Raw genomic sequence first — 288,358 nt, 5'->3', positions numbered from 1 at the left:
ATTGAGGCTTCACAAAGCATTTATAACTTTGTCATGCATCTTGTTAGAGCATTGGAACACCAGGATAGTGGGTTCGATTTCCGGGATCACCCACTCATGATTGTAAGTCACTTTGGATAAAAGTGTCTGCTAAATGGCATATATTATTATGTATTGTGAACAAACATTCTATGTTTGTGCTTTTCTAATAACCAATTTGACTGGGTTCATGCAAGTGACTGATTGATCGTGCCTGGGAGGAGTCCTCACTATCAGTATAAGCAATTTGGCAGTATGCCCAGAACCTTGTTTTGAGAACGGAAAGGGATATCTCAGTTTTAAAGTCTCAGCTTGAAGAGAAGAATCCTCGTGAGGTATTGGTTGGTCACAGGCATGAACCAAACATTAATGATGAATTAATAATAATATAATGTAAATCATGCAAATATTATTTGTATTGTGTAAGCAGTATATACAGTGCATTCAGAAAGTATTCAGACCCCTTGACTTTTTCCACATTTTGTTAAGTTACAGCAATATTCTAAAATTGATTAAATAAATAAAAATTGTCATCAATCTACACACAATACCCCGTAATGACAAAGTGAAAACAGGTTTTCAGAAATTTTAGCTAATATATTAATATTGAAAAACTATACTTTATTTACAAAAGTATTTAGACCCTTTGCTATGAGACTCGAAATTGAGCTCAGGTGCATCCTGTTTCCATTGATCATCCTTGAGATGTTTCTACAACTTGATTGGAGTCCACCTGTGGTAAATTCATTTTATTGGACATGATTTGGAAGGCATTTTGAAGGTCCCCAAGAACACAGTGGTCTCCATCATTCTAAAATGGAAGAAGTTTGGAACCACTAAGACTCTTCCCAGAGCTGGCCACCTGGCCAAACTGAGAAATCGGGTGAGACAGGCCTTGGTCAGGGCTATGACCAAGAACCCGATGGTCACTCTGACAGAGCTCCAGAGTTCCTCTGTGGAGATTAGAGAACCTTCCAGAAGGACAGCCAACTCTGCAGCACTCCACCAATCAGGCCTTTATGGTAGAGTGGCCAGATGGAAGCCACTCCTCAGTAAAAGGCACATGACAGCCCGTTTGGAGTTTGCCAAAAGGCACCTAAAGGACTCTCAGACCATGAGAAACAAGATTCTCTGGTCTGATGAAACCAAGATTGAACTCTTTGGCCTGAATGCCAAGCGTCACGGCTGGAGGAAACCTGGCACCATCCCTACGGTGAAGCACGGTGGTGGCAGCATCATGCTGTGGGGATGTTTTTCAGCAGCAGGGACTGAGAGACTAGTCAGTATCGAGGGAAAGATGAACAGAGCAAAGTACAGAGAGATCCTTGATGAAAACCTGCTCCAAAGTGCTCAGGACCTCAGACCGGGGCGAAGATTCACCTTCCAACAGGAAAACGACCCTAAGCACACAGCCAAGACAACGCAGGAGTGGCTTCGGGACAAGTCTATGAATGTCCTTGAATGGCCCAGCCAGAGCCTGGACTTGAACCCGATCAAACATCTCTGGAGAGACCTGAAAATAGCTGTGCAGCAATGGAGCTTGAGAGGATCTGCAGAGAAGAATGGGAGAAACCTCTCAAATACAGGTGTGCCAAGCTTGTAGCGTCTTACCCAAAGAGGACTCAAGGCTGTAATCACCGCCAAAGGTGCTTCAACAAAGTACTGAGTAAAGGGTCTGAATACTTATGTAAATGTGATATTTCAATTTTGATTTATTTATAAATTAGCAAAAAAATTGCTTTGTCATTGTGGGGTATTGTGTGTAGATTGATGAGGGGGGGAAAAACAATTGAAAACATTTTAGAATAAGTCTGTTACCTAACAAAATGTGGAAAAAGTCAAGGGGTCTGAATACTTTCCGAATGCACTGTATATATACAGTCATCTCATTGAGCAATTTTTTTTAGTAAAAAAATTACTAAAATGAAGACATACTTCTATGGACTGTTTACCACACACTCAAAGCAGGCATCCTTCAGCTTGACTGATATATTAGTTTTGTAATTTCATCATAAAATTAATGTACACAGATGGTGCTGTTACACTTGAGAAACTATTTATAACAGCAATGAATTCTCACTAGATCATCCCAATCCCTCAACGCTAAACATTTAATATCAAACACAAATAAAGGTGTCAAACTACATTATTTTGAGAAGTCAAAAAAAAAATGCTAAAATAAGAAATGTAATATTCTACACATACAATCTCCCTGAGTGACTTAGACCTTTTGAAGTGCCGAAAACACTTCAAAGGGAATATCCGGTGCACTGTGACTCCAATAGAATAGCCCGAGGACTAGTAAAGCCAAAGTGTCAAATAGCCTTGACACAGGAGCCATGGAATATCTGGGTGTTACTTTGAGCAGTCAAAAAATTTGAAAATAGAAAATGTTATTTCTTACACAGCTTCACTAAGTGAAGATGCGCTGGCTATGACTGCAACAGTGTAGCTCAAAGACCCAAAGAATCAAAGAGCTTTGACACAGAAGCCAAATAATCTATTTTTATTAGGATCCTCATTAGCCGACGCCAATGGCAACAGCTAGTCTTACTGGGGTCCGACACGCATAACGAAAAAGACATTACAGACAAAATACTTTACAATTTACATACGTTTAAAAACTTTAACATGTAGTGTGTTTGTGCATCTATCATACATGTCAGTACATACACAATCTCACTCAGTGAAGATGCACTGGCTGTGAATGCAACAGCGTAGCTCAAGGACAAGGGCCAAAGAGTCAAGGAGCCTTGACATAGGAGCCATTGAATCACCAAGCATCCAAGGAATCTACGGGTGTTGAATCACCAAGCATCCAAGGTGTTGAGACAGTAAATGTTCGGTAACCGTGGGGCCTCAACGGTTGAATCCCAAATGGCACCCTATTCTGTTATTTGTGCACTACTTTTGACCAGGGCCCACAGTGCACTATGCAGACAATACGGTGTCATTTGGAACACAGTCATAGTGTCAAGTGACAATAAGCTAATTGACTCATTAAAGATTGATTCATTAGTGATCGAACCAGACAAGCAGGTGTCAGGGTGCTTGGTGCCTGGCTACGGAGGGATGGCAGCATTCATTCCATTCATTAATGAGAGGCTACCTGTTTTTGTTATTGTTTATTATTTAACCTTTATTTAACTCGGCAAGTCAGTTAAAGAACAAATTCTTATTTACAATGACAGCCTACACCGGCCAAACCAGGACGATGCTGGGCCAATTGTGTGCCGCCCTATGGGACTCCCCAATCACGGCCAGTTGTGAGATACAGCCTACCTGTGCTCAAAGGCTATGTCAAAACCTGCTCTACCTACTGTCTAATGACTGTGGTTGCGTCCCAAATTGCACACAATTCATTATAGTACTCTACTCAGAAAAAAGTGATAGTTCATGTTTGGATAGAGTACTTTAATCCATCAGTTTTCCTCCTAATTTCACATTTCTGCTATTGCTGGGACATTTACTACTACTGTCTACTGACATTCAGTTTGATCTGGTTGAACTTTTCAGAGATGGATTTAGGTTAGCAGAACAAATGGAAGCTTTGAGTCAGGCTGGCTGTTGGGTTTCTTTGTTTCTCTCTTCCTCCCTCTCCCACTCTCCCACTCTCTCTATTTCTCTCTCTATTTCTCTCTCTCTCTATTTCTCTCTCTCTCTCTATCTTTCTCTCTCTTTCTCTCTCTCTCTCTCTCGATTTCTCCCTTCCTCCCTTCCTATCTCCCTCGCTCTCCCGCTCTCTCTCTCTATTTCTCTCTTCCTCTCTCTCCCGCTCTCTCCCTCCCTCTCCCGCTCTTTGACACTTCTCTGTCCCCCCCTCTCTCTCTCTCACTCTCTCTCACTCTCTCTCTCTCACTCTCTCTCTCTCTCTCTATTTCTCTCTCTCTATTTCTCTCTCTCTATTTCTCTCTCTCTATTTCTCTCTCTCTCTCTCTCAGCTTTAACCTGCTCTGTTGTGTCACTCAACTCAAGATGATGTCAGTTAAACAGCTTAGGGAGAAGTGACTGAGATATACAGTCTAGTCAGACTTTCCATTATATATTTATAGTTGGCAAGACTGCCTGTACATCCATCTGACTTGAGCTATATTGTTGTTACAGAGTGTAACTTAACACAAAGACTATCAATAAATCCTTGGTCTTCAGTTGACCTTGCAGTAAATCTTGACAGTTGAAGTAATATTGATTTCAGTATTTGAGTATATTGTGTCAGTCTGGCTGTTAGCATAACAACTGGTCTACGTTCTGCAGCCCGTATCCCCTTTATAAGTGATACCAGTAAAGTGTTAGCTACAGCCTGTATCCCCTTTAGAAGTGACACCTGTAAAGTGTTAGCTACAGCCTGTATCCCCTTTAGAAATGATACCAGTAAAGTGTTAGCTACAGCCTGTATCCCCTTTAGAAATGATACCAGTAAAGTGTTAGCTACAGCCTGTATCCCCTTTAGAAGTGACACCTGTAAAGTGTTAGCTACAGCCTGTATCCCCTTTAGAAGTGACATCTGTAAAGTGTTAGCTACAGCCTGTATCCCTTTTATAAGTGATACCTGTAAAGTGTTAGCTACAGCCTGTATCCCCTTTAGAAGTGACATCTGTAAAGTGTTAGCTACAGCCTTTATCCCCTTTAGAAGTGATACCTGTAAAGTGTTAGCTAGAGCCTGGCTCCCTGTGGCTCAGTTGGTAGAGCATGGTGTTTGCAACGCCAGGGTTGTGGGCTCGATTCCCACGGGGGGCTAGTATGGAGAAAAAAATGTATGAGATGAAATGTATGTATGCATTCACTACTGTAAGTCGCTCCGGATAAGAGTGTCTACTAAAATGTAAAACTGTATCTCCTTTAGAAGTGATACCTGTAAAGTGTTAGCTACAGCCTGTATCCCCTTTAGAAGTGATATCTGCAAAGTGTTAGCCACAGCCCATATGGGGTGGCAGGAAGCCTCGTGGTTAGAGCATTGGGCCAGTAACTGAAAGGTTCCTCGATCAAATCCCTGAGCTGACAAGGTAAACATCGGTCCTTCTGCCCGTGAACAAGGCAGTTAACCCACTGTTCCTAGGTCGTCACTGTAAATAAGAATTTGTTCTTAGCTGACTTGCCTAGATGTATAAAATACCCCTATAGAAGTGACATATGTAAAGTGTTATCTAGATATAGGCTTACATTTTAGTCATTTAGTTCTTATTCAGAGCCACTAACAGGAGCAATTAGGGTTGAGTGCCTTGCTCAAGGGCACACTGACAGATTTTTTACATAGTCGAGTTAGGGATTCGAACCAGCGACCTTTCAGTTACAGGATTTTGCTATCTACTGACATTCAGTTTGATCTGCAAGACCTTTTCAGAGATGGATTTTCTCCTACCCACTAGGCTACCTGCCGCTTACACTGGAATTGACTTTACAAATTCACAATGTCACAATTTAAGACACTAGACCAGGCCTCATCATAGTCACTAGACCAGGTCCCATCATAGTCACTAGAACAGGTCTCATTGTAGTCACTAGACCAGGTCTCATCGTAGTCACTAGAACAGGCCTCATCGTAGTCACTAGACCAGGCCTCATCGTAGTCACTAGACCAGGTCTCATCGTAGTCACTAGAACAGGCCTCATCGTAGTCACTAGACCAGGTCCCATCATAGTCACTAGAACAGGTCTCATTGTAGTCACTAGACCAGGTCTCATCGTAGTCACTAGACCAGGCCTCATCGTAGTCACTAGAACAGGTCTCATCGTAGTCACTAGAACAGGCCTCATCGTAGTCACTAGAACAGGCCTCATCGTAGTCACTAGACCAGGCCTCATCGTAGTCACTAGACCAGGTCTCATCGTAGTCACTAGAACAGGCCTCATCGTAGTCACTAGACCAGGTCCCATCGTAGTCACTAGACCAGGCCTCATCGTAGTCACTAGAACAGGCCCCATCGTAGTCACTAGACCAGGTCTCATCGTAGTCACTAGAACAGGCCTCATCGTAGTCACTAGACCAGGCCTCATCGTAGTCACTAGAACAGGTCCCATCGTAGTCACTAGAACAGGTCTCATCGTAGTCACTAGAACAGGTCTCATCGTAGTCACTAGAACAGGTCCCATCGTAGTCACTAGAAAAGGTCCCATCGTAGTCACTAGAACAGGTCCCATCGTAGTCACTAGAACAGGTCCCATCGTAGTCACTAGAACAGGTCTCATCGTAGTCACTAGAACAGGTCCCATCGTAGTCACTAGAACAGGTCCCATCGTAGTCACTAGACCAGGCCTCATCGTAGTCACTAGAACAGGTCCCATCGTAGTCACTAGAACAGGTCCTATCGTAGTCACTAGAACAGGTCTCATCGTAGTCACTAGAACAGGTCTCATCGTAGTCACTAGAACAGGTCTCATCGTAGTCACTAGAACAGGTCTCATCGTAGTCACTAGAACAGGCCTCATCGTAGTCACTAGACCAGGCCTCATCGTAGTCACTAGACCAGGCCTCATCGTAGTCACTAGAACAGGTCCCATCGTAGTCACTAGAACAGGTCTCATCGTAATCACTAGAACAGGTCTCATCGTAGTCACTAGAACAGGTCTCATCGTAGTCACTAGAACAGGCCTCATCGTAGTCACTAGAACAGGTCCCATCGTAGTCACTAGAACAGGTCTCATCGTAGTCACTAGACCAGGCCTCATCGTAGTCACTAGACCAGGCCTCATCGTAGTCACTAGAACAGGTCCCATCGTAGTCACTAGACCAGGTCTCATCGTAGTCACTAGAACAGGCCTCATCGTAGTCACTAGAACAGGTCCCATCGTAGTCACTAGAACAGGTCCCATCGTAATCACTAGAACAGGTCTCATCGTAGTCACTAGAACAGGTCTCATCGTAATCACTAGAACAGGTGTCACACCCTGATATGTTTCACCTGTCTTTGTGATTGTCTCCACGCCCCTTCAGGTATCATCCATCTTCCCCATCATCCCCTGTGTATTTAGTCCTGTGTTCTCTGTCTGTCTGTTGCCAGTTCCTCTTCTTTGTTCAAGCCTACCAGCGTTGTTTGTATCAGCTCCTGCTTTTCCCCAGTCTCTCTTTTCTTGTCCTCCTTGTTCTGAACCCTGCCTGTCCCTGACCCTGAGCCCGGCCACCTGACCACTCTGCCTGACCCTGAGCCTGCCTGCCGTCCTGTACCTTTGCCCCTGTTGCTGTAATAAACATTGTTACTTCGACACGGTCTGCATCTGGGTCTTACCTGATTCCTGATAGTACGAACTGGCCACGACTGACCCAGCAGACCCGGACCAGCTGCGCAACACCATCTCCTCACAAGGAGCCTCCATTGGTAGGCACGAGGAATTGCTTAGTGGGCTGATGGAGGGGGTCCAAACGTTGGCTCAGCGCCATGACCGGGAATTGGACATACTGCCGGAGCAATTCCGCGGGACGTCTGGGGGTCAGCCTGCCATGGTGGTAACCCCACCGCCCCCCAGTAACTCGGCAGTTAGCAGCCCTACCCCACCGGCCACTCCACCTTCCCGGGAGCCCCGGAAAGCTTTAATGGAGAGCTGAGCACCTGTCGGGCGTTTTTAGCTCAGTGTGCCCTCATATACGAGCTTCAGCCCATCTCATCACGCTGATGTCTGGTAGGGCTTTCACATGGGCTACCGCCATATGGGAACATAAGCCGGCCATATGTGTGAGCCTGGAGGGGTTCATGGGAGAGGTGAGGAAGGTTTCCGATGCCCCGTTCCCCCGGAAGAGAAGCTGCCCGGAAGCTAATCCAGCTCCGGCAGGACGCCCGCACTGTGTCCGACTATGCAGTGGATTTCCGCACATTGGCAGCGGAGAGTGCGTGGACCCGGAACCATTGTTCGACATGTTCCTGCACAATGTCTTGGAGGAGGTTAAGGACAAGCTTGCGGCTCGGGAGTTACCCATGGATCTTGACTCCCTCATCGCTTTGACCATCCGCATCGATGGGCAATTGTGGGAACGGTGGATGGGGAGGGAATTCGATGTCGCTCGCACGTCCAGGGATTCCACCTCGCCTCTGAGCCACCCCGAAGACCCCGTCGGTCCCGTGGTCGACAGCACCCGAGGTTTCCCCGACCTTCCTCGAGGGTCACCGAAGAGGGCCGAAGCACTGTTTCCTGAGCCCATGCAACTAGGCAGAGCTGGGCTGTTGCCAGCGGAACGGCAACACAGGATCAGTACAAGGAGCTGTCTGTATTGCTGGACTTTTGGTAATTCAGTCAGAACATCTGCTGTCTCAGCTACTGCCTGTCACCAAGGGAATACCCCAAGGCTCGATCCTAGGCCCCACTCTCTTCTCAATTTACATCAACAACATAGCTCAGGCATTAGGAAGCTCTCTCATCCATTTATATGCAGATGATACAGTCTTATAATCAGCTGGCCCCTCCCCGGATTTTGTGTTAAACACTCTACAACAAAGCTTTCTTAGTGTCCTACAAGCTTTCTCTACCCTTAACCTTGTTCTGAACACCTCCACAACAAAGGTCATGTGGTTTGGTAAGAAGAATGCCCCTCTCCCCACAGGTGTGATTACTACCTCTGAAGGTTTAGAACTTGAGGTAGTCACCTCATACAAGTATTTGGGAGTATGGCTAGAGTCTAGACGGTACACTGTCCTTTTCTCAGCACATATCAAATCTAGACTTGGTTTCCTCTATCGTAATTACTCCTCTTTCACTCCAGCTGCCAAACTAACCCTAATTCCGATGACCATCCTACCCATACTATATTACGGAGACATCATTTAGCCGCTCTCGAGCGGCTAGATGTTCTTTACCATTCGGCCATCAGATTTGCCACCAATGCTCCTTATAGGACACATCACTGCACTCTATACTCCTCTGTAAACTGGTCATCTCTGTATACCCATTGCAAGACTCACTGGTTGATGCTTATTTATAAAACCCTCTCACTCCCCACTATCTGAGATACCTACTGCAGCCCTCATCCTCCATATACAACACCCGTTCTGCCAGTCAAATTCTGTTAAAGGTCCCCAAAGCACACACATCCCTGGGTCGCTCCTCTTTTCAGTTCGCTGCAGCTAGCGACTGGAACAAGCTGCAACAAACACTCAAACTGGACTGTTTTATCTCCATCTCTTCATTCAAAGACTCAATCATGGACACTCTTACGGACAGTTGTGGCTGCTTTGTGTAATGTATTATTTTCTCTACCTTCTTGCCCATTGTGCTGTTGTCTGTGCCCAATTATGTTTGTACCATGTTTTGTGCGGCTACCATGTTGGGCTGCTGCCATGTTGTATTTCTACCATGTTGTTGTCATGTTGTGTTGCTACCATGCTGTGTTATCATGTGTTGCTGCCATGCTATGTTGTTGTCTTAAGTCTCTCTTTATGTAGTGTTGTGGTGTCTCTCTTGTCGTGATGTGTGTTTTGTCCTATATTTTAATTTTTAATCCCAGCCCCCATCCCTGCAGGAGGCCTTTTGCCTTTTGGTAGGGCATTGTAAATAAGATTTTTTTTCTTAACTGACTTGCCTAGTTAAATAAAGGTTAAATAAAACATAAATAAATAAAAAGAACAGGTATTGGATACACTCCCATGTAGGCTATACACTTGATTCCGATTGGTCAGTTAATTATTAATGTGGGCTGGGTAGAGTTGCATCCCAAATGGCACCCCATACCCAATATAGTGCATTACTCTTGACCAGAGCCCTATTGGTGCCATTTGGGACGCAGACTAAGTCTCTACGGCTGTGACCTAGAGATTGTTATCTTCTGATTTGATACTGGAAGGGAGATGGCCAGGCAGCAAGGCAGCCAGGCCCAGAACACAATGAATATTACAGCAGGTTTAGAATGCCAGGGACAGTCAGAGCTGCAATAAGTAACACAATGGACCTTAGAATGCCAGGGACAGTCAGCGCTGCAATAAGTAACACAATGGACCTTAGAATGCCAGGGACAGTCAGCGCTGCAATAAGTAACACAATGTACCTTAGAATGCCAGGGACATTCAGAGCTGCAATAAGTAACACAATGCACCTTAGAATGCCAGGGACAGTCAAAGCTGCAATAAGTAACACAATGGACCTCAGAATGCCAGGGACAGTCAGCGCTGCAATAAGTAACACAATGCACCTTAGAATGCCAGGGACAGTCAGAGCTGCAATAAGTAACACAATGGACCTCAGAATGCCAGGGACAGTCAGAGCTGCAATAAGTAACACAATGGACCTCAGAATGCCAGGGACAGTCAGCGCTGCAATAAGTAACACAATGCACCTTAGAATGCCAGGGACAGTCAGAGCTGCAATAAGTAACACAATGGACCTCAGAATGCCAGGGACAGTCAGAGCTGCAATAAGTAACACAAGGGACCTTAGAATGCCAGGGACAGTCAGAGCTGCAATAAGTAACACAATGGACCTTAGAATGCCAGGGACAGTCAAAGCTGCAATAAGTAACACAATGCACCTTAGAATGCCAGGGACAGTCAGAGCTGCAATAAGTAACACAATGGACCTCAGAATGCCAGGGACAGTCAGAGCTGCAATAAGTAACACAATGGACCTTAGAATGCCAGGGACAGTCAAAGCTGCAATAAGTAACACAATGGACCTTAGAATGCCAGGGACAGTCAGAGCTGCAATAAGTAACACAATGGACCTTAGAATGCCAAACAAATAGTGTAGAATGAAAACTTAAAGCTAACCATTCTAAATTCACAAGATGATATGATATCAAACGGGGTAATTATTGTGTAAATGCCATTTTATCAGATACTACTTTCTGTGCTATAGAATAAAGTGCTACCAAATACCATTGTGAATGCATAGTAAATCCATAATTTGTATTTGTGAATAACTGAGTGGTCACCATAGCCATATTAGACAGACAGTTGGTTTCTCGATGTCATGACATCCGCCGAAGTCGGTCCCTCTCCTTGTTCGGGCGGTGGTCGACGCCACCGGCCTTCTAGCCACCACCGATCCACTTTTCATTTTCCATTTGTTTTGTCTTAGTCTTACACACCTGGTTTCACTCACCCAATTACCTGTTTATTATTTAACCCTCTGTTCCCCATGTTTGTTTGTGAGTGATTGTTTATTGTATTTTCGGTCCGTTATGGTGTGCTCGTGATGTTACTTTGTACATTTGTCATTCTGAGTAAAAGTACGTTGATTACTCATATTTGCTGTCCTGCGCCTGACTCTCTACACCAGCTACGCACAGGACTCTTACACTCGAGCACGATGCACATGTGGATGCCTGTGAAGGAGCATAGACTTAATGTACTTGGCTGTTGCCACACAGTTAGCATGTTGTTGTTGTTTCTTTCTGTTCAGAAGGACAGCTTGGCACATTTACTGTACAAAGTACAACAAAACTAGGGCAAGAAAAGTCCTGATTAGAAATAATGCCAGCCCCTCAACTTCTCCACTACCAAACACAGTTCTCATAGATGTTATTAGTAGGCAACAAAGAGACTGTGTTCTTTTGTAGAACAAGCATGATCCAAAGGTACTTTCTCTCTCTCTCTCTCTCTCTCTCTCTCTCTCTCTCTCACTCCTGCCTCCTCTCTCTCCATGCGATTCTGTGTTTCAGCATTCCGTATTGCTCCAGGCTCCTCCTGCTCGAATGCAAGATCCATCCACGGCTACAGGCCAGATCACCTTACCCGCTGTAAAGGGGGTTGAGATCACCTTACCCACTGTGAAGGGGGTTGAGATCACCTTACCCACTGTAAAGGGGGTTGAGATCACCTTACCCACTGTAAAGGGGGTTGAGATCACCTTACCCACTGTAAAGGGGGTTGAGATCACCTTACCCACTGTAAAGGGGGTTGAGATCACCTTACCCACTGTAAAGGGGGTTGAGATCACCTTACCCACTGTAAAGGGGGTTGAGATCACCTTACCCACTGTAAAGGGGGTTGAGATCACCTTACCCACTGTAAAGGGGGTTGAGATCACCTTACCCACTGTAAAGGGGGTTGAGATCACCTTACCCACTGTAAAGGGGGTTGAGATCACCTTACCCACTGTAAAGGGGGTTGAGATCACCTTACCCACTGTAAAGAGGGTTGAGATCACCTTACCCACTGTAAAGGCTAGTAGAATGATAGCATTATTTATTTCTCAAACAGTTGGAAGTATAAGGGCACAAGGTGAGACCCAAATGCAGACACAGGAGGCAGATGGTTGAGCTCCGATATTTATTATACCAAAAGGGGAAGGCAAAAGACAGGTCGGGGACAGGCAAGAGTTCATAAACCAGGTCAGAGTCCAAACAGTACCTGGCGATAGGCAGGCTCGAGGTCAGGACAGGCAGAGTGGTCTGGCAGGCGGATTCAGCGTCAGGACAGGCAAGGGTCAAAACCAGGAGGGCTAGGAAAAAACAGAGACTGGGAAAAATAGGAGCTAGGAAAAACGCTGGTTGACTTGGCAAAACAAGACGAACTGGGACAGAGAGACAGGAAACACAGGGATAAATACACCGGGGACTAATGGGGAAAACAGGTGACACCTGGAGGTGGGTGGAGACAATCACAAAGACAGGTGAAACAGATCAGGGAGTGACAGGAAGCTCATTCATAGATGCCTATTTAAATAATCCAACCGCATAATATAATGTACAGTACCAGTCAAAAGTATGAACCTGTTTTCCCCATTCAAGGGTTTTTCTTTATTTCTACTATTTTCTAAATTGTAGAATAATAGTGAAGATTTTTTTTTGGTTACTACATGATTCCATATGTGTTATTTCATAGTTTTGATGTCTTCACTATTATTCTACAATGTAGAAAAATGTAAAAGTAAAGAAAAACCCTGGAATGAGTAGGTGTGTCCAAACTTTTGAGTGTATGTGATGCATGCAGATTTGCTATGGAACCAAGATGCGTCTTTTCTCCCTGTTTTTAATTGCTTGGGGGATTTTAGTTCCCAAAAATGTTTTCACAAAACTTTTTGTAGTGTAGTGGAAGAATGAGAGAAGGTGATACTAGCGACTGGCTAGCGTGAGAGCACAGCATGATGATGAGAGAAGGTGATACTCGTGACCAGTGTGATGATGAGAGAAGGTGATACTCGTGACCAGTGTTATGATGAGAGAAGGTGATACTCGTGACTGGTGTGATGATGAGAGAAGGTGATACTCGTGACCAGTGTGATGATGAGAGAAGGTGATGCTCGTGACTGGTGTGATGATGAGAGAAGGTGATGCTCGTGACTAGTGTGATGATGAGAGAAGGTGATGCTCGTGACTAGTGTGATGATGAGAGAAGGTGATGCTCGTGACCAGTGTGATGATGAGAGAAGGTGATGCTCGTGACTGGTGTGATGATGAGAGAAGGTGATGCTCGTGACCAGTGTGATGATGAGAGAAGGTGATACTCGTGACTAGTGTGATGATGAGAGAAGGTGATACTCGTGACCAGTGTGATGATGAGAGAAGGTGATACTCGTGACTAGTGTGATGATGAGAGAAGGTGATGCTCGTGACCAGTGTGATGATGAGAGAAGGTGATACTCGTGACTAGTGTGATGATGAGAGAAGGTGATACTCGTGACCAGTGTGATGATGAGAGAAGGTGATGCTCGTGACTAGTGTGATGATGAGAGAAGGTGATGCTCGTGACCAGTGTGATGATGAGAGAAGGTGATGCTCGTGACCAGTGTGATGATGAGAGAAGGTGATACTCGTGACCAGTGTGATGATGAGAGAAGGTGATACTCGTGACTAGTGTGATGATGAGAGAAGGTGATACTCGTGACCAGTGTGATGATGAGAGAAGGTGATACTCGTGACTAGTGTGATGATGAGAGAAGGTGATGCTCGTGACCAGTGTGATGATGAGAGAAGGTGATGCTCGTGACTGGTGTGATGATGAGAGAAGGTGATACTCGTGACCAGTGTGATGATGAGAGAAGGTGATACTCGTGACTAGTGTGATGATGAGAGAAGGTGATGCTCGTGACCAGTGTGATGATGAGAGAAGGTGATGCTCGTGACTGGTGTGATGATGAGAGAAGGTGATACTCGTGACCAGTGTGATGATGAGAGAAGGTGATACTCGTGACTAGTGTGATGATGAGAGAAGGTGATGCTCGTGACCAGTGTGATGATGAGAGAAGGTGATGCTCGTGACTGGTGTGATGATGAGAGAAGGTGATACTCGTGACTGGTGTGATGATGAGAGAAGGTGATGCTCGTGACTGGTGTGATGATGAGAGAAGGTGATACTCGTGACCAGTGTGATGATGAGAGAAGGTGATACTCGTGACCAGTGTGATGATGAGAGAAGGTGATACTCGTGACCAGTGTGATGATGAGAGAAGGTGATACTCGTGACCAGTGTGATGATGAGAGAAGGTGATACTCGTGACCAGTGTGATGATGAGAGAAGGTGATACTCGTGACCAGTGTGATGATGAGAGAAGGTGATACTCGTGACTGGTGTGATGATGAGAGAAGGTGATACTCGTGACCAGTGTGATGATGAGAGAAGGTGATGCTCGTGACTAGCGACTGGATAGCGTGGGAGCACAGAGTGATGACTCAATCACCATGCATGGCACTGTTTGAATGACTGACCATCTGTGGGCTAACACAGTGGTCAAACACATCTGATCTGTAGCAATCTCAATGAAGAGACATTCCCACATAAGTCTAGGCTCACTGAAGCCAGGAGAGTTGAACACTGATTAAACTTTAATCGACAAAATGCATGTTACTGTGTGAATTAAATTGTCATGTTTGGATTGTTTCAAGAGTTCATAAAGAGCCTTGCATTTTGTTTCATTGTACTGTAAGTTGTATGGAATTATTGTTACAGAGACACTGTGTTATTCTGTTCATTGGAAGGCTGAAAGTTCAAAGAGGACAGACACAGGGGTGCACCCGTATCATTTAGATATGAGTTAAGATGATTAGATCCAAGAATGTGGGTGTTGTTTCATGTCTATGTTTTAATAATTTGGGCCATGTAAAGTTATGTTAATTAGACGATAGGAGATACTGGGCCATGTAAAGTGATGTTAATTAGACGATAGGAGATACTGGGCCATGTAAAGTTATGTTAATTAGATGATAGGAGATACTGGGCCATGTAAAGTTATGTTAATTAGACGACAGGAGATACTGGGCCATGTAAAGTGATGTTGATTAGACGATAGGAGATACTGGGCCATGTAAAGTGATGTTGATTAGACGATAGGAGATACTGGGCCATGTAAAGTGATGTTAATTAGACGATAGAAGATACTGGGCCATGTAAAGTGATGTTGATTAGACGATAGGAGATACTGGGCCATGTAAAGTGATGTTGATTAGACGATAGGAGATACTGGGCCATGTAAAGTGATGTTAATTAGACGATAGGAGATACTGGGAGTTGGCGCCGATGTCCTGATGTACGTGAATTGAAATTGAATTGAAACCAATGTCCTGATGTACGTGTCACGACACCTACGGAAGTTGGCGCCCCTCCTCGCCCGGGCGGCACTCGTCGTCGCCGGCCTACTAGCTGCTACCGATCCTCTGTTTCACATTCTGTTAGTTAGGTCTAGGATAGGAACGCACCTGTTTTGTATTAGTTGTTAGTGGGGGGGGGGGGGGGGGGTATTTAGGCTAGCTAGGTAGGTTTGTGTTTTGTGCGGGATTGTTTTTGTCAGGACTCATGTTTGGAAGTGAGGGTCTGTGTTTTTCCTCTGCCAGTGTTTTACGCGGAGTGTCTATTGGGCTGCGTCCCTGCGTTATGTTTGGAGAGGGTGGTGTGTTATTTATACGCCCTGCCCGACCGTGCTTGTATTTTTTTCATGTGTATATATTAAAGAAGTATTCACGGAATCATCTGTCTCCTACGCTTGACTCGACCTCTCCTGCTTCCTTTAGCCACACCTTGTGACAGTACGTTTGTATGTCATAGTGCGGACATAGGATATTTTGTATTATTTTTGTCATGAAGATTTCTGGTATGTACCATTTGTTAATTGTATTCCTGTTGCATAACTGTAACAAATCGGATTACTTTTAAATGGATACGAACCGTAGGCCTCACATTTCTGACTAATATTCCTTGAATTATTATTTTGGTGAAATGTCTAATGGTAAATGTTATTCACAATATACATAGGATATATGCTGGGTCTCTAACTGTGTATATCTGCTCTAAGGTTAACTCAATCATTTAATCCTAGGACATTGATTGCAAGATATTATATCCTTGTTCTTTAGCCTTAATAATTGCGTAATGGTAATCCTAGGCACGTGCATCTTATAGTATTCCGAGTGGTGACGCAAAGCTTCGTAATCTTAACTATACCCACTGGATACGACTATAGGTCTGTAGCATTCACATAGTAAAGGAGTCAGGTTGATGAGTTGTCACGATCGTCGTAATGATTGGACCAAGGCGCAGCGTGAGTAGCGTTCCACATCTTTATTATAATGTGAAACTTAGCAAAAAACAATAAATGAACAAACGAACCGTGAAGACAGTGAAGTGCAAAAAGGCACATACACAAAAACAAGATCCCACAAACACAGGTGGGAAAAATAACGACTTAAATATGATCCCCAATTAGAGACAACGATTACCAGCTGCCTCTAATTGGGAATCATACAAATCACCAACATAGAAATAATAGCCTAGAACCCCACATAGAAATAATAAACTAGAATACTCCCCAGTCACGCCCTGCCCTACTTCACCATAGAGAAACAATGGCTCTCTATGGTCAGGCCGTGACATCAGTGTAGTTTATTATTATTATATTCAATATAATGTCTGGATCATTTCCATCTACTTACATAATAGTGACTCATTCAGTTGAAGAGAATTTTCTATATTCAACTACATAATGGTGACCCCCTCATCCTCAGTGGATGAGGACTTCCATTCAACTAGAGTAGCATGGCTTAATTGGCATGCTCCTGGTTTTGCCCTCATGTCCTCTGACTACAGGGTTTCCATTACACCAGGTAGAAACTGGAGTTGAGCCCTGAAGCACAGAAGGTCTCTGGCCTCATTTGTTAACACATATCATTCTGGAATACTTTCCAGACCCTGCCCTGCATACAGCGTGGTTTTCCTATATTTGGGTAGACACACTGTGTCAACAGGTATGTGAAGTTTTAATAACGTTTAATAAAGTTCAGTTCACTCCTATTATATTCTGTTCTATTCAGTTTTATTTCTTCCAAACATCATTATATGCACAGAATGCACAGAATGCACACTGGGTTGGCACAGAATTGCCAACCCAGCTTGAAGAATTGACGTGTCTTTCTCTTGAGGTGAAATTTAAAGTTGAGTATTTTTATTATTTTACCTTATTTTTGTTCAGACATATTTTGGGTTGTCTCCTGCCTCATGTAATCTTATTAAAAATAGCAAAGAGTAACAATGGACATCTATGTCACCGTCATCATTATGCCAAAATCATAAGACGCTGCTAGCAGTCTCCTGTTAACACTCATTGCATTCTTTCTCAGTTTCATCCATTTGTATGCCGGCTAAACAAAAGATATTTGTTTTTTTGTAAGCATAATTCATCCCAAAATGTAGAATCTGACTATAAGTGCCCCTTCAAAATGGATTGGTCAACCTCATCAACAATCTGTATAGCTAGTTCTGTCTTAAAGTTTAGAGAGGATTAACTGCAGTCCTATTAGGCTAGGTTACACCACGGTGACGGTGGCATATTAAATAATGGGAGCTCATCAGCATTTCATTCATTAGCTCCCTGCAATTATCTACCGGCACCGCCGAGCCACCATTACTTCCTGGGCTGGCACACACGCAAGCACGGATACACACACACGCACACCCACACGCGCACGCATGCACACGCACCCGCCGCGCACACACACACACACACACACACACACACACACACAAATGGGAACACCCACACTCCCTTTGTGTGCTGCAATAGATGGTCGTATTTATCATACATGACGGTAATTCCCTGTAATTATCCAGTCCACCATCCTCTGTTTGAGGGAGGGAACAATTACATCATAGTGCCCTCCCAGAAGACAGGGAATCACCTTCACAGGGAAGAGCAGAGGGAATCACCTTCACAGGGAAAAACAGAGGGATCCACCTTCAGAGGGAAGCACCTTCACAGGGAAGGACAGAGGGAATCACCTTCACAGGGAAAAACAGAGGGATCCACCTTCACAGGGAAGGACAGAGGGATCCACCTTCACAGGGAAGGACAGAGGGATCCATCTTCACAGGGAAGACAAGGGGGACCCACCTTCACAGGGAAGAGCAGAGGGAATCACCTTCACAGGGAAAAACAGAGGGATCCACCTTCACAGGGAAGGACAGAGGGATCCATCTTCACAGGGAAGACAAGGGGGACCCATCTTCACAGGGAAGGACAGAGGGAATCACCTTCACAGGGAAGACAAGGGGGACCCACCTTCACAGGGAAGGACAGAGGGATCCACCTTCACAGGGAAGGACAGAGGGATCCACCTTCACAGGGAAACACAGGGGACCCACCTTCACAGGGAAGGACAGAGGGATCCACCTTCACAGGGAAGGACAGAGGGATCCACCTTCCCAGGGAAGGACAGAGGGATCCACCTTCACAGGGAAGCACAGAGGGATCCACCTTCACAGGGAAGGACAGAGGGATCCACCTTCACAGGGAAGGACAGAGGATCCATCTTCACAGGGAAGGACAGAGGGATCCACCTTCACAGGGAAGGACAGGACAGGGAAGGACAGAGGGAAAGTGAGCACTTTCTAAGTGGTTCTTTACCTCATATTCCCACCAGCGTGTTGCAGCATTAGGTTATTACACTGTAGTATGATATTGACGTCAGTTGACGTCAATAGAAGTAATTTGCAATGGAATAAACCATTAAACTACAGAAGTTAACATTCAGGAAATGTCTGTGGCAACATTATACAAAAACCAAAATAACCAATTAAAACATGTAACTGGTTCATGGATACTATTTATTTTGTCTTTGGAGAGTTCTAGAAGACTACTGGGATTACATTTGCTGTTCAAACATACTTATTAGTAATCTTCAAACTGGCTTTTCTCATCTCAGATATGTATTGTTGTTCATCTTTGATGAATATGTTGAAACTCCCCTCTGATAGAGTTTGGGTGGATGGAAGGTACATAGTTCAAAATATATTAGCAATCTTGAAACAATGGCTTTTCACAACTCAGATATACTACAATTCCAGAGATATCGTTTTGAGTGATTAGAGCTCTGTGCCTTCAATCCATCCAAACTATCGGTTTTAAGATGAGCAACAATTTATATATATCCATGTTTCTACTCCTGTCTACAGTATATATATCCATGTTTCTACTCCTGTCTACAGTATATATATATCCATGTTTCTACTCCTGTCTACAGTATATATATCCATGTTTCTACTCCTGTCTACAGTATATATATATATATATATATATATATATATATATATCCATGTTTCTACTCCTGTCTACAGTATATATATATATATATATATATATATATATCCATGTTTCTACTCCTGTCTACAGTATATATATATATATATATATATATATATATATATATATATATATATATATATCCATGTTTCTACTCCTGTCTACAGTATATATATCCATGTTTCTACTCCTGTCTACAGTATATATATATATATCCATGTTTCTAATCCTGTCTACAGTATATATATCCATGTTTCTACTCCTGTCTACAGTATATATATCCATGTTTCTACTCCTGTCTACAGTATATATATCCATGTTTCTACTCCTGTCTACAGTATATATATCCATGTTTCTACTCCTGTCTACAGTATATATATATATGTTTCTACTCCTGTCTACAGTATATATATATATATATATATATCCATGTTTCTACTCCTGTCTACAGTATATATATATCCATGTTTCTACTCCTGTCTACAGTATATATATATCCATGTTTCTACTCCTGTCTACAGTATATATATATCCATGTTTCTACTCCTGTCTACAGTATATATATCCATGTTTCTACTCCTGTCTACAGTGTATATATATATATATCCATGTTTCTACTCCTGTCTACAGTATATATATATATATATATCCATGTTTCTACTCCTGTCTACAGTATATATATATATCCATGTTTCTACTCCTGTCTACAGTGTATATATATATATATCCATGTTTCTACTCCTGTCTACAGTATATATATATGTTTCTACTCCTGTCTACAGTATATATATATATATATATCCATGTTTCTAATCCTGTCTACAGTATATATATATCCATGTTTCTACTCCTGTCTACAGTATATATATCCATGTTTCTACTCCTGTCTACAGTATATATATATATATGTTTCTACTCCTGTCTACAGTATATATATATATATATATATATATCCATGTTTCTACTCCTGTCTACAGTATATATATATATATGTTTCTACTCCTGTCTACAGTATATATATATATGTTTCTACTCCTGTCTACAGTATATATATATATATATATATCCATGTTTCTACTCCTGTCTACAGTATATATATATCCATGTTTCTACTCCTGTCTACAGTATATATATATCCATGTTTCTACTCCTGTCTACAGTATATATATGTCCATGTTTCTACTCCTGTCTACAGTATATATATCCATGTTTCTACTCCTGTCTACAGTATATATATATCCATGTTTCTACTCCTGTCTACAGTATATATATATCCATGTTTCTACTCCTGTCTACAGTATATATATGTCCATGTTTCTACTCCTGTCTACAGTATATATATCCATGTTTCTACTCCTGTCTACAGTATATATATGTCCATGTTTCTACTCCTGTCTACAGTATATATATATCCATGTTTCTACTCCTGTCTACAGTATATATATATCCATGTTTCTACTCCTGTCTACAGTATATATATGTCCATGTTTCTACTCCTGTCTACAGTATATATATCCATGTTTCTACTCCTGTCTACAGTATATATATATCCATGTTTCTACTCCTGTCTACAGTATATATATATCCATGTTTCTACTCCTGTCTACAGTATATATATGTCCATGTTTCTACTCCTGTCTACAGTATATATATCCATGTTGTCCTTTAATTCCCTCAGGGGAGAATACAGACTGCCTGACAAACTACTTAATTATTTATTTCAAACAAGTGCTTCATCAGTCGTCCCCCCACCACACGGCCTGACACTCACTTTCATCATCCATTACTCTGCTGGCAGGCAGATCACCTCGGTTCAAATACAACATGTGCCAGGAGGGCAGGTTCGCAGTTATGCTACTATTCTATTGGTACATGAAGCCAGACAAGCTCAATCAAGCACAGATAAAGTTTTTTAAATTATTTTGAATAGTATTTGAAACCAGATCTGGTGACGGGTTGGGCCAGATCTGGTGACGGGTTGGGACAGATCTGGTGACGGTTTGGGCCAGATCTGGTGACGGTTTGGGCCAGATCTGGTGACGGTTTGGGCCAGATCTGGTGACGGGTTGGGCCAGATCTGGTGACGGGTTGGGCCAGATCTGGTGACGGGTTGGGCCAGATCTGGTGACGGGTTGGGCCAGATCTGGTGACTGGTTGGGCCAGATCTGGTGACGGGTTGGGCCAGATCTGTGTTTGTCCTCTATCTCTTCTCAATGTGGGAAAGAATGATGGCGCTCACCTCAGTGTTCCCATCACTGCTAAATGTATGTCTGCTGCTGCTCGCTCATCTAGCTGGATTACTGAAGGTGGAGAAGAAAGGGAGAGAGGGGGGGAAAGGGAGGGGAGAGAGGGGGGAGAGGGGGGGAAAGGGAGGGGAGAGAGAGAGAGAGGAAGGGAGAGGTAGGAAGAGAGAGAGAGAGAGAGAGAGAGAGGAAGAGAGTGAGAGAGAGATAGAGAGGAAAGGAGGGAGAGAGAGGGCAAAAGAGAAAGAGAGAGCAAGAGAGAGAGAGGAAGGGAGGGAGAAAGAGAGAGAAACAGAGAGAGAGAGAGAAAAGGGAGAGCGAGAGAAAGGGATGGAAGAGAGAGCACCCTAATGTATTTTTGCAAGTGGGACATTTCCCCTGGTCTTTCAGTATTACTGCTTGGATTGCAGCTGTTATTAACATCAGGGCTGGATCTGCATTCAACATCAGGCCTGGATCTGCATTCAACATCAGGCCTGGATCTGCATTCAACATCAGGCCTGGATCTGCATTCAACATCAGGCCTGGATCTGAATTCAACATCAGGCCTGGATCTGCATTCAACATCAGGCCTGGATCTGCATTCAACATCAGGCCTGGATCTGCATTCAACATCAGGCCTGGATCTGAATTCAACATCAGGGCTGGATCTGAATTCAACATCAGGGCTAAATCTGCATTCAACATCAGGCCTGGATCTGCATTCAACATCAGGGCTAAATCTGCATTCAACATCAGGCCTGGATCTGCATTCAACATCAGGGCTAAATCTGCATTCAACATCAGGCCTGGATCTGAATTCAACATCAGGGCTGGATCTGCATTCAACATCAGGCCTGGATCTGCATTCAACATCAGGGCTAAATCTGCATTCAACATCAGGCCTGGATCTGCATTCAACATCAGGGCTAAATCTGCATTCAACATCAGGCCTGGATCTGAATTCAACATCAGGGCTGGATCTGCATTCAACATCAGGCCTGGATCTGCATTCAACATTAGGGCTAAATCTGCATTCAACATCAGGGCTAAATCTGCATTCAACATCAGGCCTGGATCTGCATTCAACATCAGGGCTAAATCTGCATTCAACATCAGGCCTGGATCTGAATTCAACATCAGGGCTGGATCTGAATTGAACATCAGGGCTGGATCTGAATTCAACATCAGGGCTGGATCTGAATTCAACATCAGGGCTGGATCTGCATTCAACATCAGGCCTGGATCTGAATTCAACATCAGGGCTGGATCTGAATTCAACATCAGGCCTGGATCTGAATTCAACATCAGGCCTGGATCTGAATTCAACATCAGGGCTGGAAATTATACTTTGATGGAGTTGATTTGAATGGCTTTTTAGTTTCACAATTGACAAGTGTATTATGAAGGTAAACAGCTATTTCCAGGCCTCAGTGGCTGTTTCAGTAATCTATTTCCCTGTGTACAAAACAACTCTGGGAAATATCAAGGATGAATGTATAGTGTTTATGTTTCCCCATCACATTTTACATTTTAGTCATTTAGCAGACGCTCTTATCCAGAGCGACTTACAGTAGTGAATGCATACATTTAAAAAAAAAATTTTTTTTCCTGTGCTGGCCCCCCGTGGGAATCGAACCCACAACCCTGGCGTTGCAAACACCGTGCTCTACCAACTGAGCTACAGGGAAGGCACGCTGAGCCATCTGCAAAACAACCTCTTCTCAACTCAACAATACGCATTTCCATTTCCGGGCCCACATGACACTCAGCATAAGACATGATGTAACCATGGTGATTCTAATCTTGTTTTACTGTTATGTGATTGGTTGTGTTAATAGTCCTCTCCTAATGGCTCCTCTGCTCCAGCGGTAGAGGCTCAGTCCCAGCTAACGTTCCCCTGGCAGAGTAACACCATCAGGGGGTAGAGGCAAGCTGTCAGCCTGCTCAGTCTGTCCTGCATCCAACAGTTGGATGGGTTATGGAATCAGCTGTAATCTTTCCCTCTATAAAGCAAATTGCCATTTGATAATTAATCTGTAATGGCATTAGGCAGGATGGAGAAGAGGGGACTCTGAGGCTGTGTCCCGAATGGAACCCTATTCTCTACTTTTGACACGAGCCCTGGTCAAAAGTAGTGCACTATGTAGGGAATAGGGTGCCATTGAGTATGTGGTCTGAGTCCAAACTGTCTGTTATTTTCTGTTTCAGGAAGCTACAAGAGTTGAAAGTTTGGACAGATTCCACAGCATGTTTCATGTGCCACCCAGTGACAGCCTAGCCAGGACGTCTGGGGTGAACACATCAAGACATCAAAGCAAGCAGATTCCAGGACGGCTGTAAATCACAGAGTGGGCCTTTAAAGAGGAAATCTGCAGTTGAAGCAATAACAAAGCACATCCCCTGTTTCAGTAAAGAGCTCAGGGATGGGCCTGGAGAAATGCAACCACTCTTAAATTCATAGACAGAGCTATGGATACAAGGACTGACCATCCATGGTATCAAATGATGGTTTTAACCATGTTTTGAGGCTATATAGTGTTTGTTTACATTTACATTGTTTACAAGCATTTGAGTAAAGAAGGTCATATTTTGGGTTCTGATGGGGTACGACAGTTGAACTGAGCTCATAAGGCATTTCTAAGCTATATTCTTTGAGAATCAATGTGTGTATATAATAAAGGAAGTCCCAAAACGGATGTAGCAACTGCTGATTGCCCCTTTAAGATCAATGGAGATAGTGGACAGTCAGTCAGGTGGATGGGCAGGGTCCTTCCTGTTGTAATGTCCGTGAGCAAGGCACTTAACTCTGACCCTGAACCTGTTCATGGACAGTCAGTCAGGTGGAGGGGCAGGGTCCTTCCTGTTGTAATGTCCGTGAGCAAGGCACTTAACTCTGACCCTGAACCTGTTCAAGGACAAATAATAACTTCTGTTCTCTCACAGAACATGGACAAAGTACGCTTGTTTGTTTTCTTTGGGGGATATTAGACAATGATATTAACAGTAATTCTTCGTGGATAGTAGACACTGTCATTAACAGTAATAGTTCAAGACTTATACTTGAACTAACTTGGCATTGGTTAAAAGGCTAGTTGAGTAGGTACATCACCGGGCTCAATGACAACTGGACCAAAGCCTTGTTTTAGTTTTTAAATTCCTTGTGAAATTAAACCAGACATCTCATCTCAGGCAATAAGAGAGAGAGCTAAACACATGACCTGTTTCACACACACGCACGCACGCGCACACACACACACACACACATGCACACGCACGCACGCATGGGCGCACACACACACACACACACATGCTTACAGAACAGCCTTCGTAGAATCCCCCGTACTGTCAGGAGGTTGAATCTGGCTCCCCTGTCCTGTCCTGTCCTGTCCTGTCAGGATGTTGAATCTGGCTCCCCTGTCCTGTCCTGTCCTGTCCTATCCTGTACTGTCAGGATGTTGAATCTGGCTCCCCTGTCCTGTCCTGTCCTGTCCTATCCTGTACTGTCAGGTGGTTGAATCTGGCTCCCCTGTCCTGTCCTGTCCTGTCCTATCCTGTCCTGTCCTGTCCTATCCTGTACTGTCAGGTGGTTGAATCTGGCTCCCCTGTCCTGTCCTGTCCTGTCCTGTACTGTCAGGATGTTGAATCTGGCTCCCCTGTCCTGTCCTGTCCTGTCCCATCCTGTCCTGTCCTGTCAGGTGGTTGAATCTGGCCCTCCTGTCCTGTCCTGTCAGGTGGTTGAATCTGGCTCCCCTGTCCTGTCCTGTCCTGTCCTGTACTGTCAGGTGGTTGAATCTGGCTCCCCTGTCCTGTCCTGTCCTGTCAGGTGGTTGAATCTGGCTCCCCTGTCCTGTCCTGTCCTGTACTGTCAGGTGGTTGAATCTGGCTCCCCTGTCCTGTCCTGTCCTGTACTGTCAGGAGGTTGAATCTGGCTGTCCTGTCCTGTCCTGTACTGTCAGGAGGTTGAATCTGGCTCCCCTGTCCTGTCCTGTCCTGTCAGGTGGTTGAATCTGGCTCCCCTGTCCTGTCCTGTCAGGTGGTTGAATCTGGCTCCCCTGTCCTGTCCTGTCCTGTCCTGTCAGGTGGTTGAATCTGGCTCCCCTGTCCTGTCCTGTCAGGTGGTTGAATCTGGCTCCCCTGTCCTGTCCTGTCCTGTCATGTACTGTCAGGTGGTTGAATCTGGCTCCCCTGTCCTGCCCTGTCCTGTCAGGTGGTTGAATCTGGCTCCCCTGTCCTGTCCTGTCCTGTACTGTCAGGTGGTTGAATCTGGCTCCCCTGTCCTGTCCTGTCCTGTCCTGTACTGTCAGGAGGTTGAATCTGGCTGTCCTGTCCTGTACTGTACTGTCAGGTGGTTGAATCTGACTCCCCTGTCCTGTCCTGTCCTGTCAGGTGGTTGAATCTGGCTCCCCTGTCCTGTCCTGTCCTGTACTGTCAGGAGGTTGAATCTGGCTCCCCTGTCCTGTCCTGTCCTGTCCTGTCAGGTGGTTGAATCTGGCTCCCCTGTCCTGTCCTGTCAGGAGGTTGAATCTGGCTCCCCAGTCCTGTCCTGTCAGGTGGTTGAATCTGGCTCCCTTGTCCTGTCCTGTCCTGTCCTGTACTGTCAGGTGGTTGAATCTGGCTCCCCTGTCCTGTCCTGTCCTGTCAGGTGGTTTAATCTGGCTCCCCTGTCCTGTCCTATCCTGTCAGGTGGTTTTGAATCTGGCTCCCCTGTCCTGTCCTGTCAGGTGGTTGAATCTGGCTCCCCTGTCCTGTCCTGTACTGTCAGGTGGTTGAATCTGGCTCCCCTGTCCTGTCCTGTACTGTCAGGTGGTTGAATCTGGCTACCCTGTCCTGTCCTGTCCTGTTAGGTGGTTGAATCTGGCTCCCCTGTCCTGTCCTGTCCTATCCTGTCAGGTGGTTGAATCTGGCTCCCCTGTCCTGTCCTGTCCTGTCAGGTGGTTGAATCTGGCTCCCCTGTCCTGTCCTGTCCTGTTAGGTGGTTGAATCTGGCTCCCCTGTCCTGTCCTGTCCTATCCTGTCAGGTGGTTGAATCTGGCTCCCCTGTCCTGTCCTGTACTGTCAGGTGGTTGAATCTGGCTCCCCTGTCCTGTCAGGTGGTTGAATCTTGGTTTGTCTATCAAGGTTTTATATCAGTAACTCTTCTCTCCAATGTCTCCTTTATTTAGGCATCATTTAGGCATGGTAGCCTAGTGGTTAGAGCGTTGGACTTGTAACTGAAAGGTTGCAAGATTGAATCCCCGAGCTGACAAGGTAAAAATCTGTCGTTCTGAACAAGGCAGTTAACCCACTGTTCCTAGGCCGTCATTGAAAATAAGAATTTGTTCTTAACTGACTTGCCTAGTTAAATAAATAAATACTAAATAATTTAGGCATCCTTTAGGTGTCTCTGTGTAAGTTAGTTTACCACCATCACCCAGGAAACGAGGAAACTTCCAGCTCTGCTGCACTGACACTGTGCTATTGATTGGTGTTTTCCAGTTACAGGTCAACAAATAGAAATAGTCTCAGGGTTTCAGTCACCAGCCAGGTTACCGGGCAGCTTCCTCAGTCAGTGGTGACGGATGCTCTAGATTAACCACGCTTTCAGGCAAATTCACTTTCAGAGCAGGTACAAGTCCACTGATGGATGGCTTTAAACGTTTCACCTTTATGGAAATTGCCCCATGCAGTTTTATTTCACCAGTGCTATCCCATCGCTAGGCTACTACAGCGCAGGAGCTCACACGAAACATATGAGTCTAACGGAGCGGCATTAAAAAATGTCGCTAATCAAGCAAGGTGCTTTGTCGCAAGCTAGCTAACAGGGGGTTAGGAGGGAGGGACACAATTCACCCTCACTGACACACACACACACACACACACACACACACACACACACACACATACACACACACAGTGGAGAGGGTACTCTGTCCTCAGCGAGCCGATAAAACCTGCAGTAACTCAGTGTAACGGTGTACAGGATAGGACAGGCACACACATACACACCAGGACAGAACACTGCAGCAGCCCATCATCAGCAGCCCATCAGCAGCAGCTGGGCAGGACATGGGAACAGCTAGACGCCATATAGGGAATGTGCTATGTCATGATTGATAAGTTCGAACATAGTCTTAATTGAAGTGAGCGGGCCGGCCAAGCATGTCAACCAGCCAGGCAGCAAGGCATGTCAACCAGCCAGCAAGGCATGTCGACCAGCCAGCCAGCCAGGCATGTCAACCAGCCAGCCAGCCAGCCAGGCAGCCAGCCAGGCATGTCAACCAGCCAGCCAGCCAGGCATGTCAACCAGCCAGCCAGCCAGGCATGTCAACCAGCCAGCCAGCCAGGCATGTCAACCAGCCAGCCAGCCAGCCAGCCAGGCATGTCAACCAGCCAGCCAGCCAGGCATGTCAACCAGCCAGCCAGCCAGGCATGTCAACCAGCCAGCCAGCCAGGCATGTCAACCAGCCAGCCAGCCAGCCAGGCATGTCAACCAGCCAGCCAGCCAGGCATGTCAACCAGCCAGCCAGCCAGGCATGTCAACCAGCCAGCCAGCCAGGCATGTCAACCAGCCAGCCAGCCAGCCAGGCATGTCAACCAGCCAGCCAGCCAGGCATGTCAACCAGCCAGCCAGCAAGGCATGTCAGCCACAGTTTACAGATATTTTTTTCTCCTTTCTCCACTTTCTCTCTCTCTTACTCTCTCTCGTTCTCTGTGACAATCTTATAATATCTCTCTATCTCCCTCTCTCTTTCTCCTCCCCCTCTATCTCTCTTCTTTCTCTTCGTATCTCTCCTCCCCCTCCCCCTCCCCTCTCTCTCTCTCTCTTCCTGTTTCATTTGTGTGGGTTGCATGGCTTACCCAAATTCTCTTATGCAACAAAAAACCTGTGTTGATATATTATCTGAGCTTCATCATTATACTAATAACTTTACAAAACACACGGAGAACAGCTGGTGGAAATGTCAGTCCAAATGCCCCATCCCTCCATCCCTCCTAGCAGCCCAAGGTCAGCATCAACACAGAATGTGTTTTCCCTGTATAGTGCACTACTTTTGACCAGGACACTATATAGGGAATAGGATGCCGTTGTGGACGCAGGCAGAGAGATGTTACCCCACTATTCTCTCCCTCCTTTCATCTCATTATGTCATGTATTTTTATTTATTTATGATATTTACTTAACATTTATGTTCATTTTCCAAATGTCAGCTGCAAATCAGATAATGTCTCAAACCGGATGCTGTACCACCTGTTGTGGTCTACCAATGGGCATTCCACCGTAACACAGATTTGACACACACAAATCATTCAATCACCAAATGTCAGTGATCATACGATCACACATCACTGCCACTGAGTAGCTTTTTCTTCACAGGTCAAATTAACTCCCAAAGATTCAAATACAAGTTACCAAAAATGGATATAAGACCTCTATGCGATAATATTTCCAAAGACATAAAAAATTATTTCATCTCGAAGGAGCTTGGAACAACAAGCATGGTATAGAATGGTAAATGGACCACTGTACCAGTGTACTGTCTCCTTATTATTATTATTATTAATAATTGAACCTTTATTTTAACTGGGAAGAGCACAGGGCTGTCGGCAGAATGAATCAGTTGGATGGGCCTTTGATATCGATAGGCGGCCATGTTTTTTTAGCCGGATGTGTACACGCTCTTGAGCGTATTTTATTTTTATGGGTGTTATAGCTAAAGTTCGTGGAAGCTTATGATTTATCCTACAATTTCTACCGAACTGTGTGCCAGTTATGATTATTTTCATATGCGTATTTTGGTGGAACAGTGTCACTTCCTGACCAGTGAAAGAGGTCATTTGCCATAGTAGAATGGTCAGGGCGTGGCAGGGGGGGTTTTGTATGTATTTTGGGGTTTTCTGTTTCTATGTGGGTTTGTTCTAGTTGTCTATTTCTATGTGTTGGTTTTCATTTTCGGCCGGGTATGGTTTCCAATCAGAGGCAGGTGTCTTTCGTTGTCTCTGATTGGAAGCCATACTTAGGCAGCCTGTTTTTCCTTTGGAGTTGTGGGTAGTTGTTTTCCGTTCTAGTCTAAGTACCTGACGGGACTGTGTTGGTCGTTTTTGTTATTTTGTCAAGTGTGTTCATTAAAAGATTGAAAATGAGCACTATCCACGCTGCGTCTTGGTCTCCATTTCACGACCCCTGTGACAAACAGTTTCATTTCAATAATAAAGTTTTTGTTTATCAAAAGTATTGTCACATGGTAAATCGTACAAATCTGAATTAGAATGATTAAATGTTAAATGCTCTGCCATATTGGACACATTGATACACTGCGGTCCATTGGCGTCTAAAGAAATGAGCCCATAAAACTCAGAGATAGCCTATAGGCCAATGCAGAAGTAGGCCTATAACTTCCATCATCAACTAAATAAAATACCTAGGCCTAAAGCCAATAAATAAAAACATCCTGATGAAAATTCCAGTTCTTTGAATCACATTCATCTCTCTCTACTTCGCCTGTCTGCCTCCCTTTCTGTCTGTCTTGACTTGAGCTATCACTAGGGAAGTACTTGAGGATTATCGACGGAGGCCAGGAATGTTGGAAAGATTTTTCATATACTGAGAAACTGTCATTTGCAATGGATGTAAAAATAAACAAAAATAAACATACTTTGTTTACAATGTGTGAGGTGAAGAAAAAATTACTGAGAAGCTGAGCCAGTAATAAACTGGTGGACGTGGTGAGTTAAGACAATCAAAAATCTGACAAATGGGCACTTTGCTACATTTGCATGCAGCAGGCCAGGTAGGGCTACTGTTATGCATGCTCAGGCACGCTCTCCCTCAACATGATCAGGACAGAGAAACTAGACATATGTTCTTTACTCAAGGAGTATTCCAAATAAAAGACAATGAAAAGTTTGACAAAACTAAATGGTTATGAAATAAACCCAAATTTGTTTCTCACAAGTGTAGCAGGTTGTGAACTCTGCAAACAAATCAATGCATAAAGTCAGGGTAGCCATTTGGTTAGCTGTTCAAGGGTTTTATGGTTTGGGGGGTAGAAGCTATTAAGAAGCCTTTTGGACCTAGACTTGGCGCTCCGGTACTGCTTGCCGTGCGGTAGCAGAGAGAACAGTCTATGACTATGGTGGCTGGATTCTTTAGCAATTTTTAGGGCCTTCCTCTGACACCGCCGGGTATAGAGGTCCTGGATGGCAGGAAGCTTGGCCCCAGTGATGTACTGGGCCATACGCACTACCCTCTGTAGTGCCTTGCGGTCAGAGGCCGAGCAGTTGCCATACCAGTCAGGATGCTCTCGATGGTGCAGCTGTAGAACTTATTGAGGATCTGAGGACCCATGCCAAATCAAGTCTCCTGAGGGAAAATAGGGGTTGTCGTGCCCTCTTCATGACTGTCTTGGTGTGTTTGGACCATGACAGTTCGTTAGTGATGTGGACACCAAGGAACTTGAAGCTCTCAATCTGCTCCACTACAGCCCCGTTGATGTGAATGGGGGCGTGCTCGACCCCCCTTTTCCTGTAGTCCATGATCATCTCCTTTGTCTTGATCACGTTGAGGGAGAGGTTGTTATCCTGGCACCACACTGCCATGTCTCTGACCTCATCCCTATAGGCTGTCTCATTGTTGTCAGTGATCAGGCCTACCACTGTTGTGTCGTCAGCAAACTTAATGATGGTGTTGAAGTCGTGCTTGGCCATGCAGTCAAGGGTGAACAGGGAATAGAGGAGGGGACTGAGCACGCACCCCTGAGGGGCCCCCGTGTTGAGGATCAGTATGGCAGATGTGTTGCTACCTGGGGGCGGCCCGTCAAGAAGTCGAGGGAGGTGTTTAGTCCCAGGGTCCTTAGATTAGTGATGAGCTTTGAGGCGACTATGGTGTTGAACGCTGAGCTGTAGTCAATGAATAGCATTCTAACATAGGTGTTCCTTTTGTCCAGGTGTGAAAGGGCAGTGTGAAGTGCAATAGAGATTGCATCATCTGTTGATCTGTTGTATGCAAATTGGAGTGGGTCTAGGGTTTCTGGGATAATGGTGTTGCTGTGAGCCATGACCAGCCTTTCGAAGCACTTCATGGCTACAGACGTGAGTGCTACGCGTCGGTAGTCATTTAGGCAGGTTACCTTAGTGTTCTTGGGCACAGGGACTATGGTGGTCTGCTTGAAACATGTTGGTATTACAGACTCGTTCAGGGACAGGTTGAAAATGTCAGTGAAGACACTTGCCAGTTGGTCAGCGCATACTCTGAGTACACGTCCTGGTAATCCATCTGGCCCTGCAGCCTTGTGAATGTTGACCTGTTTAAAGGTCTTACTCACATCAGCTGGTGCTCTCATGCATGCTTCAGTGTTGCTTGTCTCGAAGCGAGCATTTAGCTCATCTAGTAGGCTTGTGTCACTATGCAGCTCATGGCTGTGCTTCCCTTTGTAGTCCGTAACGAGCATCGGGGCCGGTGTAGTAGGATGCAATCTTAGTCCTGAATAGAAGCTTTGCCTGACTGATGGCTCGTCGGAGGGCATAGCGGGATGTCTTATCAGCTTCCAGGTTAGTCCCACTCCTTGAAAGCTGCAGCTCTACCCTTTAGCTCAGTGTGGATGTTGCCTGTAATCCATGGCTTCTGGTTGGGGTATGTACGTACGGTCACTGTGGGGACGACGTCAACGTTTCCACTTTAAGAATGAGTATGGTAAATGACTGTAATTAACACATACATTAACAGAAATGTATTTAACCAAATGGTACATTAATGGTACATTTACTAGGCCTACTGGTGACATAGGTAATGGGGAATTGATCAGAAATAAACCATCTGTCACATCCTGACCATAGAAAGCTTTTATTTTCTATAGTAGAGTAGGTCAGGGCGTGACAGGGGGTTTTGCCTAGTTTAAATTTTCTATGTTGTGTGGTTCTAGTTTCTGTTTTTCTAAGTTTTTTGGGGGGGGATGATTTCCAATTAGAGGCAGCTGGTCATCGTTGTCTCTAATTGGGGATCATATTTAGTAGTTTATTATTATTATTTTGAGTTAGTGTATGTTGCACCTCTTCGTCACGGTTTGTTATTTTGTTTAGTAGTTTATTTGTATGTCTTGCGTAGTTTCACAGTTAAAATAAAATGTGGAATGATACACACGCTGCGCCTTGGTCTTCATTGAATGACGAACGTGACACCATCAAAGGGCAAACAATTCACAAAATGATGCTGTCTGGCCAGAAATAGTATGACATGGTTTATACGTACTGAGACAGAGAGGAGCTGTTTCTTTCGAATCGGATGCTTTATCTGAAATTTATGCATCTTTCTGTTGGCATGTGTCTCGGTCAAATAAATTATAGATATTTCAATATTTTATTTGGATGGGCATGGCGGTACGGCAGGGCGGGCCTGGCCCCCTTAGGCCCGTCCATAACACCGGCCCTGGAAGCGACACCTGTAAGCACATACCAGTGAAGGCCACACAGAAAATGTGTCATATTTCCTAGCCATCAGAATTTATAATTTATACACAAAAAATAGTAATCTATCTATATTTTATTTTATTTTATTTTTGCTCCCTGACGGTCTAGCTTTCATTTATTTATAAGCCATCTGGACTCTGTGCCTGGTACATTTCTCACTGTCACCTCACTAGTATGTGCTTACAGGTGCGCTTCCAGGGAGGTCACCTGACACTGAAACCCTAGAGCAGCACCCATCTCACCCCACAGTAAGAGGACAGGATCGGACGACGGCCAAGAGAGGATTAGGTAGCTGATTACATAGTGGCTGCTCTCAAGGGCAAACAAGGACTTTCAGAAGTCTGCTAGATTTACGTAAGGTATTTTCCTTTTGTTAAAGTAAACTAATAAATATTGACATGATTTAAATTCATGCATTTACATACTGTATATTTGCATATTTGTGAGACTGAAAGCTCCCATCATTGAGGATAAAGCCAAATGAAGGAAATTATTCAGGTAATGAAGTTAATGAAACCCCCTAAGGTAAATGTCCATGCCTCTGCGGAAATCGAATTAGCATAATAAAAACACCCCTATATAAAAATCTGTCAGTTTAAGCTGGAACTATGTGTCAGTTTTTTTTTGCATTGGATGAATCTCAATCCACCACATCGGCCTAAAGTGCTTTCAGAAAGTATTCAGACCCCTTGACTTTATCCACATTTTGTTAGGTTACAGCCTTATTCTAAAATGGGTAAAAAAAATGGAATCCCTCATCAGTCTACACGCAATACCTTTAATGACAAAGCAAAAACAAGTTTTTAGAAATATTTGCAAATGTATAAAAAATAAAACTGAAATATCACATTTATATCAGTATTCAGACCCTTTACTCAGTACTTTGTTGAAGCACCTTTGCCAGCGATTACAGACTCGAGTCTTCTTGGGTATGATGCTACAAGATTGGCGCACCTGTATTTGGGGAGTTTCTTGCATTCTTCTCTGCAGATACTCTCAAGCTCTTTCAGGTTGGATGGGGAGCGTCACTGCAAAGCTATTTTCAGGTCTCTCAAGAAATGTTTGATTGGGTTCAAGTCCGGGCTCTAGCTGGGCCACTCAAGGACATTCAGAGACTTGTCCCGAAGCCACTCCTGCGTTGTCTTGACTGTGTACCGAGGGTCGTTGTCCTGTTGGAAGGTGAACCTTTGCCCCAGTCTGAAGTCCTGAGCACTCTGGGGCGGGTTTCCATCAAGGATCCCTCTGTACTTTGCTCCGCTCATCTTTCCCTCGAGCCTGACTAGTTTCAGAGTCCCTGCCCTCTGAAAAACATCCCCATAGCATGATGCTGCCACCACCATGCTTCACCATAGGGATGGTGCCAGGTTTCCTCCAGAAATTACGCTTGGCATTCAAGCCAAAGGGTTCAATCTTGGTTTCATCAGACCAGAGAATCTCATTTCTCATGGTTTGAGAGTCCTTTAGGTGCCTTTTGGCAAACTTCAAGTGAGCTGGCATGTGCGTTTTACTGAGGAGTGGCGTTCATCTGGCCGCTCTACCATAAAGGTTAAGTTGAAGGTTGTCCTTCTGAAAGGTTCTCCAATCTCCACAGAGGAACTCTGGAGCTCTGTCAGAGTGACCATTGGGTTCTTGGTCACCTCCCTGACCAAGGCCCTTCTCCCCCGATTGCTCAGTTTGGCCGGGCGGCCAGCTCTAGGAAGGGTCTTGGTGGTTCCAAACTTCTTCCATTTCAGAATGATTGAGGCCACTGTGTTCTTGGGGATCTTAAATGCTGCAGACATTTTTTGGTACCCTTCCCCAGATCTGTGCCTCGACACAATCCTGTCTCAGAGCTCTACGGACAAGTCCTTTGTCCTCATGGCTTGGTTTTTGCTCTGACATGCACTGTCAACTGCGGGACCTTATATAGGCAGTTGTGTGCCTTTCCAAATCATGTCCAATCAATTGAATTTACCACAGGTGGACTCCAATCAAGTTGTAGAAACATCTCAAGGATGATCAATGGAAACAGGATGCACCTGAGCTCAATTTTGAGTCTTATAGCAAAGGGTCTGAATACTTTTGTAATTAAGGTATTTTTGTATTAATAATACATTTGCAAAAATGTCTAAAATCATGTTTTCACATTTTCATTATAGGGTATTGTGTGTAGATCGATGAAGATTTGTATTTTATTTAATCCATTTTAAAACAAGGCTGTAACTTAACAAAATGTGGAAAAAGGTTAGGGGTCTGAATACTTTCCAAATGCACTTTATGTATCCCTTCCGCATCTGCGGTGAAAGACCATGAGGCATCCCGAAAATCATTCTGTAGCGTGCAAACTGGTTGGCCTAAAAACTATTAGGACCACTCTGTGTAAAGGTGAGACTCTCACGGACACGTACACTACCGTTCAATAGTTTGGGGTCACTTAGAAATGTCCTTGTTTTTGAAAGAAAAGCTAATTTGTTGTCCATTAAAATAACATAAAATTGATCAGAAATACAGTGTTGACATTGTTAATGTTGTAAATGACTATTGTATCTGAAACGGACAATTTTTTTTATGGAATATCTACATAGGCGTACAGAGGCCCATTATCAGCAACCATCACTCCTGTGTTCCAATGGCACATTGTGTTAGCTAATTTGTCATTTTAAAAGGCTAATTGATCATTAGAAAACCCTTTTGCAATTATGTCAGCACAGCTGAAAACTGTTGTTCTAATGAAAGAAGCAATAAAACTGGCCTTCTTCTTTCTGGAGCATCAGCATTTCTGGTTTCGATTACAGGCTCAAAATGGCTGGAAACAAAGAACTTTCTTCTAAAACTAGTCAGCCTATTCTTGTTCTGAGAAATGAAAGCTATTCCATGCGAGAAATTGCCATATTCATGGAGACCGCTTAGTAACAAAAACAAGGGGTTAAACACATGTAAGAATATATATATATATATATAGTACCAGTAAAACGTTTGGACACACCTAATCATACAAATATGAAGAAAAAACAGTGTTACATTTTTTAAATATATTTTGAATTTTAGATTCTTCAAAGTAGCCACCCTTTGCCTTAATGACAGCTTTGCACATTCTTGGCATTCTCTCAACCAGCTTCACTTGGAATGCTTTTCCAACAGTCTTGAAGGAGTTCCCACATATGCTGAGCACTTGTTGGATGCTTTTTCTTCACTCTGCGGTCCAAGTCATCCCAAAACATCTCAATTTAGATGAGGTCGGGTGATTGTGGAGGCCAGGTCATCTGATGAAGCACTCCGTCACTCTCCTTCTTGGTCAAATAGCCCTTACACAGCCTGGAGGTGTGTTTTGGGTCATTGTCCTGTTGAAAAACAAATGATAGTCCCACTAAGCACAAAACAGATGGGATGGTGTATCGGTGCAGAATTCTAAATAAATCACTGACAGTGTCACCAGCAAAGCACCATCACACCTCTTCCTCCATGCTTCCCGGTGGGAACCACACATCCGTTCACCTATTCTGCATCTCACAAAGACACGGTGGTTGGAACCAAAAATCTAAAATTTGGACTCGTCAGACCAAAGGACAGATTTCCACCGGTCTAATGGCCATTGCTCGTGTTTCTTGGCCCATGCAAGTCTCTTCTTCTTATTGGTGTCCTTTAGTGGTGGTTTCTTTGCAGCAATTCGACCATGAAGGCCTGATTCACGCAGTCTCCTCCATCTGAGATGTGTCTGTTACTTGAACTCTGTGAAGCATTTATTTGGGCTACAATTTCTAAGGCTGGTAACTCTAATGCACTTTTCCTCTGTAGCAGAGGTAACTCTGGGTCATCCATTCCTGTGGCGGTCCTCATGAGAGACAGTTTAATCATAGCGTTTGATGGTTTCTGCGAATGCACCTGAAGAAACGTTCAATGTTCTTGAAATGTTCTGTATTGACTGACCTTCATGTCTTAAAGTAGTGATGGACTGTCATTCATCTTTGCTTATTTGAGCTGTTCTTTCCATAATATGGACTTGGTATTTTACCAAATAGGGGTATCTTCTGTATACCACCCCTACCTTGTCACAACAAAACTGATTGGCTCAAATTCAGTAAGAAGGAAAGAAATTCTACAAATAACTTTTAACAAGGCATAGCTGTTAATTGAAATGCATTCCAGGTGACTACCTCATGAAGCTGGTTGAGAGAATGACAAGAGTGTGCAAAGCTGTCATAAATACAAAAGGTGGCTACATTGAAGAATCTCAAATATATTTTTTGGTTACTACATGATTCCATATGTGTTATTTCATAGTTGTGATGCCTCCACTATTATTATACAATGTAGAAAATAGTACAAATAAAGAAAAACCCTTGATTGATTAGGTGTGTCCAAACGTTTGACATGTACTGTATATGTTTCCTTATCTTTCTTATATCTCTCAGGTATAGGACAGACACTTCAGTCCTAACTTACTTTATATGTTTTTCCATGTAGTGAATCTGTTATTCAATGTGTTTGTATGGGCTAATAGCAGTAAGGCCAAAACTATTGTTTCATCAAATAATTGTTTCAATATACACTGCTCAAAAAAATAAAGGGAACACTTAAACAACACAATGTAACTCCAAGTCAATCACACTTCTGTGAAATCAAACTGTCCACTTAGGAAGCAACACTGATTGACAATACATTTCACATGCTGTTGTGCAAATGGAATAGACAACAGGTGGAAATTATAGGCAATTAGCAAGACACCCCCAATAAAGGAGTGGTTCTGCAGGTAGGGACCACAGACCACTTCTCAGTTCCTATGCTTCCTGGCTGATGTTTTGGTCACTTTTGAATGCTGGCGGTGCTTTCACTCTAGTGGTAGCATGAGACGGAGTCTACAACCCACACAAGTGGCTCAGGTAGTGCAGCTCATCCAGGATGGCACATCAATGCGAGCTGTGGCAAGAAGGTTTGCTGTGTCTGTCAGCGTAGTGTCCAGAGCATGGAGGCGCTACCAGGAGACAGGCCAGTACATCAGGAGACGTGGAGGAGGTCATAGGAGGTCAACAACCCAGCAGCAGGACCGCTACCTCCGCCTTTGTGCAAGGAGGAGCAGGAGGAGCACTGCCAGAGCCCTGCAAAATGACCTCCAGCAGACCACAAATGTGCATGTGTCTGCTCAAACGGTCAGAAACAGACTCCATGAGGGTGGTATGAGGGCCCGACGTCCACAGGTGGGGGTTGTGCTTACAGCCCAACACCGTGCAGGACGTTTGGCATTTGCCAGAGAACACCAAGATTGGCAAATTCGCCACTGGCGCCCTATGCTCTCACAGATGAAAGCAGGTTCACACTGAGCACATGTGACAGACGTGACAGAGTCTGGAGACGCCGTGGAGAACGTTCTGCTGCCTGCAACATCCTCCAGCATGACCGGTTTGGCGGTGGGTCAGTCATGGTGTGGGGTGGCATTTCTTTGGGGGGCCGCACAGCCCTCCATGTGCGCGCCAGAGGTAGCCTGACTGCCATTAGGTACCGAGATGAGATCCTCAGACCCCTTGTGAGACCATATGCTGGTGCAGTTGGCCCTGGGTTCCTCCTAATGCAAGACAATGCTAGACCTCATGTGGCTGGAGTGTGTCAGCAGTTCCTGCAAGAGGAAGGCATTGATGCTATGGACTGGCCCGCCCGTTCCCCAGACCTGAATCCAATTGAGCACATCTGGGTCATCATGTCTCGCTCCATCCACCAACGCCACGTTGCACCACAGACTGTCCAGGAGTTGGTGGATGCTTTAGTCCAGGTCTGGGAGGAGATCCCTCAGGAGACCATCCGCCAGCTCATCAGGAGCATGCCCAGGCGTTGTAGGGAGGTCATACAGGCACGTGGAGGCCACACGCACTACTGAGCCTCATTTTGACTTGTTTTAAGGACATTACATCTGTAGTATCGTTTTCCACTTTAATTTTGAGTGTGACTCCAAATCCAGACCTCCATGGGTTGATAAATTGAATTTCCATTGATTATTTTTGTGTGATTTTGTTGTCAGCACATTCAACTATGTATTGAAAAAAGTATTTAATAAGATTATTTCTTTCATTCAGATCTAGGATGTGTTGTTTAAGTGTTCCCTTGATTTTTTTGAGCAGTATATTTTTTAAATACTTGAAGGTGTTTTAAAAATCCAAATCAAATAGCAAAATGATCCTTGGTATGACCTTAAAGCAATTGGGTTTTAAGAATCAACCAAAAACACATGGTTTCTGCTGCAAATCATTCTAAGAAAGACTACCTGCAAGGATTTAGGACATCTGGGAAAGTTATTTTTGTTGAATGTGCAGGTTTTAAATTACACGCTGTGCACAGTGCTGGCAAGATGAATAGTGTACTAACTAAGGTACCTGCAGATATATCACGGGCCCACCTGAAATATTGTCCTCATAGCTATGTGCTCTGACAACAAATAATACAAGAAAATAAAATTGCATGTAGATCAGATTATTTTTTAAATATATTTTCATAGATATATGTTCTATTTTAGATCATGCAAGTCATTTTATTTATTTAACCTTTATTTAACTTATTGACAATGACGGCCTACCCCAGCCAAACCTGGACAACGCTGGGCCAATTGTGTACCGCCCTATGGGACTCCCAATCACTGCCGGATATGATACAGCCAGGATTCAAACCAAGGACTGTAGTGACTCCTCTTGCACTGAGTTGCAGTGCCTCAGATCGCTGCGCCACTCGGGAGCCCGATCACCATTTTATTTGAATGTTCTCATGTTTGTCATTTAAAAATAGCACATACTGGTAGACCATAATGCATCCTTGTACATTCTGTCTGTTGGCAGGTACTATCCTTAGTCATGTGTTACAGTACAAGGCACAGTACATCATTAGCTGTTGAGAAAACACACCACAATGTGCATAGGCATGGATAGGGAAAGATTAGATTATTTTTTAAATGTTTTTATTTTACCTTTAGTTATCTAGGAAAGTCAGTCAAGAACAAATTCTTATTTTTAATGACGGCCTAGGAACAGTGGGTTAACAGCCTTTTGTTTAAGGATCAACAGAGCATAATACTGTGTATTGTTACGTATTGTAGAGTGTTCTTCACGACTCTATCAGACAGACAGTACAGGATGGATAATGCATGTTGACTGTGCTATAGCATGGCTGATTGAGCTCATTCTTCTCAAATGGAGTGGCGTTGGAGGGTTGATCAAACAACTAACCCGGCAGCTACAGTAAAGGGTGAACGCCTTGATCCCTCTCAAGTTATTCAGTGTCAATAGCGTGTGTTATTTTGTAATTAACTCGTGCTTCAGCATGTTTGCCATGTCAGTAACGTCTTACAAGTTGATTAAATCATCTGTATTATGTATTCTTCTGATAGAATCCTATGGGTGTTGTTACAGTATGCAACATAACTTTGTGTGGACAGTTCAGTAACATTCAGTAACATTCAGTAACATTCAGCAACATTCAGTAACATTCAGTAACATTCAGTAACATTCTGTAACATTCCGAAACATTCCCTAACAATCAGTAACATTCTGTAACATTCCGAAACATTCCCTAACAATCAGTAACATTCCGAAACATTCCCTAACAATCAGTAACATTCTGTAACATTCCGAAACATTCCCTAACAATCAGTAACATTCTGAAACATTCCCTAACAATCAGTAACATTCTGTAACATTCAGAAACATTCCCTAACAATCAGTAACATTCTGTAACATTCAGAAACATTCCCTAACAATCAGTAACATTCTGTAACATTCCGAAACATTCCCTAACAATCAGTAACATTCTGTAACATTCCGAAACATTCCGTAACAATCAGTAACATTCTGAAACATTCCCTAACAGTCAGTAACATTCTGAAACATTCCCTAACAGTCAGTAACATTCCGTAACTGTCACGCCCTGACCATGGAGAGCCCTTGGTTCTCTATGGTGTTGAGGTCAGAGCGTGACTAGGGGGGTGTTCTAGTTTTCTTATTTCTAAGTTGGTGTGCTTGGTATGGTTCCCAATTAGAGGCAGCAGGTAATCGTTGCCTCTAATTGGGGATCATATTTAGGTAGCCTTTTTCCCCACCTGTGTTTTGTGGGATATTGTTTTTGAGTCAGTGCATGTTGCACCTCATTACTGCACGGTTGTTGTTTGTTTCTTGGTTTGTTTTTAGTTTCACTAAAAATAAAGATGTGGAACTCCAATCACGCTGCGCCTTGGTCCGTCTCTCCACACGATCGTGACAGTAACATTCCCATAACATTCAGTAAGACACATTGACAGTCGATTCAGTGAAATTGTCCTCCTGACATTTTGGAAGACACAAATCATGAGGATGCAGCTAGCTGCCTGAGGATCTATTGGTCCAGACTGTCCCCCTGGCGAGAGCTGTGTGTTATACAGCTTCTGGCAGGTAGTCAAGGTACAGTCCACTGATTATTAGTGTGTGTATTGTACTTCACTCATCCAGTCCCTCTTGTGATGTCACATCATTTAGCAGAGTTATGAGGTTGGTTTATTTATCAGACTTGTCCTTGTTCCCGTGAAATAATGCCTGTGAGATTACAGTATGTCAATAAGTTCTCAATGACAAGAACAGGCTGTAAATGACACTTCACAACTCCCTCGGTTCAGAGAGAGAGAGAGAACTAGAGAGTGACACTACACATGGTTTGTTGGTGTTGCCGCCACAATGAATCTGCATTAAGTCTTCTACATTATGCTTCCAACAACTCCGACCCAGTCTGTTCAGTCAAAATGTGACGTCAATATGTGACGTCTTTGGACAAAATGTGATGTTTACATAACCCACCACCTCAGACCAACTGTAACATTTGAGATCAGCCATAGTAGCAGATCCAGCCTCTTCTATTGTTGTTGATGTGAGGGAGTTCGCCATATGTTTCACACCTCAGTGATTCTGCACACCCCAACGCCACACTAGACCAGTCCTTCTGCATCATGCTGCTAGCAACGGCGGCAGTCATACATTGTGTAATCTCAGCGTTTAATTGTTCAGTTCACGACACACTGCTGGAGAGGGAAATCAAATGGCACGGAAAAGGAACACTTCCATACTAAAGCCTGATTGCACACTAACATATAAAGCCTGATATGCAACATTCATTGACTATTCAATTCAGACTTTAATATGTTCTGGAATGTAGGTTTGAAAAAAGCAATTACAGCATATTGGAAGCTCCATTATACACTGAAATGTAATGACTACCGAATCTAAATGTAATCAAACAAACACGTACTCAAACTGAACACACTGGAGAGGGCTATGAAGCAAGCGGCCATTCAGAATTATTTGTGTGTTCATTTGATTATGCACCAAGTTGTTTGCTAGCCTACAGTAGTGTATGTGGCTAACCCACCCACCCAGCCCTCGAACATCACACAGTAATATTCCTGTCTGCATTGCAGTGGGAATCACCCACCCCCTCCTCCTCCTCTGTCAGTCAGTCTGAACCAGTGTTCCAAATGGCTCCTTATTCTCTGTGGGTCCTGGTCAAAAGTAGTACACTACATAGGGAATAAGCAGCCATTTGGGATGCATGCTGAGGCTTTGATATTCCTCCTGTGTTCCTGGTAGAAAGGTCCTCTGTGATAGCTAACCTTACACACACACACACACACACACACACACACACACACACACACACACACACACACACACACACACACACACACACACACACACACACACACACACACACACACACACACACAAAGACACGCACACAAAGAGACTACAGCACAGAGAGAGCTAAAATAGCTACCTCTGGGATAGCTCTTCCTACGTCTCTCCTGATGCCTTTAATGTTGAAGGAGCACCTGGAGTGTTGCATGTAGTGAAATGGATCAGTCAGACATGGAGACGTAGAGTTTCAGTGTCCCAAATGGCACCCTATTCCCTATGTAGCGCACTAGTTTTGACCAGGAACTATAGAGACATCAGAGAAGGGAGTTTCAGTCAGAGAACAGAGTTACAGTCAGAGAAGGGAGTTACAGTCAGAGAAGGGAGTTTCAGTCAGTGAAGGGTTACAGTCAGAGAAGGGAGTTTCAATCAGTGAAGGGTTACAGTCAGAGAAGGGAGTTTCAATCAGAGAAAGGAGTTTCAGTCAGAGAACGATGTTACAGTCAGAGAAGGGAGTTTCAGTCAGAGAAGGGAGTTTCAGTCAGAGAAAGGAGTTTCAGTCAGAGAACGATGTTACAGTCAGAGAAGGGAGTTTCAGTCAGGCTCTAAATTATGAGCCTACACTTGGAGTGGGCATTACAGAGCTGCAATGTAAATCACCTGCTACCGTAAACAAGGTCTGCTACGGTACACAATTCGCTGCACAATGTCTTTGTGCAGGAGAGGAGAGACGACAGACAGGTACATTTCAGCTTTCAGCAGAAGCAGGCGAACAAAGACGGTACGCCCCTGTGGATTACCTGTCCTGCTAACTGGGGGGTCTCCCTTTGACAGATGGAGGCAAGCTGACATTTAGGCTACGTGTGTGTGTGTGTGTGTGTGTGTGTGTGTGTGTGTGTGTGTGTGTGTGTGTGTGTGTGTGTGTGTGTGTGTGTGTGTGTGTGTGTGTGTGTGTGTGTGTGAGTATGTAGACAGGCCTACTATCTAGATACAGGGAGCTCACTAGCGAGTTCCTCCTGGCCGCCTCCCTGCTCCCAGCATCCCGTTGTCCCCACCCCGAGCAGTAGTTGTGTTTGGTTCAGATAGATTAATGGCCTTGAAGTTGTCTTCCTGAGGGTATCTTCCTGCTCCTGCCAAGACCAGGCATCGGTTCAACTACTATTTGAAAATATGCAAACTCTTTAGCTGTGCTTGATTCAGCTAGCATGACACATGGAATCAATAGAACAGTCACCAAACTGAAAACCCATCTGGCAATCTAGGAAGGCTAAAGGAGATGCCAAAAGTACTTAAAAAATTACACATTTGATGTGAACCCACGTCTGGCCAAGAGCAACAGAATTAAGGAATGCCTCACAACACATTCACAAGCATTCCCAGATTCAACATTCATCAATCACAGATTCCTCATCAGTATCATGCAAATAAACAAACTACAACAATGCGGCAACCACAAATGCTTTAGTTATATCTGACTGTTTCAGGAGCAGAAGGGGCGCAGCACAGAGAGACAACCCAGGAGCAGACGGGGCGAAGCACAGACAGACAGACAACCCAGGAGCAGAAGGGGCACAGCACAGACAGACAGACAACCCAGGAGCAGACGGGGCGCAGCACAGACAGACAGACAACCCAGGAGCAGATGGGGCGCAGCACAGACAGACAGACTACCCAGGAGCAGACGGGGCACAGCACAGACAGACAACCCAGGAGCAGACGGGGTGCGGCACAGACAGACAACCCAGGAGCAGACGGGGCGAAGCACAGACAGACAGACAACCCAGGAGCAGAAGGGGCACAGCACAGACAGACAGACAACCCAGGAGCAGACGGGGCGCAGCACAGACAGACAGACAACCCAGGAGCAGACGGGGCGCAGCACAGACAGACAGACACCCCAGGAGCAGACTGGGCGCAGCACAGACAGACAGACAACCCAGGAGCAGACGGGGCGCAGCACAGACAGACAGACAACCCAGGAGCAGACGGGGCGCAGCACAGACAGACAGACAACCCAGGAGCAGACGGGGCACAGCACAGACAGACAATCCAGGAGCAGACGGGGCAAAGCACAGACAGACAGACAACCCAGGAGCAGATGGGGCGAAGCACAGACAGACAACCCAGGAGCAGACGGGGCGAAGCACAGAGAGACAATCCAGGAGCAGACAGGGCGAAGCACAGACAGACAGACAACCCAGGAGCAGATGGGGCGCAGCACAGAGAGACAGACAACCCAAGAGCAGACGGGGCGCAGCACAGACAGACAGACAACCCAGGAGCAGACGGGGCGAAGCACAGAGAGACAGACAACCCAGGAGCAGACAGGGCGAAGCACAGAGAGACAATCCAGGAGCAGACGGGGCGAAGGACAGAGAGACAGACAACCCAGGAGCAGACGGGGCGAAGCACAGAGAGACAGACAACCCAGGAGCAGACGGGGCAAAGCACAGACAGACAGACAACCCAGGAGCAGATGGGGCGAAGCACAGACAGACAACCCAGGAGCAGACAGGGCGAAGCACAGACAGACAGACAACCCAGGAGCAGATGGGGCGCAGCACAGAGAGACAGACAACCCAGGAGCAGACGGGGCGAAGCACAGAGAGACAATCCAGGAGCAGACGGGGCGAAGCACACAGAGACAGACAACCCAGGAGCAGACAGGGCAAAGCACAGAGAGACAGACAACCCAGGAGCAGACGAGGCGAAGCACAGACAGACAGACAACCCAGGAGCAGATGGGGCGCTGCACAGAGAGACAACCCAGGAGCAGACGGGGCACAGCACAGACAGACAGACACCCCAGGAGCAGACTGGGCGCAGCACAGACAGACAGACAACCCAGGAGCAGACGGGGCGCAGCACAGACAGACAGACAACCCAGGAGCAGACGGGGCGCAGCACAGACAGACAGACAACCCAGGAGCAGACGGGGCACAGCACAGACAGACAATCCAGGAGCAGACGGGGCAAAGCACAGACAGACAGACAACCCAGGAGCAGATGGGGCGAAGCACAGACAGACAACCCAGGAGCAGACGGGGCGAAGCACAGAGAGACAATCCAGGAGCAGACAGGGCGAAGCACAGACAGACAGACAACCCAGGAGCAGATGGGGCGCAGCACAGAGAGACAGACAACCCAAGAGCAGACGGGGCGCAGCACAGACAGACAGACAACCCAGGAGCAGACGGGGCGAAGCACAGAGAGACAGACAACCCAGGAGCAGACGGGGCGAAGCACAGAGAGACAATCCAGGAGCAGACGGGGCGAAGGACAGAGAGACAGACAACCCAGGAGCAGACGGGGCGAAGCACAGAGAGACAGACAACCCAGGAGCAGACGGGGCAAAGCACAGACAGACAGACAACCCAGGAGCAGATGGGGCGAAGCACAGACAGACAACCCAGGAGCAGACAGGGCGAAGCACAGACAGACAGACAACCCAGGAGCAGATGGGGCGCAGCACAGAGAGACAGACAACCCAGGAGCAGACGGGGCGAAGCACAGAGAGACAGACAACCCAGGAGCAGACAGGGCAAAGCACAGAGAGACAGACAACCCAGGAGCAGACGAGGCGAAGCACAGACAGACAGACAACCCAGGAGCAGATGGGGCGCTGCACAGAGAGACAACCCAGGAGCAGACGGGGCGAAGCACAGAGAGACAGACAACCCAGGAGCAGATGGGGCGCAGCACAGACAGACAGACAACCCAGGAGCAGACTGGGCACAGCACAGACAGACAACCCAGGAGCAGACGGGGCGCAGCACAGACAGACAATCCAGGAGCAGACGGGGCACAGCACAGACAGACAGACAACCCAGGAGCAGATGGGGCGAAGCACAGACAGACAACCCAGGAGCAGACGGGGCGCAGCACAGAGAGACAATCCAGGAGCAGACAGGGCGAAGCACAGACAGACAGACAACCCAGGAGCAGATGGGGCGCAGCACAGAGAGACAGACAACCCAGGAGCAGACGGGGCGCAGCACAGACAGACAGACAACCCAGGAGCAGACGGGGCGAAGGACAGAGAGACAGACAACCCAGGAGCAGACAGGGCGAAGCACAGACAGACAGACAACCCAGGAGCAGATGGGGCGCAGCACAGAGAGACAGACAACCCAGGAGCAGACGGGGCGCAGCACAGACAGACAGACAACCGAGGAGCAGATGGGGCGCAGCACAGACAGACAGACAACCCAGGAGCAGACGGGGCGCAGCACAGACAGACAGACAACCCAGGAGCAGATGGGGCGCAGCACAGACAGACAACCCAGGAGCAGACGGGGCGAAGCACAGAGAGACAGACAACCCAGGAGCAGATGGGGCGCAGCACAGACAGACAACGCAGGAGCAGACTGGGCGCAGCACAGACAGACAACCCAGGAGCAGACGGGGCGCAGCACAGACAGACAGACAACCCAGGAGCAGACGGGGCGAAGCACAGAGAGACAGACAACCCAGGAGCAGATGGGGCACAGCACAGACAGACAGACAACCCAGGAGCAGACGGGGCGCAGCACAGACAGACAGACAACCCAGGAGCAGACGGGGCGAAGCACAGAGAGACAGACAACCCAGGAGCAGATGGGGCACAGCACAGACAGACAGACAACCCAGGAGCAGACGGGGCGCAGCACAGACAGACAGACAACCCAGGAGCAGATGGGGCGCAGCACAGACAGACAACCCAGGAGCAGACGGGGCGAAGCACAGAGAGACAGACAACCCAGGAGCAGATGGGGCGCAGCACAGACAGACAACGCAGGAGCAGACTGGGCGCAGCACAGACAGACAACCCAGGAGCAGACGGGGCGCAGCACAGACAGACAGACAACCCAGGAGCAGACGGGGCGAAGCACAGAGAGACAGACAACCCAGGAGCAGATGGGGCACAGCACAGACAGACAGACAACCCAGGAGCAGACGGGGCGCAGCACAGGCAGACAGACAACCCAGGAGCAGATGGGGCGCAGCACAGACAGACAACCCAGGAGCAGACGGGGCGAAGCACAGAGAGACAGACAACCCAGGAGCAGATGGGGCGCAGCACAGACAGACAACCCAGGAGCAGACTGGGCGCAGCACAGACAGACAACCCAGGAGCAGACGGGGCGCAGCACAGACAGACAGACAACCCAGGAGCAGATGGGGCACAGCACAGACAGACAACCCAGGAGCAGATGGGGCGAAGCACAGAGACACAGACAACCCAGGAGCAGACGGGGCGAAGCACAGACAGACAACCCAGGAGCAGACGGGGCGCAGCACAGACAGACAACCCAGGAGCAGACGGGGCGAAGCACAGACAGACAGACAACCCAGGAGCAGACGGGGCGAAGCACAGACAGACAAGCAACCCAGGAGCAGGAGGGGCGAAGCACAGACAGATAGACAACCCAGGAGCAGACGGGGCGAAGCACAGACAGACAATCCAGGAGCAGACGGGGCGCAGCACAGACAGACAGACAACCCAGGAGCAGACTGGGCGCAGCACAGACAGACAGACAACCCAGGAGCAGATGGGGCGCAGCACAGACAGACAACCCAGGAGCAGATGGGGCGCAGCACAGACAGACAGACAACCCAGGGGCAGACTGGGCGCAGCACAGACAGACAACCCAGGAGCAGATGGGGCGCAGCACAGACAGACAGACAACCCAGGGGCAGACGGGGCGCAGCACAGAGAGACAGACAACCCAGGAGCAGACGGGGCGAAGCACAGACAGACAGACAACCCAGGAGCAGACGGGGCGCAGCACAGACAGACAGACAATCCTGGAGCAGACTGGGCGCAGCACAGACAGACAGACAACCCAGGAGCAGACTGGGCGCAGCACAGACAGACAGACAACCCAGGAGCAGACGGGGCGCAGCACAGACAGACAGACAACCCAGGAGCAGACGGGGCGCAGCACAGACAGACAACCCAGGAGCAGACAGGCTGACCCAGATGTTGTTGATTACTAAGAATGCTAAATTATTCTGGATTTCAACATCATTAGCAAAAAAAATCTGTTTTTTGGCAGCGGTACAACCAAGCAGAATCCCTTCGTGTTTGGTTGGGGATTTAATGTAATGCTTTCTAAAATCAGACTGCCGTAGTCCAGCTGTTGTTATATAAAACCTTATTGAAATGAAAGCTCTGCTATTCTATTCAGCATTTGCTCCCTCCCCACCCTCAGAGCACTCAAGTGTGTGTGTGTGTGTGTGTGTGTGTGTGTGTGTGTGTGTGTGTGTGTGTGGTGTGTGTGTGTGTGTGTGTGTGTGTGTGTGTGTGTGTGTGTGTGTGTGTGTGTGTGTGTGTGTGTGCGTGCGTGTGTGTGTGTGTGTGCGTGTGTGTGACCAGCCAACCCTCTCTGCTGCACTGGCACTAAGGCCACTGCCCGTCTGACCGTGCCAGTCTAAAGGACCAGACTGCTGCTGTAAGCCTGAGATAAGAGTTACATTAGGAGGATACTCTGCATTCAGAGGAAAGGATATTACCAGGTCTGGTTATAAGCCTGCACCTCAGCAGATTATACTTTACTCTGAACATTTTCAACGGAGAGAGAGAGAGACAGTGTGTCATGCCCTGACCATAGAGAGGGTTTTGTTCTCTATTTTGGTTAGGACAGGGTGTGACTAGGGTGGGCATTCTATGTCCTTTTTTCTATGTTTTGTATTTCTTTGTTTTGGCCGGGTATGGTTCTTAATCAGGGACAGATGTATATCGTTGTCTCTGATTGGGAGCCGTACTTAGGCAGCCTGTTTTGTGGGTGGTTACTTTCTGTTTAGTTGATGTTCCTGGCAGAACTGTTTGGCTGTCGTTCATTTTCTTGTTTTGTTTAAAATGTTCTATTAAAAAATGATATGATGAGCACTCAACACGCTGCGCCTTGGTCTACTCCCTGCAAAAGCCGTTACACAGAGAGCGAGAGAGAGAGAGAGAGAGAGAGAGAGAGAGAGAGAGAGAGAGAGAGAGAGAGAGAGAGACACAGAGAGAGAGAGAGAGAGAGAGTGATTGCATGATTTGACTTGACCAATAGAACCGACCGTGGATGTATAACAGGTCATTATAATTGATCTCTATAACATTTAACATGATGGTTCAATAACCGACAAAAATGAAAAGTGGGTAGAGAGAGCACACCCCTGATATATTCCCATCTCCAAACGTTTTTCCGTTATCACGTACAATGATCAAAATGAGATCTGTAATGGAGATCTGGAGAAGGAAGACACAACATTGGGACATAACATCGTTTTCACAGTATAGTAATCAATAAGCATCACAATAGGGTGTGTGAATGTTTCATGTCTTTTTCCGTTCAGGTGCAAGGACATAACAGAACTTGATTCCAACATGAGCCTTTCCTGACGTTTCCTTTTTTGTCAAACGAGCCCTCTTCCTTCAGACGTTCATGCATTATATGTCCCCAGTGAGTCGACATTTTCACCTAGGTTCCCCGCCGACTCTTAGAACACTTCTGTTTTCATCAGATGAGAAATTTGAGGGCAGCATGATGACTTCAGGTGCGCTGGGTAGGCCTTCACGGCTAAGTTACCACTTTGGCTGTAGTTTTAGTAGTCTATTAATGGTTGCGCCGGTTGGCTCGACTATACTGTAGTATGGATTGGTTGAAGTTCAATGTTAAATTCAAATCTCCCTACTGTCATATCTAAGCCAATATGACACCAAAAATGGCAAATAAACTTGATTAGAGGTACACAACACACTCCCCGCCTCTCGTCATGATCCATCCAGCCGTTACCGAGAACCACTATACCGGATTTTTGACAGGGGTCATTAGCACTAGGGTCGTCAGACAATTATTTTGCCCAAAACCTAGCTCAAATTCTAGAAGTCGGATTAAAACAAATCTACAGCGTCCATAAGGTGACCATTAGACTTAGATCCATTTGGACTGATTAAGTTTTTAGGTGCAACAGTTTTAATTAAATTCACAATTTACTGCTCTCACATGCACATTTCTGCCCAATGAAAACCAACGATGTGCTACCTTTTCGTAGCATTTCTGAAAATGCTAACGTCTTTTGAGCCGAACCAAAAGATTGGCAGATGTACTATTTAATTCCATATAATTATATGCTGCAAGACAAAAAAACAACAACATCTATTTATCAATATTTGTTCACATCTTCCAAAGAGCCAACAACAAATACACCCTGCATCACTCTGTGTTAATGTATACTGTTATACAACATCCAGCATTGGCTAATGCAATATTGGCTTTTTATTTCATGTTGCTGATTTAAAGGTATCACAGAGGCAGCCAAGGTCTGAAATGAAATGTTTTAGTAGGAACTCTATGGTAACCAGAATGAAATGAGAAATCCATTATCACCATTTCTCTCAGTGGTCAATAGCGAGCATGTCTCAAATGCAAACAGACTTCGAGAACACATATTTTAATGGATTATTTTGACAGCAATGTCCCCCTCCTTCTCTCTTTTCTTTGGCACACAGCTCGTCTTGGACCCGGATCACGATGTACGTCATCGTCTGAAATAATGGACCAGGTTTAAGTGGCTTTCAGGTACATGGGTCACACACACATGCACACACATGCACACACACATGCACACACACACACACACACACGCACACACACATGCACACACACACACACACACACACATACACACACACACACACACACACACATACACACACAAATACACAAACTACAGATCGTGCCAAGGCAACTCAAACAAATTAGGAAATACAGGCAAGCACATGCTGTTATAGGCCTATTTCTATTTTGCCCTGTTTATCAAAAGTGACTGGATTTCTTGCTGTCTATAGTATTCTCTCTGGTATGCAATCTGGTTTCCTCTCAGGTTATGGATGTGTCACTGCAACCTTAAAGGTCCTCAATGATGTCACCATTGCCCTTGATTCTAAGCAATATTTTGCTGCTACTTTTATTGACTTGGCCAAAGCTTTTGATACAGTAGACCATTCCATTATTGTGGGCTGGCTAAGGAGCATTGGTGTCTCTGAAGGGTCTTTGGGCTGGTTTGCTAACTACCTCTCAAAGAGTGCAGTGTATAAAGTCAGAAAATCTACTGTCTCAGCCACTGCCTGTCACCAAGGAAGTACCCCAAGGCTTGATCCTAGGCCCCACGCTCTTCTCAATTTACATCAATAACATAGCTCAGGCAGTAGGAAGCTCTCTCATCCATTTATATGCAGATCTTACAGTCTTATACTCAGCTGGCCCCTCCCCGGATTTTGTGTTAAACATCAAAGCTTTCTTAGTGTCCAACAAGCTTTCTCTGCCCTTAACCTTGTTCTGAACACCTCCAAAACAAAGGTCATGTGGTTGGGTAAGAAGAATGACCTTCTTCCCACAGGTGTGATTACTACCTCTGAGGGTAGTAATACTTGGGAGTATGGCTAGACGGGAGTATGGCTGGACGGTACACTGTCCTTCTCTCAGCACATATCAAAGCTGAAGGCTAAAGTTAAATCTAAGTTTCCTCTATCGTAATCGCTCCTCTTTCAACGCAGCTGCCAAACTAACCTTGATTCAGGTGACCATCCTACCCATGCTAGATTACGGAGACATCATTTATAGATCGGCAGGTAAGGGTGCTCTCGAGCGGCTAGATGTTCTTTACCATTCGGCCATCAGATTTGCCTCCAATGCTCCTTATAGGACACATCACTGCACTCTATACTCCTCTGTAAACTGGTCATCTCTGTATACCTGTCGCAAGACCCACTGGTTGATGCTTATTTATAAAACCTTCTTAGGCCTCACTCTCCCCTATCTGAGATATCTACTGCAGCCCTCATCCTCCACATACAACACCCGTTCTGCCAGTCACATTCTGTTAAAGGTCCCTAAAGCACACACATCCCTGAGTCGCTCGTCTTTTCAGTTCGCTGCAGCTAGCGACTGGAACAAGCTGCAACAAACACTCAAACTGGACTGTTTTATCTCCATCTCTTCATTCGAAGACTCACTCATGGACACTGTTACTGACAGTTGTGGCTGCTTTGCGTGATGTATTGTTGTTTCTACCTTCTTGCCCTTTGTGCTGTTGTCTGTGCCCAATAATGTTTGTACCATGTTGTGTTGCTACCATTTTGTTGTTACGTTGTGTTGCTACCATGCTGTGTTGTCATGTGTTTCTGCCTTTGCTATGTTGTTGTCTTGGGTCTCTCTTTATGTAGTGTTGTGTTGTCTCTCTTGTTGTGGTGTGTGTTTTGTCCTATATTTATATTGCATTTATTTATTTTTTTAATCCCAGGCCCCTGTCCCTGCAGGAGGCCTTTTGCCTTTTGGTAGGCCGTCATTGTAAATAAAAATGTGTTCTCAACTGACTTGGCTAGCTAAATAAAGGTTAAATTAAAATAAATAAATAAATAAAATAAAACATGCACACACAAAAATGTAACCACTCTTAAAGGGTGGGGATGGGAGAAATGTAACCACTCTTAAAGGGTGGGTCTGTAGAAATGTAACCACTCTTAAAGGGTGGGGCTGGAGAAATGTAACCACTCTTAAAGGGTGGGTCTGGGAGAAATGTAACCACTCTTAAGGGGTGGGGCTGGAGAAATGTAACCACTCTTAAAGGGTGGGTCTGGAGAAATGTAACCGCTCTTAAGTGGTTTGGTCTGGAGAAATGTAACCACTCAAATGTGTAGGTAGATGTAATACATGTAAGTTATATTCTTCAAATCTATGATTAATCATTAATAATAACAATTACAATGACCAACAGATGAAAAATAAATATTGCAGATTGTGTCTTTGACTATGATTGAGATTTATTTAGGTGTTTTATGTGTTAATCTCTTCGTCACTCCCTCTGTGGTTAACCGGTAACTAAGCAACTCCATTACATCAGCTTTGTTACAGTACATCTCTTTTAACAGTTTGAAAATGACTCACTCGGTGCAAAGAAACATATTTGTTTTAGTAGATACACGATGCATACATTATTTGTGTAAATGAGCAGTAACATCTGAATGATGAATGATAATTGTTATTTTTTTACAACAAATCTTTATTGCAGAATAATGTCATAATCTTTATTGCGTGGATTGTGATAACAGGGGTTTAAGAGGGCTTTAGTAACATATTGGTCTGTAATGAGTGTCCTAAATAACAAATGATATCAAACAAAAACAGGATATTGGCATAAGCTAAATGGGTTTATGGTGCAATGCAGATGACTGTTGTTTAATCAATCAGTCAAATGTCTGAATTGTATCGTTCAATTATACAAACAATTATAATAAATCCTACAGCCACACTGTATATACACCAAGAGAAAACATGTATCATATTCAGTAGGCACAAAACGTAAGAAATCGCTCCAAAATAGAGTAAAACAGGAAGCTAATATACAGTATGAACTTGTCCCATAAGAAACGCTCATATTCATATTCATTTGCAAAACGTTTTAAAACGTTTTGCTATAATGTTCCCTTATGAACACACACAACCATGTTTGTTCATAGCTAGAGACTAGAGAAAGGCATATTAAAGTTAAAATAAAGAAATACTGCCACACACAATGCACCAAACAAAAGACATTGTCTGTTCGTGACTGGAGAGAGGTGTAAAAGCTTCTAGCCGTAGCCACCGCAGTAACCTGAAGGTGTGACGGGGGGCTGATGCTCTGTAGCCACCGCAGTAACCTGAAGGTGTGACGGGGGGGTTGATGCTCTGTAGCCACCGCAGTAACCTGAAGGTGTGACGGGGGGTTGATGCTCTGTAGCCACCGCAGTAACCTGAAGGTGTGACGGGGGGGTTGATGCTCTGTAGCCACCGCAGTAACCTGAAGGTGTGACGGGGGGCTGATGCTCTGTAGCCACCGCAGTAACCTGAAGGTGTGACGGGGGGCTGATGCTCTGTAGCCACCGCAGTAACCTGAAGGTGTGACGGGGGGGCTGATGCTCTGTAGCCACCGCAGTAACCTGAAGGTGTGACGGGGGGCTGATGCTCTGTAGCCACCGCAGTAACCTGAAGGTGTGACGGGGGGTTGATGCTCTGTAGCCACCGCAGTAACCTGAAGGTGTGACGGGGGGGTTGATGCTCTGTAGCCACCGCAGTAACCTGAAGGTGTGACGGGGGGTTGATGCTCTGTAGCCACCGCAGTAACCTGAAGGTGTGACGGGGGGGTTGATGCTCTGTAGCCACCGCAGTAACCTGAAGGTGTGACGGGGGGCAACAGGTCACAAATCTTGCTGCTGTGATGGAACACTGTGGTATTTCACCCAGTAGATATGGGAGTTTATCAAAATTGGTTTTGTTTTCGAATTCTTTGTGCATCTGTGTAATCTGAGGGAAATGTGTGTCTCTAATATGGTCGTACATTTGACACTCCCCCTTCTCTGTCTCTCTCCTCCGTCCCCCTTCTCTGTCTCTCTCCTCCGTCCTCCTTCTCTGTCTCTCTCCTCCGTCCTCCTTCTCTGTCTCTCTCCTCCGTCCCCCTTCTCTGTCTCTCTCCTCCGTCCCCCTTCTCTGTCTCTCTCCTCCGTCCTCCTTCTCTGTCTCTCTCCTCCGTCCCCCTTCTCTGTCTCTCTCCTCCGTCCTCCTTCTCTGTCTCTCTCCTCCGTCCCCCTTCTCTGTCTCTCTCCTCCGTCCTACTTCTCTGTCTCTCTCCTCCGTCCTCCCTTCTCTGTCTCTCTCCTCCGTCCCCTTCTCTGTCTCTCTCCTCCGTCCTCCTTCTCTGTCTCTCTCCTCCGTCCCCCTTCTCTGTCCTCTCCTCCTCCGTCCTCCTTCTCTGTCCTCTCTCCTCCGTCCCCTTCTCTGTCTCTCTCCTCCGTCCTCCTTCTCTGTCTCGCTCCTCCGTCCCCCTTCTCTGTCTCTCTCCTCCGTCCCCCTTCTCTGTCTCTCTCCTCCGTCCCCCTTCTCTGTCTCTCTCCTCCGTCCCCGTCTCTGTCTCTCTCCTCCGTCCCCCTTCTGTCTCTCGTCCTCTCTTCCCCGCTCACTTCTCTGTCTCTCTCCTCCGTCCCCCTTCTCTGTCTCTCTCCTCCGTCCCCCTTCTCTGTCTCTCTCCTCCGTCCCCCTTCTCTGTCTCTCTCCTCCGTCCTACTTCTCTGTCTCTCTCCTCCGTCCTCCTTCTCTGTCTCTCTCCTCCGTCCCCCTTCTCTGTCTTTCTCCTCCGTCCTCCTTCTCTGTCTCTCTCCTCCGTCCTCCTTCTCTGTCTCTCTCCTCCGTCCCCCTTCTCTGTCTCTCTCCTCCGTCCCCCTTCTCTGTCTCTCTTCCTCCGTCCTCCTTCTCTGTCTCTCTCCGTCCTCCCCTTCTCTGTCTCTCTCCTCCGTCCTACTTCTCTGTCTCTCTCCTCCGTCCTCCTTCTCTGTCTCTCTCCTCCGTCCCCTTCTCTGTCTCTCTCCTCCGTCCTCCTTCTCTGTCTCTCTCCTCCGTCCTCCTTCTCTGTCTCTCTCCTCCGTCCCCCTTCTCTGTCTCTCTCCTCCGTCCTCCTTCTCTGTCTCTCTCCTCCGTCCCCCTTCTCTGTCTCTCTCCTCCGTCCCCCTCCCCCTTCTCTGTCTCTCTCCTCTGTCCCCCCTTCTCTGTCTCTCTCCTCCGTCCTACTTCTCTCTCTCTCCTCCGTCCTCCTTCTCTGTCTCTCTCCTCCGTCCCCCTTCTCTGTCTCTCTCCTCCGTCCCCCTTCTCTGTCCTCTCTCCTCCTCCGTCCCCCTTCTCTGTCTCTCTCCTCCGTCCTCCTTCTCTGTCTCTCTCCTCCGTCCCCCCTTCTCTGTCTCTCTCCTCCGTCCTACTTCTCTGTCTCTCTCCTCCTCCGTCCTCCTTCTCTGTCTCTCTCCTCCGTCCCCCTTCTCTGTCTCTCTCCTCCGTCCCCCCTTCCCTGTCTCTCTCCTCCGTCCCCCTTCTCTGTCTCTCTCCTCCGTCCTCCTTCTCTGTCTCTCTCCTCCGTCCCCTTCTCTGTCTCTCTCCTCCGTCCCCCTTCTCCTGTCTCTCTCCTCCATCCCCTTCTCTGTCTCTCTCCTCCGTCCTCCTTCTCTGTCTCTCTCCTCCGTCCTACTTCTCTGTCTCTCTCCTCCGTCCTCCTTCTCTGTCTCTCTCCTCCGTCCCCCTTCTCTGTCTCTCTCCTCCGTCCTCCTTCTCTGTCTCTCTCCTCCGTCCTCCTTCTCTGTCTCTCTCCTCCGTCCCCCTTCTCTGTCTCTCCTCCTCCGTCCCCCTTCTCTGTCTCTCTCCTCCGTCCCCCTCTCTGTCTCTCTCCTCCGTCCCCCCTTCTCTGTCCTCTCTCCTCCGTCCCCCTTCTCTGTCTCTCTCCTCCGTCCTCCTTCTCTGTCTCTCTCCTCCGTCCCCCTTCTCTCTCCCTCTCCTCCGTCCTACTTCTCTGTCTCTCTCCTCCGTCCCCCTTCTCTGTCTCTCTCCTCCGTCCCCCTTCTCTGTCTCTCTCCTCCGTCCTCCTTCTCTGTCTCTCTCCTCCGTCCCCCTTCTCTCTCCCTCTCCTCCGTCCTCCTTCTCTGTCTCTCTCCTCCGTCCCCCTTCTCTCTCCCTCTCCTCCGTCCTACTTCTCTCTCTCTCTCCTCCGTCCCCCTTCTCTGTCTCTCTCCTCCGTCCTACTTCTCTGTCTCTCTCCTCCGTCCCCCTTCTCGGTCTCTCTCCTCCGTCCCCCTTCTCTGTCTCTCTCCTCTCCGTCCCCCTTCTCGTCTCTCTCCTCCGTCCCCCTTCTCTGTCTCTCTCCTCCGTCCCCCTTCTCTGTCTCTCTCCTCCGTCCCCCTTCTCTGTCTCTCTTCCTCCGTCCCCCTTTCTCTGTCTCTCTCCTCCGTCCCCCTTCTCTGTCTCTCTCCTCCGTCCTCCTTCTCTGTCTCTCTCCTCCGTCCCCCTTCTCTGTCTCTCTCCTCCGTCCCCCTTCTCTGTCTCTCTCCTCCGTCCCCCTTCTCTGTCTCTCTCCTCCGTCCCCCTTCTCTTGTCTCTCTCCTCCGTCCCCTTCTCTTCTCTCTCCTCCGTCCCCCTTCTCTGTCTCTCTCCTCCGTCCCCCTTCTCTGTCTCTCTCCTCCGTCCCCCTTCTCTGTCTCTCTCCTCCGTCCTCCTCTCTGTCTCTCCCTCCGTCCCCCTTCTCTGTCTCTCTCCTCCGTCCTCCTTCTCTGTCTCTCTCCTCCGTCCCCCTTCTCTGTCTCTCTCCTCCGTCCCCTTCTCTGTCTCTCTCCTCCGTCCTCCTTCTCTGTCTCTCTCCTCCGTCCCCCTTCTCTGTCTCTCTCCTCCGTCCCCCTTCTCTGTCTCTCTCCTCCGTCCTCCTTCTCTGTCTCTCTCCTCCGTCCTCCTTCTCTGTCTCTCTCCTCCGTCCCCCTTCTCTGTCTCTCTCCTCCGTCCTCCTTCTCTGTCTCTCTCCTCCGTCCTCCCTTCTCTGTCTCTCCTCCTCCGTCCCCTCTCTCTCTCTCCTCCTCCCTCTCTGTCTCTCCTCCGTCCCCCTTCTCTGTCTCTCTCCTCCGTCCCCCTTCTTCTGTCTCTCTCCTCCGTCCCCCTTCTCTGTCTCTCTCCTCCGTCCCCCTTCTCTGTCTCTCTCCTCCGTCCCCCTTCTCTGTCTCTCTCCTCCGTCCCCCTTCTCTGTCTCTCTCCTCCGTCCCCCTTCTCTGTCTCTCTCCTCCGTCCCCCTTCTCTGTCTCTCTCCTCCGTCCCCCTTCTCTGTCTCTCTCCTCCGTCCCCCCTTCTCTGTCTCTCTCCTCGTCCCCTTCTCTGTCTCTCTCCTCCGTCCTCCTTCTCTGTCTCTCTCCTCCGTCCCCCTTCTCTGTCTCTCTCCTCCGTCCTCCTTCTCTGTCTCTCTCCTCCGTCCCCCTTCTCTGTCTCTCTCCTCCGTCCCCCTTCTCTGTCTCTCTCCTCCGTCCCCCTTCTCTGTCTCTCCTCCTCCGTCCCCCTTTCTGTCTCTCTCCTCCGTCCCCCTTCTCTGTCTCTCTCCTCCGTCCCCCTTCTCTGTCTCTCTCCTCCGTCCCCCTTCTCTGTCTCTCTCCTCCGTCCCCCTTCTCTGTCTCTCTCCTCCCCATTTTTTCACCCCCTCCACCCTCTCCGCCGCTCTCCCTTTTCTCTCTTTCTCTCCCCCCTCCCTCTTCTCTTTCCCCCCCTCCTTCATCCTCTCCCTCTCTCTCCTCCTTCTCTCTCTCTTTCCCTCCCTCCCTCCTTCTCTCTCCCTCTAAGGTTTGAGCCGGGATGTGGACATAAGACGGATGTTTATGAAGTAGGGCCTTGTAAACAAAAAGGGAGCAATGTAGAGATCTATGCGTCTTTAGCGAAGTCCAGACAACATTTTGATACAGGATGCAGTGACGAGTATCAAAGCTGTCCTTTGTAACAAAGCGAAGGGCACTATGGTAGATGGAATCCAAACGTTTAAGAATAGTAGCAGCTGCACTTTGATAAATAATATCACCATAATCAACAACATAAAAAACAATATTGACTGAATAATCTGTTTTCTACTGCTTAGAGAAAGGCACCATCTGTTTCTGTAGAAAAAGACAACTTTAAATCTTAGCTTCTTAATCAACCAGCTCATCTATATGTTTTTTTAAACATCAAATCCATATCAATCCAAATGCGGGAACATGAACCTAATGAGTGAACATGTAGTTCATCTGAAACATTCTTATGAGAGTTCAAAAACAACATGTATTTCGTTTTGCCCAGACAAGTTCTAAATCAGCAAGGGATTCTTGCATAGCTATAAAATCTGACGGTAGTTTTGACACAGCCAGATCAACAATCTGGGCAACAGCATACATGATAGTATAATCCGCAAATAGATGAAGTTTAGATTGACCATTGGTTTTTATATAAATAGTGAAGAAAATCCCAATCAACCCCTGTGATACACCTTTATGTTCTAAAATAAATTCAGTCTGACTTCTGACACTAAGATACCCATGAAACCATGAACAGGTGTCAGAGTTCAGGCCTATCGATGACAACTTATTCAATAACATGGCATGATCAACAGGATCAAAAGCTTTTGACATGTCCACAAACAAAGCAGCATCATTTAATTTTAGTGTCTAAAGAATTGTCAAGCTCATTAACAACTAAAGTGCCGACTAGGTGAAAAATCTGCTGATATGCCCTTGAGCAAGGCACTTAACTCTAATTGCTCCTGTAAATCCCACTGGATAAAAGCATCTGCTAAATTATGTAAATATCATCTGATTATTAACAGACATAATTGTTGACATGCATTCTCTTTACTATATATTATCTCTTTGATTCCTTGCTCGCACATGCTTTTTCAGTTCTGCCCACAAATGTTCTATAGGATTGAGGTCAGGGCTTTGTGATGGCCACTCCAGTACCTTGACTTTGTTGTCCTTAAGCCATTTTACCACAACTCTGGAAGTATGCTTGGGGTCATTGTCCATTTGGAAGACCCATTTGCGGCTAAGCTTTAACTTCTTGACTGATGTCTTGAGATGTTGCTTCAATATATCCACATAATTTTCTTGCCTCGTGATGTCATCTATTTTGTGAAGTGCACCAGTCCCTCCTGCAGCAAAGCACCCCCACAACATGATGCTGACACCACCGTGCTTCACGGTTGGGATGGTGTTCTTTGGCTTGCAAGCCACGGCCTTTTTCCTCCAAACATAACGATGGTCATTATGGCCAAACAGTTCTATTTTTGTTTCATCTGACCAGAGGACATTTCTCCAAAAAGTACGATCTTTGTCCCCATGTGCAGTTGCAAACCGTAGTCTGGCTTTTTTATGGCGGTTTTTGAGCAGTGTTTTTTCCCTTGGTGAGTGGCCTTTCAGGTTATGTCGATATAGGACTCGTTTTACTGTGGATATAGATATTTTTGTACCTGTTTCCTCCAGCATCTTCACAAGGTCCTTTGCTGTTGTTCTGGGATTGATTTGCACTTTTTGCACCAAAGTACGTTCATCTCTAGGAGACAGAACACGTCTCCTTCCTGAGCGGTATGACGGCTGCATGGTTCCATGGTGTTTATACTTGGGTACTATTGTTTGTATAGAGGAACGTGGTACCTTCAGGCGTTTGGAAATTGCTCCCAAGGATGAACCAGACTTGTGGAGGACTACAATATTTTTTTCTGAGGTCTTGGTTGATTTCTTTTGATTTTCCCATGATGTCAAGCAAAGAGGCACTGAGTTTGAAGGTAGGCCTTGAAATACATCCACAGGTACACCTCCAATTGACTCAAATTATGTCAATCAGAAGCTTCTAAAGCCATGACATCATTTTCTGGAATTTTCCAAGCTGTTTAAAGGCACAGTCAACTTAGTGTATGTAAACTTTTGACCCACTGGAATTGTGATACAGTGAATTATAAGTGAAATAATCTGTCTGTAAACAATTTTTGGAAAAAGTACTTGTGTCATGCACAAAGTAGATGTCCTAACCGACTTGCCAAAACTATAGTTTGTTAACAAGAAGTCTTTGGAGTGATTGAAAAGCAAGTTTTAATGACTCCAACCTAAGTGTATGTAAACTTCCGACTTCAACTGTATTTTAACTAGGTGAGTCTGTTAAGAACAAATTCTTATTTACAATGACAGCCTATCAGGGAACAGTCGGTTAACTGCCTTGTTCAGGAGTAGAACAACATCATTTTACCTTGTAAGTTCAGGGATTCAGGGAACTAAGTTGACTGTAACCTTTAGTTACTGGCTCAACACTCTAACCACTAGGCTACCTGCTCTAACCACTAGGCTACCTGCTCTAACCACTAGGCTACCTGCTCTAACCACTAGGCTACCTGCTCTAACCACTAGCCTACCTGCTCTAACCACTAGGCTACCTGCTCTAACCACTACCTGCTCTAACCACTAGGCTACCTGCCTCTAACCACTAGTCTACCTGCTCTAACCACTAGGCTATCTGCTCTAACCACTAGGCTACCTGCTCTAACCACTAGGCTATCTGCTCTAACCACTAGACTACCTGCTCTAACCACTAGGCTACCTGCTCTAACCACTAGGCTACCTGCTCTAACCACTAGGCTACCTGCTCTAACCACTAGGCTACCTGTCTCTAACCACTAGGCTACCTGCTCTAACCACTAGGCTACCTGCTCTAACCACTAGGCTACCTGCTCTAACCACTGGGCTACCTGCTCTAACCACTGGGCTACCTGCTCTAACCACTAGGCTACCTGCTCTAACCACTAGGCTACCTGCTCTAACCACTAGGCTATCTGCTGACCACATGGAGAATGCATGAATGCAAATAACCTCTGCTATTCAGCTGTTAATATGACTTCCACAATAACAAGTAAAGTAGGTAGCATATTGCAATTTTACAAGATAATATTACCAATAAAGACCGTTCCGTTCCCAAAGGACACATTTTTCAAATACACATTTTTAGAAGTTATGAGAACATGGTCACAATGGGAGTCTTCATCAGATTACCTCTATTATTCTCCAGTTTCAACCCCTCAGTCTATTATATATCTATTGAACTAGGCAAGTCAGTTAAGAACCAATTCTTATTTACAATGACAGCCTACCAGGGAACAGTGAGTTAATTGCCTTGTTCAGGCGCAGAAGGACAGCTTTTTAGCTTGTAAGATCGGGGATTCGATCTAGCAACCTTTCAGTTACTTGCCCAATGCTCTAACCACTAGGCTACCTGCTCTAACCTCTAGGCAACCTGCTCTAACCACTAGGCTACCTGCTCTAACCACTAGGCTACCTGCTCTAACCACTAGACTACCTGCTCTAACCACTAGGCTACCTGCTCTAACCACTAGGCTACCTGCTCTAACCACTAGGCTACCTGCTCTAACCTCTAGGCAACCTGCTCTAACCACTAGGCTACCTGCTCTAACCACTAGGCTACCTGCTCTAACCACTAGGCTACCTGCTCTAACCACTAGGCTACCTGCTCTAACCACTAGGCAACCTGCTCTAACCACTAGGCTACCTGCTCTAACCTCTAGGCAACCTGCTCTAACCACTAGGCTACCTGCTCTAACCTCTAGGCAACCTGCTCTAACCACTAGGCTACCTGCTCTAACCACTAGGCTACCTGCTCTAACCACTAGGCTACCTGCTCTAACCACTAGGCTACCTGCTCTAACCACTAGGCTACCTGCTCTAACCACTAGGCAACCTGCTCTAACCACTAGGCTACCTGCTCTAACCTCTAGGCAACCTGCTCTAACCACTAGGCTACCTGCTCTAACCACTAGGCTACCTGCTCTAACCACTAGGCTACCTGCTCTAACCACTAGGCTACCTGCTGCAGTTCTTTTTTCATGTTTCTTATTTTAACCTTTATTTAATAGGCAAGTCAGTTAAGGACAAATTGTTATTTTACAATGACGGCCTACACCGACCTAGACCGACAGTAGTAGACTCTTCTTCTGTGTACATATTATAACCTATTACGTGAGTCATGCTCATCTAACAGTTGAAGTGTGTGAATCACATCCGTATCAATGATTTAAGTAGCAGAACATCTGTCCAGGCCCTTGTATATGCACTGTTCACACAGAAAACAAACGTTTTCATCCAATCACAGCAAAACACTTCATTACTCCATTTTTGCTGACCTTGGTAGCATCTGTGGGCTTGGGAAGGTTCGACACACACACGCACATGCACACGCGCACATGCACACGCGCACATGCACACGCGCACATGCACACGCGCACATGCACACATGCACACGCGCACACGCACACACGCACACACGCACACGCACACGCACACACGCACATAAACACACAAGCACACACACACAGTCTCTCTCCATTGTTGAAACACAGAATGCAAGTACCAATCCTATTGAGAACATGCCACCAGAGGATGGTATGTCTTAGTGCTGAGACATTGGAAGGTGTGTATTGGTGGTGAGACATTGGATGGTGTGTATTGGTGGTGACATTGGATGGTGTGTATTGGTGGTGAGACATTGGATGCATGTGACACATGTTTCCTGTGTGGTAACCAAATGTGCCGAGAGCTCTCCCCAACCAGTTTCTCCATGTAATGGTTTGAACACAGACTCACAGACACATAGAGAGAGAGAGAGAGCCCACTCCACAACCAGTGTTTGTGTGTGAGTGTGTGTGTTCCTGTTAGTGACGCAAGGGGTCAGCTGTTGGTTCACCCGCACCTGCCCACAACTCCTAAAAATCCATCCCTTACCGGCCGACCATATGTGATAAAGAGGCCCCCCACCCTACCCTAACCCCCACCCTACCCTAACCCGCACCCTACCCTAACCTCAACCCTACCCTAACCCCCACCCTACCCTAACCCGCACCCTACCCTAACCTCAACCCTACCCTAACCCCCACCCTACCCTAACCCGCACCCTACCCTAACCTCAACCCTACCCTAACCCCCACCCTACCCTAACCCGCACCCTATCCTAACGCGTACCCTACCCTAACCTGTACCCTACCCTAACCCTAACCCTAACCCGCACACTACCCTAACCCGCACCCTGCCCTAACCCGCACACTACCCTAACCCGCACACTACCCTAACCCGCACACTACCCTACCCCGCACACTACCCTAACCCGCACACTACCCTAACCCTCACCCTACCCTAACCAGCACACTACCCTAACCCTTACCCTACCCTAACCCGCACACTACCCTAACCCGCACACTACCCTAACCCGCACACTACCCTAACCCGCACCCTACCCTAACCCGCACCCTACCCTAACCCGCACTCTACCCTAACTCGCACACTACCCTAACCCGCACCTACCCTAACGCGTACCCTACCCTAACCCGCACCCTACCCTAACCTTAACCCTAACCCTAACCCTAACCCGCACCCTACCCTAACCTTAACCCTAACCCGTACCCTACCCTAACCCTAACCCTAACCCTAACCCGCACACTACCCTAACCCGCACCCTGCCCTAACCCGCACACTACCCTAACCCTTACCCTACCCTAACCCGTACCCTACCCTAAACCTTACCCTACCCTAACCCGCACACTACCCTAACCCGCACACTACCCTAACCCGCACACTACCCTAACCCGCACCCTACCCTAACCCGCACACTACCCTAACCAGCACCCTACCCTAACCCGCACCCTACCCTAACCCGCACACTACCCTAACTCGCACACTACCCTAACCCGCACACTACCCTAACCCGCACACTACCCTAACCCGTACCCTACCCTAACCCGTACCCTACCCTAACCCGCACCCTACCCTAACCCGCACCTTACCCTAACCCGCATTCTACCTTAACCCGCACACTACCCTAACCCTAACACTAACCCGCACCCTACCCTAACCCGCACCTTACCCTAACCCGCATCCTACCCTAACCCGCACACTACCCTAACCCTAACCCTAACCCGCACCCTGCCCTAACCCGCACACTACCCTAACCCTTACCCTACCCTAACCCGCACCCTACCCTAACCCGCACACTACCCTAACCCGCACACTACCCTACCCCGCACACTACCCTAACCCGCACACTACCCTAACCCTCACCCTACCCTAACCCGCACACTACCCTAACCCGCACCCTACCCTAACCCGCACACTACCCTAACTCGCACACTACCCTAACCCGCACCTACCCTAACGCGTACCCTACCCTAACCCGCACCCTACCCTAACCTTAACCCTAACCCTAACCCGCACCCTACCCTAACCCGCACCTTACCCTAACCCGCATCCTACCTTAACCCGCACACTACCCTAACCCTAACCCTAACCCGCACCCTACCCTAACCCGCACCTTACCCTAACCCGCATCCTACCCTAACCCGCACACTACCCTAACCCTAACCCTAACCCGCACCCTACCCTAACCCGCACCCTACCCTAACCCGCACACTACCCTAACCCGCACACTCCCCTAACCCGCACCCTACCCTAACCCGCACCCTACCCTAACCCGCACCCTACCCTAACCCGCACACTACCCTAACTCGCACCCTACCCTAACCCGCACCCTACCCTAACCCGCACACTACCCTAACCCGCACATCACCCTAACCCCACCCTACCCTAACCCGCACCCTACCCTAACCCGCACCCTACCCTAACCCGCAAATAGGCCGATTGAAAATGTGCTGTACAGTCAGAGACGGCGGAATGATTTTTTGACACGGGGTGTGGGATTTATAAAAAAAAAATACAAACTAATTTAGATATGTTTCTGATTATTATTGCCAACATTTTGGTAGGTTATTTGTTAGTCAACTTGTCTATAATTAGACACATGCAGCTTCTCTCCTGAAATTACTGCCCTAGAAAGACTAAATAAACCCTTAATCAGCAGAATAATGTCATAAATCGACGAATGCTTGAATTTAGTTGCCATCGGTAAAGTTTTCTCTTTCATCTCTGCTTCGCTCATGGGGCTGACGTTTAGGGACCAGTGAGAGAATGCAATAACTCTAATGAAAAGGGAAAGATTTTCAGTGGAACATTTCTAAATGGCATCAGTTTGACCGGTTTTAAGGAAATTGAAGCAGTGAAAATGACCCAACAGGTTTCTGATAATATTTCAGTTCGGTTTGGATGCATATTTTATGTGGTTGAATTGCTATGAGCTTTTATGATGCTAAAAATGATAGCCTTTTTACAGACAGCCTGAATTTGGGTTGGCAGGGTAGACTAGTGGTTAGAGCGTTGGGCTAATAACTAAAAGGTTGCCAGTTTGAATCCCTGCGCTGACAAGGTACAAATCTGTCATTCTGCCCCTGAAGAAGGCAGTTAACTCACTGTTCCTAGGCTGTCATTGAAAATAAGAAATTGTTCTTAACTGACTTGCCTAGTTAAATAAAGATAAAATGTATTCTACATTTTACTGCAACAAATGCTTAATTCTGCAGGAGTTATGATATTGGCCTATGTGAGAGGTTATAGACCTCCACATTTCTGTTAGGTTACTATTCAATTTAATCCATCTGAACAGTATGATACAGGTCCCTTGACGTGCCATTAGTCCCTGTCTTGTGCCTCTCAAATGTGTATATCGCCTATACAACCATCACACATAACATAACACCTCTGTCATCCTTTTACCACTTCACTAAATCTTTTCCAGACGTTACTGACCTCCCTTCTCTTTATGTTCAACTCTCCATTTAACAGCTTTACTCTTATTGAATTCAACTCCGACATTGTCCTTTTTCCCTCAGTGGATTGACTTAACTTTTTCTGGATTTCATAAGATGCAGTAGGATTTCATAAGAGGCGATAGGATTTCTTAAGAGGCGATAGGATTTCTTAAGAGGCAGCAGGATTTCTTAAGAGGCAGTAGGATTTCTTAAGAGGCAGTAGGATTTCTTAAGAGGCAGTAGGATTTCTTAAGAGGCAGTAGGATTTCTAAAGAGGCAGTAGGATTTCTTAAGAGGCAGCAGGATTTCATGAGGCAGTAGGATTTCTTAAGAGGCAGCAGGGTTTCATAAGAGGCAGTAGGATTTCTTAAGAGGCAGTAGGATTTCTTAAGAGGCAGCAGGGTTTCATAAGAGGCAGTAGGATTTCTTAAGAGGCAGCAGGGTTTCATAAGAGGCAGTAGGATTTCTTAAGAGGCAGCAGGATTTCATAAGAGGCAGTAGGATTTCTTAAGAGGCAGTAAGGCAGATTTGGTTAGATTTATTTTATAACTTGACATGGAGCTGAATTTGTCTATTATCTTCAAAGCCTTTGGGAGGGATTGAGATACATTGTCTAGATAAAGTAAGATATTGCCAGCGTATAATGAGATGATGTGATCCGTAGAATTCAGAGAAATTGGTGTAATTTCTTTCAATTGTCGAATTGCCTGGGCCAGGGGCTCCATAGCCCTTGTGTGGTGTTCAGGTATGTGGGATCCATTTTCAATGTTTACTAAAAGCAAAATGATACATTGAATTATTCTTTCAAACTGAGACTCATTTGCCTTGGCACAATTTCTGTGAATTTATATTACACATTTATATTACATATATGGTGTTCGGATCTACTGGGCCCGAGGGCAGTGGTGGAGAAAGTACCCAATTGCCATACTTGAGTAAAAGTAAAGACACCTTAATAGAAAATGACTCAAGTAAAAGTCAAATACTACTTGAGTAAAAGTCCAAAAGTATTTGGTTTTAAATATACTTAAGTATCAAAAGTAAAAGTAAAATAATAAATAATTTCAAATTCATTATATAAAGCAAACCAGACGGCACCATTTTCTTGTTTTTTAAATTTAAGGATAGCCAGGGCACACTCCAACACCTTTACAAATGAAGCATTTTTGTTTAGTGAGTCCGCCAGATCAGATGCAGTAGGGATGACCAAGGATGTTGTCTTGATAAGTGCGTAAATTTGACCATTTTCATTGCTTGCTAAGCATTCAAAATGTAATGTAAATAATCTCTGCTCAGAGGCTCTTAGAAATAATTGTTGCAGAGAGAGAAGCTGGTGTGGTAGGAGCGTCTTCCACTTTGGAAGATGAAGAATTCTCTGTCTCTGTCAATTCGGAGTTTGACAGTGAGTTGGAAGAAGAGGATGAGATTGACCCTCAGCCAGCCCCAGGACCAGCCTGTCAGCAACCAGCCCCAGGACCAGCCCATCAGCAGCCAGCCCCAGGACCAGCCCGTCAGCAGCCAGCCCCAGGACCAGCCCGTCAGCAACCAGCTCATCAGCAGCCTGCAGGAGGGGAAATATGGATGTCAAAAAATTTGAAATGTAATTGTCTTCTTGCCCAAGGAATGAGTCACCCTGCATGGCTGCCAATGTGATAAGGATGCAACCAGGGCTGACGCGGATGGCGGTTATCATATGCAGGACATGAAGTCTTCTTTTGAACTGTTCATCCCAGACACCATCCAGAATATCTTTCTGGACTGCACTAATTTGGAGGGAAGGTGTGTTTTTGGAAAGAGATGGAAAGAGATGGACCAAATTAATTTACATGCATACTTTGGGGTTCTTATCCTTACTGGTGTTTTCAGATCCAATGGGGGAATCCACAGAATCCCTGCGGGATGCAGAACCTGGCAGAGAACTCCTTCCATGCAACAATGTCTCTGGAAAACTTCCACATTATTTTCAGGATTATCTGCTTCGATAACCGAGACACCAGACCAGCTCGGCGGCAGAGGGACAAGCTAGCTGCAATCAGGTTAGTGTGGGACAAGTGGGTGGACCGCCTTCCCCTGTATTACAACTCTGGGTCCAATGTTACTGTTGATGAGCAGCTTATGCCATTTGGGGGCCGTTGCCCCTTCAGGCGATACATACCATGTAAACCCGCAAAATATGGAATCAAGATCTGGGCTGCCTGTGATGCTGCTTCATCATTTGAGTGGAACTTGCAAGTGTTTACGGGGAAGCCAGATGGAGGAGCCACTGAGAAGAACCAAGGGATGTGGGCTGTCCTGAATGTGACACAGGGACTAAATGACCACAACATCACATGCAATAACTTTTTACTTCACACAAGCTGGGACAGGAGCTCCTCAAGTTGAAGCTGACAATGGTAGGAACAGTATGAAAAAACAAGCCAGATCTCTCACCTCAGCTGTTGAATACACGGAACAGGTATATCAATTGCTCTAATTTTGTGTTCACGGCCGACACGTCCCTAGTGTCCTACGTGCCAAAGCAAGGCAAAAATGTGGTACGCTGCAAAGAAATCATAATGGATTACAATGCCACAAAAGGACTGGTGGACAATTTAGACAAGCTGGTGACTGGCTACAGCTGCAAATGTAGAACCCTACGCTGGCCTCTTGTGATATTCTTCAACATCTTGGACATTTCGGCGTACAACGCGTTTGTCATCTGGATGGCGTTTAACCTACATTGGAACAGAGGGAAGCTCCAGAGGAGACGGCTCTTTCTCGAGGAGCTGGGAAAGGCATTGGTAAGACCTCAAATCCAGAGAAGGCAACATATCCAAGGACCCCAGCTTCTGCAGCCATCGTGAGGAGGATTCAGGAGGAGGATGCTGGTGCCCCAATCCGCCCGACCAACAGAACCAACAGCTTCAATATCGGAAGTAAGTGTGAGTGATGTTGTTGCATGTGTGTGTGTCTGACTCTCCTACCTTGGCCTGCTGTAACTATATATGTGAGTGAGTGAGATGTTAGTAGAATTCCTGAACTAAGTGTTTTCATCATTCTAGAATGCAGCCGGTAGCAACAAGAAGAACCGCTGTGATATGTGTGGACCCAAGAAGGACAGGAAGACACCGTACACATGCATCAAGTGCAAGAAATACATTTGCAACACACACAGTAAAACTCTGTCCCTCATGTGGTGTGTAGACCGTCATAGAATTTGTGTTCATTGGGGCTCATTTATCATTTCAATAAAATACAGTATTTAATATGTGTCCTTCCAATTTGTTCTGTTCAAATCAATAAACACGCATGTATTGATTACACATTTTTTTTTTTTAAACAAATAGAGTTTTTATTGATAAATGTGATCTTGCAGAGGTAAATGACAAATATTAACCAGGCAGGTAGCCTAGTGGTTGGAGCGTTGAGTCAGTAACCGAAAGGTTGCTAGATCGAATCGCCGAGCTGACAAGGTAAAAATCTGTCGTTCTGCCCCTGAACAAGACAGTTAACCCACTGTTCCTAGGCCACCATTGTAAATAAGACTTTGTTCTTAACTGACTTGCCTAGTTAAATAAAATGCTGTCTATATGGCTTGTAATTGATATAAGTCAAGATCTACGTATTGTTATGGCTGTATTGTTTTAAAAAACCCAAAAAGCAGGTATTGCATGTTATTACTATGGTTGAGGGATTGGCATATAACATTTTAATCATATTAATGAAATTGGAAAAGTCCCATATGTTCCAAAACTGACCAAAAATATGACCATTCTAGTCTATGAAAAGTTTTTTCTGCCCAAGGAGCTTCAGTTTCTGATGAAGCATGTCAGATATGTAATAGACGAGTGAGGTTATCTGAGGAAAAGCGTTTTTTAACAAACCCGCTTTGTTCTGGTTGTAACAGTTTGGGTAAGTAAGGTTTGAGGTGGGACGACAGAAAATGTAAAATAATGTAACATCTGTGTTTTTCAAAGATAGGGGACCGATAAATGAGAAATACTGGGTGGCGACCTTACCTTTGTTTTATAAAAGCGAAATGATTGTTGTATTTCTGGATTTTTTTTTCTTCTCTTTATTCAACTGCTACCCACCCCCACTTCATCCACACAATATTTTGTGACCCTAAACCCGCTCGCCCTGCAGGTTACGGGTCAACCCGCGCATCACTAGTGCGAGTGTATGCGTGCTTGTTCACGCAGGTGTTTGTGCGTGTGTGTGTTCAGTATCTGCTAGTGTGGTTATTTCCCAGAGCTTTACAGTACTATACACTAGCCTTAGGCCTACAGCAAACCACGAGGGACCCACCATTCCTGTCAGAGTGAGAGTTCACAGGAAACAGCAAACAGCTCTCTCTGCTCTCTCTGCTGTCTGTATGTTATCATCCACATGAGACTCCATTTCACCCTGCTGTGAATGCTCCAGGGTATATACGTTACAATGTACAGTAACATTTTGATGGATTTGTTATTTCTTTATATTAACATAATGTCACGCCCTGACCTGAGAGAGCCGTTTTTCTCTGTTTGGTTAGGTCAGGGTGTGACATGGGGTGGGCATTCTATGTGTTATATTTCTATGTTGTTGTTTTTTTCCTTTGATTGGCCTAGTATGGTTTCCAATCAGAGGCAGCTGTCTATCGCAGCCCTTTTTCCCCACTTTCAGTTGTGGGATCTTGTTTTTGTATTGCTGTTAGTAGCCGGCAAGACTTTTCGTTCGTTGTGTCGTTTATTGTTTTGTTTTTTGCTGTTTTTTTGCGCCTTGGTCTACCTTTAACGACGAACGTCACACATAGGTAATGATGACCAACAACTCATTTAATTAATATATTTTAATGGAAAGCATATCTTAAATTAATCCCACAGTGCCCCCCCCCCCCATAACAAATTTGTTGATAACTACTTTGTTGAGGTAAAGTGTGCTTAGTACAACTGTGATATGTGGATGTCTCACAGCTATCTTAAGATGAATGAAACCATTAAAATATTCTAACATACATATTCAAACAGCCGCTGGTCAAAGGCTGCATTTTAAAATGAAAAGCTAAGCTCGAAATATACTGTAAGCATAGCCTCACAGTGAAATCACATTGGTTGTATTTGTTTTTCAAAATAGTATTTTTTTTATTAACATAAGTTAATTCATGATGTGTTACTGGCTGTGAGCTCTGTTCAGATTTCTCTGGAGCTGGAAGTTGCAGTGGTGCTCTAGTCTGGGCATGTGCAGAGGGACACTGCAGTACAGGATGGTAGAGAGAGAGAGAGAGAGAGAAAGAGAGAGAAGAGAGGGAGAGAGACAGGGAGGGAGGAAGGAGAGAGAAAGAGAGAGAGAGGGAGGGAGAGAGATGGAGGGCGGGAGACGGAGGGAGACGGAGGGAGGGAGGTAGACGGAGGAAGGAAGAAGAGAGAGAGGAGAGGGAGAGAGAGAGGGAGGGAGGAAGGAGCGAGAAAGAGAGAGAGAGAGGGAGGGAGAGAGATGGAGGGCAGGAGACGGAGGGAGATGGAGGGAGACGGAGGGAGACGGAGGGAGGGAGGTAGACGGAGGAAGGAAGAAGAGAGAGAGGAGAGGGAGAGAGAGAGGGAGGGAGGAAGGAGCGAGAAAGAGAGAGAGAGAGGGAGGGAGAGAGATGGAGGGCAGGAGACGGAGGGAGATGGAGGGAGACGGAGGGAGACGGAGGGAGGGAGGTAGACGGAGGAAGGAAGAAGAGAGAGAGAGAAAGGGGAGAAGAAGAAAGGAAGAGGGGAGAACGAGAGGGAAAAACAGAGGGAGTGAGAGAGAGAAGGGGAGAGAGGGAGAAAGAGATATGAGGAGGAGGGAGGACACTGGTCATGTGTTGGCCAGCGTCAGCGGGGTGCCCAGAGTCTAGACCCCCCTATGGCAGCCACTCTGTACCAGCATCTTTCCTGCCTGATTTAGGGGAAAATGCACCCCACAGAGATAAATAGAGGGAGTGTGTGAGAGAGAGAGTCAGAGACAGCGAGAGAGAGACAGAGTGAGAGAGACAGAGTGTGAGAGAGAGAGAGAGAGAGAGAGAGAGAGACAGACAGACAGACAGACAGACAGACAGACAGACAGACAGACAGACAGACAGGCAGCAGCCAGGAGCCAGCCAGCCAGGTGTGGGGCAATGGATGCCAGGGTGTAACAGTACAATGAAATTCTTACCTTGAAAGTTCTTTCCCAACAATGCAGTTGCAAAGTTGGGTTGGAGTTCTCAAGACAGCAGTCATACAGTGCTACACCATCTGTACTCAAATGTCAAGTGAGGCCAGTGCCCATGCGTCATGCACCAGCACCCGGAGAATGGATGGAGAGCCGGGTCACTGTCATAGCTCAGCTAGCCCCATCATCCATTACTGTGGTCGGGCTCCTTGGCATCCAGGACCGCTATACCAGGCGGTGTCAGAGGTAGGCCCTACAAATACTCCAACCACCTAAGTCATAGACTGTTCTCTCTGCAACCGCACGGCAAGCAGTACCAATGCACCAAGTCTGGATCCAACAGGACTCTGAACAGCTTCTACCCCCAAGTCATAAGACTGATAAATAGTTCACCAAATAGCTACCTGAACTATCTGCATTGACCCCCTTTTGCACTGACTCATCACATACACTGCTGCTACTGTTTATGATCTATCCTGTTACCTAGTCACTTTACCCCTGCCTATATGTACATATCTACCCCTACCTATATGTACATATCTACCCCTACCTATATGTACATATCTACCCCTATGTACATATCTACCCCTGCCTATATGTACATATCTACCCCTATGTACATATCTACCCCTACCTATATGTACATATCTACCCCTGCCTATATATACATATCTACCCCTACCTATATGTACATATCTACCCCTACCTATATGTACATATCTACCCCTATGTACATATCTACCCCTGCCTATATGTACATATCTACCCCTACCTATATGTACACATCTACCCCTCCCTATATATACATATCTACCCCTATGTACATATCTACCCCCTACCTATATGTACATATCTACCCCTATGTACATATCTACCCCTGCCTATATGTACATATCTACCCCTATGTACATATCTACCCCTACCTATATGTACATATCTACCCCTACCTATATGTACATATCTACCCCTGCCTATATGTACATATCTACCCCTACCTATATGTACATATCTACCCCTACCTATATGTACATATCTACCCCTATGTACATATCTACCCCTGCCTATATGTACATATCTACCCCTATGTACATATCTACCCCTACCTATATGTACATATCTACCCCTGCCTATATATACATATCTACCCCTACCTATATGTACATATCTACCCCTACCTATATGTACATATCTACCCCTATGTACATATCTACCCCTGCCTATATGTACATATCTACCCCTACCTATATGTACACATCTACCCCTCCCTATATATACATATCTACCCCTATGTACATATCTACCCCTACCTATATGTACATATCTACCCCTATGTACATATCTACCCCTGCCTATATGTACATATCTACCCCTATGTACATATCTACCCCTACCTATATGTACATATCTACCCCTACCTATATGTACATATCTACCCCTGCCTATATGTACATATCTACCCCTACCTATATGTACATATCTACCCCTACCTATATGTACATATCTACCCCTATGTACATATCTACCCCTACCTATATGTACATATCTACCCCTGCCTATATGTACATATCTACCCCTACCTATATGTACATATCTACCCCTCCCTATATGTACATATCTACCCCTACCTATATGTACATATCTACCCCTACCTATATGTACATATCTACCCCTACCTATATGTACATATCTACCCCTACCTATATGTACATATCTACCCCTACCTATATGTACATATCTACCCCTCCCTATGTGTACATATCTACCCCTACCCCTATGTACATATCTACCCCTACCTATATGTACATATCTACCCCTACCTATATGTACATATCTACCCCTACCTATATGTACATATCTACCCCTACCTATATGTACATATCTACCCCTGCCTATATGTACATATCTACCCCTACCTATATGTACATATCTACCCCTGCCTATATATACATATCTACCCCTGCACTTGGACTCGGTACCCCGTGTATTTAGACAAGTTATCATTACTCATTGTGTATTTATTCCTTGTGTTATTATGTTTCTATCTGCGTTGTCAGGAAGAGCTCGTAAATAAGCATTTTACTGTCAACCTAAACCTGTTGTTTACGAAGCATGTGACAACATTTTGTTTTATTTGTGCAGCATGCCCAGCGTCCAGGTATGTCATGCTCTCCTCTCCCTATTCCCTCCTTCTATCCCTGCAGGCAAAGTGCAGCTAAACATGTCAAAGAATGGAGAATAGCTTTCTAAGGGATGATAAAACATCCAGAGAATAGACGGGAAGATGCATGTTGTTAATGAATGTCTATGGTTTTATACTGTGGGTTTCTTTGTAGCTAACGATGTACCTGTTCAAAATAACACATAACGTATTCACATATAATTACTTAAAACCTTGATTGCAGATGATGCTATCGTACTTAATTATCCTATTACTGGGTTTATGCAAGCCTGAATATGGGGCTCGTCTGTATCTAGAGGCTTCTTCATGTAGAGACACATATGATAGCACTGTTAGCAGACAGCGGCCTCTCTCCTTCTCTGTGCACACATCACGCGCACCCTCAGGTCGTGACGCACCCTGCCTGCTATTTCTAAAGGCCGTCATCCATTTTGTTGATGATGACGGTGGAGCTTGCTACTGGGCGGTGAGAAATGTGTTTCTCTGGGGCTAAAGGGCCATCATGTGGCCGGTGGGGGAACTACACACTACACCTATAATACAGACGTCACTACAAACAAAAGTAGTGCATAATATGCTATTTGGGACACTCACAGAGACAGGACTGTGGGTCTGAATACATGATCACTGTTGTGACAATCCAAATAGACTAGAGAAAAATACACTCATTAAGCAAATCATCCCAATTGAGGGTCTGCTTTTATTCATTCAGCAAATCATCCCAATTGAGTGACTCATTTTATTCATTCAGCAAATCATCCCACTTGAAAGACTCCTTTTATTCATTCAGCAAATCATCCCACTTGAATGACTCCTTTTATTCATTCAGCAAATTATCCCACTTGATGCCCTCAACCTCACACAAATTATCAGTGAACCAACCAGGTAAAACCCCAAATCCGTGAACACGGGCACCCTCGTAGATCTCATCCTAACCAACCTGCCCTCCAAATACACCTCTGCTGTCTTCAGTCAGGATCTCAGCGATCACTGCCTCATTGGCTGCATCCGTAATGGGTCTGCGGTAAAACGACCACACTTCATCACTGTCAAATGCTCCCTAAAACACTTCAGCGAGCAGGCCTTGCTAATCGACCTGGCCCGGGTATCCTGGAAGGATATTGACCTTATTCTGTCAGTAGAGGATGCCTGGTTATTCTTTAAAAGTGCTTTCCTCACCATCTTAAATAAGCATGCCTCATTCAAAAAATGTAGAACCAGGAATAGATATAGCCCTTGGTTCACTCCAAACCTGACTGCCCTTGACGAGCACAAAAACATCCTGCAGCGTACTGCATTAGCATCGAATAGCCCCCACGATATGCAACTTTTCAGGGAAGTTAGGAACCAATATACACAGGCAGTTAGGAAAGCAAAGGCTAGCTTTTTCAAACAGAAATTTGCATCCTGCAGCACAAACTCCAAAAAGTTCTGGGACACTGTAAAGTCCATGGAGAACATGAGCACCTCCTCCCAGCTGTCCACTGCACTGAGGCTAGGAAACACTGTCACCAATGATAAATCCACGATAATTGCATTTTTCTATGGTTGGCCATGCTTTCCACCTGGCTACCCTTACCCCGGTCAACAGCCCTGTACCCCCCACAGCAACTTGCCTAAGCCTCCCCCATTTCTCCTTCACCCAAATCCAGATAGCTGATGTTCTGAAAGAGCTGCAAAATCTGGACCCCTACAAATCAGCCGGGCTAGACAATCTGGACCCTCTCTTTCTAAAATGATCCGCCGAAATTGTTGCAACCCCTATTACCAACCTGTTCAACCTCTCTTTCATATCATCTGAGATGCCCAAAGATTGAAAAGCTGCTGCAGTCATCCCCCTCTTCAAAGGGGGAGACACTCTAGACCCAAACTGCTACAGACCTACATCTATCCTACCCTGCCTTTCTAAGGCCTTCGAAAGCCAAGTTAACAAACAGATTACCGACCATTTCAAATCCCACCGTACCTTCTCCGCTATGCAATCTGGTTTCAGAGCTGGTCATGGGTGCACCTCAGCCATGCTCAAGGTCCTAAACGATATCATAACCGCCATCGATAAGAGACAATAGTGTACAGCCGTATTCATCGACCTGGCAAAGGCTTTCGACTCTGTCAATTACCACGTTCTTATTGGCAGACTCAATAGCCTTGGTTTCTCAAATGACTGCCGCGCCTGGTTCACCAACTACTTCTCAGACAGAGTTCAGTGTCTCAAATCAGAGGGCCTGTTGTCCGGACCTCTGGCAGTCTCTATGGGGGTACCACAGTGCTCAATTCTCGGGCCAACTCTTTTCTCTGTATACATCAATGATGTCGCTCTTGCTGCTGGTGATTCACTGATCCACCTCTACGCAGACGACACCATTCTGTATACTTCTGGCCCTTCTTTGGACACTGTGTTAACTAACCTCCAGATAAGCTTCAATGCCATACAACTCTCCTTCCGTGACCTCCAACTGCTCTTAAATGCAAGTAAAACTAAATGCATGCTCTTCAACCGATCACTGCCCACACCTGCCCGCCCGCCCGACTAGCATCACTACTCTGGACGGCTCTGACTTAGAATACGTGCTTCTACACCTGCATTGCTTGCTGTTTGGGGTTTTAGGCTGGGTTTCTGTACAGCACTTTGAGATATCAGCTGACGTAAGAAGGGCTATATAAATACATTTGATTTGATTTGATGTGGACAACTACAAATACTTAGGTGTATGGTTAGACTGTAAACTCTCCTTCCAGACTCACATTAAACATCTCCAATCCAAAATTAAATCTAGAATCGGCTTCCTATTTCGCAACAAAGCATCCTTCACTCATTCTGCCAAACATACCCTCATAAAACTGACTATTCTAGCGATCCTTGACTTTGGCGATGTCATTTACAAAATAGCCTCCAACACTCTACTCAGCAAATTGTCACCAAAGCCTCATAAACTACCCACCACTGCGACCTGTATGCTCTCGTTGGCTGGCCCACGCTTCATATTCGTCGCCAAACCCACTGGCTCCAGGTCATCTATAAGTCTTTGCTAGGTAATTCCCCGCTTTATCTCAGCTCACTGGTCACCATAGCAGCACCCACCCGTAGCACGCGCTCCAGTAGGTATATTTCACTGGTCACCCCCAAAGCAAACTCCTTGGCCGCCTTTCCTTCCAGTTCTCTGCTGCCAATGACTGGAACGAACTGCAAAAATCCCTGAAGCTGGAGACTCATATCTCCCTCACTAATTTTAAGCACCAGCTGTCAGAGCAGCTCACAGATCACTGCACCTGAGCATAGCACATCTGTAAATAGCCCATCCAACTACCTCATCCCCATACTGTTATTTATTTTATTTATTTTGCTGCTTTGCACCCCAGTATCTCTACTTGCACGCTTATCTTCTGCACATCTATCACTCCAGTATTTAACTGCTTTATTGTAATTATTTTGCAACTACGGCGTATTTATTGCCTTACCTCCCTTATCTCACCTCATTTGCTCACATTGTATATAGACTTATTTTTCTACTGTATTATTGACTGTATGTTTGTTTTACTCCATGTGTAACTCTGTGTTGTTGTATGTGTCGAACTGCTTTGCTTTATCCTGTCTGGGCAAGGGGGCAGTATTTTCACGGCCGGATGAAAAACGTACCCAATTTTAACAGGTTACTACTCTGGCCCAGAAACTAGAATATGCATACTATTAGTCAATTTGAATGGAAAATACTCTGAAGTTTCTAAAACTGTTTGAATGGTGTCTGTGAGTATAACAGAACTCATATGGCAGGCAAAAACCTGAGAAAAATTCAAGCAGGAAGTGGAAAGTGAAAATTGTAGTTCTTCTTTTGATTCTCTATCGAAACTACCGTGTCTGTGGGGGACGTTGCACTTCCTAAGGCTTCCATTGGCTGTCTAAAGCCTTCAGAAAGTGGTTTGAGCATTCTCCTGTCACTGGGCAGAGTATAGGAGCTCATTCACTGAGTGGTCTGCCTGGCAACAAAGGGATTGGATATGCGTGGTCACGCGAGCACGCCGTTCCTTCTTTTTTTTCTTGAATGAATATGCTATTGTCCAGTTGGAATATTATTGGAATTTTACATTAAAAATACCATAAAGATTGATTTTAAACAGCATTTGACATGCTTCTAAGTACTGTAATGGAACATTTTGACTTTTCCTCTCTCGTTCCGCGCTCGCGCGTTATGCCTTTGGATAAGTGATCTGTACGCACAAACAAAAGGTATTTGTACATAAATATGGATTATTTTGAACAAAAACAACATTTGTTGTGGAAGTAGCAGTCCTGGGAGTGCATTCTGACGAAGATCAGCAAAGGTAAGAGAATATTTCTAATACTAATTCTGAGTTTAGGTTGCCCCGAACTTGGTGGGTGTCTGAATAGCTCACCGTGATGGCTGAGCTATGTACTCAGAATATTGAAAATTGTGCTTTCTCCGTAAAGCTATTTTAAAATCTGACACAGCGGTTGCATCCAGTGGTAGTCTATCTATAATTCTTAAAATAATTGTTATATATTTTGTCAACCTTTAAATTGATGTGCACATTCACCGGCCATTTTGGTGGGAATACATTTTCTGAACATCACGCGCCAATGTAAAATGCTGTTTTTGGATATAAATATGAACTTTATCGAACAAAACATACATGTATTGTGTAACATAATGTCCTAGGAGTGTCATCTGATGAAGATCGTCAAAGGTTAGTGCTTCATTTAGCTGTGTTTTGCGTCCCACTTAGCGTCCCACCTAGCCCATAGAAGTTATCTTGGCCAGGTCGCAGTTGTAAATGAGAACTTGTTCTCAACTGGCCCACCTGGTTAAATAAAGGTGAAAAAAATATAAAAGAGACTTGAGTGACTCCTTTTATTCTGTAAGGATATTATCATTTTGGTATAAAGTAAAATGTTCTGCTCACCAATTTCAGTACAAGACAGACATGGTCTAACCAAGGTTGGACATCACATCAAATGCCCACTGATAAAATAATACATTTTACATTTACATTTTACATTTTAGTCATTTAGCAGATGCTCTTATCCAGAGCGACTTACAGTAGTGAATTTCATGCATTTTTTTTCTTTGAAAGATGACGTGCTTAAAGTAAATCTTTCTTCTCCGACCCACATGTTGAGGCCAGGGTGTAAATTAAAACCCTCGTCCTCCTGTTACGTTCCCATATCCTTTACAGGACCTTCTGATGGAACCTCTATCGGTTCAGCTCATTGTAAAGTACACCACTTTCCTGCCTGTGGAACAGCACACACAAATAGACAGATGTTTTGATTTGTTTAAGTTTAACACTTTTCTGGTTGCTGCAAGGTTCCATATGTGTTGTTTCATAGTTTTGATGTCTTCACTGTTATTCTACAATGTGGAGGGTAGGAAAGGTGAAAAGGAACCCTTGTATGAGTAGGTGTGTCCAAACTCTTGACTGGTACTGTATAGCAATAAATTGGCGAGGGCAATAGAACAGTCTGCAGCACCCGGCCTCACTCTCCTAGTATCTGAGGTCAAATGTCTGTTTGCTGATGATCTGGTGCTTCTGTCCCCAACCAAGGAGGGCCTACAGCAGCACCTAGATCTTCTGCACAGATTCTGTCAGACCTGGGCCCTGACAGTAAATCTCAGTAAGACAAAAATAACTGTGTTCCAAAAAAGGTCCAGTTGTCAGGACCACGAATACAAATTCCATCTAGACACCGTTGCCCCAACGCACACAAACAACTATACAGACCTCGGCCTAAACATCAGCGCCACAGGTAACTTCCACAAAGCTGTGAATTTTTATTTAACCTTTATTTAACCAGGAAGGGCTCATTGAGATTTAAAATGTCTTTTTCAAGAGCGTCCTGGCCAAGATAGGCAGCGCCAAGTCATTACAAAAATTACAGACAAACAACATGAAAAACTACAAGTAATCTAGTAAAAACCATAGAATATAACAAAATCAAAAACAGCAAATTAAAAACATTGACAGGTCAGGGAATCAGTCTCCAGATCATTCATCAGTGATTTAAAAATACCAATCGGGACAAGTTCTTCCAGTTTAAAAGTATTTTCTAAGGCATTCCAAGACGATGGCGCAGAGTACATAAAAGCCCTTTTACCAAATTCAGTTCAGATATTTGGAACAGTTAGCAGGATAAAGTCCAGCGAACGAAGAGAGTACCCACCACATTTCTGAACAATAATAATGCCCAAATAAAAAGGTAGTAAACCCAAAATGGCTTTGTAAATAAAAGTATACAAGTGACTGAGCCTACGAGTGACTAGAGAAGGCCAGCCAACCCTGGTATACAAAGTGCAGTGGTGTGTAAGGGTTTTGCAATTTAAAATAAATCTCAGAGTGCCATGGTAAAGGGTGTCAATTGATCTCAAACACTGAGCGGAAGCATTCATATATAAAATATCCCCATAGTCAAGTAAAGGCATAAATGTAGCTGATACTAGCCTCCTTCTGGCTTCAAAAGAAAAACAAGCCTTATTCCTAAAATAAAATCCTAATTTCAGCTTCAATTTTTTTGTAAGTTGTTGAATATGCATTTTAAAAGAGAGGCCATCATCAATCAAAATTCCAAGATATTTATATGAGGCTACAACCTCAATCTCCTTGCCCTGACAGGTAGTAATAGGTGAAAGGTTCAGAGGTCTATTTCTTGCTTTAGAAAACACCAGTAGTTTTGTTTTGTCAGTATTGAGGATAAGCTTCAATTGAGACAAGGTATGTTGAACAGTATTAAAAGCAGTTTGCAAGTTCTGGAAAGCTTTTGTAAGAGATGAAGCACAACAGTAAATAACAGTATCATCAGCATAAAAATGAAGTTGTGCATTTTGGACATTTTTGTCTAAATTATTTATATAAATAGTGAATAAGAGAGGACCAAGTCCAGAGCCTTGGGGCACACCATTTAAGACAGACAATTTAACAGACCTAAGCCCATCAAATTGAGTGCACTGAGTTCTATCAGACAGATAGTTAACAAACCATGCAACTGCATGCTCTGAAAGACCTACACTCGACAATCTCTGCCTTAGTATAGCATGATCAACTGTATCAAAAGCCTTAGGGAGATCAATAAAAAGTGAGACACAATGCTGTTTTTTGTCAAGAGCTTCAGTGATATCATTTAAAACCTTCATGGCTGCTGTAATTGTGCTGTGCTTCTTCCTGAAACCCGATTCGTACATTGATAAAATAGAGTTAGTATATAAAAACTATTTTAGCTGGTCACTCAAGGGTTTAAAGTATTTTCACTAGGGGTGGCAGCTTTGAGATTGGCCTATAATTATTTAAAAGAGATGGATCTCCCCCTTTTAAAAGTGGTAGGACAAATGCTGATTTCCAGATCTTTGGAATTTCATTACATTCCAGGGTTAGATTGAACAGATATGTAAGTGGTTCAGTTATGAAATCAGCTGCCAGATTTAAAAAGCAGGGATCCAAAAGATCAAGACCTGCAGGCTTTCTCTGATCTAAGGATTTCAGGGCTTTATGTACCAACTACACTGAATGATCTGAGAGACAAGGCAAGAAGGGCCTTCTATTCCATCAAAAGGAACATTAAAATTACATTTAAAAAAAAAAGACATACCAATTAGGATCTGGCTAAAAATATTTTAATCAGTTATAGAATCCATTGCTCTTTATGGTTGTGAGGTCTGAGGCCCGTCCACCAATCAAGAACCAAAAATAAAAAAATAAATTGACCCTGCATGCAGAATTTTGCAAAAAATATCCTCTGTGTACAACATAAAGCACCAAATAATGCATGCAGAGCAGAATTAGGCCAATACCTGCTAATTATCAAAATCCAAAAAAGAGCAGTTAAATTCTACAACCACCTAAAAGGAAGCGACTCCCAAACCTTCCATAACAAAGCCATCACCTAGAGAGATGAACCTGGAAAAGAGCCCCCTAAGCAAGCTGGTCCAGGACAGCAACACAATTAGAACCAACCAAATCATGAGAAAACAAAAAAATATGTCACTGGTTTAGAGGAGTAGGCAGTCGCAGGTTTAGAACTACAGAATTTTTTAAAGCACCATAGAACAAAGCGGGACGTACACCCAAACGCTGTTGTGCTCAAAATATATCTTCATAAACAAAAAAGGCACAGGGCGAACCCAAAGTGCAAAATATAAAGTACTCAGGAAATAGTAGGTGAAATTCCTCTCAGGAAAACAAGTAACATTTACAATGACCAACAAAGACAAATAGCAGAGGGAGTATATATACAGTGATAGAGTGGGGATTGGAACCAGGTGTGTGCAATGATGACGAGACAAGTCAGAGGTTGATGAGTGAAGGGCGTTTGCCAGCAGCAGGTTCGGCAACAGCTAGAAGGTCGGCGACGCCTAACGCCTGAGCTGGACAGGAAGGGGAGCCAAGGCTGGTGTGACAAGATAATTACTTGACACAAAGAATCAACAAAAAACAGTGCAAACTAGAACCCTATTTGGCCCTAAACAGAGAGTACACAGTGGCGGAATACCTGACCACTGTGACTGACCCAAAATTAAGGAAAGCTTTGACTATGTACAGACTCAGTGAGCATAGCCTTGCTATTGAGAAAGGCCGCCATAGGCAGACCTGGCTCTCAAGAGAAGACAGACTATGTGCACACTGCACACAAAATGAGGTGGAAACTGAGCTGCACTTCCTAACCTCCTGCCAAATGTATAAACATATTAGAGATGCATATTTCCCTCAGATTACACAGATCCACAAAAAAATTTAAAACAAACCCAATTTTGATGAACTCCCATATCTATTGGTGTGCCATCACAGCAGCAAGATTTGTGACCTGTTGCCACAAGAAAAGGCCAACCAGTGAAGAACAAACACCATTATAAATACAACCCATGTTTATGTTTATTTATTTTCACTTTTGTACTTTTTTAATTACTTGCACATCGTTTCAACACTGTATAATATGACATTTGAAATGCCTTTTTTCTTTTGTAACTTTTGTAAATGTAATGTTTACTGTAAAATGTTTTATTGTTTATTTCACTGTTGTTTATTATCTAGTTCACTTGCTTTGGCAATGTAAACATAGTTTTCCCCTGCCAATAAAGACCTTCAATTTAAATTGAATTGAAATTGAATTCAGAGAGAGAGACACACACACACATACAGACAGAGAGAGACACACACACACACACACACAGAGAGAGAGAGAGAGAGAGACACACACAGACACACAGACACACACAGAGAGAGAGAGAGAGAGAGAGAGAGAGAGAGAGAGACCCACACACACACAGACACACACATCGGCTGGGTCTGGGCTCCGCAGCTGCTGTTGTTGTTGAGGTCCTTAGCTAGATACACGGTACAGGCCCGGTGCAGGGCAAGGGGATGCCCCAGATCAGGGTTCCCGCTGGGTGTTGCCTGGAGGGCAATCAGGGCAAAGTCAACTACTGTATGGCACACTGCTGCATGTCACTTCAACACTGTGTTAGTCCACCGAGAGTACGAGGAGCAGGTGGCATCTGAGATGGAGTCAAGTACCTGTTCAGAATATGAATCTTGAACTTGCAGGTTGTGTGTTGATATGTCTGCTTATTTAAAGAGGGGCAGGGGTTTCAATTTAATGTACTAGAAGAGACGATAACCTTTAGTGTTCCAATGGTTATTAACAATCTGTACGTGTTCAACACAATTCCCCTAGAAACCGTTGATTCATTTACATTTTGAGTTGAGATAATTCTGCCATTGAAGTTTGAGCAGCTGCAGCAAAATGCCTGAATGTTCAGCTGAATGCTTTCTGCTGTGCAGTTAGCTTGAAATTAGGGTTTTAACATATGGTTGTAAATGCCAGAGTTAATTTATTTAACTAGGTAAGTCAGTTAAGCACATAATGTTATTTACAATAATGGCCTACCGGGGCCTTGTTCAGGGGTAGGACGACAGGTTTTTACCTTGTCAGCTCGGGGATTCGATCCAGCAACTTTTCAGTTCCTGGCCCAACGCTCTAACCACTAGACTACCTGTCGCCCCAATATATAGAAATGCTAATATTTGACAATGCTGTTCTCACAATAAATGTTTTCATTTTTATCAAACTACATCCAGATAATCCTTTTTACCTCTCATTCTAATTCAAAATCTCTAAAGAATATAGCTGTATGTGTGGTATTATGATTTTGAACAGTCAGATAGCTAGCAACAATGACAAGAGCTTCCATGTGCGGAATCTTAGGTGGCTCCTTTCAGCTTGAACTATCATATTACTGATACCATGTTTTGTTTTGAGGTGTTTTAAATAATATGGCAAAAATTTGCTAGCTAGCTAACCAACAACTGTAACAATGTATTTGAGAGACAACACATGCTCATTGTGCAAATGTATTTATGTTTTCAATAAACATTTGAAGACAAAATATAGTTTACCCATAGTCAATTTAAGCCAACCCCATATGTTTTGCCCCATAGTTGCCACATGTCAGTTTTGTTGCATAAGCAACCAACCCTTTCATGTCAAATATTTTAAAGTAACATGAATTCAATCGAGCCAAATGAACTCATTGCCATTTCATCTTCAGCCATGTGGTGGTGCCAAAGTTGTCAAGATCATTGATATATGAGGTAGGGCAGCCGGTTGAACTCTCAAACTTCACAAATAATATGCTGGTGTGTGTGTGCGTGTGCGTGTGCGTGTGTGTTCTTATCACATACACCGGACAGGTGCAGTAAAATGTGTTGATTTACAGGGTCAGCCACATAGTACGGTGCCCCTGGATCAAATTAGGGTTAAGTGCCTTACTCAATGGCACACAGAAAGATTGTTCACTTGTCGGCTCTGGTATTCAAACCAGCGACCTTTTGGTAATTGGCCAAACCCTCTAACTGCTAGGCTATCCCTTACGATAAATATTGCAGTCAGAGTGCAGTTAGAGTGCAGTATAACTGCAGTATGATGCAAATACTATGTCCCAATTTTTTTTACTGCTGTAAGTTTGCAGTGTAACTGCAGTTAGAGTGCGTTTTAACTGCACTTCAACTGCAGTACACTTCAGTTATTCTGCAATTACTGCGTACAAATTGCCCCAGTCGATTGCAATTACTGCACTTTTACTGCAGTTTCAAAACTGCAATCTTTTTTTTGTAAGGTACCTTGTGTATTGGTTTACGGGTCTTTATGGAGAGCAAAGTACCTTCATTAGGTGAGTGTCTTTTCCCACTTGCATAAACTGGTTGAATCAACATTGTTTCAATACAGTGGCCATTTTAGCATGTAAATCTTGGTGGGGCAAACTCCTACAATTTTTTAAAGATGCATGCCAGCAAAGCCACTACACAACACAACAGAACACTAAACAATACATGCCACTACACAACACAACACAAGCCACTACACAACACAACACAACACTAAACAATATATTAATTGGATTATAACGGAGACAAACGGTTCCCATCGTTGAAAGGAGAAGCGGACCAAAGTGCAGCGTGTGTGTCGTTCCACATTTTATTTTCACTGTGAAACTTTGCAATACATACACAATAAACTGAACGAACAACAACAACAACAACAACAACAACAACAACAAACCGTGACGCAGAGTAGAAACATACACTAACTCAGAAACAATCTCCCACAAACCCAGGTAGAAAACAACCCTAGTTAAGTATGATCTCCAATTAGAGACAACGAGGACCAGCTGCCTCTAATTGGCGATTCATCCCAAACAAAACCCAACATAGAAATACAAAACTAGAACATGACAACATAGAAAAACGAAACTAGAAAAACCCCTGTCACGCCCTTACCTACTCTACCATAGAAAATAACATCTTTCTATGGTCAGGATGTGACAGTACCCCCCCCCCCAAAGGTGTGGACTCCGAATGCACCTAAACAAAACAACAACAACAACCCCCCCCCCCAAAAAAAAGGGAGGGTAGGGTGGGTAACTACTGTCTATGGTGGCTCTGGTGCAGTACACATAACCTTCTCATCCCGCGGATCCTCCAACAGAGGAGGCGGCTCCGGTTCAGGGCGTAACCCCCGCTCTGCACGGTGATCCCTCTGCTTCTGTGCCACCGGACTGTGGATCGTCGTCGGGGGAACCGGACTGGAGGTTCCGGGCTGCAGGCCGTCACTGGAGGGTCCGGGCTGCAGGCCGTCGCTGGAGGGTCCGGGCTGCAGGCCGTCGCTGGAGGGTGCGGACTGCAGGCCGTCGCTGGAGGGTGCGGACTGCAGGCCGTCGCTGGAGGGTCCGGACTGGGGAATGTCGCTGGAGGGTCCGGACTGGGGAACGTTGCTGGAGGGTCCGGACTGTGGGCCGTCTCAGGAGGTTCCGGACAGTGGGCCGTCTCAGGAGGTTCCGGACTGTGGGCCGTCTCAGGAGGTTCCGGACTGTGGGCCGTCTCAGGAGGTTCCGGACTGTGGGCCGTCTCAGGAGGTTCCGGACTGTGGGCCGTCTCAGGAGGTTCCGGACTGTGGGCCGTCTCAGGAGGTTCCGGACTGTGGGCCGTCTCAGGAGGTTCCGGACTGTGGGCCGTCTCAGGAGGTTCCGGACTGTGGGCCGTCTCAGGAGGTTCCGGACTGTGGGCCGTCTCAGGAGGTTCCGGGCTGTAAGCCGTCTCAGGAGGTTCCGGGCTGTAAGCCGTCTCAGGAGGTTCCGGACTGTAAGCCGTCTCAGGAGGTTCCGGACTGCCAAACATCACCGGAAGCTCTGGACTGGGAACTGTCGCTGGAAGTTCTGGACTGGGAACTGTCGCCGGAAGCTCTGGACTGGGAACTGTCGCCGGAAGCTCTGGACTGGGAACTGTCGCCGGAAGCTCTGGACTGGGAACTGTCGCTGGAAGCTCTGGACTGGGAACTGTCGCCGGAAGCTCTGGACTGAGAATGTGCACTGGAGGCCTGATGCGTGGGGCTGGCACAGGTGGCGCCAGACTGGTAACACGCACCTCAGGGCGAGTGCGGGGAGCAGGAACAGGACACCCCGGACTGGGCAGTCGCACTGGAGGCCTGATGCGTGGGGCTGGCACAGGTGGTGCCAGACTAGTAACACGCACCTCAAGGCGAGTGCGAGGAGCAAGCACAGGGCGTACCAGGCTGGATAGACTCACTGGAGGCCGGGTACGTGGGGCAGGTGTAACCGATGTGAAATGGCTAGTTAGTTAGCGGTGGTGCGCGCTAATAGCGTTTCAATCAGTGACGTCACTCGCTCTGAGACTTGAAGTAGGGTTTCCCCTTGCGTAGCAAGGGCCGCCGCTTTTGTGGCGCGATGGGTAACGATGCGATGGGTAACGAAAACCCCTACTTATGATCTCCAATTAGAGACAACGAGGACCAGCTACCTCTAATTGGAGATCATCCCAAACAAAACCCAACATAGAAATACAAAACTAGAACATGACAACATAGAAAAACTAAACTAGAAAACCCCCCTGTCACGCCTGACCTACTCTACCATAGAAAATAACATCTTTCTATGGTCAGGACGTGACACCCACAAACTGTTAGGGCATACAGTACATAAAGCTGTCCCAACAGTAGAGTCCCAACAGTAGAGTCCCAACACCTTACCACTGCTCTGCCCCACCTGCCCGGAATGATGGGTCGCCACTGTTTTCAATGTAATTTGTCAATGTATTTTGACAAGGAATCTATGTGGAAAATACATTGGATTTGAAAAAAAGTCAGCAACATAATAAACTGTTCTTTTGAGGATGACATTTCTTTCACAAGATTTTTGTCATTATTGTCACCAATTTTCAACATAGACAAACCTTGTATAAAATGTTGAATTTGTACCTTTGAAACAACGTCAGATCTTCAACGCAATATCCACTATAGGAAAAAAAGAACTGTAGGCTGGGCAGCACATCCTACTGTAGCGTTGATCTAGTTACAGCTATTCATTTGGTCTATCATAAAGGGTTTTAAGCAAGCCTTGCTTAGCTATGATATTTGTCACTGTAAAGGGCTTGACATTGGCAAGTCCTTCTCCTGGTAAAGTTGTCAATTGGACTACTGTCATCAACACTATAGATGGCAAGCAAATCAAACAATACTTGGATATAGCCATCTAGTTTATCCCCTGAAAGTTAGCTTGTTAACTAGCCATATTGATGTGATCTGTTATTATTTAACAAGCCAATTTGATATGGTCCATCAATCAATGTAGCCTATCATGCCTGTCAGCAATGGAGATTATACACTAAAAACAATGTTGAAAACGGGCTATAATGTACCGCTATGTTTAGCCAACTGTACAACGTTTCTACCGGTAGCTTGTAAAGTAAACATCATCAGCTAACAGTACATTGGCAAATGCGGCCCTTTTGCTGCTTGACAGGCAGAGCCCACAACGGATGGGAAATTAACCCAAACTACTCATACTTGTCAGGTGTAGTTCACTTTTATTTTATATCACTAAAATATCCAATATATGGTGGCCAGTATTGAAATGACATGATCAGTTTGTGTTTACAGATCATAAAAAGCATGCAGTTACCTGCTGAATAACTAATGATGGAGCTAAATGTGTGCATGTGTTATGTTTTGCATGGAATAATTGGAAATGTGTAGTCCTGGCTATGCTCTTCAAGAGGTGACGATAATATCACCACCAAATAGTTAACATTTGCCTAACAATCCCCTGTAAACGGCATGGTTTTAGCATAGCTGGGTCTCCTTTCCCCCAAGCAGCCCCCTGCAATGTGATCTCAGAACATTTTGTATTATTCTGTAGTGTCACGTCCTGACCATAGAGAGCTTGTATTTTTCTATGGTAGAGTAGGTCAGGGCGTGACTGGGGGGTTTTGTCTAGTTTATTTATTTCTATGTTTGGTTCCACTTTATTTTTTCTATGTTGGGGGTTTGGTCTAGTTTATTTATTTATATGTTGTGTTCTAGGTTCTTTTTTCTAGGTTGGGTTTTTTGTATGATTCCCAATTAGAGGCAGCCGGTCATCATTATCTCTAATTGGGGATCAATATTTAAGTTGTTGTTTTTCCCACTAGTGTTTGTGGGAGATTATTTTGAGTTAGTGCATGTTGTACCTCTTCGTCACGTTTTTAATTTTTTTAAATATATATATATATATATATATATATATCGTTTATTGTATGTATTGCATAGTTTCACATATAAATAATGATGTGGAACGATATGCACGCTGCGCCTTGGTCTCGTTCAAACGACACCCGTGACAGAATCTCCCACCTCCAGGGGACCAAGCAGCGTGGTCAAGGGGAATGGACCTGGGAGGAAATATTGGACGGGAAAGGACCCTGGCGGCAGGAAAGGGAGTATCGCCGTCCGAAGGAGGAGATAGAGGCAGCAAGAGCAGAACGGCGACGATACGAGGAAATATACCAACAACGGAAGCCCGAGAGGCAGCTCCCACAAAAAAATTTGGGGGGAGCACACAGGGAGTTTGGTGGAGTCAGGTTTGGGACCTGAGCCAACTCATCGTGCTTACCGTGGAGAGCCGAGGGGTGAACCAGAGCCAGTCAGGGAGACGAGTGAGGAACTCGACACAAGATTCCGGAGAGAGGTGTTGGCATTGAGAGCGCTGCAGAGCGGGCGTGCTGAGGAGCGTGACACCAGTCCGGTGTCATATGCACCAGTTTCACGCATCTGGCCTTCAATGCGCCTCCCCAGTCCGGTACGTCCTGTGTCTCCTCCACGCACTTACTTTAAGGAGCACGTGACCAGACAGACTCCGTGTTATGCAGTGATGCGCACCGTATCTCCAGTGCGTCTCCACAGCCCAGTGCGTCCTGTGCCAGCGCCCCGCACTTGCCAGGCTAAAGTGAGCATTTAGCCAGGACGGGTTGTGTCAGCTCTACGCTCCAGACCTCCAGTGCGCCTCCACGGTTCAGTATATCCTGGGCCTCCTCCTCGCACTCTCCCTGAAGCGCGTGTCCTCAGTCAGGTACATCCTGTGCCTGCTCCTCGCACTCGCCCTGAAGTGCGTGTCACCAGTCTGGTGCCACCTGTCCCGGCTCCACGCACTAGGCCTCCAGTGCGCCTGCCCAGTCCAATGCGTCCTGTGCCTGCTCTCCGCACTTGCCCTGAGGTGCGTGTTACCAGTCTGGCGCTACCTGTGCCAGCCCCACGCATCAGGCCTCCAGTGCGCATTCCCAGTCCAGAGCTTCCGGCGACAGTTCCCAGTCCGGAACCTCCTGAGACAGTCCACAGTCCAGAACCTCCTGAGAAGGCCCACAGTCCGGAACCTCCTGAGAAGGCCCGCGGTCCAGGGCCTCCAGCGACGGTCGGCGGTCCGGAGCCTCCAGCGATGCTGGCGGGTTCGCAAGATGAGAGGGTTCTTCGTCCGGCACCAGAACCGCCTCCTATGATGGCTGGTTCTCAGGATGAGAGGGTTCTTCGTCCCGCAACAGAACCGCCTCCGATGTGGGAGGATCCGCGGGATGAGAAGGTTCTTTGTCCTGCACCAAAGCTGCCACCAACACAAGACACCCCCCCCCCCAACCCTCCCTTTTGGTTTCAGGTTTTGCGGCCGGAGTCCACACCTTTGGGGGGGGGGGGGGTACTGTCACGTCCTGACCATAGAGAGCTTGTATTTTTCTATGGTAGAGTAGGTCAGGGCGTGACTGGGGGGTTTTGTCTAGTTTATTTATTTCTATGTTTGGTTCTAGTTTCTTTTTTCTATGTTGGGGTTTTGTCTAGTTTATTTATTTCTATGTTGTGTTCTAGGTTATTTTTTCTAGGTTGGGTTTTTTGTATGATTCCCAATTAGAGGCAGCCGGTCATCGTTGTCTCTAATTGGGGATCATATTTAAGTTGTTGTTTTTCCCACTAGTGTTTGTGGGAGATTATTTTGAGTTAGTGCATGTTGTACCTCTTCTTCACGTTTATTGTGTGTATTGCATAGTTTCACATATAAATAAAGATGTGGAATGATACACACGCTGCGCCTTGGTCTCGTTCATACGACACCCGTGACATGTAGGAAAATTTGAGACCTTCCATTTAGAATTTCCTAGACACTAATTATAATTTGTATGATCTGTTACTAGCTAAAAAGTAGTAGCTAATTAGCCGTGATAAGATTGGAACCAGCAACCCTTGGGTTCCTAGACATTCACGTTATTTGCCCACCCATCTACCCTGAGCAACTACCCACCCTTATTTTGCTTTTGCCTTAAGTGACCTTATATTTTATGTAACCATACCATACCAAACATAACATATCATACTAATTTGAGTATCCCGGATTTACATTTAATATGTTACGTCTAGTCTATGAGACCAGGCTGGGCAAATCGAACACTCTGCACCTTATTGTTACGTTTTATTGATAATGACCTACAGATTCACTGTTGCTATGGAAGGAATTCCAAAGGGTAGGTTCAAGAGAGCAAATTAAATGTAACCATGCTTTATCAATTATATTTCATCAATGATCATATCATATATAGCATTTGGGAAGTCAGCAACAGCTATTGTTTAATTTCAGCCCAGGATTCAACAAAACATGTGACAATACACAAAATGCTATCCTCTGAGACCGTTATTAATAATTTCAGTTATTTTGACTGGTTTTCTTGGAAGAAAATAAACATGACAAAAGTTTGACTCGCAAACACTACACACTTCCTCAGTCTATCAAGCGTTCGTCGTGTGTCAAATAAACAGCAGAGAAGTTTAGTGTTAATTGATGCGCAGTTCATATGAAAGTGAGCGCCTGGCGAATTCATAGACATTCTCTAAAAGTCAGCGGTGGGAGGGACAGAGGAAATAGTCATCAGTTTGGGATAGCCTATTAACTTGAAGCAGGAGCAGCTGGAAATATCCAATCACTTTAAGTTTCCATTCACTTTTCAACTCTAGAATAATTGCTTCGGGTACAGGAAGGATACAGGTGTTTGGGACTGAATGCGACTCAGACTTGACCAGGGGAAATGAATTTAAAAGGCAGCGGCACTCTTCTGAGGATTCTTATGATGTTTCTCTTCTTCTCACGAAGTTTGCAGTGGACTTACAGAGAGCATCAGGATGATGCGAACAGGTAGGCTATACCACGCGTCGCGCGCCTTGGGTATTTTATTGATTGGGTTGGATTGGGTTGGATTGACATTACGCACGGTGCTGTAGATATCAAGATAAACATTGTGCGATATACTTGGGTTATATTGTGGTAGGTTGTATATTATTTATCTTGAAGGACGTGCATTAATAGCCTAATGTCATTATTTTACAGTGAAGTCTGTTCTGAGAATAAGATTGCCACAACCAAATATCCTTGTTTAAAACCGTCTGGGGAGGTGGCGACTTGCTACAGGTAGGCTCATTTAAATTTCCAATATTCCATCGCAATGTAGAATATTATTCTCTCTTGTGAGCTGAGATTACGGTACTAAATTACAATTGCCTTTTTGTGGGGGAAAAAAATGAAACAATATAATATGTAGGCTAGTTGTTTTGCTGCTGTGATGATGCATATCACAAACATTCGGTGACCAGATTTGTGACGTTTAATTGATAATGACCCATAGATTCACTGTTGCTATGGAAGTAATTCCAAAGGACACAGTAGGTTCAAGAGAGCAAATGAAATTGTAACCCTACTTTATCAATCATATGTCATCAATGACCCTAGCCTATATAGCATTTGGGAACAAACCTTCAGTGGCCAGAGTTGTAACGGCTTCATGGGATAGCCGATGCTTTTATGAATTGATTAACCATATTGGCTAAAATATTGAATGATACATCATGTAAGACAGACGTCACTTACCATAAATAGATAAATACACCAAAAGACGAACCACTTGTTTTCCCTTTGAATAAATGTGTAGATATTTTTCGTAGTTTTTCTATAGCAGAAGTGTAGGTGGTTAAAATAAACCTATAATTTGTCTAATTGCTTTCATGTAATGGTATTGGCAATGTGTCAATAATTATTGGAAAGTCACTGATGTAATTACATCATAATAGGTCAACACATGGATTAGATGGATGCACTGTGTTTTGTTAGAAGGTAAATCTATCTAAAACTGAACCCCTTTGCAACGGGTGTCTGCCCATAACCGTGAGAGACTCGTTGCTCTGCTGCATTTCCTGTCTGGCACTGTCGGGGAATGACACACACGTAACTTCATCATGTTATGACTGCCCCCTGTTGTGACGTGGTCTATTATTACTGTGGTTGATGGTTATTGCTTAGACTCACTGTTGTGTTCATACATTGTTTATTTAACTAACGAGAGAAAGGCTGGTGTTACAGGAGGAAAGAAATGTGCCTATGTTACTGAGGGAGCTGGGTGCATTTCAGTCCACCTGCATTGTAACAAGTTACCACATGACAGGCTGCCTATCAGCTCTCTGGGTGTTTTTCACTGTGTTGAAATGTGTGTAGGATGTCTCTCCATCCTCATGCCAGGCATTGCTCAAGAGTTTATCACCAATATTAGTTGGTTTTTCTTCCCTTTCGTAAGAATCTGTCTTTTACATCTTATCTCGTGGTTGTGGGCTTACTAATACAGACCATGGCCTAACTTGACCCTGTCTCTCTATCTGGCATAGGAATGACTGAGGCATGTTTAAACGGAACAAGTGTAGGCACATTTTGCCTCTTGGTTTTGTGTGTGTGTGTGTGTGTGTGTGTGTAACAGTTGGACTGTTTTACAGTGATGGCATTTGGATTGAGTGTCTGTTGGAGAAAAAAGAAAGATTCATTAGGTGCTGCTATGTTTTATTGGCAAACACATCTACCAATAAATGTTATTCTAGAAAAAGGATGGTAACGACAGATCTGAAATAGTGTCTGACAACTATAACAGATAGGTGAGACTACAGGAAGAGCTTGTTTGGACCCTTCCATTATATCTGTGCTACTTAGTGTATTTAAATATACTTTTGTTTATGACTTTTCTTAATAGATTTGAGAATACACAAGGTAAAGATTACATTAACTTGAGTTATTGCATACACTGTCTAGGCTACAGCTAGCTGCTAGCTGTCTTCCGCGGGAGAGCTCTGTCTAGCCTACAGCTAGCAACTAGCCGTCTTCCGCGGGAGAGCTCTGTCTAGCCTACAGCTAGCTGCTAGCCGTCTTCCGCGGGAGAGCTCTGTCTAGCCTACAGCTAGCTGCTAGCCGTCTTCCGCGGGAGAGCTCTGTCTAGCCTACAGCTAGCTGCTAGCCGTCTTCCGCGGGAGAGCTCTGTCTAGCCTACAGCTAGCTGCTAGCCGTCTTCCGCGGGAGAGCTCTGTCTAGCCTACAGCTAGCTTCTAACGTAAACTCACCCCATTCCGTACAAATGTGCGCAACCGCGACATTCAAATGAGGCTACAAAGAAAACTAATGGGACTGTAGCGACTGTGTTGACTTCAAAATCTGGGGTGTGAACTACTTTTCTATTCAAGTGTTGATTGACATGGTAATGGCTCTATAGTATTGGAGAAAAGTAGAAAAAACTGGCCCTCCGTTACATCGTGACGTGTCATGCCGTAATGTATAGCACACATAAAGCAACTATTTCTGTCTTACAATCTCTCTCCACCAGGTGTAGCACTTCTCTCATCGTTTAAAAACAAGAAATGGACAGTGACGGGGGTGTCACGTCCTGACCAGTATAAGGGTTATTTGTTATTGTAGTTTGGTCAGGACGTGGCAGAGGGTATTTTGTTTATGTGGTTCGGGGTGGTGTTTTATGTAGTAGGGTGTTTGATTTATTATTTCCGGGTTTTTGGGGTTATGTTCTAGGTTTGTATTTCTATGTGGTCTCTAGTCTTTTGTATTTCTTTGTCTAGTTTATTGGGGTTGGACTCTCAATTGGAGGCAGGTGTTTTCTAGTTGCCTCTGAGTGTCCTATATATGGGTATGTGTTTGTGGGAGGTTGTTTCTTGTTTTGCCTGTGTGAGCCTGACAAGACTGTTTTGTTGTTCGTGCGTTCTTCAATTTTGTTATTTTGGTGTTCTCTTATCTTAAAATAAATACAAGATGAGTATCCACATTCCTGCTGTGTTTTGGTCCTCCATTCCTGACGACAACCGTACAGAGGGTAAGGGGGGGATACCTAGTCATCACTGTAAACGATCATGACTTTCAAAGCCGCTGTTTACTTCTGAAGATCACTTTATCACCGCCCTCTAAACTGGATTCAAATTCGACACAAACCTTCAAATAGGTATGTAATGACACATTATATAAACTCTTTAGTGTTTTATTTACATTTTAGAGGCGATAAGGTGATAAGTTGGACAGATCGAGTGAAAAAAAGCAGTTTTCCCACACATCTCCTCTCCTTCTCACTATCACGCATTAGTTTCGCTTCCCCACCCGCCATTTTTAAGAAGACCCGAAGGAGCTCATTGCCTTCTTGAGTTATGCAGAAACGGGCAGCGTGGAGGTCATGTCATTAATTTTGTTGGAAAGGGGAGAAATTGTGCTTCACAATGGTATTGACATTACAGTTGATCTGGAAGTATTACTTTTTTGGGGCGCTAAAATAAGGTCAATTGTACGGACCAAGAGGATGTACAAAAGTGAGTGAGTTTACGTTAGCTGTCTTCCGCGGGAGACCTCTGTCTGCACACAACTATGCCCGAGAGAGGAGAAACAGAGTGCTTCCAGCACTGCAACGGTCACACTTAATTGATATGTGGCGTGTGTAATTGTTGCTTTGTTGTTCTTCCAAATATTGATGGCGGTCTCAAGCAGTTTGTTGTCCTGCTCGTATCCTCCCCTCTCCTCTTTCTCCTCTCCTAACCTCTCATCTCATCTCCTCTCCTAAACTCTCCTATCCCCCCCTCTTTCTCCTCTCCTAACCTCTCATCTCATCTCCTCCTAACCTCTCCTATCCTCCCCTCTCCTCTTTTTCCTCTCCTAACCTCTCGTCTCATCTCCTCTCCTATCCTATCCTCTCCTCTCCTAACCTCTCCTATTCTCCTCTTTCTCCTCTCCTAATCTCTCGTCTCATCTCCTCTCCTATCCTCCCCTCTCCTCTCTTCTCCTCTCCTTCCCTCCTAAGCCGAGGCATTCCTGGGTAAATCCGTTAGTTTACTCTAAACGGACTTAAGGCCATAGAATCAGTAACATGCATAAGGATATCTTCTCCAAAATTCTTCTCCTGTCCTTGTCCTCGTTATCTACCCCCTTGCAAGTCTGTGGTTATCTTCAACAAGTTTCTCCTCTCCTTCTCTCCTCTCATTTTCCTCCCCCTCGTCCTCTCCCCCTGCAACTCTGTGGATAGCTTCAACATGTTTTTCCTCGTCCTCTCGCACTGCAACTTTCCTATCTTTCCCAACATTTTTCTCCTCTCCTCGTCTTCTACCCCCCCTGCAACTCTGTGTGTGGATTCTATAATTTCCCCCAAAATGAATCCTCTCCTCCACTGCCTGTCCACTTGTCTTCTCCTAAATGTTTCTCCTCTCCTCTCCTCGCAAGACAGCGATGAACCGTAGAGGCCTACGCACTTCATCTGACCTGAACACTAAATCATCTCCACAAAACTATTTTAATGATCTCTTCATAATAAAATGTTGCATTTACAAAAAAGTGCTAAAGGGCGACAAGTGTTTTTATCTGGCATTTTGTTAGAACAAAATGCTGCAGCACCAGTGCTGACTTTCAAATCAAATCAAATGTATATTAGTCACATGTGTAAAATACACCTTACAGTGAAATGTTTACTTACTAGCCCCTAACAAACAATGCAGTTTAATAAGAAATAAAAGTAACAAGTAATTAAAGAGCAACAGTAAAATAACAATAGTGAGACTATATACAGGGAGGTACCAGTACAGAGTCAATGTGTGGGGGCACATAACCTTAGTCGAGGTAATATGTACAGTCGTGGCCAACAGTTTTGAGAATGACACAAATATTAATTTTCACAAAGTCTGCTGCCTCAGTTTGTATGATGGCAATTTGCATATACTCGAGAATGTTATGAAGAGTGATCAAAGTCCCTCTTTGGCATGCAAATGAACTGAATCCCCCCAAAAAACATTTCCACTTCATTTCAGCCCTGCCACAAAGGGACCAGCTGACATCATGTCAGTGATTCTCTCGTTAACACAGGTGTGAGTGTTGACGAGGACAAGGCTGGTGTCACGCTCCTCTTCGTCTGAAGATATGGAGAAATCGCTGTCGGAAAAAGTGGACCAATACGCAGCGGGTTGCGTGCTCATCATATTTTATTTAAATGTGAACACCACGAAAAAACAAGAAACAATGACCGACAGGAACAGTTTTGCAGGCTATATACAACGCAATGCAAAAACAACTACCCACAAACTACAACCAAAACACAAACCTATATATAGGACTCTCAATCAGAGGCAACAGAAAACACCTGCCTCCAATTGAGAGTCCAACACCCAATTACTTAGACATAGAAATACAAAGAACTAGAAAGAACCTAGACATACAAAACATAAACCAAAACCCGGAAATAATAAATCAAACACCCCTACAAAATTCACTCAACCTAAACCATACAAAACAAATACCCATCTGCCACGTCCTGACCAAATTATAATACAATTACTCCCTTTGCTGGTCAGGACGTGACAGCTGGAGATCACGCTGTCATGCTGATTGAGTTTGAATAACAGACTGGAAGCTTCAAAAGCAGGGTGGTGCTCGGAATCATTATTCTTCCTCTGTCAACCATGGTTACCTGCAAGGAAACACGTGCCGTCATCATTGCTTTGCACAAAAAGGGCTTCACAGGCAAGGATATTTCTGCCAGTAAGATTGCACCTAAATCAACCATTTATCGGATCATCAAGAACTTCAAGGAGAGCGGTTCAATTGTTCTGAAGAAGGCTTCAGGGCGCCCAAGAAAGTCCAGCAAGCGCCAGGACCGTCTCCTTAAGTTGATTTAGCTGCGGGATCGGGGCACCACCAGTACAGAGCTTGCTCAGGAATGGCAGCAGGCAGGTGTGAGTGCATCTGCACGCACAGTGAGTCGAAGACTTTTGGAGGATGGCCTGGTGTCCAGAAAGGCAGCAAAGAAGCCACTTCTCTCCAGGAAAAACAGCAGGGACAGACTGATATTCTGCAAAAGGTACAGGGATTGGACTGCTGAGGACTGGGGTAAAGTCATTTTCTTTGATGAAACCCCTTTGTGATTTTTTTGGGGCATCTGGGAAAAAGCTTGTCTGGAGAAGACAAGGTGAGCGCTACCATCAGTCCTGTGTCATACCAACAGTAAAGCATCCTGAGACCATTCATATGTGGGGTTGCTTCTCAGCCAAGGGAGTGGGCTCACTCACAATTTTGCCTAAGAACACAGCCATGAATAAATAATGGTACCAACACATCCTCCGAGAACAACTTCTCCCAGCCATCCAGGAACAGTTTGGTGACGAACAATGCCTTTTCCAGGATGATGGAGCACCTTGCCATAAGGCAAAAGTGATAACTAAGTGGCTCGGGGAACAAAACATAGATATTTTGGGTCCATGGCTAGGAAACTCCCCAGACCTTAAACCCATTGAGAACTTGTGGTCAATCCTCAAGAGGTGAGTGGACAAACAAAAACCCACAAATTCTGACAAACTCCATGCATTGATTATGCAACAATGGGCTGCCATCAGTCAGGATGTGGCCCAGAAGTTAATTGACAGCCTGCCAGGGCAGATTGCAGAGGTCTTGAAAAAGAAGGGTCAACACTGCAAATATTGACTCTTTGCATCAACTTCATGTAATTGTCAATAAAAGCCTTTGACACTTATGAAATGCTTGTAATTATACTCCAGTATTCCATAGTAACATCTGACAAAAATATCTAAAGACACTGAAGCAGTAAATTTTGTGAAAATTAATATTTGTGTCATTCTCAAAACTTTTGGCCAAGACTGTACAGTTGAAGTCGGAAGTTTACATACACCTTAGCCAAATACATTTAAACTCAGTTTTTCACAATTGCTGACATTTAATCAATGGGTCAAATGGGTCAAATGTTTCGGGTAGCCTTCCACAACCTTCCCACAATAAGTTGGGTGAATTTTGGCCCATTCCTCCTGACAGAGCTGGTGTAACTGAGTCAGGTTTGTAGGTCTCCTTGCTCACACACGCTTTTTCAGTTCTGCAACACATTTGCTATAGGATTGAGGTCAGGGCTTAGTGATGGCCACTCCAATACCTTGACTTTGTTGTCCTTAAGGCATTTTACCACAACTTTGGAAGGATGCTTGGGGTCATTGTCCATTTTTGGAAGACCAATTTGCGGCCAAGCTTTAAATTCCTGACTGATGTCTTGAGATGAAGCTTCAATATATCCACATAATTTTCCTCCCTCATGATGCCATCTATTTTGTTAAGTGCACCAGTTCCTCCTGCAGCAAAGCACCCCAACAACATGATGCTGCCACCCCTGTGCTTCAGGGTTGGGATGGTGTTCTTCGGCTTGCAAGCCTCCCCCTTTTACCTCCAAACGTAATGCTGGTCATTATGGCCAAACAGTTCTATTTTTGTTTCATCAGACCAGAGGACATTTCTCCAAAAAGTACGATCTTTGTCCCCATGTGCAGTTGCGAACCGTAGTCTGGCTTTTTTTGGCAGTTTTGGAGCAGTGGCTTCTTCCTTGCTGAGCGGCCTTTCAGGTTATGTCGATATAGGACTCGTTTTACTGTGGATATAGATACTTTTGTACCTGTTTCCTCCAGCATCTTCACAAGGTCCTTTGCTGTTGTTCTGGGATTGATTTGCACTTTTCAAACCAAAGTACGTTAATCTCTAGGAGACTGAGCGGTATGACGGCTGTGTGGTCCCATGGTGTTTATACTCGCGTACTCTTGTTTATACAGATGAACGTGGTACCTTCAGGCGTTTGGAAATTGCTCCCAAGGATGAACCAGACTTGTGAAGGTCTACAAGACTGATTTTCTTTTGATTTTCCCATGATGTCAAGCAAAGAGGCACTGGGTTTGAAGGTAGGCCTTGAAATACAACCACAGGTACACCTCCAATAGGCTAATTGACATCATTTGAGTCAATCAGAAGCTTCTAAAGCCATGACATAATTTTCTGGAATTTTCCAAGCTGTTTAAAGGCACAGTCAACTTAGTGTACGTAAACTTCTGACCCACCGGAATTGTGATTAAGTGAAATAATCTGTCTGTAAACAATTGTTGGAAAAATTACTTGTCATGCACAAAGTAGATGTCCTAACCGACTTGCCAAAACTATAGTTTGTTAATAATGTGTGCAGTGGTTGAAAAACTAGTTTTAATGACTCCAACCTAAGTGTATGTAAACTTCCGACTTCAACTGTAGGTAGAGTTATTAAAGTGACTATGCATAGAGGATAACAACAGAGAGTAGCAGCTGGGTATAAAAGGGGGGATGCAAATAGTCTGGGTAGCCATTTGATTAGGCGTTCAGCAGTGTTATGGCTTGGGGGTAGAAGCTGTTTAGAAGCCTTTTGCACCTAGACTTGGCGCTCCTGTACTGCTTGCTGTGCGGTAGCAGAGAGAACAGTGTATGACTAGGGTGGCTGGAGTCTTTGACAATTCTTAGGGCCTTCCTCTGACACCACCTGATATAGAGGTCCTGGATGGTAGAAAACGTTGCCCCAGTGATGTACTAGGCCGTACGCCCCTGTGTTGAGGATCAGCGTGGCGGATGTGTTGTTACCTACCCTTACCACCTGGGTCGGCCCATCAGGTAGTCCAGGATCCAGTTGCAGAGGGAGGTGTTTAATCCCAGGGTCCTTAGCTTATTGATGAGCTTTGAGGGCACTATGGTGTTGAACGCTGAGCTGTAGTCAATGAATAGCATTCTCGCATAGGTGTTCCTTTTGTCCATGTGGGAAAGGGCAGTGTGGAGTGCAATAGAGATTGCATCATCTGTGGATCTGTTGGGGCGGAATGCAAATTGGAGTGGGTCTAGGGTTTTTGGGATAATGGTGTTTGGATGTGAGCCATGTAGAAAAAAGGAACGCACAGCTATAAAGGCGAGGTGCTGGCTAGCGGAGTAGAAAACTAGAAAATAAGGGAAAGCCGCACACTCTAAGTGCTCAGATGCAAAAATGTAATAACCAACGTTTCGACAGCAAAGCTGTCTTCATCAGGGTATCAGCCTGTGAGCCATGACTAGCCTTTCAAAGCACTTCATGGCAACAGACGTGAGTGCTACGGGTCGGTAGTCATTTTGGCAGGTTACCTTAGTGTTCTTGCGCACAGGGTCTATGGTGGTCTGCTTAAAACATGTTGGCATTACAGACTCGGACAGGGAGAGGTTAAAAATGTCAGTGAAGACACTTGCTAGTTGGTCAGCGCATGCTCGCAGTAATCCGTCTGGCCCTGCAGCCTTGTGAACATTGACCTGTTTAAAGGTGTTACTCACATTGGCTGTGGAGAGCGTGCTCACACAGTCTTCTGGAACAGCTGGTGCTCTCATGCATGTTTTAGTGTTATTTGCCTCGAAGCGAGCATAGAAGTAGTTTAATTTGTCTAGTATGCTTGTGTCACTGGGCAGCTCTTGGCTGTGCTTCCATGACTTCTGGTTGGGGTATGTACGTACGGTCACTGTGGGGACAACATCATCGATGCACTTATTGATGAAGCCAATGACTGATGTGGTGTACTCCTCAATGCCATCAGAGGAGTCCCGGAACATATTCCAGTCTGTGCTAGCAAAACAGTCCTGTAGCTTAGCATCTGCTTCATCTGACCACTTTTTTATTGATCAATTCACACGGAATACAGCTCACTGAGTGCAGTCTTACTGCCAGCTTCAGTCTGTGGTGGTATGTAGACAGCTATGAAAAATACAGATGAAAACTCTCTTGGTAGATAGTGTGGTCTACAGCTTATCATGAGATACTCTACCTCAGGCGATCAAAACCTTGAGACTTCCTTAGATATCGTGCACCAGCTGTTATTTACAAAAATACATAGTCCGCCGCCTCTTGTTTTACCAGACACCGCTGTTCTATCCTGCCGGTACAGCATATAACCAGCCAGCTGTATGTTGATAGTGTCATCGTTCAGCCACGACTCCGTGAAGCATAAGATATTACAGTTTTGAATGTCTCGTTGGTAGTTTAATCTTCCGCGTAGGTCATCGATTTTATTTTCCAAAGATTAGCACATTTGCTAGCAGAATGGAAGGCAGTGGGGGTTTATTTGATCGCCTACGAATTCTCAGAAGGCAGCCTGTCCTCCGGACCCTTTTTCTCTGCCTTCTCTTCACGCAAATGACGGGGATCTGGGCCTGTTCCCGAGAAAGCAGTATATCGTTCATGTCGGACTCGTTAAAGGAAAAAAAGCATTATGCCAGTCCGTGATGAGTAATCGCAGTTCTGATATCCAGAAGTTATTTTCGGTCATAAGAGACGGTAGCAGCAACATTATGTACAGAATAAGTTACGAACAATGCAAAGAAACAAACAAAACACTATTAGATAGGAACTCGTAAAATGTCAGCTTTCTTCTCCGGCGCCATCTTGATGGAGATAAGTGTTTTTCTCTGGAATTTTGTTGTAACACAGTGCTGCAGCACCAATGCTAACTTGATGAAGTGTTTTACCCCATCGGCTGTCCTTGTCTGACATATTGTTATCCGCAGGAGTCATGACTGTCTATCTCCGCCAATGGATTTACAATTGCTTTGGTTTGTAAAGCCTGGTAATGTTCAAACACTTAGCTTAGCTTACTGCTGAATGTCTGTGAAATGTATCACTTATAATAAGTCTCTGTCAAACAACATGATCTCTTTCACCTTGCCAATAGTTTATACATTCATTGACAGAATGTATTACTTTAGTACTCCCTGTCTCTCTCTCCCAGTCTCTCTCTCTCTCCCCCTCTTTCTCTCTCTCTCTCTCTCTCTGCCTCTCTCTCTCAGCTCAAGTCTGTATGAGTCTGCTGGACCTCTCCTCTTGTCTTACATAACACTCATGCATTCTTTTGCGTTTTTGAATCGCAATTATATGTGTTAAGTGCCATGAAATAATCCTACTCCTTCTATCAAACACACACTCACTCCAAACGTCTGTCAACAAGACAAAGCCCTGAGATTGCTGTTGTCAACTGGCCCATATTGTCATCCCACCCATTACAGCGGGATCTAGCCAGGGAAGGGGACAAAGGATAGAGCAGGAAAGGTCTTGGTTTCTCTTTTGCGTTTCCTTCCACCATATGTATTGTCTGTTCTCTTGGCTATGACTGAGAGAAAGAATATTTGAGTCTCGGTTTTACATTTAAATATTCTGAAATGACACAAGATATTCAGAAATGTAAAGTCGGAATTAAGGATTGGAATCTGCAGTAGGGAGAAACAGCGCCACTGGCCACTCTACCACCGTTGTTATTGTTGTTGTTGCTGAGCTGAGGAGCGTCGTGCAGCATGGTGAAAACAAGGCAGTACATATTAAGTGCTTCTGTCGTGTGTGTGCAATGATGTCCGAGAGGGGAAAACGGCGTTCCTTATTTGCAGTAACTTCTTTGTCGTTGTAATATCATAAACGGATGTGTCAATATTACAATTAATGCATTCAATCAAGTGAAATGGCTTTGTCAAAACCTTATTTCTACACTATTGGTTCTTTGCAATATGTCCTTGTAAGGAGTCTTCATTGTAAATCAGGCATACATGTAAAATGCCATCGAGCTGAGTGTTGTTGATTTCTTCCTAAAACAGCCTTGGAAACCTCGTGTGTGTGTGTATTGTAACTATGAGTTAGACGGAAATATTGGGCAATTTACCAGTGATTAATATCCGTCACAGACATCCAAACCAGATGTTTTTTTATTAGTGGAAACCTTGATGTGTGTTACTGAAAATGCTGTCATCCTATTTGGAATGACCAGTCAGTTGAATTCTCTAGAATTAGTCTAACATTCATGGCAGCCTGTCATGGCGGACTACAGTAAAAGTATGCAACTCAAAATGTAGCAATTGGGTAACAGGAAGTGTGTGTGTGTGTGTGTGTGTGTGTGTGTGTGTTTAATTGTTACCCCATGAGACCCTAAGGCGAAGCAGTGATGAATTTGCTGTATATTTTATTATATTCTAAACACTATTCGCAAGATGAATGTCTCATAAGAGAGTCTTTATGATTCTAAACTCACACAAGAGTCTAGAAGCGTCTGTAGTGTCTGAAAATGTGAATGGAGGCATGTTTTCATGTATTAATCTCGAACTGAGTGTTGAATTGATAAATCATTTCAAGTTTATTATTATTTTTTCTAATCTGGGGACGGAGCTTCAGTGGAATAAAACTGTATCTAATGAATAAATAAATAGTTCATTGCTTTTACAAGCCAGGGACTAAGCATAGGAGTATGGAACAAACTCAAAACACTCTTTCTCAAAAGCTCTTAACTTGGGGAGAAACAGGATTTACTAAAATTAGCTACAAGCAGCAGATGGTTACTTATGATAATACTGATGAAAATTGTTGCAATCAATTCAAGTTCAAAATGATAAATACCTTAGTCTAGCCCTTATACAGTCAATGTTCAGTCCAATATCTTAACATGATGGTTGAAGGTTTCCATTCTCACAACGGATAATACTGATGTTTACTTTGTTAGCATGTGTTTAGCTAGTTTCATGTTTCATTAGTCGTATGTATGATACGCGTGGTACACATCATCCAACAAAATGCTTACTTGCAGGTTTCTTCTGGACAATGCAACAACAATAAATAATAAAATATAAGAATATGAACATAAAGGAAATGGCTCAGTAGAATAGACATTTTAGCATCAATGTAATACAGGAAGGCACAATTTGTAGTCCAATATTTACACATGTATTGGGGAAGAGTGAAATGGGGGCAGTGTATAAATTGAGCAGTATAACAAGTCTGGTAGCAGCAGTTGTGATGTGTGTAGCATGACTGTATATGCACAGTGCCGTGAAAAGTATTTGCCCCCTTTCAAATTTTCTCCATTTTTGTATATTTTTGATACTGAATGTTATCAGATCTTCAAGCAAAACCTAAAATTAGATAAAGGGAACCCGAGTGAACAAATAACACAAAAATGACATACTGATTTCATTTATTTCATAAACAAAGTTATGCAACGCCCAATTCCCCTGTGTGAAAAAGTAATTGGCCCCTTGCACTCAATAACAGTTTGTGCCACCTTTTTAGCTGCAACGACTCCAACCAAACACTTCCTGTAGTTGTTGATCAGTCTCACGTCGCTGTGGAGGAATTTTGTCCCTCTCTTCTATGCAGAACTGCTGTAACTCTGTAAACCCACAAAATACAGTTTGCCCGGCGTTAAGGAAGTGAACAGCTCATGGCTAGGGTGTGGGGTCCTTGATTATGCTGCATGCCTTACTCAGGCACCGTTTTCAGTAGATGGGTGGGAGCAAGATCCCAGTGATGTACTGGGCCATTTTCACCACCCGCTGAAGGACCTTGCAGTCGTGGACGGAGAAATTCCTGTACCAGGCCATAATGCCGGGGCGGCATGCCAAGTTTCTTAATCCGCGTTGGGAAGTAGCGACGCTGTGGTGTTGTTGGTCAATGTCAAGTTCTCAGTGATGTGGACGTGGAGGAACTTAAAACTCGTGACAGCTTGAAAAATTCCAGAAAATGATGTCATGGCTTTAGAAGCTTCTGATAAGCTAATAGACATAATTTGAGTCAATTGGAGGTGTACCTGTGGCTGTATTTCTAGGCCTACCTTCAAACTCAGTGCCTCTTTGCTTGACATAATGGAAAAATCAAAAGAAATCAGTCAAGACCTCAGAAAAAAATTGTAGACCTTCACAAGTCTGGTTCATCCTTGGGAGCAATTTCCAAATGCCTGAAGGTACCACGTTCATCTGTACAAACAATAGTACGCAAGTATAAACACCATGGGACCACGCAGCCGTCATACCGCTCAGGAAGGATACGCGTTCTCTCTCATAGAGATGAAGGTACTTTGGTGCGAAAAGTGCAAATCAATCCCAGAACAACAGCAAAGGAACTTGTGAAGATGCTGGAGGAAACGGGTACAAAAGTGTCTATATCCACAGTGAAACGAGTCCTATATTGACATAACCTGAAAGGCCACTCAGCAAGGAAGAAGCCACTGCTCCAAAACCGCCATAAAAAAGCCAGTCTACGGTTTGCAACTGCACATGGGGACAAAGATCGTACTTTTTGGAGAAATTCCTCTTGTCTGATGAAACAAAATTAGAACTGTTTGACCATCGTTATGTTTCGAGGAAAAAGTGGGAGGCTTGCAAGCCGAAGAACACCATCCCAACCGTGAAGCACAGGGGTGGCAGCATCATGTTGTGGGGTGCTTTGCTGCAGGAGGGACTGGTGCACCTCACAAAATAGATGGCATCATGAGGAAGGAAAAGTATGTGGATGTATTGAAGCAACATCTCAAGACAGTCAGGAAGATAAAGCTTGGTCGCAAATGGGTCTTCCAAATGGACAATGACCCCAAGCACACTTTCAAAGTTGTGGCAAAATGGCTTAAGGACAACAAAGTCAAGGTATTGGAGTGGCCATCACAAGACTCTGACCTCAATCCTATAGAAAATTTGTGGGCAGAACTGAAAAAGAGTGTGCAAGCAAGGAGGCCTACAAACCTGACTCAGTTACACCTGCTCTGTCAGGAGGAATGGGCCAAAATTCACCCAATTTATTGTGGGAAGCTTGTGGAAGGCTACCCAAAACGTTTGACCCAAGTTAATAACCTCTCTGGGTATGTGGGACACACTCGCCAACAGCCAGTGAAATAGCAGGGCACCAAATTCAAAACAAAAATCTCATAATTCAAATTTCTCAAACATACAACTATTATATCCCATTTTAAAGATACACTTCTCATTAATCCAACCACACCTTCCGATTTCAAAAAGGCTTTACGGTGAAAGGATAACATTAGATTATGTTAGGACGGCGCCTAGACAAGAAAAACCACACAGCCATTTTCCAAGCAAGGAGAGGCGTCACAAAAACCAGAAATACAGTGAAAATGAATCACTAACCTTTGATCTTCATCAGATGGCACTCATAGGACTTCATGTTACACAATACATGTATGTTTTGCTCGATAAAGTTTATTTTTATATCCAAAAAACCCATTTTACATTGGCGTGTAATGTTCAGAAATGTTTTGCCTCCCAAAACCTCCGGTGAATGAGCACATCAATTTACAGAATTTACAGAAATACTCATCATAAACGTTGATAAAATATACAACTGTTATTCAAAGAATTATAGATACACTTCTCCTTAATGCAACCACTGTGTCAGATTTCAAAAAAGCTTTACGGCGAAAGCAAACTTTGCAATAATCTGAGTACAGCGCTCAGACACCAAAAGAAGCCATACAGATACCTACCATTTTGGAGTCAACAGAAGTCACAAATAACATTATAAATATTCACTTACCTTTGACGGTCTTCATCGGAATGCACTCCCAGAAATCCCAGTTCCAGAATAAATGTTTGTTTTGTTCGATAAAGTTCATCTTTATGTCCAAATACCTCCGTTTTGTTTGTGCCTTTAGTGGAGTAATCCAAATCCACTGTACTTGCGCAGTAAGTTCAGATGAAAAGTCAAAAAAGTTATATTACAGTTCGTAGAAACATGTCAAACGATTTATAGAATCAATCTTTAGGATGTTTTTATCATAAATCTTCCATAATATTCCAACCGGACGATTCCTTTGTCTTCAGAAATGAAAAGGAACACACCTAACTCTCACGGGAGCGCGCGAGATTGAGCTCATGTCATTTTCTCAGTCATCTGACTCCATATGCTCTTATTCTCTCCCCATTCACAGTAGAAGCATGAAACAACGTTCTAAAGACTGTTGACATCTAGTGGAAGCCTTAGGAAGTGCAAAATGACCCCACGGACACTGTGTATTCGATAGGCAATCACTTGAAAAACTACAAACCTCAGATTTCCACACTTCCTGGTTGGATTTTTTCTCAGGTTTTTGCCTGCCATATGAGTTCTGTTATACTCACAGACATCATTCAAACAGTTTTAGAAAATCAGAGTGTTTTCTATCCACATCTACTAATAATATGCATATCCTACCTTCTGGGCCTGAGTAGCAGGCAGTTTACTACGGGCACGCTTTTCATCCGGACTTCAAAATACTGCCCCCTACCCCGATGAAGTTAAACAATTTAAAGGCAATGCGACCAAAAACGAATTGAGTGTGTATAAACTTCTGACCCACTGGGAATGTGATGAAAGAAATAAAAGCTGAAATAAATCATTCTCTCTACTATTATTCTGACATTTCACATTCTTAAAATGAAGTGGTGATCCTAACTGACCTAAGACAGGGAATTGTTACTAGGATTAAATGTCAGGAATTGTAAAAAAAAAACTGAGTTTATTAAATGTATTTGGCTAAGGTGTACTTCCAATTTCAACTGTACCTTAATGTACATGGATGAGTCTTGGGTTGATTATTCTTTGAACATATTCCAATCAGGATTCTCAAAACAATCCTACAGGAATGAGTCTGCCTCCTCTGTCCAGCGCCTCACTATTCTCTGTGTTGGCGACTCCCTCTTGAGTTGCTGCTTGTAGATGTGGGAGTAGGAACAGAGAGACGTGACTGATTGGCCGAAGTAGGGGAAGTGGGATGGCTTTTTACGGGTCACGGATGTTTGTGTATATACATGTTCAAGCACGCTGGATCCTCTTGTAAGGGAGGATACATGTCGGTGATATTTTTGGAAAAATGTGTCTTAGACAGGCTTGGTTAAAGTAATCCGTGACATTAAAGACTGCTTCTGGGTGATTCTTGCTGGCTAATGATCTTGTACAGTTTGCTAAGTGCGGCCTTGGTGTGGTGGAATGTACACAGCTGTGATGATGATAATAACACACACAAATTCCCTTGGCATATAGTGAGGTCGGTATTTTAGAATCAGAATGTCCAGGTCGGGTGAACAGGAGCTTGCAATGTTTTCAACTTCGGTACACCAGGAATTGTTTATGAGGAAACATACCCCTCCCCCCAACTCTTACCAGAAGCTACCGTTCGATCCATTCGGAATATGGATTTAAAAACAAAGACGCAGCATTCCCTGATCTCCCTCTACGATTGAAGGTTTGCTCTGAGGTCACAAAGGTTATTTTCCAGTGATTGGACGTTAGCCATCAGGATACTAGGAAGAGGAGCTAGTGTTCGTGTTCCTCCATGCAACCGCTCCAGTAATGCCATGAAACTGAAATACTGCTGTGAGTTTAAGCTTGCACATCCCTTCTCATTCACAAAACATGACATAGTTCGTTAGTAGGGCCCAAATCCTGACACACCCATAATGCTGGAGACACCCTCGTAGTGTGCGGTCACGGCCAGGCTCTGTCATTATCAACCCAGGAGCAATTAGGGTTAAGTGCCTTGCTCATGGGCACATCGACTGATTTGAGCCCATCCTCCCTATTGTTAATGCCTTGTATGGTTCCTTCCATGCAAAGTCATAGGACTAAGTAATAAGATCATAAGACTTTACCAAGTGATTTTATTTTTTTTGCTGCTGTTGAATGAAGGAAATGATCCCATAGGTCACATTTTAGCCCTGTTGTTTATATGACTGGAGAATGTACATACAAGTTGTCTACCGAAGAAACAATTATCACAGTTGTTATTTGTAACACACTTGTCGTCATGGATACTGTAAGCGTTTAATGAGATACTTGTCAGATTCATCATCGCGAGTCCGTATCTTGGTGTAGCCTATATATCCCACATCATACTGTATGTTGTATGTATCTCACACGTCTTGTGTCACTAATGTTTAAAGCTCTCCAAGTCTCTATCTACTGTAGGAGATCATGTCTACAACAACTGTACCATTGATAGATGAAACGTCTCACCTAACACTGTAATCGCTGTAGTATATGAAGTAAAAATGAAAACCTTGAAGCCTTTCCCCTGGATCATATATGTAGAGAGAAACACTGGACAGGGTGTAAATATGAAGCCATTTTTCTGGATCATATATGTAGAGAGAAACACTGGACAAGGTGTAAATATGAAGCCATTTTTCTGGATCATATGTAGATAGAAACACTGGACAAGGTGTAAATATGAAGCCTTTTTTCTGGATCAGATATGTAGAGAGAAACACTGGACAAGGTGTAAATATGAAGCCTTTTTTCTGGATCAGATATGTAGAGAGAAACACTGGACAAGGTGTAAATATGAAGCCATTTTTCTGGATCAGATATGTAGAGAGAAACACTGGACAAGGTGTAAATATGAAGCCATTTTTCTGGATCATATGTAGAGAGAAACACTGGACAAGGTGTAAATATGAAGCCATTTTTCTGGATCATATGTAGAGAGAAACACTGGACAAGGTATAAATATGAAGCCTTTTTTCTGGATCAGATATGTAGAGAAAAACACTGGACAAGGTGTAAATATGAAGCCATTTTTCTGGATCAGATTGAAGAAAACTTTAAATATGGGATGGGACAGGGAGTTGGCAATGGCCTCATTATTGCACATAGAGGAATAGCATGGTTTATTTTATGGAGGGAGGCTGGCAGCTCCTCGTGTTCTTCCCCAAAATGAGTTAGGAAATCACGGTGCACTTGAGTTATCTTGGCAAGTGCAGGGGAGGACGTGTTGTTTGTGTTTTGGAGCATTCCTTAGTGATATATGTGGAGCACCGTCCATCCGTCCGCCCAACAGGCCCGACACTCTGGCTGCTAGCTGCTGCCCTCTGGGCATATTTCTCCCTCTCCTTTTCTGTCCCACTTTTCTCCTCATAGCCAAGCTGTCTGAGTTTATTTAGGATGTGACAGTTTATATAAAGTGAGACACTACAACAATTCCATTTCACCTTTGGCTTAATTAATAGCAGAAATGTAAATCAGAACAGAAAGTAGTGATGTGATTTACATCTATTTGTGTTTTGTTTACATTACGACTCAGAATCAGATAAATCTCTCTGGTCTTTTCCAGACGTCAGACTAACCAGTCCCATCTTCCCCCAAGTTTCCTTGACTAAACCCAGGCCACTGTCTGTCCATGCATCACTCAGACAGACGTCCTTGGTAAGTTGTACAAGTGAAAAATTATGTTATGAGATGTTATTGATCTCTAACAGCTCCAGTTAGAGGAATAACTCTAGCAGCTCCAGATAGAGGAATAACTCTAGCAGTTCCAGTTAGAGGAATAACTCTAGCAGCTCCAGTTAGAGGAATAACTCTAGCAGCTCCAGTTAGAGGAATAACTCTAGCAGCTCCAGTTAGAGGAATAACTCTAGCAGCTCCAGTTAGAGGAATAACTCTAGCAGCTCCAGTTAGAGGAATAACTCTAGCAGCTCCAGATAGAGGAATAACTCTAGCAGCTCCAGATAGATAAAGCTGTAGTTTATCTTAGCTACTCATATCAGGCAGTGCTTTTCCACTGTGCAACATTTCCCAACACATTCTAACCAGGCTTTGACCTCACGACAGTCTATGGTGAGACATGAGTAGATCTCTAACTAGGATGACAGTCTATGGTGAGACATGAGTAGATCTCTAACTAGGATGACAGGCTTTGACCTCACGACAGTCTATGGTGAGACATGAGTAGATCTCTAACTAGGATGACAGTCTATGGTGAGACATGAGTAGATCTCTAACTAGGATGACAGTCTATGGTGAGACATGAGTAGATCTCTAACTAGGATGACAGTCTATGGTGAGACATGAGTAGATCTCTAACTAGGATGACAGTCTATGGTGAGACATGAGTAGATCTCTAACTAGGATGGAATTAGTTTGAAGTGTCCCGCTGACAACTGTCCAGTTGTTATTAACAAGTTGTATAATGTTTTACTTGTAGGTGAAACAAGAAGTATATCAACATTAATATATGATTTGCAAGTTCCCTATAGTCCAATACTGAACGGTATACCAACAGTCTCCCTGTAGTCCAATACTAAAAGGTTTACCAACAGTACAGGAAAAAGAAATGACTTTGAGAAAATAGAATATATATATTGTAATAATTTATGATATGGTTAAATTATGAGGCTTACCTCCAAAAGATGTACAGATATAAAGTGACTTAAAAAAAATGTCTGTGGTTTCTTTAGATGGCGATCAGCAATATTTCTCTCTGCTGTTCAATATTATAGAGAGTAATTTGATTTGTTTCCACCAAAACCCATTTGTACATCTGTTTCCATTTGTATCGGTTTGTAATACAAAACATGCCTTTCCAGTAAGACCACGGTTACGGTCTCCAATGACACACTATTCCCTATATAGTGTGTTACTATTGACCAAGGCCCTGTAAAGTAGTGCACTATATAGGGAATAGTGTGTCATTTGAGACGCTTAGGGATGCAGAACATGACTTCATGACTTCAAATACTTGGTCATAATGCCTCACCGTGTCTCTAAAGTGCTTTTATCTGAAATGCTCAAAAGACATTTGTGTACTTCCCTTGGAACCTAGCAAACGGGGGAATCATTTGGGGGACGGACTGAGACATTGAAATGGGCGTAATGGTTTACAGTGGCTCCAAGTATGAGATGACAATCAAAGATATGAAGGAATGTGAAGGCTGAAAGGGATATGTGATTACCAGAAATGAAAGGATTTTTTTGTGTTGTAAAATCCAATAGGCTTCTATTAAGTTTAGGTCCAAACCTAGGTTCAAATACTATTAGAAATATTTCTGAGTTTGCTTTAACCTGCCAGGAGTGCCAAATATTTTCAGACTTTTCTATTGGCTCAGTTGTTTCAGGCAAGCTTAGTCAAGCACGGATTTGCAATGATTTCAAATAGTATTCGAACCCAGGTCTGGTTACAGTAGGTCTGTAACTCACAGGTAATATGTGAGGGTTGGATTTGGTTGGTTCGTGAAACCGCAGTGGGTTAGCTCGTGATACACCACAATGTTGGCAACCTTAAATCATAAATGTCAAGAATATTATTTTACTGGTGTATCAACATCTTACACTGGGGTAGTTTTATTACAGTTCTCTTGTCATCTTACAATGCAATGGTCAATTCTTGTAATAAATGGTTTGTTTTAGATTCTGGATTAACTGTTTGGGATACTTGTTAAATAATATTACATAGGCTATAATGTGAAATCAATTCTAAGTTTTATTAAAAATGATTCAAGTAGCCCCTTATAAAGTTATGCAGCCATGTATATTACACATACTTTGTTATTGAAAACACATTTTATGTTCAATTGCGAGTATTTTACTTGTTATTAGTAGTTCTACAGGTAAGTACTTAGTAAGGTCTGACACAAGTTATTTAAGACCTGTCTTTGTAAACTTCTCACACTGCTAAGTCATCCGGGTGTAATGGCTCGCTAGTTACGGTGACGTCACTCACTCTAAGACCTTGAAGTAGTTGTTCCCCTTGCTCTGCAAGGGCCGTGGCTTTTTGTGACGCGATAGGTAACGATGCTTTGTGGGAGGCAGTTGTTGATGTGTTCAGAGGGTCCTCAGGTTCAAGCCCAAGTCGGAGCGAGGAGAGGGACGGAAGCAACAGTGTTACACAGGGCTGGTTTCCCAGAGAGATTAGTCCTGGTCTGAAATGCTACTTATTTTTTTGTCCAGGACTAAGCTTTATCTGTGTCAGTGAAAATAGCCTGTACTGTTTAGGGTGGGTTGAGACACAGTTTCCCAGCACTAAGCAGTTTCTCTTCACGGTGAATTTTCACAGTGAACCGTTGTGTGGTTATGCTACATGCTAACAGTCATGGTCATGCTATGGTTATGTTAGTATGTGGGTGGTGCTGGTGATAATGTCTAAAGCAGAGGTGTGTGTGTGTGTGTGTGGGGGGGGGGGCGCTTTCTGCTCTCTCCCTCCCTGGTCGTGGTAATGACAGACAGAGGTATGGTCTATAGTCTACCTACAGGGCAGAATGATAAAGGACCACACAATATCAGACGAAAGTTGAAACAATAGCTGACGATAGTTAGTACAGACAGCAGTGATATCTTAATGCCTGGCTGGCAATACATTGTTATAATGCAGCATTTGTTTATTTGGGTAAGCTTTGTTGATGCTGAGTGTTGACAAACCATTTAAGTGCAACACTTTCACTGGCATTTCGACCACCAAGAATGCAATTTGCATGCAATTATCAGCTTTGTACCTGCCACTGCACCAGAGGACTCAGGCTGGCACTGAGACTTTGCTAGAGCATGCATAACAACACTGACACTACCAATCCATATTGTCAAGACAGACCTTTCTGATCCTCAATCAGTGTAGGGGGATTTTCATGTGTAGCCTCCGATAACCAGAGGCTATGTATTGTACTTTACTCACACTACAGATTTCTTTCTTGTCTAACTGTTAGTCATGTTTGGGTCATTTACATTCTTAATGTATTCCCACATTACTAAAGCTAATAAGCTGATCAGTCATCGGTCCTACAGGACACTAACAAGCCAATGAAAGGAAATGTTGCCTGCACCATTAAACACAGCCATAGCAATCAATCTCTATTGCAAACAGCTGCCCCTTCTAGATTAATACGCTATTTGGAACCCACGCCAAGCATTTAGTACTGTCTGGCATTGTGGACCCCCCCCCCCCCCCCCCCCCCCCCAACCCTGTACAGAACACTATGCCAACCCTGTCTAGCTGGTCTTAATCAAGCCTGTCTAGCTGGTCTTAATCAAGCCTGTCTAGCTGGTCTTAATCAAGCCTGTCTAGCTGGTCTTAATCAAGCCTGTCTAGCTGGTCTTAATCAAGCCTGTCTAGCTGGTCTTAATCAAGCCTGTCTAGCTGGTCTTAATCAAGCCTGTCTAGCTGGTCTTAATCAAGCCTGTTACCTTCTCCCTAACATTGTATAGGAAAGAGAGAGCGCTTTACATATTATCAGCATATCATTTAATTGTATGTGTTCTTAGCTAAATCATCGGGAAATGTTGGGTCTATGATATCCAAAACAGCCAAAATCAATGTACCTGTCTGGTGTGTAGAGCAGACATGGTGAATGATGTGGATGGGATAATAACCTGGTGTGTAGAGCAGACATGGTGAATGATGGGGATAATAACCTGGTGTGTAGAGCAGACATGGTGAATGATGGGGATAATAACCTGGTGTGTAGAGCAGACATGGTGAATGATGGGGATAATAACCTGGTGTGTAGAGCAGACATGGTGAATGATGTGGATGGGATAATAACCTGGTGTGTAGAGCAGACATGGTGAATGATGTGGATGGGAATAATGGTGGACAGGTCTATGGACAGGTAGGTGGACAGGTTTATGGACAGGTGGGTGGACAGGTCTATGGACAGGTGAGTGGACAGGTCTATGGACAGGTGAGTGGACAGGTCTATGGACAGGTGAGTGGACAGGTCTATGGACAGGTGAGTGGACAGGTGTGTGGACAGGTGGGTGGACAGGTGAGTGGACAGGTCTATGGACAGGTGGGTGGACAGGTCTATGGACAGGTCTATGGACAGGTGAGTGGACAGGTCTATGGACAGGTAAATCTGATTTTTACTGAATGAATATCACTGGTCTTCTCTAAGTATTTTGGAATTTTTGGTTGGATGATTTTTTTTTTTTTTTTTTACAAAGACAAACGTTATGCCAACAACTGCAGTTGACATATAGCTTCAGTGTTCCAAAGGTTAAATCCTACAGAGTAGTTTTCATAGACATCTGCTTCTATACCTCTCTCCACATGCTGCCTATCTGAATATACAGTAGGAATGAGACTGTTTCGATTTACAGTATTCATCTGCTTCTATACCTCTCTCCACATGCTGCCTATCTGAATATACAGTATGAATGAGACTGTTTCGATTTACAGTATTCATCTGCTTCTATACCTCTCTCCACATGCTGCCTATCTGAATATACAGTAGGAATGAGAATGTCATAAACATTATTTATCATTTAACTGATTATACATAGTGAAATATGTAATCTATTCATTCTTACATTATTTTCCCCCAAAAAATGTGTACTATTTTTTTATTTTATTTAACTAGGCAAGTCAGTTAAAAACAAATTCTTATTTACATAATGATTGTAATTGAAAAAGATGATATGCAAAGCAAACCAACAGAACATTTCTCCCTTGATATTGACCTTGCATTAAGTCCTGCATATTCCTCCTTTTGATATTTCGTATTGTAAGTCTTGCAATATCTCCATATTGTGGATGATGTTGATTGCGCCCTATAGTAACCTAGTGTTTTATTAAAGGGAATCTTGGTTTGAGTTATAGTAGACGGAGAGACAGCAGGGATGTGTGGATATTAGCTAGTTCTGTGGAACGACAGGTTTTCACTCATTTCCTGGGATGTCAAGGTGAGAAACATCTGACAGGACATTATTCTTCACCTAACCTGTGTTTCTCAGTGGAGGTATGTAGCTCTGAGACCTGGCTCTAGCCACTATTGGTGGCCATGTCTCAATGGAGGTGTATACTGTATGTTGACCAGGAGTGCAACTTTCACACAGTTTTATCATTGGAATGTGATACAAAATGTGGCGACAGTGTGCTTTAGGACCATGCGGACGCCTCCGAGCGGTTGGGCAGGCTGTTTGGAGTGTTTATCTGACTGGATAAAAAAAATATATACAGTACCAGTCAAAAGTTTGGACACACCTACTTATTCAAGGGTGTTTCTTTATTTTTACTATTTTCTACATTGTAGAATAATAGTGAAGACATCAAAACTATGAAATAACACATATGGAATCATGTAGTAACCAAAAAAGTGTTTAACAAATCTAAATATATTTTATATTTGAGATTCTTCAAAGTAGCCACCCTTTGCCTTGATGACAGCTTTGCACACTATTGGCATTCTCTCAACCAGCTTCAGGTAGTCACCTGGAATGCATCAAGGTGTACCTTGTTAAAAGTTAATTTGTGGAATTTCTTTCTTTCTTAATGCATTTGAGCCAATCAGCTGTGTTGTGACAAGGTAGGTGTGGTATACAGAAGATAGCCCTATTTGGTAAAAGACCAAGTCCATATTATGTCAAGAACAGCTCAAATAAGCAAACAGAAATTACAGTCCATTACTTTAAGACAGGTCAGTCAATCCGGAAAATTTCAAGAACTTTCTTCAAATCCTGTCGCAAAAAACATCAAACGCTATGATGAAACTGGCTCTTATGAGGACCACCACAGGAAAGGAAGACCCAGAGTTACCTCTGCTGCAGAGGATAAGTTCATTAGCGTTACCAGCCTCAGAAATTGCATCCCAAATAAATGCTTCAGAGTTCAAGTAACAGACACATCTCAACATCAACTGTTCAGAGGAGACTGTGTGAATCAGGCCTTCATGGTTGAATTGCTGAAAGAAACACTACTAAAGGACACCAATAAGAAGAAGAGACTTGCTTAGGCCAAGAAACACAAGTAATGGATATTAGACCGGTGGAAATCGGTCCATTGGTCTGATGAGTCCAAATTTGAGATTTTTGGTTCTAACCGCCGGGTAGGTGAAGGGATGATCTCCACTTGTGTAGAAGTACAGAGGAGGAGGTGTGATGGAGCTTTGCTGTTGACACTGTCATGATTTATTTAGAATTCAAGGCACACTTAACCAGCATGGCTACCACAGCATTCTGCAGCGATACGCCATCCCATCTGGTTTACGCTTAGTGGGACTATCATTGTTTTTCAACAGGACAATGACCCAACACACCTTCAGGCTGAGTAAGGGCTATTTGACCGAGAAGGAGAGGGATGGAGTGCTGCATCAGGTGACCTGGCCTCCACAATCACCTGACCTCAACCCAATTGAGATGGTTTGGGATGAGTTGGACCGCAGATTGAAGGAAAAGCAGCCAAGCAGTGCTCAGCATATGTGAGAACTCCTTCAAGACAGTTGGAAAAGCATTCCAGGAGAAGCTGGTTGAGAGAATGCCAAGAGTGTGCAAAGCTGTCATCAAGGCAAAGGGTGGTTACTTTGAAGAATCTCAAATATAAAATATATTTTGATTTGTTTAACACTTTTTTTGGTTACTACATGATTCCATATGTGTTATTTCCATAGTTTTGATGTCTTCACTATTATTCTACATTGTAGGATAATAGTAAAAATAAAGACAAACCCTGGAATGAGTAGGTGTGTCCACACTTGACTGGCAGTGTGTGTGTATGCATGTATGCCCCCCCCCCCCACCTCTAAATCCAAAGTTGCTCCCCTGATGTTGACATCCCACCGGTTCAGAGGTAAGAAATAAAACATTTTTGCGGGTGGCTTGCCCATGTTTTCCTTCCATTTCTCAGAGATTAGGGTGTTGAAAACAGTTCCTCCTGGAGAACCCACCCATCCCACATATTACACATCACACCCAAATCCTATGTCATTACTGGTGGTGGTTTTAGGTTGTTTTAGGGTTGGGAAATCTCTTGATTAGATCAGTGACTTTAGGCAAAGCTTAACCCCATATTGAATCAGGTCTTTCCTGCTCTTTGTAGGTCTCAGGTTGGCTCATGCGTGGGTCTATATCTGCTACGATCAAATTGCACAAGGCCAAGTCAGCTCATCTCAAACAGATTCCACCGTTCCCGAAAAAAGGTCTACTTTTCCAATTTAACCTCTGTGAATCCCAACCGAACACAGAATAGAGTTTACCCACCTCCCAAAGAGATACGAAGGTTGTCAAGTTAAGAAAAAGAGTAGATATGTTGACTGCAGTCTACAGAGGTGATGAAGCCTCCTTCTGCATGCTTGTACAATGTTACCTTGTAACCACCTTGACACCTGATGTCATTCTCTTCCGTCTGGCACGGCTTCACATGAACGATGATTTATGCCTTTAAATAGGGGTAATGAAAATAAAAAGGCTCGCAGATCAAATGGAGCAGAGCATTTGCACAAATTCAATTCAGAGAGATGTGTTTGTTTTGGATTGGGAGGCCGTATCCTGGGAAATTACACTGAATCCATTTGACTGTCAGAGTTAAAGTAATGCTGGGTTCAACTGCTCATTAACGGATACGTGGTTTTTTTAATGTCCTGTGTTAAAGTACTGTGTGGGGTCTCTGTTTCCATTGTACTGTAACAGTGTGGAGTGAACTTGGTTAATGGACTGGGGTGACTGACTGGGTGTAGCCAGTGATTGTGAGGGAGAGCTGGAGCAGATGTACTGTACTGAGGACATATTTCATCCATCGTATTATGTTACATTGAACAGTGTTCATTCATCTATATTGTTCCAGAGGAGGTTGCCGACCCCCCCCCCCCCCCCCCCCCTCTGTATCACTCGTCTGACTCCCCTCTTCTATCTCTCTCACCCCCTCTCTTGCCTCCTCTGTCTCTCTCTCTCTGTCTCTCTGTCTCTCTCTCTGTCTCTCTGTCTCTCTCTCTCTGTCTCTCTCTCTCTCTCTGTCTCTCTCTCTCTGTCTCTCTCTCTCTGTCTCTCTCTGTCTCTCTCTCTCTCTGTCTCTCTCTGTCTGTCTCTGTCTCTGTCTCTGTCTCTCTCTCTCTGTCTCTGTCTCTGAGAGCAGCTGGGTTGCAGTATCTGTTTAATACTGCCCTCCTGGGTGGGTCAGAGAGAACCGAACCGGGGCCTCAATGTCAGGGAACCGGGGCCTCTTAGTCAGCACAGCCAGGGAAACCACAGGGTCCTGGACTGGGCCACTTCCCTCTGTCTGCAGGCCTGGTCTCTCTGACAGCCTGCTGAGATGCTCCTCTCAGAGCTGAGAACAGACCGCCAATACATCCTTCTCCTCAGCCCTGGCTGTCCTGTCAGTCCAGGAGCGGCAGGAGGAAACTATAGGAACTGTTCCAACTGTTCTGAAGAGCCATTAACCTTTTAGATTCTATAAATACACCCCATTGAGAGAGAGAGGGAATACATGTGCTTTCACAAATCAAGAGACTCAAAAACCTCCTTTAGCTCTCCGTCAAACTCCAACAGCTCACATGTAATATGGCTTCAGTCAAACTCCAACAGCTCACATGTAATATGGCTTCAGTCAAACTCCAACAGCTCACATGTAATATGGCTTCAGTCAAACTCCAACAGCTCACATGTAATATGGCTTCAGTCAAACTCCAACAGCTCACATGTAATATGGCTTCAGTCAAACTCCATCAGCTCACATGTAATATGGCTTCAGTCAAACTCCATCAGCTCACATGTAATATGGCTTCAGAACCACCTGAATATGACTTGATCAAGCGTTGGAATGAGGGTAGTGTGTTCATCCTGTTTTTAGTCCAGTCACCCAAATAAAACCCAGATATATTGCATGTCAAATAATCACAGGCAGAATTAGATCCATATGTACAGTTACAGGATATGCCATTAATTCAATTAATATTTATTCTATCATTGTAAATTACACCGGACAGATTGGACTCCCAAGCTTCGTGTGTGTGCGTGTGTGCGTGTGTGTGTGTGGTGTATGCTTGCGTGCAGATGCCTGAAGAACTCTGAAACGTTCATACATTTCATGCTGAATTACTCTCTCTAAGTGCTTAGGGGATGTTATGCACCAATCATTGTCTGTAATGGACTCTATCCAACTGACAGTTAGCCTGTGGAGGAGTATCCACTTTCAACCTCATTTACCTTCTTTGCTGTCAAAAAACAATCAACTATAATTGTGTTATAATTGCTACTTCCGTTCAGTCAAGAAAATGCACCAAAGTTGGGTTGCGTACCAAAGGACACCCATTTGGAGTAAAAAAAACAGAGTTGGTAGTACTGTATGTCCTGAATGTCCTGTGGTACTGTATGTCCTGTGGTACTGTATGTCCTCTGGTACTGTATGTCCTGTGTGTACTGTATGTCCTGTATGTCCTGTGGTACTGTATGTCCTGTATGCCCTCTGGTACTGTATGTCCTCTGGTACTGTATGTACTGTATGTCCTCTGGTACTGTATGTACTGTATGTCCTCTGGTACTGTATGTACTGTATGTCCTCTGGTACTGTATGTACTGTATGTCCTGTGTGTACTGTATGTCCTGTATGTCCTCTGGTACTGAATGTCCTGTATGTCCTGTATGTCCTCTGGTACTGAATGTCCTGTATGTCCTCTGGTACTGTATGTACTGTATGTCCTGTATGTCCTCTGGTACTGAATGTCCTGTATGTCCTGAATGTCCTGTGGTACTGTATGTCCTGTGGTACTGTATGTCCTGTATGTCCTGTGGTACTGTATGTCCTGTGGTCCTGAATGTCCTCTGGTACTGTATGTCCTGTGGTACTGTATGTCCAGAATGTCCTGTGGTACTGTATGTCCTGTGGTACTGTATGTCCTGTATGTCCTCTGGTACTGTATGTACTGTATGTCCTGTGGTACTGTATGTCCTGTGGTACTGTATGTCCTGTGGTACTGTATGTCCTGTGGTACTGTATGTCCTGTGGTACTGTATGTCCTGTGGTACTTGATGTCCTGTGGTACTTGATGTCCTGTATGTCCTGTGGTACTTGATGTCCTGTATGTCCTGTGGTACTGTATGTCCTGTGGTACTTGATGTCCTGAATGTCCTGTGGTACTGGATGTCCTGAATGTCCTGTGGTACTGGATGTCCTGAATGTCCTGTGGTACTTGATGTCCTGTATGTCCTCTGGTACTGGATGTCCTGAATGTCCTGTGGTACTGTAAGTCCTGTGGTACTGTATGTCCTGTATGTCCTCTGGTACTGTATGTACTGTATGTCCTGTGGTACTGTATGTCCTGTATGTCCTCTGGTACTGTATGTACTGTATGTCCTGTATGTCCTCTGGTACTGTATGTCCTGTATGTCCTGTATTACCTCTGGTACTGAATGTCCTGTATGTCCTGTATGTCCTCTGGTACTGAATGTCCTGTATGTCCTGTATGTCCTGTGTGTACTGAATGTCCTGTATGTCCTGTATGTCCTGTGTGTACTGTATGTCCTGTATGTCCTCTGGTACTGTATGTCCTCTGGTACTGTATGTACTGTATGTCCTCTGGTACTGTATGTACTGTATGTCCTCGTACTGAATGTCCTGTATGTCCTGTGTGTACTGTATGTCCTGTATGTCCTGTATGTCCTCTGGTACTGAATGTCCTGTATGTCCTGTATGTCCTCTGGTACTGAATGTCCTGTATGTCCTGTATGTCCTCTGGTACTGAATGTCCTGTATGTCCTGTATGTCCTCTGGTACTGAATGTCCTGTATGTCCTCTGGTACTGTATGTCCTGAATGTCCTGTGGTACTGTATGTCCTGTGGTACTGTATGTCCTCTGGTACTGTATGTCCTGAATGTCCTGTGGTACTGTATGTCCTGTATGTCCTGTGGTACTGTATGTCCTGTGGTACTGTATGTCCTGTATGTCCTCTGGTACTGTATGTACTGTATGTCCTGTATGTCCTCTGGTACTGAATGTCCTGAATGTCCTGTGGTACTGTATGCCCTGTGGTACTGTATGTCCTGTATGTCCTGTGGTACTGTATGTCCTGTGGTCCTGAATGTCCTCTGGTACTGTATGTCCTGTGGTACTGTATGTCCAGAATGTCCTGTGGTACTGTATGTCCTGTGGTACTGTATGTCCTGTATGTCCTCTGGTACTGTATGTACTGTATGTCCTGTGGTACTGTATGTACTGTATGTCCTGTGGTACTTGATGTCCTGTGGTACTTGATGTCCTGTGGTACTTGATGTCCTGTATGTCCTGTGGTACTTGATGTCCTGTGGTACTGTATGTCCTGTGGTACTTGATGTCCTGAATGTCCTGTGGTACTGGATGTCCTGAATGTCCTGTGGTACTTGATGTCCTGTATGTCCTCTGGTACTGGATGTCCTGAATGTCCTGTGGTACTGTAAGTCCTGTGGTACTGTATGTCCTGTATGTCCTCTGGTACTGTATGTACTGTATGTCCTGTGGTACTGTATGTCCTGTATGTCCTCTGGTACTGTATGTCCTGTATGTCCTGTATGTCCTCTGGTACTGTATGTCCTGTATGTCCTGTGGTACTGTATGTCCTGTATGTCCTGTGGTACTGTATGTCCTGTATGTCCTCTGGTACTGTATGTCCTGTATGTCCTGTGGTACTGTATGTCCTCTGGTACTGTATGTACTGTGGTACTGAATGTCCTGTATGTCCTGTGGTACTGTATGTCCTGTGGTACTTGATGTCCTGTGGTACTTGATGTCCTGTATGTCCTCTGGTACTGTATGTACTGTATGTCCTGTGGTACTTGATGTCCTGTATGTCCTGTGGTACTTGATGTCCTGAATATCCTGTGGTACTGGATGTCCTGTGGTACTGGATGTCCTGTGGTCTGCTCTCCTGTCTTTAGCCTCCCTCACTGACCGTAATAAATCAATTGTATTTATAAAGACCTTCTTACATCAGCTGATATCTCAAAGTGCTGTACAGAACCCAGCCTAAAACCCCAAACAGCAACCAATGCAGGTGTAGAAGCACGGTGGCTAGGAAAAACTCCCTGGAAAGGCCAGAACCTAGGAAGAAACCCAGAGAGGAACCAGGCTATGAGGGGTGGCCAGTCCTCTTCTGGCTGTGCCGGGTGGAGATTATAATAGAACATGGCCAAGATGTTCAAATGTTCATAGATGACCAGCAGGGTCAGATGATGATAATAATAATCACAGTGGTTGTAGAGGGTGCAACAGGTCAGCATCTCAGGAGTAAATGTCAGTTGGCTTTTCATAGCCGATCATTCAGAGTATCTCTACCGCTCCTGCTGTCTCTAGAGAGTTGAAAACAGCAGGTCTGGGACAGGTAGCACGTCCGGTGAACAGGTCAGGGTTCCATATCCGCAGGCAGAACAGTTGAAACTGGAGCAGCAGCACGGCAAGGTGGACTGCGGACATCAAGGAGTCATCAGGCCAGGTAGTTCTAGGGCAGAGAGAGAAAGATTAAATTCACACAAGATAAGACAGGAGAAATACTCCAGATATAACAGACTGACCCTAGCCCCCGACACAAACTACTGCAGCATAAATACAGGAGGGGTCGGGTAAAACTTTTAGCAGGGAAGATGGGCCCTTCCAATATGTTACTAGTATAGGAAAATATATATTTTTTATATAAAAAATTATCCAAGTGTAACAGTATAGCTTCCGTCCCTCTCCTCACCCCAACCTGGGCTTGAACCAGGGACCCTCTGCACACAGACAACAGTCACCCTCGACGCATCGTTACCCATCGCACCACAAAAGCCACAGCCCTTGCAGAGCAAGGGGAACAACTACTTCAGGTCTCAGAGCGAGTGACGTCACCGATTGAAACTCTATTAATGCGCACCACCGCTAACTAACTAGCCATTTCACATCGGTTACACAAGCTTTTTTCTGAGGTACCGTACTGCACTTTGTCATTTATGTCTTCCTGAAGAGTAGACGTATTCTCGAAAGGCTTTCAAATTTGGACAAACGACGAAACACACAAAGTATTTTTCGGCAGTAACTGTCCGCTGTTTGCTTTGAAATATCATTGTGTAGTTTTGACTTGCTAATATCACTTTGTGATGATGACCATGTTATGTTTAGGATAACGTGACACGTTTTGACACAGCCTAACTTTATTATAGAGTTCCATTCGGGATGACATAATGTGAATCATCTGAGCAGAAAGTCCAAACACGTGAGGTACAAATCCAAACAAACCACACAGCCACACAGGAACCTCATCAACTCATCAAGGGGCTCATGGAGGTTTAGCTACAACGTGACAGAACTTTCAGTTATACTTTAGTCAGTGAAACTGGAGAAGGAAAGACGTTGTCAGTCTGTTGTCAGTCTGTTGTCAGTCTGTTGTCAGTCTGTTGTCAGTCTGTTGTCAGTCTGTTGTCAGTCTGTTGTCAGTCTGTTGTACTGCATGTGTCTTGTCTGAGTGTTTCTGCGTGTGTACGCATGAATGTGGACCTGTATTTGTTTGTCCGTCCGTGTGCTTGTCATTGATACCACTTAGTGTCGCTATTATGCTTAGAAAATAAATGAGCATGACCTATTTTCAATGTGTTGACAGTTAGACTGTGACCCTGGCAGGCATGTTATTCTTGGCATCATCCAGGAAACTAATTGAAATCCCCTCACACCTAACTACCACCGCAATGCTACTCTGAACCTGAATCAATTATCCACACCTCATTGAGCACACTGAAATGGGCCTGCCAGCTTTCCTTTCAGAGACTAAAATTAAATAGACTTTACTTTGTAGGGACTACAATGTCCCTGAACGCATTCTGTCCATCTCTCAAAGAGAACAGACTCCTTAAAATTCAGTCACTTAAATTGATTTTTTTTATTTATTTTATTTCACCTTTATTTAACCAGGTAGGCTAGTTGAGAACAAGTTCTCATTTGCAACTGCGACCTGACCAAGATAAAGCACAGCAGTGCAACACAAACAACAACACAGAGTTACACATGGAATAAACAAACATACAGTCAATAATACAATAGGATTGTGGGGGGTGCTACTGCAGAGAATAGAAGAAAAAAAAACACATCTGGTTCTTGTGTTGTGGGGAGGAATGTGAGCAATGTGTTTTGTTGTGCTTAGCGCTCTTGATCTAGATTCTAGAGAATGTTATCAAACTCCACAAAGCATCAAAGCAGAGAGAGAAGTAGTGTGTTCCCTGTACCAAGGGGTAAGGAGACGTGTTGGAACCACCAACCGACTACAGTGGCGACTCTAGTCCGTGTGGGGCCATAAGCGAGATTCACACCCTGATGAGATCCCTGTGGTCTCTATAGGGTCCCATGATGAGATCTCTGTAGGGTCCCATGATGAGATCTCTGTAGTCTCTATAGGGTCCCATGATGAGATCTCTGTAGTCTCTATAGGGTCCCATGATGAGATCTCTGTAGTCTCTATAGGGTCCCATGATGAGATCTCTGTAGTCTCTATAGGGTCCCATGATGAGATCTCTATAGGGTCCCATGATGAGATCTCTATAGGGTCCCATGATGAGATCTCTGTAGTCTCTATAGGGTCCCATGATGAGATCTCTGTAGTCTCTATAGGGTCCCATGATGAGATCTCTGTAGTCTCTATAGGGTCCCATGATGAGATCTCTGTAGGGTCCCATGATGAGATCTCTGTAGTCTCTGTAGGGTCCCATGATGAGATCTCTGTAGGGTCCCATGATGAGATCTCTGTAGTCTCTATAGGGTCCCATGATGAGATCTCTATAGGGTCCCATGATGATATCTCTGTAGTCTCTATAGGGTCCCATGATGAGATTTCTGTAGGGTCCCATGATGAGATCTCTGTAGGGTCCCATGATGAGATCTCTGTAGGGTCCCATGATGAGATCTCTATAGGGTCCCATGATGAGATCTCTATAGGGTCCCATGATGAGATCTCTGTAGTCTCTATAGGGTCCCATGATGAGATCTCTGTAGGGTCCCATGATGAGATCTCTGTAGTCTCTGTAGGGTCCCATGATGAGATCTCTGTAGGGTCCCATGATGAGATCTCTGTAGTCTCTATAGGGTCCCATGATGAGATCTCTATAGGGTCCCATGATGATATCTCTGTAGTCTCTATAGGGTCCCATGATGAGATTTCTGTAGGGTCCCATGATGAGATCTCTGTAGGGTCCCATGATGAGATCTCTGTAGGGTCCCATGATGAGATCTCTATAGGGTCCCATGATGAGATCTCTATAGGGTCCCATGATGAGATCTCTATAGGGTCCCATGATGAGATCTCTATAGGGTCCCATGATGAGATCTCTATAGGGTCCCATGATGAGATCTCTGTAGGGTCCCATGATGAGATCTCTGTAGGGTCCCATGATGAGATCTCTGTAGGGTCCCATGATGAGATCTCTGTAGGGTCCCATGATGAGATCTCTGTAGGGTCCCATGATGAGATCTCTATAGGGTCCCATGATGAGATCTCTGTAGTCTCTATAGGGTCCCATGATGCGATCTCTGTAGTCTCTATAGGGTCCCATGATGAGATCCCTGTAGTCTCTATAGGGTCCCATGATGAGATCTCTATAGGGTCCCATGATGAGATCTCTATAGGGTCCCATGATGAGATCTCTGTAGGGTCCCATGATGAGATCTCTGTAGGGTCCCATGATGAGATCTCTATAGGGTCCCATGATGAGATCTCTGTAGGGTCCCATGATGAGATCTCTATAGGGTCCCATGATGAGATCTCTATAGGGTCCCATGATGAGATCTCTGTAGTCTCTATAGGGTCCCATGATGAGATCTCTGTAGTCTCTATAGGGTCCCATGATGAGATCTCTGTAGTCTCTATAGGGTCCCATGATGAGATCTCTGTAGTCTCTATAGGGTCCCATGATGAGATCTCTATAGGGTCCCATGATGAGATCTCTGTAGTCTCTATAGGGTCCCATGATGAGATCTCTGTAGTCTCTATAGGGTCCCATGATGAGATCTCTGTAGGGTCCCATGATGAGATCTCTGTAGTCTCTATAGGGTCCCATGATGAGATCTCTGTAGGGTCCCATGATGAGATATCTGTAGTCTCTGTAGGGTCCCATGATGAGATCTCTGTAGTCTCTATAGGGTCCCATGATGAGATCCCTGTAGTCTCTATAGGGTCCCATGATGAGATCTCTATAGGGTCCCATGATGAGATCTCTATAGGGTCCCATGATGAGATCTCTATAGGGTCCCATGATGAGATCTCTATAGGGTCCCATGATGAGATCTCTGTAGGGTCCCATGATGAGATCTCTGTAGGGTCCCATGATGAGATCTCTATAGGGTCCCATGATGAGATCTCTATAGGGTCCCATGATGAGATCTCTGTAGTCTCTATAGGGTCCCATGATGCGATCTCTGTAGTCTCTATAGGGTCCCATGATGAGATCCCTGTAGTCTCTATAGGGTCCCATGATGAGATCTCTATAGGGTCCCATGATGAGATCTCTATAGGGTCCCATGATGAGATCTCTGTAGGGTCCCATGATGAGATCTCTATAGGGTCCCATGATGAGATCTCTATAGGGTCCCATGATGAGATCTCTGTAGGGTCCCATGATGAGATCTCTATAGGGTCCCATGATGAGATCTCTATAGGGTCCCATGATGAGATCTCTGTAGTCTCTATAGGGTCCCATGATGAGATCTCTGTAGTCTCTATAGGGTCCCATGATGAGATCTCTGTAGTCTCTATAGGGTCCCATGATGAGATCTCTGTAGTCTCTATAGGGTCCCATGATGAGATCTCTGTAGTCTCTATAGGGTCCCATGATGAGATCTCTATAGGGTCCCATGATGAGATCTCTGTAGTCTCTATAGGGTCCCATGATGAGATCTCTGTAGTCTCTATAGGGTCCCATGATGAGATCTCTGTAGGGTCCCATGATGAGATCTCTGTAGTCTCTATAGGGTCCCATGATGAGATCTCTATAGGGTCCCATGATGAGATCTCTATAGGGTCCCATGATGAGATCTCTATAGGGTCCCATGATGAGATCTCTATAGGGTCCCATGATGAGATCTCTGTAGGGTCCCATGATGAGATCTCTGTAGGGTCCCATGATGAGATCTCTATAGGGTCCCATGATGAGATCTCTATAGGGTCCCATGATGAGATCTCTGTAGTCTCTATAGGGTCCCATGATGCGATCTCTGTAGTCTCTATAGGGTCCCATGATGAGATCCCTGTAGTCTCTATAGGGTCCCATGATGAGATCTCTATAGGGTCCCATGATGAGATCTCTATAGGGTCCCATGATGAGATCTCTGTAGGGTCCCATGATGAGATCTCTGTAGGGTCCCATGATGAGATCTCTATAGGGTCCCATGATGAGATCTCTGTAGGGTCCCATGATGAGATCTCTATAGGGTCCCATGATGAGATCTCTATAGGGTCCCATGATGAGATCTCTGTAGTCTCTATAGGGTCCCATGATGAGATCTCTGTAGTCTCTATAGGGTCCCATGATGAGATCTCTGTAGTCTCTATAGGGTCCCATGATGAGATCTCTGTAGTCTCTATAGGGTCCCATGATGAGATCTCTGTAGTCTCTATAGGGTCCCATGATGAGATCTCTATAGGGTCCCATGATGAGATCTCTGTAGTCTCTATAGGGTCCCATGATGAGATCTCTGTAGTCTCTATAGGGTCCCATGATGAGATCTCTGTAGGGTCCCATGATGAGATCTCTGTAGTCTCTATAGGGTCCCATGATGAGATCTCTGTAGTCTCTATAGGGTCCCATGATGAGATCTCTGTAGGGTCCCATGATGAGATCTCTGTAGGGTCCCATGATGAGATATCTGTAGTCTCTGTAGGGTCCCATGATGAGATCTCTGTAGTCTCTATAGGGTCCCATGATGAGATCTCTGTAGTCTCTGTAGGGTCCCATGATGAGATCTCTGTAGTCTCTATAGGGTCCCATGATGAGATCTCTGTAGTCTCTATAGGGTCCCATGATGAGATCTCTGTAGGGTCCCATGATGAGATCTCTGTAGTCTCTGTAGGGTCCCATGATGAGATCTCTGTAGGGTCCCATGATGAGATCTCTGTAGTCTCTATAGGGTCCCATGATGAGATCTCTATAGGGTCCCATGATGATATCTCTGTAGTCTCTATAGGGTCCCATGATGAGATTTCTGTAGGGTCCCATGATGAGATCTCTGTAGGGTCCCATGATGAGATCTCTATAGGGTCCCATGATGAGATCTCTATAGGGTCCCATGATGAGATCTCTATAGGGTCCCATGATGAGATCTCTATAGGGTCCCATGATGAGATCTCTGTAGGGTCCCATGATGAGATCTCTGTAGGGTCCCATGATGAGATCTCTATAGGGTCCCATGATGAGATCTCTATAGGGTCCCATGATGAGATCTCTGTAGGGTCCCATGATGAGATCTCTGTAGGGTCCCATGATGAGATCTCTGTAGGGTCCCATGATGAGATCTCTATAGGGTCCCATGATGAGATCTCTATAGGGTCCCATGATGAGATCTCTGTAGTCTCTATAGGGTCCCATGATGCGATCTCTGTAGTCTCTATAGGGTCCCATGATGAGATCCCTGTAGTCTCTATAGGGTCCCATGATGAGATCTCTATAGGGTCCCATGATGAGATCTCTATAGGGTCCCATGATGAGATCTCTGTAGGGTCCCATGATGAGATCTCTGTAGGGTCCCATGATGAGATCTCTATAGGGTCCCATGATGAGATCTCTGTAGGGTCCCATGATGAGATCTCTATAGGGTCCCATGATGAGATCTCTATAGGGTCCCATGATGAGATCTCTGTAGTCTCTATAGGGTCCCATGATGAGATCTCTGTAGTCTCTATAGGGTCCCATGATGAGATCTCTGTAGTCTCTATAGGGTCCCATGATGAGATCTCTGTAGTCTCTATAGGGTCCCATGATGAGATCTCTGTAGTCTCTATAGGGTCCCATGATGAGATCTCTGTAGGGTCCCATGATGAGATCTCTGTAGTCTCTATAGGGTCCCATGATGAGATCTCTGTAGGGTCCCATGATGAGATCTCTGTAGTCTCTATAGGGTCCCATGATGAGATCTCTGTAGGGTCCCATGATGAGATCTCTGTAGTCTCTATAGGGTCCCATGATGAGATCTCTGTAGGGTCCCATGATGAGATATCTGTAGTCTCTGTAGGGTCCCATGATGAGATCTCTGTAGTCTCTATAGGGTCCCATGATGAGATCTCTGTAGTCTCTGTAGGGTCCCATGATGAGATCTCTGTAGTCTCTATAGGGTCCCATGATGAGATCTCTGTAGTCTCTATAGGGTCCCATGATGAGATCTCTGTAGGGTCCCATGATGAGATCTCTGTAGTCTCTGTAGGGTCCCATGATGAGATCTCTGTAGGGTCCCATGATGAGATCTCTGTAGTCTCTATAGGGTCCCATGATGAGATCTCTATAGGGTCCCATGATGAGATCTCTGTAGTCTCTTAAATACATCATCGTGTTTCACATGTTCTTTATTATATACAGGCAATACAGTGCTTGTAACAGTAGATAATGAGTCCAGACAGGCTTAGAGGTTGTTTCCTCTGTAGGTTATTGGCAGCACTTTATGTCCATCCCAAATGGCAACCTATTCACTATATAGTGCACTACTTTTGACCAGGGCCCTACATACACTCTTAGACAAAAGAGTTCCAAAAGGGTTCTTCGGCCGTCCCCATAGCAGAACTCTTTTGGGTTCCATGTAGAACTCTCTGTGGAAAGGGTTTTACACGGAACCCAAAAGGGTTCTTCAAAGGGTTCTCCCATGGGGACAACCAAAGAACAATTTGAGGTTCTAGATAGTGTGGGGAATGGGGTTGCTATTTGTGAAACAGACTTTGTTGCATAGGAATGCAGAGCGATGTTATTGTACATTATTGGTAGTGATGCTAGAACGATGCACACCTCTAATGGGACCTGTCTGTGCTCCACGTCTGTAGGCTCCCGGCTGCCATTAGCCGGCCGTGCATGTAACTTTATGTGTGATACACTTTGTTTCATAACCACTGTGGAACAGAGAACAGACAGCATGCTGGGAAAGGATGAGGAGGACCCCTCAGTCACTGAAGGTGGCACAGGGGTCAGTGTCATCAGTGTGTGCGTGCTTCCTTGCTTGTGTGAGTGTGTGTGTACACTACCGATCAAAAGTTTAGACAAACCTATTCCTTCAAGGTTTTTCTTTATTTTTACTATTTTCTACATTGTAGAATAATAGTGAAGACATCATAACTATGAAATAACACACATTGAATCATGTAGTAACCAAAAAAGTGTTAAACAAATCAAAATATATTTGAGATTCTTCAAATAGCCACCCTTTGCCTTGATGACAGCTTTGCACACTCTTGGCATTCTCTCAACCAGCTTCAGGTAGTCACCTGGAATGCATCAAGGTGTACCTTGTTAAAAGTTAATTTGTGGAATTTCTTTATTTCTTAATGCATTTGAGCCAATCAGCTGTGTTGTGACAAGGTAGGGTTGGTATACAGAAGAAAGCCCTATTTGGTAAAAGACCAAGTCCATATTATGTCAAGAACAGCTCAAATAAGCAAAGAGAAATGGCAGTCCAATGACAGTCCAATCAGTTGTCACAACACAACTGATTGGCTCAAACGCATTAAGAAGGAAAGAAATTCCACAAATTAACTTTTAACAAGGCACACCTGTTAATTGAAATGCATTCCTGGTGACTAGCTCATATGAAGCTGGTTGAGAGAATGCCAAGAGTGTGCAAAGCTGTCATCAAGGCAAATGTTGGCTATTTGAAGAATCTCAAATATAAAATATTTTGATTTGTTTAACACTTTTTTGGTTACTACATGATCCCATATGTGTTATTTCATAGTTCTGATTTCTTCGCTATTATTCTACAATGTAGAAAATAGTAAAAATAAAAACAAACCCTTGAATGAGTAGGTGTTCTAAAACTTTTGACCGGTATTGTACGTGTGTGTATGCATGCAGTATACAGTAGATCTGTGTTTACTTAACCTTAATGTGTATGTGTCGGTGTGTGAGTGTGTGCATGCGCTGTGTGTGTGTGGCCAGGCCATTCTCTGCCCTTCAGTACATGGTCCTGTATAGTTCTGTCCTCTGCTCTGCAGTGTGGTCCCAGGACTGTGTTGTTTTTTTAGGCCAGGTCGGACCAGGACCTATGTAATATTTATGGAGTAATTAGAGTCCTTATAGCTAACTTGGGGTAACTAAGGTCAAGATAATCTAGGTCTGAATTTCACAGGGGCCCTGTAACATGATACAGATCACTTCACAAAATGAAAAAACCCTAGTGAAAGAAAAGCACAGGTGGCAAAGCGAGGCACAAACTGCCTGTGACTTTAGCCTGTTAGCCATGCAGTGGGAACAGAGAAAATAAAGGCTGCGTCCCAGATTCTACCATATTCTCTATTTAGTGCACTATTTTTTTCAGAGGACCCATAGGGTAGTGCAAAATACTGCACTATATAGGTAAAAGGATGCCATTTGTGAGGCAGAATTTGTTGAGGACTTTACAGGCTCTAAAGAAGTTAAAGTCGTACTTATCAACAATTATGCCATGTATTATTAAGGTGTCTAGTATGATTCAGAGAAGTTTCATATGCTTTCTCAAAATGGTCACAAGACCACAAGCATTCATCTCCAAGATGTACTTTTACAGATTAATTTGGCACCAGAAGTCTGTATTCGACTGCTTAAAAAACACTACATTGTAGAATTAAAAATATATATTTTCATTGTAAATATATTGTTTAAAGGTTCTAGTTTACATTCATGGCTGGTTATGACACCTACATAAGAGTGTCAAAACCCACAAAACCTTTTATTTTATTTTTTTTACATATTAAATGATCATTGTAGACATGCACCTACCCAATGCTCTGCTGTTGATTTCAGGAGCAGAACAAGACAACCTCTATGTGACTGATGATTGGTATAAGGACATGTATGTGATAGGCCTATCTGGTTTATATGATTATGATGGTCGTAATGCTTCATGACAGTGTCATAAAGTGTATTTTCTACAAGGTATTTACAATATGATGAAAAAAACATGAGTGTAAAGAATTCATTACAACAACAGCAACAAAGGATCTAAGAAACAAACTTTCAAACGAAAGGAAACTTCTTGGCTGGGAAAAAATATATTATTGACATTTTAAAATAACGCAATATGTCACAACAGGTGCAAATATATGGGTCATGACAGTGCTATGACTATATTATGACAAGTAATGACATGTTACGTCAGCCGTTATGACATATTGTGACATGGTTATGACCGTGTCGTAATGTGTTATGACCCCTTGGTGTCAAGTTAAGTGTTGCCAAAATATCTTAGCAGTCACATTTGTGACCAATGGGAAAATAGTGTCTCTAACTGATTATATACAGTATATTTAATCATAGTAGATTGAAGTTGCGATATGGATATACTTGATTAATATGATCTTACAGATTTTACCATTATCCATTAGCCTTTACATATGTTTAAATAGTGATTTGTACTGTAAAATGTCATATTTTGTTATTTTAGGGTTAGACCCATGAACTGAATGGGTCTAATGTCAATAGGTTTGTTTTAGTGTCTCTTGCACAGTGGTAGAACTGGTTTATGTGAGTTTTGCTGAATAGTCACAAGGGTAGACCTGGTTTATCAGAGTACTGTATTAGTATTGGGACTTGCTAGCTGGGATTTTCATCAAGGAATCTGGCTCCCGAAAAAATCTTCTCCCTAGAGGGTGTGATGCCTACTCCTGTTGCCTGCTGCACTGCTGCTTGGATTCCACCTGGCGACCTGTTCCCCGTCTGCCCTGGCCTGTCTCCCCCTGTCTGGTACAGGTACCCCCACCACACTCACCCCTCTCTGTTCCCCGTCTGCCCTGGCCTGTCTCCCCCTGTCTGGTACAGGTACCCCCACCACACTCACCCCTCTCTGTTCCCCGTCTGCCCTGGCCTGTCTCCCCCTGTCTGGTACAGGTACCCCCACCACACTCACCCCTCTCTGTTCCCCGTCTGCCCTGGCCTGTCTCCCCCTGTCTGGTACAGGTACCCCCACCACACTCACCCCTCTCTGTTCCCCGTCTGCCCTGGCCTGTCTCCCCCTGTCTGGTACAGGTACCCCCACCACACTCACCCCTCTCTGTTCCCCGTCTGCCCTGGCCTGTCTCCCCCTGTCTGGTACAGGTACCCCCACCACACTCACCCCTCTCTGTTCCCCGTCTGCCCTGGCCTGTCTCCCCCTGTCTGGTACAGGTACCCCCACCACACTCACCCCTCTCTGTTCCCCGTCTGCCCTGGCCTGTCTCCCCCTGTCTGGTACAGGTACCCCCACCACACTCACCCCTCTCTGTTCCCCGTCTGCCCTGGCCTGTCTCCCCCTGTCTGGTACAGGTACCACCGCCACGCTTCCCCCTCTCTGTTCACAGTCTGCCCTGGCCTGTCTCCCCCTGTCTGGTACAGGTACCCCCACCACACTCACCCCTCTCTGTTCCCCGTCTGCCCTGTTCTGTCTCCCCCTGTCTGGTACAGGTACCCCCGCCACGCTTCCCCCTCTCTGTTCACAGTCTGCCCTGGCCTGTCTCCCCCTGTCTGGTACAGGTACCCCCACCACACTCACCCCTCTCTGTTCCCCGTCTGCCCTGGCCTGTCTCCCCCTGTCTGGTACAGGTACCTCCACCACACTCACCCCTCTCTGTTCCCCGTCTGCCCTGGCCTGTCTCCCCCTGTCTGGTACAGGTACCCCCACCACACTCACCCCTCTCTGTTCACAGTCTGCCCTGGCCTGTCTCCCCCTGTCTGGTACAGGTACCCCCACCACACTCACCCCTCGCTGTTCGCCATCTGCCCTGGCCTGTCTCCCCCTGTCTGGTACAGGTACCCCCACCACACTCACCCCTCGCTGTTCGCCGTCTGCCCTGGCCTGTCTCCCCCTGTCTGGTACAGGTACCCCCACCACACTCACCCCTCTCTGTTCACAGTCTGCCCTGGCCTGTCTCCCCCTGTCTGGTACAGGTACCCCCACGACACTCACCCCTCTCTGTTCCCCGTCTGCCCTGGCCTGTCTCCCCCTGTCTGGTACAGGTACCCCCACCACACTCACCCCTCTCTCCCGAGCTTTCGCTCGCCTCTAGCACACACACACTTAAACACACAAAGCAGATTTTGAGCTGATCGGAATTTTATGTGGTCTAATTAACCTGTGAAACTTACTCAAACGCTTTAATTAACTAGTATAGGCTTACTATTTATTTATTTTATCTCAGACATTTATAGCCTACTGAACTCATAGAGATCTACTCTCGTTATATATTTTTTCTTGTCCTTTATGATATTTGCCTTTTGACTCTTGCATGCTTTGTTGACTATGAACTTGCTTGTTTACCCGACCGTGGGACAGTCTGTTTGTTCCCACACTCAGGACTCTGACTCTCTATTGGTTACCCGGACTCTTGGCCTCCCGTCCTATTCTAACCACCTCTCGCCGGCTCGGTATTCATGTTACCTGATCAAATTGCTGTACAATATGATCTTGTTGATGCACATTCAGATAAATCAGCAGTGTAGAGCTCTCCCTGTCCTATGCCGTGCTCTGATTCAAATAAAATGTAATCACATTTTATTGGTCACATAAACATATATTTAACAGATGTTATTGTGGGTGTAGCAAAATGCAGTAGTATCTAAAAACGATTCACAACAATACACACATCTAAAATAATGGAATTAAGAAATATATAAATATTAGATTGCTTAATGTCGGAGTGGTGTTTAAAATACAGTCGAATAGAATGCAGTATATACATATGAGATGAGTAAAGCAGTATGTAAACATTATTAAGTGACTAGTTTTCTATTATTAAAGTGGCCAGTGATTCCATGTCTAAGTATATAGGGCAGCAGCCTCTAAGGTGCAGGGTTGCGTAACAGGTGGAAGCCGGCTATTGATGGCTATTTAACAGTCTGATGGCCTTGAGATAGAAGCTGTTTTTCAGTCTCTCTGTCCCAGCTTTGATGCACCTGTACTGACCTCACCTTCTGGATGATAGCAGGGTGAACAGGCAGTGGCTCGGGTGGTTGATGTCCTTGATGATCTTTTTGGCCTTCCTGTGACATCGGGTGCAACCAAGAGGTCACAGGACTACGACATGCAAATAAGAGGGTTGGGATGTGCAGCTAATAGCTGGATACAGGTTACTGTTGGTGACTTGGGGAATACAGACCTAAGGAAAGTGGGTAACAGGGCTGAGATAGGCAAGTAACAGGGATGAGGTGTATTGGTGTAAGAACTGGGGTCTATGAGTAGTAAATAGGGCGTTTAGGATATGGTTGTATTGGGACTTGATTGTATCAATATTAGGTTATTGGCATGTGGGTGTTAGGGTTAGGGCATGGGGTAATAGGTCTGGGGTGTGTGGGTGATTGGGTTTAGGTGTGTAGGTAAGTGGACTGAGGTACATAGACATTGGGACTGAGGAATAGGGGTACATGTCTGTTAATTGTATTAAAGGCAGAGCACTGTATGTTCCCGAGAATAAAACCTCCTTTACCTGGTGATATGGTGCTACTAGTGATAGACAACACAGTCAGAATGTTACCTGGTGATATGGTGCTACTAATGATAGACAACACAGTCAGAATGTTACCTGGTGATATGGTGCTACTAGTGATAGACAACACAGTCAGAATGTTACCTGGTGATATGGTGCTACTAGTGATAGACAACACAGTCAGAATGTTACCTGGTGATATGGTGCTGCTAGTGTTAGACAGCACAGTCAGAATGTTACTTGGTGATATGGTGCTGCTAGTGATAGACAACATACTGTAGTCAGAATGTTACCTGATGATATGGTGCTGCTAGTGATAAAGAACATACTGTAGTCAGAATGTTACCTGGTGATATGGTGCTGCTAGTGATAGACAACACAGTCAGAATGTTACTTGGTGATATGGTGCTGCTAGTGATAACACACTCAGAATGTTACCTGATGATATGGTGCTGCTAGTGATAGACAACATACTGTAGTCAGAATATTACCTGGTGATATGGTGCTGCTAGTGATAACACACTCAATGTTACCTGGTGATATGGTGCTGCTACTGATAACACACTCAGAATGTTACCTGATGATATGGTGCTGCTAGTGATATACAACATACTGTAGTCAGAATGTTACCTGGTGATATGGTACTGCTAGTGATAGACAACACAGTCAGAATGTTACCTGGTGATATGGTGCTGCTAGTGATAGACAACACAGTCAGAATATTACCTGGTGATATGGTACTGCTAGTGATAGAGAACATACTGTAGTCAGAATGTTACCTGGTGATATGGTGCTGCTAGTGATAGACAACATACTCAGAATGTTACCTGGTGATATGGTACTGCTAGTGATAACACAGTCAGAATGTTACCTGGTGATATGGTGCTACTAGTGATAGACAACACAGTCAGAATGTTACCTGGTGATATGGTGCTGCTAGTGATATACAACATACTGTAGTCAGAATGTTACCTGGTGATATGATGCTGCTAGTGATATACAACACAGTCAGAATGTTACCTGGTGATATGGTGCTGCTAGTGATAGACAACATACTGTAGTCAGAATGTTACCTGGTGATATGGTGCTGCTAGTGATAGACAACACACTCAGAATGTTACCTGGTGATATGGTGCTGCTAGTGATAGACAACATACTGTAGTCAGAATGTTACCTGGTGATATGGTGCTGCTAGTGATAGACAAACAGTCAGAATGTTACCTGGTGATATGGTGCTGCTAGTGATAGACAACATACTGTAGTCAGAATATTACCTGGTGATATGGTGCTGCTAGTGATAGACAACACACTCAGAATGTTACCTGGTGATATGGTGCTGCTAGTGATAACACACTCAGAATGTTACCTGGTGATATGGTGCTGCTAGTGATAACACACTCAGAATGTTACCTGGTGATATGGTGCTGCTAGTGATAGACAACATTTACAGCCAGAATATGTGACAAAGGAGTTTTAACAAAGTTTACATACATTATATGCAACTAGATAGAGTGAGCATAGAGCTATAAAAGAATGAACAGATATACAAATGTACAGTGGTTATACGGTTGATATCCAGTGGGTTTACGGTTGATATACAGTGGGTTTACGGTTGATATCCAGTGGGTATACGGTTGATATACAGTGGGTACACGGTTGACATACAGTGGGTTTACGGTTGATGTACAGTGGGTTTACGGTTGATATCCAGTAGGTTTACGGTTGATGTCCAGTGGGTATACGGTTGATATCCAGTAGGTATACGGTTGATATCCAGTAGGTATACGGTTGATATCCAGTGGTTATACGGTTGATATCCAGTGGGTTTACGGTTGATATCCAGTGGGTTTACGGTTGATATCCAGTGGGTTTATGGTTGATATCCAGTGGTTATACGGTTGATATACAGTGGGTTTACGGTTGATATACAGTGGGTTTACGGTTGATGTACAGTGGGTTTACGGTTGATGTACAGTGGGTATACGGTTGATGTACAGTGGGTATACGGTTGATGTACAGTGGGTATACGGTTGATGTACAGTGGGTATACGGTTGATGTACAGTGGGTATACGGTTGATGTACAGTGGGTATACGGTTGATGTACAGTGGTTTTACGGTTGATGTACAGTGGTTTTACGGTTGATGTACAGTGGTTTTACGGTTGATTTACAGTGGGTATACGGTTGATATCCAGTGGGTGTACAAATGTGCAGTATTAGTATGAATATATCTAAATGCAGAGAGATGGACAGAGTGCAATGCAGTATAGTGCAGTTTTTTTGTGTACAGTTCAGAGATGGCTTGATGCGGTGTGCAGCATAGAGTGCATAGTCCTTTAGTCTCTATGGGCCAGATGGCCGGTTGGTGAGGGCCACAGCTCAGGACGAAACTTTTCAGGATGTCGGGAAGTTTTTGGTCACGAGTGACCTGAACCGCACTCCAAAATGACACAATAAATGATTTACAATTTAATTTCTATTGGGCACAAAATAATCTGAAACGCATCCAAAACAAACAGCAAATGCATCCAACAAGTTTTTGTAGTAGTCACAAGCTTGATGTAGTCATTGTGTTCTGGAATATGGGAGCAAATACTAAACCGTTGATTACTTTAATACACATATAAGTGAATTTGTCCCAATACTTTTGGACCCCTAAAATGGGGGGGATTATGTACAAAAAGTGCTGTAATTTGTAAACGGTTCACCCAAATTAAAGCTGACAGTCTGCACTTTAACCTCATAGTCATTGTATCATTCCAAAGTGCTGGACTACAGACCAAAAACAACAAATGTGTCACACTCTCCCGATAATTTTGGAGCTAACTGTATATTTCCACACTATGATATTGTGAAAATTATGATAAATAAGAGTTGTTTGAAAAGACTGCCTGACATTTCAGCCTGTTTTGGTGGGATGGAATTTTGGCCTGCCTGGTGACATCACCAGGTGGTAAATTAGTTAATAGACCAATAAGAGAGTTCGTAACCTCTCTGCCAATAACAGCTAGTTTTCTTTTTTCCCCTCCCCACTCAGACCACTCCCAGACAGTCCTAGAAAAATCCTTGCTTGAGAAATTGCTCTTTGCTAAGAAGCCATTTTGACCATATTAATTGAAAACAATCACAGTAAGGTACTTAATTGTTACCCAGAAATAATTTGATTTTGAGAAGAAGAAAAAATGGCTGCATTTGACCTTTAAATACAGAGGTGTAGTTTTTTGGGTTTCAACAGTAAATACAGTGAAAGATAAAGACCTCCAATGTAAATGTCCTGTAAGGATTCATGTATTTGACTGTGCATGAATCTAATCCCCTTGGAGAGCAGTATGGATCAACTGCTTAAGAAGCTCATTAAACAAACAGCACAGAGGTGAGGTGTGGTATTATGAACTCACTTTTAGATTTAATCAATACATGAATCAATGCAAAGTATTGACTGACTCTGAGTCTCAGACAGTTTTTGGAGCAGAGATGGGCTCTCATCACTTCTCACGGCAAGTAATTTCGAAAGAACTCTATGTTCAGTTTGAAAGGCAATCAGTTGTGTTGTGACAAGGTACAGTAGGGGTGGTATACAGAAGATAGCCCTATTTGGTAAAATACCAACTCCATATTATGGCAAGAACAGCTCAAATAAGCAAAGAGAAATGACAGTCCATCATTACTTTAAGACATGAAGGTCAGTCAATATGGAACATTTCAATAACTTTGAAAGGTTCTTCAAGTGCAGTCGCAAAAACCATCAAGCGCTGTGATGAAGCTGGGTCTCATGAGGACCGCCACAGGAGAGGAAGACCCAGAGTTACCACTGCTGCAGAAGATAAGTTCATAAGAGTTACCAGCCTCAGAAATGGGCAATTAACTGTATCTCCAATTGCACCACAGAGTTCAAGTAACAGACACATCTCAACATCAATGTTCAGAGGAGACTGTGTGAATCAGACCTTCATGGTCAAATTGCTGCAAAGAAACCACTACTTAAGGACACCGATAAGAAGAAGAGACTTGCTTGGGCCAAGAAACACGAGCAATGGACAATAGAATGGTGGAAATCTGTCCTTTGGTCTGATGAGTCCAAATTTGAGATTTTTGGACTTTGTGAGACGCAGGGTAGGTGAACGTTTGATCTCTGCATGTGTGGTTCCCACCGTGAAGCATGGAGGAGGAGGTGTGATGATGTGGGGGTTCTTTGTTGATGACACTGTCTGTGATTTATTTAGAATTCAAGGCACACTTAACCAGCATGGCTACCACAGCATTCTGCAGCGATACACCATCCCATCTGGTTTGCACTTAGTGGGACTATCATTTATTTTTCAACAGGACAATGACCCAAAACACACCTCCAGGCTCTGTAAAGGCTATTTGTAGAAAATAGTAAAAATAAAGAAAAATCCTTGAATAAGTAGGTGTGTCCAAACTTTTGACTGGTACTGTATATATCAAATCAAATGTTATTAGTCACATGCGCCGAATACATCAGGTGTAGACCCTACAGTGAAATGCTTATTTTTGAGTCCCTAACCAACAAGGCAGTTAAAAGGTGTTTAGTCCCAGGGTTCTTAGCTTATTGATGATCTTCGAGGGCACTATGGTGTTGAACGCTGAGCTGTAGTCAATGAATAGCATTCTCACACGTGTTCCTTTTGTCCAGGTGGGAAAGGGCAGTGTGGAGTGCAATAGAGAATGTATCATCTGTGGATCTGTTGGGGCGGTATGCAAATTGGAGTGGGTCTAGGGTTTCTGGGATAATAGTGTTGATGTGAGCCATGACCAGCTTTTCAAAGCACTTCATGGCTACAGATGTGAGTGCTACGGGTCAGTAGTCATTTAGGCAGGTTACCTTAGTGTTCTTGGGCACAAGGACTATGGTGGTCTGCTTAAAACATGTTGGTATTACAGACTCGGACAGGGAGAGGTTGAAAATGTCAGTGAAGACACTTGCCAGTTGGTCAGTACAAGTCCTGGTTATCCGTCTGGCCCTGCGGCCTTGTGATTGTTGACCTGTTTAAAGGTCTTACTCACATTGGCTGCGGAGAGTGTGATCACAGTCTTCCGGAACAGCTGGTGCTCTCATGCATGTTGTAACGGTTTTGACTTGAGGTTATAATTTATAGGGGTGCCAGGTAGGTTGTGCCTACCAGAGAAAATATTGGTTTCTCCTTTTAGTTTGGGAGGGAATGAGTCCCATCTGGTCCGTCAAGTCTACACCAATACAAAGGACTCATGTAAAAGTCAGGATGGAAATACACTTTTCATAAACCCTTAAAACATTGGAAAGAACTTACAAAACAACTGTATTCTTTTGCGTGGTTGTATTACTAACAAATGATCACACACACACATATAACAATATACAATAATGAGCTTTAAACAGCTCTAGTTCCTCCAGAAATGCCCTGTACCTCGGGCCTAAAAAGAGTCCAGCCCGGTAAACAAGTTCAGGGAACTCAAGTGACCTTAGTCATGTTTGTCCGTTCATACAGTGTAGCGTAAACCCAGTGTCAATCATACAATCAAAATTACAAATATTTTACCACACAACTATAAAGCGTATCACATCTTAATAAGTCCTCAACTACAACTAACTACATAAATCATCACGGTATACATCACACCAAAACAAATGAAATACCATATAGAAAAAGGCTGCAGTCAGTCAGTCAGTCAGTCAGACAAGCCAATCAGCCGACAGATCTCCAGCGGAGAAAGGCCTCGAAAAACAACAGAGAGGTGTAGTCCACGGATGCAAAGAGTGGATCTGATCCTGGGTAGATTTGCTATTAGGCTACACAAAGCACACTTTTAAAGCAACACAACAAACGGAAGAGAGACGCTTCAGAACTGAGGGTTGAACACATCCTCATTCACGTCTCCATCATAATCCCACTTTTGCGCAGCTGATGCTGACTATTTAATTGGGAATTAAAGGGGACGCACCCTATTGGAAGGAGAAGCACTATTTAATTGAGAATTAAAGGGAAAGCGCCCTATTGGAAGGAGAAGCACTGAGACGGTTCAGAAAAATTCAGGCCGTCACAATGTTTCAGCGGTTTTTGCCTCGAAGCGAGCATAGAAGTAGTTTAGCTCGTTTGGTAGGCTCGTGTCACTGGGCAGCTCTCGGCTGTGCTTCCCTTTGTAGTCTGTAATAGTTTTCAAGCCCTGCCACGTCCGACGAGCGTAAGAGCCGTAAGAGCCGGTGTAGTACGATTCGATCTTAGTCCTGTATTGACGCTTTGCCTGTTTGATGGTTCGTCGGAGAGCATAGTGGGATTTCGTATAAGCTTCCGGGTTAGAGACCCGCTCCTTGAAAGCGGTAGCTCTAGCCTTTAGCTCAGTGCAGATGTTGCCTGTAATCCATGGCTTCTGGTTGGGGTATGTACGTACGGTCACTGTGGGGACGATGTCATCTATGCACTTATTGATGAAGCCAATGACTGATGTGTAGCTTAAGAAAGAGAAGCCTAGGCCTAACTCCAGAGAGGGAGAGATATGCTGGTAGCATGCTACGATACCAACATGCATTTCTTTATGCCAGATGGCTAGTGCGTCTGCTATGCAGTTATAGACCTAGCTGCTCTGCATGGATAGAATTTCGCCAGCCCACCTAGGCTTCATTGAAAATGGATGGGCCAACCCGCCTGCCACTTTCTGTCTGCGAGGACCTTTATGTGCTGCGACGACCTCATAGTTTTATTAAAAGGTAGTAAATAATGTAAGACTAAGCTATTGGGTTTCAATATGAGTGTAAGGTACGTTGTCTGTTACAGTAAAATATGACATCTTTATTTAGTTTTTTTATATAAACTGTATTGGTATATCTTAAAGCCACAGTCTGTAATTTTAGAAGGTTGGGTTCAGGTACTATTGTGCTGTAACTAACTAATGAAAAATGATTTTTTTTAATGCTTTTTGTGCATATTTATTCAGAAAGAGATCATATCTGGTTTCTAGAAACATGGGATGCTCTGTCAGCTAACTAGCGTGACGTCTTTGTTTTCTTGTGGACATTAAACTGGATGGTTATTTTCCTAAGCTCACTATTTGCTATAAATTCATTCTATCCTCTTGAGGATGTTATTATTATGAGATGAAATAGTAGGTCATTGGAGACTCAGTTCAACTCTCTCAGGCTGTGTCCCAAATGGCTCCATATTCCCTATAGTGTACTACTGTAGACCATTAAAAGAAGTGCACTATATAGGGAATAGGGTGCCATTCGGGAAGCAGTCTCTCTCAGTACACCATCACCAGGACATTACTACTGAGGCAAAATATAACCTTTCTGCAATACTGGGAAAGAAGCAACATTGTAGTGTGTTCACATGCTTGTCTGCATGTGTGTTTTTATGGTCATACATGTGTAACCAAAGGGTCTGTGAGGCATGACGAGACCATGATCAACATTATCAACGCCTCGTCCTTGGCTGAGATTTAAGGTCTCCACGAGCTGCTCTCCTAGTCTAAGTGGACTCCACCTCAACAGCCGCTTCCAAAATGGCACCCTGTTTCCTAAGTACTACATTACTTTTTGACCAGGGCCCATAGGGTGCACTATGTGGGAGAATACGGGGTCTGGCATTTGGGACGTAGCCCTGTAGCTCCTGCATCCCAAAAAGTCATCTGTTGAGCCACTAAATCAGGTTTAGTCACAGTGCAACTGTGTGGTGGTGGTGGAGCAGAAAGAGACTTATAATCAGATTGTTGCAGGTTCAAACCACTGGGGGGGAAAAGGGACGTGAGAGAGGTTCTTAGCGCTGATCTGTCTCCATAAATCTAACCCAACTCATGTCTCCAGAAACCTACTAACTAATTCAGCCTGTGTTGACAAACGGTCCAATATGCTAGGGCAAAATATTATTATGACTCGGGGAAAACAGTCACCAACGGTAGAACACATAATAGCTGTATGCATGTTACAACATTGTGGTACAGTTGCATGCTTCGTATCAACATGGTTGCTGTTGATTTGTTTTCAGTGCGAATGGCACACAGTCTTTCAAGTGTTTTTTACTTTGCACGGACCATTTAATTCACACGAGAAATGGGTATAGGCAAGGGAGATCCATCATTTGTTATGTAGGATTTAACATTGGAAACACATGCCTGGCTGCCTGTGAGTGCGTGTTGGAGGTCGAAGAAGCCTTGGATACTGAAACAACCTACTGCTCTGTCGCCTCACCACCACCACCACACCTGAATTAAACCTAGAAACATCTGAAGTGTGTTAGCAGGCTATATTAAGTATTTACCCTCACTAAACTGTGAAGGTATTGAACGCAAGCAAGCATGACTGTTTGACTTCATGGTGCACATAGAATAGATAATCTGGTCTCCTTCTGAGAGAAACACATGGCATTGGTAACACTACACTTAAAGGCGACAGATAGTGTGATCATCATGAGGGCAAATACATGCTTACAACATGAAAACAATGCAGATAATGTAGGGATTAAAGCCCATCGTAAAGTAAAGATAGGAGTAAAACATTATGACTACTATTCGTAGCATTTGAGATATACATTTTGAATATATCCATTTAGTATGATATGGAATCTTTTGGTACAATATCATACAAATTGAACGATGTATAGTATCATACTGTAGGTCTTAGAGGTCATCTTTCTCTGAGACCAGGCTGCTTGTTGCTTCGTAATGACAAAGGTTAGGAGAATTTCTGTTGCCGGTTAGGAGAACTTACAACAAAGGTTAGGAGAATTTACATAAAAGGTTAGGGTAATTAGGTTAAGGTTTGGAAAGGGGTTAGGGGAAGGGTTAGCTGAAATGCTACAGCACTCATGAGGACCGCCACAGGAAAGGAAGACCCAGAGTTACCTCTGCTACAGAGGATAAGTTCATTAGAGTTAACTGTGGTGAAACTGCAACAGATACACAACACATTGTCATATTGCGTGATTTTTTTTCGCATACACTGACTAGACGCTAGCTAAGTTAACGTTGTTTTGTTCTTTTTGTTTTACTCTGCCTGCAAACACACTGGATGATTCAGAATCCATTGAAGAGCTTGAATGATTCATTGACGAGAGATACTTACGAACTCAAAGAAACATGTCGCTGGTTTCGGAGGATTCAAGCATTGTTAAGGATAACAAACCCAAATCAACAAAACAAACCAAAGCCAAGTTGGCCAAGCGGTATCAACGGTGGCACCAAACCATCCCCAAGCAAGAGGGCGCGCGTGGAGAGTGGGGAGAGGTTTACTGAAATGGATGTTGACTTGTTAAAATCCATCAATGAAAGGCTTGCCGAACTTGATATCTTGGATATATTACGAGAGGACATCAATGCATTATGTGCCAGTCTAGAATTCAGCCAACGTCAGATTGATGATCTAAGGAAAGAGAACACAGAGCTGAAAGGTACTGTTGACTCTATTCATAGCAAGGTGGAGGTGGTACAAAGGGATGAAAGGTACTGTAGACTCTATTCATAGCAAGGTGGAGGTGGTACAAAGGGATGAAAGGTACTGTAGACTCTATTCATAGCAAGGTGGAGGTGGTACAAAGGGATGAAAGGTACTGTAGACTCTATTCATAGCAAGGTGGAGGTGGTACAAAGGGATGAAAGGTACTGTAGACTCTATTCATAGCAAGGTGGAGGTGGTACAAAGGGATGAAAGGTACTGTAGACTCTATTCATAGCAAGGTGGAGGTGGTACAAAGGGATGAAAGGTACTGTAGACTCTATTCATAGCAAGGTGGAGGTGGTACAAAGGGATGAAAGGTACTGTAGACTCTATTCATAGCAAGGTGGAGGTGGTACAAAGGGATGAAAGGTACTGTAGACTCTATTCATAGCAAGGTGGAGGTGGTACAAAGGGATGAAAGGTACTGTAGACTCTATTCATAGCAAGGTGGAGGTGGTACAAAGGGATGAAAGGTACTGTAGACTCTATTCATAGCAAGGTGGAGGTGGTACAAAGGGATGAAAGGTACTGTAGACTCTATTCATAGCAAGGTGGAGGTGGTACAAAGGGATGAAAGGTACTGTAGACTCTATTCATAGCAAGGTGGAGGTGGTGCAAAGGGATGAAAGGTACTGTAGACTCTATTCATAGCAAGGTGGAGGTGGTGCAAAGGGATGAAAGGTACTGTAGACTCTATTCATAGCAAGGTGGAGGTGGTACAAAGGGATGAAAGGTACTGTAGACTCTGTTCATAGCAAGGTGGAGGTGGTGCAAAGGGAGAACAAACAACTTAAAGAAACCTTGCTTGATGTACAGTGTCGATCAATGCGGGACAATCTAATATGTTCAGCAATACCAGAGAATGACAACAGCAGAAACTGTGAGGACACTGTCTGAGAGTTTATGCCAACTCAACTGAAACTGCCCACTGATGTTGTGCGTAATGTCACTTTCTCTGGAGTCCATAGAATGGGTAAGGCCTCTGGAAATAGGCCACGGGCTATTATTGCATGTTTTGACAAATTTAAGCAAAAGGAAATGACGAAGAGCAGGGGCAGAGAACTCAGAAACACTGATTTTGGAATGAATGATCACTTCCCCACCGAGATCAATGAAAGGAGAAAAGAAATGTATCCCATCATGACCTGAATCAACGAGTATCCATGGTGATGGATAAACTTTATATCAACGGGCAATTGTATCGGGACTCTAGAGTAACTCCCTGGCTATTTTAATTCAATGTTCAAATCTGAGTTTGTTGTAGTGTATCATGACACCTTCAACTATAACAGATACATGCTCTATGCTATGTTCATGCTCTATGCTATGTTCATGCTCTATGCTATGTTCATGCTCTATTGATCTCCACTTGACAAGGAAAGGGTTGCATATAGCTCAGGTTAATGTATGTAGCCTTCCTAAAAAAATACATTAGGTTTTTAACTTGGTCAACATAAATAATATTCCTATTTTTGGCTTTGACCGAAACGCATTTAGATGCATCAGTAAATGATGGGCAAATAAACATTTCAAGGATATAGTTTACTGAGAAGGGAAAGGAATCATAGATATAGTCTACTTAGAAGAGACAGGAATAGGAATGGTAGGGGTGTAGCATTGTACATTCAGAATCATATACCTTTTAAAGAGGAGGGATGACCTTAATGTATGTCAAATAGAGGCACTATGGGCTCAAGTACATCTGCCTCACCAGGCAGCCATATTGGTAGGATGTGTGTATAGACCTCCTAGCTCTAAGGTGTCCTATTTGGATGACTTATGCACTGGGTTTGACCAGGCCACAGATAGCAACAGAGATGTATTTATCTTGGGTGAATTTTAATATAAATTGGAAGGATCATAATAATTAAAATAAAGCTACATTGATGAGATATGCCTGAGAACTGTGGTTTGAAACAAATGGTTAATGATACTAATAGATCATCAATTAAGTTGGGTCATCGTTCAGACACATGCATTGATCTGATCTTCTGTAATATACCATTGCAATGCTTAAAAGCCAGATCAATGCCAGTGGGCTGGACAGACCATAATATTGTGACCATAACCATGAACACCAAGGTTCCAAATAAACCCCCAAGGATTGTGGTCAAGAGAAATTTTAAAACATTTAATCATGAGCTATTTCAAAATGATTTGGCTGCTGTACCCTGGGAGCTGATTTATCTAGAGGATGATTTAAATCACACTATAGAATGTGTTATTGATTTGCTCTCTGAGGTAATGGACCATCATGCCCCAGTAAGAAAGAGTACAGTTGGGGCTCGTCCATCTCCATGGATTGATGATGAACTGGGTGAGGTTTTTTCTCAAAGAAATGGTGCAAAAAGTCTTAGCAGCCAAATCTGAACTAGTAATTGATGAACAGAATTATAGAACATTACGTAATTATGCAGTTAAATTGAATCGTAAGAAAAAAACGTCATTTTACAACAATGCTTTTATTGATTGTAAAAATTATTCTAAAAAGGTATGGAATACAGTTAAGGGCCTACTTGGTACATCTATCTCATCATGCCCATCTAGTGTGTAGGTTGGCGGGAGAACAATAACAAAACCAGCTGATATTGCCAATAATTTTGCAGATTTTTTTACAAAGAAAATGAATTTACTGAGCAATAACTTAAACACACATTCTTCCAGACAAGCTATTGTCCAATGGATTGATTATCATATTATGAGCAACAAGACCTGCTCTTTTAGTCTACAAACGGTGTCAGTAGGGGAAGTGTTAAACCTATTGAAGTCATTACAGGATGGTAAATCTACAGGTTATGATCTTATGGACAATTTTTTTACTTCCCTATGCTGCTCCCCAGATTGCAGCTCCACTGAAATACATATTTATTTGGTCACTGGAAAAATGTTTGCAAATGTATGGAAGCATGCTAAACTGTGTCCTATTCCAAAAGACAGCAAAGAACCCATTACTCCAGCCAATAGTCGACCAATTAGTCTACTCCCTTCACTCAGTAAGATATTGGAGGGTATTGTGAGTAGACAAATATGGGAGTACATGGAAAAGAATGATCTGATTACAGCCAATCAGCATGCTTATCGCAAAAACCATTCCACTATCACTGCATTGGTTGACATGACTGACCAGTGGCTCAATGCTATGGATAATGGCAGGTTTGTGGGTGTACTATTTTTAGATTTTAGTGCAGCATTTGATTTAGTGGATCATTAAATCATTTTCACAAAATTAATGCATTATGGTTTTAAGGAGGTAGATATGACTGTACCCAGTTCAATGCTAACTGACAGGAAACAGTCCACCTATATAAATGAATCATTTTCTTCCGCTCATGCTTTAAATTGTGGAATACCACAGGGCAGCTTCCTTGGACCACTTCTTTATTTAATATATACCAGCAACCTTCAGTATGCTTTATCTGAAACTCAAGCTACTATATTTGCAGATGATACTACAATTTATACAGCAAGATGATCGGTTCAACAGGTACAGCAAGCGTTACAAGGAGATTTGGAGAATATCAGGGAGTGGGTTTGCCGGAACAAATTAGTTTTACACACCAAGAAAACCAAAGTTATGTTGGTCTGTTCCACCAGGAAAAGGCCAACACAGCATGGGATACAATTAAGTATGGGGGGAGTACAACTTGAGGAAGTGGCAGAAACCAAACTACTAGGAGTGCAGCTTGACAGCTGCTTATCATGGTCGTCTCAAATAACTCATCTATGTAAAAAAAAATATATTAAAACAGCATGCATGATCAGAAGGATAGCTAAATATTTACCAGGAAACATTCTTATGCAAATAACACAAGCATTAATTGAGTCAGGTGAACTACTGTTCTGTGGTCTTTGGAAATGCATCAGCAAGTGCAATTAGGAGGCTGCAGATTGCACAGAACAAAGCAGCAAGGATTGTTTTAAGGTGGAGATATGGTTCTTCTGTTGTAGACATGCGCAATGCTCTTGGTTGGTTATCAATCAACAAGATAATTGCAAAAAAACGTATTTTATTTCATAATACACACCATTTCAAACGGCCAAACTCTATTCACAACGGTATTCAGTTGGTAAGAGACAGACATTCAGTAAATACTAGGAATAGATTGTCCACCATCTGCGTGTTATCCAGACAGAAAAGAGAAATAGGCAAAATAACATTTTGATTTAGAGCAATAAAGAAATTGAATAATTTAACTGAGCAAACCAGAAACCTTTCAATATATACATTTAAACAATACTTTAAAACCATTTAAAAATAATACATTGGAAAGTTGTGCTGGACTATGGCAGATGAAGAATTTATATATATTTTTAGACTGAGTATTTATCGGGTCAATATGTTAGTGTATTATGTCTGTTTGTAACAGTGTGTGTTATATGTGAAAATGTGTTCATATTATAAATTGTATTTTAATGGTTAAGGACTCTTGAAAGATTTAGTACAAATGAGGAATAAAAAGAGATCCAAATAAAAATCAAACTCGAACACACAACCATCCTCTCCGACCAACCTCCGCACTTTAGTTTCGGTCTTAAGTAACCAGACCGTTATTCCATGTGTATCAAAATGTAACATATCATCCTTAATGGAGGTACAAAAACGTACGTAAAATAGCAAACGTCTATTTAATTTTGCCAGGCTGGCCTATAGCACATAGCACATGCTGATAACGTGTAATAGTGCATTCTATGCCGAACACCATTTGTGTTGTTGCTTCGATTCGAGCCGTGGCAGTGTGAGATACAGCAGGTCACCATAGCAAGGCCTCTGTGGCAGATCTGTGTTGGTCTGTGTTGGTATTAGCTCCTTGTGGGAGAGGAGGAGGGGATGGGAGAACATTGTCTATAAAAATACATCCTACCTCCCGTCCACCATTTCATTATAGTTCACTGTCCTCAGCCTCAGCATCACGTTGGTTTTAGGTGTCTAAGGCTTAATGCTAGGCCAATGTGATGAGGTGCTGTGGGAGTGATTCATATGGTTTTAAAGGATATTAGAAGATAGAACCCCAAGCCTCGTCTTAATTTAAACAATCTGTAATGTATAATACCGTTTCTACATTGTATTCAACAGTAATATTTATACTTCAATTCCATAATCTTCCAGTAACTCACAAATCTCTTTGTGTTGTGGTGAATCATTTACAACTGTGTAAAGTGGAGGATTTGAGGGTCAAAGTATTCACTATAGGAGTTACAGCAGACTGACTGTAATTCAATGGGTTACTCCCTCTGATCTGAGCCTAGTGCTACACAACAGGCCAGAGAAAGCACAGAAATCTGCCTTTTTGGCAGTATGATGTTATTTGACAGTATTTTATGTTTTTGACTAATAAAAGTTCTAAATATGCTTTATGAGTAGTTCAAAAAATCTAGAGTTTAAAATTATACGTGATTTCAATGGGGCTTTCTCCATTCTCATCTCTTTTATAAGATACCGTTGCACAGATAATATACTTATATAAGCCTACACTAGCACTGGTCCCAGGCTGTGTTAGCTAGCTAAGATAGTACATTTAGCAAGCTAGCTAACTAGCTATTAGCATTAGCGGCTAACACAATTTATTTTAGCCACAACTTGCTAAGAAAATACAAAATAGGGCTTTGTGCGGGGAGCATCATGCAACAGGAGGAGAGGGAGGAAAATTACTCAAGTAGCGAACGTATTCAACAATAAAAATGGACATTACATGTGCTGGATTTGCATATCACATGCATTGTTGCATCAGTAGGAGAGTTTTGGAATTCCTGAGTTTACTGAGACCATAGACCATGGCCTTTGCCCAGTGGTGTAATAATTAGTATTTTGGGGTATCTGTACTTTACTTTACAATTTATATACTGCTCAAAAAAATAAAGGGAACACTAAACAACACATCCTAGATCTGAATGAAAGAAATAATCTTATTAAATACTTTTTTCTTTACATAGTTGAATGTGCTGACAACAAAATCACACAAAAATAATCAATGGAAATCCAATTTATCAACCCATGGAGGTCTGGATTTGGAGTCACACTCAAAATTAAAGTGGAAAACCACACTACAGGCTGATCCAACTTTGATGTAATGTCCTTAAAACAAGTCAAAATGAGGCTCATTAGTGTGTGTGGCCTCCACGTGCCTGTATGATCTCCCTACAACGCCTGGGCATGCTCCTGATGAGGTGGCGGATGGTCTCCTGAGGAATCTCCTCCCAGACCTGGACTAAAGCATCCGCCAACTCCTGGACAATCTGTGGTGCAACGTGACGTTGGTGGATGGAGCGAGACATGATGTCCCAGATGTGCTCAATTGGATTCAGGTCTGGGGAACGGGCGGGCCAGTCCATAGCATCAATGCCTTCCTCTTGCAGGAACTGCTGACACACTCCAGCCACATGAGGTCTAGCATTGTCTTGCATTAGGAGGAACCCAGGGCCAACCGCACCAGCATATGGTCTCACAAGGGGTCTGAGGATCTCATCTCGGTACCTAATGGCAGTCAGGCTACCTCTGGCGAGCACATGGAGGGCTGTGCGGCCCCCCCAAAGAAATGCCACCCCACACCATGACTGACCCACCGCCAAACCGGTCATGCTGAAGGATGTTGCAGGCAGCAGAACGTTCTCCACGGCGTCTCCAGACTCTGTCACGTCTGTCATGTGCTCAGTGTGAACCTGCTTTCATCTGTGAAGAGCACAGGGCGCCAGTGGCGAATTTGCCAATCTTGGTGTTCTCTGGCAAATGCCAAACGTCCTGCACGGTGTTGGGCTGTAAGCACAACCCCCACCTGTGGACGTCGGGCCCTCATACCACCCTCATGGAGTCTGTTTCTGACCGTTTGAGCAGACACATGCACATTTGTGGCCTGCTGGAGGTCATTTTGCAGGGCTCTGGCAGTGCTTCTCCTGCTCCTCCTTGCACAAAGGCGGAGGTAGCGGTCCTGCTGCTGGGTTGTTGCCCTCCTACGGCCTCCTCCACGTCTCCTGATGTACTGGCCTGTCTCCTGGTAGCGCCTCCATGCTCTGGACACTATGCTGACAGACACAGCAAATCTTCTTGCCACATCTCGCATTGATGTGCCATCCTGGATGAGCTGCACTACCTGAGCCACTTGTGTGGGTTGTAGACTCCGTCTCGTGCTACCACTAAAGTGAAAGCACCGCCAGCATTCAAAAGTGACCAAAACATCAGCCAGGAAGCATAGGAACTGAGAAGTGGTCTGTGGTCCCCACCTGCAGAACCACTCCTTTATTGGGGGTGTCTTGCTAATTGCCTAATTTCCACCTGTTGTCTATTCCATTTGCACAACAGCATGTGAAATTTATTGTCAATCAGTGTTGCTTCCTAAGTGGACAGTTTGATTTCACAGAAGTGTGATTGACTTGGAGTTACATTGTGTTGTTTAAGTGTTCCCTTTATTTTTTTGAGCAGTGTATTTTGGACTACTTTTACTTCACTACATTCCTATAGAAAATATTGTACGTTTTACTCCATACATTTTCCCTTGTTACATTTTGAATGCTTAGCAGGACAGAAAAAATGTGAAATTCACTCACTTATCAAGATAACACGTGGTCATCCCTACTGCCTATGGTCTGGCGGACTCACTAAACACAAATGCATCTTTTGTAAATAATATCTGAGCGTTGGAGTGTGCCCCTGGCTATACGTAGATTTTAAAAACAAGAAAATGTAGCTGCCTGCTTTGTGTAATATAAGGAATTTACTTTTGATACTTAGGTATATTTTAGCAATTACATTTACTATTGATACTCCGGTATATTTAAAGCAAAAACTTTTAGACTTACTCAAGTAGTATTTTACTGGGTGACTTAAACTTGAGAAACTTTCTATTAAGTATCTATACTTTTACTCAAGTATGGCATCAAGTCATTGCCTTCATCAATAAGTGCATTGATGACGTCGTCCTCACAGTGACCGTACGTACATACCCCAACCAGAAGCCATGGTTTACAGGCAACATCTGCACTGAGCTAAAGGCTAGAGCTGCCGCTTTCAAGGAGCAGGACTCTAACCCGGAAGCTTATAAGAAATCCCGCTATGCCCTCCAACGAACCATCAAACAGGCAAAGCATCAATACAGGACTAAGATCGAATTGTACTACACCAGCTCTTATGCTCGTCAGATGTGGCAGGGCTTGCAAACCATTACAGACTACAAAGGGAAACCCAGCCAAGAGCTGCCCAGTGAAACGAGCTTTCCAGACGAGCTAAACTACTTCTATGCTTGCTTTGGGGCAAATATCACTGAAACATGCATGAGAGCACAAGTTGTTCCCGGAATAGATCCATAGATGATGCAATATCTGTTGCACTCCACACAGCCCTTTCCCACCTGGACAAAAGGAACACCTATGTGAGAATGCTATTCATTGACTACAGCTCAGTGTTCAACACCATAGTGCTCTCAAAGCTCATCAATAAGCTGAGGACCCTGGGACTAAACACCTCCCTCTGCAACTGGATACTGGACTTCCTGACGGGCCGCCCCCAGGTGGTAAGGGTAGGTAACACATCCGCCACGCTGTTCCTCAACACTGGAGCCCCTCAGGGGTCCGTGCTCAGTCCCCTTCTGTACTCCTTGTTCACTCACGACTGCACGGCCAGGCACGACTCCAACACCATTAAGTTTGCCGATGACACAACAGTGGTAGGTCTGATCACCGACAACGATGAGACAGCCTATAGGGAGGAGGTCAGAGACCTGGCCGTGCGGTGCCAGCACAACAACCTCTCCCTCAACGTGATCAAGACAAAGGAGATGATTGTGGACTACAGGAAAAAGAGGACCGAGCACGCCCCCATTCTCATCGACGGGGCTGCAGTGGAGCAGGTTGAGAGCTACAAGTTCATTGGTGTCCACATCACCAACAAACTACCATGGTCCAAGCACACCAAGACAGTCGTGAAGAGGGCACGACAAAACCTATTCCCCCTCAGGAGACTGAAAAGATTTGGCATGGGACCTCAGATCCTCAAAAGGTTCTACAGCTGCATCATCGAGAGCATCCTGACTGATGCGTTACTGCCTGGTATGGCAACTGCTCGGCCTCCGACCGCAAGCCACTACAGAGTAGAGGTCGACCGATTTTATGATTTTTCAACGCCGATACCGATTCTTGGAGGACCAAAAAAAGCCGAGACCGATTAATCGTCCTATTTTTTTTATGTATGTATGTATGTGTGTGTGTGTGTGTGTGTGTGTGTGTGTGTGTATATATGTATATATATATATATATATACATATATATACATATGTGTATATGTATATACATATGTGTATATGTATATACATATGTGTATATGCATATATATTTATGTATATATGTATGTGTGTATATATTTGTAGTAATGACAATTACAGCAATACTGAATGAACACTTATTTTAACTTAATATAATACATCAATAAAATCCAATTTAGTCTCAAATAAATAATGAAACATGTTCAATTTGGTTTAAATAATGCAAAAAAAAAGTGTTGGAGAAGAAAGTAAAAGTACAATATGTGCCATGTAAAAAAGCTAACATTTAAGTTCCTTGCTCAGAACATATGAAAGCTGGTGGTTCCTTTTAACATGAGTCTTCAATAAAATCGGTCAGAGACTCCAGTCACCCAGACTATTTGCATTGCCCCCACCTCCCTCTCCCCCTCTTTTTCACCGCTGCTACTCTCTGTTGTTATCATCAATGCATAGTCACTTTAACTCTACCTACATGTACATATTACCTCAACTAACCGGTGCCCCCGCACATTGACTCTGTACAGCTACCCCCCTGTATATAGTCTTGCTATTGTTATTTTACTGCTGCTCTTTAATTACTTGTTACTTTAATTTCTTATCCATATATTTTTTTTTAACTGTGTCGTTGGTTAGGGGCTCGTAAGTAAGCATTTCACTGTAAGGTCTACACCTGTTTTATTCGGCTCACGTGACTAATACAATTTGATTTGATTTGGGTCCACCACTGCCTACATTAATGAGTGTTCTTTGCTGGTGTTAAACCTATATCAAAACATGATACATACAGTGCATTCAGAAAGTATTCAGACCCCTTGTCTTTTGCCAAGTTTTGTTACGTTAGAGCCTTATTCTAAAATGTATTAAATATTTTTTTCCCTCATCAATCTACACACAATACCCCATAATGAAATATCTTTTTTATTCAGACCCTTTTCTATGAGACTCGAAATTGAGCTCAAGCGCATCCTGTTTCCATTGATCATCCTTGAGATGTTTCTACAACTGGATTGGAGTCCACTTGTAATAAATTAATTTGATTGGACATGATTTGGAAAGGCACACAGCTGTCATATAAAGTCCCACAGTTGACAGTGCATGTCAGAGCAAAAACCAAGCCATGAGGTCGAAGGAAATGTCCGTAGAGCACCGAGACAGGATTGTGTCGAGGCACAGACCTGGGGAAGGGTACCAGAACATTTCTGCAGTATTGAAGGTTCCCAAGAACGCAGTGGCCTCCATCATTCTGAAATGGAGACTAGACCTAGACTAGAGCTTCCTAGAGCTGGCCGCCCAGCCAAACTGAGCAATCGGGGGAGAAGGGCCTTGGTCAGGGAGATGACCAAGAACCGATGGTCACTCTGACAGAGCTCCAGAGTTCCTTTGTGGAAATGGGAGAACATTCCAGAAGGACAACCATTCTCTGCAGCACTCCACCAATCAGGCCTTTATGGTAGAGTTGCCAGACAGAAGCCACTCCTCAGTAAAAAGCACATGACAGCCCACTTAGTTTGCCAAAAGGCACATAAAGGACTCTCAGACCATGAGAAACAAGATTCTCTGGTCTGCTGAAACCAAGATTGAAGTCTTCGACCTGAATGCCAAGCGTCATGTCTGGAGGAATTCTGGCATCATCCCTACGGCGAAGCATGGTGGTGGCAGCATCATGCTGTGGGGATGTTTTTCAGGTGCAAGAACTGGGAGACTAGTCAGGATCAAGGGCAAGATGAACAAAGCAAAGTACAGAGAGATATTTGATGAAAACCTGCTCCAGAGCCCTCAGGACCTCAGACTGGGGCGAAGGTTCACCTTCTAACAGGACAACGACCCTAAGCACACAGCCAAGACAACGCAGGAGTGGCTTCAGGACGAGTCTCTGAATGTCCTTCAGTGACCCAGCCAGAGCTCGAACTTGAACCCGATCGAACATCTCGGGAGAGACCTGGAAATGGCTGTGCAGCGACGCTCCCCAACCTGACAGAGCTTGAGAGGATCTGCATAGAAGAATGGGAGAAACTCCCCAAATACAGGTGTGCCAAGCTTTATAGCATCTTACCCAAGAAGAATTTGAGGCTGTAATCGCTGCCAAAGGTGCTTCAACAAAGTGCTTAGTAAAGGGTCTGAATACTTATATAAATGTGATATTTCCTTTGTTTTTGATTTGTAATAAATGTGCAAAATTGTCTAAACCTGTTTTTGCTTTTTCATTATGGGGTATTGTGTGTAGATTGATGAGGAATAAAAACAATTTAATACATTTTAGAATAAGGATGTAACGTAACAAAATGTGGAAAAAGTCAAGTTGTCTGAATACTTTCCGAATGCACTGTATTTTGAAAGTTGAGAAACAGCCTTTTCAAACAGCCCTTTCAAGTACCACATCAATGCAATAGTACCACATCAATCAAATGGTAATCAGTCAAAATCACCTCTGAAAATGTGTGTCTTTATTGGCTTTTTTCCCCAAACTGTCATTTACACAACTTCATAATGAAGAGAAACATGTTATTGAGCATATTGACTCTTCCTTTTTAAAAGGATTGATCATCTGAAATCAGAATAGCAAAAACCTTTTACTGTGAGTTATAGCCGTTTTAGTGACTGGTGGTAATTTCCTGGAATTCCATGGAATCTTCTGTGATCATACACTTTCTTATCTGGATAGTATATTAAACATATACACTGAGTGTACAAAACATTAGGAACACCTGCTCTTTCCATGACGTAGACTGACCAGGTGAATCCAGGTGAAAGCTATGATCCCTTAACTATACATTCATGTACGTACTACCTCAATTGGGCCGACCAACCAGTGCTCCCGCACATTGGCTAACCGGGCTATCTGCATTGTGTCCCTCCACCCGCCAACCCCTCTTTTACGCTACTGCTACTCTCTGTTCATCATATATGGATAGTCACTTTAACTATATCTACGTGTACATACTACCTCAATCAGCCTGACTAACCGGTGTCTGTATGTAGCCTCGCTACTTTTATAGCCTCGCTACTGTATACAGCCTGTCTTTTTACTGTTGTTTTATTTCTTTACTTACCTATTGTTCACCTAATACATTTTTTGCACTATTGGTTAGAGCCTGTAAGTAAGCATTTCACTGTAAGGTCCACACCTGTTGTATTCGGCGCACGTGACAAATACATTTTGATTTGATATTGATGTCACTTGTTAAATCTCCTTCAATCAGTGTAGATGAAGGGGAGGAGACCGGTTAAAGAAGGATTTTTAAGCCTTGAGACAATTGAGACATGGATTGTGTGTGTGCCATTCAGAGTGAATGGGCAAGACAACAGATTTAAGTGCCTTTGAACGGGGTATGGTAGTAGGTGCCAGGCGCACCAGTTTGAGCGTGTCAAGAACTGCAACACTGCTGGGTTTTTCACACTCAACAGTTTCCCGTGTGTATCAAGAATGGTCCTCCACCCAAAGGACATCCAGCCAACTTGGCATAACTGTGGGAAGCATTGGAATCAACATTGGCCAGCATCCCTGTGGAATGCTTTCGACACCTTGTAAATTCCCCGACAAATTGAGGCTGTTATGAGGACAATATTATTTGTTTTGTACAAACATATTATACATTTTATTTTGTCTTAAATTTGATAAGGAAAGACATACACAAGTAATATAATATGAATCCAACAATAACTTTAGTGAAAGAATAAGGTTAAGAGAATACATTATTTCATTCAAACCTGAAAACAAAGTGCAAGCTATCATAACCATGAGATTGTATACAACAATCATATTGTAATGAAAATGTAACTGGAATTACAAAATTTTATAAGAATATAATAAGACATATAATAACAATCGACTTTTACAACCTCAAATTCTTCTTACATACATTCCACTAGGCCTATAGCCTAATACATTCCCCTATGCCTATAGCCTAATACATTCCACTAGGCCTATAGCCTAATACATTCCACTAGGCCTATAGCCTAATACATTCCACTAGGCCTATAGCCTAATACATTCCACTAGGCCTATAGCCTAATACATTCCACTAGGCCTATAGCCTAATACATTCCACTAGGCCTATAGCCTAATACATTCCACTAGGCCTATAACCTAATACATTCCACTAGGCCTATAACCTAATACATTCCACTAGGCCTATAGCCTAATACATTCCACTAGGCCTATAACCTAGTACAGACCTACATCTATCCTACCCTGCCTTTCTAAGGTCTTCGAAAGCCAAGTCAACAAACAGATTATCGACCATTTCGAATCCCACCGTACCTTCTCCGCTATGCAATCTGGTTTCAGAGCTGGTCATGGGTGCACCTCAGCCACGCTCAAGGTCCTAAAAGATATCATAACCGCAATCGATAAGAGACATTACTGTGCAGCTGTATTCATCGATCTGGCCAAGGCTTTCGACTCTGTCAATCACCACATTCTTATTGGCAGACTCAACAGCCTTGGTTTCTCAAATGATTGCATCGCCTGGTTCACCAACTACTTCTCTGATAGAGTTCAGTGTGTCAAATCGCATGGCCTGTTGTCCGGACCTCTTGCAGTCTCTATGGGGTTGCCACAGGGTTCAATTCTCGGGCCGACTCACTTCTCTGTATACATCAATGATGTCGCTCTCGCTGCTGGTGATTCTCTGATCCACCTCTACGCAGAAGACAACATTCTGTATACTTCTGGCCCTTCTTTGGACACTGTGTTAACTAACGAGCTTCAATGCCATACAACTCTCCTTCCGTGGCCTCCAAATGCTCTTAAATACAAGTAAAACTAAATGCATGCTCTTCAACCGATCACTGCCCACACCTGTCCGCCCATCCAGCATCACTACTCTGGACGGTTCTGACTTAGAATATGTGGACAACTACAAATACCTAGATGTCTGGCTAGACTGTAAACTCTCCTTCCAGACTCACATTAACCATCTCAAATCCAAAATTAAATCTAGAATCGGCTTCCTATTTCGCAACAAAGCATCCTTCACTCATGCTGCCAAACATACCCTCGTAAAACTGACCATCCTACCGATCCTCGACTTCGGCGATGTCATCTATAAAATAGCCTCCAACACTCTACTCAACAAATTGGATGCAGTTTATCACAGTGCCATTCGTTTTGTCACCAAAGCCCCATATATTACCCACCACTGTGACCTGTACGCTCTCGTTGGCTGGCCATCGCTTCATATTCGTCACCAAACCCACTGGCTCCAGGTCATCTACAAATCTCTGCTAGGTAAAGCCCCACCTTAACTCAGCTCACTGGTCACCATAGCAGCACCCACCCATGGCAAGCACTCCAGCAGGTATATCTCACTGGTCACCCCGAAAGCCAATTCCTCCTTTGACCGCCTTTCCTTCCAGTTCTCTGCTGTCAATGACTGGAACGAACTGCAAAAATCACTGAAGCTGGAGACCCATATCTCCCTCACTAGCTTTAAGCACCAGCTGTCAGAGCAGCTCACAGATCACTGCACCTGTACATAGCCCATCTGTAAACAGCCCATCCAACTACCTCATCCTCATACTGTATTTATTTATTTACATTTACATTTACGTCATTTAGCAGACGCTCTTATCCAGAGCGACTTACAAATTGGTGCATTCACCTTATGATATCCATTGGAACAACCACTTTACAATAGTACATCTATATCTTTTAGGGGGGGAGGGTGGGGGAGTTAGAAGGATTACTTAATCCTATCCCAGGTATTCCTTAAAGAGGTGGGGTTTCAGGTGTCTCCGGAAGGTGGTGATTGACTCCGCTGTCCTGGCATCGTGAGGGAGCTTGTTCCACCATTGGGGTGCCAGAGCAGCGAACAGTTTTGACTGGGCTGAGCAGGAACTGTGCTTCCGCAGAGGTAGGGAGGCGAGCAGGCCAGAGGTGGATGAACGCAGTGCCCTTCTTTGGGTGTAGGGACTGATCAGAGCCTGAAGGTACGGAGGTGCCGTTCCCCTCACAGCTCCGTAGGCAAGCACCATGGTCTTGTAGCAGAGGCGAGCTTCAACTGGAAGCCAGTGGAGTGTGCGGAGGAGCGGGGTGACATGAGAGAACTTGGGAAGGTTGAACACCAGATGGGCTGCGGTGTTCTGGATGAGTTGTAGGGGTTTGATGGCACAGGCAGGGAGCCCCGCCAACAGCGTGTTGCAGTAATCCAGACGGGAGATGACAAGTGCCTGGATTAGGACCTGCGCCGCTTCCTGTGTGAGGCAGGGTCGTACTCTGCGAATGTTATAGAGCATGAACCTACAGGATCGGGTCACCGCCTTGATGTTAGCGGAGAACGACAGGGTGTTGTCCAGGGTCACGCCAAGGCTCTTAGCACTCTGGGAGGAGGACACAATGGAGTTGTCAACCGTGATGGCGAGATCATGGAATGGGCAGTCCTTCCCCGGGAGGAAGAGCAGCTCCGTCTTGCCGAGGTTCAGCTTGAGGTGGTGATCCGTCATCCACACTGATATGTCTTCCAGACATGCAGAGATGCGATTCGCCACCTGGTTATCAGAAGGGGGAAAGGAGAAGATGAATTGTGTGTCGTCTGCGTAGCAATGATAGGAGAGACCATGTGAGGATATGACAGAGACAAGTGACTATTTATTTATCTTGCTCCTTTGCACCCCAGTATCTCTACTTGCACATTAATCTTCTGCACATCTACCATTCCAGTGTCTAATTCCTATATAGTAATTACTTCGCCACCGTGGCCTATTTATTGCCTTACCTCCCTTATCCTATCTCATTTGCACTCACTGTATATAGATTTTTCTTTTTTCTACTGTATTATTGACTGTATGTTTGTTTATTCCATGTGTAACTGTGTTGTTGTATGTGTCGAACTGCTGTGCTTTATCTTGGCCAGGTCGCAGTTGTAAATGAGAACTTGTTCTTAACTAGCCTAACTGGTTAAATAAAGGTGAAATATATATTTTTTTAAATACATTCCACTAGGCCTATAGCATAAAACATTTCACTAGGCCTATAGCCTAAAACATTCCACTAGGCCTATAGCCTAAAACATTCCACTAGGCCTATAGCCTAAAACATTCCACTAGGCCTATAGCATAAAACATTCCACTAGGCCTATAGCATAAAACATTCCACTAGGCCTATAGCATAAAACATTCCACTAGGCCTATAGCATAAAACATTCCACTAGGCCTATAGCATAAAACATTCCACTAGGCCTATAGCATAAAACATTCCGCTAGGCCTATAGCATAAAACATTCCGCTAGGTCTAAAGCATAAAACATTCCGCTAGGCCTAAAGCATAAAACATTCCGCTAGGCCTATAGCCTAAAACATTCCGCTAGGCCTATAGCCTAAAACATTCCGCTAGGCCTATAGCCTAAAACATTCCACTAGGCCTATAGCCTAACACATTCCACTAGGCCTATAGCCTAACACATTCCACTAGGCCTATAGCCTAACACATTCCACTAGGCCTATAGCCAAACACATTCCACTAGGCCTATAGCCTAACACATTCCACTAGGCCTATAGCCAAACACATTCCACTAGGCCTATAGCCAAACACATTCCACTAGGCCTATAGCCTAACACATCCCACTAGGCCTATAGCCTAACACATTCCACTAGGCCTATAGCCTAACACATTCCACTAGGCCTATAGCCTAACACATTCCACTAGGCCTATAGCCTAACACATTCCACTAGGCCTATAGCCTAACACATTCCACTAGGCCTATAGCCTAAAACATTCCACTAGGCCTAAAGCATAAAACATTCCACTAGGCCTATAGCCTAAAACATTCCACTAGGCCTAAAGCATAAAACATTCCACTAGGCCTATAGCCTAACACATTCCACTAGGCCTATAGCCTAACACATTCCACTAGGCCTATAGCCTAACACATTCCACTAGGCCTATAGCCTAACACATTCCACTAGGCCTATAGCCTAAAACATTCCACTAGGCCTATAGCCTAAAACATTCCACTAGGCCTATAGCCTAACACATTCCGCTAGGCCTATAGCCTAACACATTCCGCTAGGCCTATAGCCTAACACATTCCACTAGGCCTATAGCGTAATAAAGGAAGCGTCAGAATGGAAACAAATTAAAAGCATGGAACAAAGGGGAAATAACACTAACAATCTGAGCTACTGGGTGATGGACTAGGAGTCCCTTTACCACAAGAACTAACTGGGGAAAACGGGCTCGTGTTAATGACTGGAGCGGAATCAGTGGAATGGTATCAAATACATCAAACACATGGTTTCCTGGTGTTTGATGCCATTCCATTTGCTCCAATCCTGTGCCCTTTACTAGTACGTATGTCTGGTTAGTACAGTATATCTATGTACGTGTCCTGTGAGGGTGTGATTGTACCTCAGTATTGTTGTCCTGATCTCAATGACAGAGCTGTCAAAATTGTGAGAAACCTTTCCGGTCCAGTTGAGGTACCTCACGGTGACATAATTCACTTTTAGTCTCTGCGCCGAAACTCACTCCTACTAATGACCCATTGGCATCAGTCGTTACTATGGCAATTCAAGATGGCGCTACCCATACCTCAAATTTTTTATTTTTTCCTTTATTTAACTTGGCAAGTCAGTTAAGAACAAATTCTTATTTACAATGACGGCCTACCGGGGAACAGTGGGTTAACTGCCTTGTTCAGGGGCAGAACGATAGATTTTTACCTTGTCAGCTCGGGGATTCAATCTAGCAACCTTTCGATTACTGGTCCAACGCTCTAACCACTAGGCTACCTGCCGTCCCTAATAAACGTTGTTCAAGATTACAATACTGAAAATAGAGATGTTTCTATGTTACAAAGCACGTGTTTAGGGTTAGTGGATTGAATCTTTTTCCTCAGCGTAACTTCTTGAAGTGTTTCCGTTCCCGTTAACAAACCAAACATTGAAATACCGTTATTGAAGGTAAAGTAAAAACCCAAACTGGGCCGCGCATCAACACCGGTGTATATAGTAAAATACCTGGCATCCACAGATGTCCGGCTCACTCTTGAGGAGAAGATGGTTATGACATTATAACAGATAATCACCTACACAGCCACAGAACAACTTAGCATTAGGAATCGTTTTGAGCATGTCAAATTGTATTTATGAGTAGAACGAGAGCTTCAACTGTCCATTTTTAATTTGACCACAAATATCATTCTGGGTCACAAAACTTTTGTAAAATTGTTTAAGGCGTGTCTTTTGACTGTTTTTTTTTGTGTGCTTTGCTTGATCTTTTTCAGGAAGAAATGTTGTGAGGGGTTTAAGTTTGTGCTGGGCCAGTGCATTCCTGAAGGTATGGAACCGTTCCCAATCTGCATCCCAAATGGCTCCCTATTCCCTACATAGTGCACTACTTTTGGCCAGAGCCCTATGGCACGCTATTCCCTACATAGTACACTACTTTTGGCCAGAGCCCTATGGCACCCTATTCCCTACATAGTACACTGCTTTTGACCAGCCCCGTACTGCACTATGTAGAGAATAGGGTGCCATTTGGGATGTGGTTTTATGTCTTTCTTTGGTCTTTCTTGTGTGTTTGCTTAGATATTTTTGGAAAGCATTCCCTGGTGTTCATAGGTTTGTGTCTCTGGCTTAGCCCATAAACCATTAGATTGATATGCTGTTATTTTAACCTTCCTGTAATTTTAACCTTCCTGTAATTTTAACCTTCCTGTAATTTTAACCTTTCTGTTATTTTAACCTTCCCGTAATTTTAACCTTTATGTTATTATAACCTTTCTGTTATTATAACCTTTCTGTTTATTATAACCTTTCTGTTATTTTAACCTTTCTGTTATTTTAACCTTTCTGAAAGAGCATACGAAAGCATGCCAGGTGTTTAGTGATTTTAAAGTACACTTATTTCATTACTGTGGGATTTTGTTAAACCACATGTTCTGTTATAATGAGTCCATTGGCAAGTGCCGTCTAAATGTGTGTTAAAGCGTTTTCTTCAAGCATGACATATGATAATCATATTGTTATGAAAGGCATCATTCGTCTTACTAAGTATTCAGTGACTGGAGACTTCAATTCTATTCAACTTTATTGTTCCTCCATTTACTAATGTGCTTTAAGATATGAGAGACAATGACTTCAAAGTGCAGTGTCATAAACATCAGTAATAAGTATGAAACCATCTGCTAAAAGCAGGAACTGGAATCAGACCTGTGTTTGATCGCTCTATTTATACATAACTGGTGCCATCTAGCCTGGTCTCAGATCTGTTTTGTGTTGTTTTATGCCAACCGTAGGAGATGCCTGGACATCACAAACAGATCTGGGACCAGGTTAGGTGCTGTCATAGTGCAGTTAGTCAGTCCTAGCTGTGTTTGTAAGACGGAGGAGTATCTCTATACCAGTCCTAGCTGTGTTTCTGATAGAAGCGTCTGTGTGTGTACAGATTATGGCGTGTGTGTACAGATTATGGCGTGTGTGTACAGATTATGGCGTGTGTGTACAGATTATGGCGTGTGTGTACAGATTATGGCGTGTGTGTACAGATTATGGCGTGTGTGTACAGATTATGGCGTGTGTGTACAGATTATGGCATGTGTGTGTACAGATTATGGCATGTGTGTGTACAGATTATGGCATGTGTGTGTACAGATTATGACGTGTGTGTGTACAGATTATGACGTGTGTGTGTGTGTACAGATTATGGTGTGTGTGTGTACAGATTATGGCATGTGTGTGTACAGATTATGGCATGTGTGTGTACAGATTATGGCATGTGTGTGTACAGATTATGGCATGTGTGTGTACAGATTATGGCATGTGTGTGTGCAGATTATGGCATGTGTGTGTGCAGATTATGGCATGTGTGTGTGCAGATTATGGCATGTGTGTGTGCAGATTATGACATGTGTGTGTGCAGATTATGACGTGTGTGCAGATTATGACATGTGTGTGTACAGATTATGACGTGTGTGTACAGATTATGACGTGTGTGTACAGATTATGACGTGTGTGTACAGATTATGACGTGTGTGTGTACAGATTATGACGTGTGTGTGTACAGATTATGACATGTGTGTGTACAGATTATGACGTGTGCGATGGCGCCCCCTGTGAACAACAGTGCACGGACCACTTTGGACGGGTTGTGTGCACCTGTTACCCTGGTTACCGCTACGACCGGGAGCGACACCGGAACAGAGAGAAGCCATACTGCCTGGGTGAGACCTGGTCCCACACATAGAAATAAAATGTACATTCTAGTAACTCTATTTCTTTGGTCCTACACCCCTGTATTAACACAGTCACTGAGCAAAGATAACCATGACCAAGTACTACTACTCAGGTATGGCCTCCAGTAAGTGCTGTACCCTCTCCAGCTACATATTCAGCTACATATTCAGCTACATTTTCAACAAAATATTCAGCTACATAGTCAAAAAATTATTCAGCTACATTTTCAACAAAATATTCAGCTACATTTTCAACAAAATAGTCGGCTACATTTTCAACAAAATAGTCGGCTACATTGTCGGCTACATAGTCGGCTACATATTCCATAATATATTTCACTTTGAAGTCCCTTTTTTGTTTCAGTGTTGTTATTTTAGTGGCATTCTCTCCCAGGCTTGGACACTGGCAGTCTCACATTGCATTTTATTTGAAATGGCACTTCTCATGATAGACCGCATTAAGAATACAAGTTGAACAAGCCCGTCTTTGTGTTTTCTCTTTCTTTCTCCTCTCTCTTCACCACCCCCCTCTTTTTCTCTTTCTCTACCCTCTCTCGCCCCCTCTTTCTTTCCCCCTCTCTCGCCACCCCCCTCTCTCTCTCTCTCCTGTCACCACCACCTCTCACTCTTTCTCGCCGCCACCCCCTCTCTCTTTCTTTCTTGCCACCACCCCCTCTCCCTCTCTCACCACCACCCCCTCTTTCGCCACCTTTCTCTCTCCCATTTTCTCTCCTCTCTCTCTCTCTAGACATGGATGAGTGTGCCAACAGCAACATGACGGTGTGCTCTCAGGTCTGTCTGAACTCTCCAGGGAGCTACAGGTGTGAGTGTGAGAAAGGCTTTTTCCTGGAAGAGGATGGGAAGACCTGCACCAAGGGGGAGAGAGGTGAGGGGGAGATTTGTTTTGGCCGACATTTTTTCTGGTTATTCCATTCCAGGCCCTCTCAGAGTAGGAATGCTATTCTAGGATCAGGTCCCCTCTGCCCATATAAAATGATGAATTATGATCTAAAAGGAGAAACTGATCCTAAACCAGCACTCCTACTCTGAGATGCTTTCTGAACACAGGCCCTGAAGGCACATCTGACACTGATTTCATTTTTTATTTTAACCTTTATTTGACTAGGGCCCAGAAGTACACTACATAATCAAATCTCATTTTATTGGTCACATGCCGCTGAATACAACAGGTGTAAACTTTGCAGTGGCTATATACAAGGAGTACGGGTGCTGAGTCAATGTGTGGGGGTACCAAGTAGTTGATGTGATTGAGGTAATACAGTGTGGGTAGGGGTAAAACTGACTGGGCAATCAGGATATATGTGTGTGTCAGTGTAGTGTGTGTCAGTGTAGTGTGTGTCAGTGTAGTGTGTGTCAGTGTAGTGTGTGTCAGTGTAGTGTGTGTCAGTGTAGTGTGTGTCAGTGTAGTGTGTGTCAGTGTAGTGTGTGTCAGTGTAGTGTGTGTCAGTGTAGTGTGTGTCAGTGTAGTGTGTGTCAGTGTAGTGTGTGTCAGTGTAGTGTGTGTCAGTGTAGTGTGTGTCAGTGTAGTGTGTGTCAGTGTAGTGTGTGTCAGTGTAATGTGTGTCAGTGTAGTGTGTGGATAGGGTCTAGTGAGTGTCAGTGTAGTGTGTGGATAGGGTCTAGTGTGTGTCAGTGTAGTGAGTGTCAGTGTAGTGTGTGGATAGGGTCTAGTGAGTGTCAGTGTAGTGTGTGTCAGTGTAATGTGTGTCAGTGTAGTGTGTGGATAGGGTCTAGTGAGTGTCAGTGTAGTGTGTGGATAGGGTCTAGTGAGTGTGCATAGAGCCAGTGCAAAACAACTAAGATAAATAAATAATAAAAGGGGTCAATGTAAATTGTCCGGTTGGCGATTTGATGGCTTGGGGGTAGGGTATAGGGAATAGGGTGCCATTGGATGGCTTGGGGGTAGGGTATAGGGAATAGGGTGCCATTGGATGGCTTGGGTGTAGGGTATAGGGAATAGGGTGCCATTGGATGGCTTGGGGGTAGGGTATAGGGAATAGGGTGCCATTGGATGGCTTGGGGGTAGGGTATAGGGAATAGGGGGCCATTGGATGGCTTGGGGGTAGGGTATAGGGAATAGGGTGCCATTGGATGGCTTGGGGGTAGGGTATAGGGAATAGGGTGCCATTGGATGGCTTGGGGGTAGGGTATAGGGAATAGGGTGCCATTGGATGGCTTGGGGGTAGGGTATAGGGAATAGGGTGCCATTGGATGGCTTGGGGGTAGGGTATAGGGAATAGGGTGCCATTGGATGGCTTGGGGGTAGGGTATAGGGAATAGGGTGCCATTGGATGGCTTGGGGGTAGGGTATAGGGAATAGGGTGCCATTGGATGGCTTGGGTGTAGGGTATAGGGAATAGGGTGCCATTGGATGGCTTGGGGGTAGGGTATAGGGAATAGGGTGCCATTGGATGGCTTGGGGGTAGGGTATAGGGAATAGGGTGCCATTTGGGACATAGTAGTCTACAGACACCTGGCATCCATTATAGATCACATGATCCTATTTCAAAAGGAGTCTCTCTCCCAACGCTAGCTGCCCCCTTCACTCCTGTTCTAGTTTGATTTTCCAGATGCGCCTCAAACAAACAGCACAAAAAGAGGAGCTGCTGCAGGGTTTTTAGTAGGTTAGTAAAGGAAGTGATCAGGGGTTGGACATTTGCTACTTCCTCTGGTTCCTGTGAGCTTATCTAACATTAAACTCACACTGTGTCTTACTGAGAACAGTTAGGCACGCGCATGAGCACACACACACACACACACACACACACACACACACACATACATACAAACACACTTTTAGCTGTGAAGTTCATCCACAACCCGCCTTGCTGCAGTATAATACATCCAGTCTTCACTTCTCCAAAACATAAAGAAAAACTCTCAAAGCAAAGCTGTCTTCATCTGGTTTTGGGAATAGCTTGCCTTGCACCCCAGGGTTGTGCAAGTACCCCATCATCATTAAAGTGTTGTTTTTTTATGTTCCCTTGAAAAGAGTGCAGTTAACCTGAGAGGGAGGGAGGGGGGGGGGCTGGTGGGAAAACCCAACAACCTTGATGTGTGAGCTTGATTAAAGGCATTCTGTGGGTCTTTGCTGAATAATAATCATAGCCATGCCTTTCACCTGTGCTGCGATCCACTGAGATCTATCAGCAACATTATATTGTGGGAAGCCTTAGCAAGGTGTGTGGTCTTTACACCACAGCCCCTCTGCTCCCCCGTCTACCGGCTCTGCTCCCCCGTCTACCTGCTCTGCTCCCCCGTCTACCTGCTCTGCTCCCCCGTCTACCTACTGTACTCCCCTGTCTACCTACTCCCCTGTCTACCTACTCCCCCGTCTACCTGATCTGCTCCCCTGTCCACCTACTCCCCTGTCTACCTACTCCCCTGTCTACCTGCTCTGCTCCTCCGTCTAACTACTCCCTTGTCTACCTGCTCTGCTCCCCTGTCTACCTGCTCTGCTCCCCTGTCTACCTGCTCTGCTCCCCTGTCTACCTGCTCTGCTCCCCTGTCTACCTGCTCTGCTCCCCCGTCTACCTGCTCTGCTCCCCCGTCTACCTGCTCTACTCCCCTGTCTACCTACTGTATTCCCCTGTCTCCCTGCTCCCCTGTCTACCTGCTCCCCTGTCTACCTACTGTACTCCCCTGTCTACCTACTGTACTCCCCTGTCTACCTACTCCCCTGTCTACCTACTGTACTCCCCTGTCTCCCTGCTCCCCTGTGTGTCTCCCTGCTCCCCTGTCTGTCTCCCTGCTCCCCTGTCTTCCTGCTCCCCTGTCTGTCTTCCTACTCCCCTGTCCCTCTGCTCCCCTGTCTCTCTGTTTAGCATCCTACCTTCATAGTCATGCCCTTCACCTGTGCTGCGATCCACTGATATCTATCAACAACACAAACCGTGTGGAGTCAAGCTATAGATCACCACTGATCACAGCAGAGAGTCAAGCTATAGATCACCACTGATCACAGCAGAGAGTCAAGCTATAGATCACCACTGATCACAGCAGAGAGTCAAGCTATAGATCACCACTGATCACAGCAGAGTCAAGCTATAGATCACCACTGATCACAGCAAGGCATGTAGTCTAGACTCTATACCACCTCCCCCCCCCCTGCCTGCCCCACAGCCCCACCACATTGCCTTTGATCTCCACTGATAGCAGCAAGGCATGTGGTCTACGATATTGGCTACTCAGCTCTCATGCTCCCAAGCCCCCCACACCAAACACATACACATACAGCTCCATTACATATTTACTAGAGCAGCTTCCTGCCTCCCTCTAGGATTTCCAGCCACCCGTTACACTAGGGTACAGGTACAATGTTTAACGGCATATATATGCCAGTCACTCATCCCTCTAGCTTCTTAAAGGGTACACTCTTAGAAAAAAATGTGCTATCTAGAACCTGAAAGGGTTCTTCGGCTGTCCCCATAGGAGAACCCTTTGAAGAACCCTTTATGGTTCCAGGTAGAACCCTTTTGAGTTCCGTGTAGAACCCTTTACACAGAGGGTTCTACATGGAACCCAAAATAGTTATATCTGGAACCAAAAATGGTTCGACCTGGAACCAAAAAGTGTTCTCCTGTGGGGACAGGCGAAGAACCCTTTTGGAACCCACTATGGATGAGTCCCAAATGTCACCCTATTCTCTATACAGTGCATGACCCACAGACTTTAGTCAAAAGTAGTGCACTATAAAGGGAATAGGGTGCCCACTATAAAGGGAATAGGGTGCCATTAGGGGGGCAGTCTATTTGTGACTATTTGTCTTTGTTTAACATACTTGCAGCATTCCTAGACAAACAAAAGATTCCCCTCAGATTTTGCCACAGATATCTCTGTTTCTGATATCTTCTTACAAACCGGTGACACATGTGTTTTTATTGCCATACCTTTCAAATAGTAAAAGAGCGATGACTAGTTACAGTGCCTTCAAAAAGTATTCATACCCCTTGACCTGTTCTACATTTTGTTGTGTTGCAGCCTGAATTCAAATTCAAACCTACACACAATACCCCATAATGACATCACAATACCCCATAATGACATCACAATACCCCATAATGACATCACAATACCCCATAATGACATCACAATACCCCATAATGACTAAGTGAAAACAGGTTTTTAGAAATGTTGAAAATTCTGTATACAGAAATACACTGCTCAAAAAAATAAAGGGAACACTTAAACAACACAATGTAACTCCAAGTCAATCACACTTCTGTGAAATCAAACTGTCCACTTAGGAAGCAACACTGATTGACAATACATTTCACATGCTGTTGTGCAAATGGAATAGACAACAGGTGGAAATTATAGGCAATTAGCAAGACACCCCCAATAAAGGAGTGGTTCGGCAGGTGGTGACCACAGACCACTTCTCAGTTCTTATGCTTCCTGGCTGATGTTTTGGTCACTTTTGAATGCTGGCGGTGCTTTCACTCTAGTGGTAGCATGAGACGGAGTCTACAACCCACACAAGTGGCTCAGGTAGTGCAGCTCATCCAGGATGGCACATCAATGCCAGCTGTGGCAAGAAGGTTTGCTGTGTCTGTCAGTGTAGTGTCCAGAGTATGGAGGCGCTCCCAGGAGACAGGCCAGTACATCAGGAGACGTGGAGGAGGCCGTAGGAGGGCAACAACCCAGCAACTGGACCGCTACCTCCGCCTTTGTGCAAGGAGGAGCAGGAGAAGCACTGCCAGAGCCCTGCAAAATGACCTCCAGCAGGCCACAAATGTGCATGTGTCTGCTCAAACGGTCAGAAACAGACTCCATGAGGGTGGTATGAGGGCCCGACGTCCACAGGTGGGGGTTGTGCTTACAGCCCAACACCGTGCAGGACGTTTGGCATTTGCCAGAGAACACTAAGATTGGCACATTCGCCACCGGCGCCCTGTGCTCTTCACAGATGAAAGCAGGTTCACACTGAGCACGTGACAGACATGACAGAGTCTGGAGACGCTGTGGAGAACGTTCTGCTGCCTGCAACATCCTCCAGCATGACCGGTTTGGCGGTGTGTCAGTCATGGTGTGGGGTGGCATTTCTTTGGGGGGCCGCACAGCCCTCCATGTGCTCGCCAGAGGTAGCCTGACTGCCATTAGGTACCGAGATGAGATCCTCAGACCCCTTGTGAGACCATATGCTGGTGCCGTTGGCCCTGGGTTCCTCCTAATGCAAGACAATGCTAGACCTCATGTGGCTGGAGTGTGTCAGCAGTTCCTGCAAGTGGAAGGCATTGATGCTATGGACTGGCCTGCCCGTTCCCCAGACCTGAATCCAATTGAGCACATCTGGGACATCATGCCTCGCTCCATCCACCAACGCCACGTTGCACCACAGACTGTCCAGGAGTTGGCGGATGCTTTAGTCCAGGTCTGGGAGGAGATCCCTCAGGAGACCATCCGCCACCTCATCAGGAGCATGCCCAGGCGTTGTAGGGAGGTCATACAGGCACGTGGAGGCCACACACACTACTGAGCCTCATTTTGACTTGTTTTAAGGACATTAAATCAAAGTTGGATCAGCCTGTAGTGTGGTTTTCCACTTTCATTTTGAGTGTGACTCCAAATCCAGACCTCCATGGGTTGATAAATTGGATTTCCATTGATTATTTTTGTGATTTTGTTGTCAGCACATTCAACTATGTAAAGAAAAAAGTATTTAATAAGATTATTTCTTTCATTCAGATCTAGTATGTGTTGTTTAAGTGTTCCCTTTATTTTTTTGAGCAGTATATATAATTGCCATACACTACCATTCAAAAGTTTGGGGTCACTTAGAAATGTCCTTGTTTTTGAAAGAAAAGCTAATTTTTGGGCCATTAAAATAACATCAAATTGATCAGAAATACGGTGTAGACATTGTTAATGTTTGTAAATGATTATTGTAGCTGGAAACGGCTGATTTTTAATGGAATATATACATAGGTGTACAGAGGCACATTATCAGCAACCATCGCTCCTGTGTTCCAATGTCACGTTGTGTTAGCTAATCCAAGTTTTTAATTTTAAAAGGCTAATTGATCATTATAAAACCCTTTTGCAATTATGTTAGCACAGCTGGAAACTGTTGTCCTGATTAAAGAAGCAATAAAACTGGCCTTCTTTAGACTAGTTGAGTATCTGGAGCATCAACATTTGTGGGTTCGATAACAGGCTCCAAATGGCCAGAAACAAATAACTTTCTTCTGAAACTCGTCAGTCTATTCTTGTTCTGAGAAATTAAGGCAATTCCATGCGAGAAATTGCCAAGAAACCAAAGATCTCGTACAACACTGTGTACTACTCCCTTCACAGAACAGCGCAAACTGGCTCTAACCAGATTAGAAAGAGGAGTGGGACGCCCCGGTGCACAACTGAGCAAGAGGACAAGTACATTACAGTGTCTAGTTTGAGAAACAGATGCCTCACAAGTCCTCAACTGGCAGCTTCAATAAATAGTACCCGCAAAACACCAGTCTCAATGTCAACAATGAAGAGGCGACTCCGGGATGCTGGCCTTCTAGGCAGAGTTCCTCTGTCCAGTGTCTGTGTTCTTTTGCCCATCTTAATCTTTTCTTTTTATTGGCCAGTCTGAGATGGGGCTTTTTCTTTGCAACTCTGCCTAGAAGGCCAGCATCCCGGAGTCGCCTCTTCACTCTGTCAATTAGGTTAGTATTGTGGAGTAACTACGATGTTATTGATCCATCCTCAGTTTTCACCTATCACAGCCATTAAACTCTGTAGCTGTTTTAATGTCACCTTTGACCTCTTGGTGAAATCCCTTAGCTGTTTCCTTCCTGTCTGGCAATTGAATTAGGAAGGACGCCTGTATCTTTGTAGTGACTGGGTGTATTGATACACCAAAGTGTAATTAATAACTTCACCATTCTCAAAGTGATATTCAATGTCTGCTTTTTTTATTTTTACCCATCTGCCAATAGGTGTCCTTCTTTGTGAGGCATTGGAAAACCTCCCTGGTCTTTGTGGTTGAATCTGTGTTTGAAATTCACTGCACAACTGAGGGACCTTACAGATAATTTGAATGTGTGTGAAACAGAGATGAGGTAGTCATTCAAAAATCATGTCAAACACTATTGCACACAGAGTGAGTCCATGCAATTTATTATGTGACTTATTAAGCAAATTTTTACTCCTGAACTTATTTGGGCTTGTCATAACAAAGGGGTTGAATACTTATTGACTCAAGACATTTCAGCTTTACATGTTTTATTAAATTGTAAAAAAAAAATCCAAATACATAATCTCACTTTTACATTATGGGGTATTGTGTATAGGCCGGTGACAAACATCTAAATGTCATCCATTTTAAATTCAGGCTGTAACACAACAAAATGTGGAAAAAGTCAACAGGTATGGATTCTTTCTGAAGTCACTGTGATGATGCTTTTGGTGGGTCTATATTTAAAAAAATGTTGAGTAACATTTTGCTGTTTTATGCACCCCTCGGCAGCTCAGCTGTTTGAGACGTCAGACAACGTGATGAAGGCTGGAGCATGCTCTGCTACATGTGAAGACTTCCACCAGGTCAAGATTACTGTCTTTCAGCTCAAACAAAAGGTTTGTTCTAGTTTCCATTAATCCCCCCCCCCCCCCAAAAAAAAAATATATATTTAAAAAATAACACTCACACTTTTATTTTCCTACTAGAGCTTACTTTGCTGATATTTAAATTATTGAGGGAAAATGTACTGACTGAAATGTGCTTGTCCCACCGAGCTATCTGAAGATGAATGACTAACTGTTAGTCTCTCTGGATAAGAGTGTCTGCTAAATGACTAACTGTTAGTCTCTCTGGATAAGAGTGTCTGCTAAATGACTAACTGTTAGTCTCTCTGGATAAGAGTGTCTGCTAAATGACTAACTGTTAGTCTCTCTGGATAAGAGTGTCTGCTAAATGACTAACTGTAAGTCTCTCTGGATAAGAGTGTCTGCTAAATGACTAACTGTTAGTCTCTCTGGATAAGAGTGTCTGCTAAATGACTAACTGTAAGTCTCTCTGGATAAGAGTGTCTGCTAAATGACTAACTGTAAGTCTCTCTGGATAAGAGTGTCTGCTAAATGACTAACTGTAAGTCTCTCTGTCTAATGTGTGTTGCTGCTTACCACTGAGCCATTCCACATAAAACACAGTTGGTTGGATTCAGTTAGGTATTAAAATGGACCAAGATTATTCCGTTGGTTTATTTATTTATTCATGCTATTCTATTGTATGTTTCATTCACCAAATAACTCTGCGTATCACTAGTCTATATCTGCCAATATATTCAGGTACAATAACACTGGGAAACATCTCCTCTGGGACGCAGAACGACGTTTATTGTACATAATAAAAATTATTGAAATCATTTTGAAATACTGCAGCTAGCTAGTTGGTTCTGTAACTTATGTCTGTCGTTGTAAAGTGCCGGTCATATGGTGTAAAACTCACTGGAGTGGTACTATATATATATACACACACACACACACACACACACACACATTGCTTAGTGAGTATTTCCAGCCCTCTAGCCTTCCCAGTCAGGCTCATTCTGTAGACCAGTCTGTCAACAGGGCAGCTCACCACTCTGCCCTGTAACATGTGATATATGCTTCCCAGCCCTGTGGTCCTGTGGGGTTCAGTAGGCAGGCTACTAACTCTTTTTCATTGGAGGGAAAAAATGAAATAGGCCTATGTGGCTAGTGTGCTGCAAATGGCAACCTATACCCCAATCCCTACATAGGACCCATAGGGCTCTGGTCAAAAGTAGGGCTCTGGTCAAAAGTAGGGCTCTGGTCAAAAGTAGGGCTCTGGTCCAAAAGTAGGGCTCTGGTCAAAAAGTAGGGCTCTGGTCAAAAAGTAGGGCTCTGGTCAAAAAGTAGGGCTCTGGTCAAAAAGTAGGGCTCTGGTCAAAAAGTAGGGCTCTGGTCAAAAGTAGGGCTCTGGTCAAAAAGTAGGGCTCTGGTCAAAAGGTAGGGCTCTGGTCAAAAAGTAGGGCTCTGGTCAAAAAGTAGGGCTCTGGTCAAAAGGTAGGGCTCTGGTCAAAAAGTAGGGCTCTAGTCAAAAGGTAGGGCTCTGGTCAAAAGGTAGGGCTCTGGTCAAAAGGTAGGGCTCTGGTCAAAAGTAGGGCTCTGGTCAAAAGTAGGGCTCTGGTCCAAAGTAGTTGTGCTCTATATAGGGAATAGGGTACCATTTGGGACGCAACCTAAGACAACAAAATTGTCTTTTGAGAACAGAGGTCAGATATTGTGCGGGGGGGGGGGGGGGGGTTTGACTGACTGACTGACAGGAAAGGAAGATTATGGCCATCACTGGTCACCTACCGCCCCCCCTCAAGGCATAAGCGCAGGCTGCTTTGGATTAACACTTACATAGCATAGCTGCTCGTCTCTACTCTACAAACCAACACATACTCCTTCATCTCATGTCATGGCTCAGAGACCACGTCGGCATATGATGCAGGAATAATGATTCAATTGGATGTTCTCTGATTCATCGCCCCTGCCCAAGGACATACCATGGCATATGACTTGCACACCAGTTCGCAGGTAATGTATGACCCCAGCCTAATGTATGGCCCCAGCCTAATGTATGGCCCCAGCCCCAGAGACTAATGTATGGCCCCAGCCTAATGTATGGCCCCAGCCCCAGCCTAATGTATGGCCCCAGCCCCAACCTAATGTATGGCCCCAGCCTAATGTATGGCCCCAGCCCCAGCCTAATGTATGGCCCCAACCTAATGTATGGCCCCAGCCCCAGCCTAATGTATGGCCCCAGCCAAATGTATGGCCCCAGCCTAATGTATGGCCCCAGCCCCAACCTAATGTATGGCCCCAGCCTAATGTATGGCCCCAGCCCCAACCTAATGTATGGCCCCAACCTAATGTATGGCCCCAGCCTTTTATATGGCCCCAGCCTAATGTATGGCCCCAGCCCCAGCCTAATGTATGGCCCCAGCCTAATGTATGGCCCCAGCCAAATGTATGGCCCCAGCCTGTACTACACTTTGATATAGAGTACTTACATGTACATATATATATCCCAGAGTACAGTGTGGTCTCCTGGTCTACCTAAGTAATGCATAGTGATTTCCTGGGCCTGCGTCTGGTTGTTACAAATTGACATGTCTGGTTTCATGTCGTACTCTGACACAACAAAGAATTCACGTAGAGAATGTAATTTTATTGTCCTGTAAGTGTAATACATCCATGTAGTAACTATTATTACAGGTCCTTGAACATTGAGTACACTCTTACACTGTAATCTCCCCGTAGGCTTCTGCTCTATGATGACTGACAGCCATATGGCTGTATCGCCGACACGCCTGATCGTTTCTCCATTATCTCAGACCTCTCTCTCATTAAGACTGATCTTGAGAAAATCCTTTGTGCTGGAACCTCTACATTAAATGGGCAAATCAAATCTTTTTACTTCTAAATTAATGATATATAGCAATTGATTGTTGAAGAATATAACTGACGAATGCCTTATGACCTTAGTTCAACTGTCGTACTAAAAACATAAGCAAGATGGCTGCTTTGTTGTTTCAATCGCAGGTTTCCCCTTTAAACAATCTTAACTATATCCGCTCTTCTTGTTCTATAGATCGCCATGTTGCCCAGCAACGCTGATGTTACCAAGCAGATGACCAGTGAGAAGATGCTGATGTCACACTCCTTCCTCCCCGGGCCTCCTGGTCTGCCCGGTCCTCCAGGTAAAACTAGCTGTAGTATAATGTCTCTGTCTGTGTAATATCTATCGTCCTGTAGTATAATATCTCTACTGTCTGTCGTCCTGTAGTATAATGTCTCTGTCTGTCTGTAGTCCTGTAGTATAATGTCTCTGTCTGTCTGTAGTCCTGTAGTATAATGTCTCTGTCTGTCTGTAGTCCTGTAGTATAATGTCTCTGTCTGTCTGTAGTCCTGTAGTATAATGTCTCTGTCTGTCTGTAGTCCTGTAGTATAATGTCTCTGTCTGTAGTCCTGTAGTATGTCTCTGTCTGTCTGTAATACTGTATTATGTCTCTGCTCTGTCTATCTGTAGTCCTGTGGTATGTCTCTGTCTGTAGTCTTGTAGTGTAATGTCTCTGTCTGTCTGTAGTCCTGTAGTATAATGTCTCTGTCTGTAGTCCTGTAGTATAAAGTCTCTGTCTGTCTGTAGTCCTGTAGTATAATGTCTCTGTCTGTCTGTAGTCCTGTAGTATAATGTCTCTGTCTGTAGTCCTGTAGTATAATGTCTCTGTCTGTAGTCCTGTAGTATGTCTCTGTCTGTCTGTAATACTGTATTATGTCTCTGCTCTGTCTATCTGTAGTCCTGTGGTATGTCTCTGTCTGTAGTCTTGTAGTGTAATGTCTCTGTCTGTCTGTAGTCCTGTAGTATAATGTCTCTGTCTGTAGTCCTGTAGTATAAAGTCTCTGTCTGTCTGTAGTCCTGTAGTATAATGTCTCTGTCTGTCTGTAGTCCTGTAGTATAATGTCTCTGTCTGTAGTCTTGTAGTGTAATGTCTCTGTCTGTCTGTAGTCCTGTAGTATAATGTCTCTGTCTGTAGTCCTGTAGTATAAAGTCTCTGTCTGTCTGTAGTCCTGTAGTATAATGTCTCTGTCTGTCTGTAGTCCTGTAGTATAATGTCTCTGTCTGTAGTCCTGTAGTATAATGTCTCTACTGTCTGTAGTCCTGTAGTATAATGTCTCTGTCTGTCTGTAGTCCTGTAGTATAATGTCTCTGTCTGTCTGTAGTCCTGTAGTATAATGTCTCTGTCTGTAGTCCTGTAGTATAATGTCTCTGTCTGTCTGTAGTCCTGTAGTGTAATGTCTCTGTCTGTAGTCCTGTAGTGTAATGTCTCTGCTCTGTCTGTAGTCCTGTAGTATAATGTCTCTACTGTCTGTAGTCCTGTAGTATAATGTCTCTGTCTGTCTGTAGTCCTGTAGTGTAATGTCTCTGTCTGTAGTCCTGTAGTATAATGTCTCTGTCTGTCTGTAGTCCTGTAGTATAATGTCTCTACTGTCTGTAGTCCTGTAGTGTAATGTCTCTACTGTCTGTAGTCCTGTAGTATAATGTGTCTGTCTGTCTGTAGTCCTGTAGTATAATGTCTCTACTGTCTGTCTGTAGTCCTGTAGTATAATGTCTCTACTGTCTGTAGTCCTGTAGTGTAATGTCTCTGTCTGTAGTCCTGTAGTATAATGTCTCTGTCTGTCTGTAGTCCTGTAGTATAATGTCTCTACTGTCTGTAGTCCTGTAGTGTAATGTCTCTGTCTGTAGTCCTGTAGTATAATGTGTCTGTCTGTCTGTAGTCCTGTAGTATAATGTCTCTGTCTGTCTGTAGTCCTGTAGTATAATGTCTCTGTCTGTAGTCCTGTAGTATAATGTCTCTGTCTATCTGTAGTTCTGTAATATGTCTCTGTCTGTAGTCTTGTAGTGTAATGTCTCTGCTTTTTCAGCCCTCTCCCACTAATCCCAGACCTGTGTGTTTCTATATCTCAGGAGATCCAGGGCCAATGGGCCCCCCTGGCCACACAGGACTGTTGGGGCCCCCCGGCCCTCCTGGACCCAGGGGACTGATGGGCCCCGTTGGGCCCTCGCCTGACATGTCCTACATGAAGCAGGGCCGACGCGGGCCCATGGTCAGTAACAGCACCACCACCATACCATCTGTTTCAATACCACTAGTATGCCTTGTATCCCTTCTAGGAGACCAACATTACAACACCACTTTCATCCTGTTACATTATCATCATATCATGTCATCCTCTCAGATTCTCTTTGGTTATAAACTGCATTTCAAATATGCTGAAACAGCAGGTCTAGAGAAACAGAGCACTGTCTGTTCTGCTGTGTTAGAAGATGGTGTCCCCCTCCTCACCCCCGTGTCCCCCCTCCTCCCCTCCCCGTGTCCCCCTCCACACCCCCGTGTCCCCCCTCCTCCCCTCCCCATGTCCTCCTCACCCCCGTGTCCCCCCTCCTCCCCTCCCCATGTCCTCCTCTTGCCCCCGTGTCCCCCTCCTCCCCTCCCCATGTCCTCCTCTTGCCCCCGTGTCCCCCTCCTCCCCTCCCCATGTCCTCCTCTTGCCCCCGTGTCCCCCCTCCTCCCCTCCCCATGTCCTCCTCACCCCCGTGTCCCCCTCCTCCCCTCCCCATGTCCTCCTCTTGCCCCCGTGTCCCCCCTCCTCCCCTCCCCATGTCCTCCTCTTGCCCCCGTGTCCCCCCTCCTCCCATCCCCATGTCCTCCTCTTGCCCCCGTGTCCCCCCTCCTCCCCTCCCCATGTCCTCCTCACCCCCGTGTCCCCCTCCTCCCCTCCCCATGTCCTCACCCCCGTGTCCCCCTCCTCCCCTCCCCATGTCCTCCTCACCCCCGTGTCCCCCTCCTCCCCTCCCCATGTCCTCCTCTTGCCCCCGTGTCCCCCCTCCTCCCCTCCCCATGTCCTCCTCTTGCCCCCGTGTCCCCCCTCCTCCCCTCCCCATGTCCTCCTCTTGCCCCCGTGTCCCCCCTCCTCCCCTCCCATGTCCTCCTCTTGCCCCGTGTCCCCCCTCCTCCCCTCCCCATGTCCTCCTCACCCCCGTGTCCCCCCTCCTCCCCTCCCCATGTCCTCACCCCCGTGTCCCCCTCCTCCCCTCCCCATGTCCTCACCCCCGTGTCCCCCTCCTCCCCTCCCCATGTCCTCCTCTTGCCCCCGTGTCCCCCCTCCTCCCCTCCCCATGTCCTCCTCACCCCCGTGTCCCCCCTCCTCCCCTCCCCATGTCCTCCTCACCCCCGTGTCCCCCCTCCTCCCCTCCCCATGTCCTCCTCTTGCCCCCGTGTCCCCCCTCCTCCCCTCCCCATGTCCTCACCCCCGTGTCCCCCCTCCTCCCCTCCCCATGTCCTCCTCGCCCCCGTGTCCCCCCTCCTCCCCTCCCCATGTCCTCCTCTTGCCCCCGTGTCCCCCCTCCTCCCCTCCCCATGTCCTCACCCCCGTGTCCCCCTCCTCCCCTCCCCATGTCCTCCTCTTGCCCCCGTGTCGCCCTCCTCCCCTCCCCATGTCCTCACCCCCGTGTCCCCCCTCCTCCCCTCCCCATGTCCTCCTCTTGCCCCCGTGTCCCCCCTCCTCCCCTCCCCATGTCCTCCTCTTGCCCCCGTGTCCCCCCTCCTCCCCTCCCCATGTCCTCCTCACCCCCGTGTCCCCCCTCCTCCCCTCCCCATGTCCTCCTCTTGCCCCCGTGTCCCCCTCCCCATGTCCTCCTCTTGCCCCCGTGTCCCCCTCCTCCCCTCCCCATGTCCTCCTCTTGCCCCCGTGTCCCCCCTCCTCCCCTCCCCATGTCCTCCTCTTGCCCCCGTGTCCCCCCTCCTCCCCTCCCCTCCCCATGTCCTCACCCCCGTGTCCCCCTCCTCCCCTCCCCTCCCCATGTCCTCACCCCCGTGTCCCCCTCCTCCCTCCCCATGTCCTCCTCTTGCCCCCGTGTCCCCCTCCTCTCCTCCTCACCCCCGTGTCCCCCCTCCTCCCCCCATGTCCAACTTCTCCTCCTCTCTCTCTCTCGTCTCTGCTGTGACACGTGTCGTGGACACATGTCAGGACAGACAGACAGACAGACAGACAGACAGACAGACAGACAGACAGACAGACAGACAGACAGACAGACAGACAGACAGACAGACAGACAGACAGACAGTGTTGTGACCTCCCCAGCTGTGGATGGCCCCTCTAGGGGAAACTAGGGCACGACTCACAGGCCCGTCTGTCCTTGGATGTGTCCCAAATGGCATCCTATCCCCTATATAATGCATATCAGTTAAACATGTTTGAACTGATATCGATACCGTATCGGTTTGAAGGAATAACATTGCAGCTGTGTGGACATCCACGGCTTTGTGAAGTCCAGACAACTTGTTGCTGATTGCCCATTGGGACATGTGGGAATGTTCTGGGAATCTGCCCCACTAGTTTAATAAGGGAAGTCCGTTGATCAAATCGAATTGTATTAGTCACATGCGTCGAATACAACAGGTGTTGACCTTACGGTGAAATGCTTACTTACGAGACCCCAACCAACAATGCAGTTTAAAAAATATGCACAAGAATAAGAGATAAAAGTAACAAGTAATTAAAGAGCAGCAGTAAAACAACAATTGCGAGACTATATACAGGGGGGATACCGGTACAGAGTCAATGTGGAGGCTATATACAGGGGGGTACTGGTACAGAGTTAATGTGGAGACTATATACAGGGGGGATACCGGTACAGAGTCAATGTGGAGGCTATATACAGGGGGGTACCGGTACAGAGTCAATGTGGAGGCTATATACAGGGGGGTACTGGTACAGAGTCAATGTGGAGGCTACATACAGGGGGTACCAGTACAGAGTCAATGTGGAGACTATATACAGGGGTACTGGTACAGAGTCAATGTGGAGGCTATATACAGGGGGTACCAGTACAGAGTCAATGTGGAGGCTATATACAGGGGGGTACCGGTACAGAGTCAATGTGGAGGCTATATACAGGGGGGTACTGGTACAGAGTCAATGTGGAGGCTATATACAGGGGGGTACTGGTACAGAGTCAATGTGGAGACTATATACAGGGGGGTACCGGTACAGAGTCAATGTGGAGACTATATACAGGGGGGTACCGGTACAGAGTCAATTTGGAGACTATATACAGGGGGGTACTGGTACAGAGTCAATGTGGTTAGTTGAGGTAGTATGTACATGTAGGTAGTTATTTAAGTGACTATACATAGATGACAACAACAGAGAGTAGCAGCGGTGTAAGGGGGGGGGGACAATGCAAATAGTAATCTGGGTATCCATTTGATTAGATGTTATGGCTTGGGGGTAGAAGCTGTTTAGAAGCCTCTTGTACCTAGACTTGGTGCTCCGGTACGGCTTGCCGTGCGGTAGCAGAGAGAACAGTCTATGACTAGGGTGGCTGAAGTTTTTAAATGTTTAGGGCCTTCCTCTGACACTGCCTGGTATAGAGGTCCTGGATGGTAGGAAGCTTGTACTGGGCCGTTCGCACTACCCTCTGTAGTGCCTAGCAGTCGGTGGCCAAGCAGTTGCCATACCAGGCAGTGATGCAACCAGTCAGGATGCTCTCGATGGTGCAGCTGTAGAAACTTTTGAGGATCTGAGGACCCATGCCAAAAGGGGGAATAGGTTTTGTTGTGCCCTCACCACGACTGTCTTGGTGTGCTTGGACCATGTTAGTTTGTTGGTGATGTGGACACCAAGGAACTTGAAGCTCTCAACCTGCTCCACTGCAGCCCCGTCGATGAGAATGGGGGCGTGCTCAGTCCTCTTTTTCCTGTAGTCCACAATCATCTCCTTTGTCTTGATCACGTTGAGGGAGAGCTTGTTGTCCTGGCACCACACGGCCAGGTCTTTGACCTCCTCCCTACAGGCTGTCTCGTCATTGTTGGTGATGAGGCCTACCACTGTTGTGTCATCGGCAAATTGAATGATGGTGTTGGAGTCGTGCCTGGCCGTGCAGTCATGAGTGAACGGGGAGTACAGGAGGGGACTGAGCATGCACCCCTGAGGGCCCCCCGTGTTTAGGGTCAGCGTGGCGGATGTGTTGTTACCTACCCTTACCACCTGGGGGCGGCCCGTCAGGAAGTCCAGGATCCAGTTGCAGAGGGAGGTGTTTAGTCCCAGGGTCCTTAGCTTATTGATTTTAATATTAATATCCCGTTGGTAGTTTAATCTTCCGATTTTATTCTCCAAAGATTGTACGTTTGCTAGCAGAATGGAGGGAAGTGGGGCTTTATTCGATCGCCTACGAATTCTCAGCAGGCAGCCCGCCCTTTGGCCCCTTTTTCTCTGCCTCCTCTTCACACAAATCGCGGGGATCGGGGCCTGTTCCCGAGAAAGCAGTCGGGCTCATCAGAGTCGTGAAAGGGAAAAAAGGATTCTGCCAGTCCGTGGTGAGTAATCGCAGTCCTGGTGTTTGGAAGTTATTTTCAGTCATAAGAGACGGTAGCAGAAACATTATGTACAAAATAAGTTGCAAATAAACAAACAAAAAAACACAATGGGTTGGGGCCACAGGGAGACACAGCCTTCCCTGTGGCTCCGTTGGTAGAGCATGGTGTGTGCAACGCCAGCATGGTGTGTGCAATGCCAGGGTTGTGGGTTTGATTCCCACGGGGGGCCAGTACAAAAAGAAATGTATGAAATGTATGCATTCACTACTGTAAGTCGCTCTGGATAAGAGCGTCTGCTAAATAAAGAAATGGGACATGTAAAACATCTGCCTTCCTCTCCGTCGCCGTGGCCCATCATCAGGAAATGAATTATGTTAAGTCGAGATACTGTGAGAATGTCTGTGAGAGGGTTTTGTTCATGCAGGACTAGTCATGTATGCTGTTTTACAGAACAGTGTAGGTTAAAAGGTAGAATAAACTGATATCACGATATGCCTTGCTCTTATCGATATGAAAATCATATGGAGTTATTGATATTTGTGCTCACTGCTAATGTATATCTACAGTACATGTCAAAACACTGGGGTATCATTACTGCACACAGCACATCCTCTCGCTCGCTCTCGCTCTGTAGATTCTTGCAGTGGTGGAAAAAGTACCCAATTTTGATACTAGGCAAGAAGGTAGAGACAACAATACATCACACAAAGCAGCCACAACTGTCTGTAAGAGTGTCCATGATTGAGTCTTTTAATGAAGAGATTGAGATAAAACTGTCCAGTTTGAGTATTTTTTGCAGCTCGTTCCAGTCGCTAGCTGCAGCGAACTGAAAAGAGGAGCGACCCAGGGATGTGTGTGCTTTGGGGACCTTTAACAGAATGTGACTGGCAGAACGGGTGTTGTATGTGGAGGATGAGGACTGCAGTAGATATCTCAGATAGGGGGGAGTGAAGCCTGAGAGGGTTTTATAAATAAGCATAATTTTTTATTTTTGTACCTTTATTTAACTAGGCATGTCAGTTAAGAACTAATTCTTATATACAATGACGGCCTACCCCGGCCAAACCCAGACGACACTGGGCCAATTGTGCGCCGCCCTATGGGACTCCCAGTCACAGCTGGATGTGATACAGCCTGGATTCAAACCAGGGACCGTTTTGCGACGGGTATACAGAAATGACCAGTTTACAGAGGAGTATAGAGTGCAGTGATGTGTCCTATAAGGAGCATTGGTGGCAAATCTGATGGCCGAATGGTAAAGAACATCTAGCCGCTCGAGAGCACCCTTACCTGCCGATCTATAAATTATGCCTACGTAATCTAGCATGGGTAGGATGGTCATCTGAATCAGGGTTAGTTTGGCAGCTGGGGTGAAAGAGGAGCGATTACGATAGAGAAAACCAAGTCTAGATTTAACTTTAGCCTGCAGCTTTGATATGTGCTGAGAGGACAGTGTACCGTCTAGCCATACTCCCGTCTAGCCAACCCAATGTGTTGCAGCTGCTGGGTAAAACATATAAACCCATGAAGAAAAGATGCCTGTACGCTGTTGTTTTATTATGTGACTGTCTGTCGTCCTGTAGTATCATGTCTCTGTCTGTCTGTAGTCCTGTAGTGTAATGTCTCTGTCTGTCTGTCATCCTGTAGTATAATGTCTCTACTGTCTGTAGTCCTGTAGTATAATGTCTCTGTCTGTCTGTAGTCCTGTAGTATAATGTCTCTACTGTCTGTAGTCCTGTAGTATAATGTCTCTGTCTGTCTGTAGTCCTGTAGTATAATGTCTGTCTGTCTGTAGTCCTGTAATATAATGTCTCTACTGTCTGCCGTCCTGTAGTATAATGTCTCTGTCTGTCTGTAGTCCTGTAGTATAATGTCTCTGCTCTGTCTGTAGTATAATGTCTCTACTGTCTGTAGTCCTGTAGTATCATGTCTCTGTCTGTCTGTAGTCCTGTAGTATAATGTCTCTGTCTGTCTGTAGTCCTGTAGTATAATGTCTCTACTGTCTGTAGTCCTGTAGTATCATGTCTCTGTCTGTCTGTAGTCCTGTAGTATAATATCTCTGTCTGTCTGTAGTCCTGTAGTACAATGTCTCTGTCTGTCTGTAGTCCTGTAGTATAATGTCTCTGTCTGTCTGTAGTTCTGTAGTATCATGTCTCTGCCTGTCTGTAGTTCTGTAGTATCATGTCTCTGCCTGTCTGTAGTCCTGTAGTATCATGTCTCTACTCTGTCTGTAGTATAATGTCTCTACTGTCTGTAGTCCTGTAGTATAATATCTCTGTCTGTCTGTAGTCCTGTAGTATAATGTCTCTGTCTGTCTGTAGTCCTGTAGTATAATGTCTCTGTCTGTCTGTAGTCGTGTAGTATAATGTCTCTGCTCTGTCTGTAATATAATGTCTCTGTCTGTAGTCCTGTAGTATAATGTCTGTCTGTCTGTAGTCCTGTAGTATGTCTCTGTCTGTCTGTAGTCCTGTAGTATAATGTCTCTGTCTGTCTGTAGTCCTGTAGTATAATGTCTCTGCTCTGTCTGTAGTATAATGTCTCTACTGTCTGTAGTCCTGTAGTATAATGTCTCTGTCTGTCTGTAGTCCTGTAGTATAATGTCTCTGTCTGTCTGTAGTCCTGTAGTATAATGTCTCTGCTCTGTCTGTAGTATAATGTCTCTGTCTGTCTGTAGTATAATGTCTCTGTCTGTCTGTAGTCCTGTAGTATAATGTGTCTGCTCTGTCTGTAGTCCTGTAGTATAATGTCTCTGCTCTGTCTGTAGTATAATGTCTCTGTCTGTCTGTAGTCCTGTAGTATAATGTCTCTGTCTGTCTGTAGTCCTGTAGTATAATGTTTCTACTGTCTGTAGTCCTGTAGTATCATGTCTGTCTGTCTGTAGTCCTGTAGTATAATGTCTCTGCTCTGTCTGTAGTCCTGTAATATAATGTCTCTGCTCTGTCTGTAGTATAATGTCTCTGTCTGTCTGTAGTCCTGTAGTATAATGTCTCTGCTCTGTCTGTAGTATAATGTGTCTGTCTGTCTGTAGTCCTGTAGTATAATGTGTCTGTCTGTCTGTAGTCCTGTAGTATAATGTCTGTCTGTCTGTCTGTAGTCCTGTAGTATAATGTCTGTCTGTCTGTCTGTAGTCCTGTAGTATAATGTCTCTGCTCTGTCTGTAGTCCTGTAGTATAATGTGTCTGTCTGTCTGTAGTCCTGTAGTATAATGTGTCTGTCTGTCTGTAGTCCTGTAGTATCATGTCTCTGTCTGTCTGTAGTCCTGTAGTATCATGTCTCTGTCTGTCTGTAGTCCTGTAGTATCATGTCTCTGTCTGTCTGTAGTCCTGTAGTATCATGTCTCTGTCTGTCTGTAGTCCTGTAGTATCATCTCTCTGTCTGTAGTCCTGTAGTATAATTTTCTGTCTGTCTGTAGTCCTGTAGTATCATGTCTCTGTCTGTCTGTAGTCCTGTAGTATCATCTCTCTGTCTGTAGTCCTGTAGTATAATGTCTGTCTGTCTGTAGTCCTGTAGTATAATGTCTCTGTCTGTCTGTAGTCCTGTAGTGTAATGTCTCTGTCTGTCTGTAGTCCTGGGAGCTTCCATCAGTGTGTGGTGATCCATTCTTTATTTAATTCTTGTTGAGCATCACCCTTAAAATAAAGGTGAACAAATCGTGTGAAAACTTTCTCAAAATATCACATGACATTTTCACGAGTCAAACATGATTTTCTGACACACACTTGTAAAATAAATTCTTATTTACAATGACGGCCTACCTCGGCCAAACCCTAACAACGCTGGGCCATTTGTGCCAATCACGGCCCGTTGTGATACAGCCTGGAATCGAACCAGGATCTGTAGTGACACCTCTAGCACTGAGATGCTGTGCCTTGGACCGCTGCGCCACTCGTGAGTAATAACAGGGTAAAATGTCTGAATGCTTTACATTACAACGCATTGGGCTCATTTTTGTTCCGCCGTCATGCAAGTCTCAGTATTACAACTCAATTTTGTCACCAGAGTTGTTGAAACACTAACCTACTGTATCAACACCAGGGGTCCTCTGTGACGCATGACATTAAGCTCAGAGAACTATGCCACTGTTTATACTGTAGAGAAAATGTTCTATATGCTATGGAATCACACTCTACTGTGTTCTGTATTGCTCTGCAGTGGCTCCTTGAGCCTTTCATGCTGATCTGTATTCATCAGACCTGGGTTCAGGTACTATTAGAAATCTTTCAAATAAGGACTTTGACCATTTGGGGGGGTGGGGGGGGGATTTGGGGGCTATTCTATTGGTCCCTTAAAGCCAGTGAAGCACAATCAAGCACTGATAAATTATTTGAAATGATTTCGAATAGTATTTGAACCCAGGTCGCAACTGGGTTGTGGGCACAGAGTGTGTGAGTGTGTGAGTGTGTGAGTGTGTGAGTGTGTGAGTGTGTGAGTGTGTGAGTGTGTGTGTGTGTGTGATAGGTGATGGACATTTCAGTGTGGCACAATATGAATCAGTCCGGATCTGAATGTGGCGGAGGTCCCAGCTCTCTGTCCCCAGTGTCCTTTGATGGTGACTGTATTGAGAGGAGATACAGAGATTCTTTGCCCTTAAATGCTAAAGTCATTGAAATGTAGCTGGACCCTAGATGTAACTGTACACAGTGAATGGATAAAATGATGTGATCTGTGATGTCTTCTCTCGTCTCATACAGGGTCCTGCGGGGGCTCCAGGAAAAGATGGCGTCAAGGTAGAGCATGATTTGAGCTACATCCCAAATCGCATCCCTATCTAGTCCACTACTTTGACTAGGGCCCATAGGACTCTGGTTAATCGGTACCATTTGGAACACAACCTTGGAGCATCCTCCCTAATCTCAAGCTCTCTTCTAGCCTGGTCCCAGATCAGTTTGTGCTGTCTCGTCAGTTAACTCCTATGGTTAATCGTTGTCAAGCCAAACAGATCTGGGATCAGGCTAGTCTTGACTGTTTTTCATCTGAATCTGGCAAATGTCTCGTTTTAGCCTCAGACAGTCTTTTTTTTTTGTATGGAATGTAAATATTTTTTTTTTAAATGTTGGAAGATTATGTTTAACATCATATCTATGACTACTATGGACTTAGACAAACTCTCTAACAGAGGCTATTTTGGGAATTGAATTCCCAGTGCATTCCTGCAAAGAAGCAGCTTTTATCTCTTTCCTTCAGCTGTGTTTTGTCAACTCTTCCACCTGAAAATGCCCTCACCTGGTCTAAAGGTGACATGACACGTATGCATTTTACAATAATGTTTCATTAAAAACTGCTAGCCACCATGCAATGCCTGTATAAGGTACAAAATACTCATATTTTACATAATACTTGGGTAAGTTAGTGCACTAAAAACGTACTGAGGAGTATTTTGTAGATATGTCCCCGATATTGGGTGTTTGGTTAGATAACAGATATGGATAGCTAATGGACTAGCTTACTGATATTGGGTAGGTGATTGGTTAGATTACAGATATGGATAGCTAATGGACTAGCTTACTGATATTGGGTAGGTGATTGGTTAGATTACAGATATGGATAGCGTATGGACCAGCTTACTGATACGTTGTTCTACATTTCAACCAGTACCTTATGATTCTGTATTAGGTGTTTGGTTAGATTACGGGTAACGTATGAAACAGTTTACATTGCTATAACTTTTACACAGAACCTTTTATGATCCACCATGACTTGGGTATCCGTTGATGTATGAAAGATTTCAACGTTCTGCTTATCACGTTCTGCTTATCTAAACCATCTGGTACAACATTTACACAGCCTCTGTCTGACCCGTGTTCAGCTAATAATCTCAGTAGTCAGGTCCATAACGGCTCCATCCAGGCCACACAGCACAATGTGCCCATCCTCCTCTATCACATAGCTTTAATGGGCTGGAGAGCTGTGTCTATACTGCCCAGGTTATTAATATGCTATACTTACACTAATGCTACATTATTAGGCCGGTACACACTCAGGTTGCACGTTGATGTACAATGCATTTGACACAACGGCTGTGATAAAAGTTAAGAGGATATTTTTCACGAGTTTTTTGCAAAACAATGTTTACACAACCATTGACAGTTTAGGCTTATGGACTTAAATGGTCTGAATATCTACACTGAACAAAAATAGAAACACAACATGGTCCCATGTATCATGAGCTGAAATAAAAAGATCCCAGAAATGTTCTATACGAACAAAACTCGTATTTCCCTCATTTTGTGCACAAATTTGTTAACATCCCTGTTAGTGAGCATTTCTCCTTCGCCAAGATAATCCATCCACCTGAAAGGTGTGGCATATCAAGAAGCTGATTCAACAGCATGATCATTACACAGGTGCACCTTGTGCTGGGGACAATAAAAAGCCACTCTAAAATGTGCCGTTTTGTCACACAACACAACGCCATAAATGTCTTAAGTTTTGAAGGAGTGTGCAATTGGCATGCTGCCTGCAGGAATGCCCACCAGAGCTATTGCCAGAGAACATAATGTTAATTTCTCTACCATAAGCCGCCTCCAACGTTGTTTTAGACAATTTGGCAGTATGTTTAACCGGCCTCACAACCGCAGACCACGTGTGGGTGATCTATTTGCTGATGTCAACGTTGTGAACAGAGTGCCCCATGGTGCGGTGGGGTTATGGTATGTGTTCGGATTTTCGTTATTTAGCCCTCCGAAAAGGCTCACCAGGAAGCACACAATGTCATGACTCGTGTTTTGTCCTTAATTTTATTTTAAATCAAATGACCACAGGTCATAAACCTGAAATACAACAAACAAGTAATGACAATATATTATTCAGATATATTATTTAGTATGTTATTCAAGTAATATAATAATAATGTAAATAATAAATCAAATAAGCCTGCAACACCATCAAAGATGTGGCGAATCTGGCTTAAAACAGCACCGACTACATCACCCAGAATGCCCAGCGCCAGAGGAGCATGCGCACAGTGACTCTGCCGTCACAGGTTGCTATGGACGCTGTCACAGGACACAGAACCCTTGCCACCACATGCCTCGTCCAAAGGATTTACACACAAACGCAACATAATGCGGCACTCCACCATGGATCAACGAACCAAACCACCGCTATCACCACCGCCACCAGAAACCAGCAGAGTGCGCCGAACAAATCAGCACAATGCAAATGGCTGATAATAATAGCCTAATGCTATATAGCATCTGGTTCGCTGAGCTACCGCACCCAGCGAGCTACAAGTTACTCCCGGCCAACTAACACCGACACAGTGAGGTAAACGTTCAGTGCACAAACATATAAGTGACAAACATCAACGCTAGACTGAGTAGTTCGCAGTTACATACCAACGGGCTGTGTGCTCCTGATGATTGTCTACGGTGAAGTGATTACCAGGTGCTGTTTATTTAAGTCTCTAGTGAAGCTGCGCATGCGCACATAACGTAACATATCTGAGCATCTAAGAAACTTAAAGAAATCACTCGTTCCCCATTTAATTGAACTCATCAGACCCATTTGCTTCTCTTTTATCTATTTATATATATATTTTTTTTTTCTTTTCCTGAGTGAGCTAGAAATCTCAACACCTCCCACTTGGCCGACTGATCGAAGATCCAAGGAGGGCACAGTCTCTTGAGTCTCTCAGTGAGAATTTCAAACTAAAGTCCAGTCTTTGTAGGCATTTACAAACATGTATTAACTAAGGAGGTAGGCTCCACCACCTTTCCTCCTACTGAGTGTAGGTTTGCCCTCGAAGCACTCAGTTGCCTCCCAGGGTTACCCGCTAGCTAAGCAAAGAACACAGAGTCACAGTCTTTGGGTACCCATGGCGAGGACTTATCTTACCTCCTCTTGGTCTTCAGCAGGAATCAAGATCACCAACCTCCGCACATCCCTGCGAATGACGATTTTCGTGTGCATGGTAGAGTCCTTTCTCCGGGCCCTGGGAACCATGGGAGCAGGAAGACCCATGCAGGTTGTTATGTCCGCATCCCGGACAACCCCCTTCTCGTCTGGATATGTTGTAGCAACCCGGCCGAGCCGGAACTGCCCCCTCAGAGCGTTCTGGTCCGCAATCCAGACTACGTCTCCAACCTTGATACTTCTCTCTGCTCGGTGCCACTTGTGTCTTATGAACAAGTTTGGTCCTGCCAGTTCGCTCCATTTCTTCCAGAACCTGTCGACTCCAGCCTGGACAGCCCTCAGCCTGCGCCAAGAGCGGGTTTCCATGTCGATTCCGTGTATGTCACCTCCCTGTCTGGTACGCCCCAGGATAAGGGAGTTGGGCGTCAAGTACTCCACTGAGTCCTCTTGTTCCTGTGCCCTGGCGTCGATGGGTCGCTCATTAGTCAAGTTGGCTGCAGAGTAGAGAAGGGTCTGGAACTCCCCCCAGGTGTAGCAGCCAGTTGTTCCACCAAGACTGTTAAGAGCTCTTTTAAGGAGCTTGACAGCTGCCTCTGCTGCTCCATTCCTGTGTGGCGAGTCTGCAGGATGAAAGTCCCACTGCCACTCTGTGCTATTTCTGGCAGCCTTGTCTTCAACGGATGCCTTCTGCAAACAGGCCAGGTGCTTGTGTAGCTCTCTCAGAGCAGGCCTGGCTCCCAAGAAGTTTGTGCCTCTGTCTGACCATAGCTTTTTGGGATGCCCCCTCAGAGCAGTGAACCGGGAGTAGGCCTGAAGAAAGCTCTCAGAAGACTGGTCGTCGATGAGATCAGCATGGACGGCTCTGGAAGTCATGCAGCAATACACGACTCCCCAGACCTTTTTCTTGGTTCTTGTCTTAACAGCGTCCCTCACTTCAAAGGGTCCAAAGAGGTCTAGTGTAGTATACTCGAATGGGTTCGCTCTACTGGTACGTTCCTGAGGAAGAGCGCTCATCACTTGCTGGCAGAGCCGGGCTCTTTGCTTCTTGCAAGTGATGCACCTGTTGACCACCTTCTTCACTGTCCTCCGACCTTGCACAACCCAGGCCTTTCTTTTAGTGTGCAGCAGTGTGGCAGCCACCCCTTCATGATTCGCTTCGTGAGCTTCCCTCGCAAGCAAGGCCCCCAGCCACGACCGGAACGGGATTAAAGGTACAGCGGTTCCGTCTTCATTCCAAGACTGGACTCTACCACCACAAAGTAAGAGTCCATTGTTGTCATCTTTCATCACAACAAGGCGGTTTAAGGTCGTATCCTGAAAGTTCACGCCGTCTTGGGCTGCAAGGGCTAGGTCTTGGAAAGCCTCTTTTCTCTCTACCACAGACAGCCTGGGCCCCCTCACCTCCCACTTTGCTGAGCTCGAGGCTTGGTAGCTTGTCCTCAACCAGGATTCTGCCGCTCTTCGAACCCAGGCGATTGTTCCACACAATTTAGACAAGCTACTGAATCGTTCGGGCCCGACAAGGCGCACTAGAGCTACACCCCAGGGCTTCCTCTTTGGCCTCTCTACTGCTAGAGTTGGACCTTGGTCTTTCATCTGCGGTTCTGAGAACTTTTCTGCCTGAGACCTGGTGACTACAGCTGAGAACGCTCTTCTCTGCAACCTTTTAACGTCATCAGCCACGCTGGTCACTATCTCACTGGCCGTCTTTACAGGCCACCCAGCCTCAGGCCAACTCAGGAACTCTGGGCCTTGTTGCCACTCTGACCCTTCATCGAGTTCCTCAGGAGTTGCTCCCCTTGTGATGATGTCTGCTATGTTCAGGTTGCCCTCAATCCACCTCCAGTCTTCCACTGGTCCAGCCTTCTGGATCTCTCCGATGCGGTTAGCGAAGAAAGTTTGGTAGCCATAGCTATCCTTGTGAATTGCTCCCAGGATTGTTTGGCTATCCACGAAGTGGACCCAGCGTGTGACCTTGATGCGGCAGTGCTTTACAAGGTATTTTCTCAGGCGGATCGAAAAGACAGCACCACATACCTCTGCCTTAATCACGTCTCCTTTCTGGTTGAGAGGGGTAAGCTTTGCTTTTGACTCAACCAGCCTCACTACGACCCCATTCTGCGTCTCCCAACGGAGATAGAGCACCACGCCGTAGGAAGCCTCACTCCCATCTGAAAACGTGACTCCCATTGGATGGCCTATGGCTCCAGTTGGTGTGAGGCTTCTTTCGAACCTGATCTGGGCAAGTCTCACATATTCTTCGAGGAGTCTTATGGAAGCCTCTCGTAGTTTTGGTGAGAGTGGGTCATCCCAAGTGTCCTTAACTGGACTGCTTATACTCGCTTCTTGGTAAGCGTCTCTCACAAGCATAACCCCTTTCTGCTTTGCGGGTGTGGCAAGACCAATGGGGTCGTAGAATCCAGCGATCTGGCTTAGCAGCATCCGACGGGTCAATGGGTTTGGAGTTTTACCTCTGACTTCCTCTTCGCACAAATCGACTCCTGTTCTCATCTTTCCTCTCTTCTTTGAGAAATTTACAGAGGTCATCACACGAAGTTTGTCGGTCTCTGGTTCATAGCCGACTCCAAGTGCTTTGCTCTCTTCGTCCCGCATCTGGTTGGGTAACACCAGCGTTTTGGGCACACTCACAGTTGTCTTACTGATACTGGCATCAGTTGTGGTTGCGGACCTCCCACTTTGGCCTGATAAGACCCATGGCTTAAGGGAGAAGCCTCCAGCCTTTAAGATCTTTTCCACTCCTTTGGTGATTTTCTCCAGTATCTGCAAGTCATTGTGGGACGTCAAGATGTCATCCACATAACTATCTTCTACCACAACTCGGCGCTCCTCAACCATGGCTGCAAACTGGGGCAGGTTGGCTGTTTCTCTCATTGCCACCTGGGCGATACAACCAGCAGGTTTATCGCCAATGTTGACCCTGACGACAGCAAAGACTTCGATCACCTCCTCAGGATTGTCTCTCCAGAGGAATCGATGGAGGTGTACTTCTTTGTCTTCTAACCAGACAGAGTTGTACATTTTTTTTCACATCACCCAGTGCGGCGTACAACCCAGTCCTGAATCTCAGAAGCACGCCCCTTATCTGATTTAGGACATCAGGACCCTTGTACAGTAGGTCATTCAAACTTATTCCCATGAATTCTTGGCTACTGTTCCAGACAATTCTTACAGGGGTAGTGGTTGAGTGAGGATTAGGAGCAACTAAATGACTGATATACCACTTAGGTCCCTTCCAGCTATCGATTTCCTCCTGGGTGACATTAACGGCAGCCCCTCTTGAGACCATATCGTGGATTTGCTCTCTGTACGCAGCCTTCCATTCCGGCTCCCTCTCCAGTCGTTTCTCAGTGTTTAAAAAGGTCGCTTCCACTGCATGTCGATTGTCAGGCAGCGTTGTGGGGTCTCCTTTCCATGGGTAAGCTGTGTCCCAGTGAGGGGATTCGCTGTGCTTGTCAGCTTGCACGTAGGTGAGACATTCCTTTATTTTCTCCAAGTCTCTTTCCTCTCCTAGGGTCATTTCCTTGCCTCCAGGGGGGCACCTACCACATCTGCAGCCACCACACTGAGGATCACAGGCGGCGCCAATACTGTCCCACTTGAACCATTCAAAAACTTCTTTGTTGGTAGTTGCAGTGTTTCGGAGGATTGCGTCTTCTTCCACCGAAACTCTACTGGGTCCTCCCGTCTTCACGAGAATCTCTTTGTACGCCCTTGAAGCTGTTCTCATTGACCTAGCGAAATGTGTTTCAGACCTGTGCACCGCTAGGTCTATCACTTCAAAGAGGTCAGGATGCGTTCCACCAACAGCCTTCCCAAGGGGACCATCCCAGAGGACGAGGTCTCCAACTACTCTGACTGGCTGTGGGACCAGGCGACCCTCCCTGTGGCTAATCAACAGGTCGATCTTTTCGGGCCGGACCAAGTCCTTGAGTTGAACATTTGGAAAGAACTTCTGCAGTTGCTGTGGCGTGACAGCTTGGTTCACTTTCGCAACATCTTCCAAGCCGTAACAGAGAAGTTTGTGCTCTGCTATTGTACCTCTGGGAGTTTTTACTCTCAGCCTCAGGGTATACTTCATGGTAGTAATGGTTGTCTCCATCCCTCCAACACCTTGGACAATCAACTTAATGTTCTCACCATTTAGCTTGAGACGCTCTGCTGCTTTATTAGAGATATAATTAGTATCTGAAGCGAGATCAATCAACGTACCGACTAGCTGGCCAGAGTTTGTCGTCACATCCAGTAGCATCATTATGACAGGGCACTCTTTTGGCTCACAACCAATGCTAGCACACACTTTTGTTGTGATCTTATTTGAAAAGGCTTCTTTGAACTCTGCTCGCACCTCTGGAGAAAGTTTGGCAAGGAGCTCCTCCTGTTTGTTGGTTAGTCCAAGGCCCCGTTTCCCCAATTTTGCATCGCTCTGCTCTCCGCTCTTTTCCTCTTTCTTCTTGATCTGTGACTTTGGACAGAGCAAGTAATTGTGGTCTGAAGAGCCCTCTTTCTGACAGTCATCCTTTGAGCATAGATACTTTTGTGTGCAGCCGCCATCGTCACCATGAAGGCGCAAGCACTTAAAGCATGCTCCTGCTCTCCTAAGCTGAGCCTTCTTGCCTGTCAGATTGAGCTTCTTGAAGACCTTGCAGGCGAACAGCCTACCTCCGTGCTCGTTGTCTCCACATGTGATGCATGAGCTTGGTTGAGCGCCCTTTAGGGTGTTTCCTGATGTGGCTCTGGTGAATGCCCTCCTTTCCTTTTTCTTTTCGCTCGACCTCTCAGTATTGTCCGCCGAGCTAGGCTGTAGCTGGTCTAGCTCCTCGAGAATGTCCTCCTGCTTCTTCAAGTATTGCAGTAGACAGTCAAAGTGGTTGCATGGTGAAAACCCGCTTCCAGGGTCATTTTTGTGTGTTATCCACTTTTCTTTCAGGGAGTCAGGAAGCTTACTTTCAATCGACTGCACAACCACTCGGTTCTTCACAGCATCTTCCTCCCCTAAGACTTGTAGGTCACGAAGAGCTCTCTCCACGGCTTGAATCAGTTCGATTGTCTTCCTCGGATGGTTTCCTTTGATGGGGCAAAGTCCTTGCACTTCTTGTGCAATCAGCAGCACTATTTTAGGCTTATTCCCGTACTTGTTGTCCAGGAGCCTGAACACGTCGTTGGCGGATCCACAGCTGGACAATACGAGGTCCCTCTTGACTTTTTCATCTAGGCTTCCCAAGAGATGGAATTTTCTCACATTTTCCAATCCATGAGGGTTTCCCAGACGTTGCAAGTCCTCCCATTCAGCTTTCCAGCGGTAGTAATCCCTCATATTACCAGCAAACATGGGCAAGCGTGCACGTTCTAGGCTGATATGGGGCCTGTAGTTGTAAGTCCCCACTGGCTCCTCCTGCTCCACAATTTTCACTTTTCCCAGTTTCCCTTCGTCGTCGGATTGAGAATCGCCTTTCCATGCCCACTCATCCCACAGTTTTTCACGCCTTTTCTTCAACTTCCGGATCTGGTCCTTTGACTCTGTTGCCTTGGACCGAGGGATCAAATCTTTCCACTCATCCAATCCTCGTTCGAAGTTGTTGACCTCCCGTTCCAGGTTCCTATGAATCAATTCACATTCCCTCCTGGTCATATGGTGGTGATCCGTGTCCTCGGCCTGGTCCATGGCTGATCCAGCCTCTTCAGTGAGGGTGGTAATTTCCGCCTCAGCGAACCTTGTCCAGAAGCTGATCAGGATGACTTGTTCAGTTTCATCAAACTTACAGTCACATTCTGCTGTTTTTCCATCAATGTTTTCCGCCTTCTTTTTGGCTTCATCATCGTCCACTTCTCTCAGGGCCGTGGCATACTCAAACCCTGCATCTCTGACTCTGGAGTGATCCACTTTAAAGTTCCTCCACTCACTTCTCATTTCACTTTCCCCCAGTGCACTAGCTCTGGAGGTGAGGTAATTTGCTCTTCTAGTGAATGCAGTCTGGGCTGCTGACCGCTTCTGTTTTAGCCTCTCCAGCTCCTCCTCTGATGCTGCCATCTTGCCAACTTTTATAGCGTTTAACTCAAGCTCAAGTGTTTTCTGCCAACTGGGTTTAAGTAGTCCTTTAACTGTAGACTCTATCCTCTTCTTGGCTTTCACTCATTAATGATTTGCCTAGTAAGTCAACAGATGAGCAGACAGCTTTATGGGTGGACTGTTTGCTTATCAGAAGTTAGTCTCGTGACGAATGTTCTAGCACTTGCATTATCCATGTAAAGGAGAACCGTGGTTTATGACTGTTCGGATTTTCGTTATTTAGCCCTCCGAAAAGGCTCACCAGGAAGCACACAATGTCATGACTCGTGTTTTGTCCTTAATTTTATTTTAAATCAAATGACCACAGGTCATAAACCTGAAATACAACAAACAAGTAATGACAATATATTATTCAGATATATTATTTAGTATGTTATTCAAGTAATATAATAATAATGTAAATAATAAATCAAATAAGCCTGCAACACCATCAAAGATGTGGCGAATCTGGCTTAAAACAGCACCGACTACATCACCCAGAATGCCCAGCGCCAGAGGAGCATGCGCACAGTGACTCTGCCGTCACAGGTTGCTATGGACGCTGTCACAGGACACAGAACCCTTGCCACCACATGCCTCGTCCAAAGGATTTACACACAAACGCAACATAATGCGGCACTCCACCATGGATCAACGAACCAAACCACCGCTATCACCACCGCCACCAGAAACCAGCAGAGTGCGCCGAACAAATCAGCACAATGCAAATGGCTGATAATAATAGCCTAATGCTATATAGCATCTGGTTCGCTGAGCTACCGCACCCAGCGAGCTACAAGTTACTCCCGGCCAACTAACACCGACACAGTGAGGTAAACGTTCAGTGCACAAACATATAAGTGACAAACATCAATGCTAGACTGAGTAGTTCGCAGTTACATACCAACGGGCTGTGTGCTCCTGATGATTGTCTACGGTGAAGTGATTACCAGGTGCTGTTTATTTAAGTCTCTAGTGAAGCTGCGCATGCGCACATAACGTAACATATCTGAGCATCTAAGAAACTTAAAGAAATCACTCGTTCCCCATTTAATTGAACTCATCAGACCCATTTGCTTCTCTTTTATCTATTTATATATATATTTTTTTTTTCTTTTCCTGAGTGAGCTAGAAATCTCAACAGTATGGGCAGGCATAAGCTACGGACACAGTTGCATTTTTATCAATGGCAATTTGAATGCACAAAACTACCGTGACGAGATCCTGATGCCCATTTTTTTTTTTTACCAACAAGTTCATATCTGTATTCCCAGTCATGTGAAATCCATAGATTAGGGACTAATTTATTTATTTCGATTGACTGATTTCCTCAAATGAACTGTAACTCAGTAAAATCAATGAAATTGTTGCATGTTACGTTTATATTTTTTGTTCAGTATGTCTTGCCCAGGTTATTACTATGGTACAATACTGCTACAATATTAGTACATAGACTGAAATATATTAATCTGTTTCTTTGCTGTAATTTAAAAACAAAGTAAACATCTGGATTAACAAGGTTTTTGAACTTCACTCAAAATGAACTTTCATCTCCCGTGTGGTAATGACAGTATACAGAGAAGACAGTCAATGTTGTCTTCTCCTGCCTTATTGCTCTGTAGCTGTAACTCATCTTAACACAATATTGGTTTTGTTTCTCTAGGGGGAGACGGGGGCTCCTGGACCTTCTGGACCTCCAGTAAGTGAAGACTGTTTTGATGCCACTCTTCTGTCTTCATTTAACTACCCTACAAAATACCAGTCAGTGATATACTGTTATGCACCATGACACACACACACACACACACACACACACACACACACACACACACACACAGTCTTGTACAGCTAATTTTGTGGGGACACACAATTAATTCAGTCCCATCCAAAATCCTATTTTCCATAACCCCTAACTCTAAACTTAACCCTAACCCGTACACTTACCCTAACCTTAACCCTCAACCTAACCATAGCGCCTAACACTGATTCTAACACTAATTCTAACCTTAACCCTAAACCCCCCTAGAAATAGCATTTGACCTCATGGGGACCAACAAAATGTCCCCAGTTAGTCAAATTTTTGTTTGACTAAGAATAGTTAAACATGCCCACACACACACTCTCTCTCTTCTGTCTCCCTTCAACCACCCTGCATGGTGTACTATATGAGACGGACTGGTCACACAAATTTCCCAGGTGGCAAAGGTCCGGATGGATATTGGTATTTATCGGTGAAGTAACAAACCCCCACCTAGCAATCCATGCAACACCAAACTGTTCATACCCCGCTTGTTGGTGGAGATAACATTTAGCCATTTTAAAGCTCATTTCCTGCAATTCTACACATTTTCCCCGTCTTATGTGCGTTTTATATGATACCAGGGGTCGAAGCACGATTGAGCCATACAAGTTTGATGGCAAACTTTTAAGTGAATAACAGAAGGGAAAACACTGCACACTGCTGCTCATGCTCCCAGGTGATATTTATTTACGTTTTTGACCCTTAGGTCTTCATCAGGCATCCATATCCCAGGTGGGGGTGGAAGGTATATATTAAATATTGATCACATTCTCTGTGTCTGATCATATATTTTGATACATTGAATGTTAATATTGGGAAACTATGTTGTACATTTTTTACCTCCTGTTTCAGGAAGTGATGTCACTGAGTACTGCCCCTATATATAGGACCTTCCACCCCCACCTGGGATATGGATGCCTGATGAAGACCTAAGGGTGGAAACGTTGTAAATAAATATCACCTGGGAGCATGAGCAGCAGTGTGCAGCGTTTTCCTTTCTGTTTTCCATGAGTTTGTCTACAACTCCAGCACCTGTGAAAAGTACCTGGATGTGCGTATTTTCTTCAGATTTTGTACGTAAACCTTAAATGAGCCATACAACTTTGATAGCACTCCAAGATGCTGACGTAAACTAACCTCCTACAGGATCGGTGTCCCCCCCGTGGGACGGTTGAGCTAATGTGATTAGCATGAGGTTGTAAGTAACCCAAAAAAATCCCAGGACATAGACATATCTGATATTGTCAGAAAACTTAAATTCTTGTTAATCTAACTGCACTGTCCAATTTACAGTAGCTATTATAATGAAATAATACCATGCTATTGTTTGAGGAGAGTGCACAATTAAGAACTTGAAAATGTATTAATAAACCAATTAGGCACATTTGGGCAGTCTTGATACAACATTTTGAACAGATATGCAATGGTTCATTGGATCAGTCTAAAACTTTGCACACACACTCCTGCCATCTAGTGGCCAAAATCTACATTTTGCCTGGGCTGGAATAATACATTATGGCCTTTCTCTTGCATTTCAAAGATGATGGTACAAAAAATAAATAATAATATGCATGTTTCTTTCTTTGTATTATCCTTTACCAGATCAAATGTGTTATATTCTCCTACATTCATTTCACATTTCCACAAACTTCAAATTGTTTCCTTTCAAATGGTATCAAGAATATGCATATCCTTGCTTCAGGTCCTGAGCTACAGGCAGTTAGATTTGGGTATGTCATTTTAGGAGAATTTTTTTTTTTTAAAGGGTCTGATCCTTATTAAGTGAGCCATACAAGTTTGATAGCAGTCTGAGATGCTGGTAGTAGGTGCCGGTTTGAGTGTGTCAAGAATTGCAACGCTGCTGGGTTTCACGCTTAACCCTTTCCTATGTGTATCAAGAATGGTCCACCAACCAAAGGACATCCAGCCATCTTGACACAACTGTAGGAAGCATTGGAGTCAACATGTGCCAGCATCCCTGTGGAACGCTTTTGACACCTTGTAGAGTCCATGCCCCGACAAATTGAGGCTGTTCTAAGGGCAAAAGTGGGTGCAACTCCATATTAGGTAGGTGTTCCTAATGTTTTGTACACTCAGTCTCCAACTGAGTTGTGATGTTAGATTCCATGCTGCGTGACCAAAGCTCTCCAGGCTGTTCTCTGTCAGTGTTGAGATCCATAGTCCACACGCACCACCTCTGAAATAGCATCAGTAATGTCAGAGAGGTAGCGAGAAGAGAGAGGGTAGAGGCCATCCCTACAAATCTTTCACATTAAGTTTTCCAGGATGTTTTGGATTTCGAATGCTGGATTCCAGACACACATCTGTAGGTCAGATCATGGAGGGAGGAGGTGATGGCGGGAGAATAGAGGAGTGGAAGTAGGGAGGAGGGGGATGGAGGGAGGGTTGGCGAGAGGCACAGTTTTGCCACGGTGAACCCAGAAGGTTCAGAGGTCAAGGAACAAACGCCCAGTCTCTCATCATCTCATCGTAGAGTGAAATCAAAGCACCAGATTAATGCGTCATCCACCCCCCCCTTGACAAAAAAATAAGTAAAAACCTTTGAGATGAGGTGTGATCCTGTAGAACACACTAACAGCAGTTCCAATTCAATTCAGTCGATTCAGGAAGTAAACAGACATTTCAAATCCACATGGACAATTGTAATGCATAGTTTTCTTCTGGAACTTACTCAACTAAAATGGAATTGACCACAACTGTGAATGACAGTGGTATGTTATTAACCTCCAGTTTTGATTTGTCAACCTAGGGCCCTCCCGGATCCTTTGACTTCCTGCTGCTGTTGATGGCTGACATCCGTAATGATATCGTTGAGCTACAGACCAAGGTGTTCGGCAGACTCATGCAGTCTCCTGGAGAGGAGTTCCCTGTGGGGGTCCCCGATACATGGAGGGACAACCAGTCGCCTGGGAGGGAGGTCCCCATGGTTGGCCCAGAGAGCTGGAGGGACAACCAATCGCCTGACAGCTGGAGGGAGAACCAAGATATCCTGGTGGACATGGGCTCTGGAGAAGACAAACCAAAGGATTACAAAACACGAAATGTTGCCAAGGGCAACTCTGGAGAAGACTACAAACCACGCAGGAAGGAAGAGGACAGGAACAGGAACAGGAATAGGAAGAGGAAACCCATGCGAGCCTCAACAACAGACTCAGACTTGGATTGGACGCTTTGAATTTGAGGCAGATTTTCAGTATTTGTTTGTAAATATTAATATCAAAGTTTTTTTTATTGAACTGCTTAAAGTCACTCAAAAGTCAGAATGTATTTCTGTTTTTTTTTTTATAAAATCTCTATTTTTATATTATAAATAGGATTGTAAATGTATATTTTAGTAAAAGAAAAATGGTATTAAGGATTTGAATGTCTTCGCTCAACAGAATTGAACTCCTAATTCATTTAATTTAAATTTGAATGTCTCAAATGTCTACTTTCTTACTTAAATGTGGTTTCCACCCTGTTACAGACTCATGCACACATGAGAATAGTCCAATTCAGAGTCCAATTCGTCCTACCCATAAATCACAGATAGAATATGTAATTCGATTTCTTTGCTCCTAATCACCACAGCTTTGTTTGTTCGGTGCCTCAGCAACACTAGCCAAGGATTGTTTCTGGTTGCTATGGCTGCTAAGTAAGTGTGTAACACTTGGCCAAAGCCAAGTGGTTGCTATGGCTGCAGAGCCTCCAGGAGAATGGTCCTTGACAGAAAGAAGAAGAAGAAAGGTCATGGAGAGTACCACTGGAGATAGATTGAGCAACTTTTCAAGAAATGTAATATTCCAGTGTTTTTAAGTGGCACCATATTATATGTGAGCAGATCCAAGTCTAGGCTTATGTGGTCAAAAGGGGGCATTTTACAATGCAAACATAAATCGGACATGTAAAGAAACTGGAAAATAAATGCAGTAATAACAGAAACATGTATTCCATCTGTTTTTACTTATGTCATGGCTGGAGCAGTAAGAGATAAGACTGGCTCGGCTTGAACTAGAGAGAGGGGGAGAGAGAGAGGGTGGAGAGAGAGAGACAGAGCGAGAGGGTGGATAGCGAGAGAGACAAAAGCAAGAGGGTGGAGAGACGGAGAAAGGGGGGAGAGAGACGGAGAAAGGGAGGAGGGGGAGTGAGAGAGGTGAAGAGATGGGGTGTGATGAGGATAACCTTCGAATCCCTGCTCCACTCTTCCTCGTCTCTCTCTCCCTCTCTCTTCAGACTTCTCTTCTGGAGGTAGACAGAACAGAGGTTAACTAGGAGGATAGAACAGAGGTTTACTTGGAGGATAGAACAGAGGTTAACTAGGAGGATTGTAACGGCCGTCGTTGAAGAGAGTAGACCAAGGCGCAACGTGGTTAGTGCTCATCATGAATTTATTAAAGATAGAACACTTTAAACAAAAAAACCGACAGCCAAACAGTTCTGTCAGGTGCAAAACACTAAACAGAACATTAACTACCCACAAACCCCAAAGGAAAACCGGTTGCCTAAGTATGACTCCCAATCAGCGACAACGACGTACAGCTGTCCCTGATTGAGAGCCATACCAGGCCAAAACAAAGAAATACAAAGCATAGAAAAAAGGACATAGAATGCCCACCCAAATCACACCCTGACCAACCTAAATAGAGACATAAAAAAGGCTCTCTCAGGTCAGGGAATAACAAGGATAGAACAAAGGTTTGGGTATTACCCAAATACAAAGAAAGACTACAGTTCACTATAGAATTCTGTAGTACATTGTATAATAGTTTTATTTATTTAACTAGGTTAAGAACAAATTCTTATTTACAATGACAACCTACACCGGCCAAACCCGGACGACGCTGGGCCAATTGTGCGCCACCCTATGGGACTCACGGCTGGTTGTGATGCAGCCTGGATTCGAACCAGGGTGTCTGTAGTGACACCTCAAGCACTGAAATGCAGAGCCTTAGACCGCTGTGCCACTCAGGAGCCCCCCATACACTGTTAATATCCCTTGATCATGTGTAGTACTTCATTTAGAATTGTGTAGAATACTGTACCACACACTGTAGTATCCCTCAATCATGTAAATGCTTACTATAATATTTTGTAGTATACTGCAGAATACTATTCTACATATGCTCTTATCCAGAGCGATTTACATGAGCAATTAGGGTTAAGTGCTTTACTCAAGGGCACATTAACGCATTTTTCACCTAGTTGGCTCAGGGATTCAAACCAGCAACCTTTCGTGCAATTGCACGTGGGGACAAAGATCGTACTTTTTTGAGAAATGTCCTTTTGAGAAATGTCCTCTGGTCTGATGAAAGAAAAATAGAACTGTTTGGCCATAATGACCATCGTTATGTTTGGAGGAAAAAGGGGGAGGCTTGAAAGCAGAATAACACCATCCCAACCGCGAAGCACAGGGGTGGCAGCATCATGTTGTGGGGGTACTTTGCTGCAGGAGGGACTGGTGCACTTCACAAAATAGATGGCATCATGAGGAAGTAAAATTAAGTGGATATATTGAAGCAACATCTCAAGACATCAGTCAGGAATTTAAAGCTTGGACACAAATGGGTCTTCCAAATGGGCAATGACCCCAAGCATACTTCCAAAGTTGTGGCAAAATGGCTTAAGGACAACAAAGTCAAGGTATTGGAGTGGCCATCACAAAGCCCTTATCTCAATCCAATAGAAAATTTGTGGGCAGAACTGAAAAAGCATGTGTGAGCAAGGAGACCTACAAACCAGACTCAGTTACACCAGCTCTGTCAGGAGGAATGGACCAAAATTCACCCAACTTATCGTGAGAAGCTTGTGGAAGGCTACCCGAAACATTTGACCCACGTTAAACAATTTAAAGGCAAGTTCTACCAAATACCAATTGAGTGTGTGTAAACTTCTGACCCACTGGGAATGTGATGAAAGAAATAAAAGCTGAAATAAATCATTCTCTCTACTATTATTCTGACATTTCACATTCTTAAAATAAAGTGGTAATTCTAACTGACCTAAGACAGGGAATTTTTACTCTGATTAAATGTCAGGAATTGTGAAAAACTGGGTATAAATGTATTTGGCTAAGGTGTATGTACACTTCCGACTTCAACTGTATATAGAGGGCACACCTGCCACCACCTGGCTGTTTATTTTGGAATTACTAGTATACAGTGCATTTGGAAAGTATTCAGACTAGAGGTCGACTGATTATGATTTTTCAACGCCGATACCGATACCGATTAATCGGATGATTTTTATATATCTGTTTGTAATAATGACAATTACAACAATACTGAATGAACACTTTTATTTTAACTTAATATAATACATCAATAAAATCAATTTAGTCTCAAATAAATAATGAAACATGTTCAATTTGGTTGAAATAATGCAAAAACAAAGTGTTGGAGAAGAAAGTAAAAGTACAATATTTGCCATGTAAGAAAGCTAACGTTGAAGTTCCTTGCTCAGAACATGAGAACATATGAAAGCTGGTGGTTCCTTTTAACATGAGTCTTCAATATTCCCAGGTAAGAAGTTTTAGGTTGTAGTTATTATAGGACTATTTCTCTCTATACCATTTGTATTTCATATACCTTTGACTATTGGATGTTCTAATAGGTACTTTGGTATTGCCAGCCTAATCTCGGGAGTTGATAGGCTTGAAGTCATAAACAGCGCAATGCTTGAAGCATTGTGAAGCGCTGCTGGCAAAGCAGTAAAGTGCTGTTTGAATGAATGCTTACGAGCCTGCTGCTGCCTACCACCACTCAGTCAGACTGCTCTATCAAATCATAGACTTAATTAGAATATAATAACACACAGAAATACGAGCCTTAGGTCATTAATATGGTCAAATCCGGAAACTATAATTTCAGTGAAATACAGAACGTATTTTATCTAATGGGTGGCATCCATACGTCTAAATATTGCTGTTACATTGCACAACCTTCAATGTTATGTCATAATTACGTAAAATTCTGGCAAATTAGTTCGCAACGAGCCAGGCGGCCCAAACTGTTGCATATACCCTGACTCTGCGTGCAATGAACGCAAGAGAAGTGACACAATTTCCCTAGTTTAATATTGCCTGCTAACATGAATTTCTTTTAACTAAATATACAGGTTTAAAAAAATATTCTTCTGTGTATTGATTTTAAGAAAGGCATTGATGTTTATGGTTAGGTACATTGGTGCAACGACAGTGCTTTTTTCGCGAATGCGCTTGTTAAATCACCCGTTTGGCGAAGTAGGCTGTGATTCAATGATAAATTAACAGGCACCACATTGATTATATGCAAGCTAGATAAACTAGTAATATCATCAACCATGTGTAGTTAACTAGTGATTATGTTAAGATTGATTGTTTTTATGAGATACGTTTAATGCTAGCTAGCACCTTACCTTGGCTCCTTGCTGCACTCGCATAACAGGTAGTCAGCCTGCCACGCAGTCTCCTCATGGAGTGCAATGTAATCGGCCATGATCGGTGTCCAAAAATGCCGATTACCGATTGTTATGAAAACTTGAAATCAGCCCTAATTAATCGGCCATTCCGATTAATCGGTCGACCTCTAATTCAGACCCCTTGACATTTTCCACATTTTGTTACATTACAGTCTCATTCTAAAATGGATGAAATTGTTTTTTTCTCTTATCAATCTACCCTATAATGACAAAGCAAAAACTGGTTTTTAGACATTTTTGCAAATGGTATAAAAACAAAAAACAACTGAAATATAACATTTACTTAAGTATTCAGATACTTTACTCAGTACTTTGTTGAAGCACCTTTTTCAGCAATTACAGCCCCGGCCTAGCTTACTGGGCCACTCAAGGACATTCAGAGACTTGTCCCAAAGCCACTCCTACGTTGTCTTGGCTGTGTGCTTAGGGTCGTTGTCCTGTTGTAAAGTGAACCTTCGCCCCAGTCTGCGGTCCTGAGCACTCTGGAGCAGGTTTTCATCAAGGATCTCTCTGTACTTTGCTCCGTTGATCTTTCCCTCTATCCTGACTAGTCTCCCAGTCCCTGCTACTGATAAACATCCTCACAGGATGATGCTGCCACCACCAAGCTTCACTGTAGGGAAGGTGCCAGGTTTCCTCCAGATGTGACGTTTGGCATTCAGACCAAAGAGTTCAATCTTGGTTTCATCAGACCAGAGAATCCTGTTTCTTATGGTCTGACAGTCCAAGCGAGGTTTCGTGAATTTCACTGAGGAGTGACTTCTGTCTGGCCACTCTACCATTAAGGCCTGATATTGTCATTGATTGTTGCCTTTAACGACGATTAATTATGTATGTTCATTGCTGTTATTATTTGCACCTTTGTCTCCTTTTAGATCAACCATACTCCATACAAAGCCAAGTCTCAATTCAAGATGAGTCTCAACAACTATCAATAATTACCTGCTATGTATCATCTCCATTACCTGAATCTATAAAGACTCTTAAACTGAACCTATAAAGACTCTTAATAGGGATAGGAGTCCCGCTAGCAGGACACCTGTCGACAACATCCGGTGAAATTGGAGGATGCGCAATTCAAATAAATAATCGTAATATTAAACATTCATGAACATACAAGTATCTTATATCATTTAAAAGCTTAAATTATTGATAATCTAACTGCGTTGTCCGATTTACAATAGGCTTTACAGCGAAAGCATACCATGCGATTGTCTGAGAACGGCGACCCACATCAACATATTTTTCAACCAGCACAGGCTTCACAAAATCCAAAATAGCGATTAAATAAATCACTTACTTTTGAAAATCTTCCTCTGTTTGCAATCCCAAGGGTTCCAGCTACAACAAGAATGGTAGTTTGTTGGATAAAATCCTTCTTTATATCCAAAAAAGTCAGTTTAGTTGGCGCCATCGATTTCAGTAATCCACTCGTTCAACATGCAGACAAAGGAATCCAAAACGCTACCGCTAAACTTTATCCAAACAAGTCAAACGACGTTTCTATTTAATCCTCAGGTATTTTTTAAATGTAAATAAACTATAACATTTCATACGGAAAGTAGTATGTTCAATAGGAAAGTAAAATTATAAGCGCGCACCCTCTTCTTCGCGCGCCAAAAGACTGATATTGTTCCGGTGGTCTCTTCACCAGAACTCCAAATTCTTTCTCGTCTTTGAAGAAACAAGCCTGAAACCTTGATTAAAGACTGTTGATATCTAGTGGAAGCCATAGGAATTGCAATCTGGGAGCCGGAATTACATAGGGCCCATAGCTTTCCATGATAAGAGCCTGGGACCTCAACAACAAAAAAGAATACGGTTGGTTTTTCTTTGGAGTTTCATCTGCCATATTAAATCTGTCATAGTCTCAGACATTATTTTAACATTTTTAGAAACTTAAAAGTGTTTTCTATCCAATTCTACCAATTATATGCATATCCTGGCTTCTGGGCCTGAGTAACAGGCAGTTTACCTTGGGCACATCAGTCAGGCAGAAATTCTGAAAAAAGGACACTAGCCCTAAGAAGTTTTAAACTGAAACTATAAAGACTCTTAAACTGAACTGAACCTATAAATACTCTTAAATTGAACTGAATCTATAAAGACTCTTAAACTGAACTGAATCTATAAAGTCTCTTAAACTGAACTGAACTTATAAAGTCTCTTTAACTGAATTGAACCTATAAAGTCTCTTAAACTGAACTGAATCTAAATAGACTTTTAAACTGAACTGCACTTCTGCCTCCACCTGCTCTTTAACTGGAGTCCCACAGTAGATGGACATCACCATAACCCTCACCTAAACCTCAGTTAGTCTTGTAACTGAAGAATATTGTGAGACAGGCTAGGAACCAAAGTTTTGGTCAGTGTTTCCCTGGGCACCTTTATTAGGGGAGGAGATGCAGGAAATGTTTTAAAGCACCCCTTGGTCATGTTCAGAAGAGAGCTTTGTATCTGGAAGGTCCTTTGTGGGTATAGGCTGTACAGTGTTGTTGTTGTTTTTTTGCGAGCAAAGGTTTGGTGACCATGATGTCTTGAAGAAATGTTTGGGGTGTGGTCGATTGTTCTGAATGGTATGTGTTTAGCCGGAAGAGGACTGGCAACCCCTCAGAGCCTGTTTCTACTAAGTTTCTTCCTACGTTCCAGCCTTTCTAGGGAGTTTTTTCCCTAGTCACAGCTTCTACATCTGCCTTGCTTGTTCTCTGGGGTTTTAGGCTGGGTTTCTGTATCGCACCTTCTGACAACAGCTGATGTAAAAAGGGATTTATAAATACATTTTGATTGGGTTTGACCAGTGACGAGTTTATTCACGTGACAAGGTTCAGGATGTTAATTATGTAAAGCAACTGCAATGGCTTTACATTGCAGTCTAATTTCACCATCTGTCCTTTTTATTTTCAGTTGGTTTGTTAGGAGAGGCTTTGCTGGTTTGAGGTCCAGGCAGTTTATTGGCAGCACTCCCAATAAGGTGACTGTTTTGGTAAAGTACTTTTTTTATTTTTTTTTATTTGTTTTTTTTAAGTATCTATGTAAATGCATTGGTCAACTGTTACTTTCTACTATCAGTAGTATGGTATTGTTTGTCACTGTTTTAAGTCATGTTAGCTTGGGCAGCTGAGTCTGTGAAAGCCCTATTTCAGAATGCTTTCTTGTGAAAGTAACAAATTGAAGTAATTTTGGTGTAGTCTTGTTAATGTTTGTCAAACAAGCAAACCTAATCCTTTAAGATTTTAATAAACTTTGCTTGTTTTTTATCTGCCTCATAACGTTTCCCTTTAATGGGCCTAGAACCTGTCTAATGTTTAGATGTTAGACTTGTAATATATTTTGTGTTTTTTTCTAAGGTGTTTGGCCTGTTGTATTGCTCAGAACTGTTGATCCAACTCAATAGGTGGATTGTCACAACCTGTCTTATGTCCTGGTTGAGGTGTTCCCCTCATTAAACAGTAACTGGTGTAGAGTCTTATGTCCTGGTTGAGGTGTTCCCCTCATTAAACAGTAACTGGTGTAGAGTCTTATGTCCTGGTTGAGGTGTTCCCCTCATTAAACAGTAACTGGTGTAGAGTCTTATGTCCTGGTTGAGGTGTTCCCCTCATTAAACAGTAACTGGTGTAGAGTCTTATGTCCTGGTTGAGGTGTTCCCCTCATTAAACAGTAACTGGTGTAGAGTCTTATGTCCTGGTTGAGGTGTTCCCCTCATTAAACAGTAACTGGTGTAGAGTCTTATGTCCTGGTTGAGGTGTTCCCCTCATTAAACAGTAACTGGTGTAGAGTCTTATGTCCTGGTTGAGGTGTTCCCCTCATTAAACAGTAACTGGCTGGTTGAGGTGTTCCCTTCATTAAACAGTAACTGGTGTAGTCTGGTAGTTGTGCCATTTTAGCTAACCCTGGTCGGCAGGTTTTATTAATATATATATATATATATATATATACTACAGTCATCTGCAAAACACTAATGAATACAACCAGTCATGTCTGCAAAAAACTACAGTGAAATACTATAGTACACTAGTCATGTCTGCAATAAACTACAGTGAAATACTATAGTACACTAGTCATGTCTGCATAAACACAATACAGTAAATACTGTAGTATTAATACACTAGTATTTAGACCGTAGTATACTATAGTAAAAATATCCATAGTAATGGCATGTCCTCTCCACAAGGAGAGCAAAATAATTTACATCAAAGACAAGTTCAGAGTTGGTAGATTCTCTTAAAACACAATGTTCCTACATTAGAAGTGCAGATAGACAGTGTGTTCATATGATTAGACCTACCAGGTAGAGGCCAACACTGTATCCCTAATGACACCTTATTCCCTACATAGCGCACTACTTTTGACCAGAGTCCTACGAGTTGAAAACGGTAAATGGGGTGTCATTTGGGACGCACATCAAACTAACTCCTCATACAATTGTCATACATTTCTGAGAATGACAGTGATCCAATACATCACACGAAATGCTCTTTTACTATAAACCCTGGAATTTATACAAATTTTAACACTATTTCTTCTAAACCCGTCACATCAGGTGAGGCTCCCGAGCACTTCATAGATCATCCATAGACTCCAAAGATGTAATATTAAATCACTGGCAGAACATAGACATACTGAGTGAGTAGGAGACTGCATGTCGGGGTGTGTGTGTGTGTGTGTGTGTGTGTCCATTAGTAGAAGAATGCAGTCTAATTTCACCATCTGAAGATCATAAATCAACTACAGTAACTCCAATGGCCCAATTCCTCACCTCCAGTAGACTGAGGAAAGCACATATCTTCTAACACATAGCGTTGGAACAATGGTTAAAGCTACATTCTGGGATTCGTAATACAACAAAACATCACCCCTGCAATTTGAGGGATTGGGCTCGGGAAATGTAACCTAATCCCAGATTGCAGCTTTAATCTTACATTACATTTTTTTTTTTTTATTTGCCTGTTTCTGCAAAAAAAAAAATTTCACACTGAGGTTATAATTTGTCCTGAGGGATTAAACAATGGTGTGTTTAAAACCTTCTAGAGCTGCCAACAATGAGTAGCTCTTAACCCCAAACACTATGGAAAAACTACATAAATATTATCTCAAACAGAATATCTTGTTCTGTCAAAATTGAGTGTAAGTTTGTTATCTCATGAATTCCACTGTGGTATGAAATATGTGCTATAATTCAGGGCTATATACAGTGAGGGGGAAAAGTATTTGATCCCCTGCTGATTTTGTATGTTTGCCCACTGACAAAGAAATGATCAGTCTATAATTTTAATGGTAGGTTTATTTGAACAGTGAGAGATAGAATAACAACAAAAAATCCAGAAAAACGCATGTCAAAAATGTTATAAATTGATTGACACTATACACGTCAGCTACTACAGCGACTGAAATGACTACAACACTTAACAAAGAGCTGCAGTTAGTTTCTGAATGGGTGGCAAGGAATATTTAAAAAAACTAAAAGCATTGTATTTTGGACAAATCATTCACTAAACCCTAAACCTCAAATAAATCTTGTAATGATTAATTTGGAAATTGAACCAGTTGAAGTGACTAAGCTGCTTGGAGTCATCAAGGATTGTAAACTGTCATGATCAAAACATATTGATACAACAATAGCTAAAATGAGAAGTCTGTCCATAATAAAGCTCTTCTCTACATTCTAAACAACACTATCGACAAGGCAAGTCCTACAGGCCCTAGTTTTGTCGCACCTGGACTACTGTTCAGTCGTGTGGTCAGGTGTCACAAAAAATGACTTAGGAAAATTGCAATTGGCTCAGAACAGGGCAGCACGGCTGACCCTTAGATGTACTAAGAGAGCTAACATGGTGGTGGCTGTTATAGGTATGCTTGTCATCGGTAAGGACTAGGGAGGGTTTTTTTAATAAAATGAACTAAGCACAGGCAAAATTATAGAGGAACACCTGGTTCAGTCTGCTTTCCAACAGACACTGGACGACAAATTCCCCTTTCAGCAGAACAATAACCTAAAACACAAGGCCAAAGCCACACTGGAGTTGCTTAGCAAGATGACGTGGAATGTACCTTAGTTACAGTTTTGACTTAAACTGGCTTAAATATATGGCAATGGCTTTCTGGCAATGACAGCCAACCAACTTGACAGAGCTTGAAGAATTTTCAAAATAATACTGGGAAAATATTGTACAATCCAGATGTGCAAAGCTCTTAAAGACTTACCCAGAAATACTCACAGCTGTCATCACTGCCAAAAGTGATTCTAAATGTATTGACTCAGTGGGTTGAATACTTATCTAATCAAATTATATTTGTGTTTTATTGTTCTTTCTTTTTTTTCTTTTTTTACAAATCTTATAATTGTTCTTCCACTTCGACATTACAGAGTATTGTGTAAGGATTGTTGACAAAACAAAATACAATTAAATCAATGTTAATTCCACTTTGTAACATAACAAAATGTTTAAAAAGTCAAGGGGTGTGAATACTTTCTGAAATCATGCTACACACACACACCACAACAGCTGCTACCAGACTCTTATTACAATTGCTAAATACTGCACCATTTAAAAACACTTGCCCCACAATCTGCCCTTCCCCAATACACATATAAATATTGGACTATAAATTGTGTCATCCTGTATTATACTTATGCTAAAATCTTTATTCTATTATGTCATTTACTTGATGTCCCTATTCTTATCTTTAATTATTTCTTATTGTTGTTGCATTGTCCAGAAGGAACCTGCAAGTAAGTATTTTGTTCCGTACATACGACTAATAAAACTTGAACTATTTGAACTAGATTTGAAATACAATACCTTTTGTTGTGAGACCATTGCTGTCGCCACTACATCATATTTGGTGGTATTGCTATACCTGTTCACCTAGGTCTACTGAATTTGGTGGTATTGCTATACCTGATCACCTAGGTCTACTGAATTTGTGCAGATGGAGACTACCGTGTGCCTGATGTCTTATCTGCACAGAGCAGAGCGCTGATCTACACAGGATCAGTTTGACCTTTCAGATCCTAATTGATAAGATTATATGGACTGGTGGGGTCCTGATCCTAGATCAGCACTCCTACTCTAAGACACTTTGTAGATACGTACCCTGACCGCAGTCTTCTAGGTACAGACTCCTCATAGGATGCTACCGCTGTATAAAATAGGCCAGATAGATACGTCTTTCTGCTGTAGTAACACTTACTAGCCACTAGATGTCGATGGTGATCTGAGTCTTGGCTGAAACGTGTGCTCCCCGCTAAATCCACTAGATGGCAGTGATTATCCATACCCTCTGGTCTCAGGCTCCTGCTGATGCTGTTTCATCTGTAAACTTTGAAACGATCCAGAAGTTACAGGTAAGTGCCATAAGTCTGAATATCATCATATCAAGGTGAATATTTTGCAGTAACAAAATGAATATCATACATTAGCAGGTGATTTATCTTCAGGCCTCTTTCCAATTAGCTGCTTTATCAGCCTGCATGTGATCTGATAATTACTATCTACTTGACACATATGAAACCATTAGCTGGGGTTAACTAACATGCTGGACTGCTGTGGAGGTGGTCTAGCTAAAACGACAGAGCTTTAAATCCTCCATTTAATGAGGGGTTCAGATAACATGATCCCTGAAGAGAGATTCTTTCAGGGGGGGGGAACCCAAAGCCCAGTAGGGGGTTCTATTAAGGACTGACACCATACCTCCGCTATTCACTTTCTGTGCTCCTGGAGGTCTGTATAATGAGGACGCTCTACTGCACGGCCCCCTCTGGACAGCGGGTCAACGTGTCGCTAATCTGTGAATGCTGGGTGTTCCTCTCTCCGTGGGTCTGTCAGGAACATTCAGGGAATGCTGTGTGTTCCTCTCTCCGTGGGTCTGTCAGGAACATTCAGGGAATGCTGGGTGTTCCTCTCTCCGTGGGTCTGTCAGGAACATTCAGGGAATGCTGGGTGTTCCTCTCTCCGTGGGTCTGTCAGGAACATTCAGGGAATGCTGGGTGTTCCTCTCTCCATGGCTGTTAGGAACATTTAGGGAATGCTGGGTGTTCCTCTCTCCGTGGGTCTGTCAGGAACATTCAGGGAATGCTGGGTGTTCTTCTCTCCGTGGGTCTGTCAGCTGGCTGTCAGGAACATTCAGGGAATGCTGGGTGTTCCTCTCTCCGTGGGTCTGTCAGCTGGCTGTTAGGAACATTCAGGGAATGCTGGGTGTTCCTCTCTCCGTGGGTCTGTCAGCTGGCTGTTAGGAACATTCAGGGAATGCTGGGTGTTCCTCTCTCCGTGGGTCTGTCAGCTGGCTGTTAGGAACATTCAGGGAATGCTGGGTGTTCCTCTCTCCGTGGGTCTGTCAGCTGGCTGTTAGGAACATTCAGGGAATGCTGGGTGTTCCTCTCTCCGTGGGTCTGTCAGCTGGCTGTTGGGAACATTTAGGGAATGCTGGGTGTTCCTCTCTCCATGGCTGTTAGGAACATTCAGGGAATGCTGGGTGTTCCTCTCTCCATGGCTGTTAGGAACATTCAGGGAATGCTGGGTGTTCCTCTCTCCATGGCTGTTAGGAACATTTAGGGAATGCTGGGTGTTCCTCTCTCCATGGCTGTTAGGAACATTTAGGGAATGCTGGGTGTTCCTCTCTCCATGGCTGTTAGGAACATTCAGGGAATGCTGGGTGTTCCTCTCTCCATGGCTGTTAGGAACATTCAGGGAATGCTGGGTGTTCCTCTCTCCGTGTGTCTGTCAGCTGGCTGTTAGGAACATTTAGGGAATGCTGGGTGTTCCTCTCTCCGTGTGTCTGTCAGCTGGCTGTTAGGAACATTTAGGGAATGCTGGGTGTTCCTCTCTCTGTGGGTCTGTCAGCTGGCTGTTAGGAACATTTAGGGAATGCTGGGTGTTCCTCTCTCCGTGTGTCTGTCAGCTGGCTGTTAGGAACATTTAGGGAATGCTGGGTGTTCCTCTCTCTGTGGGTCTGTCAGCTGGCTGTTAGGAACATTTAGGGAATGCTGGGTGTTCCTCTCCATGGCTATTAGGAACATTTAGGGAATGCTGGGTGTTCCTCTCCATGGCTGTTAGGAACATTTAGGGAATGCTGGGTGTTCCTCTCTCCATGGCTGTTAGGAACATTTAGGGAATGCTGGGTGTTCCTCTCTCCATGGCTATTAGGAACATTTAGGGAATGCTGGGTGTTCCTCTCTCCATGGCTATTAGGAACATTTAGGGAATGCTGGGTGTTCCTCTCTCCATGGCTGTTAGGAACATTTAGGGAATGCTGGGTGTTCCGTCTATAGGAATTTAGGAAGTGTTATCTTTCTTACAAATTACTTTTGCTGCTTTACTGAGGTAGTCGGCCTATTCTGTTTCCCTGTATGGCTTACAATTACTTGCTTACATTTACATTTACATTTTAGTCATTTAGCAGACGCTCTTATCCAGAGCGACTTACAGTAGTGAATGCATACATTTCATACAATTTCATACATATCATACATTTTTTTCTGTGCTGGCCCCCCGTGGGAATCGAACCCACAACCCTGGTGTTGCAAACACCATGCTCTACCAACTGAGCTACAGGGAAGGCTTGCTGTGTCACTTCTTAACAGTGGACAACAGTGGACATCTTGACCTAACCCCACTACACAGCAATGTAATGATTATACTCAAAATCATCAGTTAGACAGTGCTTTTGTAAGTACCTGACGATAGACACAAGGAAACACGTTAGATGTGCAGGACAACAGTAAGTTGATGGCTGTAGATTCGTGATGTGTCTGTTAGAATGGAAATAACTGTGAATGCGAGCTAATGCCACCATTACAAATAGAGCCTGCTAGCTAACTCACTCTTACAGCAATCACATACAAAAGCACGTCCCAGGAACCTCTGCAATATCTAACAGGTACCGTACACACACACACACACACATATATGAAGTCGTACACATTGTAAAGAGCTGGCAAGCTACGTAAATAGAATGCACTGCTTCAGAACGTGACCTACCGCTTGCAGGTCAACATCAGACTGGGGAGAAATGGCGTTGGCGATCACCACCTATCTGCAAGCGTAACCAATGACATATCACCTTATTACCAACCAATAGAAATACATCAATATTGAATACATACATTATTTCTGCAGTGGCAAGTGGAAACATAACCAACTCTGTTACACTTTAAATCAGTAGCATAACACTACTGCCTAATTCAACCTAACCTGTAATTCATTGGTACTCTCCTTGTGTATATTCATGAGGTTCTCCTGAATGACCTGAGAGTCTTAGTTTATCCATGTCATTGACCCAGGGGGTGGTAAAGAGAGAGAGTTAGTAATTGAGGTCCCTCTCCTTTGCCCAGGGTTCACTTCATTAGGACGTTAATTCTCTCTCTCTGGAGGAAACGTAGCATTTCCATGACAATAGACATGCAAATAGTCTCTTTGGATGTTAGACAATAGAGACCTGTAGTAAGCTAATGGGTCACTTAGACTCTGAATACCATGACTAATTAGTCAGCACAAATATTTGGCCAGCCAATTACACCAAGGCTTACACCAGGGGATCAGGAAAAGGAAAAAGGTACATTGAGCATGCCTCAGTGAAGGATAGCCGTAGATCTAGTAAACCAGTTGACACTCAGTTGATCAGTATGCTTAGGATATCAGAGAAAGACAGATAGATGGATCACTATTGCATTGACACTACCTATACTAATAAGTTAGATGGAGATTGGGTCTGCATATTGATATTGAGGGTTTTTTTGTCTACAAGTTTGTCTACATGTTGTGGAGCAGATACCTTAACCACCAGGGGATAGAGAGAGAGAGAGAGAGAGAGAGAGAGAGAGACAGAGAGAGAGAGAGAGAGAGACAGAGAGAGAGAGAGAGAGAGAGAGACAGAGAGAGAGAGAGAGAGAGAGAGAGAAAAAGCGAGGGAGAGAGAGAGCGCTAGAGAGAGGGAGAGAGAGGGACAGGGAGAGAGAGAGAGAGAGAGAGAGAGAGAGAGAGAGAGAGAGAAAGCAAGGGGAGAGAGAGAGCGCTAGAGAGAGGGAGAGAGAGGGACAGGGAGAGAGAGAGAGAGAGAGAGAGAGAGAGAGAGAGAAAGAGAAAGCGAGGGAGAGAGAGAGAGAGCGCTAGAGAGAGGGAGAGAGAGGGACAGGGAGAGAGAGAGAGAGAGAGAGAGAGAAAGAGACAGCGAGGGAGAGAGAGAGACAGGGACCAAGAGGGACAGTGAGAGAGAGAGAGAGAGAGAGAGAGAGAGAGAGAGACCGAGAGGGACAGTGAGAGAGAGAGGGAGCGAGCGAGAGAGAGAGAGAGAGAGAGAGACCGAGAGGGACAGTGAGAGAGCGGGCGAGCGAGAGAGAGAGAGAGAGAGAGAGAGAGAGAGAGAGAGAGAGAGAGAGAGAGAGAGACCGAGAGGGACAGTGAGAGAGCGAGGGAGAGAGAGAGAGAGACCGAGAGGGACAGTGAGAGAGCGAGCGAGCGAGCGAGAGAGAGAGAGAGAAAGAGAGACCGATAGGGACAGTGAGAGAGCGGGCGAGCGAGAGAGAGAGAGAGAGAGAGAGAGAGAGAGAGAGACCGAGAGGGACAGTGAGAGAGCGAGCGAGGGAGAGAGAGAGAGAGAGAGAGAGAGAGAGAGAGAGACAGAGAGAGAGAGAGAGAGAGAGAGACCGAGAGGGACAGTGAGAGAGCGAGCGAGAGAGAGAGAGAGAGAGAGAGAGAGAGAGAGAGAGAGTATGGCTTCTCACCTCTCAGTGTGAGTCCAAAGCTTAGCTCAATGAGGCTGCTATATAGCGTTTATTCATGCCTCAGCAGCACAAGCCCAAGCAGCCATTACCACAACAACAGGAGGACAAACAGCAGCAGCCAGTAGCAGCTTAGAGGACAACAGGCTATAGGAAAGTAAAGTAGGAAATGTAATTTCCAATAGCCTGCAGTGAACATTTAACAACTCAACAGCAGCAAGAACAACTCACACTGGCTATAACAACTGGCTATAACAACTTACACTAGCTAAAACAACTGGCTATAACAACTCACACTAGCTATAACAACTGGCTATAACAACTCACACTGGCTATAACAACTGGCTATAACAACTCACACTAGCTATAACAACTGGCTATAACAACTCACACTAGCTATAACAACTGGCTATAACAACTCACACTGGCTATAACAACTGGCTATAACAACTGGCTATAACAACTTACACTAGCTATAACAACTGGCTATAACAACTCACACTAGCTATAACAACTGGCTATAACAACTCACACTAGCTATAACAACTAGCTATAACAACTCGCACTGGCTATAACAATTGGCTATAACAACTCACAGTAGCTATAACAACTGGCTTTAACAACTCACACTGGCTATCACAACTGGCTATAACAACTCACTCTGGCTATAACAACTGGCTATAACAACTCACACTGGCTCTAACAACTGGCTATAACAACTCGCACAGGCTATAACAACTGGCTATAACAACTCACACTCAGTGGTAGAAAAAGTACCCAATTTTCATACATGAGTAAAAGTAGAGATACCTTAAAAGAAAATGACTCAAATAAAAGTACAAGTCACCCAGTACAATTCTACTTGAGTAAAAGTCTATAAGTATTTTGGATTTAAATGTACTTAAGTATCAATAGTAAAAGTATAAATCATTTAAAATGTCTTATATTAAGCAAACCAGACAACACAATGTTCTTGTTTTTTACATTTACGGATAGCCAGGGGCACAGTTCAACACTCAGACACAATTTACAAACGAAGCATTTGTGTTTAGTGAGTCTGATAGATCAGAGGCAGTAGAGATGAACAGGGATGCTCTCTTGATAAGTGTGTGAATTAGACCATTTTCCTGTCAAATGTAACAAAAGTACTTTTGGGTGTCAGGGAAAATGTAAGGAGTAAAAAGTACGTTATTTTCTTTAGGAATGTAGTGGAGTAAAAGTAAAAGTTGTAAAAATATAAATAGTAAAGTAAAGTACAGATACCCCCCAAAAAATACTTAAATAGGACTTAAAAGTATTTTTACTTAAGTACTTTACATCACTGCTCACACTGGCTATAACCACTGGCTATATCAACTCAAACTGGCTTCATTTTCAATGATTGCTGCAAATAGCCTTACATTCCCAAAGCGTAATGTCCCAGAACCTGTAGAAAAGATTCAGCCACTAGAACAATGGTTCACATTGACATGATTGCTGTAAATCCCTATGAATAATTATCTGAAATAACCATTTATTTTGCCTTACGGTTGGATGTGTAATTATGTGCTTAATGCTTATCAAGTACACAATACATATAGTATATTTTGACTAATATACTGATATAATATACTAATATACGACTTCGTCTCGGGCCTAACAACACCCGTGCCAATATATTCTCCAAACACCAGCTTCCCAGGCATTATCACTTAAATATAAACTGTTTGATGACTCAACGTTTGGCTCCACTTATCCCATGCTATCTTCAGTGCAATATATTAGTTGGACAAAGTCTGCTAGCCTGCACATATTCCCTCCCTATTACCCGAGTAGTGTGTGGGCCCATAAGGTGTTATTATTCTTTAGGCTAGGGGGACTAAAACATTTACCTCAAAGTGGTTCCACACAGTCCAGTGTGCCTCAATGAAGAGCGGCCATGTCATTGTCTGTGGACTAAAGCACATTCATTATGAGGAGTAGTCCTCTCTCATTATTTATAGACACACTGAACCAAGGGCCCCCAAACAATATAGAATAGATTCCTTTATGCAGACCTCAAGTACCTCAAACTTTCTATGAGTACCGTGTCCCTCCCCCCCCCCCCTGTCCCCGTCACCCCTCTTTCTCTTTTCAGATACCCGCACGTAAAATAGTGAAAGATGTGGAGAAAAAACAAAGGATATCCTCAACTTTCCTTTTTCTCCATTGTGTGAAAACAGGCCCATTTTGAAGCCTTTATTTGTGCAAAGCCTCTCATTAACTCTGCTCATGCTGTCTTCCCCAGCTTGCCATTGGTTTAAGTACCACGTTCCACAGATTGCCATTGGCTTAAGTATGCCGTTGTGTAAAAAAGCTACCAATTAGTCCCTCATCAGGTCCAATCAGAGGAGACAAAGCCTGTGTAAAGATAACTCGATGAGAGGTAGTCGGCACAACACAGTGTAATCACTTAAGAACCACTAGACCCATTCAGAGCAGCTCGTTGCTGCGGGTCCATTCACTAGCCCTCCTGCTTTTTACCGGACCCCTTTGGACCTCTTTTTCAGGGCCAAATTTTGCTGTGCTGGGAAGACGGGCCCCCCAGGAGTCTCAGAAGGGGAGCTATTCACCACTTACCTGTTTACAGCACACAAAGCACTCAGGACCCTGACAATACAATCCCTCATTGTCCCCCTGCCTCAATGCTTCCTTAAACTTAGGTCCCAACAAGCCCCAAGAGCCAGCTTTCACCAGTTTCTAGGGAGACTAGTTTTATGTTTAAAAGGGGCGCATGGCTTTCGCCTCATTAGAAACAAATTTGCACTGTCCTGTAATTATATAGGAGGGCAACAATGTCTTTTTTCTCTCGTTTCATCATCAATGCAGCAGTTTTTTTGGGGGGCAGTTAATTTGGAGCTCGCTGCTCTCCACTAAATATCTTAAACACATAATTAGTGTCTACACAGGGGAACCCTAATTTCCTCCATGGCTCCGCCTCTCTGCTTGGAACCAGATTGGACCGGTCGGACCGCTGTGGTAATAAAATTACCTCATTAATGTCTTTATTTCAGCACAGTAACTGATTCATTCTCTGCCATTGGGAATTAATTGAATGCTGTATGATGAAGGGGGAGAAGAGGAGGGTAGGAGGGAGGAGGGTGTTCATTCACTTTCAGATTTTTGTTAGTGGGAAGTTCTAAATAATGATTGGAAAGATATAATTAGGAACAAGGGGCACTTCTTTTTAAGGCTGGCCCTCGTACACTGTTCGATTAATTACTTCCAGATGGGATTTGGTAGAAATATTCCTGCCAAATTTTCTCCCCCCCTCCCTTTCCCCCTCCCCTCCTCTTCATCTAAGCTTGTTAAAAGGATGTGCTCAGGCCCTTTAATTTCGGTCTCCCTTTAATCAAATGCAAATTATGCTACTGACTGTTCTCTCTCTGAGCATGGCCTCATTGTGGAACAAATGAACAACATGTAAACAATGTAATAGTGTTTAATGAATATTCAGCCCCTGCATTCTTTAGTCCTTGAAAACAGTTTGGGAAAAAATTATTTGTAACTTTTGTCATTATCTTGCAAGCAAGATTGCCATTTCAGGATTTAAAAACGGTCACTTTCTTCATAATGCACACATTACTGAATTTGTTAGTTTCATTGTTTGTCTAAACAGCAAATTCGGACGAGATCGCTTGCCAACTAGCTAGATAGATCAAGTCAATAGTTAGCAAGCTAGACAAGCTTGGCAGATCCTCTCAAGCTCTGTCAGGTTGGATGGGGAGTGTCGCTGCACAGCTATTTTCAGGTCTCTCCAGAGATGTTTGATCGGGTTCAAGTCCGGACTTTGGATGGGCCGCTCAAGGATATTCAGAGACTTGTCCTGAAGTCACTCCTGCATTGTCTTGGCTGTGAGCTTAGGGTCGTTGTCCTGTTGGATGGTGAACCTTTGCTCCACTATGAGGTCCTGAGAGCTCTGGAGCAGGTTTTCATCAAGGATCTGTACTTTGCTCCATTCATCTTTCCCTCGATCCTGACTAGTCTCCCAGTCCCCGCCACTGAAAAATATCCCCACAACATGATGCTGCCACCACCAAGCTTCACTGTAGGGATGGTAACATGTTTCCTCCAGACGTGACCAATTGCATTCTGGCCAAATGGTTCAATTTTGGTTTCATCAGATCAGATAATCTTGTTTCTCATGGTCTGAGAGTCCTTTAGGTGCCTTTTGGCAAACTCCAAGTGGGCTGTCATGTGCTTTTTACTGAGGAGTGGCTTCCGTCTGGCCACTCTACCGTAAAGGCCTGATTGGTGGAGTGCTGCAGAGATGGTTGTCCTTCTGGAAGGTTCTCCCATATCCACAGAGGAACTCTGGAGCTCTGTCAGAGTGACCATCGGGTTCTTGGACACCTCCCTGACCAAGGCCCTTTCCAAATCATGTCCAATCAATTGAATTTACCACAGGTGGAGTTCAGTCAAGTTGTAGAAGCATCTCAAGGATGATCAATGGAAGAAACAGGATGCATCTGAGCACAATTTTAGTCTCATAGCTAAGGGTCTGAATACTTATGTAAATAAGGTATTTCTGTTTAATATTTTTAATACGTTTACAAACATTTCTAAAAATCTATTTTTAATATTTGATAATGGGGTATTGCGTGTAGATTGAGGAAAAACCTTTATTTAATACATTTTAGAATAAGGCTGTAACGTAACAAAATGTGGAAAAAGTGAAGGGGTCTGAATACTTTCCAAAGGCACCGTATGTACAAATGATTACATTTAAAATACTGTATATATGACTATATATATATATATATATGACAGAAATTTGATTAACATTTGAACGTAAATTGATAAATAAACAAACGTAATATTCACATTACAATAAGTTATTCTTCATTCTTCTGGAGAAAAAAATAATATTTAAAGCGGGGACTTCAAATGCGCAATTTCCCAGAAGTTGTGTTGCAAGGGGTATGGGATATACCTGGCGAAAGCACGGACTTTTAAACGGTAGGTACCGTGGGAATGGGCTGAATCCTTATCAATTGGGACATAGTTTATTTGTTCTCAGGAGGAAAATAATAACTTTGACCCATGTTGAGGGAAAGAGTCCAAAACATATAGAGTACTGCACACACTAAAATGATTTAGGTTTAAAATAAGCTCAACTGGACACGTAAATGAGACAGTGAATGAACTGTGAAAGAAAGCAAGCAGGGCATTCTACACCATTAAAAAACAAATTCAAATTGAAATATCTATTAAAAATGAATTGAATATGTCAATTGGTAATTATACCAATTACACTTTATGGCAACGAGGTGTGGGGTACACTTGTAAAGCAAGATTTCACCCAATGGGACAAACACCCCACTGAAACGCTGCATGCAGAGCAAGATTTCACCCAATGGGACAAACACCCCACTGAAACACTGCACTGCATACAGATGAAAACTACAAATAATGCATACAGGGCAAAATTAGGCCACTGCCACTAATAAAAAATACACAAAAAAATGCAATGCAGTGACCCCCACTCATATCCTTACCAAGCCCTGCAATGCCAAGAGCTGAGCAAAGAAAAGAGTCCCCTCATCCAGCTGGTCACAAACACAAACACAAGAAGCACAAAGCAAAATGCAGTGCTATCTGGCCCTAAATCACCAGTACACCACAGTAAACTATTTGACCGTGGTTACTGATCAAAACCTTAGAAAAACATTGACAATGTACAGGCTCAGTGAGCACAGCCTTGCTATTGAGAAGAGTAGAAACAGGAAAACCCGGCTCCCTGTAGAGGAAAGGCTGTGTTGTCATTGCACCACCACAGAACCTGAGACAGGGTTGCCAATGTCAACAAAATATAAAGCAACTAGAGAGTTTTATTTCCCCAAATTTGAAATCATCATTAATGGATGAGAAAAAGCTACCCATCCTGTTGAGGAAAGGTGCAGAGCTGTGGGTTTGCAAGACGAGGGACAGTATCTGACCAACCTGCATGTATATTCTATGCCATTGTTGTTGATAATTATTTTGCATTGTACAATATGTTTACTTACTGACTTTCATTTATATTACAAATGCATCCACCGCGCCCTTGATTATTGTCGTTACTTATTGTCCTGTTACGTGGACAATCTTGATTATTTTTTGGGCTGGATTCAGTCATCATTCAGAATCAGAATTACTTTTTAAAGAAAAGCGTAAGAGCTTGGGAAGGTGTTGGGCTTTTGTATGCGAATTTGTTGGAGTGATTTTTCTGGTTTGCCTACACAGTACAGAAGCTAAGCCAGAATCTCTCAATGGGTTTATGTGAAAGCAGCCAAGTTCCCCAGACGTTGATAGAGAGAAAAGCAAAGTGGACACTAAACATCCTGTCTGACTGTCCATCAATTACTTAAAGTTGCTTGAGCTTTTTTAATGACTCTGGTCTTAGGCCAAGGCCTGGTGAAAATTAAAATGTCAGTAAGCAGTGTTGTAATACAGAACCAAGTGTTCGTTTTTAACACTTTTCCAAGAGCATATCCGCTTCGCTGCTTCGTTTAACCTTCATAATGAATGCATACAGGGGGTTGGGCACAGCAAGTGTTGTGTTCTCCTCCCAATTACAGAGCTGTGTCAAATTATTTATTGTTCACTTGCTACAGATACATGTAGTTTTAGTGCACAACTTAACGACAGCATAAACAAGCCCAGCTATGCCTTCAGATTGTATACACAGCTCTTGAATTATTGCACATTTGGTTGTTACAGCCTGAATTTAGAATGGATAATATTGAGATGTGTCACTGGCCTACACACACAATACCCCATAATGTCAAAGTGGAATTGTATTTTTGGAAATGTTTACTAATTAATAAAAAAGGAAAAGCTGAAATGTATTCAGTCAATAAGTATTCAACCCCTTTGTTATGGCAAGCCTAAATAAGTTCAGGAGTAAACATTTGCTTAATAAGTCACATAATAGATTGCATGGCCTCATAATAGTTTTTAACATTATTTTTGTTAATGACTACCTCATCTCTATATCCCACACAAACAATTATCTGTAAGGTCCCTGAGTCGAGCAGTGAATTTCAAACACAGATTAAACCACAAAGACCACGGAGGGTTTCCAATGCCTCACAAAGGGCACCTATTGGTAGATGGGGAAAAAATGTAAATAAAAAAGCAGACTTTGAGCATGGTGAAGTTATTAATTACAATTTGGATGGTGTATGAATACACTCAGTCACTACAAAGATATAGGCATCCTTCCTAATTCAGTTGCCAGAGAGGAAAGAAACCCCTCAGGGATTTTACCATGAGGCCAATGGTGACTTTAAAACTGTTACAGAGTTTAATGTCTGTGATAGGAGAAAACTGAGGATGGATCAACAACATTGTAGTTATTCCACAATAATAACCTAAATGACAGTAAAAAGAAGGAAGGTTGTACATAATAAAAATATTCCAAAACATGCATCCTGATTGCAATAAGGCACTAAAGAAATACTGCAAAAAATGTGGCAAAGCAATTAACTTCTTCAAATCAAATCTAATTTTATTTGTCACATACAAAGTGTTATGTTTGAGGCAAATCCAATACAACACATTTCTAAGTACAACTCTCCATTTTTTTCAAGCACAGTGGTGGCTGCGTCATGTTATGGACATGCTTGTAATCGTTAAGGACTGGGGAGTTTTTCAGAATTAAAAATAAATGGAATGGAGATAAGCACATGCAAAATGCTAGAGGAAAACCTGGCTCAGTCTGCTTTCCACCAGACACTGGGAGATGAATTCACCTTTCAACAGGACAACAACCTAAAAACACCTTAAAGCCAAATCAACACTGGAGTTGCTTACCAAAAAGACAGTGAATGTTGCTGAGTGGCCAAGATACAGTTTTGACTTAAATCTGCTTGAAAATCTATGGCAAAACCTGAACATTTTTATTTTTATTTAACCTTTATTTAACTAGGCAAGTTAGTTAAGAACAAATTCCTATTTACAATGACGGCCTACCAAAAGGCAAAAGGCTTCATGCAGGGACGGGGGCTGGGATTAAAAATATAGGACAAAACACACATCACGACAACATAAAGAGAGACCTAAGACAACAACATACCATGGCAGCAACACATGACAACACATGGTTGTCTAGCAATCATCAACAACCAATTTGACATAGCTTGAAGAAACCTGAAAATAATAATAATTGGAAAATGTTGTGCAATCCAGGTGTGGTCAGCTCTTAGAGACTTACCCAGAAAGACGCACAGGTGTAAAAACACATGTATCAAATCAAATTTTATTTGTCACATGCGCCAAATACAACAGGTTACAAAAGTATCTCTAAAAGCCTTGATGTTCATCAGTCCACTGTAAAACAAATTGTCTATAAATGGAGAGAGTTCAGTACTATTGCTACTCTCCCTAGGACTGGCCGTCCTGCAAAGATGATTGCAAGAGCACAGCGCAGAATGCTCAATGAGGTTAAGAAGAATCCTAGAGTGTCAGCTAAAGACTTACAGAAATCTCTGGAACATGCTAACATCTCTGTTGACGAGTCTACGATACGTAAAACACTAAACATAAATGGTGTTCATGGGAGGACACCATGGAAGAAGTCACTGCTGTCCAAAAAAAAACATTGCTGCACTTCTGAAGTTCGCAACAGCGCTACTGACAAAATATTCTTTGGACAGATTAAACTAAAGTTGAGTTGTTTGGAAGGAAGGAACACATGTGTGGAGAAAAATGTCTGGAGAAAAATAAGGCACAGCACACCAACATCAAAACCTCATCCCAGCTGTATAGTATGGTGGAGGGAGCATCATGGTTTGGGGCTGCTTTGCTGCCTCAGGGCCTGGACAGCTTGCTGTCATCGACGGAAAAATGAACTTCCAAGTTCATCAAGAATTTTTGCAGGAGAATGTAAGGCTATCTGTCCACCAATTGAAGGTCAACAGAAGTTGGGTGATGCAACAGGACAACGACCCAAAACACAGAAGTAAATCAACAACAGAATGGCTTCAACAGAATAAAATACGCCTTCTGGAGTGGCCCAGTCAGAGTCCTGACCTCACCCCAATTGAGATGCAGTGACATGACCTCAAGAGAGCGGTTCACACCAGACATCCCAAGAATATTGCTGAACTGAAACAGTTTTGTAAAGAGGAATGGTCCAAAATTCCTCCTGATCGTTGTGCAGGTCTGATCCGCAGCTACAGAAAACATTTGGTTGAGGTTATTGCTTCCAATTGAGGGTCAACCAGTTATTAAATCCAAGGGTTCACATTCTTTTCCCACCCTGCACTGTGAATGTTTACACGGTGTGTTCAATAAAGACAGGAAAACATATAATTGTTTGTATGCAATTACATGCTGACCACATCACTCGTGTCGCGTGCGCGAGCTGTGCAAAATAAATGTAAACATGCATGTTATTCAATTATCGCACCCCCACTGCTTGCACGCGCCAACGAGCGTCTGCGTTGCCAAGTGCTAAAATAGAAGTCAGTTCTATTTGTGCCGCTGAACGCGGTGCAAGTCCTGCTTCTCCCATCTCCTCATTTGTTTATAGAAGCAGATACCCACATGCCATATCCTCATTGGTTATACCCACGCGGGCGATTGAAAGATGAACCGATGCCAATCGCCATATAAAGTACAAAGAAGAAAAAGCCTGGAAGGAGGAGAGATGACTAGAAACGATTCGGTTGACCGTTTTATGTGTGGATTAATTGTTGGAGTAGAGGACCTTGTGTATTTCAGGTAAAATAACAACTCACCGTTTATATCCCAGGACAAATTAGCTAGCAACAGCAAGCTAGCTAAATAGGACAAATTAGCTAGCAACTGCAAGCTAGCTAGTTACATTTCCATAAATGTTTAATGCTTTTCGACCTGTCCCCAAATTAATATAATTGGTTCAGAGTTTGCTTTGATATTTCAGCCTGTGTGTCATGATTGCGTTTGGTGTGGGGGGACAAAATCAATTTGCGCACGATGGCGCACGTGCGGGGCCAGTTTGGCTATGGTGGTAGTTTAAGCACACTGTGTGTGTCTATTGTTGTGACTTAGATGAAGGTCAGATCAAAGTTTATGACCAATTTATCCAGAAATCCAGGAAATTCCAAAGGGTTCACATATTTTTTCTTGCCACTGTAGGTCTTGGATGTCAGGAAGCTTGGCCCCAGTGATGTACTTGGCTGTATGCACTACACTCTGTAGTGCCTTATGGTTAGATGCCGAGCAGTTGCCATACCAGGCAGTGATGTAAGCGGTCAGGATGCTCTCGATGGTGCAGCTATAGAATCTTTTGAGGATCTGGGGACCCATGCCAAATCTTTTCACTCTCCTGAGGGGGAAAAGGCGTTGTCATGCCCTCTTCACGACTGTCTTGTTGTGTTTGGACCATGATAGTTTGTTGGTGATGTGAACACCAAGGAACTTGAAACTCTCGACTCACTACACTACAGCCACGTGAATGGGGGTGTGTTTGACCCTCCTTTTCCTGTAGTCCACAATCATCTCCTTTGTCTCGCTCAAGTTGAGGGAGAGGTTGTTGTCCTGTGTCTCTGATCTCCATCCTATAGGCTGTCTCATCACTGTTGGTGGTCAGGTCTACCTCCATTGTGTTGTCAGCAAACTTAATGATGGTGTTGGATTTGTGGTTGGCCACGCAGTTGTGGGTGAACAGGGAGTACAGGAGGGGACTAAGCACGCACCCCTGAGGGGCCCCGTGTTGAGGATCAGCGTGGCAGATGTGTTGTTGCCTACCCTTACCACCTTGGGTCGGCCAGTCAGGAAGTCCAGGGTCCAGTTGCAGAGGGAGTTGTTTAGTCCCAGGGTTCTTAGCTTTGTGGGCACTATGGTGTTGAACGCTGAGCTGTAGTCAATGAACAGTTTTCTCACATAGGTGTTCATTTTGTCCAGGTGGGAAAGGGCAGTGTAGAGTGTAATTGAGATTGCGTCATCTGTGGGTCTGTTGGGGCGGTATGCGAATTGTAGTGGGTCTAGGGTTTCCGGGAGGAGGATGTTGATGTGAGCCATGACCAGCCTTTCAAAGCACTTCATGGCTACCGACGTGAGTGCTACAGGGCGGTAGTCATTTAGGCAGGTTACCTTTGCATTCTTTGGCACAGGGACTATGGTGGTCTGCTTGAAACATGTAGGTATTACAGACTACGTCAGGGAAAGGTTGTAAATGAAGACATTTGCCAGTTGGTCCGCGCATGCTCTGAGTACGCATCCTGGTGATCCATCTGGCCCCGTGGCCTTGTGAATGTTGACCTGTTTAAAGGTCTTACTCACATCGGCTACGGAGAGCATGATCACACAGTCGTCTGGAACAGCTGGTGCATAAAGGCATTTAGCCCGTCTGGTAGGCTCACGTCACTTGGTAGCTTGTGGCTGGGTTTCCCTTTGTAGTCCATAATAGTTTGCAAGCCATGACACATACTACGAAGGTCAGAGCCAATGTAGTAGGATTCAATCTTAGTCCTGTATTGACGCTTTGGCTGTTTGATGGTTCGTCTGAGGGCATAGCAGGATTTCTTATAAGCGTCCGGGTTAGAGTCCCGCTCCTTGAAAGCGGCAGCTCTAGCCTTTACCTTGGTGCGGATGTTGCCTGTAATCCATGGCTTCTGGTTGGGATATGTACGTACGGTCCAATGGGGACAACGTTGTCGATGCACTTATTTATGAAGCCAGTGACTGAGGTGGTTTACTCCTCAATGCCATTGGATGAATCCCGGAACCTATTCCAGTCTGTGCTAGCAAAACAGTCCTGTAGCGTAGCATCCGCGTCATCTGACCACTTCCGTATTGAGTGAATCACTGGTACTTTCTGCTTTAGTTTTTTCTTGTAAGCAGGAATCAGGAGGATAGAATTATGGTCAGATATTCCAAATGGAGGGTGAGGGAGAGCTTTGTACGCGTCTCTGCATGCGGAGTAAAGGTGGCATACAGTTTTTTCCCCTCTGGTAGCACGTGACATGCTGGTAGAAATGAGGAAAAACGGTTTTAAGTTTACCTGCATTAAAGTTCCCGGCCACTCGGAGCGCCGCTTCTAGATGAGCATATTCTTGTTTGTTTATTGCCTTATACAGCTCGTTGAGTGCGTCTTAGTGCCAGCGTTGGTTTGTGGTGTTAAATAGACGGATATGAAAAATATAGATGAAAACTCTCCTCGTAGATAGTGTGGTCTAAAGCTTATCATGAGGTACTCTACCTCAGGCGAGCAATACCTTGAGACTACCTTAATATTAGATATTGTGCACCAGCTGTTATTGACAAATAGAGACACACCCCCACCCCTCGTCTTAACGGACGTAGCTGTCCTGCCCTGCCGATGCAGGGAAAACCCAGCCAACTGTATATTATCTGTGTTGTAGTTCAACCACAACTCAGTGAAACATAAGATATTACCATTTTTAATGTCCCGTTGGTAAGATAGTCTCAAATGGAGCTCATCCAGTTTATTCTCCAGTGATTGCACGTTGGCCAATAGAATGGATGCTGGAGGTGGGTTACCCACTCGCCGACAAATTCTCACAAGGCACCCTGATCTCCGGCCCATGTATTTCCTTTTTTTTCTTCATGCGAATGATGGGGATTTGGGCCTTGTCTGGGAGCAGCGCTATATCTTTCACTTCAGTCTCATTAAATAAAAAAATCTTTGTCCAGTTCGAGGTGAGTAATCTCGGTTCTGATATCTAGAAGTTATTTTCGGTCATAAGAGACGGTAGAATCAACAGTATGTACAAAATAAGTTACAAACCATGTGAAAAAACACACAAAATAGCACAGTTGGTTAAGAGGCGTTAAAATGGCAGCCATCCCCTCCAGGGCCCTTCTTATCATCACTACTTTTATTGTTGTTGTTATTCAGGATCATTATGTTATGGCTGTTATGGTAAATAAACATGTATATATCCTTCACAACAATAGAGTAGGTATATACCTCCACCAAATAGCAAATCGTTATAAATCATGAATCAAGTCGTGTATGATGTGATCAAGCTGTTATTTTTGACCAGCCCATAGGTCACTTGAGGTGAAAGATGTGGCCACATCACAGGACTCGATAAAAAATATATTGGTAAAATATGGCAAAGATTTACGAAAATACAACAAAGTAAGACCGGTCGGGCTACATTGTGAAAACAAAAATGTGACGGTCGTTGTTTACATTGTGAAAGAAAAGCAGGCATATGTCAGCCTACAACGTGTAATTTCAACCTACAATGTCTAAGGGATTCAACCAATAAGAAAGCGCCCTGTTGGCCCTACAAGCATTCCCATCATCCTCTCTGATTCAATGCTACGTCAGCAGTGGTACCAAAAGATGGCAGTGTCCATAGTAACCCGCCTGGCTGCTAATGCGTGTTTATTGATATTAACTTTAATATTCCACCACAGTAATGCCAATAATATCGTCGCCGCTGCTTCGACAGCAGAAGCCCCAAACCGCCGGTTTGAATACAAGTACAGTTTCAAGGGACCGCACCTGTCTCAAGCCGACGGGAATATTCCCTTTTGGGTACATAGTGGAAGTAAGTTTCAGTTTATGACTGGTGCCGGTGGCTAGGCAATTGCTAACAGTTATAAATCGTTATAATAAGGTGAATTCACTGCGATAGATATCTTGCCATTCTAGCCAGCGATTGTAGTTCGCTATTTTGCATGTGGGTGGGGGGACGACGACATTTTATGACACGTTTGTTGTAGCTAGCCGGCTACTGCCTGTACCCCACTGAGGATTAGTCAGTGGGCCTGATATCAAACTCGTTTCAACATGTTATGGCAGTGAAATGAGCAGCAACATCAGACGGGGAGAGAAGCAGGAGAAGAGAAGAAATACACATGCAGACATCAGTAAAGTTACCAAGTAGCTAGCTAACGTTAGCTACATTGAGTACTACCTTGTCACGTCCATGCCTGCCAGCTGCCTAAATCACCCTACCCCAAAGTATACCATCTGGTGTTGCCAAGCTTACATTTCATTTTAGCTGACACGGTATAAAAGTTGAGGGGGTTCTTGTTAACAACGTTGCATCCTATAGAAACAAAATATGGACATACAGATCATTCCAGGTTTTGGAAACCTACCGCAGCATTGCACACATGTAATAGCCAGCATTGGGTTTTATAATATTATAAGAGAAAACGCTTTAACCTTTTTAAAGTTGGTGAGTATTGTATGGGTTGATTTCTGTTTCCTATTGAATTGATCTGTCCCTCTACTAGCATGGTTTTTGTGTAATGTAAAGGGTTAACAAATCAGTGTCTTTAGAAGCAGTGCAAAGGTCCCGGACTGGTGTCGACTCACCCTGATTTAGGAGTCAATTTGATCATGTTGTCCATTTCTTATCAGGGTACAGAACATGGCATGTTTTACACACACGATTGAACTACTGTGACATTTTGAATGTAGGCTCAAAATATACAAACTATTGTAGACCTTGGCTGTCTACCAAACCCTTGACTGTAATGCTAACAATATTGGGCTTATGTATAGGCTACCTATTTTCTCTTTACTTAAGGTTAATTAATCCATGTAAATGTTGTCCACAAAGAACCCTGGAAATAATAATAATCTCAGTAACACATGTACATGTGTACGTAGGCTTAAGACACTAACCCCAAGGCTTGTAAAGAAAATAACTTCTGGTCACTTGTTTACCCTGGACCAATACTGATTCTCCACCTGTAGTTGCACTATGGGCCATTATGGCTTGGACAAGGCTTACTTACTTTACTTAGTTACGCTATGCAAACAGTTAAACAAGTATTTCTGGACATTCACAGTCAGTCACAAAGCTTCTGTACCGTTACAGTCATAACGGAACGGACCACTAGTGCTTCTGGTAACTGAGCTGTCTTAGCCTTCTGTCAGTAAGGGTTTGGTCAGTATGACTTTACCCCAACCTTGCTAACTAACATTAACGTATTGTGTCTTTTCTAGATGCCATCCCCAGTGCCGATCAGGTCCGTATCACCCCCTCTCTCAGGAGTCAGAAGGGCTCGGTCTGGACCAAGACCACGGTCAACTTTGACAACTGGGAAGCAGAGGTGACATTCCGTGTGTCTGGACGAGGGAGGATGGGAGCGGATGGCCTGGTAAGAGGAACACCACCTTGCCAAGTCAATTTTCCTTTAATATATAAAGACTGGGAAATTCACTCATGTCTAGCTTCACACTAGGCCTTTTCACACACAAGCATGACTTAACCCTGGGATAACTGTAGTGTGCTTTAAAAACACTGGCTACAGCATATGTATGCGTCTTGTTATTGTGAAGCTGGCCAAGTGAGCAAGAATACTTTCCTTCCTATGGCTTCCATATAGTCCGACTCTAGCCCATAGAGAATGTGTATCTGTCCCATTATGGCTTCTGTGCGCCCACAGGCAGCTCCGTTGAGGCCATCTCTATTTTGAAGTAGTTCAGTTTTCTTCTTCTGCTACTGTGTTTGCGCACAAGTATAATTCATTGGCTGATCCCTCCTGATGACCTGGATGGAATTATGTGAACCTTCCTTAACCCCATAGGAAGTCCCACCCAGTTGACTAGTTGAGAATAGAGTACCACAGTATGAGTCATAATACCCATAAAAGCTAGTGGTCGAACAAGGAAATGTTTCCAGTTTTTTTTTTTTCCATCATTCATTTTTCCCATTTTAGAAACACTTTAAAATAAGGGCTGTGTTTCGTGTAGGCTTACCCTGGCATGACATTTTGATAACCATGTACGTTTCTTTAGGACAAGGTGATTTTTATCAATATAGTTACCTGTATTTACACCCCCCCCCCCCCAAAAAAACAAGCAAACATGGCTATCATTAAGAAATACAAATGCCATGATGATCTGGAAGAGACAGCCAAATCGAGGCAAATGTAAGAACCTCTGGATTAACTATCTAATGTTAGCTAAATGTAGTAATGAATAAATTGGCTGCATTTTCTTTAAATTGACAATTCTGTGAACAGTCTTGTGCATGTTTTTTAAACTGACACAATACCTGTTTAGTAAAGGTGTCAGCTAGATATGACGTGCAGCAGCTTGCTGGGATTTGTAGTCTTGCATGATGTCTACGTTGATACTAATGACGCTTTTTAGAATCTGAGAAATGAATAGAGACTAATATATTGATAAAAGTCACCTTGTCCGAGAGAGATTTACATGGTTATCAAAACGTCATGCCTTGGTAAGCCTACACGAAACACAGCCCTTATTTGAAGTGTTTCTAAAATCGCATATGGGGGAAAGTTAATGATGGAAAAACAACTGGAACCATTTCCTTGTTCGACCACTAGCTTTTATGGGTATTATTTTAACTCCACTGTGGGGCTGCTATGGTAAAACTCCTCAATGGCACTCCCCATGCTAAAATGGCCTTATGGGCACTAGAGTCCTCTATAATTCTCTATGCTCTAGCCCTAGTCAGCCTACTGAGCTGAGCCAAGCTGTACTGGCCTGGTCACACATCCACCATAGTTGCTGGAGCCGTGCTGGAAAATATGTGAAAATGAAATATTAGAGCCAGTACAGTATGTTTTGTGTCGGCTCAATAGTGTGATAGGTATGCCTATTAATGTCCATTGAGCTACCTATGCCTATATCCCGGCAGCTAGTCTGCTGGTAGTGAATGTGGAGTTGTGCTGACCTTTCAGCTCAGACTACAGGTTAATTCCCTTGTTTATCTCTCCATGTCTGTCCTGTCCCTGTGTGGCTCAGATAGGTAAACGCGTGGCACTAGTAACGCCAAGGTCGTGGGTTCAAGTCCTACATTATGCGTTCACTGTACTGTACATTTTACTGTATCTACTAGTGTCCCTATATTTATCTCTCTGTCCCTCTGCTGCGCTACTGTTACCTATGGTTATTCAGACAGTTAAAATAAGTATTTTTGGACATTCACAGTCACCATGTCCTCATCCCTCTAACAGGCGATATGGTTCACCACTGCACAAGGCCTGGATGGTCCTGTCTATGGAGCCGCTGACAACTGGAACGGCATCGGCATCTTCTTCGATTCCTTTGACAACGATGGGAAGGTTGGTGGTCAAATTTTATGATTTTATTACGTTCATTTAATCAATTTACAATAAATGTATTTATTTATTTAATTATGGCTTAAGCAAAAAAGTCAAAAGGATATTGCAAATTAATTCAGGTAAAATGTAAATTAACTGTTTTTTTTTCATAATGTCATTAATACTTTTAAAATTCAAATACAAATACTCATATTTTCAAGTTGTAGCCTAGGTCTGATGGCATGTATTGGACGTTGTGAAAGAAACACAATGACCGTTAATACCTAGATTAGGTAGATTACAGATTGTTGTTTGTTTTACTGTTTGTTTTAGAAAAATAACCCTGCTGTGCTGGTAGTGGGAAACAATGGCAAACTTGTTTATGATCACCCAAAGTAAGTCAACATTTCCTTCACCAACTGAACATTTTACAACTTAAAAGAAGATTAGAAAATATAATTATTTATTTGTGGTTGGAGATTATAATCCTCTCTCTCATCCTAATCTCCCTGGGCAGTGAAAGCTGGAAATCACTTTTCTGTGCCATCTATGTCTTAGAGCTTACACCACTGTCTTCTGTGTCGTCACTACTCTGTGTTTACACATTAATTGGAACTGTTTTCCTTAATTTCTGAAATCTCCAAACCATGTATTTTCTGTTTGTATGGCGATCTATGGAAGACTATATTCTCTGTACTTGTTTCTCCTGCTGCTATGGTGCATGTGTCCTTTATACTTGTTAATAAATCCAGGTCTGCCTTTGTACTTTGTATTGTCGATGCTTGTGGGAATGAATGAATTTCCCTTCTTGTGATATATATAAAGTAGTACTACTACTACTTCTAATACTACTATGTAATGTGTCTAAAAAATTGATGTTTTCTTTTCAGTGATGGCACGACTCAGTCCCTGGGGACATGTTTAAGAGACTTCCGTAACAAACCCTATCCCGTCAGAGCCAAAATAACATACTATAAAAGAACATTAATAGTAAGTAAATTATCAATCCCCTCCAATTTAAAAACCCCAGACAAATTTGCCTGGTGTTTTTATATTGGCCATATATTGAGAACACGATAAAATGATCAACACCCGAATGCATCAAACACAGAAATATGCCGTGCCTCCCAAGTAGGCGCAGCGGTCTAAGGCACTGCATCGCAGTGCTTGAGGCGTCACTACAGATCCGGGTTCGATCCTGGATCTGTAGAGACACGTGAGGCGGCGCTCAATTGGCCCAGCGTTGTTCGGGTTAGGGGAGGGTTTGGCTGGCTGGGATGTCGTTGTCCCATCGCGCTCTAGTGAATCATGTGGTGGGCCGGGCGCATGCACGCTGACACGGTCGCCAGTTGTACGGCGTTTCCTCCGAGACATTGGTGCGGCTGGATTCCGGGTTAAACGAGCAGTGTGTCAAGAAGCAGTGTGGCTTGGCAGGGTCGTGTTTCGGAGGACGCATGGCTCTCGACCTTCGCCTCTCCCGAGTCCGTACGTGAGTCACAGCGATGGGCCAAGACTGTAACTCCCGATTTGGATATTAAGAAATTGGGGAGGAAAAAGGGTTAAACAGTACAAATTTATAATGCATTGTAATTGATTGCACTTGGTTAATGTGCTAAAAATATTGTCTGTCCTGTCAGGTGCTGATCAACAATGGGTTCACGCCAGATAAGGATGACTATGAGTTCTGTACGAAAGTGGACAACATGGTCATTCCACAGGAGGGCTACTTCGGCATCTCCGCTGCCACTGGTGGTCTAGCAGGTGGTTATCTTGGTAACAGTTTAATTGAGACCTGCAGGTATAATGCATTATGTGGTTGTAATGCATTATTAAACTTGCCTTAAGACCCCCTTTTTAGGACCCCCTTTTTATATGTCATTTCTTTCAAATTAGATTTTTACTTTTCCTAATTTATTTAGATTAAACTGCTTGAAATGTAAAATGTGGATATTGTTAGGTTGTAATGGTCAATCATGAAACCAATTATTTTGTTTTTATCATATTTAATGCGTTTTGTTTTGAATGTAACTTTTGTCTTCCAGATGATCATGATGTCCTGTCCTTCTTGACGTTCAGACTATCAGAACCTGGCCAAGAACTGGTAACTAGATTTTCTTAGTTATACTACTCATAGTCATATCTGTAACTGGTACAGTTTCCACTTACCACAAGTTAAACCACTTACAGTACCACTCAGTACAATTTTAAGTGGAAGAACATCAGAGTGAATTGTGTGCCCTATTTCTTCAATAGAGGTATGAGAAAGTATTATGTAAGTAAGAGGAGTGCAGGGCATCAGTCTCTTCAGTGCTGGTTCACAGGGGTTGTTTTGTCCCATTTGAAGCCCCCGCCTGAAGCAGAGATGCCCAAGCAGGACAAGGACAAGTACCAGGAGGAATTTGAGAACTTTCAGCAGGATCTGGACAAAAAGAAAGAGGACTATCAGAAGGAACATCCGGACATTCAGGGACAACCTAGTTAGTTTCACTCAATAATATTCCTCACACTTCATCCTGTCTTTGCTATACATGTTATATGCTACTTTTTACATTCTAGATCAGGGATGGGCAATTTTTTTTTTAATTAGGCTGCGGACCCATAAAAAAAAATGACATACTGTACCAGTCAAAAGTTGACACCTACTCATTTAAGGGTTTTTCTTTTTTTTTTTTTTGTACTATTTTTATACATTGTAGAATAATAGTGAAGACATCAAAACTATGAAATAACACATGGAATCATGAGGTAAGCAAAAAAAGGGTTAAACAAATCAAAATATATTTTCTATTTGAGATTCTTCAAAGTAGCCACCCTTTGCCTTGATGACAGCTTTGCACAATCTTGGCATTCTCTCAACCAGCTTTGAGGAAGTCCCCTGGAATGTGTTTCAATTAGCAGGTGTGCCTTGTTAAAAGTTAATTTGTGGAATTTATTTCCTTAATGCGTTTGAGCCAATCAGTTGTGTTTTGACAAGGTAGGGCTATATTCTGTATACCACCCCTATTTGGTAAAATATTAAGTCCATATTTTGGGAAGAACAGCTCAAATAAGCAGAGAGAAACGACAGTCCATCATTTAAGACATGGAGGTCAGTCAATGTAAAAAATTTCAAGGACTTTGAACGTTTCTTCAAGTGCAGTCGCAAAACCATCAAGCTCTGTTATGAAACTGGCTCTCATGAGGACCGCCACAGGAAAGGAAGACCCAGAGTTACCTCTGCTGCAGAGGATAATTTCATTAGAGTTACCAGCCTTATAAATTGTAGCCAAAATAAATGCTTCAGAGTTCAAGTAACAGACCAGACCCATTTCAACCTCATCTGTTCAGAGGAGACTGTGTGAATCAGTCCTTCGTGGTCGAATTGCTGCAAAGAAACCACTACTAAAGGACACCAATAACAAGAAGAGCTTTGCTTGGGCTAAGAAACACGAGCCGCAGATATTAGACCAGTGGAAATCGGTTCTTTGGTCTGATGAGTCCAAATTTGAGATTTTTGGTTCCAACCGTTGTCTTTGTGAGACGCAGAATAGCTGAACGGATGATCTCTGTATGTGTGGTTCCCACCGTGAAGCATGGAGGAGGACAGTGCTGGTGACACTGTCAGTGATTTTATTTCGAATTCAAGGCACAGTTAACCAGCATGGCTACCACAGCATTGTGCAGCGATACTCCATCCCATCTGGTTTGCGCTTAGTGCGACTATCAATTGTTTTTCAACAGGACAATGACCCAACACACCTCCAGGCTGTGTAAGGGCTATTTGACCGAGAAGGAGAGTGATGGAGTGCCGCGTCAGATGACCTCCACAATCACCCGACCTCAACTCAATTGAGATGGTTGGGATGAGTTGGACTGCAGAGTGAAGGAAAAGCAGCCAACAAGTGCTCAGCATATGTGGGAACTCCGTCAAGACTGTTGGAAAAGCATTCCAGGTGAAGCTGGTTGAGAGAATGCCAAGAGTGTGCAAAGCTGTCAAGGCAAAGGGTGGCTACTTTGAAGAATCTGAAAAATAAAATATATTTTGATTTGTTTAACACCGTTTTTGGTTACTTCATGATTCCATGTGTTATTTCATAGTTGTATCTTATCTTCACTATAATTCTACAAGGTAGAAAATAGTAACAATAAAAGCCCTTGTAGATAGATATCTATCTCAGAGCCTGGCCATCTAGATTTTCCTATGTAAATATGATATTTCTATTTAATTTTTTTAATACATTTGCAAAAATGTCCAAACCTGTTTTTGCTTTACATTTAAGGGATATTGTGTGTAAATTAATGAGGGGCGAACAATTTAATCAATTTTCGAATAAGGCATAACCAAATGTGAAAAAAGTCAACAGGTCTGAATACTTCCCGAATGGATATGTCCATCTGCTAATACTAGATGCTAATACTAGATGCCAGACTGCCCAGATGCTAATACTAGATGCTAACGATAGATGCTAGACTGCCCAGATGCTAATACTAGATGCCAGACTGCCCAGATGCTAATACTAGATGCTAACGATAGATGCCACACTGCCCAGATGCTAATACTAGATGCTAGACTGCCCAGATGCTAATACTAGATGCTAACGATAGATGCTAGACTGCCCAGATGCTAATACTAGATGCTAACGATAGATGCTAGACTGCCCAGATGCTAATACTAGATGCTAACGATAGATGCTAGACTGCCCAGATGCTAATAAGACGTCCTTCTGTCTGATCTGTGTAGTTGAGGACATGTATGAGAGTGTGAACGACAGAGAGATCCGCCAGGTGTTTGAGGGCCAGAACCGGATCCATCTGGAGATCAAGCAGCTTCACCATCAGCTGGCCGTGATCCTGGACGAACAGCGGCGCTACGTATCCGTGGCTACCGACGAGATCTCCAAGCGCCAAGGGGAGTCTGGAGGACAGGTGGGACAGGTAGGAAGTCTAGGAAGACCACGAGCGCACATACATACAAACACACTCGTAGAAGAGCACACACACACATACATACAGTATATTGTTCATATCAATTGAACCACATACTGAAGTTTTATATAATTTTACTAAAAAGAATCATGACATGTTTCAATTTTTATGTTTATTGAATTCTTCAGGCGCCGAGTCAAGAGATGGGTGCAGTGGTTGCAACACAACAGGAAGTACTGAGGAACCTGAACGAGTTGAGGTGGGTACTGTAACAGCGATTGTTGTTTTGTTATTATTCTTTAACTGTATTTATCACACACACAGTACTGTACGTAAAATCTGATATTCCAGACAAACAAGCTATTGTTTTTCAATCCAGGCCATAATGAAATCCTTATTAAATCTCATATTTAATCTCACAATACCCCACTGCTGCAGGTGTCTCAGCCTAGACCCAATAATCTGCAATTTTTTTTTTTTGTCTCTTGCTTCCCAGTCTGAAATCCCCCTCCTGGCAAGTCTGTAGGATTTACTATGATACCTTAACTACAAGCCCCCAAGACTATGATACCTTAAACCTCCTCCACTACACCCCCCCCCCCCCCCCCCCCCCCTAGTAGGATAGACACCTTATCTCCCCAGGAGCTCATCTCTAATCCATATTTATGTTCAGCTTTTGTTTGCTGACTTTCGCTGTGTTTTGTGCATGAGGATATGAGCTCGGGGGTCTGGTGGGCGGTTCTTTCCTTTTATAGAGCATCCGAGCTGCATTCTAGACTAGAGGACGAATACATTTAAAAAAATCCTGATGACATCATGACTGTTTTCTAACATGGACCTTGTCAGTGCTTTGAGAAGATGTAACGTATAGCCTAACCGGTATATATTTCCTTTACTTGACGTAACCATTGTTTCCTAAATATGTCGATATTTTCAGGTTCTAATAGATTAAAGCAATAGTTCACCCAAATTAACAATTGCATATTGGTTTCCTTACCCTTTTAAGCAGTCTATTGACAAGGTTTGACAGCATTCCATTCTTTGGTTTGATTACCTGGCTATTCCAAATGCTTACTTTTTACTTGAAAAATTACAATAAATGTTAGCATGTGGAAACAGTGGCCAGGTAAACAAACCAAATCATATATTGCTGTCATTCCTAGTCCATAGACTAGAAATGACAGTGTGTTCGGAAAGTATTCAAACACCTTGACTTTTTCACATTTATTTTGTCACATTAAAGCCTTATTCTAAAATTGATTAAATTGTTTTTTTCCCCCCTCGTCAATCTACACGCAATGCCCCAAAATGACAAAGCAAAAAAATTTTTTGCAAATGTATAATAAAAAAAAAAAAACGTAAATATCACATTTTACATAAGTATTCAGACCCTTTACTCAGTACTTTGTTGAAGTATTTTTGGCAGCGGTTACAGCCTTGAGTCTTCTTGGGTATGACGCTACAAGCTTGGTACACCTGTATTTGGGGAGTTTCTCCCATTCTTCTCTCCAGAGATGTTTGATCGGGTTCAAGTCAGGGCTCTGGCTGGGCCGCTCAAGGACATTCAGAGACTTGTCCTGAAGCCGCTCCTGCGTTGTCTTGGCTGTGTTCTTAGGGTTGTTGTCCTGTTGGAAGGTGAACCTTCACCCCAGTCTGAGAACCTGCTCCAGAACGTTCAGGATTTCATCAAGGATTTCTCTGTACTTGGCTCTGTTCATCTTTCCCTCGATCCTGACTAGTCTCCCAGTCCCTGCCTCTGAAAAACATCTCCACAGCATGATGCTGCCACCACCATGCTTCACCGTAGGGATGGTACCAGGTTTCCTCCAGATGTGACGCTTGACATTCAGGCCAAAGTGTTCAATCTTGGTTTCATCAGACCAGAGAATCTTGTTTCTCATGGTCTGAGAGTCCTTTTAGGTGTTTTTGGAAAACTCCAAGTGGGCTCTCATGTGCCTTTCCGTCTGGTCGCTACCATAAAGGCCTGATTGGTGGAGTGCTGCAGAGATTGTTGTCATTCTGGAATGTTCTCACATATCCACAGAGGAAATCTGGAGCTCTGTCAGAGTGACCATTGGGTTCTTGGTCACCTCCCTGACCAAGGCCCTTCTCTCCCGATTGCACAGTTTGGACAGGCAGCCAGCTCTAGGAAGAGTCTTGGTTGTTCCAAACTTCTTCCATTTAAGAATTGTGTTATTGAGGACCTTCAATGCTGCAGAAATGTTTTGGCACCCTTCCTCAGATCTGTGCCTCAACACAATCCTGGTTCGGCACTCTACGGACAATTCCTTTGACCTCATGGCTTGGTGTGCTTTTCCAAATCATGTCCAATCAATTGAATTTACCACAGATGGACTCCAATCAAGTTGTAGAAACCTCTCAAGGATGATCAATGGAAGCAGGATGCGCTTGAGCTAAACATTTTTGTTTCATAGCAAAGGATCTGAATAGTTACGTAAAATGTGATATTTTTTATAAATTAGCAAAATGTTCTAAACCTTTATTGGGTATTTTGTGTAGAATTATGAGCAGGGAAGAAAGCAAATTCATCCGTTTTAGAATAAGGGTGTAACGTAACAAAATGTGGAAAAAGTCAAAGGGGTCTGAATACTTTCCGAATGCACCGTACATGTATTCTTTAGATACTTCTGTCAGCCTCTCAGGCTTTTCATATGATCTTAGGATCATGCAGATTAAGACTCTGTGTTAGTCTTTTTGTTAGAGGCTAGCGATACAAATAAAGGTTTGATGGTGTAACTTAATCCTGATGAAAGATGAGAATCTCCGTTCTTTTGTCAAAAACATCAGTTACATCAATTGTTTGTCTTTTCCATTGACGAATAACAATAACATATTTTGTTCTTAGGTATTATGATATCGAAGGTGTAGACAAACAGACATCAGATCACACAAAGAAAATATTCAACCATTATGAGGAGAGAGCCATATTCCAAGGAAAGTCTTGGTATTAGAAAATAATGATGACGCTTTATTTTGGATAATTCAGATTTTCCGTCTGTAGATGCTCTACAGATAGTTTGTTTATATTATGACCGTCTGTTGATAAGAAACTGCTTGCTAAGGTTACTGATGGTCTGTAGATGCTCTACAGACTATCCAAATAGTCTTACCAAAATTATCATTTGACATGATCAATTTTGATGAATATCATCACTAAGGCTAACTAGTGTTCATTTATTATTGTTATTATTATTATTATTATTATTATTTGACTAGTCTTTCATAACTGTAGAATTATGCGGTTAAAGTATTCACACACCTTTACTTTTTCCACATGTTTATTGTGTTACAGCTAGGGCTTTGGCAGTCCATATAACATTTTGTCAGCTGGTGATTGTCAAGCAAATAACTGCCGGTCTCACCGCAATTGACCGTTAATTAACAAACACATTTAACATCTCCTGGCTTCCACACACAGCCTACAAGCCACTGATGCAGACCTTTGGAACATCTACATTTACATATTTTTTTTAGACAGGTCTAAAGAAACAGATTACATTTTCTTCATATATTTCAGAAGAACAGAATAGCATACGCTGAGTTGTCCTCATGTTAGGCCCTGATCTGGCTGTGCCACATGGCTGTGGGCTACGCTAGTTAATTTAGCAGACAATATTTGCTTAGAAATCCGTGGCATTATTTCTATTTAATAGTATGAAGAATACAAATGAACATAGCTGAATAAAATAGAAAGGATGTTTTCTCCAAATTGAGAGAGTGCAGACATGCAGCTATTGTGTTAGCGATTAACAAAGAAACAGATCCTCCTATTTGTTTAATTTATTTATGTAACTTTAGTTGTGATACAAATATTGTGCTATATGTTTGGATTTTTTAATACATTCTAAGGCTGTGTGATGCGACATGATGATTTGAAAGGAGTCGCATAAGTTATGAGCTCAGCTTTGTTTTACACTCAGGCTGCATGAGCAAAAGCACTAGCCTATGTCAATCTACTTTTCCCCATAGTACAAAAGTTGACCTATTCTGTGCGAGGGGGGAAAAATATACCAAACATAGTCTGGGACAGTTGTGGGATGTGACAGATCCCAAATTAATACAACCACAAGCATCGAAAAAACCTTTTTAAAAGCAATGAGGCTGACGCAACAGATCAGAACGTTTCGCTTAAAATGTTGATAAACTATTTAGTCTTTTCAAATTGCGTAGCCTGTAGAAACGTTGAGCAACATGAGCTCATGGGATCTCATGAAGTGTTTGATTAGATTTCTGATTACATTTGCGTTGATGTCAGTGTGATTAGAGGGACAGTAGAGTGCTGAGTACCAGGCAGTTAGCAAGTTTAGTAGGTTACTAATGACCATCAGCAGCATCAGAGCTTGGAGAAGCCTAATTACCGTGACTAAACGGTCACGTGGAATTTGACTGCCGTCATGACTTGTGACCACCGGTGTGGCAGTAAAATGATCACGTAACAACCCTAGTTACAGCCTGAATTTTGTCACTGGCCTACTACACACATTACCCCATAATGTCAAAGTGGAATTAAGTTTTTAGACATTTTAACAAATGAATTAAAAAAATTAAAAGCCATAAGTTTTCAACCCCTTTGTTATGGCAAACCTAAATAAGTTCAGAAGTAACACGTTACATAAGCTCAGTAGTTGTTGTTGCCATCCTGTACCTGTCCCGCGGGTGTGATGTGCAGGTGTTGTTACACGTGGTCTGCCACTGCGAGGATGATCAGCTGTCCGTCCTGTCTCCCTGTAGCGCTGTCTTAGGCGTCTCACAGTATGGACATTGCAATTTATTGCCCTGGCCACATCTGCAGTCCTCATGCCTCCTTGCAGCATGCCTAAGGCATGTTCACACAGATGAGCAGGGACCCTGGGCATCTTTCTTTTGGTGTTTTTCAGAGTCAGTAGAAAGGCCTCTTTAGTGTCCTAAGTTTAATTGCCTACCGTCTGTAAGCTGTTAGTGTCTTAATGACCGTTCCACACGTGCATGTTCATTCATTGTTTATGGTTCATTGAACAAGCAGGGGAAACGGTGTTTAAACCCTTTACAGTGATCTGTGAAGTTATTTGGATTTTTACGAATTATCTTTGAAAGACAGGGTCCTGAAAAAGGGCTGTTTCTTTTTTTGCTGAGTTTATATATACAGGACCCTGTCTTTCAAAGAGAATTCGTAAAAATCCAAAATAACATTTACATTTTTACATTTTAGTCATTTAGCAGACGCTCTTATCCAGAACGACTTACAGTAGTGAATGCATACATTTCATTCATTTTTTTTTTTTTTTTACATACTGGAAAAAAGAGATCTTCACTGTAAAGGGTTTAAACACTGTTTCCCATTTTTGTTCAGACTTTGAGCATGAAGTTATTAATTACACTTTGGATGGTGTATCAATACTCCCAGTCAATACAAAGATACAGGCATCCTTTCTAATTCAGTTGCCAGAGAGGAAGAAAACCGCTCAGGGATTTTACCATGAGGCCAATGGGCACTTTAAAACAGTCAAGAGTTTAATGTTTATTAGGTACACCACCCCCGTTCATGAAAATGGATCGCTTCTACAGACAGTGAGGCATCGAGGCATTCAGTTACTTTTCTATTGAATGATAGAATGGGCAAAACGAGTGACGTCAGCGACTTTGAGCGTGGTGTGATCGTCGGTTACACTGGATCTGGCGTGCCTGGTATCAGAAATGTCCACCCTCCTGAGCTTTACACGCACGACAGTGTCTAGGGTTTACAGAGGATGGTGCGACCAAACAAACATCCAGTCAGTGACAGTTCTGTGAGCGAAAAAACTTCTTGTTGATGAGAGACAGGTCGAAGGAATCGTGCAAGCTAAAAGGGCGGACCGCAAACAGACAAGTAACGGCGCAGTACAACAGTCATATGCAGAACGGCATTCACTCAGTACTGATAGAACTTTATTTCATTCTTGCTCTGTATTTATTAATTTTTTTATATAAAAGTCAAACAGTTGTAAACAGTTTCATTTTATCACATAGCTAACCAAGTTAGCAAGCATGGTGTTTTTCTTTTGACTGGTCACAGGTCGCGCTAGAAAAGATCATTATGATGCTTTGTGTTCAACCCGCACCTCTGCCTCTTTTTACTTGTGGATGGCGACTTCAGGTTTTCAGGAACACATTGAAAAGTAACTTGACACTGTGTTGATCAGTCAGCGCAAATTTCGATTATAATGACATGAAGAAAATGTAATTGACAGAGGAGGGAGCGTACTGAATTAATACATATGGTAAGGGATAGAATATACTCTGGATCTTCTAACAGCAATGTGTCTGTCTGGTGGGTGCATGTATTATAGTGTAATGACCCTGGGTTTATAAGCGCGGAAATCGACGACCCTGGGTTTATAATCGCGGAAATCGACTCTGCCGTTCGAGCATGCTTTTGCGGCTGTCGATAGCGCTCTGGACTTCGGGCTAGAAGGTCGAGGGTTCGAGACTTGCTCCCTGCTGTTTCATTACAATAAATTAATTAGCAGCGTGGCAGTTTTCCCAAAGTTTCTGAAGTATTGTGCATCTAACTAGCTATAATAGCAGCCAAGGAGGTCTGCTAGATTATTTGTGCTCTGATTTACACCCAAGTGTCCAGGTCAGCAGTTTATACAGATGACTGTCTTCAGCCATAGGAAAAACCTTCCGTAGCAAAATATACAGAGCTAGCTAGCTAGCTTCCTTTTGCTTCTCATCCAACTAGCCTTCTACTCGCAAGCTGCTACTGTTGGGCAACAACCGAGTTGCTCGACTGTTTTAAAACTCTGAGATTCGACTCAAAAGATGTTAGCATTGTCAGAAATGCTACCAAAAGGTAGCACATCGTTGGTTTTCATTGGGCAGATTTGTGCATGTTTTTTTAAACTGTTGCACCTACAAACTGAATCATTCCAAATGGATCTAAGTCTAATGGTCACCTTATGGACGCTGTAGATTTGTTTTAATCCGACGTCTAGAATTTGAGCTAGGTTTTGGGCAAAATAATTGTCTGACGACCCTAGTGCTGACGACCCATCAGAAATCAGATATACTGATGCTCTGGAATGGCTGGACGGATCATGACGAGAGGCGGGGAGTGTGTTGTGTACCTCCCAAGTTGATTTGCACATTTTCGTTGACATTGGCTTAGATATGATGGTAGGGAGTTTAACATTGAACTTCAAAGAATGCGTACTATAGCTGAGCCAACTGGCACAACATTAAGACTATACAAACATACTGTACATCTGACTCTTAATGCAGTAACGTGATTGGTCTGTATGGGATTATAATCTAGTAGATTATTATGCCCTCGTTAAGGTCTTGACCCCGTCTATAGAGATGTGAATTATGATTATATGATTGACCTCGTCTTACTGTTAGTCTCTGGTAAATTATGTTCTCTGATCTGAGAAGGGCTTTCTCATAAATGGGTCACTTGGACAAGATAAAGATTAGACTCACAGTTTTAATAAATGTTCACTTACTTTCTCGAGGGAGATTTGCCTGCTTCTTAATTTTGAGAAACAAATTGGATTTTGTTTATACAAATGTCTTCTACTGTCTGACCATCCCTCAGCTGTGTGCTTTGTGCCATGTGGCCCTGGGCTGGCTGCAAGAAAAGGATACATCTCGGGCACCATTTGTCCTTGGAGGATTTGACATCAGTCTTTAAATACATCCTTCATACACAGATACAAAACATGGGATCCTTCTGATTGCTTTCTTGATGTCGCAGTTCCCCCCTAGACCTATATACTTACAGCCTTCCAATTCCTTTCATTTGTCAAGTGTTTTTGGCTTGTAATCATCTTAAATCTTAAGACGATATTAATGGGAAAAGACGTACCCCTCCTGTTAGTAATATTACATTATAAGAAAATGTAATTTAATCAGAAACGTATCTTGTTCTCTTTATTAAAATGTCAACTGAGTCTTATTCTGCTCCTTTGATACACGCCACTTTGATTGCACATTTACAGATGCCACAATGTAATTAAAAAAATATATTATGATTTCAATAGACAATACCATGTGTTATACTGGTTAAGGTTAACCCCTAACCAGCAAATAATTTCACAGAGAAAGGAGTATTGTAAACTGACAAATCCATAACAACCCATGTACAGTGCATTTGGAAAGTTTCAAGACTCCTTGACTTTTTCCTAATTTTGTTACGTTACAGCGTTATTCAAATACAATACCCCATAGCACAAAGCAAAAACAGTTAGAAACATTTTATTTTTTTGCAAATGTATTACAAATGGAAAACTGAAATATGACATTTACATAAGTATTCAGACCCTTTACTCAGTAATTTGTTGAAGCACCTTTTGGTAATGATTACAGCCTCGAGTCTTCTTGGGTATGATGCTACAAACTTGGCACACATGTATTTGGGGAGTTTCTCCTATTCTTCTCTGCAGATCCTCTCAAGCTCTGTCAGGTTGGATGGGGAGCGTCGCTGCACAGCTGTTTTCAGGTCACTCCAGAGATGTTTGATTGGGTTCAAGTCCAGGCTCTGGCAGGGCCACTCAAGGACATTCAGAGACTTGTCCCGAAGCCACTCCTGCATTGTCTTGGCTGTGTGCTTAGTGTCGTTGTCCTATTGGAAGGTGAATGAATCAATTTTAGAATAGGGCTGTAACGTGAGAAATTCGAGGGGTATGGATACTTTCCGAATGCACTGTGTAGATGTTTTTTTTATTCATTTTTTTCCTGACTTTTATTGAACAGATGATGACAGTGGGGAAAGAGAACTTTGTGTCAAAGGGAAGTAGGCAAGATTCAGACCCATGCCGACACCATAGATGTGTGCTGGAGGCTGCGGCTTACACCGCTTGGCCACCATCACAACATATTTGAGAGATTCCCAATCTGAAATTTGCCCTTGGCTAAGGTCAATACTTTTGGTATTATTTATAAATAGTGTGAATACATTTTTTCTGTTTTAAACCTTGGTAAATTGAATATGATCTATAATATTTCACTAAGTTGTTTTTATTAAGATACTGTACATCTGGGTTAAGAACATGGGATTAATTCAGCAATCATGCGCCTTTTTTTGTTAATGGTAGATTTTGTTTCTGATGTTAAGGATAAATGGCCTTTTGGGAAGATCCTAAAGAGGATTTAGAGATTGACTTTGGACCGTTCACTGTGACATTAAGATTATATATTGTTCATTACAGTACGTTTGCTGTCTTTTCTTAGCTCTGGAGGGGACTTTTGGCTGGATTTAACAAAACCCAAACTGTAGGAAACAAAACCCAAACCCAGTTTGGGTTGCCTTGGAAACAGTTTGTTTCTGGGTTGCCTTGGAAACAGTTTGTTTCTGGGTTGCCTTGGGTGTTCTACCGATTTGTGCCAATGCCTTCAGAGCACCTACGCGTGGGTTAGAATCCAGACCATTCCGTCATACTCTCCCTCTCTCTCTCTCTCTCTCTCTCCTACCAGCTTTCCTGTCACCCCCTCACTCTCTGTCCAGGAGCAGGGCTGGATTAATGCAGGGGCTTACTGGGGTTGAAGCCGCCAGGTCCGTGGGGGCCCAAGAAGCAGCAAAAATGAATAGAATAAATAGCAAATGCGTATTATTTATAAAACCCACACATAGGTGCTCTGAAGGCATATATATATATATATATATATATATATATAACCGCCAACCACAGGAGTATTCAGAAGTCCGCTCTCAATGAGTATAGACAGCCTGCTGCCGCTCTGCTAATCGTCAGATCGGGGGGAGGGGAGGTGGTAAGGGTGCCCACTTGGGTAACTGGGGTGGGCCCTGCCTTGATTGGGTTACTGATTAATAAAAAATTTAAAAAACATAGGGTTTTGGGCCACCACGAGCTGCCAGAACCTCTTCGATGCGCCCTGGCTTAGATTCTACAAGTGGACCTAAACCATGCCAGAAAAATGCATTTCGGTTGGATTGTTCAAAAATATTTCTTATTTATTTCTGTTTCAATTATTTGGGTTGAATGCTGTAACAACGCAGACTAAAACAGTTAATACAAGTCCCATGATGGCAGCAGTGACTGACCATTACTGCTCATCACTTATTAACCATCATTTACTCACATTACTTTAATAAAATATTTCAGTTGTTGTGTATATTACATTGGTTTTATTTGATGACTATATTATTTCATTCCAAGTCATCATCTCATCTTTATAGAGCAGCTGTCTTGACAAAATCGCTATTTTAGTAGTTCTTCAAAGTAAATAAGGCTGAATACCAAAGATCTAACGATCAGTGGTTCCCAAATATTTTTTATAGGTCTGTACCCCTTCAAACATTCAACCTCCAGCTGCGTACCCCCTCTAGCACCAGGGTCAGCGCACTCTCAAATGTTTTTTTTTTTTGCCATCGTTGTAAGCCTGCCACACACACACACACATTTATACAATAAATGTATTAAATAATAGAATGAGTGAGTTTTTGTCACAACCCAGCTAGAGGGAAGTGACACACATTGCACATTGAATATAATTGTGGAGAGTCCATGTAATTCTAGATTCAGATCATTCAGGCGTGAAAAAACATCACCCAGATAGGCCAGTCGTGTGAGAAACTCGTCATCATGCAAGCGGTCAGACAAGTGAAAACTATGGTCAGTAAAGAACTTTAAGCTCGTCTCTCAATTTAAAAAATAAATAAATTGTCAATACTTTGCCCCTTGACAACCAGCACACTTCTGTATGTTGTAAAAGCATTACATGGTCGCTGCCCATATCATTGCGTAGTGCAGAAAATACATGAGAGTTCAGGGGCCTTAACAAAGTTAACCATTTTCACTGTCGTGTCCAAAACGTCTTTCAAGCTGTCAGCCACTCCACAATGTCACCCTGTCATGGCTTTTGCGCCATCAGTACAGACACCTATGTATCTTGCCCACCAAAGTCCATTTGATGTCACAAAGCTGTCCAGTACTTAAAAAATATCCTTTTGCACATATAACACACGGTGGCTGAGGAAAGGCACTACTCCCAATATAAGTGAACCCCAAATCAATTTAGTTATCATATTTGCACCTCTTCGATGGTTCTATGTCCCTGTCTGTTGTTCGGTGCTTTCCCAGGTAAGAGGGCAGTAGCTCTTCGGCTGCATCAGATTCACAACTGTCAGTGTCCATGCTAGCTGGGCTAACAACAAATGTAGAACTACCGTAAATTCCGGACTATAAGCCGCAACTTTTTTCCCAGCTTTGAACCTCGCGGCTTAAACAATGACGCGGCTAATATATGGATTTTTCCCGCTTTCAATTTTTTTTTCCCAAAAAACACATTCAGTGACGTGCTCAGTTTTTTGGCGGCATGAAGCTTTCATTAGACCAATGAAATTGACGAACAGTTTAAGGTCAAACAACTTTTTTTTACTGTTTAGATTAAATTGAGCGCTCTCAAACTTCCTATCATTCTGATTACGGTAGTCATTTTGTCACCCTCATCATGGCAAAGACACGGAGAAATGCATATGATGCAGCTTTCAATTTGAAGGCGATTGATCTGGCTGTTGGAAACGGAAATAGAGCTGCTGCACGGGAGCTTGGTCTTAATGAGTCGATGATAAGACGTTGCAAACAGCAGCGTGAGGAATTGACTCAGTGCAAAAAGACAACTAAAGCTTACTGCTAATTTTTTATTTTTTGTTACAAGCCGTGTTTCGTTAAAGCCTGTGTAAAGTTCATTTGTTTCAATGTACCGGTAGGCACCTGCAGCTTTTTTTTTTAAATTCAGTGGGTGCGGCTTATATTCAGGTGCGCTTAATAGTCCGGAAATTACGGTACTAATGCTAGCATTGGATGTGCTCGTGGAAGCAGAACAACTTGTGTCGTTGACAGGTGCAGGTGTAGTACTGCTGGTAGTAGCAGTACTAAAAGTAGAGCTAGTATGTGTCTCTATGGACGCGGGCCTTTTCTAAATGGACTTTATGTGAAGATAAAAAATGTAATTTAAATTTTTTTTTAATGTGAATTGCATTTTTATTTGGCATACCCCCGGCGGCATTGCGCGTACCCCCTCCAGTTTGGGAATACCTGATCATGTATTTTCAGGTAGAGATACCTTGCAAAGCAACAGCTGCTCTCTCTATCCCCTCACGATTGGATTCTTCTGCCTCTTCTGTGGCAGTCGTAAAACTCTGACTGGACAAGTAGCTGCGCAATGGATTATAGTTAATTACCACGTTTTATGTGCTACACTATGTAGAATATTGGCTACTTTACTTTACTGACTTTATTGTCATGTACATATTTAAAGTGGTGTTTAAACAACTCCCTACTACATTACACAGTTCAGGCTGGATCTGATCGCTAGAGAAACTGTGGTAATGTGCTCATTGAGCTCACAGGAAGGAAGAAAAAAAAACGGAATGAAATGGAATTCAAATAATTTAACCGATGTAGGTCAATTAGTTGTTTAAAAACGGACAAATAACAGAAATTTCGGTTAATCTCTCAACACTACTGCTAACAACATTTTTTACTTTTTTTTAACAAAGCCTGTATAATTTCTTAATCCGGTCCTGTCCAGGAATATTGTAAACTCAGTAAACTGACAAATGCATCACTATCCATTTAAGAGATTACATATCCTAAATTTGCCTTTGGCTAAAATGAATACTTATGGTCTTAGTTATAAGTAGTGTCAGTACGTTGTCTATAATGTAACTTTGCTAGATTGCGAATACATTATATTATGATACGGTATATCTGGGTTAACTGTGTTTTTAGAGGAGATTGCTAAATTAATCTTTATTCATGATCTTTTTGGGGTTGGAGGATAGATGGCCTTTTGAATGCAAATGAGAATTAAGGATGAATTTGGTCTATTCACTGTAATATTAAGATTCATTAATATTAAGATAAATTGTTAATTACAGTATGTTTACAGTCATTTCTCTTCAAACGTTTGGAGTGGAGGAGCTGTGATCCAGCCATTTTCACAAACTGTTTTGTTTTGCACAACATCGTCTAGAGGTGGATGGGTGGTACAACATATAGAGATCGAGATACTGGATGTTCATAGATTGTGTGTGTGTGTGTGGATAGATATACATACAGTTGAAGTCGGAAGTTTACATACACCTTAGCCAAATACATTTAAACTCAGTTTTTCACAATTCCTGACATTTAATCCTAGTAAAAATTCCCTGTCTTAGGTCAGTTAGAATCACCATTTTATTAAGAATGTGAAATATCAGAATAATAGTAGAGAGAATGATTTATTTCAGATTTTATTTCTTTCATCACATTCCCAGTGGGTCAGAAGTTTACATACACTCAATTATTATTTGGTAGCATTGCCTTAAAAATGTTTTAACTTGGGTCAAATGTTTCTGGTAGCCTTCCACAAGCTTCCCACAATAAGTTGGGTGAATTTTGGCCCATTCCTCCTGACAGAGCTGGTGTAACTGAGTCAGGTTTGTAGGCCTCCTTGCTCAAACACACTTTTTCAGTTCTGCCCACAAAAAATGTTCTATAGGATTGAGGTTAGGGCTTTGTGATGGCCACTCCAATACCTTGAATTTGTTGTCCTTAAGCCATTTTACCACAACTTAGGAAGTATGCTTGGGGTCATTGTCCATTTGGAAGACCCATTTGCGACCAAGCTTAACTTCCTGACTGATGTCTTGAGATGTTGCTTCAATATATCCACATACTTTTCCTGCCTCATGATGCCATCTATTTTGTGAAGTACACCAGTCCCTCCTGCAGCAAAGCACCCCCACAACATGATGATGCCACCCCCCGTGCTTCACGGTTGGGATGGTGTTCTTCAGCTTGCAAGCCACCCCCTTTTCCCTCCAAACATAACGATGGTCATTATGGCCAAACAGTTTTATTTTTGTTTCATCAGACCAGAGGACATTTCTCCAAAAAGTACGACCTTTGTCCCCATATGCAGTTGCAAACCGTAGTCTGGCTTTTTTATGGCGGTTTTGGAGCAGTGGCTTCTTCCTTGCTGAGCGGCCTTTCAGGTTATGTTGATATAGGACTCGTTTCACTGTGGATATAGATACTTTTGTACCTGTTTCCTCCAGCATCTTCACAAAGTCCTTTGCTGTTGTTCTGGGATTGATTTGTACTTTTCACACCAAAGCACACTAATCTCTAGGAGACAGAACGCGTCTCATTCCTGAGCGGTATGACGGCTGCATGGTCCCATGGTGTTTATACTGCGTACTGTTGTTTGTACAGATGAACATGGTACCTTCAGGTGTTTGGAAATTGCTCCCAAGGATGAACCAGACTTGTGTAGGTCTACAATTTGAAATACATCCACAGGTACACCTCCAATTGACTCAAATGATGTTAATTTGCCATGACATCATTTTCTGGAATTTTCCAAGCTGTTTAAAGGCACTGGCAACTTAGTGTATGTAAACTTCTGACCCACTGGAATTGTGATACAGTGAATTATAAGTGAAATAATCTGTCTGTAAACAATTGTTGGAAGAATTACTTGTGTCATGCACAAAGTAGATGTCCTAACCGACTTGCCAAAACTATAGTTTGTTAGCAAGAAATTTGTGGAGTGGTTGAAAAATTAGTTTTAATGACTCCAACCTAAAGTGTATGTAAACTTCCGACTTCAACTGTAGATAGAGAGATATATGGATGTGTGTGTGTATATATAATTACACACAGTACCAGTCAAACGTTTGGATACACCGACTCATTTTTATTTTAACTTTTTTCTACATTGTAGAATAATAGGAAATACATAAATTGTGAAATACCACATATGGATTCATGTAGTAACCAAAAAAGTGTTCATCAAAATATATTTGAGTTTCTTCAAAGTAGCCAACCTTTGCCTTGATAACAGCTTTGCACACTCTTGGCATTCTCTCAACCAGCTTCACCTGGAATGCTTTTCCAACAGTCTTGACGGAGTTCCCACATATGCTGAGCACTTGTTGGCTGCTTTTCCTTCACTCTGCTGTCCAACTCATCCCAACCATCTCAATTGGGTTGAGGTCGGGTGATTGTGGAGGCCAGGTCATCTGATGCGGCACTCCATCACTCTCCTTCTCGGTCAAATAGCCCTTACACAGCCTGGACGTGTGTTGGGTCATTGTCCTGTTGAAAAACAATTGATAGTCGCACTAAGCTCAAACCAGATGGGATGGCATCTCGCTGAAGAATGCTGTGGTAATCATGCTGGTTAAGTGTGCCTTGAATTCTAAATAAATCACAGGCAGTGTCACCAGCGACGCACCATCGCACCTCCTCCATGCTTCACGGTGGGAACCAAAAATGCGGAGATCATCCGTTCACCAACTCTGCATTTCACAAAGACAGTGGTTAGAACCAAAAATCTAAAATTTTGACTCATCAGATTTAAGGACAGATTTCCACCTGTCTAATGTTCATTGCTTATGTTTCTTGGCCCAAGCAAGTCTCTTCTTCTTATCGGTGTCCTTTAGTAGTTTTTTTTTTTCAGCAGCAGCAATTTTACCATGAAGGCCTGATTCACACAGTCTACTCTAAGTTATGTATGTTGCTTATGTGAGCTGTTCTTGCCATAACATGGACTTGGTCTTTTACCAAACAGGACTATCTTCTGTATTCCACCCCTACCTTGTCACAACACAACTGATTGGCTCAAATGCATTATTAAGAAAGAAAGAAATTCCACAAATTAACTTTTAACAAGGCACACCTGTTAATTGACATGCATTCCAGGTGACTACCTCATGAATCTGGTTGAGAATACCAAGAGTGTGCAAAGCGTGGCTACATTGAAGAATCTGAAATAATCAAAATGTATTTTGATTAACACTTTTTTGGTTACTACATGATTCCATGTGTGTTATTACATAGTTTTGATGTCTTCACTATTATTCTACAATGTAGACAATAGTAAAAAGAAAAAAAACCCTTGAATGTTTAGGTGTGTCCAAACTTTTGACATGATATATTTTGTAATGAATGATTTTGGATCATAATTTTTAAAAAAGGATACGATTTGTATAACATAAAATATATAATATAACGTATGCACCATTTAAAGGACACATGCCGTGTGTGTGTGTGTGTGTGTAGTGTATCGGTCTGTGTGTTGTCGTCACCTGTGCTGGCCCACCTTCTCTGCCTCATCTCCTTCTTTTTAATCGGGATTATTGGTCTGGGTGTTGTTCCCAGAGAACTGTCCAATAGCTTTACCACATGGATTAACCTGTGTTTCAGTCTGATTCACACCCTCACTTCGTCTAGAGGGAGTAGACAGTACAGGTGCATCAAAGCTGGGACCGAGAGATAGAAGCTGTTTTTCAATCTCCAAGCCATCAAACTGTTAAACTGTCACCATTAGCAGGCCTTCACCCACTACCCTGCCCTGAACTTCAGTCACTGTTACTAGCGGGCTACCACCCGGTACCCTGCCCTGAACTTCAGTCACTGTTACTAGCCAGCTACCACCCGGTACTCTACCCTGCAGCTTAGAGACTGCTGCCCTATGTACATAGTCATGTAACACTGGTCACTTTAATAATGTTTACATGCAGTTTTACCCACTTTAGATGTATATGCTGTATTGTAGTCATGGCTCATCCAATATAACAGATTGTATTGTATCTAGATAATGTGTGCTGTTTTTATTGCTAGGCATTACTGCACCGTTGGAGCTAGCAGTGATTAACATCTGTGTACACAACCAATAAACTTTTGATTTGATTTGACACACTGTCATAGGGAAAACATGTCCACCAACCTTAATTCAATCATCTTCCAAATACCTAGACTTCAAGTTCACATACCTTATTTAGGTATAGGAAGACATTCAATTAATTCTCTTCATTCTGTATTAGCTGAAATTCATTCCTGGTTTAATGTTGTCGCCTACTTCAGATGTTGTTTACCATGGGCTGAGGTTTTTCTTCGCTACCCTTTCTGGTGTGCTGATGTAGAAAATGTCAGAATTTTTCCTATCGTATGTATGTTTCTACTGCAGCTTGGGCTGTGTTCAACAGTGAGATCTGACTCTTCTGTTCGTTTTGTTTTTTTTCTCCTCAGAAACTCGTTCTATGAGTCTCTGAAACAGATTGGTGCCAGCCAGCATCAGGGCAACGCAGTAGGCATGGGGACGTATGAGACGGTCCAACACTTCAACGACATCAAGGAACATCTACACGTGGTCAAGAGGAACATCGAACACCTCATCACGCGCAATGGGGTTTGTCAATAACTTATTTGACTGTAAATCTCAGCGGTTCTCCACATGTCTTTCTCAAGTCTTTTCCTGATTCCTCGCGCTTCGCCTCCTTCGCCAACCACATTGGAAGAGAAGATCCATGGTCCCTCTCCCTCAGACCTTCTCCTCCAATGTGTTATGAGAAGACTGGAAAGAACGAGGACATGAGGAATCTAGATTTTTACAGTATATTTTTGTGTCTTATGCTGCATGTAGAACCCCAGTGAAAAGCAGGTGATGAACTGCCCTGACCCTCCTCCAATGCCTTCCTGTTTGGGTACCACACACTTCCTGGTCTTTGTGGTAATCCAATCAGTCCTGTTCTTCAGCTACATTATGTACAAGTAAGACCAATAATAAATAAATAGTATAACTAATACATTTAAAAAATCAAATGTTTGTCATAACTCATCTCTTTCTCTCTCCTCTCAATTTCAACTCTCTCCTCTCTCTCATCTCTTTTTTCTCCCTCTACAGAAGTCAACAAGAAGCAGCAGCAAAGAAATTCTTTTGATGAAACACTCATCAATATCATGCCAATATGTAAATGAGGGACTGTTCATTTTGCTGGTTATTTTGGTTTGGTTTTGTTTTTCAAAATTGTAAATTATTGTACTTGAAAATTAGATTTTGTTTGAGAAGTTTCTTTTTTAATTTCTTAGTTTTAATTTGATCTGATATTATGTATGTGAATGAATGCTCGTGTGGGACATTTTGTTAAAAGATTCCAAATATGATGTAATATATTGTATACAGTATTTTGACAAGTCGTTGGGTTATATTCTGATCTTTCGACTGGTTTTTGATAAGTTCCCACTCTCAGAAAACAAAAACACCGTATGCCCATTCACATAGCTTTGAAAACTGTGGATTTAATAAATGTGCAATTTTGTATGAATTCTGAACTGTGTTGAAGAAAACCCAGAGTGGATGTCCAATATGTGTGTCTTCTTGAATGGTTGAAACATGCCAATCTGGCATGTTTTCTTTTTTCTTCTCAAGCAATTTACATAAACAAAAAACAAACCAACATTTTTGTCTTTGTTCCTGTATGGCATCTTATTGTTTACATTTTGGTTTTCAGGTATTAAAAAAGTAGCCTAATTGTTGTTTTAAATTTGACCTAGCCTGGTCCCAGATCTGTTTGTGCTGTCTTGCCAACTCCTTGTAACTCATCAAAGTAGTTTTCAAGATGGCGCAAACAGATCTGGGAGCAGACTATTATCCCGTCGCTTTTGATCAGGATCCATTTTAAAGACATTAGCTTAATGCATGGCTTAGTGCTTAGTCTGGTCAAGGTTTGGTCTAAGGGAGGCATGGTAGGCTGGTGTCACTACAGTAGGCTGGTGTCTCTGGCACGGTAGACTGGTGTCTCTGGCACGGTAGACTGGTGTCTCGGGCACGGTAGACTGGTGTCTCTGGCACGGTAGACTGGTGTCTCTGGCACGGTAGACTGGTGTCCAGCAATAATAGCCTCTGACAGATCACAGGACATTATGCTGGGCCTTATGTGAGAGAGAACAACTCTGTGTGCCAGTGGTGAGGTATAGGTAGGGTTGCAAAGCTACCGGTAATTTAACACAGTTACTGGAATCTTCGTAATTTTGGTAATTAATACTTGAATAACCTTTTTAAAATGTTTTCATATACAGTATGTTGTAACTGACTTCAGTGGGCAAATGCTCACCTTTTGATGGCCACTGGCACGCTGGAGAAATGTGTTTATGGATGAATCCCAGTTTCAAATGTACGGGGCAGATTGCTTCGTGTGGGCGAGCGGTGTGCTGACGTGAACAGAGTGCCTGCCCGATGGTGGGATTATGGTATAGGCAGGCATAAGCTACAGACAACAAACACAATTGCAATTTATCAATGGCAATTTGAAAGGACAGGGATACCGTGACGAGATCTTAAGGCCCGTTGTCGTGCCATTCATCCACCGCCGTCACCTCATGTTTCAGCATGATAATGCACAGCCCCATGTCACAAGGATCTGTACACAATTCCTGGAAACTGAAAATGTCCCAGTTCTTCCATGGCCTGCATACTCACCAGGCATGTCACCCATTGAGCATGTTTGGGATGCTCTGGATCGACATATATGACAGCGTGTTCCAGTTCTCGTCAATATCCAGCGACTTCACACAGCCATTGAAGAGGAGTGGGACAACATTCCACAATCAACAGCCTGATCAACTCTATGTGAAGGAGATGTGTCACGCTGCATGAGGCAAATGGTGGTCACACCAGATACTGACTGGTTTTCTGATCCACCACCCTACCCCTTATCTTTTTTAAAGGTATCTGACCAATCAATGCATATCTGTATTACCAGTCATGTAAAATCCATAGATTAGGGCAGAATTAAATTATTTAAATTGACTGATTTCCTTATATGAACTGTAACTCGGTAAAATACTTGAAATTGTTGAATGTTGCGGTTATATTGTTTGTTCAGTGTATATTGGAAATAACTGTTGCTTTATGTCAGTGATTGCATATGGGTCTCTCCACACAGACAGGTAGGCAAACAAATTTTTGCATACCAGTCATACCAACAGCAACAAATGGAAACCCATGAGTACCTCAGCAGCAGGCATATTTCAACAAATTAATGGCACTGTGTCCTAAATAAAATGTTAGTTCATATTTGATCAAATGAATATATTAATCTAGGCATGCCATACAGTTAATGAGTACTGACTATGGAGCATTGGTATATGATGTCATGTCTTGCAGAGATACAATATATACTGCTCAAAAAAATAAAGGGAACACTTAAACAACACATCCTAGATCTGAATGAATGAAATAATCTTATTAAATACTTTTTTCTTTACATAGTTGAATGTGCTGACAACAAAATCACACAAAAATAATCAATGGAAATCCAATTTATCAACCCATGAAGGTCTGGATTTGGAGTCACACTCAAAATTAAAGTGGAAAACCACACTACAGGCTGATCCAACTTTGATGTAATGTCCTTAAAACAAGTCAAAATGAGGCTCAGTAGTGTGTGTGGCCTCCACGTGCCTGTATGACCTCCCTACAACGCCTGGGCATGCTCCTGATGTGGCGGATGGTCTCCTGAGGGATCTCCTCCCAGACCTGAACTAAAGCATCCGCCAACTCCTGGACAGTCTGTGGTGCAATGTGGCGTTGGTGGATGGAGTGAGACATGATGTCCCAGATGTGCTCAATTGGATTCAGGTCTGGGGAACGGGCGGGCCAGTCCATAGCATCAATGCCTTCCTCTTGCAGGAACTGCTGACACACTCCAGCCACATGAGGTCTAGCATTGTCTTGCATTAGGAGGAACCCAGGGCCAACCGCACCAGCATATGGTCTCACAAGGGGTCTGAGGATCTCATCTCGGTACCTAATGGCAGTCAGGCTACCTCTGGCGAGCACATGGAGGGCTGTGCGGCCCCCCAAAGAAATGCCACCCCACACCATGACTGACCCACCGCCAAACCGGTCATGCTGGAGGATGTTGCAGGCAGCAGAACGTTCTCCACGGCGTCTCCAGACTCTGTCACATCTGTCACGTGCTCAGTGTGAACCTGCTTTCATCTGTGAAGAGCACAGGGCGCAAGTGGCGAATTTGCCAATCTTGGTGTTCTCTGGCAAATGCCAAACGTCCTGCACGGTGTTGGGCTGTAAGCACAACCCCCACCTGTGGACGTTGGGCCCTCATACCACCCTCATGGAGTCTGTTTCGTCCGTTTCAGCAGACACATGCACATTTGTGGCCTGCTGGAGGTCATTTTGCAGGGCTCTGGCAGTGCTCCTCCTGCGCCTCCTTGCACAAAGGCGGAGGTAGCGGTCCTGCTGCTGGGTTGTTGCCCTCCTACGGCCTCCTCCACGTCTCCTGATGTACTGGTCTGTCTCCTGGTAGCACCTCCATGCTCTGGACACTACGCTGACAGACACAGCAAACCTTCTTGCCACAGCTTGCATTGATGCGCCATCCTGGATGAGCTGCACTACCTGAGCCACTTGTGTGGGTTGTAGACTCCGTCTCATGCTACCACTAGAGTGAAAGCACCGCCAGCATTCAAAAGTGACCAAAACATCAGCCAGGAAGCATAGGAACTGAGAAGTGGTCTGTGGTCACCCCCTGCAGAACCACTCCTTTATTGGGGGTGTCTTGCTAATTGCCTATAATTTCCACCTGTTGTCTATTCCATTTGCACAACAGCATGTGAAATGTATTGTCAATCAGTGTTGCTTCCTAAGTGGACAGTTTGATTTCACAGAAGTGTGATTGACTTGAAGTTACATTGTGTTGTTTAAGTGTTCCCTTTATTTTTTTGAGCAGTGTATATACAAAAGTATGTGGACACCCCTTCAGATTAGTGGATTCAGCCACACCCACATTAGCTATTTCAGCCACACCCGTTTGCTGACCGGTGTATAAAATCGAGCACAACCCCATGCAATCTCCATAGACAAACATTGTCAGTAGAATGGCCTTACTGAACAGCTCAGTGACTTTCAACATGGCACCATCACAGGATGCCACCTTTCCAACAAGTCAGCTTGTTAAATTTCTGCCCTGCTAGAGCTGCTCCAGTCAACTGTAAGTGCTGTTATTGTGACGTGGAAACATCTAGGAGCAACAACGGCTCAGCCGCTAAGTGGTAGGCCACACAAGCTCACAGAACAGGACCGCCAAGTGATGAATCGCGCAGTACGTAATAATCGTCTGTCCTCGGTTCCAACACTCACTACCAAGTTCCAAACTGTCTCTGGAAGCGTTCATCGGGAGCTTCATGAAATGGGTTTCCACAGCCGAGCAGCCGCACACAAGCCTAAGATCATGCGCAATGCCAAGTGTCAGTTGGAGTGGTGTAAAGCTCGTTGCCATTGAACTCTGGAATCACGCTTCACGATCTGGCAGTCCGACAGACAAATCTGGGTTTGGCAGATGCCAGGAGAATGCTACCTGCCCCAACGCATAGTGCCAACTGTAAAGTTTGGTGGAGGAGGAATAATGGACTGGGGCTGTTTTTCATGGTTCGGGCTAGGCCCCTTAGTTCCAGGGAACGCTACAACATACAATGAATTTCTAGACGATTCTGTGCTTCCAACTTTGTGGCCACAGTTTGGGTTGGATGGGGAGTGTCGCTGCACAGCTATTTTCAGGTCTCTCCAGATATGTTAGATTGGGTTCAAGTCCGGGCTCTGGCTGAGCCACCCAAGGACATTGAGACTTGTCCCGAAGCCACTCCTGCATTGTCTTGGCTGTGTGCTTAGGGTCGTTGTCCCTAAGGTGAACCTTAACCTGCTCAGGATCTCAGACTGGGGTTTTCATCAAGGATCTTTTTGTTCTTTGTTCCGGTTATCTTTCCTTCGAACCTGACTAGTCTCTTGATCCCTGTCGCTAAAAAACATCTCCACAGCATGATGCTGCCACCACGATGCTTCACCGAAGGGATGGTGCCAGGTTTCCTCCAGATGTGATGCTTGCCATTTTGGCAAACTCCAAGCGGGGCTGTCGCAAGTCTTTTACTGAGGAGTGGCTTCCGTTTGGCCACTACCATGAAGGCCTGATTGGTGGAGTGCTGCAGAGATGGTTGTCCTTCTGGAAGGTTCTCCCATCTTCACAGAGGAACTCTGGAACTCTGTCAAAGTGACAATCGGGTTCTTTCTCAACTCTCTGACCGAGGCCCTTCTCCCCCGATTGCTCAGTTTGGCTGGGCGGCCAGCTCTAAGAAGAGTCTTGGTGGCTCCAAACTTCTTCCATTTAAGAATGATGGAGGCCACTGTGTTCTTGGGGACATTCAATGTTGCAGACATTTTTGGTACCCGTCCCCAGATCTGTGCCTCGACACAATCCTGTCTCGGAGCTCTACAAACAATTCCTTCAACCTCACGGCTTGGTTTTTGCTCTGACGTGCACTGTCAACTGTGGGACCTTATATAGACAGGTGTGTGCCTTTCCAAATCATGTCCAATCAATTGAATTTACCACAGGTGGACTCCAATCACGTTAGTTGTAGAAATATCATTGTGTGTAGATTGATGAGGATTTGTATTTATTTAATCCATTTTAGAATAAGGCTATAACGTAACAAAATGTGGAAAAAGTCAGGAGGTCTGAAAACTTTCCGAAATTACTGTATGTTCTACCATTAGTTTCCTCTCTCTCTCTTGCTCTCTTTCTCTTTCTCTCCTCCTTCAAAGGGAATAGGGTATATTTGAGATGCACACCTTAATCTGTTATTGTCAGACTGCATTGTTGCAGTGTCACTCATCATAAATAAGAGGTAATGACACTTCTATCACAGGAAACTGCCTCCTTCGCCCGCCTCCCCGCCACAGCACAGTACAGTATTGCACAGTATAGCACAGTACAATGCAGTACAGTACAGCACAATACAGTACAGTACAGCTGCAAACAACAGTGTAGCTATAGAAAAAGGCAAATGCTATGGTTATACAATTCAGCTTGTCTGTCTGTAATTTCATACCAATTATAAAGAACATCCGCGTTTCATGATAAGAATATGAAAGTATACAACCCTGCATTCTGCACACTCTGTACACAAATGTACGTTGTGTTATTCTTCATGCTGTTATATAAAGGTTTCTTAGCCCTCAGTTCCTCCCCCCAGTTCCTCCCCCCAGTTCCTCCCCCCAGTTCCTCCAGCCCTCAGCTCCCCCTCCTCCCTCCACCCTCTGCTCCTCCATCCCTCAGCTCCCCCTCCCCCCAACTCATCCAGGATATAAACGGATATCTCTGGCAGATGGGAGGGGCCAAACCTTGTTCAGTAATGTGATTAACTAGCAGTGGGCGGGCAGAAGCAACAACTAATGTGACAGGGGAGCAAGAATGTCTTGGGATCTTGAAATCCCAAAAATTTGACTGTGACCTTTGCATTGTGCTATACACCAATAAAGTAATTGATTGAACCTGTCCCATTTAACAATATCAATCCTTAAAGTTGTGTGTTAAAAATAGAGGCGGAAAACCAGGCCATCTGCCTCTTAGCATCGTGGGGCTGTAGTGAGGTTTAATCCAGATTACGACTGACCGTATTTTTTGTTGTTGGTGTCTGTTCCCTAGCCGTCAGTGCATCCTTCATTACACACCCAAGCAGCAGCACAGGTTAGCTAGACAGAATATACAGGTTCCCATTGGACTTACCCGCTAGCAATCCCAACCCAACGGTAGAAGCCAGGGAAACATCTAGTCCTATTTACAATAATATCTATATATCCTAGTACAGCAGAACTCTATAGGGGATCAAGATGTTCCTAATCAAGACCATGATGCCTAACCCGCTGGCTGGTTTGAATCCTATGGGTGGAGGAGAAGAGGAAGCCGAGGCGGCCCCTGCAGATCCGGCCAAAGCAGCAGGGATGACACGCGAGGAGTATGAGGAGTACCAAAAACAGTTGGTGGAGGAGAAGTAAGTAACCTGCCCTGACTGCCGAGTTGCCTCCATTTTGTTTTTGGTGTTGTTGGATCATGAATGGCTATGGGACAACATAGCTGGCTAACCCTGCAGTGTGTCGGCCCCACCACCCTTATTCTATCTGACCTTGACAAGCACCATGCAGGAATTCTACAGGAAATCACCTTGCAAATGATTTGTTCATTTTAAATCTTGTTGTTTTGTTGAATTCATAACTTTAATTTATCAACATTTATTCCCCCGTTTGTTACAGATTACAATTTATGTTTATTTTTTGCGCTATTTATTTTCTTGATGGTTTTGTCACTCAAGGTCAGAGCAGACACCTTTTAACTCAAACTGCAATTTTTACAACCACGACCACCATTACACAATTAATCTCTGGTCATTGACCCTCTGCTGTGACATAAACAATGTTGTTTTTGAAGCCAGACTGGCATACCGACAGTGAATTTAAATAACACTCAAAGGGTCAGTGCTAAAATAAAGTCAAATAGTCTGTAAAATGGTCTGTAATACAGTCTGTAAAATGGTCTGTAAATTAGTCTGTAAAATAGTCTTACATTTTGAAAAGTGAATTCAGTTCAGTCTAATTTAGAGCCTGAACTATTAAGACTCCAGGAGGATTTTAAAATGGCTGCTGAATTTCACCCATGGTGATTGAATTTAACTGCGACGTTGTAGGAGGAGCTTTGATGGTGAAGTGAAAAATCACAGATCAAAAGTAATCTTACTGCTATGTTTATCTCAAATCATTTCAACACTCTGTCCAGTTTATTCATCCATATCCACAATTTCAGACAGGTACTAGTTGACAAACAGGAGGAAGAGCTCATAACTGTGGTTTCACTGCCATGGCAGCCATTTTGTTTTATTATGTAAAATGATGTGGCTGCTGCCCAGTAGGGCATGTTCAGTCACTGTTCAAAACATTAACTCGCAATCTCTGGATTCTATTAAATTAGATTCAAATTGTATGTTACATCACAGCATAGTTGAAAGATACTGTATGGCGTATAGAAATACAAAGACGGTAGTCAGTAGAGATGGGTGGGATGGGCTGAGGGAAACTGAGGGTTGAGATGTGGAACTGGAGACAACAGAGGGAGAGTTTTTTGGGGGGTGGGGGGGGGGTGTTGGATGGTTGATGGCCTGGCGGTTAGGATCTTGGGCCGGTGGCTGCTAGGTCGCTGGTTCGGGTCCCGGGTTTTGACTTGGTGAGAGATCTTTTGATGTGCCCTTGAGCTGGGCACTTGACCCTGGTTGCTCCTGTGGGTCTCTCTGGATGGGAGTCTTTTAGATGACTGAATGTCATGTCAATGTTGAGCTGCTTCAATGCAGGTAGATTGTATGTTTTAATATTCAGTCAAATTAAGATTTTTAAAATGTATTTAAGCAATCAATAAATGAGTCCATAAATGTTACAGTATTTGTGTGTAATAATTGTCTATATTGCAACGAAATATAGCATAGCCTTAGCCTAAAACTGACATGTTACAAGCATTTCGCTACACTCGCAATAACATATGCTAACCATGTGTATGTGACCAATAATAATATTTGATTTAATTTGACATGTTGATGTTTTACAGAAATATAATCTTCTGATGGACGCTTCAGCCAAACCAGATTATGTAACCAGATTATGTAACCAGATTAGCCCTTCCTCCCATGATTTAGTGAACAATTCTGTTGTCGTCTGGTGGAAAATGGCCGCACACAGATCCGATGCTAAATGTTAAAGCACTTTTACTTAAAGCCTGCAGTTATAATGCATTATCAGAGCGTGTATGACCACCTTATAACCATCTTGTATTCCTCATTTTGTGTTGGGTGTCTTCGGCCTATGACTCTCAGAGCAGAGCAGGAGTTAGTGTTATGCAATGAGTGCACAAAACATTAGGAACACATTGCTGATATTGAGTTGACCCCCTTTTCGCCCTCAGAACAGCCTCAATTCGTCAGGAAACTACAAGGTGTCCAAAGTGTTCCACAGTGATGCTGGCCCATGTTGACTCCAATGCTTCCTACAGTTGTGTGAAGTTGGCTGGATGTCCTTTGGGTATTGGGTCATTCTTGATACACACGGGAAACTGTTGAGTGTGAAAAACCCAGCAGCGTTGCAGTTCTTGGCACACTCAAACTGGTGCGCCTGGCACCTACTACCATACCCCGTTCAAAGGCACTTAAATCTTTTGTCTTGTCCATTCACCCTCTGAATGGCACACATACACAATTCATGTCTCAATTGTCTCAAGGCTTAAAAATCCTTCTTTAACCTGTCTCTTCATCTACACTGATTTGAAGTGGAATTAACAAGTGACATCAATAAGGGATCATAGCTTTCACCTGGATTCACTTGGTCAGTCTATGTCATGGTAATGTTTTGTACAATCAGTGTACTGTGGCTGTGTTGGGTAATTTGTCCTAATCCTCAATCTGGCCCAAGCCCTCAATCTGGCCAACTAATAATCCTCACGTTTAATTGGCTAGGGGAAATAGTTCCCTATCCACAGCGACCAATGAGGTTGGCACATATACACGCTGCCCTATATACATAGACTTGAAATCACTGGCCACTTTAATAATGGAACACTAGCCACTTTAATAATGTTTACATATTTTGCATTACTCATCTCATATGAACAACACCGTTCAAAAGTTTGGGGTCACTTAGAAATGTCCTTGTTTTAAAAATAACCATCAAATTGATCAGAAATACAGTGTAGACATTGTTAATGTTGTAAATGACTATTGTAGATGGAAACGGCAGATTTTTTTTATGGAATATCTACGTAGGCGTACAGAGGCCCATTATCAGCAACCATCACTCCTGTGTTCCCATGGCACGTTGTGTTAGCTAATCCAAGTTTATAATTTAAAAGGCTGATTGACCATTAGAAAACCCCTACGGGTTGTTGCCATAATAATGACACAGGAGGAAAACAGTTAAAACGTCGGTTTAATACATTATTATCATTGGAGCCATAGAGAGTTTCCAGCTTTTGATTTTTCTAAACAGGAGGAAAGCAAGCAGCACATTAGGTGATAAAGCCATAAATAGTACAACAATACAACTATTTATTTTAGCAGCCAGCCCAGACATCCTCCATGTTCTCTTTTCAAATTCCGGAAGAATCATATGACTGAACAGTGAGAATATGTAGTGTGCACCTCCTTACCTCTTTACCTAAACCCATCTGATGGTTTACCCATGAGACATGTAGCCTGTCGTTAAGGGCAACCTCCATAAGCGCTGCATCCTCTTAGCTTCACAGTATCATGTGTTGCATTAGTATGGTATATTGACTGTCCCTTTGTTTGAAACAAGATCATACTCAGACCGTTATTGTTGTTTGAATACAAATGAAACAAGTATACAGTATGCATGCATATAAAGTTATCCATGATATTGATCACGCTATATATACATTAATTCATCAATCAATTAATCAATCATTTATTTTCTCTGTTGTTCAGGATGGAGAGAGATGCTGACTTTTTACACAAGAAAGCTGAGAGGGCAACTCTGCGGGTGTGCCTACGAGACAAGTACAGACTCCCAAAGGTGACAACCCATTCCTCCTGAATTACAACCTGTTCAGCCCCCTGTGAGAACACATTCCTCCTGAATTACAACCTGTTCAGCCCCCTGTGAGAACACATTCCTCCCGAATTACAACCTGTTCAGCCCCCTGTGAGAACACATTCCTCCCGAATTACAACCTGTTCAGCCTCCTGTGAGAACACATTCCTCCCGAATTACAACCTGTTCAGCCTCCTGTGAGAACACATTCCTCCCGAATTACAACCTGTTCAGCCCCCTGTGAGAACACATTCCTCCCGAATTACAACCTGTTCAGCCCCCTGTGAGAACACATTCCTCCCGAATTACAACCTGTTCAGCCCCCTGTGAGAACACATTCCTCCCGAATTACAACCTGTTCAGCCCCCTGTCACTAATCACTCTCTAGAGTAGATGATTTCAACTTTACTTCCTGAATTCTGCACTGTTTAATGTTATACTGTATGTTTACATACTGTAGAGCAAATGTTCAAAGAGCAAACATGTTCATTGCCATTAATTTCTCAGATGCAGAGACCTTTGGATGGAACAATGAGGTTATGTAATTTTACATTTTACCTTTATTTAACGAGGCAAGTCAGTTAAGAACAAATTCTTATTTACAATGACGTCCTACCCCGGCCAAACCCGGACGACACTGGGCCAATTGTGCGCCGCCCTATAGGACTCCCCAATCACAGCCGGTTGTGATACAGCCTGGATTCGAAACAGGGTGTCTGTATTGACGACTCTAGCGCTGAAGATGCAGTACCTTAGATCGCTGCGCCACTCGGGAGCCCGAATGTAGACTACAATTGTACTTCCTGAATTGAAACGGACTCTAACCTCAACCCTGGTGAACACCTTAATGGTTGATGTTTACAGGCTAGATGCTGTTTTTATCCCTTGGCCTAGTACTTGGGCAGTGTACCTTAGGCCGTACAGCGGGAGGTGGAGGTGGCTAACTGCCAGCAGATTACGGTGAAGGCAAGATGTTCCATAAAATACCTGGAGACTTGGCATGGTGTCCTATATTGTGCTGTGGGCTTAAAACAAGACCAGAAGCCATCTGCTCTGCTAGGTGTTCTAGCTAGGTGTTAATGTGGCTCTGGGGAGCGAAGACAGTGTTGGTTGAGTGACGTTGACAGCCACAACAACCACATCTAGGTTAGATTCTGTAGAATAATCTACTGAATCGGTTTGGATCTATTGGGATCTATTGAAAGCTGCTTGATAAGGAAGTTATTTTTAACCAGTTGTTATGACGAGCGGAAATAAGGTACAGTTGGATTTCTGGTTTTATATACGTCATTACTGAAAGAAAAAGCGATAATTCAATGTTTTTGATTTGCTATATTACCACTACCATGTATAAAGCTGTGCTTACAGTAGCAAAAAGCAGAATATATATTTATATTATTTAAGCATTGAAAAGAAATCATCCTGACTGAGGTGAACTGCTGTGGCTTCTGGGTTTGCTTTTTGCAGAATGCCTCTCACAAGTCGTTCAGTTCAATATTCAATCTTCTTGTTAGTTATTTTAATTTCTATATGTGGAACGACACTTGAAAACAATAGACGACATATTCATATATCATGAATAGGTATAGATTCAGTTGTTTTGTTTGCATGTTAGTTTAAATAGACATGTTCATGACAAAGGCTATACAACCTATACAACAATTATTGAGTCCAGCAAGTATAGTTTTACCATGACAGACAACCCAACATAAAGATTATTTTAAATTTGATTAAAGGCATTGTTCAAGACAGTCATCACAACTGATTAACACAATGAATGGTGAAATAACGTGATTGTATTTGTAACTGCAAAATCTGTCATGTTTAACTAATGGAATTAGTGTCTTGTGTAAGACTATGGCGGACATCTTTAGAATCCTCACACCTGGCCGTCGTCATGGTTTCCAACGGAAAGGCTAACGCAGGTTTCAGATCAGCCTTCCTGGAGTTTAGAACGTAGGTTCCAATAGGTTCTAGAATGGAGGTTTCAACAGTTTCTAGAATGGAGGTTTCAACAGGTTCTAGAATGGAGGTTTCAACAGTTTCTAGAATGGAGGTTTCAACAGGTTCTAGAATGGAGGTTCCAATAGGTTCTAGAATGGAGGTTTCAACAGGTTCTAGAATGGAGGTTTCAACAGGTTCTAGAATGGAGGTTTCAACAGTTTCTAGAATGGAGGTTTCAACAGGTTCTAGAATGGAGGTTTCAACAGGTTCTAGAATGGAGGTTTCAACAGGTTCTAGAATGGAGGTTTCAACAGGTTCTAGAATGGAGGTTTGAGGTTGCTGCAGTTTCTTCAGTCAATCTGTTTCTTCTTCTTCTTCTTTATTGCATTAAGTGTGCTCAAACTAAGGATCCCTAAGTGACCATTTGTTTTTACCAGTGACATGTGCACCAGTGAGGTGTTAAAACGACACTCATCCAGTGCCTTGCATGTAGTTATGTGTAGTTATTGCAGGATACCAGGTTGTGTCAGAGGAACACCCTAAAAATGATCAGACTCCAGGCACTGTCTGTTCACTCTGCTGCCACACGGGAAGCGGTACCGGAGCGCCATATCTGGGACCAGAAAGCTCCTGAAGTTTCTACCCCCAAGCTATAAGACTGCTGAACAGTTAATCAAATGGCTACCCGAACATTCTGCTTTTCACCCCCTACTAATATGCACATATTACTTCAATCAATCACCTAACCAAACCTACATCTACATATTACCTCAATCGATCACCTAACCAAACCTACATGTACATATTACCTCAATCAATACCCTAACCATGTACATATTACCTCAATCAATCAATCACCTAGCCAAACCTACATGTACATATTACTTCAATCAATCACCTAACCATGTACATATTACCTCAATCAATCACCTAACCAAACCTACATGTACATATTACCTCAATCAATCACCTAACCAAACCTACATGTACATATTACCTCAATCAATCACCTAGCCAAACCTACATGTACATATTACCTCAATCAATCACCTAGCCAAACCTACATGTACATATTACCTCAATCAATCACCTAGCCAAACCTACATGTACATATTACCTCAATCAATCACCTAACCAAACCTACATGTACATATTACCTCAATCAATCACCTAACCAAACCTACATGTACATATTACCTCAATCAATCACTCCAACACCCTCGTACCCCAGTACACGTCATTGTTATTTTATCGTGTTACTATTTATTTTTTTACATCTATTTGGAAATGTTCTTACTTTTTAACTGTGTTGCTGGGAAAGGGCTCGTAAGTAAACATTTCACAGTAAAGTCTACACTTGTTGTATTCGTCTCATTTATTTGATGTCTCTCCATGTTTTACTAGCTAATCTAACATCTGTCTCTACAGAGCGAGACAGGATGATAGAGGTTGTCTGTCTGTCTGTCTGTCTGTCTGTCTGTCTGTCTGTCTGTCTGTCTGTCTGTCTGTCTGTCTGTCTGTCTGTCTGTCTGTCTGTCTGTCTGTCTGTCTGTCTGTCTGTCTGTCTGTCCGTCTGTCCGTCTGTCCGTCTGTCTGTCTGTCTGTCTGTCTGCCTCGATAGCTAATCCAATGTACTGCAAAGCACTTTGTGACAACTGCTGACATAAAAACATCAGTTATGAATGAATTTGATTGATTTATTTGTAATGATTTCATTGATTGATTGATTTATTGATTGATTGTCTGTGTTGGTCTAGCTGTAGTATGGTATCTTTCTATCTCACTAGCTAATCTGATGTCTGTGCTGGCCCCTACAGAGACAAGAGTGTAACTGTCGAAGATATCTCTGTCTCACTAGCTAATCTGATGTCTGTGTTGGCCCCTACAGAGACGAGAGTGTAACTGTAGAAGATATCTCTGTCTCACACGCGGACGCTGTGTTGTTGATGTCTTGTTTCTACAGACCCAGCATGAGGCAGGAGTATAGCTGCAGTAGGCTGTCTGTCTCACTAGCTAATCTGACGCCTGTGTTGGCCTCTACATGAACAGAAAAAGTATGTGAACCCTTTGGAATTACCTGGATTTCTGCATAAATTGGTCATAAATTTGATCTGATCATATAAGTCACAACAATAGACAAACACAGTATACTTAAACTAATAACACACAAATTACTGTATTGAATATATCGTTTAAACATTCACAGTGTTGGTTGGAAATAGTATGTGAACCCCTAGGCTAATGACTTCTCCAAAAGCTAATTGGAGTCAGGAGTCAACTAACCTGGAGTCCAATCAATGAGACGAGATTGGAAATGTTGGTTAGAGCTGCCCTGCCCTATAAAAAACACTCACAAATTTGAGTTTACTATTCACAAGAAGCATTGCCTGATGTGAAATATGCCTCGAACAAAAGAGATCTCGGAAGAACTAAGATTAAGAATTGTTGACTTGCATGAAGCTGGAAAGGGTTACAAAAGTATCTCTAAAAGCCTTGATGTTCGTCAGTCCACAGTAAGACAAACTGTCTATAAATGGAGAAAGTTCAGCAGTGTTGCTACTCTCCCTAGGAGTGGCCGTCCTGCAAAGATGACTGCAAGAGCACAGCGCAGAATGCTCAATGAGGTTAGGAAGAATCCTAGAGTGTCAGCTAAAGACTTACAGAAATCTCTGGAACATGCTAACATCTCTGTTGACGAGTCTACGATACGTAAAACACTAAACAAGAATGGTGTTCATGGGAGGACACCACGGAAGAAGCCACTGCTGTCCAAAAAACACTTGTCTGCACATCTGAAGATTACAAAAGAGCACCTGGATGTTCCACAGCTCTACTGGCAAGATATTATGTGGACAGATTATTTGGAAGGAACACACAACACTATGTGTGGAGACAAAAAGGCACAGCATACCAACGTCAAAACCTCATCCCAACTGTAAAGTATGGTGGAGGGAGCATCATGGTTTGGGGCTGCTTTGCTGCCTCAGGGCCTGGACAGCTTGCTATCATCGACGGGGAAAATGAATTCCCATATTTATCAAGACATTTTGCAGGAGAATGTAAGGCTATCTGTCCGCCAACTAAAGCTCAACAGAAGTTGGGTGATGCAACAGGACAACGACCCAAAACACAGAAGTAAATCAACAACAGAATGGCTTCAAGAGAAGAAAATACACCTTCTAGAGTGTCCTGACCTCAACCCGACTGAGATGCTGTGGCATGACCTCAAGAGAGCGGTTCACACCAGACATCACAAGAACATTGCTAAACTGAAACAGTTTTGTAAAGAGGAACGGTCCAGAATTCCTCCTGACCGTTGTGCCGGTCTGATTCCCAACTACAGAAAACGTTTGGTTGAGGTTATTGCTGCCAAAGGAGGGTCAACCAGTTATTAAATCCAAGGGTTCACATACTTTTTCAACCCTGTACTGTGAATGTTTACATGGTCTGTTCAGTAAAGACATGAAAACACATAATTGTTTGTGTGCAATTAGTTTAATCAGACTGTGTTTGTCTATTGTTGTGACTTAGATGAAGATCAGATACAAATGTATGACCAATTTATGCAGAAGTCCAGGTAATTCCAAAGGATTCACATACTTTTTTCTTGCCGCTGTAGTAGGTTGTTTACATCTGTATCGGTCTCTCCCTTTAAAGGCCGAGCAAGATGCATTAGAGTAGTAGGTTCAGGCTGTCTGTCTCTCTCTCTCTCTCACTCGCTAATCTAATGTCTGCATTGGTCTTTTAGTGGGAGCAGGGCAGCAAGCAGTAACTAACGATGCTAGCTAATGTAACATCTCTATTGTTTCTCTAACAGAGCGAGTAGGACGAGAACATGATCTCCGTCTGTCTTACTAGCTGATGTCCTGAATAATAATAATATTACAAGCTATAAAATAAATATAATGTCTGTATTGGTCTCTACTCTCTCCAGAGCGAGCAGGACGATAACATGCTGGCCATGGCTGGAGACGACGTGGACGTACCCGAGGAGCTCCTCAAGATGGTGGACGAGGATGCCACAGAGGAGGAGGACAAGGACTCCATCTTGGGTGGCATTCAGAACCTCCAGAACATGGACATGGACCAGCTCAAGGAGAAGGCCTCGGCCACCGTGACGGAGATGAAAGCCAAGGCAGAGGAGAAATGCTCTGTCATGTAAATAAAATAAAATAGAAGATTTCACTTCATGAACAGCTGGTCCCAATTCCATCCTTAGCCCGATTCGATCCCTTGGCCCTAACCCTTCAATGTTTGCAGATCTGAAGGTGGAAGAAATATGGTGGAAGCTGTACCACCACACTGCCTATACTTATTAAGACCATTAGACATGCTAACATAGAGGTGTAAAGGAACAAGGGGGAAGGAAAGGGAGTGATTTAGGACCGACTGTAAACAAACCGATCCTATAAGAGTCTCCACTCTCCACCCAGCAGACCTGGGTTTAAAATAAGTATCTGAGATATTTTAAAGCTCCTATACTCAACTGGTGGACCGCATCTATTTATTGTAAAAAAAAAATAGAACTCAATCGGGCTTCGACCCCTGGTATCATTTAAACACACATAAGACGTGTAGAATTGCAGGAAATTAGCTTTGAAACAGCAACAAAATTCTCTGCCTCATGTGAAATGTGTAGAATTGCATGGAATTGGCTTTAAAACCGCAACATTTTCTCTCCGCCAACAAGAGGGGTGTGAACAGTTTGGGGTCCAATGGGTTGTGAGGTCGGGGTTTGTTACTACGCCGATAAATGACATTATCCATCTGTACCTTAGCCACATAGGAAATTTGTTTGACCGGACCTTCTCAACTAGTACTTGAGTACCCATGTTTTAAAGTCTCCTTTGAGTGTTTTGATTGAGCCTGTCTGGGGAGTGCCAGATGGACGGGCCGAGTTGGTTTGCACTTTTGGTACTATTCCATTGGTTCCATAATTGTGCCAGGTAAGCTCAATCAAGCACAGCTGAAAGAAAACAGATACTATTTGTACCCAGGTCTAAGAGAGTCCTCTATCTCCCCCTATCAATGATCAAAGCTGTGAAATCTGCTTGGCGACATCCAATGGTAGCAGGTCTTGCTGAAATGGAAGTTAATTTCCCAAACAACTTCTTTTGTGAATCGGTTTCTGTTTTGAAGTCTCCCCTTAATTTGCTGTTTGTATAACTTGTAAAAGTACGTATTTTTTTGTATGTGTGTGAATGAATGCTGTTTTAGATTGTTTCTCCTCCATTTGTGTTATTCTCCATGTTTCATTGGTTAATTAGGAAATTATGGCACTCATGATGGCCACTTTTACACTTTATGCAACTGACAATATTTAGGACAGTTGCTAAATGCATTCTGTTGCATATCCTGCTCCACACACAATTGTAAATCTTTGACAATCATCTCTATCAATGTTTATCCAAAACAACAAGCATAAAACAAGCCTGTAAGAGATAAATACTTGCAGTTTTGCACAATCCATCATTTAAATAAAATATATAGTCTTTATTCCATAATTAAACAAACTGTACATTAACATTGACTAACACACTGAAGTAGTAATGTTAAGGATTTTGGATTATTCTAAAATATATATATTTAATGTAAAGTTATGTTGTGCTGTTAGAATGATACATGTTCATGCAGAAGCCAATGACAAATAAAACGACAGACTTGTATAAAATGACCGACGTTTTGACATTATTTCTCTTATAGCTGTTAACAGATCCAAAGCCTTCTATTTACAATCACATATATTCCTAATGGGAGATATAACAGACAGAAATCGAAAGAAACTCTAGATTACATTTTAAATATGTGAATTACAGAAGCTGCATAAAGAAATGGATCTTCAATTCATTTGAGATTATTTAGCATCTGTTGTTAGGGTAGGTTAGTTCGGGTGAAGAAACCCTCCATCTTGTGAGTTTCACGTGAGTCCAATGTTCAGAATGCCTTGGATTGGGAATGTTCTGGTAAAACATTAGCAGTTAATAGGATGAAGGTTGCCGAGGAGGTCGTCCCACCTCATCAGGTTATCTGCTTATGTCAGACTCTCAAATGATTTGGATTGGACTCAGTTAGCTAGAAAACTAGACAAGACAAGTTACGATCAAGTTTCCACAGAAGGTTCGAGTTATATAGGGGGAATGGAAGACACATTTTCTGTATCTTGATGAAATCATATAGCCAGTATTTTATTTTAGAAAGCCACACATCACATATTCCTGATTGCAGTAGTTGGAACCTACTGGTGTGAGCCAGCGAGATGATTGGTTTTCAACAGACAGAGCAATGTCAAAGGTACAATAATAGCATATAAAACCTGTTCTACATAATATCCAGCTATCAAATTGCTCATACGGCTGCCAAGGCCAAGGATCAATAGACTCATTGAGGATTTTTTTTTTTATGAAATTGAAATGCTTGACATTCATTTACTAAATGGACTTTAACAAAGTTGCCCCTCAGCCCTGGATATTGTAATTAATAATGTGAACTACAAATATGGAGTCAAGAGTCCAATAACCCTTTTTATATCCAATATGCATCCCCTAATTGTAACTAAAAGATACAAGTTACAAGCCTGTGTTGTAAATGACAAGCTACAGTACATCCTGACTGTTGGTTCTCAGCACACTGGATCCTGCTGTCCTTGTGCAGTGCCTACCGGACACTTTGGCAAACAGAGGATAATGTTACCTTCTGCAATTAGGAAAAGCTAAATAGTTTTAAGGGTTTTACCTCTTTAGAGAAATAAAAAAACTAATCCCCTTTAAGCAGCGTGTGGGCCAGGGATTACCAGACTGCTGTCAATCTTTGTTTAGTGTTAATTACACATATTCCCCACAATATTGAGGAAGTTAAGACATTTTATTTGCACCTCAATGGCAGGCCAACTGGGCCACTGGGCTAAACTAAGGTCTGTATGGTTAACCTCTCACATAATTAAGGTTATATACTGTATAGGCCTAAAGATGTAACGATGTAACTACGGCGTGAACTATGACCTCTCAAGTGGTTAGTTAATGGGGCAGAAACGGTCGTGGCTTTCTTGTTCACAGATAATAGGCAACAACAGGTTTACACAGGCGACTCAACTCATTCAACACATTCAACACAACTTGAGATATGTCCAATGATCAAGATAACTGTCTGTAGCCTAACATGGATAACACTTATAGCTGTTGCTAATCACATACTATATTATGGTGTGTTTTGGTTGCCAGGTTTATCAACTCATTTAATAGAATTAAACAAATAAGCATTCATTCAAATAAATAACTGGACAATTGAGCAAATACATGTATTTATTTCTTATTTATTTATGTATTTAACTAATTTTTAAAAAAAGACACAAAACAACTAGGCCTATTTTCAAGTTAAAAAAAATGATGATATTTATTTTTTTGAAAATGAAACTATTGGGAGGTGGAGGTGTAGACGTCCTCTCTGAGAAAACGGTTAATACGCCAATAGACCTATCAATAACTATTTAACTATTTCAACTATTTTATATGTAGGTCCTAGGCCTGTGTTTTAAACAAAAGAGCACGTGACCTGTCTCTTTTGTAAGTATATCATTATCTTCTAAATGTGTGATTTGGTCACTTGTTTTGATAATAATGTATTCACCCTTCGATTAAGACACCAGTCAAACATTAATCTGACATCTTGTAATCCTATGTCCTGACTGAACATCTTGTAATTATGATTTTGTTCTCTGACTACCTTAAGCCATAATCTCTTACCCAACCTGCTCCTTTTACAGGCCATCATGAGCATGGCCTGTAAATTCCAAATGACACCCTATCCCTGGCCTACATAGTGCTTTACTTTTGAACAGAGCCCTTTGGTCCAGTGGTCAAAATTAGTGCACCATATAGGGAATAGGGAAAAGAGTGGTATTTGGGACACAAACCACGACATCTGGAGATATGGCTTTAAGATTTATGTAAGGCGGTTTATAAACCAACACTGACTGACTGACAGGCAGGGCAGAAGACTTGTCTTGGGGAGGGGTTAGTGGCCTAGCTCAGCATTGGTGCATTGGTTCAATGGGGACAATGTAGTTACCCCTAAACCCAAGGCTGGGTCAAATCGAACATGACAACCCCCCTTTTACGTGTCTTGGTGGGGAGGTGGGGGCTGTCACATGGGCGGAGTGAAGGGGGTCTTACCATAAGGAGTACTTTATAAACCCCAGAAGATACAGCCTTCTCTATGAGACAAGACCACTACTGGAGTGTCAGCTAGTAGACTAACAGGTGCCTCTATTACTCAGATGCGACGGATGCTTACTAACGCAGATTTTTTTTCAATTCGATTTTAGATTTTTATTTCAACAAAACAATCGGAATTGTTGTTTCAATCTATTTAACATTTAGTGTTTCATTCTATTAAAACATTTTGCTATTCATTCTGAAGACTTAAAACTTTGTTTTAAAAATACATGTCTCGGGAGTTTAGGCTACATTTGTTTATCAGTGTCATTTGAATTTAGTTTGAGATTATTCTTTTTTTCATCAAATGTGGCTACTCGGTTCAACTCCTGAAGTCATGGAAGAGCGACTGTCACCTTCTGCGTGTTTCGTCCGGAACCCCGGCAATAACCAGAACACCGCAGCAGCGAGGGTTCACAGTATTGAAGCAATATTGGGATTTAAAGACGAAAACATATATAATCAATCTGTCTCATACAACGGATCATCAGGGAAACTCGCCGAGCGGAGAGGGAACGGAATTATGTCATCCCTGAAGAAAGAACACAACACGGAAAGTTTTGACAGTAAGTGACACTGCAATGTGTATTAAGCTAGAGGCCTTGATAAAAAGGTGATTCAAAATGTGTTCAACCTTGATTGATTCAAAATGTTATTTTCACACCAGCAGGCTGTTTATTCCATGTTTATTAATATGTGTAAGTAGACTTTTGAATCACAGAGTAAAAAGTCACATATAAAGGCAAAAATACACGTTCAGAAGTTCATAAATTGATCTAGCCTATAATGTGTTTTTAGGTGTCTGCTGCAGCAGTTCGGGGGCCTCTGTAAGTCCTGATTTACCTGACGGGGAGGATAAACTGTCCGATGATGAGAACCCAAAGAAAAAGCACCGGCGCAACAGGACTACGTTCACAACCTTTCAGCTGCATGAGCTGGAGAGAGCGTTCGAGAAGTCGCACTATCCTGACGTCTACAGCAGAGAGGAACTCGCCATGAAAGTGAATCTTCCGGAGGTTCGAGTGCAGGTAATATAGATATGAGCCAACTTGACAGACTCGTTACAGTGGTAATGATGTTCGATTCTGTCTTTAAAAGAAAACAGAAAGTTATATTTTATTACGGGACTCAACTGAAGTTCCACTATTCCACAATACCTTTCTCTTATTTGTGGGACATTAATTTATGATTCTCAAATAATATTTTTGGGAATGCGTGGCTCGTGAAAGAAGCATTAATTGTCTGGACTTGAATAGTCCGTTTTTTACAATTAGGCCTGTACAACAATAATGTCAGTATTAGGCATAATTCCTCAATTCAAAGTCCCACTTCAGTTTATTAACTTGGAGGTAATGTACTTAGTCAACTATCACATATTAGTAAGTATAGGTTACTTGGATATTAACCGCAGGATAATTGATGATGATAGACCGTTAATTGTTATTTTAAACGTTTGTATTTGAAATTAGCATCACATAGGATGTTATCAATTGAAAATGTATTCAATTGGTCTAATATAACTCGTTAAATTATGTAAAAATGTGTTCATTTATCTTAAAACGTCTCATTTAGTTTAGGTCCTATATACTTTTTAAAATAGGCTACATTACGCCATATAGATGTTCTCCTAAGCGTTTCACTGTCATCGCTAATTCTCTATTTATTTAGAACATGTAGCCATATATATTTTAGGTCTATATTTGTTAATATTTTCAGTTAGTCATATCAAGCAATTCCATTTCAAATTTTTCAATATTATTTTGATTATGAACGCGATTTGTTTCATCGATAAAATGTCCAATATGTATTAATTACATGACAATAACTCATTTACTACACCAAGGAGGACACTCAACATTAATATTCAATATGTTTTCCCAATATAGATATTAAATGCAAATAAACTCTTTCTCAAATAGCCGAACAAAGTTTTACTTCATGTTTGGAGAATTAGGCAATTGAGTTTATTTAATTTGACTGGAAAGTTTTTTGGAAATTGACAAGTTTTGACAAAGGGTCAATCTCAGTAGATAAGCTCCCTGATTGACTGATTTTCTTCATCTTACCTTCAGCTGTGTTATCATTGATATGATTAAATGTAGGCTATTTCAATATTGTCATGATTTGTTCAAAATGGCCCTGAAATCCTGTTTTAGCATGTAATCATCCTTTCCCCTGTTCTCATAATATTGAACTGCAGAATATCTAATCAGAATGTTGTGTGGTTCCAGAATGACTGATCAGAATGTTGTGTGGTTCCAGAATGACTGATCAGAATGTTGTGTGGTTCCAGAATGACTGATCAGAATGTTGTGTGGTTCCAGAATGACTGATCAGAATGTTGTGTGGTTCCAGAATGACTGATCAGAATGTTGTGTGGTTCCAGAATGACTGATCAGAATGTTGTGTGGTTCCAGAATGACTGATCAGAATGTTGTGTGGTTCCAGAATGACTGATCAGAATGTTGTGTGGTTCCAGAATGACTGATCAGAATGTGTGAGTTCTAGAAGATCTAATTTTGAATATTGTAATGATCCAGAGTGTCTAATCAGAATGTTGTAATGATCCAGAATTTCTAATCAAAATGTTGTGATGATTCTAAAATGTCTAATCAGAATGTTGTGATGCTTCCATCTCAGGTGTGGTTCCAGAACCGTCGGGCCAAGTGGCGTCGCCAGGAGAAGCTGGAGGTGAGTTCCATTAAGCTCCAGGACACCTCCTCTCTCCTGTCCTTCAGCCGCTCCCCTTCCCAGTCCTTGGGCTCCGGACTGCAGCTGGAGCCATGGCTCAGCACTGCCATCACCTCCACCCCACTGCAGTCCCTACCCGGCTTCATTACCAGCTCCTCTCAGGGCCTCCCAGGAGCCTCCAGCTACTCCCCTCCAGCCTTCCTCAACTCCCCCAGTTTCGGACACCATAACCTGCCTCACATTGGTTCTACGCGCCCTCTTCCTCCGCCCCCATACCAGTGCGCCGTGGCTGGGTACATGGACAAGTTAGTCATGGAAGAGACGGATCCTCGTAATTCTAGTATTGCGTCTCTGAGGATGAAGGCTAAGGAGCATATTCAGTCTATTGGCAAGACATGGTGAGGATGGATGGATGCTGTCTGCATCCCTCTGACTGGGGCCAACACTTTAAAGACTACTACTGCATGCAGTGCTGCTGCTCTAGTCTGTGGACATGGAAGTCCACTGTTCCAGAGGACTAGAGGACTCCACGGGATGTTGCAAACTGTTGTTTCTTCTTCAGTGGTTTACATCATCGTCCCAGTCAGTGTTTCTTTGTGAATTCTCAGTATTGGAGGAGGAACAACCATGTCTAATTTCAGATATTCACGTTTTAACATGAACTTTAACTGTCAGTGTTGTGCTTGGATTCACCAGATCCATCCGGTCTACTTTTAATGAAAAATGAAGGATGCCATTGAGGAGAAAGTGGATGTGTGAAATGTTTGTCTATGTTGTCCGCAACCTGGTTTCTATGTCATAATTTCCATCCCTATTTGAACAATTCTCTTCTGTTATTCTGCTAAGACAATCGCATCCCAGGGTCAATGTATGTATTGTTGATTACCAACCCTTGTTTAGATACCTTTCTTTCAGTATTTTTCCATTTTGTGCCGCTGACTTTACAAATGCACAAATGTAGATGAACAAATGTCAATTTTCTGTAATTAGTTTCTCTCTGTACGTGAATGATATTATGGAAATAAACCTGTACATTACATCAACCCTCCAGGCTGACAATGTGCAAACTCTTCTTTCATTAACTGTCAAGCCTGAATAGCCATATTTAAGCAATAAGACCAGAGTAGGTGTGGTATATGGCCAATATACCAAAGCTAAAGGCTGTGGTATATTGTCCATATATCACAAATATAATATACAATATAACTCCTGTCTTTTCCAAGAGGGTTGTTTTAACTCAATGCTTTAACTTTTTAGAAAACAGGTGGTTCTATATTGCAAATTGAAATCACAAATCACAGAGCGGAACACGTGAATGTGATGTCTGGTTCCCTCTAGTGGCCATTAGTCTTATGACAGGTGGGAAGTGAGCTGGCAATCAAAGAATCTATGGCAATCAAATCCTAGATGCCGTCGCCTGCTGATGTGCACTTGAGCAAGGCACTTAACCCCCTCACAACAACAGGTGCCCAGAGTCGCAGCCCCCTTCACCTTTCCAAAAACACCTGTGTATGTGTGTCTTTCGGGAAGGGTTGCGTTAACAGCAGAAGTCAAATTTCATTTGGACCTTGTGTGCAATTGGTCAATAAAGTAATGTGAATCTTTAGTGACAGCCAACACAATTGAAACTCACCCAGTCAGTTCTTAAGAGGCAACTTCCACTTGAGTCAAATTTATACTTTTAGTTTCCCATCGACATCAACGCATGCCCAAGTGAAAATTTGACTTACAGTGCCTTCAGAAAGTATTCAACCCCCTTGACCTTTTCCACATTTTGTTGTGTTACACATCCTGACATTTTGTGTCACTAATCTTCACACAATATCCCATGATGTCAAAGTAGATTTTTTTTTAATTAAAAATAAAAAGCTGAAATGTCTTGAGTCAATAAGTATTCAACCACTTTGTTATGGCAAGCCTAAATACGTTCAGGAGTAAAAATGTGCTTAACACATAATAAGTTGCATGGACTCACTCTCTGTGCAATAATAGTGTTTAACATTATTTTTTTATGACTACCCCATCTCTGTACACCACACATACAATTATCTGTAAGGCCCCTTAGGCGAGCACTGAATTTCAAGCACATATTCGACCACAAAGACCACGGGAGGTTTTCCAATGCCTGGCAAAGAAGGACACTGATTGGTAGATGGGTATAAAAAAAAAAGAGAGACAAAAACACTGAATATCGTTTTGAGCATGGTGAAGTTATTAATTAGGCTATGGATCAATGCACCCTGTCACTACAAAGATACAGGAGTCCTTCCTAACTCAGTTGCTGGAGAGGAAGGAAACCGCTCAGGGATTTCACCATGATGCCAATTGCAATTTTAATGCAGTTACAGAGTTTAATGCCTATGATAGGAGATAATTGAGGATGGATAAACAACACTGTAGTTACTCAACAATACTAACTTAAATGACAAAGTGAAAAGAAGGAAGTCTGTACAGAATAAAAAACATTCCAAAACATGCATTCTGTTTGCAACAAGGCACTAAAGTAATACTGCAAAAAATGTGGCAAAGAAATTAACTTTTTGTCTTGAATACAAAATGTTATGTTTGGGCAAATCCAATACTGTGATATTAGTGCTAGTATGAACTCGGACCCATGAGCAGAGAAACACAGCAGGCAGAGGTATGGGTAAATCCAGAATATTTACTGAAGATCATAGCAAAACAACAACGCAAGGGCACACGAGAACACTGACCAAAACATGAGACCTGAGCAACTGGCCCAGTCCACAGAGGAACCTAAATAGTCATCCAGCAGGTGATCCCAATAAGTTCAATCAGGGCCACCTGGATACTAGAAGTAACCCAAGGGTGCTCTCTAGTGGCAACCTCAGGTAGTACACGCAAGGGAGAAAACCTGACCTGTGACAAATGCAACACACTACTGAGTACCACTCTTCATATTTTCAAGCATGGTGGTGGCTGCATCATGTTATTGGTATGCTTGTCATCGATGAGGACTAGGGTGTTTTTTTTAATGAAAATAAACGGAATAGAGCTAAGCATAGGCAAAATCCTGGAGGGAAACCTGGCTCAGTCTGCTTTCCAACAGACACTGGAAGACTAAGTCACCTTTCATCAGGACAATAACCTAAAACACAAGGACAAATCTACACTGGAGTTGCTCAGCAAGACAACACTGAATGTTCCCGTGTGGCCTAGTTACAGTTTTGACTTAAACTGGCTTGACAATCTATGGCAAGACTTGAAAATGTCTGTCTAGCAATGATCAACAACAAACTGGACAGAGCTTGAAGAATTGAAAAAGGAATGATGGGCAAATATTGTACAATTCAGGTGTCCAAAGCTCTTAGCGATTTACCCCAAAAGACTCACAGCTGGATTCGCTGCCAAAGGCGATTCTAGCATGTATTGACTCAGGGGGTTGAATACTTTTATTTTTCATTAACTTTTGAAAAATGTTAGAATTTTTCTTCCACTTTGGCATAACTGTCACGTTCGTTAGAATGATCGGACCAAGGCGCAGCGTGAGTAGCGTTCCACATAATTTATTACAAAGTGAAACGTAATGCAAATACAAAATAAATAAGGAATTGACGAACCGTGTCTACAATCCAACTATACATAAACAATATCCCATAATCCCCAAGTGAAAAACAAGCTACTTAAGTATGATCCCCAATTAGAGACAACAATTACCAGCTGCCTCTAATTGGGAATCATACCAATCACCAAACATAGAAAAACTAAACTAGAACCCCACATAGAAAATAACAACTAGAATACCCCCTGTCACGCCCTGACCTACCATAGAAAATAAAAGCTTTCCATGGTCAGGACATGACAATAATAGAGTATGTTGTGTAGATTTTTTTTTTTTAATTACAATTACATCAATTTTAATTCCACTTTGTAACGCAATAAAATGTTTTATTGCGTTACAAAGTGGAACTAGAAATTAGAATTCACTACTAAAAGAATGCAGCAGTCCTTTAATTTGTAATTTCCTCCCCATTTAGCACAGTAAACATTATCGCTTCCAGACTCTTACTACTTCTAGAGTGGTGATTTGTACTTCTATTATCCACAATTTACTACTGTCTACTATCTACTATTATCATCTACTATTATCTACTATCTACTATCTATTACTATCTACTATCTACTGTTATCTGCTATTATCTACTATTATCTACTATATACTATTAATTACCACAATCTACTAACTTCGACTATCTACAATATTCTAATATTATCTTCTGTTATCTTCTATATACTAGTATCTACTTGTCACGCCCTGACCTGAGAGAGCCGTTTTTCTCTGTTTGGTTAGGTCAGGGTGTGACATGGGGTGGGCATTCTATGTGTTATATTTCTATGTTGTTTTTTCCCTTTGATTGGCCTAGTATGGTTTCCAATCAGAGGCAGCTGTCTATCGTTGTCTCTGATTGGAAATCATACTTAGGCAGCCCTTTTTCTCCACTTTCAGTTGTGGGATCTTGTTTTTGTATTGCTGTTAGTAGCCGGCAAGATGTTTTGTTCGTTGTGTTGTTTATTGTTTTGTTTTTTGCTGGTTCACCGCTAAATAAAATATGATGAACCCAACACACGCTGCGCCTTGGTCTCCTTCTAACGACGAACGTCACACTACTATTATCTACTACTATCTACTAACTTCTACTATCTACTATTATCTACTAACTTCTACTATATACAATTATCTACAATTATCTACTGTTATCTACTATCATCTACTATTATCTTCTGTTATCTACTATATACTAGTATCTACTATTATCTATTACTATCTACTAACTTCTACTATCTACTATTATCTCCTAACTTCTACTATTTATTATTATCTACTATTATCTACTACTAACTTCTACTATCTACTATTATCTATT

General features: G+C 43.6%; 4 protein-coding genes across 6 annotated transcripts; all 4 read left to right on the top strand.

Moving 5' to 3' along the window:
- The first annotated feature begins 92,809 nt into the window (after nt 1–92,809).
- Nucleotides 92,810–205,289, top strand: ccbe1 (collagen and calcium binding EGF domains 1). 2 transcript variants are annotated; one of them, XM_029692390.1, is made up of 11 exons: nt 92,810–93,049; nt 93,242–93,322; nt 165,782–165,834; nt 167,585–167,719; nt 168,480–168,617; nt 176,202–176,311; nt 179,337–179,445; nt 181,212–181,351; nt 190,317–190,352; nt 201,210–201,245; nt 204,118–205,289. In XM_029692390.1, exons 1-11 carry the CDS (start codon nt 92,943–92,945, stop codon nt 204,541–204,543), a joined length of 1,371 nt encoding a protein of 456 aa, XP_029548250.1. In that variant the 5' UTR covers nt 92,810–92,942; the 3' UTR covers nt 204,544–205,289. The 2 variants fall into 2 exon arrangements, with proteins under 2 accessions (XP_029548250.1, XP_029548251.1); XM_029692391.1 differs by having other exon boundaries at nt 92,811–93,049; nt 176,205–176,311.
- A 28,501-nt stretch (nt 205,290–233,790) lies between these two features.
- Nucleotides 233,791–260,644, top strand: lman1 (lectin, mannose-binding, 1). 2 transcript variants are annotated; one of them, XM_029692388.1, is made up of 13 exons: nt 233,791–234,029; nt 235,442–235,596; nt 237,424–237,531; nt 237,844–237,905; nt 238,401–238,500; nt 239,148–239,271; nt 239,553–239,611; nt 239,855–239,987; nt 242,231–242,424; nt 242,604–242,674; nt 259,437–259,596; nt 259,831–259,958; nt 260,092–260,644. In XM_029692388.1, the coding sequence occupies exons 1-13, from the start codon at nt 233,795–233,797 to the stop codon at nt 260,126–260,128; spliced, it is 1,566 nt and encodes a 521-aa protein (XP_029548248.1). In that variant the 5' UTR covers nt 233,791–233,794; the 3' UTR covers nt 260,129–260,644. The 2 variants fall into 2 exon arrangements, with proteins under 2 accessions (XP_029548248.1, XP_029548247.1); XM_029692387.1 differs by having other exon boundaries at nt 239,148–239,283.
- A 6,053-nt stretch (nt 260,645–266,697) lies between these two features.
- Nucleotides 266,698–278,245, top strand: cplx4a (complexin 4a). The gene is made up of 3 exons (XM_029692386.1): nt 266,698–267,035; nt 270,522–270,609; nt 276,506–278,245. Exons 1-3 carry the CDS (start codon nt 266,875–266,877, stop codon nt 276,731–276,733), a joined length of 477 nt encoding a protein of 158 aa, XP_029548246.1. The 5' UTR covers nt 266,698–266,874; the 3' UTR covers nt 276,734–278,245.
- A 2,454-nt stretch (nt 278,246–280,699) lies between these two features.
- On the top strand, nt 280,700–284,606 carry rx3 (retinal homeobox gene 3). The gene is made up of 3 exons (XM_029692385.1): nt 280,700–281,347; nt 281,580–281,809; nt 283,422–284,606. Exons 1-3 carry the CDS (start codon nt 281,089–281,091, stop codon nt 283,872–283,874), a joined length of 942 nt encoding a protein of 313 aa, XP_029548245.1. The 5' UTR covers nt 280,700–281,088; the 3' UTR covers nt 283,875–284,606.
- The last annotated feature ends 3,752 nt before the right edge of the window (nt 284,607–288,358 follow it).

Source organism: Salmo trutta, chromosome 15 (assembly GCF_901001165.1).
Source record: "Salmo trutta chromosome 15, fSalTru1.1, whole genome shotgun sequence".
Lineage (NCBI taxonomy): Eukaryota > Metazoa > Chordata > Actinopteri > Salmoniformes > Salmonidae > Salmo > Salmo trutta.
This window is presented reverse-complemented; position numbering and strand designations above follow the sequence as displayed.

What these genes read in the sequence shown, in the direction of transcription:
- cplx4a (XM_029692386.1), top strand. Translation starts at nt 266,875, where the DNA reads ATGTTCCTAATCAAGACCATGATGCCTAACCCGCTGGCTGGTTTGAAT. An exon ending in AAACAGTTGGTGGAGGAGAA is followed by an intron (nt 267,036 to 270,521) that starts GTAAGTAACCTG and finishes TCTGTTGTTCAG; the next exon opens with GATGGAGAGAGATGCTGACT. An exon ending in ACAAGTACAGACTCCCAAAG is followed by an intron (nt 270,610 to 276,505) that starts GTGACAACCCAT and finishes TACTCTCTCCAG; the next exon opens with AGCGAGCAGGACGATAACAT.
- lman1 (XM_029692387.1), top strand. Translation starts at nt 233,795, where the DNA reads ATGCTACGTCAGCAGTGGTACCAAAAGATGGCAGTGTCCATAGTAACC. An exon ending in GGATGGGAGCGGATGGCCTG is followed by an intron (nt 235,597 to 237,423) that starts GTAAGAGGAACA and finishes TCCCTCTAACAG; the next exon opens with GCGATATGGTTCACCACTGC. An exon ending in TCTAGCAGGTGGTTATCTTG is followed by an intron (nt 239,284 to 239,552) that starts GTAACAGTTTAA and finishes TTTGTCTTCCAG; the next exon opens with ATGATCATGATGTCCTGTCC.
- ccbe1 (XM_029692390.1), top strand. Translation starts at nt 92,943, where the DNA reads ATGAATTTAAAAGGCAGCGGCACTCTTCTGAGGATTCTTATGATGTTT. An exon ending in CTGCACCAAGGGGGAGAGAG is followed by an intron (nt 168,618 to 176,201) that starts GTGAGGGGGAGA and finishes TGCACCCCTCGG; the next exon opens with CAGCTCAGCTGTTTGAGACG. An exon ending in CTGGACCTTCTGGACCTCCA is followed by an intron (nt 201,246 to 204,117) that starts GTAAGTGAAGAC and finishes TTGTCAACCTAG; the next exon opens with GGCCCTCCCGGATCCTTTGA.
- rx3 (XM_029692385.1), top strand. Translation starts at nt 281,089, where the DNA reads ATGTGGCTACTCGGTTCAACTCCTGAAGTCATGGAAGAGCGACTGTCA. An exon ending in CAACACGGAAAGTTTTGACA is followed by an intron (nt 281,348 to 281,579) that starts GTAAGTGACACT and finishes ATGTGTTTTTAG; the next exon opens with GTGTCTGCTGCAGCAGTTCG. An exon ending in TTCCGGAGGTTCGAGTGCAG is followed by an intron (nt 281,810 to 283,421) that starts GTAATATAGATA and finishes CTTCCATCTCAG; the next exon opens with GTGTGGTTCCAGAACCGTCG.